This window comes from Chaetomium fimeti (genome assembly GCF_033439085.1).
Source record: "Chaetomium fimeti strain CBS 168.71 chromosome Unknown B0H64scaffold_9, whole genome shotgun sequence".
Taxonomy (NCBI): Eukaryota; Fungi; Ascomycota; class Sordariomycetes; order Sordariales; family Chaetomiaceae; genus Chaetomium; species Chaetomium fimeti.
In genome coordinates, this window is record NW_026944337.1 from 663,472 (window position 1) to 907,332 (window position 243,861).

At 56.2% G+C, this 243,861-nt stretch overlaps 72 protein-coding genes and 2 non-coding genes across 74 annotated transcripts; 43 read left to right on the plus strand and 31 right to left on the minus strand.

Annotated features, from left to right (window-relative positions):
* Positions 1 to 5,150: 5,150 nt before the first annotated feature.
* On the plus strand, positions 5,151 to 6,300 carry B0H64DRAFT_469461 (uncharacterized protein; the record flags this gene model as incomplete). Its single annotated transcript, XM_062807800.1, has 2 exons — positions 5,151 to 6,140; positions 6,189 to 6,300. Exons 1-2 carry the CDS (start codon positions 5,530 to 5,532, stop codon positions 6,298 to 6,300), a joined length of 723 nt encoding a protein of 240 aa, XP_062655126.1. The 5' UTR covers positions 5,151 to 5,529.
* A 294-nt stretch (positions 6,301 to 6,594) lies between these two features.
* Positions 6,595 to 7,575, minus strand: B0H64DRAFT_330193 (uncharacterized protein; the record flags this gene model as incomplete). Its single annotated transcript, XM_062800922.1, has 1 exon — positions 6,595 to 7,575. One exon carries the CDS (start codon positions 7,573 to 7,575, stop codon positions 6,595 to 6,597), a length of 981 nt encoding a protein of 326 aa, XP_062655127.1.
* Positions 7,576 to 8,477: 902 nt separating this feature from the next.
* Positions 8,478 to 10,791, minus strand: B0H64DRAFT_469468 (Alpha/Beta hydrolase protein; the record flags this gene model as incomplete). The annotated part of the gene is made up of 5 exons (XM_062807801.1): positions 10,103 to 10,791; positions 9,815 to 10,046; positions 9,690 to 9,762; positions 9,463 to 9,635; positions 8,478 to 9,364 (listed from the first exon to the last, which is right to left on the minus strand). Exons 1-5 carry the CDS (start codon positions 10,352 to 10,354, stop codon positions 8,478 to 8,480), a joined length of 1,617 nt encoding a protein of 538 aa, XP_062655128.1. The 5' UTR covers positions 10,355 to 10,791.
* A 29-nt stretch (positions 10,792 to 10,820) lies between these two features.
* Positions 10,821 to 12,583, minus strand: B0H64DRAFT_409595 (uncharacterized protein). The gene is made up of 4 exons (XM_062804719.1): positions 11,925 to 12,583; positions 11,482 to 11,833; positions 11,243 to 11,422; positions 10,821 to 11,188 (listed from the first exon to the last, which is right to left on the minus strand). Exons 1-4 carry the CDS (start codon positions 12,114 to 12,116, stop codon positions 10,869 to 10,871), a joined length of 1,044 nt encoding a protein of 347 aa, XP_062655129.1. The 5' UTR covers positions 12,117 to 12,583; the 3' UTR covers positions 10,821 to 10,868.
* A 5,042-nt stretch (positions 12,584 to 17,625) lies between these two features.
* Positions 17,626 to 20,264, minus strand: B0H64DRAFT_330237 (uncharacterized protein; the record flags this gene model as incomplete). Its single annotated transcript, XM_062800925.1, has 6 exons — positions 17,626 to 17,976; positions 18,387 to 18,584; positions 18,647 to 18,983; positions 19,161 to 19,260; positions 19,592 to 20,126; positions 20,184 to 20,264. The coding sequence occupies 6 exons, from the start codon at positions 20,262 to 20,264 to the stop codon at positions 17,626 to 17,628; spliced, it is 1,602 nt and encodes a 533-aa protein (XP_062655130.1).
* Positions 20,265 to 21,836: 1,572 nt separating this feature from the next.
* On the minus strand, positions 21,837 to 23,047 carry B0H64DRAFT_366998 (pectate lyase-domain-containing protein; the record flags this gene model as incomplete). Its single annotated transcript, XM_062801930.1, has 5 exons — positions 21,837 to 22,233; positions 22,286 to 22,330; positions 22,382 to 22,431; positions 22,483 to 22,562; positions 22,618 to 23,047. 5 exons carry the CDS (start codon positions 23,045 to 23,047, stop codon positions 21,837 to 21,839), a joined length of 1,002 nt encoding a protein of 333 aa, XP_062655131.1.
* A 1,028-nt stretch (positions 23,048 to 24,075) lies between these two features.
* On the minus strand, positions 24,076 to 25,097 carry B0H64DRAFT_469489 (uncharacterized protein; the record flags this gene model as incomplete). The annotated part of the gene is made up of 2 exons (XM_062807802.1): positions 24,076 to 24,961; positions 25,030 to 25,097. 2 exons carry the CDS (start codon positions 25,095 to 25,097, stop codon positions 24,076 to 24,078), a joined length of 954 nt encoding a protein of 317 aa, XP_062655132.1.
* Positions 25,098 to 25,561: 464 nt separating this feature from the next.
* On the minus strand, positions 25,562 to 26,786 carry B0H64DRAFT_409606 (uncharacterized protein; the record flags this gene model as incomplete). Its single annotated transcript, XM_062804720.1, has 2 exons — positions 26,573 to 26,786; positions 25,562 to 26,507 (listed from the first exon to the last, which is right to left on the minus strand). Coding segments are annotated over exons 1-2 (857 nt in total), but the record flags the coding sequence as incomplete, so codon positions are not given.
* Positions 26,787 to 27,720: 934 nt separating this feature from the next.
* Positions 27,721 to 28,856, plus strand: B0H64DRAFT_248620 (uncharacterized protein). The gene has a single exon (XM_062799960.1). It carries the CDS (start codon positions 28,037 to 28,039, stop codon positions 28,664 to 28,666), a length of 630 nt encoding a protein of 209 aa, XP_062655134.1. The 5' UTR covers positions 27,721 to 28,036; the 3' UTR covers positions 28,667 to 28,856.
* A 1-nt stretch (position 28,857) lies between these two features.
* B0H64DRAFT_248646 (uncharacterized protein) lies at positions 28,858 to 29,775 on the minus strand. Its single transcript, XM_062799962.1, has 2 exons — positions 29,619 to 29,775; positions 28,858 to 29,561 (listed from the first exon to the last, which is right to left on the minus strand). The coding sequence occupies exons 1-2, from the start codon at positions 29,679 to 29,681 to the stop codon at positions 28,971 to 28,973; spliced, it is 654 nt and encodes a 217-aa protein (XP_062655135.1). The 5' UTR covers positions 29,682 to 29,775; the 3' UTR covers positions 28,858 to 28,970.
* Positions 29,776 to 30,723: 948 nt separating this feature from the next.
* Positions 30,724 to 31,428, minus strand: B0H64DRAFT_409610 (uncharacterized protein). The gene has a single exon (XM_062804721.1). It carries the CDS (start codon positions 31,250 to 31,252, stop codon positions 30,809 to 30,811), a length of 444 nt encoding a protein of 147 aa, XP_062655136.1. The 5' UTR covers positions 31,253 to 31,428; the 3' UTR covers positions 30,724 to 30,808.
* An 812-nt stretch (positions 31,429 to 32,240) lies between these two features.
* B0H64DRAFT_409611 (uncharacterized protein) lies at positions 32,241 to 33,090 on the plus strand. The gene has a single exon (XM_062804722.1). The coding sequence runs from the start codon at positions 32,440 to 32,442 to the stop codon at positions 33,001 to 33,003; it is 564 nt and encodes a 187-aa protein (XP_062655137.1). The 5' UTR covers positions 32,241 to 32,439; the 3' UTR covers positions 33,004 to 33,090.
* A 1,588-nt stretch (positions 33,091 to 34,678) lies between these two features.
* On the plus strand, positions 34,679 to 36,135 carry B0H64DRAFT_367002 (uncharacterized protein; the record flags this gene model as incomplete). Its single annotated transcript, XM_062801931.1, has 2 exons — positions 34,679 to 35,585; positions 35,699 to 36,135. The coding sequence occupies 2 exons, from the start codon at positions 34,679 to 34,681 to the stop codon at positions 36,133 to 36,135; spliced, it is 1,344 nt and encodes a 447-aa protein (XP_062655138.1).
* Positions 36,136 to 37,203: 1,068 nt separating this feature from the next.
* Positions 37,204 to 40,541, plus strand: B0H64DRAFT_367005 (uncharacterized protein; the record flags this gene model as incomplete). The annotated part of the gene is made up of 4 exons (XM_062801932.1): positions 37,204 to 37,482; positions 37,542 to 39,662; positions 39,723 to 39,925; positions 39,994 to 40,541. 4 exons carry the CDS (start codon positions 37,204 to 37,206, stop codon positions 40,514 to 40,516), a joined length of 3,126 nt encoding a protein of 1,041 aa, XP_062655139.1. The 3' UTR covers positions 40,517 to 40,541.
* Positions 40,542 to 44,483: 3,942 nt separating this feature from the next.
* Positions 44,484 to 44,996, plus strand: B0H64DRAFT_446274 (fungal fruit body lectin; the record flags this gene model as incomplete). Its single annotated transcript, XM_062806900.1, has 1 exon — positions 44,484 to 44,996. The coding sequence occupies one exon, from the start codon at positions 44,484 to 44,486 to the stop codon at positions 44,994 to 44,996; it is 513 nt and encodes a 170-aa protein (XP_062655140.1).
* Positions 44,997 to 45,190: 194 nt separating this feature from the next.
* On the minus strand, positions 45,191 to 45,884 carry B0H64DRAFT_409616 (uncharacterized protein). Its single transcript, XM_062804723.1, has one exon. The coding sequence runs from the start codon at positions 45,428 to 45,430 to the stop codon at positions 45,215 to 45,217; it is 216 nt and encodes a 71-aa protein (XP_062655141.1). The 5' UTR covers positions 45,431 to 45,884; the 3' UTR covers positions 45,191 to 45,214.
* A 2,009-nt stretch (positions 45,885 to 47,893) lies between these two features.
* Positions 47,894 to 50,115, plus strand: B0H64DRAFT_248682 (ADC synthase). The gene is made up of 3 exons (XM_062799963.1): positions 47,894 to 48,244; positions 48,307 to 48,389; positions 48,453 to 50,115. The coding sequence occupies exons 1-3, from the start codon at positions 48,078 to 48,080 to the stop codon at positions 49,940 to 49,942; spliced, it is 1,740 nt and encodes a 579-aa protein (XP_062655142.1). The 5' UTR covers positions 47,894 to 48,077; the 3' UTR covers positions 49,943 to 50,115.
* A 782-nt stretch (positions 50,116 to 50,897) lies between these two features.
* B0H64DRAFT_435930 (uncharacterized protein) lies at positions 50,898 to 51,522 on the plus strand (the record flags this gene model as incomplete). Its single annotated transcript, XM_062806160.1, has 2 exons — positions 50,898 to 51,262; positions 51,325 to 51,522. The coding sequence occupies exons 1-2, from the start codon at positions 50,990 to 50,992 to the stop codon at positions 51,520 to 51,522; spliced, it is 471 nt and encodes a 156-aa protein (XP_062655143.1). The 5' UTR covers positions 50,898 to 50,989.
* Positions 51,523 to 52,254: 732 nt separating this feature from the next.
* On the plus strand, positions 52,255 to 53,274 carry B0H64DRAFT_469519 (uncharacterized protein; the record flags this gene model as incomplete). Its single annotated transcript, XM_062807803.1, has 2 exons — positions 52,255 to 53,024; positions 53,091 to 53,274. Coding segments are annotated over 2 exons (954 nt in total), but the record flags the coding sequence as incomplete, so codon positions are not given.
* Positions 53,275 to 54,944: 1,670 nt separating this feature from the next.
* B0H64DRAFT_248696 (uncharacterized protein) lies at positions 54,945 to 56,229 on the plus strand. The gene has a single exon (XM_062799964.1). It carries the CDS (start codon positions 55,330 to 55,332, stop codon positions 56,059 to 56,061), a length of 732 nt encoding a protein of 243 aa, XP_062655145.1. The 5' UTR covers positions 54,945 to 55,329; the 3' UTR covers positions 56,062 to 56,229.
* A 1,337-nt stretch (positions 56,230 to 57,566) lies between these two features.
* Positions 57,567 to 58,683, plus strand: B0H64DRAFT_409626 (uncharacterized protein). The gene is made up of 4 exons (XM_062804724.1): positions 57,567 to 57,913; positions 57,993 to 58,029; positions 58,095 to 58,162; positions 58,232 to 58,683. Exons 1-4 carry the CDS (start codon positions 57,764 to 57,766, stop codon positions 58,604 to 58,606), a joined length of 630 nt encoding a protein of 209 aa, XP_062655146.1. The 5' UTR covers positions 57,567 to 57,763; the 3' UTR covers positions 58,607 to 58,683.
* A 164-nt stretch (positions 58,684 to 58,847) lies between these two features.
* B0H64DRAFT_248726 (Six-hairpin glycosidase-like protein) lies at positions 58,848 to 60,496 on the minus strand. Its single transcript, XM_062799965.1, has one exon. The coding sequence runs from the start codon at positions 60,223 to 60,225 to the stop codon at positions 59,089 to 59,091; it is 1,137 nt and encodes a 378-aa protein (XP_062655147.1). The 5' UTR covers positions 60,226 to 60,496; the 3' UTR covers positions 58,848 to 59,088.
* A 168-nt stretch (positions 60,497 to 60,664) lies between these two features.
* On the plus strand, positions 60,665 to 62,926 carry B0H64DRAFT_367012 (general substrate transporter). The gene is made up of 4 exons (XM_062801933.1): positions 60,665 to 61,333; positions 61,422 to 62,218; positions 62,281 to 62,492; positions 62,555 to 62,926. Exons 1-4 carry the CDS (start codon positions 60,974 to 60,976, stop codon positions 62,785 to 62,787), a joined length of 1,602 nt encoding a protein of 533 aa, XP_062655148.1. The 5' UTR covers positions 60,665 to 60,973; the 3' UTR covers positions 62,788 to 62,926.
* Positions 62,927 to 62,957: 31 nt separating this feature from the next.
* On the minus strand, positions 62,958 to 69,840 carry B0H64DRAFT_427150 (uncharacterized protein; the record flags this gene model as incomplete). Its single annotated transcript, XM_062805768.1, has 13 exons — positions 68,915 to 69,840; positions 68,606 to 68,855; positions 68,427 to 68,532; positions 68,257 to 68,372; positions 68,031 to 68,187; positions 67,809 to 67,945; positions 67,611 to 67,733; positions 66,348 to 66,870; positions 66,264 to 66,311; positions 66,155 to 66,230; positions 65,833 to 66,124; positions 63,517 to 65,802; positions 62,958 to 62,991 (listed from the first exon to the last, which is right to left on the minus strand). Exons 1-13 carry the CDS (start codon positions 69,702 to 69,704, stop codon positions 62,958 to 62,960), a joined length of 4,938 nt encoding a protein of 1,645 aa, XP_062655149.1. The 5' UTR covers positions 69,705 to 69,840.
* A 448-nt stretch (positions 69,841 to 70,288) lies between these two features.
* B0H64DRAFT_409635 (uncharacterized protein) lies at positions 70,289 to 72,132 on the plus strand. Its single transcript, XM_062804725.1, has 3 exons — positions 70,289 to 70,827; positions 70,916 to 71,552; positions 71,648 to 72,132. Exons 1-3 carry the CDS (start codon positions 70,450 to 70,452, stop codon positions 72,091 to 72,093), a joined length of 1,461 nt encoding a protein of 486 aa, XP_062655150.1. The 5' UTR covers positions 70,289 to 70,449; the 3' UTR covers positions 72,094 to 72,132.
* B0H64DRAFT_409636 (uncharacterized protein) lies at positions 72,133 to 73,829 on the minus strand. Its single transcript, XM_062804726.1, has one exon. It carries the CDS (start codon positions 73,731 to 73,733, stop codon positions 72,228 to 72,230), a length of 1,506 nt encoding a protein of 501 aa, XP_062655151.1. The 5' UTR covers positions 73,734 to 73,829; the 3' UTR covers positions 72,133 to 72,227.
* Positions 73,830 to 74,869: 1,040 nt separating this feature from the next.
* B0H64DRAFT_t153 lies at positions 74,870 to 74,950 on the plus strand. Its single transcript has one exon. It is a non-coding gene; the product is annotated as a tRNA-Asp (tRNA).
* Positions 74,951 to 75,318: 368 nt separating this feature from the next.
* On the minus strand, positions 75,319 to 77,161 carry B0H64DRAFT_420395 (uncharacterized protein; the record flags this gene model as incomplete). The annotated part of the gene is made up of 3 exons (XM_062805455.1): positions 75,319 to 76,216; positions 76,253 to 76,453; positions 76,590 to 77,161. The coding sequence occupies 3 exons, from the start codon at positions 77,159 to 77,161 to the stop codon at positions 75,319 to 75,321; spliced, it is 1,671 nt and encodes a 556-aa protein (XP_062655152.1).
* A 2,557-nt stretch (positions 77,162 to 79,718) lies between these two features.
* Positions 79,719 to 81,233, plus strand: B0H64DRAFT_330123 (cytochrome P450; the record flags this gene model as incomplete). Its single annotated transcript, XM_062800916.1, has 2 exons — positions 79,719 to 80,086; positions 80,153 to 81,233. 2 exons carry the CDS (start codon positions 79,719 to 79,721, stop codon positions 81,231 to 81,233), a joined length of 1,449 nt encoding a protein of 482 aa, XP_062655153.1.
* A 482-nt stretch (positions 81,234 to 81,715) lies between these two features.
* B0H64DRAFT_435938 (uncharacterized protein) lies at positions 81,716 to 84,362 on the plus strand. Its single transcript, XM_062806161.1, has 3 exons — positions 81,716 to 82,581; positions 82,645 to 83,310; positions 83,462 to 84,362. The coding sequence occupies exons 1-3, from the start codon at positions 82,031 to 82,033 to the stop codon at positions 84,273 to 84,275; spliced, it is 2,031 nt and encodes a 676-aa protein (XP_062655154.1). The 5' UTR covers positions 81,716 to 82,030; the 3' UTR covers positions 84,276 to 84,362.
* A 787-nt stretch (positions 84,363 to 85,149) lies between these two features.
* Positions 85,150 to 85,941, plus strand: B0H64DRAFT_420398 (uncharacterized protein; the record flags this gene model as incomplete). The annotated part of the gene is made up of 5 exons (XM_062805456.1): positions 85,150 to 85,233; positions 85,288 to 85,345; positions 85,413 to 85,591; positions 85,641 to 85,743; positions 85,802 to 85,941. The coding sequence occupies 5 exons, from the start codon at positions 85,150 to 85,152 to the stop codon at positions 85,939 to 85,941; spliced, it is 564 nt and encodes a 187-aa protein (XP_062655155.1).
* Positions 85,942 to 87,089: 1,148 nt separating this feature from the next.
* On the plus strand, positions 87,090 to 88,197 carry B0H64DRAFT_330319 (uncharacterized protein; the record flags this gene model as incomplete). The annotated part of the gene is made up of 3 exons (XM_062800932.1): positions 87,090 to 87,352; positions 87,482 to 87,663; positions 87,743 to 88,197. 3 exons carry the CDS (start codon positions 87,090 to 87,092, stop codon positions 88,195 to 88,197), a joined length of 900 nt encoding a protein of 299 aa, XP_062655156.1.
* A 733-nt stretch (positions 88,198 to 88,930) lies between these two features.
* Positions 88,931 to 89,954, plus strand: B0H64DRAFT_367029 (uncharacterized protein; the record flags this gene model as incomplete). Its single annotated transcript, XM_062801934.1, has 4 exons — positions 88,931 to 89,448; positions 89,511 to 89,561; positions 89,625 to 89,724; positions 89,784 to 89,954. The coding sequence occupies 4 exons, from the start codon at positions 88,931 to 88,933 to the stop codon at positions 89,856 to 89,858; spliced, it is 744 nt and encodes a 247-aa protein (XP_062655157.1). The 3' UTR covers positions 89,859 to 89,954.
* Positions 89,955 to 90,275: 321 nt separating this feature from the next.
* Positions 90,276 to 91,626, plus strand: B0H64DRAFT_409644 (uncharacterized protein). Its single transcript, XM_062804727.1, has one exon. The coding sequence runs from the start codon at positions 90,511 to 90,513 to the stop codon at positions 91,450 to 91,452; it is 942 nt and encodes a 313-aa protein (XP_062655158.1). The 5' UTR covers positions 90,276 to 90,510; the 3' UTR covers positions 91,453 to 91,626.
* Positions 91,627 to 91,679: 53 nt separating this feature from the next.
* B0H64DRAFT_478377 (uncharacterized protein) lies at positions 91,680 to 93,743 on the plus strand. The gene is made up of 2 exons (XM_062808247.1): positions 91,680 to 92,689; positions 92,763 to 93,743. The coding sequence occupies exons 1-2, from the start codon at positions 91,843 to 91,845 to the stop codon at positions 93,452 to 93,454; spliced, it is 1,539 nt and encodes a 512-aa protein (XP_062655159.1). The 5' UTR covers positions 91,680 to 91,842; the 3' UTR covers positions 93,455 to 93,743.
* A 335-nt stretch (positions 93,744 to 94,078) lies between these two features.
* On the minus strand, positions 94,079 to 99,599 carry B0H64DRAFT_330175 (P-loop containing nucleoside triphosphate hydrolase protein; the record flags this gene model as incomplete). Its single annotated transcript, XM_062800919.1, has 17 exons — positions 94,079 to 94,940; positions 94,995 to 95,078; positions 95,132 to 95,325; positions 95,376 to 95,589; positions 95,912 to 95,962; positions 96,139 to 96,250; positions 96,307 to 96,651; positions 96,705 to 96,867; positions 96,928 to 97,225; positions 97,282 to 97,780; positions 97,834 to 97,871; positions 97,922 to 98,117; positions 98,172 to 98,200; positions 98,255 to 98,688; positions 98,804 to 98,834; positions 98,895 to 99,343; positions 99,393 to 99,599. 17 exons carry the CDS (start codon positions 99,597 to 99,599, stop codon positions 94,079 to 94,081), a joined length of 4,206 nt encoding a protein of 1,401 aa, XP_062655160.1.
* Positions 99,600 to 103,036: 3,437 nt separating this feature from the next.
* B0H64DRAFT_427161 (non-ribosomal peptide synthetase) lies at positions 103,037 to 125,746 on the plus strand (the record flags this gene model as incomplete). Its single annotated transcript, XM_062805769.1, has 39 exons — positions 103,037 to 103,576; positions 103,635 to 103,787; positions 103,824 to 103,862; positions 103,893 to 103,904; positions 103,938 to 103,961; positions 103,998 to 104,570; positions 104,601 to 104,949; positions 104,986 to 105,041; positions 105,078 to 105,321; positions 105,355 to 105,464; positions 105,501 to 105,599; positions 105,633 to 105,773; positions 105,819 to 105,841; positions 105,881 to 106,094; positions 106,137 to 106,225; positions 106,262 to 106,346; positions 106,389 to 106,459; positions 106,490 to 106,655; positions 106,698 to 106,765; positions 106,799 to 106,898; positions 106,935 to 107,072; positions 107,106 to 107,132; positions 107,163 to 107,204; positions 107,235 to 107,306; positions 107,343 to 107,500; positions 107,543 to 107,552; positions 107,589 to 107,605; positions 107,636 to 107,696; positions 107,730 to 107,783; positions 107,820 to 108,030; positions 108,061 to 108,248; positions 108,297 to 108,310; positions 108,347 to 110,411; positions 110,454 to 114,833; positions 114,891 to 117,203; positions 117,234 to 119,615; positions 119,667 to 121,686; positions 121,739 to 123,933; positions 123,964 to 125,746. 39 exons carry the CDS (start codon positions 103,037 to 103,039, stop codon positions 125,737 to 125,739), a joined length of 21,279 nt encoding a protein of 7,092 aa, XP_062655161.1. The 3' UTR covers positions 125,740 to 125,746.
* Positions 125,747 to 126,384: 638 nt separating this feature from the next.
* Positions 126,385 to 130,492, plus strand: B0H64DRAFT_420404 (uncharacterized protein; the record flags this gene model as incomplete). The annotated part of the gene is made up of 7 exons (XM_062805457.1): positions 126,385 to 126,735; positions 126,798 to 127,261; positions 127,448 to 127,824; positions 127,899 to 128,105; positions 128,308 to 128,930; positions 129,505 to 129,894; positions 130,034 to 130,492. 7 exons carry the CDS (start codon positions 126,385 to 126,387, stop codon positions 130,490 to 130,492), a joined length of 2,871 nt encoding a protein of 956 aa, XP_062655162.1.
* A 1,105-nt stretch (positions 130,493 to 131,597) lies between these two features.
* B0H64DRAFT_409668 (uncharacterized protein) lies at positions 131,598 to 132,767 on the plus strand. Its single transcript, XM_062804728.1, has 2 exons — positions 131,598 to 131,935; positions 132,004 to 132,767. The coding sequence occupies exons 1-2, from the start codon at positions 131,762 to 131,764 to the stop codon at positions 132,358 to 132,360; spliced, it is 531 nt and encodes a 176-aa protein (XP_062655163.1). The 5' UTR covers positions 131,598 to 131,761; the 3' UTR covers positions 132,361 to 132,767.
* A 14-nt stretch (positions 132,768 to 132,781) lies between these two features.
* B0H64DRAFT_469596 (uncharacterized protein) lies at positions 132,782 to 134,122 on the minus strand. Its single transcript, XM_062807804.1, has 2 exons — positions 133,790 to 134,122; positions 132,782 to 133,723 (listed from the first exon to the last, which is right to left on the minus strand). The coding sequence occupies exons 1-2, from the start codon at positions 133,895 to 133,897 to the stop codon at positions 132,812 to 132,814; spliced, it is 1,020 nt and encodes a 339-aa protein (XP_062655164.1). The 5' UTR covers positions 133,898 to 134,122; the 3' UTR covers positions 132,782 to 132,811.
* Positions 134,123 to 135,868: 1,746 nt separating this feature from the next.
* B0H64DRAFT_446295 (uncharacterized protein) lies at positions 135,869 to 136,943 on the plus strand (the record flags this gene model as incomplete). Its single annotated transcript, XM_062806901.1, has 2 exons — positions 135,869 to 136,503; positions 136,565 to 136,943. The coding sequence occupies 2 exons, from the start codon at positions 135,869 to 135,871 to the stop codon at positions 136,941 to 136,943; spliced, it is 1,014 nt and encodes a 337-aa protein (XP_062655165.1).
* A 105-nt stretch (positions 136,944 to 137,048) lies between these two features.
* Positions 137,049 to 137,996, plus strand: B0H64DRAFT_248971 (uncharacterized protein). Its single transcript, XM_062799966.1, has 3 exons — positions 137,049 to 137,608; positions 137,669 to 137,795; positions 137,862 to 137,996. Exons 1-3 carry the CDS (start codon positions 137,464 to 137,466, stop codon positions 137,893 to 137,895), a joined length of 306 nt encoding a protein of 101 aa, XP_062655166.1. The 5' UTR covers positions 137,049 to 137,463; the 3' UTR covers positions 137,896 to 137,996.
* Positions 137,997 to 138,878: 882 nt separating this feature from the next.
* On the minus strand, positions 138,879 to 140,967 carry B0H64DRAFT_409683 (uncharacterized protein). Its single transcript, XM_062804729.1, has 7 exons — positions 140,320 to 140,967; positions 140,203 to 140,246; positions 139,696 to 140,110; positions 139,517 to 139,611; positions 139,409 to 139,430; positions 139,224 to 139,352; positions 138,879 to 139,145 (listed from the first exon to the last, which is right to left on the minus strand). Exons 1-7 carry the CDS (start codon positions 140,591 to 140,593, stop codon positions 138,892 to 138,894), a joined length of 1,233 nt encoding a protein of 410 aa, XP_062655167.1. The 5' UTR covers positions 140,594 to 140,967; the 3' UTR covers positions 138,879 to 138,891.
* Positions 140,968 to 141,131: 164 nt separating this feature from the next.
* Positions 141,132 to 146,945, minus strand: B0H64DRAFT_409684 (uncharacterized protein). The gene is made up of 3 exons (XM_062804730.1): positions 146,716 to 146,945; positions 141,696 to 146,632; positions 141,132 to 141,628 (listed from the first exon to the last, which is right to left on the minus strand). The coding sequence occupies exons 1-3, from the start codon at positions 146,725 to 146,727 to the stop codon at positions 141,460 to 141,462; spliced, it is 5,118 nt and encodes a 1,705-aa protein (XP_062655168.1). The 5' UTR covers positions 146,728 to 146,945; the 3' UTR covers positions 141,132 to 141,459.
* Positions 146,946 to 148,180: 1,235 nt separating this feature from the next.
* Positions 148,181 to 148,874, minus strand: B0H64DRAFT_478385 (uncharacterized protein). The gene is made up of 3 exons (XM_062808248.1): positions 148,715 to 148,874; positions 148,628 to 148,639; positions 148,181 to 148,570 (listed from the first exon to the last, which is right to left on the minus strand). The coding sequence occupies exons 1-3, from the start codon at positions 148,793 to 148,795 to the stop codon at positions 148,400 to 148,402; spliced, it is 264 nt and encodes an 87-aa protein (XP_062655169.1). The 5' UTR covers positions 148,796 to 148,874; the 3' UTR covers positions 148,181 to 148,399.
* A 496-nt stretch (positions 148,875 to 149,370) lies between these two features.
* On the plus strand, positions 149,371 to 151,786 carry B0H64DRAFT_435951 (peptidase S8/S53 domain-containing protein). The gene has a single exon (XM_062806162.1). The coding sequence runs from the start codon at positions 149,588 to 149,590 to the stop codon at positions 151,520 to 151,522; it is 1,935 nt and encodes a 644-aa protein (XP_062655170.1). The 5' UTR covers positions 149,371 to 149,587; the 3' UTR covers positions 151,523 to 151,786.
* Positions 151,787 to 152,181: 395 nt separating this feature from the next.
* B0H64DRAFT_t154 lies at positions 152,182 to 152,261 on the plus strand. The gene has a single exon. It is a non-coding gene; the product is annotated as a tRNA-Arg (tRNA).
* A 343-nt stretch (positions 152,262 to 152,604) lies between these two features.
* B0H64DRAFT_427166 (ankyrin repeat-containing domain protein) lies at positions 152,605 to 157,785 on the minus strand (the record flags this gene model as incomplete). Its single annotated transcript, XM_062805770.1, has 5 exons — positions 152,605 to 153,002; positions 153,049 to 156,034; positions 156,224 to 156,649; positions 156,711 to 157,031; positions 157,218 to 157,785. 5 exons carry the CDS (start codon positions 157,783 to 157,785, stop codon positions 152,963 to 152,965), a joined length of 4,341 nt encoding a protein of 1,446 aa, XP_062655171.1. The 3' UTR covers positions 152,605 to 152,962.
* Positions 157,786 to 159,828: 2,043 nt separating this feature from the next.
* On the plus strand, positions 159,829 to 161,486 carry B0H64DRAFT_330271 (uncharacterized protein; the record flags this gene model as incomplete). The annotated part of the gene is made up of 3 exons (XM_062800928.1): positions 159,829 to 160,143; positions 160,215 to 160,299; positions 160,369 to 161,486. 3 exons carry the CDS (start codon positions 159,829 to 159,831, stop codon positions 161,484 to 161,486), a joined length of 1,518 nt encoding a protein of 505 aa, XP_062655172.1.
* Positions 161,487 to 162,121: 635 nt separating this feature from the next.
* On the plus strand, positions 162,122 to 163,947 carry B0H64DRAFT_427168 (major facilitator superfamily domain-containing protein; the record flags this gene model as incomplete). The annotated part of the gene is made up of 3 exons (XM_062805771.1): positions 162,122 to 162,403; positions 162,493 to 163,833; positions 163,894 to 163,947. 2 exons carry the CDS (start codon positions 162,122 to 162,124, stop codon positions 163,702 to 163,704), a joined length of 1,494 nt encoding a protein of 497 aa, XP_062655173.1. The 3' UTR covers positions 163,705 to 163,833; positions 163,894 to 163,947.
* A 355-nt stretch (positions 163,948 to 164,302) lies between these two features.
* B0H64DRAFT_409694 (uncharacterized protein) lies at positions 164,303 to 165,670 on the minus strand. Its single transcript, XM_062804731.1, has 4 exons — positions 165,452 to 165,670; positions 165,333 to 165,403; positions 164,682 to 165,273; positions 164,303 to 164,611 (listed from the first exon to the last, which is right to left on the minus strand). Exons 1-4 carry the CDS (start codon positions 165,483 to 165,485, stop codon positions 164,346 to 164,348), a joined length of 963 nt encoding a protein of 320 aa, XP_062655174.1. The 5' UTR covers positions 165,486 to 165,670; the 3' UTR covers positions 164,303 to 164,345.
* Positions 165,671 to 168,206: 2,536 nt separating this feature from the next.
* Positions 168,207 to 169,145, plus strand: B0H64DRAFT_377835 (uncharacterized protein; the record flags this gene model as incomplete). Its single annotated transcript, XM_062802543.1, has 4 exons — positions 168,207 to 168,240; positions 168,392 to 168,528; positions 168,672 to 168,942; positions 169,060 to 169,145. The coding sequence occupies 4 exons, from the start codon at positions 168,207 to 168,209 to the stop codon at positions 169,143 to 169,145; spliced, it is 528 nt and encodes a 175-aa protein (XP_062655175.1).
* Positions 169,146 to 169,690: 545 nt separating this feature from the next.
* B0H64DRAFT_330430 (uncharacterized protein) lies at positions 169,691 to 170,584 on the plus strand (the record flags this gene model as incomplete). Its single annotated transcript, XM_062800938.1, has 2 exons — positions 169,691 to 170,158; positions 170,231 to 170,584. The coding sequence occupies 2 exons, from the start codon at positions 169,691 to 169,693 to the stop codon at positions 170,582 to 170,584; spliced, it is 822 nt and encodes a 273-aa protein (XP_062655176.1).
* Positions 170,585 to 171,313: 729 nt separating this feature from the next.
* Positions 171,314 to 174,538, plus strand: B0H64DRAFT_249093 (uncharacterized protein). Its single transcript, XM_062799967.1, has 2 exons — positions 171,314 to 172,027; positions 172,100 to 174,538. The coding sequence occupies exons 1-2, from the start codon at positions 171,579 to 171,581 to the stop codon at positions 174,441 to 174,443; spliced, it is 2,793 nt and encodes a 930-aa protein (XP_062655177.1). The 5' UTR covers positions 171,314 to 171,578; the 3' UTR covers positions 174,444 to 174,538.
* Positions 174,539 to 174,903: 365 nt separating this feature from the next.
* On the plus strand, positions 174,904 to 176,383 carry B0H64DRAFT_377837 (uncharacterized protein; the record flags this gene model as incomplete). Its single annotated transcript, XM_062802544.1, has 4 exons — positions 174,904 to 175,191; positions 175,420 to 175,629; positions 175,685 to 175,812; positions 175,870 to 176,383. 4 exons carry the CDS (start codon positions 174,904 to 174,906, stop codon positions 176,381 to 176,383), a joined length of 1,140 nt encoding a protein of 379 aa, XP_062655178.1.
* Positions 176,384 to 176,970: 587 nt separating this feature from the next.
* Positions 176,971 to 178,624, plus strand: B0H64DRAFT_409699 (uncharacterized protein). Its single transcript, XM_062804732.1, has one exon. It carries the CDS (start codon positions 177,113 to 177,115, stop codon positions 178,331 to 178,333), a length of 1,221 nt encoding a protein of 406 aa, XP_062655179.1. The 5' UTR covers positions 176,971 to 177,112; the 3' UTR covers positions 178,334 to 178,624.
* B0H64DRAFT_469631 (uncharacterized protein) lies at positions 178,585 to 182,471 on the minus strand (the record flags this gene model as incomplete). Its single annotated transcript, XM_062807805.1, has 6 exons — positions 178,585 to 179,295; positions 179,357 to 179,416; positions 179,564 to 179,612; positions 179,667 to 181,406; positions 181,501 to 181,738; positions 181,868 to 182,471. 6 exons carry the CDS (start codon positions 182,469 to 182,471, stop codon positions 178,585 to 178,587), a joined length of 3,402 nt encoding a protein of 1,133 aa, XP_062655180.1.
* A 753-nt stretch (positions 182,472 to 183,224) lies between these two features.
* Positions 183,225 to 188,234, plus strand: B0H64DRAFT_420413 (pectate lyase superfamily protein-domain-containing protein; the record flags this gene model as incomplete). Its single annotated transcript, XM_062805458.1, has 5 exons — positions 183,225 to 183,242; positions 183,432 to 184,672; positions 184,784 to 186,718; positions 186,749 to 187,576; positions 187,667 to 188,234. 5 exons carry the CDS (start codon positions 183,225 to 183,227, stop codon positions 188,232 to 188,234), a joined length of 4,590 nt encoding a protein of 1,529 aa, XP_062655181.1.
* A 759-nt stretch (positions 188,235 to 188,993) lies between these two features.
* B0H64DRAFT_409701 (ankyrin repeat-containing domain protein) lies at positions 188,994 to 191,939 on the plus strand. The gene is made up of 4 exons (XM_062804733.1): positions 188,994 to 190,194; positions 190,251 to 190,699; positions 190,759 to 191,043; positions 191,097 to 191,939. Exons 1-4 carry the CDS (start codon positions 189,111 to 189,113, stop codon positions 191,805 to 191,807), a joined length of 2,529 nt encoding a protein of 842 aa, XP_062655182.1. The 5' UTR covers positions 188,994 to 189,110; the 3' UTR covers positions 191,808 to 191,939.
* Positions 191,940 to 192,759: 820 nt separating this feature from the next.
* On the minus strand, positions 192,760 to 193,338 carry B0H64DRAFT_446311 (uncharacterized protein; the record flags this gene model as incomplete). The annotated part of the gene is made up of 3 exons (XM_062806902.1): positions 192,760 to 192,789; positions 192,851 to 193,057; positions 193,126 to 193,338. The coding sequence occupies 3 exons, from the start codon at positions 193,336 to 193,338 to the stop codon at positions 192,760 to 192,762; spliced, it is 450 nt and encodes a 149-aa protein (XP_062655183.1).
* Positions 193,339 to 194,271: 933 nt separating this feature from the next.
* Positions 194,272 to 196,183, minus strand: B0H64DRAFT_348998 (uncharacterized protein). Its single transcript, XM_062801393.1, has 3 exons — positions 195,246 to 196,183; positions 194,758 to 195,166; positions 194,272 to 194,666 (listed from the first exon to the last, which is right to left on the minus strand). The coding sequence occupies exons 1-3, from the start codon at positions 195,711 to 195,713 to the stop codon at positions 194,446 to 194,448; spliced, it is 1,098 nt and encodes a 365-aa protein (XP_062655184.1). The 5' UTR covers positions 195,714 to 196,183; the 3' UTR covers positions 194,272 to 194,445.
* A 949-nt stretch (positions 196,184 to 197,132) lies between these two features.
* On the plus strand, positions 197,133 to 198,232 carry B0H64DRAFT_330625 (uncharacterized protein; the record flags this gene model as incomplete). The annotated part of the gene is made up of 2 exons (XM_062800950.1): positions 197,133 to 197,861; positions 197,927 to 198,232. The coding sequence occupies 2 exons, from the start codon at positions 197,133 to 197,135 to the stop codon at positions 198,230 to 198,232; spliced, it is 1,035 nt and encodes a 344-aa protein (XP_062655185.1).
* Positions 198,233 to 198,511: 279 nt separating this feature from the next.
* Positions 198,512 to 200,312, plus strand: B0H64DRAFT_409708 (uncharacterized protein). The gene has a single exon (XM_062804734.1). It carries the CDS (start codon positions 198,612 to 198,614, stop codon positions 199,863 to 199,865), a length of 1,254 nt encoding a protein of 417 aa, XP_062655186.1. The 5' UTR covers positions 198,512 to 198,611; the 3' UTR covers positions 199,866 to 200,312.
* B0H64DRAFT_409710 (uncharacterized protein) lies at positions 200,313 to 204,715 on the minus strand. Its single transcript, XM_062804735.1, has 8 exons — positions 204,466 to 204,715; positions 204,171 to 204,408; positions 204,060 to 204,116; positions 203,691 to 204,005; positions 203,290 to 203,626; positions 203,201 to 203,230; positions 202,987 to 203,137; positions 200,313 to 202,917 (listed from the first exon to the last, which is right to left on the minus strand). Exons 1-8 carry the CDS (start codon positions 204,618 to 204,620, stop codon positions 200,763 to 200,765), a joined length of 3,438 nt encoding a protein of 1,145 aa, XP_062655187.1. The 5' UTR covers positions 204,621 to 204,715; the 3' UTR covers positions 200,313 to 200,762.
* Positions 204,716 to 205,584: 869 nt separating this feature from the next.
* B0H64DRAFT_367076 (uncharacterized protein) lies at positions 205,585 to 206,912 on the plus strand. The gene is made up of 3 exons (XM_062801935.1): positions 205,585 to 205,820; positions 205,893 to 205,939; positions 206,018 to 206,912. Exons 1-3 carry the CDS (start codon positions 205,784 to 205,786, stop codon positions 206,504 to 206,506), a joined length of 573 nt encoding a protein of 190 aa, XP_062655188.1. The 5' UTR covers positions 205,585 to 205,783; the 3' UTR covers positions 206,507 to 206,912.
* Positions 206,913 to 207,044: 132 nt separating this feature from the next.
* On the plus strand, positions 207,045 to 208,487 carry B0H64DRAFT_367079 (uncharacterized protein; the record flags this gene model as incomplete). The annotated part of the gene is made up of 1 exon (XM_062801936.1): positions 207,045 to 208,487. One exon carries the CDS (start codon positions 207,045 to 207,047, stop codon positions 208,485 to 208,487), a length of 1,443 nt encoding a protein of 480 aa, XP_062655189.1.
* Positions 208,488 to 209,022: 535 nt separating this feature from the next.
* B0H64DRAFT_349016 (glycoside hydrolase superfamily) lies at positions 209,023 to 210,662 on the minus strand. The gene is made up of 3 exons (XM_062801394.1): positions 209,880 to 210,662; positions 209,383 to 209,823; positions 209,023 to 209,293 (listed from the first exon to the last, which is right to left on the minus strand). The coding sequence occupies exons 1-3, from the start codon at positions 210,321 to 210,323 to the stop codon at positions 209,198 to 209,200; spliced, it is 981 nt and encodes a 326-aa protein (XP_062655190.1). The 5' UTR covers positions 210,324 to 210,662; the 3' UTR covers positions 209,023 to 209,197.
* Positions 210,663 to 211,368: 706 nt separating this feature from the next.
* Positions 211,369 to 212,717, plus strand: B0H64DRAFT_377849 (uncharacterized protein; the record flags this gene model as incomplete). The annotated part of the gene is made up of 4 exons (XM_062802545.1): positions 211,369 to 211,446; positions 211,659 to 211,685; positions 211,735 to 212,181; positions 212,307 to 212,717. 4 exons carry the CDS (start codon positions 211,369 to 211,371, stop codon positions 212,715 to 212,717), a joined length of 963 nt encoding a protein of 320 aa, XP_062655191.1.
* Positions 212,718 to 212,989: 272 nt separating this feature from the next.
* B0H64DRAFT_249379 (putative Natterin-like protein) lies at positions 212,990 to 215,307 on the minus strand. Its single transcript, XM_062799968.1, has 3 exons — positions 214,985 to 215,307; positions 214,159 to 214,906; positions 212,990 to 214,101 (listed from the first exon to the last, which is right to left on the minus strand). The coding sequence occupies exons 1-3, from the start codon at positions 215,076 to 215,078 to the stop codon at positions 213,210 to 213,212; spliced, it is 1,734 nt and encodes a 577-aa protein (XP_062655192.1). The 5' UTR covers positions 215,079 to 215,307; the 3' UTR covers positions 212,990 to 213,209.
* A 73-nt stretch (positions 215,308 to 215,380) lies between these two features.
* B0H64DRAFT_249383 (uncharacterized protein) lies at positions 215,381 to 216,117 on the minus strand. Its single transcript, XM_062799969.1, has one exon. The coding sequence runs from the start codon at positions 216,021 to 216,023 to the stop codon at positions 215,607 to 215,609; it is 417 nt and encodes a 138-aa protein (XP_062655193.1). The 5' UTR covers positions 216,024 to 216,117; the 3' UTR covers positions 215,381 to 215,606.
* A 57-nt stretch (positions 216,118 to 216,174) lies between these two features.
* B0H64DRAFT_330251 (uncharacterized protein) lies at positions 216,175 to 218,535 on the minus strand (the record flags this gene model as incomplete). Its single annotated transcript, XM_062800926.1, has 3 exons — positions 216,175 to 216,386; positions 216,499 to 217,978; positions 218,074 to 218,535. 3 exons carry the CDS (start codon positions 218,533 to 218,535, stop codon positions 216,175 to 216,177), a joined length of 2,154 nt encoding a protein of 717 aa, XP_062655194.1.
* A 670-nt stretch (positions 218,536 to 219,205) lies between these two features.
* B0H64DRAFT_330666 (uncharacterized protein) lies at positions 219,206 to 223,459 on the minus strand (the record flags this gene model as incomplete). The annotated part of the gene is made up of 4 exons (XM_062800953.1): positions 219,206 to 219,393; positions 219,465 to 221,736; positions 222,134 to 222,736; positions 222,839 to 223,459. The coding sequence occupies 4 exons, from the start codon at positions 223,457 to 223,459 to the stop codon at positions 219,206 to 219,208; spliced, it is 3,684 nt and encodes a 1,227-aa protein (XP_062655195.1).
* A 2,916-nt stretch (positions 223,460 to 226,375) lies between these two features.
* Positions 226,376 to 228,789, plus strand: B0H64DRAFT_249422 (uncharacterized protein). Its single transcript, XM_062799971.1, has 8 exons — positions 226,376 to 226,516; positions 226,567 to 226,732; positions 226,806 to 226,915; positions 226,980 to 227,234; positions 227,291 to 227,467; positions 227,537 to 228,007; positions 228,094 to 228,389; positions 228,467 to 228,789. The coding sequence occupies exons 2-8, from the start codon at positions 226,700 to 226,702 to the stop codon at positions 228,580 to 228,582; spliced, it is 1,458 nt and encodes a 485-aa protein (XP_062655196.1). The 5' UTR covers positions 226,376 to 226,516; positions 226,567 to 226,699; the 3' UTR covers positions 228,583 to 228,789.
* A 160-nt stretch (positions 228,790 to 228,949) lies between these two features.
* On the minus strand, positions 228,950 to 230,723 carry B0H64DRAFT_409730 (uncharacterized protein). Its single transcript, XM_062804736.1, has one exon. It carries the CDS (start codon positions 230,525 to 230,527, stop codon positions 229,148 to 229,150), a length of 1,380 nt encoding a protein of 459 aa, XP_062655197.1. The 5' UTR covers positions 230,528 to 230,723; the 3' UTR covers positions 228,950 to 229,147.
* Positions 230,724 to 243,861: the final 13,138 nt, after the last annotated feature.

Below are 243,861 nucleotides of genomic sequence, written 5' to 3' on the forward strand. Positions count from 1 at the left end.
TGAAGCTTGCCGTCCTTGTCCCTCTGACCAAGTTGTCCTCCGATCGCGAAGTCCGAAGCATCAGCCTCGACTTCGAAAGGCGTGCTTGGATCGGGCAGCATGAGCACCGGGTCGGCGATGATGGCATCGCGGATCCGCTGGAAAGCCTGCTCGTGCTCCCGCTTCCACTGGAATGTGGCATCCTTCTTGGTAAGTTCGTGTAGAGGTCTCGCGATATCGCCAAAGTTCTTGATGAACATCCTGACAAAGTTGGCGAATCCGATAAACCCCCTAACCTCTGTGGCGTTTGTTGGTGTCGGCCACGTCCTGACAGCTTCCAGTTTCTCGGGTTCGATCTTGACCCATCCTGGAGAGATCTCGTAACCCAGAAACACTGTCTTCTTGACATGAAACTCGCTCTTGTCCTTGTTGACTGACAACTTGTGCTCGTGCAGTGCATTCAGCACCTGCTGCACATGTTTCTTGTGTTCTTCGAGTGTCTTGGAGTAGATGAGAATGTCATCCAAATAACAGACTGCAAATTTATCGAGGCAATGTCGAATTGCGTGGTCGATAGCGGCTTGAAACGTCGCTGGTGCGTTGGTCAACCCGAACGGCATGACGAGGTACTCGTAGTGCCCATAGGGTGTCCGAAAGGCCGTTTTCCATTCATCTCCTTCCTTGATGCGGATGTGGGCGTACGCTGTCGGAAGGTCGAGACGCGTGAAGTATTGTGCCCCTGACAGTTGATCTCGAAGCCTCGAGATCAGTGGCAGTGGGTAGCGGTTCTTCACCGTTTCGCCGTTCAACTGTCGGTAGTCCACACACATCCTGAGTTTCCCATCCTTCTTTGGAACGAAGAGGACTGGGTAGCCCGCTGGAGATGTCGATGGTCTGATGTGTCCTATCTCGACGTTCTTTTCGAGATAGCTCCTCAACTCTGCATCTTGCTTCTCGTTGGTGTGGTACACCTTGAAAAATTTCAACTGGGCGCCTTCCTTGAGTTTGATCTCGTGATCCCAAGGTCCGTGGTCTGGTAGCCCTGCAAGATGTTTTGCCGTGAACGCCGGGTGTCCCTTGTAATCGTCTGGAATCTGTCCCGTTTTCGCGTTCTTCGCCGTACCTTCGTAGTACGCGAACTTGCTGTTTCCAGGCTCGATGCTTGCTGCTTCGAGTTCCCTGACTTCTTCTGCTGCCAGCTCGATGTTTGCCGCTTCGAGCTGATTGACCCATTGTTCGTGTTTGAGCATTCCGTGCTCGTCGACTGAGACGACGGCGATGGTTCGTTCCTCCCGTGTCTGCTTCTTTCGTCGTGTGCCGCTTCTTCCGGACTCCAGAGTGCGTGGTTCTGCACTGGCTGCTTCCTGCGGTGGGCCCGTAGAGGGGGTTTGTTCTGACCCGCTACTCTCCCGTGGCTCCTGTTCTGCGCGTTCTCCCATCGAGTTGGTCGGATGCTCCCGCTGTTCCCGCGGTCGCAGATGGCCATCTCCCTTCCAACTGATGTCTGGGTCGTAATCCTCATGCCATGGGCGTCCGAGAATCATGTCTTTCTTCGGTCCCATGTTCACGATGTCGAACACCACTTGGGTGGTTTTTCCTTCCACCTCAATGTCGAGTGGTTCTGTCTCTCGTCGTACCCATTGTGTGTCGAATGGTCCTTTGACGACGTGTGGTTGTTTCTTGATCCTCCATGGGATTCTGAGTTGATTCACAAATGTGGGCGCAATGAGGTCCATCTGCGCTCCTCCGTCCACTAACGCGAGGGCTTCGAATTTCCCCCATCGCGCTGTGATCCAGAGTCTGTTGTCTGGTTTGGTGCTTCGTACAGCAGCTACTTCGTGTTCGTCTGCTGGGAGGTCGTTGTAAGGCTTCTGCTTGCGCCAGTTCTTCCTGTACTGCGCAGCCTGTCTCCGTTGTTGTGGAGTTAGAGGTTTCCGGGCCCCTCGGAGGGCCCTGAGCCGTTTCCCAAGCTCTCGTGGTGTTTCAAGGCGTCCCTGTCCGCACCTTGGCTTGCGGCGTCAATCGTCTGGTGTTCTTGGAGCCATTGGGCCGCCCATGCCTCAACTGGGCGCCTCTCGTTCCTTCGGGACGCTCTCGTCCTCTGGTGTGGCTTCCTCTGGGATTGCTGTTCCATGTATCCCCAGATTTTCTCGTCGGCGTGTGGTAGGCAGTCTGCGCTTCGGCATTCGTTGACTCCTACGCCCGCCATACAGCGTCGGGGCCAGGCTGCCTTGGGTCTAACCCTCAGCCTGCCCTCGTGAGTGCGTTGGGTGTCCCACAACATGCCTGCGGGAGCGTCGCCGCTGTCGTATACCCATCTGATGGGTAGGGGTTGCATTCCTTTTTCTTCCCTCGTGGGCCAGAAACTGTTGCGAAATTTGTCCTGGAAGTGGTACCGACATTCGTGCGCGATGCACTGGAACCAGGGCAGGTAGATGTGACTTTCTTTTCGTGGGTTCACCCGCTCGTGGTCTTCTGGCAACAACTGGAATCCCTCCGTGTTGTTCTCGCCCCGGAAACCCCACCATTCAAGGTCGGAGGTTTGTCGCCCGGTGCGCACGATGTGCTGATGTCGAGTCCAGTATTCTTCCCAGTTCTGTTGTTTCCTTCCTTTCGCCGCATTCTGCTCCTGTGCGTAGTCGAAAAGTTGCTCGGGATATCGCACTCCGTTTTCGTATTCCTCCGCCTCTTCGGTGGGTCCATCCCACGGTGTGTGATGCGGAAGTGCCTGGCGGATGTCGTCCTGCAAGGCCTGTGCCTCTCTTAATGTCTTTTCGACGTGATCCCCGGCCCTGTTGTTGGCCTCGGTGATCTCTTGGACTCGTTCTCTGGCGAAATCGAGTTCCGCGCAAAGTTGTCCATACTGGTCGTTCCTTGCTTGGAGAAGCTGCTCGAGTTCTTCTTTCTCTCTCGACAACTCCTCGATCCTTTGCCGTTGGCTTAGGACCCTCTGCTGTAGGAAGGTGAGGTTCGGGCTGACTCCTCCTTCACCCTCGTGGGTTCGCCATTGCCCGTCCTCTTGCTGAACCAGGGTGATGCCCCAGTCCTCAGCGACTTGTCGGATGTACCGCGGGGGAGCCAGTTCTCCCTCGTCATCCGTTTCGATGAAAGCGTGATGGGCGGTGTCATTTCCCTCCTGGTGGTTGCTGCTCCTCAAGTCTTCTTGATCCGAGTCGGTGAGTTCATCGTCCTGCTCGATGACTCGGTCAATGTCGATTTCGAGGTCGTCCTGCGTGTAGCTGGCGGCTGCGACCTCCAGAAACCGGGTTCTTCTTCCGACCGTGTCTTGGTCGATGGTGGCAGCTTCCTTCCCTGGAACCGGTCTCCACTCTTTCTTGCTGCGGCAGTCACGTTTGAAGTGACCCTTCCTTCCGCAGTTGTAACAGGTGATGCCTGATTTGTCCTTGGCACCATCTCTCTTTCCTGCCCACTGTGCCTGGGCAGCGCTGACGTCCATGGGTCCCGAGTGCGTGCCGTATGACGTGCTCTGGTGCTGGCGTTTCTTTTTGTCGTTGGGCTTGTGGTAGCCTGGGGATCGCTGAATCTCGCTGCCCTTCTTCTGTTGTTTGCGGGCGAACTGTCGGTCGTCAATCTTGACAGCCATGGCGATGTACTCGTCGAGCGTGTCGGGTCGGCTCTCCTTGTAGAGCTCGTCCTTGACCTCCTCCTTCAGCCCTCCGTAGAACAGGTGCATCAGCCCCTCGTCGTCTATCTCTGCCTTCATGGAGTCTTGTCGGAAAATCGTGGCGTAGGCGGTGGCTGACCTAGTCTGCTTCAGCCGTCCTAGCCGTTCCTGGGCGTGCAACTTCTCGTCCTTGTCGCCGAACACCTTCTGAATCTCGTTCTCGAACTCGGAGTAGTTCTCGAAGACCTTTTTGGTGAAGGGTTTGTGGATTGCTCCGCCGAGGAAATCACTCAGTGTTCCCGTGAACCACTTGAGTGCCTTGTCCTTGAGTCGGGTGGCGGCGTATCTGGTCTTGGACTCCTCGGTGGCGAATTGGTGCGAGTTGTGGTCGAGGTAGTTCCGCATCGCCGTGATCCAACCTGGCAAGGCTTCCTGGTCGCCCCCGTACTTCTCGGGTTGCTCCAATTTGACCTTCGTCTTGGCCGGGTCCTTGGTGTGGACCTCGGTCGCCGCAAGTCGGGCTGCCAATGCCGCGTTGCTGGCCTTGGTCTTCGCAAGCTCTTCTTCAGTTTCATCGAGTCGTTCGGTGACTCTCTGAAGCGCGGCCGTGATCTGGCCCGGCGTCGGTTGAGTCGCCATATCGTTTTACCTTCGAGCCTGAACTGTAACAGATCAAAGGGAGTTAGCAACGTGTGACGAACCTGTCTCTGGACCCGTCCTGTTAGGGTTCAGTATCGGTCGAAGGTATTCTCTCAAGGGTGCTTAGGTTCGGTGCAGCCAAAAGGTGCACAACAAAGACTTGTCTCAACAGTAGGCTCCCGATCTTGTAGCGAACTGTAGTTGTGATTGCTAACTGGAGAACTCCCAGAGCTCTCCAGAACGAGTGACTATATACTATCTAAGTCCATAGGTACCTTCGTACTTTTCCCTAGGAACATAGGGAACGGTAGCCGTTCCCTTCGTTCCTTATGGCACCTGAGGAACGGTAGTCGTTCCCTCCGTTCCTCTGCTGATTGGCCGGAGGCCCATTCTTAATGATTGGCTTGGGGCGCTTCCCGCGCAGCCCCCACATAGCCCTGCATGCGACCATGACCGTGACAAATAGCTATATTACTAAAGGTTTAGATATAGCTATAATATACCTATATCTAGGGGGGTATATTATATAAAATATATAATAGATAGTAGCTAGAGGTTATAGTATAGTAGGTTAACGATATAGAGGTTACTGGGCCTATAATTAACGCCTAGGTACAGAGTTTTCAGGGGGTATAGGAGGCCCTCCGTTTGTTCTAGATATATATAAGTTCTTCAGACAATACGATTACGGTTGATTCGGATGCCCTCTATACAGTGACCTTTGTCGTACTACATTTAGACCCCTGTTTAGAAGTACTGTTACTCTAGCTGTTGGATTTCCAACAGGACCTTTACAACAGCACTAACAGTGCGAAGTGAAAATCAGACCACGAGACCACTGCACGCACCCAACTGTGAATTAATACGGTATGACGCGAATGCTGCATTTGACAAGCTCCCGGAAGCACGCAAAGGCAAAGGTTAATACGACATTATACGACCGAAATGGTGCAATTGTCAGATACAAAATATGTCCTCGACCGTTCAGACACAGAACATTTCCATTTTTTGGTCAGCGCCAACCGAAAGGTGGTGGAGAGAACGATCAGGAAAGTGTCATCAGCCCACTGTGTGTACGAGAGGAGGTACTCTTGCTCCTTCTTCCCTGGTCAACCTTTCCTTCCGGGTATTACACCTTGGAACTGAGACTGAGGTACTTTCCGTATCTATCTTGTAAACCCATTGTATTTGATGACAGGCAGATGCTACACTCCTAAGATAAAGATCGCTAAACAACCGCCGCCCTCCAACTACTTCTATCTTGATTTTGATATCGCTTCATCAATATGGTGAGGCTAAAATGCGTTTCCACAAATCAACAAGGCCGCTCCAGGTCCAACTCAGTCCAAGGACACCGGGCTTCAACCGAGGTCAAGACCGCAAAGGCGTCTACACCAGAGGAGTTGGCCCTAGTTGATACCTCGCTCTGCGAGACTGTCCCTGGAGTGCATGACTCGAAAGCCACATTCCTCATCCAGCCCCAGGATAACGTCGAGATCTTCCAGAAGCTCCGGCCATTCGTTGTCACGGTTTCCAACCCGCCGGGAAAGATGGGCTCGTCTCTGCAGCGGTACAAAGCCACTGTCGCTATCTACTACCAAAACAGCGCCCTCAAAGTTGTCGATCCGAGTCCTGTGGTTGAACACACTGACCGCCCAATCCCGTCGGCCCGAGCATTGTTTGCGGACCACGATGGGAAGGGAAACATCCACTTCATTTTCAAGGGCGTCAAGATTAACTATCTCGGCGAATACACCATGCATGCGTCCATCTTCCGGCCGGATGATGACATCGAGGGTCCCGCGTTCCTGACGACGCCTTGGAGCACTTCGGTCAAGGTGGTGCCGCCGTCTCGCCGACGTGAACCGGCCCCGCTGAGTAAGTCTCCCCGCAGGAAGTTTAACCCAAAGGATCTCTCTAATGTGCTCCCAGCCGAGTTCAAGAGTCTTGTTTCGGCGGACCTGGGTATCCATGTCGACTTTGGCCACGCCGACCTGCTCGAAACCCATGAAACGGAGGACAGATCGGTAGGGCCCATAAACGCGACCAGCGGGTAGCAGAATTATTCGTATAGCGGCGTGCGATGTTGCATTCTATGGCGTGTTGTTGTAGTCTCAGTTATCACACTTTTCAGGTACTGTACCTAGATAACTTCGGCGAGACAAAGCGGGGGAATATCGATCTGGGAGCGTAAAACGACGACTATGCACAGTGGTGTCCTTTTCGGGGGGTATATAGTGATAAAAGCTATCAACAGGCAAGCTCGGAATCCCTCTACTATTTTCCACCCAGCATAACAAGGAGCATGAGCCCGAGTCTCGCAGGCAACCCCCTATGAAAACACCCAACGCTCACTTGAACAGGTACTTCGCAATAGTCGCCACGCCGCCCGCGCCAAAGCCCTCCTCCACCGCACGATCCATCAGCTGGGAGATAAACCGCATCCCCGTCCCATCCACGCCCTCCTCCTCACACGTCTGCAGGATATTCCGCATCCCCGCCGCCTGCATCGCCAGCGGATTGCCCAAGTCCTCCATCCAATCCTCCTTATCCACCCCATCCGCCAGCAGGCTCACATACGGCACCAGCGCCGTCAGCACCGGCACCATGACCGAATCCACCGCCGGCTTGGCCGCCACCATCTCCCCCACCCCACCCTGCACCTGCTCCTGCCGCTTCTGCTTCCGCAGCAGCGCAATCCCCGTAAACGCACCCATAAACATTCCATACATGGCCGTCAGCGCCGCCACATCATAGAGCGACGCCGCCCCGGCGTCCGCCGCCACGTACTGCACCGCGCCCACCGGCTTCAGCAACGCCGCCACATGACCACCGCCCTCGTTGTCGTTCTCGTCGGCGGAGTCGAACCGCGCCTGGCTCTCCCCGCTGAGGATGACGAACGACGCCGGCGTGCCCACCAGCTGCGGCGTGACCATAATGCCGCCGTCGAAGTAGGCCGCCGCGCCGAGCCGCTTGAGCGTGGCTTCCATGGCGCGCGCCTGGTTGGGCGTGCCGTTGGTGAGGTTGATGATGGTTTTGCCGGCTAGGGGGTGAGGGGTGGTGGTGGTCGTCGTGGTCTCCTCGAGGACGGGGGCCAGCGCGGTGGTGATGGAGGGGTAGTCGAGCAGGCAGATCAGGATGGTGTTGCTGCGGGCGATGGCGGAGGTCAGGGAGGGCTCGAAGACGGCGCCCTCGGTGATGAGGGCTTTGACGTGGGGGCGGTCGGCCGTGCGGTTCCAGATGGTGAGGTTAGGGGGCGTGGGGGATTTGAGGAGGGCTGAGGCCAGGGCGGCGCCCATGTTGCCGATGCCGATGGAGGTGATGGTGGCCATTTTGAGTGGGTTGGGAGTGGTTGTCGGTTCGGTGAGTGTGGTGGTAGTGTTGCTGAGGTTGCTTGTTGGTGGTTGTGGTGAAGACAGGAGGACAGAGAGGTGGCGGGATGGGGATCTTATAGCTGGCTCTTCACCTCAGAGCGAGATAGAGATGTGATACAGTTCTCTGGCCCTCATCGTGATCCAAGCAAGCCATTTCCTCGGCTGCCAGCTCAACGCATGCCCTCAACACCATGGTCCAGCCTTGCGATGCATGGCTTCAGCCTCGTCGTTTCTTGCATAGATCAGTAATCTTTTTAGGCCAAGACCACAAGTGACTCACGCCGAGCCGTTTATTTGTTCGACCTGTCTGTTTTAGGCCTTATATGCCGTCATTGTATGTAGGTTAATCTGTCTTGAGGTTTCGTCGTCTGCGTTCAGGGGTAGCATAGGGGCGCCTTGGCGCTTAGAAATCCAGACGAAGTCGTCTAGGCGGGTCAGCATCTGCCCGTCAACACGCGTCGAGGAAGCCTTTGCTTAGAAATCGAGGCTAAAGAGAGACACGAGCGCACGTGTTAACGCGTGGGGAGAGAAATGATGTTTACTATTGGCGGCGAGGGGCCAATTTCTTGCATTGGGATTGGGTTGACTAACAAGCAATGACAGCATACGAGATACTGGACCTTGAAGCCTAGGTCGCAAGCTCTTCTTCGTGTGTTTACCATCAGATCTGGTTGGTCCATGAGAAGGGAGCCACAGGACGGGGCCGAGGGGAGTAGGAAGCGAAGATCTGATAATATTAAAACAGAATAGGTACATAAGTAACCCAACCAAGCCCACCACCACCTGTTTCTCCCAACCCACCCCTTCTCTCTACTGCCTCATCCCCCATCCTCCCGCCCCTCTCCCCCTCCAAACCAACCTCAGCACCCATCATCATACAAATCCCCCCTCACCACACTCGCCCCCGCCCTCCCCTCCCACCCAAGCCTGACCAACGTCTCCTCCCCCGCCACATACCTCGGCCATCCCTCCCCCATGCCACCCCCCACCCCATCAAACTCCCTCCCATACCGCCCCAACCCCTTTGCAGGGTCCCTCGCGAACGCAGCCCACGCCCCCCTCATATACCTCCCGACCTCCCCCTGCCCCTTCGTATTCCCCACCAACCCCTCATCCACCGTCCCAAACAGCACCGCGACCTCCGAGTCGTGGTACGCGCCGCTCGGGGGCGTGGTCGAGAGCGCCGTGTTCGGAAACACGCCGTGCCAGCGGTAGCGCCAGGTCGGGTTGCCGTCTCTGTGAGAAGAGTGGTTGGCGCGGGCTGCCGCGGGGCAGACGAAGCGGTGCTGGTTCTGGTGGTGCCAAAATGTGGTTTCTTGGGCGGGGGTGAGGGATGGTTGGGGCGGGACGAAGAGGCGGAAGAGGCCGGATTCGTTGTCGGTTGTGCCGATGAGGAGGGGGAGGGGGGCGGTGGGGTGGGTGGTGTTGGTGGTGTTGGTGGTGTTGTTGCTGGGGTGGTGGTGGGGGAAGACGAGGGTTGAGTCGATGGTGGGGGAGTAGGGGACTGAGTTGGGGGAGTCGATTGTGTTGAGGAGGGTGGCGATGAGGGAGGGGGCGGGCGCGGATTGCATGCAGGTCAGGAGGGTGGAGGGAGGGGTGGTGGCGTCGCCGCAGCCGAGAGCAGTGGTTGTGTTGTACCAGAGTTCGGTGGCCAGCGCGGCTGATCGGGGGGCGATGCCACTAGCTGTACCAGACATGGAGATAAGTCCCGCGACGATGGGGTCGTGCGGCCAGGCGAAGGAATAGTCTGATAGGGGTCAGTTGCGTAATCCCGGGGGAGGTGACGGGGGGCGTTGACGCTGGACGAGCTTGTCTAGGGTAGTGCGTTGGGCCGTTGTAACTTACGGTCGACGGAGGCACCGCCGGCGGACTCGCCAAAAAGCGTGATGCGTTTTGGGTCGCCGCCAAAGGACGCGATGTTGTCGCGGACCCATTCGACTGCCATACGCTGGTCCAGTAGGCCGGGGTTCTGGTGCCCGTGGGGGTTGCCGGGGAAGCCAAAGAAAGTGAGACGGTAGCTGGGTGAGCTGTTAGCAAAGGGCCAGCTTAAGACGGTACGCGAGGACGCCTACTTGATAGTCACCAGGACAATGTCCTCTTGGTCGGCGAAGAACTGGCCGTTGTAAGCTGGCACGGCGGAGCTACCTGCGCATGGTCAGGACAAACGTTTCTCGATCGAAGAGCGGCGTGATGTTACCCGAAACAAAAGAGCCGCCGTGGATGTAAACCATGACCGCCTTGCGCTTTTCGCCGGTCTGCGGCTTGGTCCAGACGTTTAGAGTTAGGCAATCCTCGCTCACTGGGATTCCGGGGTTCGTGATAGTTGCGAGGATGCGGCGGCCGACCTCGGTAATGCCGTACACGTCGATGAGCTCCTGGGGGAAGTCGGCGTCGAAGGCGCTAATGTTAGATGGGAAGCACGCGGCGCCCTAGGTTCTCACTTGTTAGCGCGGCCAGCGGTCTAGGTCAGAAAGCTGCCACTTACAAAGCTCTTGCCGCTAATTTTGGTTTCCCCGGTGTAGCGGACCGGTGGCTGGAATCGAAGACTTCCTACGGGCGGCTGAGCATAGGGGATTCCGAGGTACTCGGACACCTCGGAGGCCGTGGATGCGGCGTGTCCCTCGACGGGGCCGCTGGAGGTGTGGACGGTTTGTCCAACTGTCCACTTTGGAGGTCGGCATGCGGATGCCGCAGCCAGTGGCGCTGCGAGCGCGATGATTAGGGGAAGACACCTCATAGTGAATTGGAGGCTTGCAGTTCTGGCGGTAAACGAGCGTTGTCCAAAGTGTAAACTCTACGCGTTGAGGTTCGGGTTGTTGGTCACATCTCCCATAACCGACCATGGCGGGTAGGGCCTCATACTTATGCTTCGTTTTCTATTAAGTGCTGTCGAAAACCATTGCATTCATGCCCCAGGTCCGCGTCACGGCCCCTGGGCTCATGGTGTTCAGCCCGTTGATGATAGCATTGGTCGGTTTCAATCCGAGCTCCCGCGTGTCGTTGGGAACCCGGACAGGGCTAGCCAATCCCATCTCCTCCTGCGTTGACCCTTGTCGGCCGCATCGCCGGCGGTTGAGATAATGAAGGTAACAGGACAGGGCAATTGGACGGACGGCGGATGGACCGTGCAGAACCCCCCTGAACGAGGTCCGACGACGAGTCAGTGAGCTGCGGGACACAATACGAGCATGGATGTGGGGCGGTTTGTGTTTGAACAAAAAAGGAAAATGGTATCATTGTTTGTGTTTTTGCTATTTTCTGCCGTCATAAATTTTCAGATCGTCATCCGAACCCTCCGGCCCTGACACGTGAACGATGCGGCCACCCGGGCCGAGGCGCACGCGCATCAACTCTTCATCGACTTCTAGGGGGTTAAGTCGTTTGCTATTCCAGCTTCGGATGGGTGCTGACCCACTCCCGCTCCCCTGGGCTCCCGTGGGTGAGCTTATGCGGACGGCGTTCGAGCCCCTCTTCACGTTGACGACAAGGACGCGGAACATGGGGATGGCCTGGGCAATGATGGTGACGCCCGGTTCGAGGAAGTTGAAGATGGACATGAAGACCATAAAATCTGCTCAACGGTTAGCTACCCCTGTCTGAAGATTCCCTTGGGTTTTGCGCGTACGGTAATTATTGTCGATTTCTTTGAGTTGGTAAAATGCGCGGAAGATGACGATGGTACCGGTGATGGCGCCGAGGCTCATGGCGAGTGTGAGACCCCACTTTTCTCGCGTCTCGAGCAGCAGTTTTCGGATGATAAACCAGGGAAACAAGGCCAGCAGGACGTCGATTACGCCGCCGTACACTAATCACAGAATCAGCCTCTGTTCTTCCTCCTCACAAATCCGGGTCGGGTCTTCGTACCAATGGTTGTTCCGCCGAGGTATTGGAGGTAGATGAGGTTGAAGCACTTCGCGTGTTGCGGTCGGAAGATGGCGCGCGGGTCCTCGCAAGCAGGAATCCAGATGGACAGCATGCCGGGGATGAGGATCAAGTTTGCTGTGACGATGACGAACCAGAGGAAGTAGAGGAGGGCTCGGTTCCGGACGATGCGAGAAAGCGTGATGGCGAAGGCGACCTTGGTCCACGCCGTGGCGAGGGTGGTCATCGAGGTGGACGTGTTCTGGTAGAGGAAGAATCGGCGCTTCTCATCGTCGGTGGTGTAGCCGGAGGTGATGGTGCGGGTGAGGAGGGCGGCGGCGACCAGGAGGATGCACTGTCCAGGGGGGTTAGAATCGGATTCACGCCGTCCCAACTCATCTCCCATTGCCACGCATGACATATCCCATGCCGATTCCCAGACGTACCCATGATATCGAGAGGACGAGGTCATCCCACCACAACTTCGAGAAACGGTGGCGGCAAGCCAGGCGGACGATGAGGAATGCGCCGGCGGCGACGGTCAGCACCCAGGTGGCGACGAGGGTCTGAGAGAAGATGGAGGCATCTCCATTGTCGCTCTGGTAGACATGGCCGGCTCCGCTGTCGTCGCTGCTCATGATTGAGGCGCGCTCATGGTCGCAGTCGCAGCCAAGGTTCCCGACACAAAGGGCAGCAGGGAACGGGATGCGGAAGCACAGCGGGCAGGCGGCGAGGGAATTAACTGAAATGAAATATACCACGATCGGTTGATGCAGCCCACATGGCGAACCGGGTTGTGCAAAGTTTTAAAAAGGGCTTGCAGAACCCTGGCAGCGGCTGGGAAATCCGGGGGAGGAGCGGAAGCGGGGGCGGCAGCGTTGAACGAGCAGCAGCGATGTGACGAAGGGGAGAGAGGGCTCGAGCGCAACACCCACACATGCTAACCGAGCCCAGTAGGCAATTCGTGTTCTGTGGGAGGCCAATTGGGCTGTGAAGCTTGGTAGGTGGGTCCCGCCATAATCACAGCTGGCCGAGTCCCCGAATTCTCCTCGCTGTGCGCTGCTGCTGCGAGAAGAGGGAAGGAGGGTCGGCTAGCCGAGAAACTTGTTCGGTTTTGGAGGACGTCTGGAGAGCGGCGGAGCAGTTGCCAAATGGAGCCCAGATGCTGCAGGCCCGAGCTCCGTAACGAATGCGCTGGCCAACAGCGAGTCTCGCTCGCTCGCTCGCTGCAGCATCTTTTCCCCTCCTTCCCCACACCGGGACTCCTCAGCAAAGTTCCAGGTTCTCTGGGGTCCGTGCAACCCTGCGTGCCTGCCTTCAGGATTTCCCGAGCGAGGAGAAGTGTGTGCCAGGGCAGGACGCAGGACGTGCACGGGGACCGGGGGATCACACGGGTTTGGGACATGGCGCGCATGGCTGCCCGGGCCGGCGGTCTGTGCTGTGCAACAGCCCAAGCACACCAAGGACCCGTCTCCATGGATGATGGCTCGGGAGTCCGGGGTGATGCGGGGCGACCAAGGAGCCGGCTTCATCCAAGCCCGGGCCTCTCCCCATCTCAACAACGAGAGGTGGTCTGGACCTCCATCGGGGCCGCCTATAACGAGAGAATCCCTTCCATCAACCTCCCTTTGAGTTCCCAAATTCAAAAGTCCTTCTCACTAGCCCTGGTTTTTGTGGCGCACCAAATACGGCGCCAACACGACGACGCGAGATGGTGTTTGAGAATGCTCCGCTAGCAATTTCCAACTTTGGCGCAAAACATGACCTAATTGGATTACGGGGATGGATTCAAGGTGCTCCGAGCTCGACAAGCCTTGCGCGAACAAGGAACCTGTGTCGCGGCGGTGAACAGCCCAAAATTGTCCGTCAAGCTGCACGAGTTGCAGCAGAGTCGAGAGGGGTTGGAGAAGGATTCCATGTTGCCACTCTTTTTTTCATCCTCATTGATTCCATCAGGGACCATCACACGTGATGCGCCCGGGATTCTGCCCGGGATCCCCCCAGGGAAGCCAGGATCGTCCTCACCGGCCCCACCTCCGAGGCCCGCATATCGTGACATCGTCCGAGCTTCTCGTCCGTCCCTGTCGGTTTCGCTTCTTCCCTCTCTTTGCCCGCAACTTGCCCCAACGGTAGCGAGGAACTTTGGACCAGGGCATGCGCGCAAGTTGCAGTGGTGACATGCGTGTGCAGCGACAAGGTCCGCGCATCTTCAACAAAACTCACTTCGTCAACATCGCCGTGCCACAGTGGCGTCCTTGGTTTTTGCTGCAGTGAGACTGAGCTGGGTTGAGCTGACCAAACACGCCACGAGAATCGGAATCTCCAAATCTCGCTCCCGCAGCCCCAATCTCAGATCCGTCAAAGAGACAAGGGCCCTGGCCACCCGGTTCCCTTCCGCTGGCTTCCGCGTATTGGCTTGGGAAGAAACTGGAAGAAGCCCTTCAAACTCCAGCCACCACCGTCATCTTACCGATCGGGCCGTTCGCGACGCCGAGGCCGATTACAAACGACATGGGGCAACGCCGAAGACCGGACCGCGATCTCATCACTTGCAGCCGCTGCAATTTCTCAAGCACGCACGCACAGCTGCCCCGCCCCCACAAACCCGACCTGAGACGCTTTCTCCCATCCTCTGACATTCCTCTGGCTTTGGGGTTGTTTCATTGACGTGAACGTAGTGGAGGGTAGGTTACGAGGGACCAAATACTTGGGACTGCGTGAATGGGAGGAGAGGGTGCTTTGCCAAATATAGCGACCGCTGCTTTTTGGGCTGGTGGGTGATTGGAGCGGGTCAGAATCTGGCACACATCGTGGCGAAACCAAGCCGTCGTCGGTGAGAACGAGAACGCGGAAGGGGAGGATGGCCCGGGCGGTGAAAATACCGAGGGCCTTGTACCCGGCCAAGGTGAGTGCAGTGCCGATAACCGTCGTCCACTTTTCCCCCTTTCACTTCAACGCGTCGCTGCTCGCACTTGTTGGTAGTCTCTCGGCCAGAGAACCACAAATATGCCAATTGTTCCTGCAGGCTCCGTCGTCAGCGTCTCTCGCCCTCTGACCTGTTGCGGGATGTGGGGCCCCACACCGAAACTGAGCTGAGAAAGGGCCCGGTCACTCCCCCTCAAAGCAGAGTAGCGTGTACTTACCCAGTAAGAGGTGATCAGATCAGGCCAGACCAGGCGAGGCGAGTCGCGTGAGAGATGGCCAACGGCTACGCGTCGAGGTAAGTGATGGGGTCCGTGTCCTGCTCCGCGGGCTTTGCCCGGTCACCGGCGTCTGAAACGCGTTTGGCTGCCATGCATCCTGTCTCATCGCTGGTGGGTGGTGAGCTGATTTCTGCGGCGTTGTGCATTTCGTGGCGGTCCCGGATGCCTTCCCCGGGAAAGGGGTTCCTCTGCTGCGTGACCGAACGATCCGGCTCTGCGAAGTCGAGACCCGTCGAAGGACGGGCAACGGAAGAGATACAAGAGCCCTAGCTCTAAAACGGAGTGCAGGTGGAAGCAGAGAGAGTCCGCCCACCTGATCTCAATGTACCCGGACTGCAAAGTGCGTCGTATGTCAGCTGGGACGAGTACAGCGCGTCCGATTCCGCTTCCTCGCCGCCCCGTAAGTGAGTTATTGTAGGGTGAGCAAGGAGGGTGGCAAGGGAGCTAAGCAAACGGTAAAATGAACCACCAGCAAGGTCTAGTGGCGTTCTGGTGACTTTGGGTTTTTCTGTTTTGTTCTATACAGCTCCTCCACAATAATCATTGACAACGCGAATCGCTCGGCGACTTGGTGGGTTATGCACATCAAGCCGGTACCATCGAGCCAGTACCGTCATTATTATCATCGAGATCACCGTCATCGAGCTCACCGTCATCGAGCTCACCGTCATCGAGCTCACCGTCATCGAGCTCAACGACACACTGCTTCAAAGTGAACGGGGGTGGATTTCACAGACGGTCGGCCAAGATGTGCCGGAAATCCGTTGGGATTCGTAGAGACGAAGTTGGCGCGCCCCAACCACGGCAAGTCGAGAGCATCAGGGCCTCTCCGCAAACAAGGAAAGTATAGGGAAGCCCCTTGGACCATATGCTACGAGTTGGAAGAGATGGGCTGGCCAGAGCCCTCAACGACAGCGATCTCGACCTTGTGATCGCTCCCATAGATATAGTCCCGCTTGCTGGAATAATAGCACCACTTCTGGTAGGCAACGAACATAGGTCCCAAACCCTACTACTCCAGTTTGTTCTCTTTAACCGTAGGGTTTGGCATATATTCCATTCCTATCCACGAATGTTATCCCACTGACTTTCCGCAATTCACAGGCTACCCTATCACCAACATCCCTCTAGGGAGGTACCACCTCAAGGGAGAACTCAGCCGTCCGTTTGGGCTTGCTATTCTTGCTCGCTCTGAACAAGAGGGGACCATATTCGGTTTTATGAGCGCCTGTGAAGCCAGTTTCCCAGCACGGCCTGTTTCAGAGCGGTTGGTTCGCGTTGCGGGGTCTTCGTAATGAACAACGAACAACACTCTGCAAAGCCGTGGCATGATGACCTTTTGCCCGCGGAGATTTCCACCTTGTCACAAACATCCATATCTCGCCCACCCCCCTCGTAGAGACCATTGTGCATGGACGAGCGCACAAGGACCAATCAGAAAAATAGAGTCGACGTGCGAGGGTGGCCGAGTTTATACACTTAAGCCTCCAGATGCATCGGGCGACGGGACGGCACTTGTTCGGCAGCGGCCGGTACTGTTCCGGAGGATCAACATTCGGGTCTGGGGAAACTGAAACGCAGCATTTGCGATAAATGCCAATATGAGCCAATTTGGCACGATTTTCTGTGTGATGCTCAAGTATGCGGTTGCTGATTGGGCCGCATATCGGATACGAGACACAAATTGCCGTCACCTGCATGTTGACTTGCATGGAGTTGCAGTGCGGGGACTCGGAACTTTGCTGGGTAACGGAGAAAGCAAAAAGCGGCTCGGATAACGGCCGCTTAGCGAGATGCGGCCGAGGACAGCGCCCGGAGTTCCGGATCCAATGACGTTGTCCCAGTTCCGAGGTTAGTTTGATTTAGCCTGTGAGTTGTGTTATCGATGAGAACATTCAAGGTCCTCCCCGACTTAATCACTTCAAAGCACACGGCAAGTCATCCTCTTCACTCTCCTAACCCGGCCTTGACTTAGCGGTGACGGAAGGACGGCACGGGAAGCTTCCCAATATCATGTCCGGGTTTGGATGCTAGGCCCGAAGGATAGTGGATGGGATGGAGACTGAATACATCTTTCTTTCACGGAAAAAGAAACGGGCTCGTGTAAAGAAAGCATGTCGTTCGTTTGCTTCGGTTACCTACACTGCCTCCATTGACCACAAGGCCGGCCAAACCGATTTACATACATACGTGAATCTCTGCGGCGTAGGTGGGTGGAGGTGGGCGTAGGTCGGAACTGGCTGGCATGGCCGCGGCAACGGCCAGACCGACCCAGCCCTGCGGCGTTGGCTCTAAGCTTCCTGCATCCTCATGATCCTGCTCGTTCAACAGGCAGTTGCCCTTCTCGCTAGCGGCAGCGTCCTTGAGTAACAGTTTAGAGCGTCATCATGGTCCTGCCTTTGGCTACAATCCTTCTGAGTTGGTTTCAGCGTTGTTGATGAGAAGTTAGAGGTAGGATTTGGACGTAATTATTCACTATAAATTACCTAGCCTTATTGTTAGCCCTACCCGGAGCTGTGTACTGACAACCAGATCAAATCAACGATTTTATGTTCTTCCTTTTACCTTCGAACTAGAATTTATCTGTTTAGCCCGTCAATAACGATACGTATGTCTAAAACTTAGGTCTCTGCCCTTCTTAAGTCATCTCAATTGGGACATTAGCTAACAAAACAAGAACATGAGCAAGCGAAATGGACCAGACCGTACTGCCGACTTAGGTATCGCCGCGCCTGGGTCGAGATCGATCAACGTGTCTACCAGGCCCCCGCCTGTTCCTCAGGATGCCCAAGGACCGCCAACTATGAACCGCACCCCGATGCCGGAAGGCCTCCTCCCAGACCTCGCCTTTGGCTTGTCTCGAGTCCTCGGGGGCACCGAATATGTCGTCGTTGTTGCTCTCCAGCTCCTAGGATTAAAGCGCCGCACCTCTGAGATCGATCTATTAGTGCCCTCCGGTCGTGCCTATAGGGTGGTTGAGAGGTTCGCAACCATCGACAACGATCATTTCGGGACGTACAAGTCTATGGGCAGGACTACGGTTTGGTACAGGGGCCCGAACGGGCATAGGTACAGGGTAACCACGTGGGAGTCGTCGCCGAATATGCGGCAACCGTACCCAACTTCCGGTGCCAGCTTTATCCTGATCAACAGCGTGCGCCTCCTGAAGCCGGCGCTGCAGCTCAACGAGAAGTGCGGGTCGTGGGCAGAGCATACGGCGCGTGGTGACCAAGTTAGGCGAAGGCGGGACGGTGGGGATATCATCTTCCTTCTTGGCTACATGAACAACAAGAAGCTGCGGACGACGAATCAGGAAGTCAACCATGCCACGTTGGAGTTTTTCGGCAAGTTCTTCGCTTTCGGCCGGGGATCAGAGCAGCGGTTTCGCGCCCTTGGACTGAAGACGAGGGAGACAGACACGACTGCCCCGACAACGGCGGCGCGGGGCTAAACTACCTACCTAAGTCGGTAGCATCTTGAGACCTACGAGAGAGTCCCTAGCCTTTGGTGCGACGGCAGGGGTTTGTGGACTACCGTATTAGACTTGCTATTGTTACGGCTCTGGCGCCGTGCTGTTCCCGAATCTCCCTTACTCGGCTTGAGGGTAGACGGGAAGCACGTGTGCCGGAGCATACAACCGTGGATGGGAACTGGCATCGTTCTCCAAGACGTGTGCCATTACATTTTACTATTTGTAGTGCCAACTTGTGCGATGTGGTTCGCCGGCTCCGACCCCCTCCGTTCCGACCCCCTCCGTTCCGAACCTCTTCGTTCATGCAATGTTGCGCCTCCAAAGCTTGTTTGGCTCGCCTGTAATGACGGATTGAGCCATATCAGATCTTGCCCTGCTCGAATCTCTTCCTCCGTTGTGATCTGGCCATGTGTGGATTGCGGTCCCCACATCTGCGATGTGAGAGATTCAGTCAGCATTCGAGACCTCTGCAAGCAACAACTTGAACTCTTACCGGGTAGTGATATGCGATCGGCGGGTTCCGAGGCACAGGGGAAGCAGTAACCTGGCGGACCTCCCCCCTCACCCTCTCGGCCTTCTCCTTTACCGGTCGAACCCCGTCGTCCTCCCCAACCAAAGTATCGAGCTGCGACACCTCCGTCACCACCCCCCTCTCATGCCCCTTAACTCTTTTCATAAACCCCCTTAACGCCGTCATCCCCAGCATCTCGACCCTGCCCCCCTGAATCCCACCCGCCTCAACATCTCCCTCCCCAGCCCTACCCCGATCCCCACCCCCCTCCCCAACCCCAAACCACAACCTCACCCGGTCCCAAACCGAGTAATACACCCTCGGCCCCTGCCCCTGCCCCTGCCCCCGCTCCTGCTCCGCCAGCCCACCCTCTCCACCCCCAACCTCTTCACCACCATCCGTATCCACATCCCCTCCCCCATAACCATAACCATAACCAGAACCATCCCCCCCACCGGCGGAGCCACCTCCCAATGAACCGGACACGGTCGCCGACGCCGCCAGCACGGCGGTGCTCGCCTGCAGCGCCAGCCAGAAGGCTGTCTGGAGCGGGTCGGCCGCGGCGGATCTACTGGCGCGGACGGCGGAGAATGTGGCTGTTGCGAGGGCGAGGGTTGTGAGGACGGTTGCGGTTGTTGCGGGGGTGGGTTTGGGTTTGGGTTTGGCGCGGGCGTTGGTCGGTTCGACGTGGGAGTCGGGGGAGGGTGAGGGGCTATTGTTTGTGTTGGGGAGGGGGGGTGTTGGTCGTCGGATGGTTGGGACGATGGCGATGGCGGTGACTGGTTTGTTTGGGGGAGGTTAGCCTTTTAGGGAGGGGGGGGTGAGGGGGTCTTGTGGGATCTAAGGGGGGAGGGGGTTGAGAACATGAGAAAGGGGGTGGAAAGGGGGAAGGGCGGAACCGAGGATGGAGGGAAAGGGGCGGCGTACTCAGGATGATTGTTAGCAGGTCAAGGCCGGTGGTGAGGCCGGTTAGGGCGGAGCGGAGGATGGGATCGGAGTCCCTACACGATCCGGAACCAGGGTCGGGACATAGGATGAACGGCTCTACGAGGGAGAGCACCCATGATATTGTAGTCAGAGCAACCACACCCCAGTAATACCGCTGGATACCGGGGGCCGTTCCGATCTGCCGTCGGAAGAAGGCCAGGAAAGAAAGTTTGACCAAAAGTATTGCTGTCCAAGCAATGGCGACGAAAGAATGGTATCCTTGAACCACGTCGATTAGTTCGGTTTCTCTCCCGGGGTCGAGGCGAGAGATTATGGATGGATCCAGCCGAACCGCTGACGACAAGTAGAGATTGTTGCAGATGCTGTACAGGAACCCGATGCCCCCTGAGAGGAGGATGGCTCCTGTAAAAAGGACATAATCATCTAGGGCGAGGGCTCGCCGTGCGTGGAGGCGGACTCCTGCCCTTGCGAGAACGGAAAGGATTGCTAAGGTAAAGAAAACGGCCACTACGGCCTGTGCATCGCGCGTTAGACGACGTGTCATTACGCGTGTTGCGAAGAATGTACCCACCTTGAACGCCGTCTTCTTGATGCTGGCTAGGGTATCAACCAGATCATCGACTGGTATTACGTTGGGTCCAGGGGGATTCATAATGTGTTAGTGCTGGAAATGTAAAAACCCAATGCTGACACGGCCGTTGCCCGGACCTTGTTGGTATAAGTAAAATAGGTATCGGCTCATCACTTCGGCCATGGTCAGCCAATACCACCTCGGTATGTACTCAACAGTCATCGTCCAAACTTAGCTATTTCCAATTGTCTCTCTGCCGCTCTGCAATGGGACGGTGAGATGCGGCACAGCCCTACCACCTCCCTTCCTCGAAACATCCGATATTGCGGCGTAGTCAGCCCGCCGTTTGTGTTTCACCACGCGCTCTTGGGTTGATGTGGTGCCACGCTGTGCCGCATCGCCTAGACGCAATGCCGTTGCACCTATGTACGCCCAATTCCGCTCTGTTGCCGGCTCGTCCGGATTTCCGCCGCATCAGGGCCGAAAGTACAGAGGGCTGGGCCACTCGTCACCCGTGATTGGGTGTTTTGCGAGGGGAGTATCGGCGCATGCCTCGGTCTGGGTCTGTGGTGGTACGGGTTGCAGATCCGACAGCTGAAAGTCTGAACAATGCAAACAGTTACGGCTACATTCCCCGCGCGGCACATGATACGGGCGCCGCCAAAGCCAACAAACAGTCTGCTCTGTGCCGCCGCAAACCATAGCTTTAATACGAACGAGCATCACAGGTACCAAAAATACAAACCCTCCGACTGCAATGTCTAGATTCTCCTACAGTCCTTCCGACATCAACCGCAGCGGGACGGAGAAACACGGCCGGTGTGGGTAAACACAAATCCGGCGTTCTCTACCTAGGCTAAGCACATCTCTGGAACCACCTCCCCAGCATGGACCCCCTTTCCTTACACAACATCAACACCGCATCAGCACGGCAACAATTCTTCAGAGACGACCTCAATCTAGGTGACAGCAAAACCACAGCCCGTTTCGTTTGCCTACTACTACCCTTTCCATTTCTCATGCACCATCTTGTCCAGTTGGCTATGTTTCACTGGAGCTATAGGGGTCCTGGCAAAACAAGTCCCATCAACCCGATGGCGCCGACTCCTTGATGAATCGAGGTGCAGAATCTCTGTTTTCCTATCCTTCCTCATTCTCTTAGTATCTTTCTTCTCCGTTTTCTCTCCGTTCGCATTTGCCTTTCACACACAGGAGCTGGAGTTACGCGTCGTTCGCATCACCCCGGTGTCGTTCGACCAGTTGATGATGGCTCGCACCCGGTCAGCCGCTACCAAAAATGGGAATATGTGAAGCCGAGGGGAGGGTGTTTGGAGTTAGAAGGTCGTCATCCCGGCTTGGGGTTGGTGGAAAAGGATTCTAGAGCGTGCTTCACCGAATAAGGGGTTAAGGGGCGCATAGTTTGGGTTCTAGGAGGTATACCCAACAACGGACAGGAAGGACCACATTCAGGGAGGGGCGAATACATTCACGGGCAGCAATGGTTTTGCGTTCACTGATGTCAACATGTAGATATCGACTTGAGTATGTATGTGCAGCTAGATAAGTATGTACGAGAGAACCCCTGCTCCCCACCGCGCGTCTGCGCCCCCGTCCCGCCTAATCCCGCCCCCAACTGGCTCACCGCCAAAACGCTCAGCAGGTCTGAGTCAGGCCCGAGACCTTGCAGAACTTGCCGTCGGGCCCGCTGCCGATCTTGGGGGGCTCGTCGCCGTCGTTGTTGCCGGTGAAGCGGTCGCAGCTCTTGCCGTCGTCCTGGCAGCTGTTGGTGACGGTGCAGGTGTCGCCGTAGTTGGTGTTGATGCCGCACAGCACGCCGCCGTCGACGGCGACCACGTTGTCGAGCACCGCGTGCCGCGCCCCGCCGTTGTTGCTGCAGTTGCCGCAGCTGCGAAGCAGCTTGCCGTAGTCGTTGACGTAGAAGTCCTTGATGTTGACCGTCCCGAAGCCGTTGAACTGGACTACCTTGTCCGAGGCGTGGAAGGCGCCGCCGCCGATGATGTTGGAGGTGCCGCTGGGTTGCTTGAGCGAGCTGGAGGGGGTTAGCAAGGAGCTGGAGCTCAGGGGTGGGATGGTAGACATACATGGCGTCTTCGCAAACGTCCTCGAACCAGACGTTGATCAGGGTGCTGTTGGAAGTTAGCAATGCACTTCTCAGCATTGTGGTTCTGATGACTTACCAAGTGCCCTTGCAGTGGACACCCTCAGCTTGGTTGGGTCCGATGATGACCTAAAACACGGTCAGCTTTGTCTCTACTTTCTAGGATTGTTTGAGACGTACGTTGGAAAGAGTGGCGCCATCCTGAAGAACAAACATGGCCTCAGCCTCGCCTGTCTCACTTTGATCCTGGCAAACTCGGGCTAGTAGCTGTCAGTCTTTCATTCGACACTGTAAAATTCAACACGAGACACATACGCGAGCGATCAAAGTTTTGCATGCCGCCGTCATACGTCTCCCCGGCGGGCACGTTGATCGGCTTGTTCGTGGCCACGGCACCCGAGCTCTTGGGCAGCGTGGTGGTGACTCCGACGGGAGTCTGAGTGACCTTGGCCGTCGTGGTCACCAGCGTGGTGGGCTGGCTGGCCTTAGTCGAGGTCGGTGCCGGGCCGGCGCCGCCGGTGAAGTAGCATGAGCACTCCTTGGAGATCTGGCTCGGCTTGTTGCCGCAGTTGGAGGCCCAGGAGGGGAGACCAGTGGAGGCCGTCACGGCGCTCTGAGTGAAGGTCGCGCAGAAGGCAGACGCGGTCGCTTGGTTGTTGCTGATGTAGCTGGCACAGGCGTTGGTGTTGGGGTTGAGGCACCCGAGGGCGCCCGGCAGCAGGCCGAGGAGGGCGTAGCGGTGCATCTTGATGAACTTGGGCTGGGTGACTCCGAAGTAGGTTGTTGACTTGTTGCTGAGGCTCGAGGTTGAACCTTGAGGATGGCTCTCGTCTGCCTTTTATCACTGACGTTCGGAATACCGGAGTCTTGGGAATGGAGCAGAGGTCCACACCACGGCTGTTTCCGTTGTCATAGACATCGTGTTCGCGAATGGTGTCAATTCCCCCCTTTTCTCCACCACTCATGTCCCGGTGTTTCATGTCTCCGAGCTCTGGAGGCAAGACTTCCGTGACTTCAGGGAGGAAGGAAAGGGGTGAATGACCTAGTCACAGCAAGACACAAGGCTCGTTCTAGCCCCATTTCCCGCGGCACTTAGGACTAGAACTTTGTTAGCGCACTTGCTTGTGGTTTGTGGAAATCAGTTGAGGTATATCGCCTGCAGCCCAACCTCAAGCCACGGACTGTCTCCCTCCTCGACCAGCGCGACCCGGCTCCCGGGTCCCATTGACAGATTTAGAATGTTTTGGGGAGTGGAGCTCCTCGTGGTCCTTGGCCCTGTGCCCCGGTCCAGAGTTGCAACACCATGACCGAAGTGGTATGTGGGCCGATCTTGTGGGCGGAGAATCAACCAAGATCTGAAATGCCACCAATCAAGCGAACCAAGATCTCGCAAGCGGCCCAAGCAGGCCACACCCAAGGGAAGGGGTGTGCGCCGTTGGGCGGAGGGGTGAAACGGGGCTAGCAAGGCCTGCCCGACCCTCTCGTGTCCCCCTAATAATTTCGAAGTCTGGGCCTGTTGAGAGATGTTTTGTGATTGTTGCGCAGCCAGAACAGCGTGCAAGAAGATAACTAATACGAGATAAATCACGGCAACGCAACATCCCATCTAACCCAAAATCCGATGGACATCCGTGACCACACCCGCCGGCGCCAAATGCCAACACTGACAAGAGTACCTTCGATACCTTAGGTAGGTAGGCGAGGTACCCTCCCCTGATCACAAGAACCTCGTTACCAACAAGATTGTTTTTCGGACGAAACCCTGTTCATGGCCTACTGCGGCCCCATCACCTGCTTGATCAAAGCAAACGACAGCTCCTGGGTCTCCTCGACGAGGTCCTGAAACCCGGCGTCTTTCCATAGCACCTCGGCTTTGCACGCCGCGTACATCATGATGAACTCCTGCAGCGCCGTTGGCGCGGGCACGTCGTAGCAGTACCGCACCAATGTGACAAAGTCTGCCACTCTTTCGCCGCGGAGCTTGAAGGGGAAAAGCACCTGGCCGAGCTTGTTTTGAGACAGGTTCATGAGATCCAAAATGCCGTAGTAGTCGGCAAAGATGTACATCTTGGCATGGCAGAGGAAGATTTGGCTGTGATCTTCCTCGGGGTTCGTGGTGAGTCTGAACTTGGCCTGATTAAACCGGTTGGCGGCCTGGCTGAACCTCTCCCAGAGGCCGCGCTTTCCGCCCTTTCTGTTATCGGGGTCGATGGTTTTGTAACTGCACTCCTTTTGGGGCTTTTTAACTATGATCGGGGGCTCCATCAGACGTTGTCCCTCGGGCACTTCCAGTCGTTGTCTCTTGGGCCCTTCCCCCCGATCCGGTCTCTTGAGGCCTCTCTTGCGCGGCTTCGGTTCTTCTTTGACCGGTTCGGGTTCTTGTACCTTGGCCGGCCGACGCCCCGATCGGTTAATGGGAGCGATCGCAACATTATCGTCGGCCGCGTCGTAGTCTCCGGTGTAGGCATACTGTATGAATCGAGTGAAGGTGTCCTCGTCGACCCAGTCCAGCGTGGCACTTCCATCCCGGGCCTCACTGAAGTCGCCCTCGACGAGTGTCCGGAGAGTAGGCGATTGATGTGCGACCAGGGCCGAGCTGATTGTAAACTCGCGCTTTTCCGGGCCCACCACAAACCGGAAGGGTCTAGACGACGCGATTCTAGTGGACCATGTGTTAGGCTCAGGAATCTGGTACAAGATGAATCTGGATTCCGGACGAGTACTTACGTTAGCCACGGCAGTCCTTCGTTCTTGCTGGTTTTCTTTCCAGTGCCATTGGGCTTTGAGGCTGCCATCTTGATGTCCGGGGGCTGAGCTTGTGCTGTTCGTAGGCTGTGTGACTCGCTGCGGCGTGAGAAGAGAGGAAGTGTGTTAGGCAAGTTGGCATCTTCGTTTCTTTTTCGAATTGGTGGCAGCAGGTAAATAATGCAATAAATACCTGGTTTCTGCAACTCTCTCTCTACTTTCCACGGACAGTGCTTGGTAACGTAACTCGACACCAAACAGGTTCTAAGCTGAACAGGCCGGTGAGGCTCCTAAACAACCAGTGTTGTTCTGGGATTTCAACACAATTTGTAGGCAACATTGAGGGATAGGGAGGTAAATAACCCGGTTAGCTTTTGAGTCGTGGAGTTACGAATAATTATTGCAACAGCTGCCATTAATATTGTAACACAGCAGCATAGTAACATAGGACAAAACATCAATGTGCTAGTTGTACTCGTCATAAGAGGCTCCGCATCGAGGTCACGAGTTCACGTTGGAGGTCATCAATGAATCATTAAGCATATGACTGTCCAGCCTGAACTTGAATGGATGGAGAAAAGGCAATAATTTGTAGTCCCGCAAGGTAGAAGCACAACGCTTGAGCTTAGCACCCGAGGAGCAAATCTCAATCATCCAGTCTCTCCACCAACAACCCAACAAGAGAAGCGCCCAGCTCCGCGTGCGCCGCGAGTAACTTTTGGAAGTCGTTATTCTTCCACAGCCTTTCGGCATTGCAGGCAACATAGCGCAGAATCAGGGACTTCAGCTGGTCCGGCGTGGGATCGCCATTATAACAAAACTGCAACAACGCAACGACATCCTCCACCCTCTCCTCATTATTCCCCCTGTCTGCCTTGAGATCGAGCGCAATCAGCGTCTGCCCCAGGCTGTACAAGGACAGGCCCATCAGCCGCGAGATGCCGTAGCAGTCGGCAAACAGGTACAGGCGAGTGTACCGGATGAGGATCTCGGCGACGTCGTCGTCCGGCGTGATGGTGATCGTTTCCGTGGGGGCCTTGTACCCGGGCGGGCATGCCTCGGACACGGCGGCCGTGAACGTTTCCCACACCCCGGGTCGCCGCCTCCGCGCCACCTTGTACCTCGCAGGTCTCGCGTCATATCCGCCCCAGCTAAAATCATCAGGGTCCTCCTTGCGGTCATCCTTGCGGTCATCCTGCTGGGTTGCCTGCGCCGATTTACGACCTTTTGCGGTACCTGCGACCTCAAAGGCCCCGGTGTAAGCGTATTGGATGAAGGAGATGAAAGTGTCCTCGTCCACATCTTCCAGCTGGGCGTGTCGGTCGCCTGCCTCTTTGAAGTTGGTGTTGTTGACGAAGGTGTTGAGCGCGGGGGATTGGACCTCGACAACAGCCGAGTGCATCGTAAACTCGCGCCTGCGGGGCCCGATTGAAAACCGATATGGCTTGGAGGACGCGATCCTATCGATCTTGTAAGTATCATGTGGTTCCTGTGGGACGGATATTAAAGTGACGGTGGAGCTTACTTTTCCCATGGGATGGGTTCCATGTTGCTGGTTGAAGGATATGACATATCCGATGTGGTGGTGCTGTATGTATCCTTGTTTATGACGAGATTGTAAGACGATAGGGGGACTCGTTGTAGGTTACATCCGGGTGCTGGAAGAAAAACACGATGAGGGGGCCCGAGGGGAAAACCACGTACCTTATCTAGTATAGTAGCAACCTCGCTGACAAACGAGCGGGAGGTTAGGTCACCAATTGGGTGCCCTGCATGAGAGCCCAACCAACTTTGAATCATGCTCTTTGAATCCTGCCTCGGCCATGTTGTGCTGCGGGGGACCGTAATGCGCGGCGAATGAAAAGTTCGAGTTTGGGCAACATGGGACTGTCATCTGAATCAATGAAAACAGGCACATTGTGGGATGAACACCATGGCTACATCCCCTTACATGTACATGCCCTTTGATCACCCCTTTCTTAGTAAGTTTCAAGCACCTGTCTTAACACGGGTCTCGTTGCCGACGTTTTTGACGTGGTAGAGTAACAAGCCTGAATAGTTGCACGCTCTGACTTGAACCCGAGCCTGCTGCAATGATGTGACGGTGACGGGTGATGAAGTCGAAGAATATCGAGTACATTGAACAGAATCATGCGCAACGAACCCACAACAGCTTCCCAGTTACTCTCTCTCACTTTCTCATTGGTGATTCCAAAGCACAACGTACCAAAAGAAAAAGGGCACTGGCTTTCAGGTGGATAAAGGGTTGTGCCCAGCCGAGGGACAGAATACTCCGAAAGTCCCAATGCTCTCTGAACTCGGCCCAAAGAAAGAGCTCCAATGACGTCATATTGCATGTCTCATATATAGGGTCTGCTTGTAATTCGCCAAAAGAGTTTCCGCTGTTCACCTATAATACTGAAAGCTATTTTGAAACTGGTAATTTTGTATAAATTGTGTAGTGCGTAAGTTGCTTGTAAAGCCTAGGGTGTTGAAGGTCAGTCAGGGAGGTTCGAGTCGAGTACACAACCTTGCTTGCAACCATTTTCGGGACGTGGCCTTGACCATCTTGGGCCCTGGGGGAAATGGCAGTTCGATTGACGTGCATGAAGCGGGATTGTGATTCGGCACTGGAGCGCAGATCTTGGATCTAACGCATCACCCCGCGAGCCAAGTACAATTACATCACTGTCCTGGGCAGGTTTCTAGCCAAGAGCAACGATACACCCATGTGTAAGCCAAAAGGCGACCCGCGGATCCTGACGACATCGTCCAGGGCCCAGTGGACAGGAATAAATCTTGACCCAATCCCCCCCCAACACTCCCCTAGATCCAAGCTCTGATCCATACGCGGGTGGAGAGAATCGGCGACGAGCAAGACCAAACCATCTCCAGCACAATATCACAAACTACCCAAAGCCTATTTCACAAGCTACCAACTCTCCGTGAAGCCTGGCCACCAAGGCCACACAACACAACCAACCTTACCATGGCCCCCGTCCCCGCCACCCCCCTATCCGCACACACCCTCCTCGAAACCCTCCCCCCAACCCGCACCCTACACCCCCGCCAAACCCAAACCAACCCTGACGACGGTAGCACAGTGACGATAATCACGGGCACCAACACTGCCGCACCGGGCAGCCCCGACGACGCCAACGACGCCGACACCCTCTCGGGCGGCGCCATCGCCGGCATCGTGCTCGGCTCCATAGCCGGCTTCCTGCTCTTCCTCTGGATCGTCCGCTCCTGCAGCAACTTGGGCGCGCCCCCCGGCGATGAGGCCGTCCCGGGCAGGCCGTGGTATGGCGGGGTGAGGGATGAGTATCGCGAGCCGCGGTATCCGAGCGGTGGTGGTGGTGCGGGTGGGAGGGGGAGGAGTAGGGGGCGGAGTCGCAGTGGGAGTCGGAATGGTGGGTATTATGGGGACGGGCGGCATCATCATCACCATCATCATCATGGTCGGCGGAATAGTGGGTATGGGGAGTATGAGGGGGTGGTGCCGGTGCAGGAGGTTGCGCCGGTTGTGGTGAGGGAGGGGAGGAGGAGTCGCAGTCGCGGGTATTATGGGTATGGGGAGGAGCCGGTTTCGAGGAGTCGGAGTCGGGGGAAGTACTAAGGGGGTTTGAGAGAGGAAGGGCGAGAGGCGGTTGACGGTGGATATGGGTTGCTGCGTTGGGAGTATTAGTGGGCTGTGACGAAGATTCGCGTTCTATTATTGTCTGTTCTACCCCGTGTCCGTAATACTGAATGCAAGTATCTAGCAATGGAACAAATGCTATCAGCAAAACAAATCCCCTTCATCTTCCAACCCCAAAGCCACCGATCGTACATTTAATGATCAATACAACAAACCCGGCCGATAGATCCCTATTCAATCAACAAAAGATGCTCAACATGCAAGTAGATCTCACCCCTCTGCCTCAGGGAATAGTCGTTTGCTGCCCTGCGACAAAAACAACCAGAACGGCAGCATAAGCCGCCGTGGCTGAGACGACGCCCAAGATCTCCCTGAGAACGAAAGCCGCGGCCATAGCAAAGACAAAAGTAAAGCCAGCAGCAACACCAGATGCGCGCCCGCGGTCTAGGTGCGGGACAAAGATGATGATAACCATCGGCGCGACCAAGAACATACTCACGGCCAGACCGGCGCCCAATCGGTGCAAGTACCCCATGATAGTCGATTCAGCCGCGGAGACGAACCTTCGGAAGGCCGCGATCTCGCGTCCGACATCCTTCTTCGGCTTTCCGATCCAGCGGAGGTACTCCAAATCCGATCTGGCATTGAAGTGTGGATGGACTTTGCCATTGCTTTGTGCCGAGGACGTGTCGGCAGTCGTCGGCTCCGATTTCAGGATCGACTCGAGATGTTCCTCTAACAGCGCGAAGCCGCGCGTTGAACCGTTGTTGACACGGAAAGGATCCGTGCCGTTTCCTTTGTGAGCTTGCTGGACCATGTAATCGTAGTCTTGGAGAGCCGCGACTAGTCCGAGAGACAGATCAGTGTTGATGTACTTTCACTCCATTATCACCATTAGTGTCCCCGTCTTCGTCGGCGGGCCCAAACGTACCATACTGCCGCATTGTGCTACTCCGATAGTCGGCCTCCGGGCTGAGCCATGCCGGGTCCTCATCCCCTTCTGGAAGGTAGCGGTGTTCCAACGCTTCTCGCACGAGCTTACTTTGCAGGCGCCGGATCGTTAGGAGTTGTAGTGCCGAGAGATCCAGTTGGAAGCAGCGCAACTCGACAGGATTGCACCACTTCCTCACGACCCCAAATTGAAACAGCTCCCTATTCCGTCCGTGGAAATCGGTGCGTTTGATGGGCGGAGCGACCTCGAACTCTAGTCGACCTTTTCCAAAACCCATCGAGTTGATTTCTAAGCAGCCAGGTGGGCCGGACTTGACTGCAGTCGGCTTGTTGACGTTGTCTGTAGTGGCATACTTGGGAGACGGGGCACCGAAACCGCGGCGTCCAGCACCTCCCATACCTCGGCCGACGAAGAGTGGGTTTACCCACTCGCCTGTGTTGGGATCAAGGACCACGGGCAGGCCTTCTTCGAGGTCAGGTACCCTGAGTTGGGAGAAAGGGAAGTCCCGTCCCGGATGCGTAGGAGATCCATGACTAGGGCCCATGAACGTTATTGGATGATGATCTCACTAGACAATGATTGAGAGGACTGGGAGTTATGTCTACAACCTTTTCCATGTTGCTTTTCTCCATTACAGCCCGACCTCCCACCCTCGTTTTAAACTGGCACAGAGCTCACAATTTTCGAAGGTTGTTACACAGTCACCCCCGAGGCCTCCTCAACGTTTCACTTCCGAGCCATAATCTGGCTGGGTGCATGAAGGCGCGGAAGCCGGCCTGCACAATTCTGCAGTTAGGGTTGGTCCATAACCCTCCGTCTGCTTCGACTACGGCAAGCCACATGTTTCGGCGGCAGCCCCCGCCCCTCTGTCCGGCAGGAGACACAGCCTGATGTTACCCAAGGGGCTTAATTTAGATCAGACACGGTCTGGCTGCCGCCCAACTCCCCCTCACCCGGTTACGGCCGGTCACCGGTCGCTGACAGCTGCCTGGTGTCACATAACTCGGGAAGACATTTTACTGGACGAGCGTCGTGCAAAAGATGGCCTTTCAGCCCCTAATGTGTTGAATTCATCATTGAATCACCACAAACTGCGCGTGGTTTGGATCACCTACTGACTCCCCAGCCGGACAGCAGCTGATTAACGCGTCGGTTCGCCTTGAGCCTGGTCATAAATACATGCGAAAAAGAATATCTGGGACCCCAAGACGCCCCTGTTTCCGTTTTCTTTTTACCCGCCCACCACCCACTCCTCTCTCTAGCTTGGTTACACAGCTGAGTGATTGAATGTGCGAGAAGCCGACGTTTATTCTAGACCAGGCGACTGAGTGGCCTCGCGAGAATCCATCGTTGGTTGTGGGATAGGGCCGGGACTCATCCGGTTTTCGGGGGCAGCATCCGCTGACACCGCCAGCGAGTCTGCCTGGACGGCGGACGACTTCCGCAGCGGATATGCGGGCGTCGGGCTCCCAAGCAACCATATCCATAATTAAACGCTCAAGTTCCACCCGTTGAGTTTCGGAGAGGCCCAGGGCGGACTTGGAAAGGCGGGCCGGGAGTGCATTGGCGTGCGGCTCTTCGTTAAACCACCAACGGTCGTCGGACGTGTCCATGGGTTTCCCGGGTTCACGACGACCGTACCTATCCCACACGAACTTAATTTATAGTGAGGTTGAAAATTAAACAAAACTTTAACACCTCGTAGCAATGTAGACTTAGGAGTAAAATGCAAATCACTATCAGGATGTTGAAATAGATATTAAATTCTCTAGGGATTCTTTTTATTGTAATTTTAAGATTCTTGGTTGGTGGGATACTTTACTGTGAATGTTGTACATTTAGTGGGTTTTTGGTGTGAAAAAGCGAGTTGGTCGTTTTTTTCCGGCACCCACTGTAGCAAGAACCAACCGCATAATTATTTGGGGGCCAAAGAACTCACCCGGGGTAAAGATCTAGAACAAACAGGGGCCAGAGAAACTCAGTCGTATTCGTATTCGTAGTCATGTTTGCATAACAAATGGGGGCGAAAGCACTCGTAGCATTACAATGAGAGGGCTAAGGAACCACGACAGGGCCGAAGAACTAACAGGATATCAATATTGATTTTGATGCGCATCTAGAAGGCATCCATATGGTATTAGTCCTATCGTTAACACGGAAAACATCGTCATATAACTATCTACAGGGGCTCGCCGTGTCACTGTGTGAGCGCCTTGTATACCCCGGGACCGGACCACAGAGGTGACCTGGAAACAACGGTAACCCGGAAATGTCAAAGAGGCGGTCACAATTCCTCGAGGACACAATTATGCAAAGCTCCCCTTCACTCGGATCGGACCCTCCGGACCAACCTGCATGCCAACAACTCAAAGACGTGGAATCATCAAGGGTCGGTGTTTCCGGTACCGATGCGGACATGGAGATGCGAAGGCTCAGTTGCTCTGTTGTTCCTCTCATAATTTGTCATCCCAACAAGAGGATGTTGGGGGCCAGAAACCAAAACGGGACCGTGGGGGCTAAGACCTAACATGAGGCCAAAGGGCCAACAGCATAACTCGGTGCAGATGAATACCACGCTGTCTCAGTCCGTTGGGATCTAGACCGCGGAACTGACCCGGAAGCAATGACGGACGAGTGCGAACTGAAGGAGCAGAGCGTGCACGTCTATAAACAAACTTAGAAGATATGCTCTCTGCGATTACTATAAAGACTTGCCATCTCCCCTTAGGATCGACAACTCTCCTCCCCAGCCTCATCCTCACCATCAACCTTCTAGCAACCTCTCAGCCAACTCTTCAATATGCACTTCCTCACCACCCTACTCGCTCTCGCTCCCGCCGCGCTGGCAGCTCCCGCAGTCAGCCAGCCTCAGCCGGGCGCCAGCGTCCCGGAGGGCTTCTATCTGACCGAGGTCCATTCCGACGGCACCCTGGTCCGCACCCCTCTGGACGACGCCGCCAACCTCACGAGCGTGTCCGTCTCGCGGCGCACGACGTCTGAGAACCCCGCCGCCACCTCCAAACTGGGCAAGCGCTTCACCGACTGCTGGGACTGGTACCTCGACGCTGCGGGCACCGACAGGGGTGTCGACACGTGGAAGGACTACCTCAGGACGCAAACTCTGGAGCTCCGATCCCCTGTGGACTCGAACTGGTACGCCGAGTATATCAACGACGGCGTGTCGGTCTACTACTGCATCAACGCCAGGGACACGTTCGGCAGCCTGAACCTTGAGGACTTCAACTACGCCCTGGTCCAGATGGACGCCAACTGCAGGCCGTACCAAGCCAGCTACTTCCGGTGGGACGGCAGCGCCGAGATTGTGGGCAAGGCGAGCGTCAACGACCGTGTTTGCCGCGGTTAGAAGCGCTGTGAAGCGATCTTGGGCGCCGACGGGGGCGGTAGGGGATCGGGGCTTTTTGGGGGTTCAGTTTGCCGTCGTTCACTTCGAAAGGGGTTGGCTCTGGCTAGATCTTGGTCTTTCAGGTACCTGTCGAGCATTCTTGTCTAGCAACGTGTTTGGCATGCATGGTGTTTTTTAGAGTCTCTCCTACAATTGTTTAGAGATTTTATACACCGCTTATCTGCCACTATCATGTTGTTCCAACGCCTGCTAACGTGCATTATCACTGAGTGGGCCACTTTCGACTACTCTGTTACAACCATTCTCAATTGCAACGCATCAACACTAGGAATTCACCACAATTCCATCAGAAACAACTGGGTCAGACGGTCCTGCAGCCTCCCGGCAAATGCGAGGCTTGCCGCACACACCACTACCATCCTGCTGCGTTTCTTCTACTCCTCCTCCACCTACTGCATTCTGACCAAGCGAAGCCTGTACATCTTGTACAGTAAGTGAGCCTCCGAGCTACACACGTTTCTTCTTGGCTCTCCGGCGCTTGCTTAGTGTCTCATTGGCCTTGCTGAGCGAAGAGTTCTCTAGACGAAGAAGCGCCACCTGGTTCATCACAGCCATTGTTCCTTTAGTAAGCTGGTCCACAGCAGCCAACATCGAAGTCGGGGAGCTATTCTGATCATTGACAATGCGAGTCTTGATGAGCGTTGATTGCGAGTTAGCTTCTCGGGGGTTGTGTGGCGTCTTGGAACACCCAAGGTTGTGGGGTGCTGGCTCGCGAGTTCAAGGGTGTTGGCGTACGAAGTCTCACATCCAGCTTGGAATTTTGAGGGCGTGGAAAGACGTAGTCTCGACAGATCCGACAGTTTCAATAACGGTCGGTTGTGTTGGTGTGCGTTGCCGCTTCACAACCCAAACGGTATAAAAGCCGCCGTGGCCGAGTTTATGGACAATGGTATATGGGTCACAGCCATTCGTGAGGGTATCCCCGAAACACGGTCGAGTGTTGGTAATTCAACGATAGCACCTCCTGGTTCACAACACAACTGCATCACAATACCTCAGGTGATTATCACGACGAATGGCCTGACTCAGGCTGCCCCCTCAACTCCCACCACCTGCGGCAACGGATGTTATCATTGACCGACAAACGACTCGTTATTATGCGGTCAGACGGGCACACAACGTTCCGACGAGGCTGATTGTTGACCCTTGTTACGTCGCAGGGCTCGGGATATATATGGCTTGGAGGTCCTCGACTTCAAGCCAGCTTGGAAAGGTTAAACTACGCAGATATCACCAATAGTGGGCGACCAATGGATGTAAGCAAGCCTCCAACAGTATCTCTTTTCAGCCATTACCGCTTTCGGGTTCGGTCTGAACCTGCCCGAGTCACCCCCGAAGGACCGTTCAGCAGCATGAATCATTCCATGCTGTCATTGTACGATGTCTACCCCGCGTGATGATGTGCTAAAGCTGGACTTGAATTAGGTCAAATCAGGCTAGCTGGCCTGTTTCCTGGTGAGGCAGAATAGAAGAGAGCCAAGAACGAACTTGGTTTCCCCAACAACAATCCTTTATCCATGATCTGATATTGCCCCTTACCCGACGCCCTTCTCCAGCTCTCTCTCACCCACAGTACTACTACTCCACACCCCACAAGCCTCCCACCGGCAAAGAAATGGGAAGGCTCTCACTCTTCTGTCTCTTCGGGCGGCTGCGCAGACGCGAAAAGCGAGCAAGCAATGCCCCATCAGTGGCACCACCCGCGACACCCGAGCACCAGCAGCCCACCCCGCGAGTCTCTAGTTCCATCACATTGGAAACACTCCCAGCCGAGCTGCGGCACCTGATACTGGAATCAATCGAAGACATCAAGGACCTCAAGGCGCTGGTGTTCGCATCACCCGTATATCATCAGCAGTACCTCCACAGCCGCAAATGGCTCCTCCGCCGCACGCTTCAAACCACCCTAGGCAACGGCAACGTGCTGGCGGATGCATATGCAGCGCACACCTCCGGCTCGCTGCATGAGGAGGGGGTCGAATCGCATATCCACGCGGACACCTTCCGCCTCTTTATGGACCAGTACATAGCCCACCGGTCCGTTGGCCCCGGGCAGGTCTGGGCCGAGGCCGCCGCCACGGAGGACGACCTTATCGAGATGGCGGCCTTCTACCTCGCCGTGACGTGCCCTTTATTGAGGATCTGCTCCTCCGTCCTCCTCATGCGCCTCAACCGTTCCCCTGACGACAGCCGCCTGTCCAGGGCGGAGCGTACGCGTTTCCTCCGTGCGCTGTACCGCTACCAGACCTACTGTAACATTTTCGGCATGCGTCCCGGTGGGGATTACAAGCCGTTCAACCTCCCCCATGAAGAGCGGCTGGTGAGCTTTTTCGGCCTGTTTCCCCCCTGGGAGATTGAGGAGATCAACTGCATCTATGCCTTGGTCCGCGACAAATGCGAGAAGATCTTCGATACCACCACAATGGCAGACCTGGCCAAGGATCACCCCGGGTCCGACCCAGCAGCCAACCGATACCTGAGGTCGTTTAACCTTTCTTCCCCTTGTAAGTGCCACTACCTAGGTACCTACCCAGGTAACAACACCAACACCCCACCCCGTCTTCCCACCCCTCCCATCCCCTCCCTCCGCCCTTGCTAACAGCCCACCCAGACGTGCGCGAAAGCCTGCGCCAAGGCATCGCCTCACGCGGCCTACACGCCTTCCTCGAAATAGTACAGACCCCCGACGACGAGACGCTGGTCAGGGCGATGCAGAAGTACATGGTGTGGCACGAGCGCTTCCTCGAGGAAACCATGATGTTGCCGACACAGTGGCGGCGGCGGTCGCGCCACCCGTCGGCCGAGGACCAGGCGCAGGCCCGCCGCGACCGGCTGCCCTTCGTGGGGGATGAGCAGGGCTTGATGGATGGCAGGTCACCGGCGCCGCCGGTGGCGTGGGTGGTTATGTGGCGGGGCCAGTTCAAGAATGAGTATGGGCAGGCGGTTGATGAGAGGTTTAGGAAGTGGGGGTATGTGTTTTGGGATTGTAAGCGTCTGAAGGAGAGCGGGCGGAGGGAGACGTTGGTGCGCGACCTGCGGAATCCTGATATGACGAGGATGCGGTGGGACTAATAGGGTCGTGACTGATTTGTCTGTCTTTTCATGGGGGAGGTAATGTGTTGGGACCTAATGCTGTGATTATGATATTCTCTCTAATTACCTGAGGTAGGTAGTAAATCTAAAACGCTTTCTAGGCCGTGGTGGTTGTGCAGTGACAAACCTGGAGGACCTTGTTTATTGAAATGGCGAAACCTAACAAATGCTTCTCGGGTCCAAAGGTGTTAGGAGATGACGGCCTCAGATGTAAATTAAAAACCAGTAAGAATATCATGAGAGATCTAATCCCTCCTGGTCGGTCAAGCTTGGCTTCACGTGGGTCAGAAAGTGCAAAGAAATCAGCTCCCATAGGAGTCTGTCTGTCCTGCATACAGATTGCCTTTTCTTCTTTCTCGCGCATGGAGCTGGGCTCTCCCATGGCCCAATCAATACATTATCGTGCAGACGTCACACCTGGATCTAGCCGATCCCTCCCTCTCCCCTCGCCTGTCCTTCCCCAGTTGGCCTTTGTGTGTGATTCGGGCATCTGATATTGTTCTTGTCGTGCATGTCGGGCATTCCTACATCATCATCACATATCTCTGGAACGGAATTGGGCCATCACGCGCAGGAAGAGCCCACTCTGTTGGATTCGGGTCTCTGTAAAAGCTCCGATTGGTTTCTTTGACGATAGACCCTGTATTCAGCTGAGCTGAATTGAGACACGGCATGGAGTTAGTCAACGTTCACTGGCTGCTTTTACCAGTGCCGCTCCTCCCGCCCTGCTACTCTGGCGTGATGGTAGACTCTCGAAGATCAATACGCCATCCGCAGTAGCGGCAAAGGATGAGTGTCGGACCCCGCGAGTTGCCCGCGCACAATTAAGGAGCGTGGAGGGGGATGCCCAGTGGTGCTCGTGAGCCGACGCAGCCAAGTAATGACTCGAGCGACTATAAAGTAGGCGCAACCTGCCCGGTCAAGCCATTATGGCGGATTTGTCAGGTTGCAGCCCGAGTCGTTGAAATAATCTTTCTGATCTTGCCCCAACGAACACCACACAGCCCACCCCTCCCGCAATACCCTTTGACCTTCATCATGGGGTCCATGCCGAGCGAGTTCCTCTCGCACACGGCCTGGATTGACAAACTGGCCGCCGAGTCTCCCGACGATGTCTGGATCAAATCTCCCGTCACGTCCGACAAAGGTGCGGTAACATGGCAGGATATCACATTCCTGGAGCTTAGCAAGGCCGTCGACACGATGGCCCGCTGGATGGAGAAGGAGCTCGGCCTGGGAACTGGTGACGAACCTGTCGCTTATACCGGTGTCAACGACGCCCGGTACCCAATCATCATCCTGGCGGCATTGAAAACCGGCTACAAGGTTAGCCAATCTTTTATGTTCTCCTTTACCTTCTTTCGAGCGTTTCTAACAGCTTTAAGGGCTTCATGGTCTCTCCTCGGAATTCGCTGGAGGGCAACCTGCATCTGCTCAAGGCGACACAATGCAGCAAGTTCATCCACAGTGCCGAGTTCAAGACCACCGTCGACGGGGTCGCGGCAGAAGCAGCACAGCTGAGGACCTCACAGGTGCCGGAGCTACAGGAGATCCTCTCCACTTCAAGCGACGCCCCTTATGAGAGTCGCGCCGACAGGTACCTCCAAGACGACAAGACAGTCCTCATCCTCCACTCCAGTGGCTCGACCGGCAATCCGAAGCCCGTATATCTCAACGGCGGCATCTTCCGGGTCGGCGCCCAGAGCCCGGCGCTGCCCGTCCCTGAAGGCCGGAAGAATGTCCACAACCAGATCCTGGGCACAAGGCTCATGCTTTGCACCATGCCCTTCTTCCATGTCTACGGGGTGATGATGATCTCCAACCGTTCCTTTTACAACCGGGGACCTCTAGCCCTACTCCCCCCTGGGGTACCGCCGACTGCTGAGCTCTTGCTTGATGTTATTGCCAAAGTCAACCCATCCGTGGTTGTCTGTGCGCCCTCTATTCTCGAAGACATTTGCAACGTACCCGGCGGCGTCGAGAAGCTTTCCAAGTTGGAGCACATATTTTATGGCGGTGCGCCCTTGGCCAAGGCGTGCGGCGATGAGATCTCCAAGGTTACCACTCTCGTCAACACCATCGGTAACACCGAGTCCTTCAACTTCCCCAACCTGATCCCGCTCGACGGCGCGGACTGGGAATACTTTGAGTGGAACCCCAACTGTGGGATCGTCATGGAACCCACGGCGGAGGACGGAGTGGCGGAGCTCGTCATTCAACGCCAGCCTGGCAACGACTACCAGGGCGTCTTCCACAACTTTCCCGGCACCGACGAGTTTCGCCCCAACGACTTGTTCGAACAGCACCCCACCAAGGAAGGGCTCTGGAAATACGTCGGCAGGGCTGACGATATCATCGTACTGCGCAACGGTGAGAAGACGAACCCGGTGTCGTTCGAGAAGGCGATCGAAGGACACCACTGGGTCAAGGGTGCCCTCGTGGTCGGAACGGGACAGCTACAGACTGGCTTGATCATCGAGCTGCACGCTGAACACGCCCACCTGACTCTGGACGAGGTTCTGAAGGACGTGTGGCCGGTTGTGGAAGAAGCCCACAAACACTGCCAAGCGCACGCCCACGTTTGGCGGACCATGGTGTTGCTCTCGACCCCGACAAAGCCCTTCAAGCGCGCGCCAAAGGGCTCCATCATGCGGAAAGCCACAAACAAGCTGTACGAGGACGAGATCAAGATCCTGTTCGAGGGGCCCGCCGACACCAACTCGGCCGCTCAGGGCAACAACGGTCTGAACAACAGCCAGATTCGTGACATGGTGAAAAAGGCTGTCTTGTCGGTTGTCGAAGGCCACGTAAGCGGCGACATCACCGACGATGCCAACCTCTTCAAACTCGGTGCCGACTCTCTCCAGGTGATGCAAATCCGCCAGGTCCTCAGCTCCGCCGGCGTCACCTGCCCGACGCGGGCGGTTTACGAGAACCCAAGCATCAACCTCCTCGCCAAAGCCCTCGGCAACGGGGCCAGCAGCGAAACCCCAGCCATTACTGTCTCCAGGGAGGAGAAAATGTCAGCCATGATCCACAAGTACACCGACTTTGCGCCGGTAACAACCCAACAACCATCCGACTCCTCCTCCGCCATGCTGCTCGTCGGCTCCACAGGCGCCCTCGGCACCCACCTCCTGCACGAGCTCCTCCAAAACCCGTCCATCACGCGCATCTATTGCCTCAACCGCTCCGCCGACGCCGCCGCGCGCCAAACCCAAGCCTTCCTCGACCGCGGCCTCACCCTCGACACCCCGGCCCCGGACAACAACAACCTGGCGTCCCACCCCAAGATCCGCTTCCTGACGGGCCAAACCCACCTCCCGCTCTTCGGCCTCGACTCAACCACTTACGCCGACCTCCAGGCCGACGTCGCCACCATCCTGCTCAACGCCTGGCCCGTCAACTTCAACAGCACGCTGGCGACCTTCGAGGACAACATCGCGGGCGTGAAGCGGTGCGTCGACTTCGCGGCGGGTGCGCCCCGCCGCCCCCACATCGGCTTCGTCTCGTCCGTGGCTAGCGTGCTCAACTTCCCCGCGGTGCGGCCGCCGCGCGAGGGGGAGGAGGGCGCGGCGCTGACGGTGCCCGAGGCGTTTGAGCTGGATAATAGCCTGCCGGCGAGGCAGGGGTATGGCGAGTCGAAGCACGTGGCGAGTTCGATCCTGGCGCGGGCCGCGAGGGAGGGAGTCGTGGGTGGCACGGTGTTGAGGGTGGGGCAGCTGGCGGGTACGGCCGAGGCGGAGGGGGTGTGGAATCGTCATGGTGAGTTGGCTACCTACCTAGTTACCTACTTGGGGTTATAGCGGTGGATGTGCATGGATGGATGGCTAACAGTGGTGTTGCAGAATGGGTGCCCTCGCTCATCAAGACGTCCAAGTCGCTCGGCAAGATCCCGCGGTCTCTGGGACCGTCGAATGACAATGTCATCTGGGTGCCCGTGGACACGGCGGCAAAGATCATCCTCGAGTTCCTTCCGCTGGACGGTGAGAAGGAAGACTCTAGGGAAGCCGGGTGCTTCAACGTGATGAACCCGCAAATCACGCAATGGAGCGCCCTGGTGGCAACGACGCAAGAGTACTACGCAAAGGAGGGACATGAGATTGTGACAGTCGATCTTGACGAGTGGTTGGATGAGCTCAAGGGAATCGATGCCGCGCAGACGCCAGAACAGATCGACCAATACCCTGCCGTCAAGATCCTCGACTTTTTTGAGGGGCTCAAGGCGGACGGGGACATGAAGGGGCCTTTGACGGGCTTTGCAACGGAGAAGGGGAGTCTGAAGAGTCCTGCGATGGCTGGCTTGCGGTCGTTGGAGGGTAGCCTGATGCAGAAATGGCTACAGGAGTGGGACTTTTGAGGGACTTGCTTTTGATGGAATATTCTAGCATCATTAAGGTAGTTATGAGTTTTGAATCTACAATGTGACCGTATCTGCGGATAGATAGGCTATGGGGCTGAGGTCGTTTGCCGTTCGGAAGGGGTTTATCTTCAAAGTACCAATCATGGTGATGGTATGCGTGCCGCGTTCCGTTCCGGTTGACATTAAAGTGGTACCCTCCCCGGGACTCTACCGACATATAAAGTAGCATCCGACATCCGCGCTTCGCGCGGGCTCTCCCGCTAAGCGGCTCTCGCGCCACGATTACAGCCAACTTGATTGCATGCATGAGGTGGCGAGCTCAACGTTTGTGTACCAGCCAACCGACATCGAACATGCCCCTCTTCCAAGGCACGCCACAACGCAAACAAACCAAATATGAAGGCGGATTTGCTTTGATTTGGCCCAGATTTGCCCAGCTTTGACTTGTTTGGATTTGATTGCCAGGAGTCAAATCAAATCCCCACCCACCATATATAACCCTAACCCTCACCACCCCCCTTCTTTATTTTTCTGACTTACAGCCATCAGATCTTTCATTTCTATTAAAAAGCAATTAAACTGAACGATCTAGCAATCCTCTGAATCGTTTAAAAACGTAATAAAATTGAAATCTATTAAATCGTGTTTTTTTCTGACTAAGCAACTGGGAACTGGCCCCCCCCTAACTACAACCGCCCCTAACTATAACTGCCCCCCTAACTGTAACCGCCCCCCCTGACCGATATCGCTAAAACTTCAAAATTCGTTGTTCTTAACCTAATTCTTTAAGTATTATAGTATACTGATTGTTTCGGTGTAAAGCGAATATTGCTAGTATGTTATTGTATACTTAGCGTAGCTGAAGATCCGCTTATATTTAGAAGATATTACTGGGATAGAGAGATAGTTAAACGCTATTGTAGAAAGCTAGGGAAACTATATAAAGTTGGCCTTCTACTAATCTAATAGGTTGTCTAACTTGATTATCGGTTTAGAAAGATAACGGTTAACTTCGTTACGATAGTTGGTATCGTTAACTTAATAGTTGAAACTAGCGAAGAAGTTGTTCTATTTCTCGGTCCCCTATAGTATAGATAGGGTATTAGCTGCTTCGGTATATATATAGTAGTCCTTAAAGTATCGCTTTAAACTAGTAATATAGGTATCGACTTTATCTTTACTAAGGTTCTTCTCTATCTAAACTGTTTTATAACTTGGATATAGAATTATTATAAACCAATATACCGTCGAATTGTTAAGAAGGTTACAATATTCTTCAAACTTTACAATAGCGGCTCTAATGCCTGCCCGAATAAACTGTACCCTATCTGTTTCCTCTAATAGTAGTAATATTGAAGGTAACCTATTGCTAACCGCTAATTACGAGAGGGTTGTTGCTTATTGGCTTAGATGATTAACTTTAAAGTTATCTAGGTAGTACGGTAAAGTAGTTTGTTGCTGGGGTTGCTGTGAGGGTATAGGAGGTGGCGCTATCGCTACCTCTGGTATTTAATGGATAGGGTTAATTAACTAGGAGGTACTGAAGTGAAGAAGATCCGCCTTTAAGCTATCTAGTAGCGAGTAGACTGTACGAATAACGCTGGGTATTGTCGACCTAGTACCCTCTATTATCTTAGTTACAATTACAAATGGCCTTAAGATTATATATATCTCGGTTAACGTTAACCAATCTTTATTGTAGAGAGGGTTATTATAGGCTAGACTATCTTTCTTAACCGTATAAAAGAAGTTAACTATATCTCTAAGTTTAAGGGTATATTTAATTATTAGGAAGACCGAGTTCCAATATATATCGTTATCGGCTACCAATTATAGTTTAATGAAGTCTTCCGAATTAGATAATAGTATATCAGAGTTACTATCCGTATCGCGATATATATATTTGAACTTGGCGGCCTTCTTAAATATCTCATATCGTTATAGGCTGCGGTGAATATAATGTATAATGCGATAAAGTCTCCCGATCGGCCTATAACAATCTTCGTCCCTCTATTCTTAGTTATTAGCTTTAATAAAGGCCTTTATACCGAGATTAACGATATAGCCGATATAGCGAAGTTGCTGTTACTTCTTTTCGTTAATAGCTTGCGGTTAACCGGGTTATTGGATATTAAGGAGAATAGTAGTAATATAAATATCGTTCGAAGATACGTTATTATACTAGAAGTAGCTAATATCGGGCTCTATCTTAAAATTACAGATAACCTTTAGTATCTTAAGAGCTTGTATATCGCTAGAGTAAGATCTTTAGAGTTGAACTATACCTAGCAACCTTATTTAGAGTTGGTATTGTATATCAACGAAATATACGATAACTCTAAATAATGTATATGAGTTTAGCGAACTCTATAAGTTGAAAGAGAGGTATTTAGTATATTTTATCGATGTGAGTATCTTTATTAAGGCTTTCTTTTCTTCTTAATACCGGTTAATAACCTATCTTTATACTATATTTATAGTAGTAGGGACTAATAAATAGAGGAACTGTTAATTAAAAAGTCCTAGTATCTTATAAAAGTATAGATCTTTAATAGCGGTAAAGAGGAGGTTATTACTAATAATCTATAAAAAAAGTAAGTATTTAATTAAGTTGGCTATTAGCTTTATAACTAGGACGGCTAATATCTGTATCGTAAGGACCAACTACCTTAATCTCTTTGTTGGGGGAGCTTCCTTTATTATATTAAAACATTTATACTTAGCGTTAAAATAGGAGGTTAAACTTATTGTTGCTAATACATTAAAGATCCTGTTGCAATATTTGTAATACTATTAGGAATAGTTTATCTCGCTATTAACGATATTAATAAGGAAGTCCCTATAGTTAGAGATCTATAACTTTTGTAGCCTCTTCTTTACGAGCTATACCTTTAGGAGATACTACTTTCCGCAGTGGGCTACCTTCGGTCAGTCGATAAGTAAATTGTAAGGTAGTTGTTTTAGATTAACACCAGTTAATTCGTTGATCTGTTGTATAATACTGGGAACCGGCCTACAGCCGCGGAGGACCCTTGCTAAAGTAAGGGGGGGTTCTATGGGGGGTTCCGCGGGGGGTTCCGCAGGGGGTTCCGTAGGGGGTTCCGCAGTGGGCTCTGTAGGAGGTATCCTGGCGTAGTGGGCGGCTGGCTGGGAAAAGTGGCGATACGACTATCGCCCTGTAAACGGACCCTCAATCCACCTGTTGTGGGCGCCTAGCGGTTATATAGGGTAGGGTTGGATGTGGCTGTTGTGGCGGTTGAGGGCATTTTGCAGGGCTGAATTGCTATATCTGGCTTGGCAAATCTATCAAATCAAACAACGCAAATCGAACAGCTTATTTGTTTGACTGGGAGCCCGATTTGCGTTGGATTTGCGTTGGATTTGTTTGATTGCGTTGACGAGATTTGCGTTGTGGCGCGCCTTGCCCTCTTCATCCTGCATTGGTTTTCTGATTAGGATTAGGGCGAGGATTGGAGCGTATCCATGCACGAGACCTCGCAATACCAATCTCTCTTGGCCCGTCGGTTTCCACCGCGGCAGGCACCCTTCAGCTCCAGAACTGGCTAATCAGCGTCAGTGACCACCCCATGACCTCCCAAGGAGCCACTCTTTCCCCATCCGACAAGCATCTTGAATTCTATGTTCAGGCAAGGATGGGCACTTCGCATGAGCTGGACGATGCAGAGCCGCATGATGGTCTCGGATGCTGCTCGAGTCGGGGGCAACGGGGTGGAGAGAATCGTCGCTAACAGCGGCTCTGTGAAAATACGACTTCAGTGCGGATCGACAAGTCATTGTTGTCTTCGAGTATTAAGAGCCCTTCAGCGACTGATCCCCCAACCCAAAACCTCTCCCATGAACAACCATCGGACTTCACAATCTAGAGCGGAAACCCGTGTTAAACCAGCCCCGTCGCTAAGTGAGCCAACACTCTTTTCACATCAACCGGTCTACCTATTACAAGATGGCCTACCAATTACACGTCTTGGTCCTCAACCATACCTCCTCGCCCGCCTTGATCGAGCAGAGCTGCTGGCACGAAAACCCCACGGCCTGGACCACTACCACCGCCAATACCGATACAGGAGGCACCCTGACCGCGTATACGCTCAGCATGGCCGCCTCGGGATCCTCGGGCATGCTACGTTTCCGCACCGAGTCAGGCGCGTTTTTCGCCGTCGCCATAGGGGTCCACAACTTCAAGGTCTGGTCTGACGTGCAGGTCCTTCCCGACGACAAGCCGCTGAGCTACCTGCATGGCCGCTACTATGACCAGAACGATGAGCTGAATAAGCGGTTGTGGGCACAGTCTTCGGTGGCCGCTGGAGTCTTGGGCAGCGAGAGCCATGAGGTCAAGGTCGGGTTTTATAAGGCCGAAGGACACTTGCTGGCGGGCTATCTTGCTTACTTCCCCCAAGAAACGGGGCAAGAAGCGTCAACTTTCGGTGGTGGAATCCGGAGCGTGATCCTTGGATAGATGACGGGAGCGGGAACCGTCGAGAGCGTTAAGATTCTTCATTTGTCAACCTTCAAGCGTCAGATCTGACCTTTAAGATCTCGGGGGCGACGGAGGAGGATGATCGATGGTAAACCGGGACACTAAGCTGAGGCGGAGGACACAGAAACCACTCAACGCTCTTTAGTATAGACTGCAAAAGCGAATTACCCCGACATTCAGCTTGCTCACCACTCCCGCTAAAATACGGTCTCTTGAAGTCTGGGCTGTGAGAGTTGAGCGAAGGCCGCCCATGTGATAATAGTCTGACTTAGTAACGTGATGGAACACGCATCCGCCCATCCTCCAGTCTCCAACCTCCACCTCCAAACCACGCGATTACCCACTTGTCCCCGAAGCACGCCCTGAGCAGAAAGAAACCCGATTATGATCTCGCACATGCATGCTATACCCATCACCTTCACAAACTCCCCATCCGTCCTCGTCCAACCCCTAAACACAGCCTCCACATCCCTCTCCGCCGTATCACACGCAGCAGCATCCTTCGCAACCTAGACAGCCTGATCCATCCCAATCATACACTTCTCGGCCTCCCCATCCAGCCCAGCAGGAGTCGGAGTACCAATCCCCGCCCCATCGCGACACCGCACCACCGCGACCTCGGCACCCTGGTAGTCCAGGTCCTTGACAGCGCGCCAGCAAACGCCCACCGCGGATACTTGTCCCCGACCGGGCCCGTTCTTGCGCGCGGTCGTAGATCCACGGCGTCGTTGGTCGGAGGGCCGGCTAAAGGCGAGGGACCATGTATGTACCTACCGCAGCGGGGCTCTGTGGGGGGAAACAACCGTAGTTTGGGGAAACAACGGTTGTTCTATATTCTTTGACAGTTTTGAAAACAACGGTTGCTCCTCAAACAACGGTTGCTCGGAAAACTACGGTTGTTGCGCACAGACCTTAGGGGGTCGAAAAAAATTGAACCACTAGAACCTTCTGAAGAGCCTACTATACCTACAACGGCCCACTGTACCGGCCTTTATCAACTGGAGCTTCATTTCGTTGAACGTTGCACGCAAAGAAACAATGTCACGACAGGGAATTGAACACAGGAATCACGAAAAAAGGAGGAGAGTATTTACAATTGAGCTATGGCAAGAGAATTCAATTAAGGAAGGAGGTTGTTTCCTATCGTTATCAATGCCGGGAACTCTGTGAGGAAGTCGCAGGGCGGGAAGGCCATGCGCGGCACCGGTACCTTAAGACCTTACTTCCATTGCTATGCCAGCCCTGTTGGCATTGCCCGGCCCTGTTGGCATTGCCCGGCCCTGTTGGCATTGCCCGGCCCTGTTGGCATTGCCCGGCCCTGTTGGCATTGCCCGGCCCTGTTGGCATTGCCCGGCCCTGTTGGCATTGCCCGGCCCTGTTGGCATTGCCCGGCCCTGTTGGCATTGCCCGGCCCTGTTGGCATTGCCCGGCCCTGTTGGCATTGCCCGGCCCTGTTGGCATTGCCCGGCCCTGTTGGCATTGCCCGGCCCTGTTGGCATTGCCCGGCCCTGTTGGCATTGCCCGGCCCTGTTGGCATTGCCCGGCCCTGTTGGCATTGCCCGGCCCTGTTGGCATTGCCTGGCCTGTGGGCGTTGGCATTGCCTGGCCTGTGGGCGTTGGCATTGCCTGGCCTGTGGGCGTTGGCATTGCCTGGCCTGTGGGCGTTGGCATCCGTTGCTTGCAAGGCCATCTCAAGCCCACAGGGCCAGGCAATGCCGACAGGGCCATCACAGGGCCACCAGGGAGTTGACTGCGAATTTGGCCAATTAGAACGGTAGAGATTGCGGGGCGATGTCGCAACCGTTGTTGTGGAAGCAACCGTTGTTTAAAGAACAACCGTTGTTTTGCAATCTACGGTTGTTGCCCCCTGCATTTTCCCGCTACGGTACCTAGCGACGACTCAGCGCACCATTCGAGTATCGAGGCGCCCGAAAATGGCGATACTGCCCAACCAAATTCGATCACCAGAACAGGAAGTTCTGTACTTAGTTTATCATGGGACATGTGCAATGGAATATGTCATTGTCCGACGAACCAAGTCCTTGGATGTGAAGTCCCAGGGCTGTGAACGGAAAATATGAGTTGAGTTCTCGATGATCAAGCCCAGGTTGTATTATAGTAGGATCGGCTTCCAGACCTAGCGAGACAATAAACTTGAATCTTTAACTGGAAGGGAATCGATGAAGATTGTGCGGTCTCAAAGTAGCATGATTTTCGGAGATAACCCGAATAGTTGGTACCTTACTAATTTCTTTGCCCTGATAACACCAATTCCAACGACCGGACGTATCACTGTCAGTGGAAGAGATAGGTCACTCGGTCGTTATCAACAGTTCAACATCATGCACAGCAACGGCAAGGTGGTAATAAATAAGATAGCGGGTCGCTGACTGTCAGCGGAAACGGCTTCCATTTGTTTTCGGCCCCCCTTAGCGCAACCCCTCTTACATGGCTGGGCTAGCGCGGTAAGCATCGCTGGTCCCGCAGAAGCCGGAGGCATGCAGGCGAGGCAGGTGCACGGCAGAGTTGTGTTGGAGAGCCGCTGACTAAGACTCCTTTGCGACTGCATCTGCCGCTTCTTTTGAAGATGGATCGAAGGTTGGTTTCATCTTCCACTTGCAAGTGTTCAACTGGGAAACCGGGCCATACCTCCTTCGTAAAAATTGTGGCGGAATTTCTCAACTGCAAGTAGACTCCGCCCTTTCCCTTTGTTCAGCAGCCATCTCGAACCTGCACTCACAAAACAACTCGGGAACTCTCTCGAGTTCGCGGAAGGGTTAGGGTCTGTTCCAATCTGCCAGTGTCAGCAACACTTTGCGATACTCCGGGCTCCACATCTGAGTCACCCGAGGTCGGAGAAGTGTAACAACGGACGACTCAGCGGAGCAACTAAAAAATCGAACTTGGCAAGTGCGGTTGATTGCTTGCTTCCCTGGAGCTCACTCGAACCAACAAAACGGCGCAAGGATTATTCATTAGTCGTGCATCCCCCAAAAGCCGGTGTCACGACTTCTTCTTTTGTCATTTGACCGGGTCCCATCCCCATCCCTTTCGGTAACCATGGCCGCTCACGCTAAACTCGACATCCGGCCAACGGTGGCTGAGGCCCAGAGCCTGTTCGAGGAGACAAAGACGTCGAGTCCGAAGCCGACACTGCTCCCCGTGTGTATTACGGTGCCTTCCGATCTGTTGACACCTTCGGCGACCTACTTGAAGCTCTCAAATGGGTATGCGATCCCTAACTGAGCACAAGACGTGTACGGACCGGGGCGCAACTGACTGGCAACAGCGCCACCGCCGAGTACTCATTCCTACTGGAGAGCGCCACGGGGAGCACCGAAACAGTCGGGAGGTATAGCTTCATCGGAGCCAGTACGTTAATACTCATTATTTATTATTATTATTCTTTTTTGTATTTCACTAACATTGGCGCAGACCCAAGGAAGATCATAGCGACCGGTCCCGGCTACGAAGATGTGGGGGACCCGCTTCGCGCCCTTGAGGCCCAACTCGGCCAGGACAGGGTGATCAGCATCCCGTCCCTCAAGCTCCCTAACCTGACGGGCGGCGCCGTCGGTTATGTCTCGTATGACTGCATCAAGTACTTTGAGCCAAAGACGGCCCGCGCCCTCGAGGACAACCTTCACATTCCAGAAGCCCTGTTCATGCTGTTCGACACCATCGTGACGTTCGACCACTTCTTCCAGGTCCTCATCATCACCACCCACATGCGCCTCCCGGAGGACCTCTCTGGATTCCAATCCGCCTACGACGACGCGTGCAACACCATCCGCTCCACCCTCGCTCTCATCCATCAGCCCGAGACCCCGCTTCCGCCCCAAAGCCCCGCCGACCCGGCCACGTCCCAGCAATACGCCTCCAACGTTGGCCGCCACGGCTACGAGTCGTTCGTCACCTCGCTCAAATCCCACATCGTCAAGGGCGACATCATCCAGGCCGTGCCCTCACAGCGCTTCTCGCGCGGCACCGCCCTGCACCCCTTCAACATCTACCGCACCCTGCGCACGCTCAACCCGTCCCCCTACCTCTTCTTCCTGAGCTGCGCCGACTTCCACATCGTGGGCGCGTCGCCCGAGTGCCTCGTCAAGACGGACGGCTACGCACCACTGCCCGTGGACACGCGTTTCGCCTACTCGGCGGCCGAACAAGCCCGCTCGCGACCCCGCATCGTCAACCACGCCATCGCCGGCACGATCCGCCGCGGCCTTAACCCGGCCGAGGACGACGAGCTGGCGGCCGAGCTGCAGGCGAGCACCAAGGACCGCGCCGAGCACGTGATGCTAGTCGACCTGGCGCGCAACGACGTCAACCGGGTCTGCCACCCGTCCACCGTCAAGGTCGACCGGCTCATGCGCATCGACCGCTTCAGCCACGTGCAGCACCTCACCAGCGAGGTCTCCGGCCTGCTCCGCCCGGAGTGCACCCGCTGGGACGCCATGCGCAGCATCTTCCCCGCCGGCACCGTGTCGGGCGCGCCCAAGATCAAGGCCATGGAGCTCATCTACGACCTCGAGGCCGAGAAGCGCGGCATCTACGCCGGCGCCACCGGCTGGTTCGCCTACGACGTCGTGCGCGTCCAGACCGACAAGGCCTCGGGCGCCCGCACGGTGGTCGTCGACGAGGGCCAGATGGACACGTGCATCGCCATCCGCACCATGCTGGTCAAAGACAAGGTCGCCTACCTGCAGGCCGGCGGCGGGATCGTGTTTGATAGCGAGAAGACGGAGGAGTGGATGGAGACCATGAACAAGCTCGCCGCGAACCTGCGCTGTGTCGAGCTTGCGGAGCAGTATTATGGTGCGGGCGACCGGCCCGCGACGAAGTCGGTGCAGGAGATCATTGAGGAGGAGAGGCGTAAGGGGGATGAGGCGTACCGGTTGCAGACGACGGGCGCGGGGGCGTAGGTGGTGATGAGGGGCTGGGGTGAGTGAGGTGGAGAGTGGGAGTTGGGTTCTTTGGTAAGTGAGGTTTGAGTTTTGTTCTTTGCATAGGTAGAGGAAATGCCTGATCACGACCATATGAAGCTTGATGAAATTGTTTTCCGATAGTGTACAGCTACGACGAAATTGATTGTTCCTCTACGAAGTCTACAACACTTCCAACACACGATGCCGGGCTTTAAGAACAGAGGTGAGCGTATCGATGTCGCAAGACAAGATCATTTTGCTAGTCCCTAACGGACATAGATGATCCGTGACATAGCTCCTGGGCTCCTGATTGAGATAAAGTCAGCCGGAATGAAACAAGATCCTAGGTACTCTTCTATCCACACACTTCCCGTCCGCTTTTCACACTCGGCGCGAGCACTATTATGCAATACGGCCGTGCACCCAACGGCGACCTTCCGGCTGAGCTCCCCAGGAGAACACATGTCGACTCCTGTGTCATCCTAGCGTTTTCCTCGTCGAATACCACCCGTTTTACTTCGGTCTCCTGTTTGCACTCCAGGATGAGACACGCCCTTCAAATTGACGCGGTCAGATTCCGTCATGCCAGAATTCTTTCACCACGGCTTCCAAAGCATCTCCCTCTTCCACCAACCACACATCCTGGCTCTTTCCAACGTCGGTCGATCTTGTAAACATACGGATAGTGGATCTTCCCGCAGATCTGCGGCTGAGCTGATCTGCTTGATGTTCGGTAGTTGATCCCTCCTTGAAGCGGCCCTCTTTGACAGATCAGTGCGCCGCGAGCCTTTCCTCGCCAACAACCTCCTCCAGAAAACCCCGCGTCGTCACAAACCAAACCATCCCGTGTCTCGGACTTTAGCTGGTCTGGGCTAGTCAAATGGTAGGGGGAAGACCCAGGTAACTGATACTCTGATTAGAAGAAGCGAATGTCTCCCACCTCCGTGCTATTCTTTTCTCGACACCGCTCTCTGCATTTCACTTCTGTCCTAGGCAGTATTGTATTCCAACGCAACTAACCGTCCTCCATCTAATTCCTTCACCATGCACCTTCTGTCCGTCTTTCTGTCGGCCGCAGCCCTGTTTTCTCACGCAACCACAGGGTTTTACCTGGAGTCCAAGCGTGCGGAAATAAGTGACCATGGTTTCGCCACACTTAACGACGCCATGATGACAATGGGAGTCGGGTTCTCTACGCGCGGGACCCCGGCTGTCAATATAACTCTGGATCCAAAGGGCTACCTTGAAAACAACTTTCTCCTGCGGGAAGTGCAGCCAGACGTGTTTAAGTTTTTGGCTGGGGAGGATGCCCCTTACGTAACACTTCCCCATCGCTCGACTGCCGCTGTGGATGATGTCGCTGATCAATTCGCATACAGCTCGAGGACATTGTTGGGCCCTTCACCATACAGAACGGAACCCGACAGCTGGTATATAGCGGGGAACAAAACCTCGTATGGGCTGTCTGTGAGGGTTCGGAACGATATTATCAACTTCTCCTGGCCCTACGAGAGCGAACGCTCGACGTTGAATGTCTACATATCGAGCTCCTGGTGGTCGAAGAGCAGTCTAAGTAACAAGCAACCTGTGCTAGGCGGGGGTACCCGGGGAGGGAGGATACAACGGAGCTCATGTATGGCTATCTCTTGTAGGGTAGTCTTTTTCCTTTTCCAACGCCCCTTCTTCGGGAGTCGGTTCTCCGTTGCAGGACGGGGACGATTTCCCTGTTCCCAGGTTCCACCTCTTTTATGTGCGCGTTGAATAGGTACCTTGAGCCTGTACGGCCAAGGTCCAAATCCGAGACTCTCAGTCAATGCGCCTCCTCAATGAATCTCGTCATAGGGAATGCCTTTGTTCCGATACACACTGCTTGAACCCGCTCTTGAAGAAACCAATACTGTACATTCCTTATCATAAACGGTATCATCTTTCGAGGTGCATTCCCTCGGGTTCTAGGAGTTCACCCAAAAGCCTCCGTGGTTTATGGTCGATTAGGTACGTTTTCGACGCCCGGATTGAGAGAGGTTCATACCTAATCAACGACGCGAGTCGGCCTAAATGCTACGTGGCTGGCATGAAAGCACGGCGGTTAGATGAACCCACACTCCAACTTGACCATTTCCCAAAGGTATGAAAAGTCTCAGAATTAGAGCCTGAGATCTGTAGTTATCGCCCACCTACCGTGATGGGTAGGTAGCCAGAGCCATGCAATACCTCAATCCTTAAATGTCGCCCCTCCACCTTCTGAGGTGATATCTGTACCTAGGGATCTTCTCCCTCTCAACTACCTGGCCTGTCTCCGAGTAAAAATCGCTGATTCTCCCTTTCTCCCGCTCCTCTCCCGCCCCGAGTTCGCCATCTTCGACTTTGCCCCAGGCGAGACACACAGAATCTCTTCCCCGGACGCACTTGCCACAGCCCGCCGCCTCCTCCAAGTTCTCACGGTGCACTGCCTCGACGAGCTAGGCTTCGACGCCTCTGATTCTCGCACACACGACGCCCCGCTCCATTCCGACCTCGCGGCATGGTGCTCCGAGCACGCGCTCCCCCTCTGCGGCGGCGAGGCGCTGTTCCAGTACATCTGGGAGGTGCCGCTGCATCTGAGGCCGCCGCCGCCGCCGCCGTCTCCTCCTCCCGAGCAGGGAAGCGGAAGTGACGAGCACAGCTATCACGGATGTTGCCCTGCTGGATCCCCGCGCTGGCATCGCGGCCTGTCGGCCGGGTCGGCGGCCTATATCGCGCCCGTGTTCCACGGCGTGCCGTTCGACTATTGGGTTACCGCTCTGGATTCGCTCCTGCGTTTTACTGAGCTGGGGAACGACCTCATGTCCTTCTCTAAGGAGATCCTGGGCTCTGTCCCTCTAGACAAAAAGGGAAAGGAAACAGGGGAAGGAAGAGGAATGGAGATCAACTATATCACGCTCCAAACCCTGGCGCGTCGCCAGGCTGGGACGCCGTCGCTGTTTGGGCTAGCGGCGGACAGGAATCTCTACACGTACCGGGATGGGCTCTGCGAGCTGATGGACGAGCTGGTGCAAGTTGTGCGCGAGGTTAACAGGGCGTTTGTGGAGTATCCGAGGTGCGCCTTTCCCCGCGATTGCCAGCCCACCTAAGCAAGGAAGAGTGCTGACCGTTGATGCTGCAGGTATTGTAGCGAAGAGCAGCGGAGTCTATGGGACATGGACCAGGCAGCCCGGGCGTGGACGACATATAAGAACGGGTATATAAGGATGCATCTTGACGCTCCACGGTACAGCTTGGAGGGTTTGAAGGCGGCCGTCCGTGATAGAGACGCATGGGTGAGATTGAAGGGTGAGATCGAAGGGTGAGATGCCTGGCATTTATGACAGATTAAGACAAGCAAGGAACGGTAAAGTACCGGCCTGGAGTATGGGTCAATGGCATAGGAGTGAGATGGGTGGTCAATACCCCAGATGTGAATGTAAATGGGATGGAGCCTGAGAGGTTGGGGATGGCATGAAGCTCATCAATTGCTGGGGTAGGTACTCCTAGATTCCTTAGTATATCAACGTTCTAGGCCCTATAACCTCTACAAATATATTGTTACTGCTAAATGAATGTATTATTCAAGACCCGAGTAATATAATAGGGTACCTAGCTAGGTAGGTCGTCCTGTTAGTGGGCTAGGAGATGTAAAGACGACTCGCTGAGGAAAAAGCCTCGGCATGGAGAGAAGTTAATAAATTCAAGTACTTTTTGGTAGAGGCTGCCATGCGACGAGCTCAACAAATGAATCTAGCGAATGCCCTTTAATTAATCATTGTCACGACGTAGTCCCGTTGAACAACGCCCTGATACCTCCCGCCCGTTCAAGCATATACCTATCCAAACTTGTAGGGGGAATCTTGCTACAACCCCGGAAGATTGCGATTTAACTTCAGCAAAATGAAGAACTCCCGCTTAGCCGTTAAAGCGACGAGTTGTATCATGGAGATAGTCTCTTGACAGTCGAAGGTCCCCGCGACATACCAAGTCCCTGCCGTCGGCGTCGGCCGGGCCAAACTCATGGTGCATGAAGTCTCAGAGCATGTGGATTTAGGGTACACCCTTCGACGACGTGATTCCATTATCTTCTCCCGATTTCACCATCATCTATCGTTTCTGCCCGAAAATAAAGGTCGCACAGATCGCCGAGCCGTTGATCCTCTTTCTGTGCATCAAACCCGCAGCCACCCCCGCACTTCGTCAATTTCGAGCACCAACGATTGTGGTTTCTCAGGTTCCTGAGCGGCCTGGTCGGCAAGGTGAATTTGGGCGTCAATGTCCTGCGAGTTTCAACGTGGATAGGGAGGGTTGTCAAACGCTTTAGGCAGGTGCAACGAATGCGTTGCGCCAAGATTTGACAGAGTCAAGAGCATGTGGGCGACAGCGGCTATGGCGGACGCGCGAAACAATTTGAGACGTTCAGTTGTGTGAATGACTCGGACGGGAATACCACGGCAAGAGGGGACAACCCAATTTCCGGCCCCTGTAAAGCCACCGCTGCCGTGGTCGCACTCGCCACAGATGTGGTCCGAACCGTCACTTGCTGGGGTGAACGACAACACTCCTTAGGTAGTCCTCACCACCTCGGCCACAAACCCACCAGTTAAGTATTTTGGATAGCCGCTCTTACAAAGAAAAGGTTGTTGGTTGCTATATGCAAAGTTGAGCTCCCTAGAAATATCACCCCCCATCAAACGCCGAGGCCCTGCGGAAGCGATGCGGCCGTCTCGATCCGGCCCGCAGGTGCAGCCCGGACCGTAACATGCCGGGTATCACGGCACTGGCAACGCTTCCACCACCTACTGTTTACAAACCCACCAGTCTAATATTTTAGATAGCCGCGTTTCAATAGTCAAGGCACTCACACGTCCAGTTTCATTCCCCGGAAACATCACCCTGCAGATGCAGTCCTGCCGATCCCACCCTGCACGCAGCCGGCCCAAGCGGGAATCACGGTACTGGTACACCTTCTCACCAGCTGCTGGCCACAAACCCACCAGTCTGATATTTTAGATAGCCGCGCTTTCAAAAAGAAAAAAGCCAACGTAACCACAGGCGAAGTTCCCCTCCCCGGAAACCAACCAACGCTATGAAACACCAGCCGCGTGCGTCATCATACATTCAACGCAACCCACCCTCACACCGCGTTGGCACTTAAAGGCGCAAGGTGCCATTGACAGCACAGTTGAGCCGATGGAAACGAGGAAGGCCAGGACGAATCTTTAGGTATAAAGAGTCTCGGCGATTCCAAGATCGAAGGTTGGAAAGACAAGGACCTCGAGGCCAACAAAGATACTTCCTTTATCTTCTCCCCTTACACCCTCTCTTCGCCACCCACCAAGCCCAACACTGCCCTTCTCTACGCTACACGAGAAGCTATGCAGCCCATCCCGGTGTGGAAGCGCAAGCTCCTCGACGACGTGGTAGGAAGCTACAAGACCTGCCAGACCGAGGAAGACTTCGGCGGGTTCTTCACCACCCACCGGTCCCAGCACTCGGATGATATCGAGAAGCGCCTTAGCCCGGCCAACCTCGCAAGCATCGGTTCCAATTTGGGCCACAGTCCCAGCAGCCAGTTCGAGACTGGCCCCCTTGATATCCCAAGCTCAGCCGCCTGGGTCGCAGAGTCTGCCGCGCCGACCACACCGGACGCGGAGTTCAAGAAGATTAGTAGCGAGTTCCTCAGCGACCATGAGAAGCAAGCCAACGACATCAAGGCCATGACCGATGAGTTGAAGAAGGACCCCAATCCCGACGCGGAGGACTGGAGGAAGAAGCTCGAGAAGAAGAGAGACGAGGTCAAGCGGGCGTCGGACAAGATCATTGACGACACTTTCAACAAGGCCATCGCCACAATTGAAACGCTGCCCGAGAGCCACCGAGCGGCGGCAGCGGATTTGTGGACTACTATGTCAACCGGACTTTTGGCTTTCTGGAAACAGGCCTGGGCCGCTATCCTTTCCGTGGTGGACACGGTGGTGAAGTGGGTTGTGGATATGTGGGTCAAGATCAAGGAGGCTTTCCACACCGTTGTGCAGACCTTCGCCGCCGCTTGGGATTGGATTAAACATATCGTGGCTTCGATGGCTGCTGAGCCTGATGCAAATTAGCCGTCCTACTATAGCTCCTCAGATTATGTGGCGCTACTGAAATCGGAATTCTTGATTCGCAAGATTCGCTCCTGGCGAGATTTGTTCCCGGATGACAAGATTCGTGGGACATGGCTGTGTACCTAGGTACCTTAGGTTTTAGTGACAACTAAGAGAGCAACTAGGAAGGATTCAATTTTCGACGTAGGACGGCCGGTGAACCTATTTTGATCCACCAATGCTCCGAAACCCGCCCTCTAACTAATGGCCAACGCTGAGCTGGGAAATAGCGGGCAACCCCCCCTTCGATCCCTGTCTTTCTTCTGGGTTGCGCTTGACTGTTGAGTTACCATGATGTTCATGCGACTTGGGGCTTGTCCGCTGCTCTCTCAAGCACGTCTTGCAGTGGTTTTACCCCGAGAGCGTTGATTTCGTCTTTCATTGTTTGGTGATTTGCATCCAGCCATGGCGAAAAAATGCCGCCCGAAGGCTTTCGGTTGGGAGGCTGAGGAGTCCCAGTGGCTTGGGTCCGTGTCCCGTATGTAAGTCGTAATCTGGTTTGTTCAGTTGCCCCTGAGCTGGCTCAAGGCTCAAGGCTCAAAGGAGGGACATCCAGAAGAGTGCAATATTGTGGTCGGGCCGCGGACAAGCCCTTGGCAACCCCAATCCTGCGATGTCATGTCAGGGATGGCCACAAGGGTCCAAGGGATCGACTTCTTGGATCGGTCGATCACATCTCCGTCCCGCAGAGTATCTTTATTCGACCTCGCAACAACCTGGCGCACACCGGTGATGTGATAGGCAAGATTCTCAACCGTCAACGACGATCCACCTGTCACAATCGCGTTTTCGAAGGATGGGAACGAGGACGTCGCCACGCATGAATGCGAAAGCGAGGCACTAAGTATAGGGTCAATGAAATTCCCGACTGGCTCAAAACGCACTGTTGACATCCATGATCGGTAAAGGAAACGGGAAAGAATCCAAGCCGCCATGGTGCCGAGACATCCGGATGACCTCGTCGGAGCCGTCACTGAAACTCTAAACACCACGAAGTGAAGAGCCAGGATACTCTTCCCGTACCGACCCGAAACAAGGCGGCCAGCTTCCACAAGTTTGCTTTCGTTGCACGTTTTGCTCTCGCGACAGCCCGCCGGCCTGAGCTGAGTCAGTTTGAAGGAGGTGAAACTCCAAACCCCCCTCCCATTTGCGCCCGCGCCCGTCATGCATCGGCTGTAACCAGCTAATTCGATCTCCGTATTAAGTACTCTGGACAACTTCATGAGTGCCCATGGGCGTTTGACAGCGCTGCCCACGGCCTTCAAATTCCCGACATGCTGCGGATGTTGCCGTCTCTTGTTCCATGCCGAGATGAAGCGAAGCAAACATTACACGAGTCGGAAGCCGGCATTTTCCATCACCCGACGATCGCCAAGCTCACCGGCTCGGCTGCCCTACCAGAAACGGTTGGCGTCTCGGCAGCCCAGGGGCCAAGGGGAGATATCCGCCGAGCCATGGTCCCGATTGGACGGTTCGGCCGTCATCACGAGGACCCATCCCGCCCATTCTCGATGTGGAAAAGGGCTGGAGAACCCTGGATCCAAACTGTGGGCTGGACCGGGCCCAAGAGAGACGGGTTCAAATCTCGTCCATCCTGCTCATCAGGGCAAACGAGACGCCAGTCAACTCAGACGGCGATGTGGCCGCTCTCTCCGAATCCTTCATGGAGTGGTCCGCGCGGGCTGCGCACCTCTTTGCGTATACCGTGGTGATGGCTGTCTTGTCAACCGTCGCTGTCGCCCTCCGCTTCCTTTCCCGAGGTCGCATTTTGCGCGTCCTGGGGCCGACCGACTGGTTCATCGCCGTTACCCTGGTGGGCCCCCCTGCGCTCACCACCCGGCATCTGTACCCGTCTTCATCAGGATCATGGCTCACACCCCTTTTTCACGCAGCTCTTCAGCATCCTTAACACGGCTAGTGTTGGAGCCCGTATGTTGCCTGTCCCGATGCACTCGAGCCGGCTCCGCTGACGGATCTCTTTTTCCCTTCTTCAGATGCCGCACACGGACTGGGCTGGCCCATGTCGGAGCTCACTGTCGACCAGTTACGAAAATCTCTCAAAGTTCGTCATGCCTACTACCCCCATGGCATCGCGAACACAGTCAACTAAGGAGCCACCCCGGCGAACTAGATCCAGTATTTTGCAATTATAGTCAACAACCTCTCCCTCGTTTTAACCAAGGTCTCGGTCGCGCTCCTCTTCCTCGATGTTTTCCTTGTTACCTCCATCAGGAAAGCCACCTACGTCGTCCTGGTCGCCGTGGTTCTTCATGGCGTATATGTTACCCTGACGAACATCTTTGTCTGTACGCCTATCAACAACTACTGGGATAACCCCCGGAAGACCTGCATCGACCCCCGTATCAAGTTTAACATAGACAACGGACTCAACATTCTCTTTAACTTCATCATGCTTTGCCTCCCGGTGCCCGCAATATGGTCAATGACGCTGCCGTTGAGGCAGAAACTCTGGCTCTTCTTTTTGTTTGTGCTAGGCTTGGGGTGAGTGCCGCAACTTCATCTGCCTCATATCTGGCCCACAGCCTGGTGGACGGGAGTGGAAATCTAACGACTGTAATAGGGTCTGTGTTGTATCGGTACTCCGCGTCGTTTTTATCCGGCGTGATATCGAGGATCGCGACTTTTCAAGGGCAGCCATCCGGATTATCTTCTGGTCCATTTTGGAAATTAATCTCCCCATCATGATTGCCTGCGTCCCTACACTCAGGCCGCTGGCGGCGAAACTGTACCCTGGGTTGGTCACAACGGGAAGTGGGAGCGAGTCGAGCGACTACCCTCCCACCATATCGTCAGAACCCGTACGGCTCCGGAGCCTTCGAGATAGTGACAGGCACATCATACCCGTTTGAATATCTCAGTTTTCCGGCAGCTGTGCTGGTCCTTTCCAAACATTCGCCGAGTGGGCTGGGACATTGTTGATGGCCATTACTGGGGCTACTGAGCACAAGAGGTAGCGGGTGATATCCGTCAGAGATACCTCCTCGAGAATTCGACGAGCGCCATGATCGCCATGGCTTGCCCATACGGCATGCTCGTCACCGGGATATCTTTGTAATGCTGCAGATCCCTCCCCATGCCCGTCCCAAAAGACGTGTTCAGCAGTTCCCCATCCTCGCTGATATTCGCCAACACCCCCTTCACCGCCTTAATCGCCATCTCGTCAAACTCACCCCCCAAATCCCTCTTCCTCTGCCCCTTGAGCACGCCAAACGCAAACCCCGCCGTGGCGCTCGCCTCCGGGTACGACCCCTCCGACTCCGGCACGTCCAACAACGTCCGCCACAACCCCGTCGCCGCCTCCTGCAACGGCCCCAACGCCTGGCACTGCGCCAGCAACGTATCCCTCAGCACCGCCTCCAACGCCGGGTCCCGCGCGCCACCCTCCCTCAACAACTCCAAAAACTCCGGCACCGCAATCGTCAACCAACTATTCCCCCGCGCCCACCTCGCCTCAGCAAAATGATGCCCGCCCGGCCCCCGCTCCGCAAACTCCCACCCGTGAAAGAACAGCCCGGTCTTGGCATCAAACAGATACTGCACATGCAGCAGGAACTGCCGCTTCGCCTCGTCCACGTAGTGCGGCCGGCCCAGGACCAGCCCGATCTTGGCCAGCGGCAGCACCGTCATCATGAGGGTGTCGTCCCACAGCTGGCCGCGGTTCTCTTCCAGATAGGTGATGTGCTGCATGCCGCCGTGGCGCGTGCGCGGCAGGTCGTGCAGCGCCCACTCGGCCCAGGCGTCGAGCCAGGGCAGGTAGGTCGGGTTGCGCGTGCGCTCGTAGACGCACGCGAGGGTGAGGAAGGCCGCCATCGTGTTGATGTTCTTGGTCGTGCCGCCCGCGGCGAAGCGTGCCGCGAACCAGTCCTCGATGATGGCGAGGTGGTTGGGGGAGTTGGTCAGGGTGTAGTACTGCCAGATGCCGTACAGGCCGATCCCGTGCGTCCATTCCCAGTCTTGCCAGCCCTTGGTGTCGATCACGCGCCCGTCGGGGAGGGTGAGCAGGAATTCGCCGGTTTTGTCGCGGATGTCGACCATGGCGGAGATGAGGAGGTTGATCTTGGCGTGCACCTCTTGCGAGGTTATTCCCGCGTATGTGGTCGGCATGGTGGGCGGGGAGTGTACTGTGGTGACGTGATGGTGGTGGTCTCTGATGGTCAGGGGTTGTTGTTAGGGTCGGGTTGGGGTTGATGATGCTGGTTGGTGTACTATGTATGACAAGGCGAGGAGAATAGAATGTGGTGGCTGCGGTGATGCTCAAAGCAGGATAGCTGCAGATGCTCCCTGCTTTGGATGTAACGCCTCTTTAAGAAGTCATCCCCGTTCACCGGCCGCTGCTTGGTGGAGAATCACCCCTGCCAGCCAACCACCTCCTAAAGCAAGGGTGGATTTTGGAGATCTGACTCGGGTTGAATTCAGCCGAATATACCAACGTCCCCTCGGTCCAGTAGGGAGCGAGTTACACAACATGAGGAGGGGAAGGTGAGTTTTCTTAGTGGGCCATCTCCACACCTCCTCGTCCGACTGCCGCTCCGTTCAGAGGGCCCGGGTTCGAGCGGAGTTGCTTCCTTAATGGTCGAGTGATGCGGTGGGCTCGGGGTAGCTCACAAGCGAAGGTGGAAGGGAGCAAACCGAGCGCCGGGATCCCATCTTATGTGCGCGGCCTGTGGGGAAATCTGGAGATCCTTGGCTTGTTTCCCCATGGGGAACCTAGGGGATGTGGGCAGACTTAAATGGTTGCTATTTCCAGGTCGATAAGGGACCGACACTCTGAAGTTTTCTATTCGGATGTCTTGACGGTTCATCTCCCTTTTCTCTCCGCTTCATCCACAGATACCGTCTTCCCACACACACCATGGGTTCACCGGAGCTTGGAGACCGCGACGCGGTCTCGCCAACCGGCGATGGCTCGACATCAGGCGACCAGAAAACCAACCCTTACAAGGACGTCGTCGAGACCGAGAGGGCGCAGTCACCTGAACTTGAGAAACATCATCAGAATTATGGAAAGATGGATAAGGAGTTAGCTCAATATGTCTCCGACACGCGCGTCGAGATCTCGGAAGCCGAGGACAACCGGCTCCGCCGCCTCATCGACAAACGTATCCTCGTCATCATGATAACGACTTATTTCTTACAAGCCATAGACAAGGGAACTATGAGCTTCGCTTCCATTATGGGTATAATACAGGACACCAATCTGGGAGACCAAGAGGTTCGTCCCGCAATACCCCCCCCCCCCCCCCCCCCCCCCCGGTCTCCCGTCCCACCCCGCTGCCCCTCACTAACTTCCCTCCTTCCAGTACCCATGGCTCACGACCTGTATCTACATCACGATCCTGATTGTCGAATACCCACAAAACTGGCTGATCGCGCGCGTGCGCATCGCCAAATACCTTTCATTCTCCATCATGGCGTGGGGCGTCGTGCTCGCCTGCACGGCGGCCTGCACCAACTTCACCGGTCTCGTCACGGTGCGCACACTGCTGGGTCTGTTTGAGTCGGTGTGCCAGCCTGCCTTCGTGGTCCTCTCGTCGACGTGGTACAAGCGCGAGGAGCAGACGGCACGTGTCACCTACTGGTACATGATGAACGGCGCGCAGCAGATGGTCGGCGGCCTGCTGGCCTACTGCTTCTCGCTGATCCAGCGCGGCGGCCCGCTGCTCTCGTGGCAGTGGCTGTTCCTGGCGTATGGCGTGGTCTCGGTCATCTACGGCGCCTTCGTCGGCTGGTGGATGCCCGACTCGCCCATGCGCGCCAAGTGCTTCAGCGAGGAGGACAAGCGGCTCATGATCGAGCGCGTGAGGTCCAACCAGACGGGCGTGCAGAATCGGGAGTGGAAGAAGCACCAGGCTTGGGAGGGTATCAAGGACCCGCAGGCGTGGGGGTATGCGTTGATTCAGCTCTGCACGACGCTCCCTACGAGTGGGTTGGGCAGTTTCCAGGGGCTCATCATCAAGAGCTTCGGCTTTACGACGCTGCAAACACAGTTGTTGGCTATGGTCCTGGGAGCGTATATCATCATCGTGCTGCTGAGCTCGGCGTGGCTGGTCAAGAAGACGAGCCAGAACCTGTTGGTGATGCTGGCGTTTGTGATTCCGTGAGTTTATCCTTCCCTCAGTTCCCGAGTCAGCTTGCGTTATGTCCCGCTAACAGGTATAGCTCCTTTATTGGGACAATCTGTCTCATGACCGTCCCCCCCGACACCATGGGGCAGAAGATTGGCTTGGTGATCAGTTACTACATCACTTTGTCGTTCTGGTCCGCTCAGACGCTGGCTCTGTCCATGGTCTCCCGCAACATCGCTGGGCAAACCAAGAAGAGTGTCGTTGTCGCGCTCAGCTTTATTATCTGGTCTGCTGGCAACGCCATCGGTAAGAAAGCCCCGGACAACTGCTCGCATTGGCGTGGTAACTAACCGCGGTTATTGAACTAGGCCCCCAAGTGTTCCTTGACTGGGACAAACCCCGTTACTTCATCGCATTCGCCACGCACCTCGGTTGCTACAGTCTTCTTGTTATCGTCATCATTTTCCTTCGGTTTTATCTAGTACACCAAAACAAAAAGAAGGATGCGTTGGCAGAGGAGACTAGCGGGGAGGATAGGTTGGCACACGCGTTCGAGGACTTGACGGACAAGGAGAACCCGAACTTCCGCTACGTGTACTAGATTTGAAGGCCTAGTAGGGTTGGTGAGTGGGGGTAATGCTTGTCAAAGACGAGAAGACTTGGAATGCCGAAATAAATGTTCAATTGTTTTGTGTGTGGAGCTACAATAAGAGTAAACCCCAAAGGGTTTGAACTTGAGACAGACTGCAAAGTCTATGTAGTTTTTTCCATTTATGGTGCTCCCTCGGGTATCACATTGCGCCATCTGCAGAAGTAAAAACAAGATCTCCACGACTGAACGCTTGGGTGAGAAAGATCCATCCCATCTCAACCCCCCATCAGCCGAGCCTTCCCTTCCCTATCCCCGTTAACCTCCCCCTCCCGCACAGCGAAGATACCAAACCGACTCACACCCGCCTCATTCTCCCCACCCCCCTTTTCCTTCCCCTCCCAATCCGTCACCGTCCCCCACCCCATGCAAAACTTCACGCCCTCCTCCCCCATCCCACCCTCCTCACCACCATAATAACCACCCCCCTTCCCATCACCACCACCATACCCCCCCTTCCCCTTCTCCTGCCCCCCCTCCCCCCCCTCCAACAAATCCCCCCCCGCCACCAACGCCACCACGCTCGCCACGCTATTCGGACTCCGCGGCAACACATCCGTCTCCCCCAAAAACACCCACCCCAGCACCACCAACGCCGCCGCCGCCCCCAACAACGCCTGCAAGATCCGCGTCGACGTGGCATCCTGCACGACCCGCCGTCTCCCCTCCCCCGGTCCCGACCGCGCCGTGCCGGGGTAGGTGAACATGTCGTCGGTGGTGTTTACGGGATGGCTCCCGACGGGGAGGGTGGTGTTGGTGGTGTTTGCGGGGAGCAGGTTCTGGGCGAGGGTCTGGGCCTGGATGAGGCCGTGGTGGTGGTGGATTGCGCGGAGGATCTGCGGTGTGGCGGAGGGGGTGCCGAGGGAAGGGAGGGGGATGGCCCAGGGGGAGCTGGTCAGCATGGCGAAGAAGGGGGTCAGGTAGTTGGGGGCGGTGGAGAGTCGGGCGAGGCGGCTGTAGGCGCGCATGAAGCCGTAGGTGGAGATGTTGGTGGGGCGGGTGGTGTTTTCGAGGGGGAGGGGCGGGTGGGAGGGGTCGATGGTGAGGTTGGCGCCGAGGAAGGTGGTGGCGACGGAGAGGGTCTCGATGGTTTCGTTGCAGCCGACCGAGGTGATGTGTTGGATGATGGGGTCGGCGGTGTGGTTGAGCTTGCCCCAGGTGTAGAGCAGGTCGCTGCAGCCCTGGGCCTCGGAGACGTTGCCGACGGTCATGCCCATGGCGAAGTAGGTCACGTTGGGGTAGGTGGACAGGATGTTGTTGTAGCCGTATGGCTCGTATTCGGGGAAGCGGTTGCACTCCTCGCCTTCGATGTTGATGCCGAGTGGGTTGTCATATGATCCGAGATAGGTGGTGTAGTTAAGAGTGTGGTTGGTTGTGATCTTGGACGAGTCGTAGACGCGACAGGTCAGCCTGGTGCGCAGCGCGGGCACGACGGCTTCGATGGAAACGGTGGATTTGTTGATTCTGCCGTCGCTAGACAATGGGGTCGTCGGGACGAGTTGGGGGAAGGCAAGGTCGTCGTAGGTAAATATGGGAAACGAAAAGTTGCTCCCGAAAATAAGGGATGCGACTACATTGCCATCGTCACTAGAGATCGGCGTCATATCAAAGGACTGGTTGGCCCGGAATGATACCGGGATCGTCGTAGGAATCGCAAGTGGTTGGAATAGTGATGCGGAGAATATCGTAAACACCGATGCGATCAGAAAGCCTGTGGTGGCTGCGAGGGCGCCGATGTTGGTAAACTTGATCTCGCGGAAGATGGTTCGTGGGACTGATGTGTCCATGAAGTCGAGCGTCTTGTAAGCCGTTGGGGTGACGCCCTGTTTAAGTGCCACGTATGGCGCAAGGGACCGGATCTGGAAGTCCATGGCGGACAACAACATGGATAGCCCACCGAAGACGACAGCTGGACCGGTGGTCCAGGTGTGATGCATGTAGTCATCATCACGGGCGTCCCCGAGGCCCTCTTCGTGGGTTGACTTACGCAGTGTCAGTTCCAGGGCCACGATAAGCATCGCTAGTATCAAGCACAATGCCGCACGGAAGGCGGGGTGTAAGACAACTGGATGCGTTTGCTTGGAGTCGACTTGTTGGAAAGTGTGAGATCTTCGGTCAGTGGAACGCAGCTCGCTGAGAATGGTGAAATACGGCTGGCTGGACGCGGGATCCACAGCGACCCCTGACCTAAAGGTTGATGCCAACAACGGCCGGCTGAGGCGCTTCGCATCGGCTGCCCCTGAGAACCGTAGCATGGCTAAAAGGTCGGGACTGTAGCGCACTAGCGATGCCATGCCGGGCAGGGTTGCCGGACTGCAGGGCAGGATACCCCGTTTTGGAACCAAAAACACGGCAACCGTGGTGAGAACGAAACAAGTAGCCGCTAGGCCAGCCATCAAATGGGCCGCCCAGTTTCGTATCACGAGCCTATTCCTCCACAGGGTTACGGAAGCGTGCGTTTGCATTGATGCTGACTCCATCAAACTCTGCTTGGCGATGATGGCAGCAACCTGTGCGTAATAGGCTGTTGCGAATCGTTGAAGGGCGTCCACCTCGAAGAGAGAGCTGAGTGGTTGGCCTGGAGCTAGTTGAGTGGGCAGGGCAAAGTCCATAACTTCGTCCACGTCCACCGAGGTGTTGTCGACCTTTCTGGTTTTACCGTAAGGGTTCTTGGCAGAGGAAAGGTCGTTGTAGAAGGCGGCAGAGTGCGCGTCGGCCAAATCCCAGCCGGTGACGGAATCCAGGGTCCGGGAAGTAGCCCCTGGGGACATGGTGACTCGTCGAGTTTGGGTCCCATTTCGGACCACGTTCACCTTTGTGATGCCGTAGGTCGGTACGCAGAGCATCTGGGCCGACTCTCGCATATGGGCGAGGTAGGGATGTCTTGTATGCGCGCCAGTGTAGTCATCGAGGGTTATGGAAAAGTCGACACTGTAGGTCATGTTGCCAAACACAACAAGGATACGCCTTCCCTCGTCGCCCGTTATCCCATCACACCGCGTTGAGGTGAATCGCGTGAACAGCACGTCACAGGGTTCGCGATGATGACCAGTGCACGGCCAAACCGGGCTTGGACGTATCTGTAGGTGCTCAATGTTACAACCGGGGGACGTTATGGTCAGATTCATTCCCCTTTCGTCGGTGTAATGAGGATCTGGGGGGGCCGCTCCCTTCAAGGTCAGCTCCGCTGGTTGACATTCGAGTGAATTTCCGAATCCGTCAACGATAACTCTCGTCTCGGCTGTGTCGGGCAAATCGGTGGAGACGGATTGAAAGGCGTAGTTGGTGGCTATTCCGTCCGGCAACGTGAGGTTTCGACTTATGAGCCCCTGCATGACATAGTATGAAAGCGTGCCGGCGTCAGACAACCGGACGGGACTGTCGATAAACCGATCCTGGACAGTCACGGGCCAAGACGGATAATGGACAAGAGTCCAACTGAGGGCGATCAGGCCAGTGGAGATGACAATTAAAACCTTGATGATGATGGCAACCGCAGAGGTGATCGAGACGGCAAAATCGCGGTTTCGTGTGGCCCTGAATACGGCGAATAGCTGAAAGTCGGAGAAATAGTCGAGCAGGAGAGTATGCTTGGGTTGCGCAGGGTGTCCCGACAGGCGAATCCATGGCGCCACCAACTTACTCTGGTATTCGGCACGGCTCCATACCGCAGCGATGAGGGTGAGAAACGCGGTGGGACCGTATGTCCACAGGTAGTGTCGGTTGGGGGTAGACGAAGCGATGCCGCTGTTCTTGTCAGAGACCACGAGTAGCGTTTCGATGGCGGCGACGACAAGGGCGAAGACGGCAGCAAAACATAGGAGAACGCGACGTTGGAGGTAAAAGGGCCGCCATGGTAGTTCGGCATCGACGAGGACCGGTGGGTTCGAGTGACCCGATTTCGAGTAAGGGGGAAGTTCGGTAGTGGCGCTAGTCGGCGTCCAAGACTGCGGACTCTGGGCACTCCCCGGTTCCGGTTCTCGCCCCCGGTCCGGGTTTTGTTGGTCCGCAATGTCCAACTCCACGGCCTGATAACTGTGGTCGGGCCATCTCAAAGAACGTAATGTCGAAGGAGGTGCTGCCGCCATGCTCACGGTCTTGCAAGCAGCTGAAATCCAGCACTGAGAGGCGTCACCGCGCCGGGACGGTCCTTGTTTTTGTGTGAGCGAGGGAGAAACTTCAAAGAATGCTGCCTGAAAATGATCCGCGTCTCGACCCGCATAGCAAACGTCGGACTCGAGTGCTCAACGGCTCGGACCCTGGCACACCTCACACCCTCGCCCCTGAAAATCTTGGCAGATCCCGGTCTGTCCAGTGAACCTTCGCGCTGCAGGGTCAAGTGGGCGCGGATTCAACTCAAAATCGAAATGAGACTAGGTCAATGCTGCCACGTTGTCAACCGTAAGATTTCGTAGGGCGACAGAGTAACCGTCGCGACTTTCAGGTTTTCAGGGGGGCAAGAGGAAGACATCTCGAAGGACACGGTTTGCTCATTGTTATATCAGAACTCCTTACATGGCTTAATCCAACAGCCCCGACCTTGTGGGCACCCAACCAGGTCAAGATCCTCATTCTTTACAGACGATCACCCAAGATGTGCCTCAACTGAACTTTGCCTCAACACTTCCCATCGAGACACCATCTATCTCGAGCGAAAACTTCATCAGCGCGGACTCGAGAGTGACGACAAGGTCGTAGAACACGTCGTAACTGTATAATACGGTGAGTACGGTTTGTTTGTGGATCTTGGTGCAAAAGGCATGTAGACGACTCACTATCCCTGCCCTTTCTTGTCAGCTTTGCTGACGAACTGGCTGCTTGGGACGGAGCGCAAGTCGGCCGTCAGCAAGCAGTTAGAACTGATCTTGTCGCCTTTGCAGTGGTGCGTTGGTGCAACTCTGTGACCCGGGGCAGTGTCAGCGGTCCGGGGTGGGACAATAGTAGGAAACTGTGTGCTAAGAGGTGTAACGCACGGGTCGGCACACTCAAAGAGCGTGTCTTGGAAAATGAGATCGTCGGGCGTGTAGTTCTCGCTGATGGATCGGTAAAAGGAGAACTTGATCTTTTGGTCGCGGAGGACGTCGTCGCCGATGTTGATGAACCATGTCATCTGCCGGTTGGTGAGTTTCTTTGCAGAACTGAAGTGGGAAATAGGGAAAGGGGGGAATTGAGAGCGTCACATTGAAGGCACTCACCCTTTCAGCTCTTTTAGTTCCGTCCCGGCGGATCTGGGTAGGTACACCACTGTCCAACTCGGGATCGTAAATTTCCCAGGCCTCAACGCCGTAATGGTGCGTGGCCGAGGTGGCGAGGACGGTGGCCTGTCGTGGCAGTTGACTCAGGGCCGCACCCCTAGTTCCCAATTAGCCTCTCTTCTTCCCCGATGTTGCAGCAGCGACTTCAATGTTGTGGTTTACATACTTGACAATGGCCGCCCACGCATCTGTTGGCTGAAGCACCTGGATGCCGGGATATTTTTTCTCGACACACCCCTTGAGGTATTGACTGCTGCCAAAACCCCCGACCAAGAAGATGCCCTGAGTTATGCGTTAATACTGGCGTCCCGATCCAATGGCACCTGAGAAGCCTACTGTAACACCACTCGTGGGGCGTTTGATCCTCACTGACTTGACCTGATCATCAATCAAGCGGAGAATGTCGGTGATGAGGGGCGCGAAGATGGTCTTCAGGTCCTTGCTACTCGAATGTCAGTAGGCATGTTCGCTTAGATGACGCCCATGGGTTGACAGTAATTAGTAAATATACTTACCCGGTCATCCTCCAGCAATTTGCCTCGAGCCCAAGATCGGGGTCGTCATCTAAGGAGGCCATAGGAAAGTTGATAAAGTACTCCTCATCGGGGTCGCCCTTGAACGCCCGCTTTACTTCCCGGTCGAAGCTCTTCTCCGCCAGCAAGAAGCCCTTGGTTTTCCGCAGATCGGCAAATTGCTCTTCGCCGACGAGGTTTCTGACGGCTTCGACAAAGCGTTGGTTCAGGCCGAGAGACCCGGCCATACCGCCTACCCAAGTGCACGTGGATTAGTTTCCGAAGACAAAGTGAGCCCGGAATATGTCTTACCGGTACCGGGAACGAGTTCCTTGACTTGGAGATTCGGACTGAGGCCCACAACTTCGTACGAGATGAGATCAACGGTGCCGCCGCCGGCGTCGCAGACCACGAACGCATCCCCAACATTGAGGGAGAAGTCTAGCGCGTGCATCGTGTAGAGCGCGGCAGCCTCGGGCTCCTTGATCAGTGTTACAGGGTAGATTCCGGCAATCTTCGAAGCCTGAAGTGTGGCATTCTTCGCAGCATCGGACCAGACGGCTGGGACGGAGAGGACGAAGTGCCTTTGGCAGATCTTGAGGTACTCCTTGGGGACCACTTTGGCAATTTCATTCTGGGCATGACGGTACACGGCACCGATAAAATCTGCGGCGATTTCGACAGGGGGTTTGGGCAAGCTCTTGATTGTCCGTTTGATGTTGCCAGTGGGGAGGTAGAGAGGTCGTTCTTGAGACGGGTCGAGTAGTAGCTTGACGCCGACGATATTGTCTCGCATGCGGTTAACCGACGCCCCCCACGCAAATTCCCCTCCCCTGGGACTACTGTAGTTGATTAGTGTCGGGATCTTGGGGGCGGATTCTCCTTCGGCGCCGGGCCAGTCGAGAATGGCAGCGACCTTGGTGTCTCGCTGATTAGCAAAGCAGTAAGCAATGCCGGAGAATGTGGTGCCAAAGTCCAAAGCGATGATGAGTTTCTCCTCTGACTCATCACCGGCGGGTGTGTCCGTTTTCATGTTGCGTAATGATTCGCCCAACTGCGCAACGAGGTGTTCGACCTTGGGGTCCAGGGGTTGAACCATCATGTGCGAGGTTACGTTAGGATAATGAGTTCGACTCAAGTGGGATTGGGGGAATGATTACAACAAAGCACCAAGGGCTACCAAGGTTTCGGGGATGAGGGGGGACCAGCCAGTACACGAGTTTTATTGAGGCTTATGCGTGGCGTTCGTTCACCACGCCCGCCCACCCATGCTCGCACAGCTTTGGCAGCGTTCGCCCCCCACAGGCAGGGGCATTGTTCGGGCTTACTGCATGGGGAGAAGGCTCGCAATGGTTAGGGGCTTGGTATCATCAAAGAACTCTATACCCCTCGTCTGGCTATCGTCCAAGGGGTATACGAGTCTATGCTACCTAAATAATACTAGTACTAACACCTGCACTTGAGACAGGATAGGAAAAGCAAAGGACAAAGCCACTTATTGACTGGCTGGCTGTGAGACCAAGCGGGGTAAGCGTGGGTGGAATTACCGCGTAGATGCCTGACAGCTGAGCCCAAAGAGTGCAGAATCCCGAGTCGTATGGGTTTCCATTGGTGGCCTTGTGGTGTTGGGATTTAGGCCGCAACAATGCCCCCCCTGTGCCACCCTGCAGCTTCTTCCTTTTGGGCGCCTACGTAAATTGATCGCCGACATGGCGTGAGGCTGTGATTGAGGGGTTGATTCGTACCAAAAGGTTGACCAAGGGTATTTTCCACTGCCAAATTTGTTCCAAGTTCCCAGCATTCCAGCTCCTCTGGACCTTCTCCCGTCGACTCTTGTGTCATCCTCCATGAGCTACGGCGAGGCTCGTCGCATGCACACTGAGTGTGGACGCCTAGCCTCTTCCGTGCCCCCGCGCTCCAAGAATATTAGCCATTGCACTTCATACCGGCCTTGTTCCCCAAGATACAGCAACACTATGGACTACGATGACCCGATGATGGACGCGGTAACTCACCAAAAGGTTACTGCGTCCGATGCCAGTGGGGATCAGCGGCGCCAGGAGGTGCTCCTACTTGAGCTCAAGAGGGTAAACCAAGACATGGCCGGCATTCAGAATGGGCTCAACTGCCTGATGCAACAGGTTGAGGCTATTCCCGCTCAGGTCGTGGCGGGGATGGGGAAGCCTGGTGCCTCGGGAGAGAATGGTTGGCGTAATTGGTTCCTAGTATGTGCATATCAGCCGGGCTCAACCGTTCCCCCGGGGGTCACTTGACTTACTCTCGCGGTACTAACGGGGTGAAACTGCTCACTAGGGCGCTAACGGGTATCCGGAACAGCAAAGTTACGAACAAGCATCCTCGCCGCTGTCTCAAATTGGTGGTACGCGCTTTGCAGAGCCCCATGGCGAAAGCAAGGTCCTAGGAACCCGGAACATTGCCCTCCAACGCGAGCTAGATGCCGTCAAGCGGGAATTGGCCATTGCGCAGAGAAAGAATTTGGGTCTGGAGGGCCAACTCCGCGAGAACCAGGAGCAAGTCAACAAGCTCCGCGGCAAGGAAGCCATGTTCCGAACCATCATCCTCGACCAGGCGGGCGTCCAGAAAATAAGCGACGACGAGATCCTTCAAGGGTTCCTTAAACTGCGCCAGGACATCCAAAAGCTGTCGCGCAGTCCGTCCTACGTTGTCGATACCAACCCTGTCCTCGCAACTGGGCCGCAAGGAACTACGTCGTCGTTGGCATCATTCTACCGCGCATCCGCCTGGGGAACGCTCGGCCTCGTGGATCGGCGCCTTCGCATGCGTGCGAAGATTTTTGACGTGCTACACTTTCACATCCTGGGTTACAATTGTTTCGGCCTCCAGGGATTCCAGACGAACGAAGCGGGAGTCCTGGGACAGGTCGAGCCTGGGCTGCGACGGTTTGAGTACACCCTGACAGAGCTAGGTGGTAAGAATTTGTCTTCTTAACAAACACAGGCTTCCCCTTTGACACCAAGGCCCCTGGGAACTCAGGCCGAGCACTGACGCGGCGCGTACATTTAGTCAGCGAGAACGTCATTAGCGACTGGAGGATTGCAACCATCAACTGCGTCGAGCTGACTGGAATCGAGGACGCGACGAGCGAGAGGGCTACGACCGACATATTCTCCCTCCTCGCCCCGCTCCTTTCCAAACATATCCGACAGTCGGAAGAGGAAGTCCTCCGCTCAAGTATCTTGTCCTTGTGTAAGGATGCGTATAAACTGCGCATGATGATGCGGAAGTCCAAGGATATATACGCGGTCGAGAAGATCGGACTTGACGGGGTGCCTTCGCTCTCCGCTCTCGAGAGCAAGGCGGATCCAATCGCCGTTGAGAATGGCAAGAACAGCGAGAGGAGCGATGAGATTGCATACACCATGTTTGGTGCTCTGACGAAGCAGCCGGAAGGGGAGGGGCAGCCTATGAAAGTGTTGGAAAAGGCTCAAGTTGTGCTCAGGAAGAGGTAGCTAGGTCAGGGGGTTCATTCGTGGTCTTTCAACAGGAATGCCTTGACTACCTTACCTATCATACTACCTACTCTTCTTTCATTATGAACCCCTAGAGTTACTTACAACGCTCTACTACTTCTTTTGGAAGTCCACTACGGCTTCCACCCACCCGTCCGATCCCTAAACAACCCAGCCGGATCAAACCTCTCAGCCACCTCCCTCGCCAGATCCCGACTCGCCTGCTTCAGCCTCCCCCAATAATCCTGCCGATAAAACCCATAGTTCATAAACACCGGCAAGTACACATCCGGCAACTTCCCCTCCGCCTGCCAGGCCGTCACCCTCTCCCTAATCCCCCCATACGTCTCCACCATCTTGCCATCCATCTTCCCATAATCACTCGGCAGCAAAAACGCATAATTCAGCTCAATAATCAGCCGATCCGCATCCTCATCCGCATCAATCAGATCCTGCCCGCGCGCGCGCGCCGCCTGGGCAATGCGCCTCGGGAACGGCTGGTACGCAATCGAGGCCACAATCCCGGGCACCAGCAGCACCGACTTGGTCACGGCGCGCCAGTGCGCGTGGATGCCGTCCAGCAGCACCTCGGTGCCGTCGGCCGCGCTCGGTAGGGGGACTGTCTCCGTGCCGATCTGGACTTGGAAGCCTTTCAGTACGACCCAGTTGCTGCCGGCCATCAGGTCGGCGTAGGTTTGCGTCTTGAGCGTGTTGGTGAGGGGTTTGAGCGACGTGAAGTTGCGGAAGGTGTCCGGGGGGACGGCGGATTCGGGGCCGTCGTAGAAGAGGAAGAGGATCCAGGAGTCGAGCAGGTTGAGGTTGGTGCGCTCGGCGGTGACGATTACCGCGGCTTTGTCGTCGGTGTTGTACTCGGTGAAGTCGCGGACCGCTTGGAGGAGCTTGGCGTCGAGGTCGGGCGTGCGCAGGAAGACCAGGTTGCCGCCGTAGACGTCGCCTTGCGGGTGGCCTTGGAGCTTGTAGTTGGTGACGACGCCGAAGCTGTTGCCGCCGCCTTTGAGCGCGGTGAAGAGGTCTGGGTTGGAAGTCTCCGAGGCGGTGACGATGGTGCCGTTGGCGAGGACTACTTCGTAGGAGATGGCCGAGGACGCTGACCAGCCATACTGCGCCGACATGTAGGAGAGGCCGCCGCCGAGGATGAGACCGCCGACGCCCGTGTTGCCGATGCGGCCGCCGACGAATGTCCAGCCGGTGCCTTGCAGCTTCTTGGCTATCCCGTCGAGCCGGTTACCCGGGCCAACATCCATGACGCCGGTGGCGGGGTCTAGGAGGACGTGGTCTAGGTTTTGCGTCGAGATGAGCGGGCCGCCGTCGACGCTAGCGTAGTAGTTGTTTGGGCTGTGCCCTCCGGACTTTACGGCGAACGTCTCATTGTTGGTGTTGAGGACCCGGAAGACGGCCGCGACCTCGGCGGCAGATCTGGGGAAGATGATGCACGACGGCTTGAGAGCTGTGCAGGAGGCCGACCAATACTCGGATTGCTCGGCCGTGTATGCAAGCTGGAGACGCCTGGAAACCTCGATGTCTGTGTTGGCTTCGACATCGGAGCAGGTGTCGGCATACGCCGGCGCGATGGCCGCCAGGAGGAGGGAGAGCAACGAAGTTGCCCGAAGGGATCGCATGTTGGCCGTAAATACAGGATTGGTTACGGCTGAGTCACCAACAGTATACTGACAGCAAGAACTGCAAAACCTGGGGTCTGACGCGGAGACAGTCCTCTTTATCCTTTCTCATGACACCGTTCTCTACCCTTGCCCGAAGTCTCACCCGCCCACCCCACAATCTGACAGGATCGGCATGTTGACAGGGCCGCCAAGGTGGTAAGGATATGCCCAGGGCATTTTCACAAGAGCTGAACCACGATGTAACCGACGACTGGGACCAAAACGAGGCGGGATACGACCGCTGCTGCAGGCCCCGGTAGCGAGAACTCGGCAATGAGCCCCGTTGGCTACGGATAGGTTCGGCACCTGCAAAAGAACCTGGGAGGAGGTCGGCAGGGCTTGCATTGTGTGGACAGAACCCGGTTTGGCATGCAGTAGTGTGTGAAAGGACCAAGGAGGAGCATGCCAACTGTCACCCACTGTGGTGACGGATCAGGTCAGCCGTCAGAGTGGCCGTGGTCGAGAACTCTGGGAAAGTCCCATGCACTGGAAAGTAGCATTATGACCTCGCGTGCTGTGTGACAGGCTGAATTCGGCATCCAGATCGGGAAGACGCCGACCAAAAAGGCCCTGGCATATGGATTGTCTCGGATTGGCCCCAACGAGCCCGGTTTTAATCAGCACCTTGCTGCATGCTTCGGGTATTTGTAGCCCACCTATCAAAAGGGTAAACTTCCCGGTTTCGGCTCTTTCAACTGCCGTCATATGCTCGTACCCAACATTGAGGTTTGCGGTGTTTCGAGGTTCATTAATACTAGACTACCTCGGTAGGTAAGGTACCTATTAAGAGAAACCTCCCACTTTCGGGGACTAGAGTCTCTGATAGCAAGAAAGAGTTATGAGATGCGAAATGCAAGTGTCGAAATATAAAGGTCTCCGCGGTCTGTAAACTTAGGATAAAGATAGTGGAATTATACAATCCAGGTTTGTAAAGGACAGAGAATAAACCTTCTATTTGAGAACTCGAAGACCCAGCGTACGGTCAACGATGTGGTGCCGATTACCCCTGAGCCTCTACTAGATGCAGTCCTTCCTTGATATGGGTCCGGAAGTGACTCCGCCGCCAAGCTACGGTGGTTGCCAACAACCACAAGTCTTCCGTAGTATAGTGGTCAGTATGTGAGCTTGTCAAGCCGACATCGCTCGAGACCCGGGTTCAATTCCCGGCGGGAGAGTCCACACATCTTTTTGACTTTTGGAGGTGTCCTACACAGATCAATGGGTTGTTTTATATTGACCCAAGAATTACCATTACATTGTAGGGGAACCAGCAGTAAATTTTTACTTTTGTTTATTGATAGTTGGAACGACCGCTAAAATGAACAACCTAACACCTTTTATAGGTACTCTTCAATAGAGAAAGCCGCTCAAAACAGAAATATACTCTCCAACGCCGACGCAGAAAAACAGAAAATCACACAAAAGTAGGGATCAAACCAACCATCCTACCCCATCTCCTCCCTATCCCTCTCTCAAACCCCTCTAAAACCCCTCCTCCACCTCCCTCCCAACCCCCATCCCATCAACCCCTCCCTTTTATTCATCACCGTCCATGCCTCTTAACATGCCTCGCGACATTATCCGCCCTCCCCACATACCCACACCCCGCATGCGGACAGCGCGCCTCCTCGGACGGCACGGCGTGCTCGCGCGCATACGCCTTGTGCTGCGTCCACAGGTGGCGGTGCAGCGTGCGCGCGTCTAGGAAGCCGCGCGCGCAGCGGGCCGTGGTGGCCGGCGTTACCGGGCACCGGAAGCGGGCGCGTTTGTGGTTGTTGTTGTTGTTGTTGTTGTTGTTGTTGTTGTTGTTGTCGCGCGGCTTGTGCTTGTTGGGTGGGGTGGGGTCGTTGTTGTTGGTGGTGGGTGCTGCGCTGGGGTTGGTGGGTGGTGGGTTTGGGTTGTGGTTGTTATTGTTTTGCGCGGCTTCTAGGTATGGGAAGGTTTGGTTGAATGCCGTGGCCGGGGAGGCGGGGGAGAGTGCGGATTCGGGGGTGGCGCTCGAAAGGGAGATGGGGGTGAGGGGAGCCGCGGGGGTGTGGTGGCTGCCCGGGAGGTACATGGCATCCATGTCGTAGAGGGAAGTCGTGGGGCTGGTGGAGCCATGTGGCGGCGTGTATGTGCAAGTCTCGGGCGTAAAGTCGATGCCGGTGAACAGGTTCTCATCCAAGGTGTTGGTAAAAAGGTCTCCTGGTGGATAGTTGTCTGGTACAGCCCAGGAAGGGTCCGTCGAGCCGAGGTAGAGGCCAAGCTGGAACGCCATCATAGGATCGAGATCCTGAAGCGGCTCTACCGCGCTTGAGCCCAACGAGTCGGCAAAGCTTGTGTTCATTGTGGGATACGAGGATGCGGTTTGTGGCGTGGGTGGCGGTACGACGGCCTGCGAGCTCTCGAGACCAAGCGCATGGTAGGTCGGACTTGGCGGCAGCAGCGGGAATTGGGGCCTTTCGGAAGCAGTGGTTTGATGGAGCCAAGCCCACTCCCCAAGATCCTCCTGAAAGGAGAAGGGAGAGTGGGCTTGGGTCGGGGACTCGTTGGTAGACATTGTTCGAATACCCAACTCACGGCGACGTGAGTTGGACGCGCTCTCGCGAGCTATGACTTCGGTTTGGTTTGGTGTGGATGTTGACGGTGGCTGCCTGAAGACGGCGATTGATGATGGCGCGATGATAGTTCGGGGACTAGTTTAACGACGTAGTCCAGGGTCGGAAAGCCTGACAGTGCTTTCGAGCCGCATGTCTTCAGACACACGGAAGTAGTATGCCATCCTGTTGGAACCGGTCAAACTTCGATTCCAAAGATGGCAAGGGCCGTGACCATTCCACCAATCCTTCAACCAGCCTTGTGACGAGAAAGGCAATCGAAAGCACATGGGCAATATTTGCCAGGCGTGCCTCCTCTACTTCCCATCGAACAGGGCTGAACTCTAGGATCTCCATGCGAGGATCCAGCTGAAAGTCATCCTCGAGAATGTCAATCTTGCCGAGTGAATGCATCGGAAGGCTTCCGGGGACAGCAAGCGTGGGCTGGGCGGCAGGGCCGGCGACAGGAGCGCGCGCTCCCGGCCTCCTGGCGGGCCATATGTTGCGCGGCAGGTCCATGCTGGCGGCGGTTGCCGATGGCAGTGCGTCTGGGGGCAGCACAGATGCGTTGAGCGCGGGTTGAGCGACAGGGAATCCTCGCGGACCGCTGTCAATGTTGGTCGACAAAAGGTCGTAGGGGAGCGCTCGAGGGGTGAGGTCGGGGGTTGATGCTGCTGCCGCTGCACCGGGAATTTCCCAAGCTGGTTGGAAGAGGTTGGGGATGCGGGGCCAGGGCCGAGTGGGCAAATCGAGAGCAATCCAGGTTTCGGACAGGGAGGACCGAGGTCTAAACTGGACGTGACGCATATCGAGAGCGCCATTGTTAGCAATGCGATCATCCACTAACCCGTCAATTTGCACTGGTAGTGCTGAGCATGGCGCTGAGCATGGATTTTGTGGAGAGCCCCGGGGGGCGAGTTCTCGAGAAGCAACCACATGATTGTTGTCGGCCTACGATAGTTGTTAGGGCAAGGTAGGGGGGGGGGTTTACGGGTTGGCGAATGTCCTACTTGATCGAGCATAACTCCGGAACGACGAAAGTTGTACTCTTCGGCATGGAGAGGCTTAGGCTCGAGAGGCGCGAACGGCGCGGTTACCGCGGCCACGGTTTTAACGGGGGTTTGTGGGCGCGATGGGGTGGTCAGATTTGCAGTCTTGTGTCCAAGTTGTCGAAAACACAGAATGCGAGTGCGATGCGAGGGTGAGGTTGAGAAAGAGCGAGGGGCAGATCCGGATGGCGGTCGAGGAGTCAGACGGGATTTAAAGGCGACCTCAGGAACACAGGCATGCACTTGCATGCGAAGGCCTCCGCCCAGCCCGCAGGCCCACTCACCAGGCTTGGTTTTGTAGCGACTGATTGGATGAACATGGCATGTGGCTCAATCGAGAAATCCGTCCTCAATGTGGCAGTGCTGTCCTCAATTCGTTCGGTTTTACCTTGTACATGTACGTGGGAGCCATTTCGAAACCCCCTTCTGTCGTGGCTAACAAGGTGCAAAGGGATTGTTTCAACTCTTGTTCTTATGGACATGCAGCCGAAGCTTGACTTTCTTGAGGGTTGATGTTTTTCCCATCACTTTCATCAACTTCGCTTGTTCATGCAAATCTGCTCTAGGTACATGTACGTGGAGGAAACTTTGCTCGGGCCCTGGTCTGATGGGACGAACGCCCCACCCTATGCTGAGCCCCGCGGGGCGCCCCCGCTTGCGCTCCCGGCCTGACGCATCGACCATCCCGGCCTCGATTCCCCGGCCTCGAGACCGGTTTCTGGCATCCACTATTTAGTACATCATATCAAAACAATCGAGGGGACAAATACATACGCGAACGGTCTAGGTAGAAACCTGGAGGACAGCCGGCAAAATCGGGGATTCGGTTCAAGCAAGTCAATGCAATCCAAAGAAGTTGCAAACTTGAATCCGGACAAATTCTGGGCAAATTGAGTCAAATACGAAATGTGAGTGCTGTTTACCCTCGAATTGAGGCACCTACCACAGTTTGTTTGCGTTGTGGGGAGCCTTGCCTGCGTTTGAACTCCATTTCGATCACGTATGCGCGTTCAGGGGGGAGTCTCTGGTGAGCCATTTCACAAAGAATATCTTGGATTCAAGAATGGCTGTGCATTTGTCTGCAAGTACCTATGCACTAGATGGTTCCCTTCTGATCCTTGATATTGATGGAGTTCACATACACGCCGAGGACAACGACCCCTTAGGTTCAATGCTGGTATGCGTGTTCTGCTTGCTCTCCAAGACTCTTAGTAAGGTACCTAGCTACTACCTAATCCAGCTTGCATTCTCCTTGACCTCTGTAGCCTCTGCTCTACAGCAAACGAGTATCCGCCTGCCGCCGCTCCTGAGCTGGCGGACAGCAACTACTTGCCTCTTAGCCGAATAAATAAGACTCTGTCTCTGGTTTTGGATCTCTTTGAATCTATCTGAACCAGCCACCACTAGCCACATCAAGTGGCTGGGGCTCCCAACATGCCGCCCCGACAACCACCACAACTTTTGGCCTGTGTCACCCCCGACCCATAACTTGGCGCCCCCACAACCAGGTTTGTTTGCAGAGCAGCAGTCGCAATGTCACTTTTAGTTTCGAGCCCACCAAGTTGGCCAACCAAACATCTACCAGGGATAGTCAGCCTGCCTACGCAGCTATCTTGGCCGATTGCAAAATTGTTCAGTTACCTCAGGTAAACAGCACTTTTATATTAAGAAGACCAAGAGTGTCTGAGGGGTGGGGGGGGTTAGGGTTAATGGAAACCAGGGATTTGATTTGTTCCGAGGTAAATAAATCTAAACAAATCAAATATGCCTCGGATTTTCTTTATTTGATTTGTGGCGAGCCTTGAGTGGTACATACATGGTTCATTGAGACATACTAGTACCTGAAGAGTTACACAGACCTACCAATAATGATACTCCAGTCTCACGGAACTGCGGCAGATCTGATCAAAAGCGGGGTTGCAATGACACCCCCGAGCGCCTGCAGACCTAGCTCGGAGCTGAGGCAAGGGTAATGCAGTCGTTATAAGCTGAGGGGTGCTGCTGGTGCTGCTGTGCTGGTGCTGCAGCCCACCGCGATCTGTCGCTTTCTTGGTGTCCATCTCGACGTTGAAATACCTTCCCCTCGAGTCGAATACCTTAGTCCTTAGGTACTCTGGCCGGTTTGACGGCTACCGCTCAGCATGGCAATGATGATTATGCCCTTCTCGATATGGTGCATCCTTCTTCTATCAGGATGTGTCGTATTCTACCGACTAGTTCGACGGCAGTCGAAGCGGGGTGGCACCCACAAGCTTCCCCCAGGGCCAAAACCCCTTCCGCTGCTTGGAAACTTCCGAGACTTGCCCCCGAATGGCATGCCGGAATACCAACATTGGCTGACGCACAAGGACCTTTACGGCGGCATCTCCTCCGTGACAATCATGGGCATGACGCTCGTATTAATACACGACAAGGAGATGGCGCATGAGCTCCTGGACAAGATGGCGAGCAAGACTTCCGGACGGCCGAGCACGGTTATGGCAAACAAGCTGTGTGGTTACGAATCCATCGTCGTTGCTCAAGGTTACACTCCCACCCTTCGCCGTTGTCGAAAATACATGCATCAAGAGTTTGGCACCACCGTGTCCGCGGCTCGGTTCCGCGACACCCAGGAGATTGAGATAGGACGCCAGCTTGTGCGTACGTTGAAGGAGCCAGGAAAGTGGCTAGACCATTATAGAACGTAAGATTCCGCCAATTCTAGTCTTTGAAGCGTCGAGGGCTGACGAGGAAATCTGTCTACTTTCAGTGCCGCTACCGCAACCATCTTGAAGATGGCCTATGGCTATGCCATCGAGCCTCACCGGCCTGACGCATTGGTTACCTTGATGGAGAAAACGGTGCACGAGTTCTCACTAGCCGCTGTTCCCATGGCTTGGGCAGTCGACATTATCCCCGCCCTCCAGTATCTCCCCGAAAACTTCCCTGGAGCGGGATTCAAGAAGACGGCATCAGAGTGGCGCAAGTCCGTTGTGACAGCGGCGCATATTCCCTACCGCTTTGTCCAGAGCCAGATGGCCGCCTTAACGCACCGGCCTTCGTACGTGTCGAGGCTAGTCGAACAGCTCAAGGAAGAAGGGGATTCCAAGCTCGGCGGCGAGGACGAGGAAGCCATTATATGGTCGGCGACAACTCTTTACGGCGCTGCGACAGATAGCACCGTGGTTACCCTGACCACCTTCACGCTGGCCATGATCAAGTTCGAACACGTGCAGCGCAAGGCTCAGGAGGAGCTTGATCGTGTCGTTGGCGCGCATCGCCTGCCCACATTCGAGGACCGTCCAAACCTACCATACATTAACGCCCTGGTTAAGGAAACCACCAGATGGTGGTCTATCACCCCCATGGGTTTCCCTCACGCGGCTACCGAGGATATCGAATTCAATGGATTCCACATCCCCAACGGTGCCTATCTTATACCCGCCGTCTGGTGGTTTCTGCACGACCCACAGGTGTATGCCGACCCGGAATCCTTCGATCCCGATCGTTTCCTCCCGCCCCGCAACGAGCCTGATCCGGCGACCGAGGTATTTGGTTACGGCCGCAGAGTATGCCCTGGCCGCTTCGTTGGGGACTCGGCCCTCTACCTCAACATAGCCCAATCACTGGCCGTTTACAAGTTCACGAAACCTGTCGGGAGAGATGGGAAGAAAGTCGACGTGGATGTGAAGCCGACACCGGGCATCGTGGCCTATCCGAGCGAGTTCGGTTTTCGGATCGAGCCGCGGAGTGAGAAGTCCGAGGAGCTGATCAGGGAGTTTGAGCGGCGCCATCCTTTTGACAAGGGTGACGCTGAGCTTCTAGGGGACCCCAATACGATGAGGGTTTAGCTACCTACCTAGGTAGCATACTTGGTAAGTTCCAACGTGTTGGATGTCTGTAAGAAAACATGGGGGGTGAGGCGAACCTTGAAGTTGATTGGGAAAAGGGTGCTGTTGGGCTTCTGTCTTTTTTTTTCTTCTTTTCTTGTTTTTTTGTTTCCTGTCAACATACACGTGTAAATCCTCAGCAACCAAACTCAATACAAGTAACTCATCTCATCATCTCAAGTTAAACATTCTCAACCATCTCCCGCTTAAGCTTTGGAAAGGAAAAGTGGGCTGAGAACCCCACAACCCGTCCCGACGCCGATCTCGTGGCATCCGTGAAAGCCAAGTTCTCGCTTGCTTCACTGTCAACTTGTGATTGGACTTGAGCAACTTCCACTTTCGGGATAGCTCATGCATCTGCCGCTTGCCCCCTTGGCACGCCGCAAGGGCTGACGGTGCTTGGCCCATAAAATTTGGCTTGGCCTGAAAACAGATTTTGAAGGGACGAGGATGGACAGCCTGGGCAAGGGGACGGTCTCAGGACCGGGGTTGGGCTTCGACGTTGCTCAGCTAGCGGGTGTCCGACGAATAGCACACAGCAATGGGGCGCGCCAAATATACCTTGGATGTCTGTGGCCAGGGTCCACGTCTTCCAGCAGCCCAGGGAGTAACGGGGCGGGCCTGGGCCTGGCCATGAAGAAGCTGGAAAGTGACGCGAAATATAAGACGGCCGTGCCTGCGCTGCCGTTCAAGTTCGACAGCTCCGAATCCTTTGACTTCCCGTTCGCAACAACCGACGACGTCACGGTTATAATCACATGTCTTATCCTATTCCAACCATGGCTTCCAGTCCCCACCCTTCACCACCAGCGTGGATCGAGGGGCACGAGGCCTCCTCACATCTCCTCCCCGCACAAGGGAACCCCCATGGCTATCCCTCCCAATGGCAGCAACAAGTCCACTCCGACACCGATACAGATGTCCACCGCCCCGACTACTATTCTTCTTGCGTCCCCGCCAGTCCACCTTACAAGTCGACATTTCTCCAGAAAGTTTGTGCAACATGGACCTTCGAATTATTCGGCCTGCTGGTTTCAGCCGCCGGCTTAGGTGCGATGGTGTACGTCCTTTTGCGGTATGACGGTCAGAGAATTCCTGATTGGGGGTCACTGTCATTCAATACGCTCATCTCCATCCTGGCCGTTGTGGGGAAGATGGCTGCGCTCTATGGCGCAACTAGTGCCGTTTCACAGTTGAAATGGATCTGGTTGACCGAGCATGGCAAGAATTTGATCGATTACAAGACTTTTGACAGCGGGAGCCGGGGGGTGAGCGGCGCCATGATGCTAGCTTGGTCTCTCAAGGGGCGGTATGTCAACCCCCTTTCCCTCTTTGTCGCGTGGCATGCACCCGACTGACTCCCATGCAACAGGAGCATCGCGGTTCTCGGAGCACTGGCCATCATTATTGGTGCCGCCGCTGGCCCTTTCGCCCAGCAGATCGTGCATTTCTACGACCATGAATACGAAGATGTCGGCCGAACCGCGTGGTTAGCCAAAGCCGACATTCTCGACTCGCTTGGTCCCAAAATGGACTCATCGACCTGGACCCTCGACCCCATATTCAAGGCCAACGCCATCACGGCCTTGTTTCTCCCTACCCAAGAAGTCCTCACGCAGCCACGTTTCAACTGCCCTACAGGTAACTGCACCTGGGCGCCATTTTCAACCCTCGGCTTCTGTTCTACCTGCGTCGACCTCTCGAGCCAGCTAAAACGGACATGCAAGACTGTCAGCAGCTCCGACAACACAACCACGGCGCAAACCTGCACCGTCGCCTTCCCGGGCGAAAGGGAACCCCTGAGCCTCTGGTACGTGGCCGACCCTGATTTTGACGGTGCATCCGAATATATGGTACTCAACTCTACCTTGGCCGCCAATTCCACCGCCCTCACCAACATAACCTGGCCATCAACAATTTACCAGTCCATCCGCGCCGTCGTGCCCACCGACGAGCTGGGCGGCACCCGAAATCCTTACCTCGAAGCCGACGGAACAATGGCCAACAACGGAATCCACATACTTAAGAATGATACCCGGTTAGTCAAACCCCGGCTCCTTACCTCCCTTTCTGGGGAGCACGGCGGTGTCTCGGGAAGCACCATGTTTTGAGGATGGCAACTTTGCTCCCGGATTACTCCGAGAACCCCTCATCAAAACGCACAAACTGACACTACTTCGTAACCAAAGCTTCATCGCCTCCGAATGCGCCATCACCTCCTGCGTGCGGCGCATCCAAGCCTCCGTCACCCGCGGCATCTACTCCGAAACCATCCTCGACACCACCACCCAGCTCCGCGACCCCTACACCCCCCCCAATCCCATCACCATCACCCCACCCTGGTCCCCGAACACCAACTTCACCATCCACCCAGAATGGCTCGAATCCCTCCCCCTCACCCACCCCGACCCGCTCGGCGGCCAGCTCCAGGGCCGCGTGCACACCGACGACAGCAACCAGGCGATCCGCGTGGTCGACCTCCCTGCCTCTGGCGCCGCCTCGCGCGCCAACGATGCCCTGCAGGCCGTCTTCTACGCCGACTTCCACAACACCAACGGTAGCAGCAGCAGCAGCAGCGGCAGCACCTGTCCGACGCCCGACGACAACGTCGCGTGCGCTTTCCGCGCGCTGGGTGCCGCGCTGACCAAGTCGGTGCGGGATCTGGCGGTGTTGAGGAATGGGACGGGGGTGCCGTATGTGGCGGAGGGGAGGGTGATGGTGGTGGGGACGTTTATACGGGTGGAGTGGGCGTGGATGGCGCTGCCGGTGGCGGTGTGGGTGTTGAGTTTGGTGACGGTGCTGGTGGCGATGGGGGAGTCGAGGGGGGTGCCGCTGTGGCGCGATTCGGCGCTGCCGTTGGTGCTGTTGTATGGGGAGCAGGCGGAGATGGCGGGGAGGGGGGTGGATGAGGCGGCGTTGAGTGCGAGGGCGGAGACGGTGAAGGTGCATCTGGTTGGTGATGAGGGGAGTGGGTTGAGGATTTTGACGAAGAGTCAGGGGTAACGCTCTCCTGAGTCCCCCCTCCCCCTTTTGTTTTTGTTTTGTGTATTGGCAAAGCGGTTCTGGCTCTGATTGGCGGATAATTTCTGGGGAATAAAAACAACCGAGAAATGGAATGAGGCTACAACTCTAAGACTTGTGACCAAAGGCTGTCTGTCGCCAGGACCCGAGTCATGAAGGGTCTGGGAGGTATCAAGAGACGCAACACCCCCGTTGCGACCTCGAAGACAAAAGGTTCAGAACGACATTACTCCCACAGTCAGTACCGGCGCCTAAGAAATGGGGTGATCGCACAAGAGAACCTGTCGCATTTGACAGTCTCTGTTTGGTTAAAAGAGTGGCTACCTTACCTATGTACTGACCAAACTCTCTCTTTGCTCCGTACGGCTCCTTGGTGTTTCCGAACGGAGCATGCCGCCCCGCGCCCCCTTTGCTCAACACGGGAAGGCTCCAGGTCATCCCCTTTCTCGGTTGAGATGATCTGTTGCTCCAGAACTAGCCAAGAATGTAGCGGGGGTGGATTAAATGTTGCGCTGATCTCTGCCCGAGTGCACTTTTTAGGGACTCCATTAATTGGAGGAAAGTTCGAGGGAGGTGGGCCGCAACGGTGAAGTTGGGGTTCCCAAGACGAAAGATCACCCCTGAATATATTTCTCCAAATATTCAATTATTGGTGGATAATTCGTCTATGATACAGCAAGAAGGAGTCGCGGCCAAAAGGTACAAATCCAACTAGCTCAGACTGGGTTAGAAACTGATGGGGAACTCGTGGCGCGGAGTCCCAATAGAATGACATTGGATATAATAATAACTGCGGCGCTTCACTTCTCCCCGGCAGATTTCTGATAGGTAACAGGGTGAACGTCCTTTCAAAAACATGCTGTTCCACGCCGCCCTCCTTTCCCTCGGCGCAGTCGGTGCTCTTGGGCATGCTGTGGTGGAAACTCCCACCCCGAGGAAGGTTTGACATCCAACATTTATCTAAGGCCACAAGAAACCTGACCACAATCATTAGCCAGGGAGCTTATCCGATGAACTCTGTGGTGCTGCGGTATCAAAAATACTGAACAGAGGTAATAGCTATGCTCCGACGTTTCGATGATATGTCTGTCAATGATTAACCCCCCGTCTTTGGAACAGATCTTGCCGGTCCCATTGAGAACGCTGCCGAAGTTGCCGACGCTGATTACAACTGCGACGTTTATATTTGCCGAGGATACCAGTACGGGGATAACGAAGCTAGTCTTCACACATTTAGTGCTGGGGACGTCGTCGATTTTCATATCGACATGGTTGCCGGCCATAGACCCGGATACGCAGTATGTGGGCCACTCGCTCTTCATGTCCCGCGATGACTAACAGTGATAGAACGTGTCGGTGATCGACCCAGTTAACAACGTCGTTCTCGGCAGTCCGTTGAAAACATGGGAGGCGTGGCCTGTCAACAATCCCGGCCCAGACCGGGATGATAGTACGTATTTGCTCTGCATCGTCGGTGGGATTATTTTCAAATTCTAACCTGTCTGCAGTTAACTTCAGCGTCACCATTCCAGAAAGCCTGGCCGACACCTGTACCGAGGGCGGGAAGTGCGTTATTCAATGGTATTGGTACGCGATCGGTAACTCTCAAACCTATGAGAGCTGCGTCGACTTTGTCATCGGTGCTTGAGACATGATGACCGGAGGTGTCAAGGGCACAAAATGCTCTATGGCTATGGTGGTTGGAACAGACCGTATCATCTCCCCAGGCAACGACGCGTTTGGGGCTTTTGCATAAAGGACATGTACTTATGCAGTTGCTAGTAATAGTTAACGGGCAGAGTCAGAATAAACCGGGTCTCTTCCGATTGTCACAGGGGGTGAAACCGCGACCTCCCGCTGGGGCTCGGGCCGCCCCTCGTTATGCAGTCCACACCCTGCGTCGACAAGTACTCCACTGTTGGGCATCTACAAGTACCCGCTCGGGCGGTGTCCGATATTCCGCGTCTCGTGCCTAACTGCTCGGGCTGAGGGACCTACTGACTCTGGGGTCCGAGGAACACTGGACGTTGCTTGTCTAGTAGGTATGGTGGTTAGTTCGCAACGTTTTTTAAGCTTTGAATCTATCGCTGGGGATGGGTAGGTACCTATTCGAGCCACCTCCTGCGTGTTCTTTGGACAGGTTGGCCGCTTGGCTTGGTGAAGGGGCTTCGCACAACGGAAACGGACCTCGAGGGGGTGAAGGAACCGATGTAACGTTGGATCCCGAATGAGCGTGCCGAGACCCCTGAGGGTTGCCGACGATCGACAACTCGATCGCTCGTCGAGTCCAGACCCGGCAATTGCTATGAAGGCGCCCGCGCTCCACGGAAAATGCCATGGCCCGGTTCAAAAGATGAAGGGCCAGGGCTATCACGTCACTGTATCGTCCGGGCGACCCTTCGGCAGCGTCTGGGGATCGACCCTTGAATTAAGACACTTCAATAGGTATGTAGGGAGTTCCGAGGCGTTGTCGACAGCTTCACCAGCCACACCGAGGATGGATCACCGAAACAAGATTTGCGGGAACGGCAGACTCATCGATTCTTAGGTTCCCATTGGGAAGTTTCCCCCGTGCCGACATCCGACACCGTTTCCACGTGGCCTGCAACTCCACTTCTCACCGGCTCTGTCGAGTGCGAATGCACCCCCCTCCTTGTGAAACCCCTCACAAAGTATCCAGATACCGTGCTTCTTCATAGAGGTACCCATGACCCCTGTCTTCTCCTAGCAAGCAATCCATCCCCGTCTCCCACCCCCCATCCCGACATCTAGGATCCCGCGACACACCCCGCCAAAATGGCTCCTTTAGTCTGGCTCATCACGGGCTGCTCGTCCGGCTTTGGCGCCCAGTTTGTGCACTCAGCTCTCGCCTGTGGGGACAAGGTCATCGCGACGGGACGCAACGCGGCGACGAAGCTGAAACACTTGGAGGGCACCGGCGCGGCCATCGTTGACTTGGACGTCAGCCTACCCGAGGCTGAGGTCAAGAAAATCGTCGACGAGGCAGCCAAGATCTATGGCCGGATCGACGTGCTGATCAACAACGCCGGTTATGGCCTGTTTGGAGCTGTCGAGGAAACGAGGCAAGTACCTACCTACGTAACTAGCCTGGAAGTCCCGCAGAAGGGTACATGTAGGGGAAGGTGAACAACCGGTGGCTAACGGTTGCGTGTCGAGGCGCCGAATAGGAACGAGGATTACCAAAAGCTCTTCAGCGTGAATGTCTTTGGCGCCCTCTCCGTCACTCGCGCGGTACTTCCGTACATGCGCGCCCAGCAGTCCGGCACCATTGCCTTTGTCGGTTCCATGTATGCTTGGTGGACACCCGCCATGGTGACGATATACGGCGCGGCGAAGGCGGCACTCAAAGGTGAGTGCATTGTACGGCGGCGATCTAGCCGGCCTTATTACTCTCGACTCTAGGTTGGTTGCTTACACCCCCCGCGCAGCCATCGTCGACGGTCTCGCCGCCGAGGTTGCCCCGTTCGGCATCCGCACCATCGACTTCGAGCCGGGATATTTCCACACTCCGCTTACGGAGCTGGCAAAGCTCGTCCAATATGCTTCCACCGCACCGTCGCTGGACGCGTATGCGGGCCACCGTGCGGGAATGGTCGCTCTGGCGCAGTCCCTTGACGGCAACGAGCGCGGCGACGTCAAGAAGGGCGTCGAGCTGATGGTGGACGTCATCCGCGGCGAAGGGTGTGCCGGCGGCGGAAGAAAGGTGCCCTCGAGGCTGCCGATTGGGGACGACGCCGTGAGAGTGGTTGAGGGCGCGTGTCATAATATGCTGAAGGTGATCGATGCGTGGAGATCTGATGTGGCTGGGACGACCGATAGGGATGAGTTTAAGGGCGAGAACGGGTTCGAAGCTGTTGTAACGGTACCGGATGTCGAGTTGTGAAGGGCTAGTTCATGGCGCGATTAGGGATATTTGATCCAGGCCGGACTCGCGTCGTGCCAGGGGTGCCAGGAGTAACAAATACGATTAGGAATATAACCCGGGTTGTTCTCCTTTTGCGTGGTCGGTGTCTTTGATGCAGTGTAGGGGACTTCTAGGTACAAGCGTAAGAGAGCTGCCTGAGCGTTATGCGGGGAGTCTATATAGAGCTCGGTGCTTACCATATTGGATCACTCAGACGCAGGTCTCATGTTCGAGGTGGAGTGTGTTTCCCCGCGTAACAGCTCGTGGCCACAGCGCGGGACCTTGAACTTGCTTAAAGCTGACGCCCTGAGCGATGGCTATCAGGCGAGCTCCCTCTGGCTAGCGGGAAATGGCGCCATGGTGGATATTGAAACAAATTCCAAGACTCCAAATTGCATCCGAAACTGGGGCTGATCGGTAATCACTCGTGCCAACGTGCAGGGGTCGTATTCTTGGGGCTCTGCTGAGAAATCGACTAAGAACCCACATCTCGGACGAATGTTCTCGGATCCTTTGCACGTCGTCCGCACACAAACGGTCAAATGTTCTCGGTCCCTTTTCACTTGTCGTGTACGTATATAATCTCTACCACCTCCTCGATTCCATCAATAGCTTGCCAGTGACTCTTTGACAACCGACACGCCCAGTACCTCCACAAAGAACTTCCCCTGACACAGACACACACCCAACCTTTCACCACTCATCACACACCATGACCGTTGTTCTGATCACGGGTGCTGGCAGGGGCATTGGACGGGCCATCACTGAGGCATATCTTGCCCGACCGAACCACACTGTCATCGGCAGCGTCCGCAACAAGGCCGACCCCAAGTACCAGGACCTCAGGAGCTTTCCCGTCGCCAGCGGCTCCAAGCTCATTCTCGTCAGCATTGAGGGGACTTCTCTGACGGACCCGCAGCAGGCTGTCGACGACATCAAGGCAGCCGGGATCGACCACGTGGATGTCGTGATTGCCAACGCCGCTGTCTCGCCACCTTTGGTGCCCATGGATACCATCCCGATCAAGGATGTGGAGGAGTGCTTCCGCACCAACACCCTCTCCCCTCTCCTCCTCTTTCAGGCGCTCAAGCCGCTCCTTGACAGGTCGACTTCGCCCAAGTGGATGTCGGTGTCCTCGGCCGTTGGATCTATCACCAACATCCCTGTCTTCGGCCTGTATGCTGTAAGTGCATATGGGATCTCCAAGGCCGGTCTGAACTGGTTCACCATGTAAGTACTCTTATCACCTACGGGACATGCTCACATCAACTGCTAACCTCGGGTCTGAAAAGGGGCCTTCACACCGGCAACGAGAAGCTTATTGCGTTCTCGGTCCATCCTGGGTAAGTTACTTTCGATTCCCCGCACCAAGTTGTCGACCAACTCAATACTGACACTACGGGCAGCTTGGTCCAAACCGAGATGGGGAACGAAGGAGCCCGCAGCATAGGCATGGAGCTCGCGCCAACTACGATTGAACAGTCCGTCTCAAGGTTGCTCGCTTCTGTAAGTTTCATCTTCTCAAGGGTAGCACCCGTACGCCTTTGACACTAACCCGGCGCCAGGTTGACCAAGCAACGCGTGAGAAGACGTCTGGGAAATTTATCAACCTCGATGATGGCTCGGAGATCCCTTACTAAATGGTTGGATGTCGCCGTCGAATGGATGTGGTTTGGTATCATTAGGCATCTTTGGTTTTTATAAATGACAATTACAGTTATTAAGTAGGTAATTTCATGTCCATTTTTAGGTGCGGTGTGCTTTAGAATGTGACCTCCGTCGGCAAAATACCTTCGTACCAGGGGAGAAGTTCTCGAGAAAACGTGCCGACGCTAGAGATCTTCGACGGCCCTCCTGCAGCATGACAGTAAGGTAACCAAAGGCTTTGAGGTCCATAGTGCTTACTACCTTGCAAAATCTCTCCCACCGAAGCACCGGATGAGCTGCCAAGAACTTGCCAAACCGAGTCTCCGAGTCTCATTCTCATTTTCGACAACGCACAATGCGTATAAGGAGGTAGGTAGCTCGGTAACAATGCATATAACCGGAGTAGAACTGACGAGCCCAACCGGGCAGTGCATCGGGAGGACATGCACCGTGCTAGCAGCACGTCCATCAGGTCATCTGCTTGGCGCGCGTTGGACTTGATGTGTTGGCACCAGACGACACTTCCTCCATCAATATCGCGCGCCTTTCCCTAGCACGTCACATTTTGTCAGCCGAACCCCATAAGAGCCAGTCCATGCCGATCTAGGACCCGAGATGCGATAACTGCAAACCTACAAAACAAATATGTCTGACCCTACGCCGGTCCGCCCGGCAACTCCGGAGATAATAGCTGCCATACGTGAGGCTGCCGCGCACGAGCGACTCCTTCGTGCCGCGGCCGAAGTCAAACCAACCGCAGAAGAGAGAGCAGCAGAGCTAGAGGCACGATCCGACGGCCTTTACCTTCGCGACTTAGCAGCGCACCCGAAGCGCGAGTTCCCCCACGGGGTCTTCGACCCAGAACAACAGCGTCGGTCTCGCCAAAGGCTACGTTGGTTGCCGACCCGTTTCTTGCTCGGGCACTACCGCCCCCGTGCATGGGGCTATACCATCCTGCGAGCCACATACGCCGACAACGACGCCGCCGTAGATGCCGCTGTCGATGCGCTTAGTCGCTTCATGCGTGGCGAAGCCGGGCGCGAAAATCGTGGGGTAACAGGCGAGCTCCAGCGACTCAAGCTTAACCGCCAGCTGCCAGAGGGCATGCCCGACACGGCCGACGAGAGGCCGGCGGAGGAGTACTTCGTCAAGCGCTTCAACACGGAGCTGGTGCAGGACAAGAGCGAGCTCGACGGCGCCAGCATCGCCCAGATGTGTGCCTATTTCCGTCGCTGGGCTCTCACGCGCTGGCACAAGGAGGAGATCTACTTCACGGCCGCGTCGCCGCGGCTCAAGTCGGCGATCCTCTTCGACGCAGAGACGGTCGCACACCTACAAGGTCTCGCGGCGCGCGGGCTCGTTGGTGATCGGGACGTGTATGAAGCGGGGAAGGAGTTTTGGGTCAAGATGGTCGAGGCGGAACCGGAGAAGCGGAATATGAGGCCGGGCTTGTCGGATTGTTTCCGCGTGCCGGTCGGGTTGCTGGAGGATTATTGGTTCGTAAGGGATGCGCGTCACCCGGCCACTGAGATGATGTGGAAGACGGACGAACGGTTTCCCGGCGAGCTGTTCTTCACTACGGGATAGACCTCTAGCACTCCCAGATGACCTCTAAACACCAGCCCGGAACCTAGGCGGACTTAGATGCACAACGAGGGCCGTGGACGCCTAAGCGGTGCAGCTATTGCGCCAACCAAACCCAAAACCCTTAAGTGGCCTTTTTAACCGCGTACATGTAGGGTGAGCAATAACATGACATAAGTCGCGTGCAGGCGTTGTGCACGTGTATAAGTTGTCGTCATCCCCATGCCATGATGTCAGTCGCCTGGGTAGCCACACCCATACAGCTCGTGGCAACTACTAAAACTGGGTTTGGAGCGGTGTCCTCCAGCCCCTAACACTAACAAAACTTTCTTTTTCTCTCCAAATTAAAGTCATCAATTTTGCTTCCCGTTCAGCTAATCGCTAGTCGTCGCCATGGCGGACAGGCACAACACGACGAGACGGTATGCAATGATCCTTCGAGGCTCGACAAAACACCAACCCCCATGCTGGACGGCTCTGCCCGCAGAGATCCGCCTCCTGATTCTCGAGGCAATCACGCAGAAGAGGCATACCGGCTGGGCTTCATCGGCAGCCGTCTGCAAAGAATGGCAGTTTGTTATCGAGAAGGAAAACTTCTGCCAGCTAAACCTGGACATACCTTGTCTGGACGATTTCGAACGCATTGGGGGTCGGCGGCAACACCTCGTCTACAATATCTCGCTCGATATTGAGTTACCGTGCTACACATGCCGATGTTGTTACACGACCGAGTCCGAGACGTGGGGGCGGCGAAACTCGTCCATCGTTAGCAAAGGCATCTGGAAACTGTTTTCCATCCTCAGCGACTGGAAGTCGGCGAGGCAGAAAGGCCTGGCGTTGGAGCTCAGCGCACACTCACCTAGCGACTCAGACCACTGGTTCAAACATTACCGTTTTGACTTGAGTCTTGTGGGTGATGACGATGACGACCTAGTTTCTGGTCAGGACATGGGCTCTACACCGTTAGACGATCCAAAGCATGGCTGGAAGAATTCCCAACAGGAGACGCCACCACCGAAGTTGGCCGTGATGCGCTTGTTTTCGGCCATCAACCTGCGGTTTCCAGCCGAACTTCCTCGAGTGGACGCCGTCACTCGATTCACTATCCGCAGGCAGCTCCGACGCCGAATCCAGCCTGTAGCATTGCAGCTTGTGCTGGACAAGCTCATAGGCTTGGAACATATGGTCTACGAGCCCTGGAGGGTGTGGAACAGGTCATGCGCCCAGGTAGTCGACCAGGGTGCGTACTTATGTGACTACCTATGCAGACGGCATATCCCTACCTCGCTAACACCAGTACATCCGGATGACAGAATACGCATTCATGATTCAAAACGGCCTCCCCAAAACTCTCAAGACAATATCCATATTTGAAGACTTCGACGACAGCCTTGTGGCTACTTTGGCTGACCCCGGGTGGTTCGGGCCCATGTTTCCCGTCGACTCTGTCCGCATCGGCGATCCTCATATTGGCGCAGCCTTTGCCTCCCGAAGCCTCGACCTCGAACAGCTTTCGGGGTCGTACCTATCTAACGCCGAGGACTTCTTTGGCGCCTGCTTGCAGACCTGGACTTGGGAGCACCTGCGGACGCTAGCCCTGACATCGGCGTTGCTACAACCCGCGGGTGGCCACGACAAAGTCTACGCTCTACTATCCAGCGCTGCCGCTACGGCGCTGCAAATGCCCATGCTGCATACTCTGGTGCTATGGAATGGCACAAGGGGCAACGCCTGCGCGTTTGTATACCACTACCCAGACAGAGGCAGCCCATACATCGCATGGCGAGGCACGTGGGATCTAGAGCTCACCCACGCGGTCGTGGAGGCGTGGCAAGCCGTTGCCTCTCAAGTCCGCCCGTGGAAGCTCGCCATAGAGAAGCAGTATATCCGAGGGGGGGTTGATTCCCACGCCGATGCTATCCATCGTTTGGCTTTACCCTGTCCAGTGGTTGCGCCTACATCCCTGTGGCAGATGAGGCGGGAGAGAGCCTACCAAAGAGTGTGATACACAATGAGCCCAGCAACCACGATGTTCACACGTCTCTCTTCCGAGCCTCGTACTGGGGCCAGTGTGGAAGCCCAGTCACCCTCTGGCCAAAAGAAAAAGAGAAAAAGAGGAAAAAAAGCCGAAGTTGAAACAAAAGGTCAAGCAAAGATAAATGAAAGAAATGTGGAAAACCAGATCAAATAAACGACATCGAGTGAAAAGAGAAGATGGAGTTATGTAGCTTCTTTGGGCTTTTGAGTGGCTTGTGTTTCGTCCTTACCTGTAAGTTTAACAGTCGACGTCCGTCTGCAGTTAGAGGCCGAATTTTGTTACCCACGGCGTGCCAGTCCATTCTCAGTGTCGTGTGTCTTTGGACTTTTTGTCTCCATTCCCACTCACACCTTGGCCGGTTGTGAGGGGCCCTCCGCTCTCCCAGGCGCCCGTTAATATTTTGAACGATACTCAACTTCACATCATTTAGGCGACAACGACAATCTCATTGAGAAATAAGGAACAAGTCGAGATAGGATTACCCAAAACCGCCAACCAAAAACAAACGCCCATCGCCACCTACTCACCACTTACCCACCACCACACCCCTACCCTGCCTACCCTTCAACTCTCTCCCACCGGCAATGGAACCTACCCCCTCATACTCTGATACAAATCCTTCAACACCCCACTCTCATTCTGCAACAGCTCCTCCGGATGGCCCGCCTCCACCACCCTGCCCTGCTCCAGCACGACAACCAGATCAAAATCCAGGATATGCTCCAGCCGATGCAGCACCTCAATAACCGTCTTGCCCTTCAGGTCGCGCGCCACAATCTCCCGCACCAGCATCTCCGTCTCGTGGTCCATGCTGCTCGTGAACTCGTCCATGAGCACGATATGCGACTCGCCCCGTTGGAACAGGCCCCGCGCCAGGCAGAAGAGCTGCTGCTGGCCGATGGAGAGCCGCTCTTCCGGGTTGAGCGGGCTGGAGAGCGTGGTGGGGGCATCGGCGTCGGCTTTCTTCTTGGCGGCCGCTTCTTCTTCGGGGGAGAGCTTCTTGGGCTTTTTGGCCTTCTTCTGCTTCTTCTGCTTCTCGTTTTGGACGGAGGCGGGGTGGACCTCGGTGGTCTCGGAGATCTGGGTGATGGACAGGTTGGAGGGGTCGGTGACGGCGATCTCGCGGATGAGGAGGGAGTCACAGGAGGCCGAGGGCGAAGTGGACGCGGTGGGCTTGCGGGTGAAGAGGGCATCCCAGATGCCGACCTTGCGGAGTAGGGTCTCGATCAGCTCGTCGGTTTCTTCGGGCGTGTGCGACGGGTTCGCTTCGTCCCACATGACCATGTTGGCGCGGATCGAGTCGTGGATGAAGAGCGACTTTTGCGGGAGCGTCATGATGCGCTTCCGCAGGGAGTCGCGCGAGATGCGGCTGACGTCTAGGCCATCGATGATCACGCTGCCGGAGTTCAGGTCGAGACAGCGGAGGAGGGTCGCCAAAAGGGAGGATTTACCGCTGTGGAGCCGTGAGCGACGATTCAACCGGGACAGAGGGGCAACGGGGGCATACCTTCCACTGCGGCCGCAGATAGCCACTTTGGTACCCGGAGCGATGTACAGATTGATGTCGCAAACCGCCGGTGGCAGTTGGGGACTGTTACGGTCAAAGTCAGCTTAGACCCTAGCCGCGTGTTGCGTGTTACATACCTGTACGACGCGGAGACGTGCTGTAGCTCAATCCCTCCCTGGGCCGGCCAGCCAGGATGGGGAGGAGGTAGCGAGAACTTCTCCTCGGGCTCGACATCCTTGTTAAAGCGCCTGATGCGTGCCACGGCACCAATTGACGTCTCGAGGTTCGCCCAGAACGTGATGAGGTACTTAAAGCTGGTGCTCAGGGAAATCTAGCACGGGTCAGCACATTTACCGCCGACCAGCTATTATGGGCACCTACCAGGTTCACCAATGCCAAACCCAGGAAACCCAAAGACTGCGAAGACCGGAACGTCACAGCCAGCGTGGTGACCAAGATCGCCAAAAGCATCACCACAAAGTCCAGAATCATCTTCAGCCACACCTGGACTGAGACCAGCATGTAGTGTGCTCGTTGGGAGTAGTTCAGTAGCTCCGTGTTGCGAGAAGAGAACTCTCCGGTCCGGTCAAACGCTCTGATGGAGACAATGCCGTTGATGGTCTCCAAAAGGAATGATGACAGCGGGGCCTTCGCCTCGATATCCATGAGACGCAGCTGCTTGGACGTCCGAAGATAGAACTTCTGGATAACCCAGAGGATGATGATCAAAACGGGGATCGAGATGGACACATATTGGGATGAGATCATGACGATGACGGTTTCGGCACAAACACCAAAGAAGGAGGTCGTGGTGTTCACCAACGCCATCGGCAACTCATCGTCGATGAGCATGATGTCCTGGATGAATCTGTGGGGTGTTAGCGAGGTGCATTAATCAGCTAGGGTTCGGCACGTACCTGTTGGCGATGGTGTGAGAGCCAACCGAAACGACGTAGGTAATGGATGCCCTAGACATGTTAGATCATTCCGTTGCATCAGGCCAGTCAGTACTCACTTCATCAAAGTCTCCAGCTGCCCCAAGTATAGCCTCAAGGACGAAGTTGGGAGGAGGACGTCAAAGAAGAACCTGAGGGCGTCGAGTCAGAATTACGACCAACGTACAAACAAGCTGGACGCTTCTTACACGCAAATACCACCCAAAAGGGAAACGCCGCCGACGATGAGGGCCGTAAAAACACCCATGTAGTAAGCGAGCGAAGCATCCTTGTCTTCCGCCCACATCTTGAGCCAAACAGCTAATCAGAAACGTCAGTCATGATCCGGGAAACGCCGCAGATGGCGCCCAACTCACTTTCAAACGATCGCTCGCCAGCTAGAATAGCCGCAAGAACGAAGAACAGCGTAATTCCCGCCACACCACAGGACTTGAGAAAGTAGCTGTAAACACCCCACTCCGAGGGGGCACGGCTCGCCTGGTTCTCTTCCTTATCCAGCGGCGCGTCCTTGAGGATGATCTTGCCGTCGCTAGTGACCTCGACGGCATCGCCTGCGCTCGCCGATGCCTTGGGCGCAGCCACACGGGAGAGGAGCGAGTCATCGAGACCACCGGTGGCGAGCAGTTCGTCGTAGGTGCCCCGGTGGGCAATCATGCCGTTGTTGATGACGAGGATGGTGTCGAAACGGGGGAGGAATTGCGCTGGTGAGGTGTTAGTGTGGGTGCAGGAGAGTAAGGGGTGGTGGGGACTTTACTGGAGTGTGTGACCAGTACCGCCGCGCAGTTCAGTTTGGCGAGAAGGCCGTTCTCCGAGAAGACGGCCGAGAAGATGTGCGTCGCTGACTTCCGGTCGAGACCGCTGAAAATGTCGTCCATGAGAAGGAGATCCGGCCTGCTGTAGACGGCGCGGGCGAGAGCCTACGGTTGTTAGTTCATATTTTGGGAAGTGCGTAAGACTGACGGAGAAACAGGACATACCACGCGACTCTTTTGCCCTCCACTCAACGCAGACCCGCCGCTTCCGACGCCGGTGTTGTCACCCTCGGCAAATCCAGTGATGTCTTGGCCGAGCGCACATGCTTCAACCACCCTGGCATACCACTCTTCCTCGAATGGCAGAGCGCCCACAATATTCTCCTTGACGCTCTGGTCCAGCAGCCAAGGCTCCTGGTCACAGAATGCCACCTTGAGGCCACGACGCATCTGACGCGTTCCGGAAATATGTTCAATCTCACCGAGGATAGCCTTCAATAGTGTCGACTTGCCGGACCCAACTCTGGTTGATGTTAGCAGCGTTCGGATTTGCTTACTCGACACATTCGGGAAACCTACGGTCCGATAACAGCCGTAAACGAGCGCGGTTGAACTGCCAAGGACATGACATAAAGCGCGGGCGCGTCCTCTCTGCCCTTCCAGCAAAACGTGGCATCCAAAATCTCGACCAGATTAACCATGGTGCTGTAGCGGGGACTGATGTCTTGGAGGCCCATGTCTTGCGGGAAGTAGGACTGGAAGTGGTCCATCGTGGCTCTCTCCTCGGGCTTGAGTGTGAAGGAGCTGGCGGATGACGTCTCCGAGATAGCGAAGGGACCGTTGTCGACTTCAAGCACGCGTTCCTCGTTGAGGAGGTCCTGAACTCGCCCCAGGCATTTGAACATGGAGACGAGAGCGGGTGTGCCCTGAATGAGGAGGAAGAGGGGATCCAGGGAGATACGGAGGAGAGCTAGCGCCGAGAAGAGGGTTTGGAAAGTCAGAGGAGTGCCGTAGATGTTGCTGATAATAGCAAATCCGCCGAAGGCAACGAGGATGGACAGTTCGGTTGACGCAGCGGCTGTGGTATGGGTTAGAACGCGGTATCGAATAATTTTCCGGTGGATGACTTACACAGTGTGATGATGATGGACAAAATCCGGCGGAATCGTCTACATCCCATTAGTTCCAAGTTGCGCCTAGAAAGGAGTTTATGGCGTACCGTCCGAGTTCGACCTCAATAAAGCGCAGCTTTTGAAGATTCTGCATGTAATCCGGCGCCAGACCGAGCATCTTGACCTCTTTGAAGCCGGTGATCATGAACATGGTAGATTTGACTCGGTCTTCCGTTGCATTGAGCCAAGCCACTTGTCGTGGGCCCAGCGGTGCGCTGCAAATTCCGGCCAAAACCATCATGACTAAGGTCCAAGGTCAGCTTAATTCCACTGGCAACGAGTCTTTGTGTGACTCACCAAGGGTGCAAAGAAGCGGCGCAAGGAAGCTGGGGTTGTGTTAGCATCCGTACTATCTTAGGACCGGGACGGCCGAGACTTACGCCAGCTGGATCTTCAGGTACAGCAAGTAAACGGCCACCGCAACAGTGATCATACTGGCCCAAATATCGTGCAAGATTTTGCTCCCTTCCATGATATGCTGCATATCCACATTGATCAGCGTAGCGGCCTTGCCCGAGTCGAGAGCAGCCAGCCTCATCTTCAACAGCTGGCGGTAGCAGGAGTCAATCAGCTGACTGCGCAGCTCAAGCGACAGCTTGTTGCACGCGTGAGCGTACCACGCATTGAAGAGCGCCATTAGCATGTACAGAACAGCAAAAGCGCCAATCAGCGCGTGGCCAACGTCGACCCGCTCGTGGTAGCCGGACCCTTGGACGAAGGTGAGCATGCGCTCCAGCAGCATCGGTTGGGTGAGCGTGAGGGCGACAATGATGATGCGGGGAAACACGGGGATGAGAAACTTCCCGGGCATGGACTTGATGAGCGTTACCAGCAGGGCCGATTTGGCGGTCTTGTTGGGGTTTTGCGCCCATCGTGCCCGGAAGCGCTCCCGCAGCAGTTCGGCGGACTCGTCATCGCGAGGGCCGGACAGATCCGAGGGGACGAGATACCGGGTGTAACCTAGTAAAGTCAGACATTAGTTTCTCGCTTCAGCTTGTTGTGCACTTTTCAGGGGTTGACAAACCGTTCCAAAGCGTCGAACCCAACCAAAAGAACATGGATCGACCATAGAAGCCAGCCATCTGCTCGAAGGTATACTTCTGTTTGACATCGGGGAAAACGAGTTTGTCTTTTCTGGCAGCTTCGGCTAGCACAAGTGCCAATTTGACGGCCAACGCTACCGACTCAGCGGCGGCAAGGGATGTGTGAGCCGAAGGGGGCATCAACCAGAGCGTCCGGACTCGGACGATATCGAACAGGGCCGTCAGTAGCAGATACAGCTCAATGATGAAGCTCGGCGCTACGCGGAATACATGTTCAAAGTAGCTAACGGCGGACAGTGGGAAGACGGCGACGAAGTTTAGCGCCGCCGCCGCCAGAGTCAGTTTCGTCCTAGGTGCTGCGGTGTCCGGGAGGGCCCATAACATCAAAACGGCGAGTTTTAAGAGACCCAGGGCGATAATCAGGCCCTATATGATGTTAGAAGCGTCGAACAAAGTTCAGTATGGGATGACTTACCTGCTTCAGCCAAAAGAGAATTCCATTGGCGGTTTGTCGCGGCCGACCAAACAGGAAAGCGACTTGAAGTGCTGCGGCGATGATCAACAGCACGGTAGGGAGGAGGGACAGGATGGACTCCTGGAAGGTGAGGGTGAAGTCCAGCCCGCCACGACATGCTGGCCCGGCCGAAGGGCCCCAGGTGTTGTCAATAGCGACGCAGTCCATGATCTGCGCGCCCTAGAGGTGAGGGCTGCCTGGTGGATTGTGTTAATGGCCCGAGTGACGATGAGGAGGGAATTGTGTACGGGAGATGACAAACCAGACAGAGGCGGTTGGAAGGGAGATGCGAGTACTGGATTCAGATGGCTTTGGAAGACAGGGGCATTGCCTACCCGACGAACTGGGACGATGGTCAGTCTCCTGGGAGAAAGAAGAGACGAGGGGTTGTGGCAAGAGAGAAGAAGTTTCATCCAGGGGGGGCAGCGATGGGGACAAAAAAGGGAGGGATCATCTCTCGCTTCATGTACCTCGATGGCCCCGTTCTGAACGATGAGGAAGGCGGTCAGCTAAGCCGAGCGAACCACCAGCCAAGAGGACGATGTCGTGTGATGTCCGTGTTGAGACGACCTGGGTTCCGGATGCAACGGCGTCCTGCGAGGGTCCGATAGTCGATACGAGGATGGTGGTGAGCACTCGGTGAGTCTATTTTGGTTTTGATATTGGAGGGTCGAGAAGAGGGGAGAGCAGGGGGCAGGGAAGTCGGAACGTGGTCGTCTTCAGGCGTGATCCCCGATACCACTTACAGCCTGAGAAGAAGCCGGCTGTCTGGCACCGTGGCGCGGGTCGAGGCGGGTATTGGTGGTAAAAGTAAGCATACCCGACTGAAGCGCACTAGCACACCATCAAGCATCGAACGACATGGCTCAACAGGGATAGCGGGAAGTAACGACGGGATGAGGTCGCCGAGGGTGTGTGTGGGGCTGAAGAAGGAAGAAAGGCTTGCCCATGATGCCGAAATGGGGTTGTTTACCAAGTCTGGGTATCAAGACACACACGATCGGATGTTTTTCAACCTTGATGTCGGGGCCAGCCATACAGAACCAGTCTGGGCAGACTCAGGTATGGGTGACTGCGAATGTAAGCCAAGGGGGCATTGTGCCCCGCAATGATTGACGAACTGGAGCTTGAATTGCGAAGGTGTGCCATTTTGGTTGCATCGCAACATCGTAGTGGGGGCGGTGCGGGTCGTTCTGCATTTGGAGTCACTCTGCAGCTGCAGATGCAACTGCAGACCCTTGCTTGAAGGTTTGCCGTGCCAGACCTTCACTTCGAACTTTCATGTGTGCGATGTCGTCCGACGTTGCTTTGTGGGAAGTGGGGAGCGGGAGAGTTCGGTCTGTGGTCAGAGAATAAGATGGCGCCGATCAGTGGATCGCTTTGCCGAACCAAGCTTAGCTTCCCGCTCAGCTGTTGTGCAAGGTGAAAAAGCTTGTCTTCATTTTGGCTGCTCTGGTTGGATAATGGCCACACCAGCAGGGTTTAACCCCAGCTCCACAGCTAAAAACAGCAACCTTTCCAAAAGCCAAGAGTAAGCTTTGCCGTCAGATCTGTCCGACATCTGTCAACCCTCTTCCAACTTCTAACGGCTGGAGAAAGGCTGGAAGACAGCCCCAGTGGCTCAGCGGGGGTTTTCTCCCAAATCAGCCTTGTTTCTTCTTCTTTTCTGCCATTCAACCCATACACCGCCGACAATTGACGTGATTTCCCCGCGTGCCCCACAGCCACGCGCTGAACTTGGCTTTGCCAAATTGTGGGAGAAAATAAACATAGCAAGTCGGGCAGCCAAGTAGGGTTAGCTTGAAAATATATTTAGGTGGCACGACCCACACACCTTTTTCAAATGGGCGGGTTCGAGAAAAACTTGGCTCGATCTCAGTGTGACAGTCCCAACTTCCATCAATCCGATCTGATGCCGTGCAACCCCAAAAACCGACCCAGCAAACGCGCGGGAAATCAACGCGTGCAGTGAAAGTACCTGGGATGTTTGTTTCACCCTTACAGGCCACGTTTAATTGCAGGATACACGCATGGCGTATTTCGTACGTTGTATTTGTTAAACGTTGTCGTATTTTGCATCATTTCTGCTCCACCATCAACATCGACGATTGCATATTCAGGACAGTCATTATCGAATTCATCACCACCACCAAACTGCGGACTCTGCAGTTCATGTACGTGCGAGCAAACAGAGGTCAGGCAAGACTGGGGCTCAGACGCTAGAGCAGTCACTTAGCTCACACCATATGCGCGCTTGCGGCGGAAGAGATCGGCGCGTTTTAGCCCCGATTTGTTCTTGTTAGCTGTGAGCTTAGTTCGAAGAAGCTACAGCCCCACGTGTGTTCCGGGCGCTCTCTCCCACCTTTCTCGAGCGAACCATCCCGAGCCACCCGCTGTGCCATCGGACATAGGCGTGGTGCCCTTGACCTTGCCCCTACCCTGCCATGCGTACATGGGCTCGACCTGTCCTATGGTGGCGCAGTGACTGCTGGCCACCAATGCTATCCTCGACTCACTTGTTATAGATCTCCACTCCGAACTTTTCCATGCTGTTCCCACCGCAAAGATACCTTCAGCTGCCGACGGCTCAGGATACCAACCATGCCATGTCATGGCCCCACGAGTCACCGGCATCCTGGCTGGCCCCGCCGTTCACTGATCGGTATCAAAAATAGTTACACCATGTTGACGGAAGTTGTCCTCCGGCCAATCGTTCCCTCTCCCGGTCTCAAGACCCCCATCCGCAGAGTGAACGGCCCTCAAACCACCAGCTCTGCCCTTGCAGAGCCATGCTCGCCATCGGGGTTCGAGATGTAATACGGCCCAACATACCCAATAGTAACACTCACCGTCACGGCAAAATTCAATATTGGAACTCTGGACGGTTGCATCATCGCCTCCATCCGTCCCCCTCCTCTCATTAGCCAAGGGACTTCTCAACACCCTCACCTCCTTTCAGCCCTTGCACTAACCCCGGCCCACCCTCGGACAACGGTCTGCTTTCCGGATTGGTCAGTATCAGTGGGCTTTTCGCATCTCGGGACCACGGCTTAGAAGCCGACCTTCACGACCAGCTCCCAAGATCAATACCACCTGGTTGATGATAAACCCAACGACATCCAGGCCTGATCGACATCCTCATGCATGAATTGGGTCCAAGATCAGCAGAGAGACATTCACCTCTTGTATCACCATCGCCAACCCATTCCCGGCAACCACCTCCCCAAGTTGAACTCACGACTCCTTGTCGTTGACCATAACCTTCCTCCACCATCTTTCAACATCTCTTCCTGCTGTTGACAGTTGATTGACGACAACGGCACCATCAAACTCATTCCTCGAGGACCTCACGACCATCCCCGCGGTCCATTGTTGACCACCCCCCCTCTTCCCCTGTGAACTAACCATCGCCTTCCGATCTCAGCTTGTTCCGACACCCTGACTCTCTCCATTCACCTCTCCCTCCTCTAAAATCCCTCTCCTTTACTCAGGCTTGCTGCCCACAAGATACCTTCACGCTCACTCCTACATCACTCCCCTAACCCCCCCCCTCAACTCCGCCGCATCCATACCTTAGCACATTGATACCCAGAGCAACCGCCGCAATGCACGCGTCCAGGCTCTCTAACGACATCACCCGCAAGTCCTTCTGGGCCCAGCGGCTTCAAGCCGTCGAAGCCGCCCCAGATGCGCCCCTCTTCTTCGACAAGATCGACGGCACCCCCTCCACCCACCGCCCCGCCGCCGTCGGGCAGGAGGGGTACGCCCGCACCAAGGCCGTCATGGCCGTGGACACGGGCAACCTCCAGGAAGCTGCCTCGATGCACAATCTCTCCGAGGACATCGTCGTCCTCGCCGCATGGGCCGTCCTTCTGCGGTCCTACGCCGGCGAAGACGGGCCGGTCAGCTTCGGCGTCTGTCTCGATCGTGAGCAGGCTGCCTGGCTGTCGACCATGGCCATGACTGGCGATGATGGCCTTGTCGCCGTCATGCGCGCCGCCGAGCAGGACATGAAGTTGACCATGGGCCACACCCTGCCGTTCCACTCGCTGGGAGCGTTTGCGGAGGGCACTGGGTTTGGCACCGTTGCGACCGCCGTCCATCTCCACTCCAGGAAGCCGAGGTTTCCTGAGATGCACTTCCCCGTAAGTTTGATGCAATCCTGACCGGCCGGAGATCGGTGACTGACTGGTCCCATCATAGTCCTTGGCCACGGCGTTTGTCAACGTTGCAGAGGGCACGATGGTGCATGTGCACCTGTCCTTCCGCCGGGACGCCATGTCTGGCGAGCGGGCGCAGAGCGTTGTTGACAACTTCGCTCATGTGCTCAACACCTTGACGATCAAACTTCGCACGGTTGGCCGTATTGACGCCGACGACCTGCTCATCAAGTCGATCGACACCACTAGCCGCAACGAGTACAATCGCATTGTCCAATTCAGCGCTCCGCTGCCCCTGAAGCTTGACGACTGCGTCCACGATCTCATTCTCGCCAAGTGCGCGCAGCCAGAAAACGCGGGCAGGATTGCTGTCGCCGCATGGGATGGAAGCTTCACCTACGCCCAGCTTGCTCAGGAAGCTTTCCGCCTTGCCGGTGCCATCGCCGGCGCGGCCCACCAAGTCCATGCCCGGGCCCACGGGAAGCAACTTTTCGTCCCCTTTTACTTGACCAAGTCGAAGTGGACGCCAGTTGCCCTTCTCGCCATCTTCGTTGCTGGAGGTGCCTGCGTTCCCCTTGAGCCCAGTCATCCCGCGGCCCGCCGCAACGACATCTTGGGTCAGCTCCAGGCCCCGATCGTTCTAACCAACACGGCCCTCCACCAAACCCTCGCCAAAAGTCTCGACCAGCAAACGCCCGTCCGCCACCTCATTTGCGTCGACGCTGAACACGATCCCGCGGCCGCCGCCCCCCTCCCCCAGGTCCAGCCGGACAACCTCTGCTACGTCATCTTCACCAGTGGTAGCACAGGCTCTCCCAAGGGTGTCAAGTGGGAACACAGCACGCTTGCCACCAGCGTTTGGGAGCACGGCCGCGAGTTCCACATGAACGACCGTACCAGGGTCCTTCAGTTTGCCTCTCATGTATTTGACGTTTCCGTGGTCGAGCTTATCACGCCTCTTGTCCACGGCGGCTGCATGGTCATTCCGTCGGACAATGACCGTATTGAGCCGAAGAGGCTGACCAAGTTCATGGAGAGCATGGGCGTCAACTGCGCATTGTTTGCCGCCTCTTTTGCCCGCCTCCTGAACCCAGCGTCTCTCCCGACCCTCCGAACCCTCATTCTCGGAGGCGAGTCCATAGGCCAGGAAAACATCGACAAGTGGACGCCGGCGTTGGACCGTTTCATCATCGGTTACGGTTCTGCTGAGACCTGCATCAACTGCGCAAAGAACGAGTTCTCCGTCAAGACCCAGGCCAAGAAGCCCTGGAAGGAGTCTCTCGGGCACGCTATCGGTGGGCGCATGCTCATTGCGGACCGCTATGACAGCGACAGGCTCGCCCCGATCGGCGCTGTTGGTGAAATCATCGTTGAGGGGCCCATCCTCGCTCAAGGGTATTTGAATGACGAGGCCAAGACAGCCAAATCGTTCATTCAGAACCCAGCTTGGGTTCGCAAGACACACTTCTACCCGGCCAATTCCAAGCGCCGTTTCTACCGGACCGGTGATCTGGGTCGCCAGGCCATGGATGGATCCATCGCTTTCGCTGGCAGAGCCGACTTCCAGGTCAAGATCCGTGGTCAGCGCATGGAACTGGACGAGGTCCGTTTTCACGTTGTGAAGGCGACGCCCTCGGCCGTCGATGTGCACGTCGATGTCATTACCCCGGTAGGAGACAAGGTTCTTGCCGCTTTCCTTTCTTTCGGGACCACCAGCGATCTTGAACAAGGTGTTCAGATCCACTCCATTGACGAGACCCAAGCAGCTGCACTGCGCAGCATGAAAGACGCCCTTCGTGGCAATCTCCCCGCAGCGGCGGTTCCCAGCTTCTTCATCCCGGTCGCCAGCCTCCCCTACCTGGTTTCCGGGAAGGTCGACCGCAGGCGGCTACTTGACTTTGCCAACAAGTCAACTATTAAGGAGCTCTCCTCCTACTCCAACTTCAAAGCCCGATCTACTCCCGCCGCTGCCGCCGCTACCGCTGCCCCCGTGGCGAAGATGGAGGCCGTGACCCCTTCCACCCCCCTCACCGAGAATGAGAAAATCCTCGTCACCTGCTGCAGGGAAGTTCTAAAGTCTCCAACATTCGGACCCGATGACAACTTTTTGATGTCTGGCGGCGACTCGATATCGGCAATCAAGGTGGCATCAGCTGCTCGTGACCGTGGGATCAGCGTCACCGTTGCTGAGATCTTCAACGCCTCGACCATTCGCGCCTTGGCCCAGGCAGCTCCCCGGGCGGAAACCTCGTCTGGCGATGAGGAGATCGACATCCCTGTCGCCCTCAGCCTGCTCCCAAGTGATTTGGTCGACGAAATCGTTATGGACGTGAAGTCCCGAAGCGCGCCAACTGACAAGGTCCTGGACGTGTATCCTTGCACTCCGCTGCAGGGAGCCCTCATCACCGCCTCTACCATGCGCATCGACGCCTACATCGCCCGCCACACCCTCAAGCTCCCTGCCTCCGTCGACATCACCCGCTTCAAGGCCGCCTGGGCCGCGGTCATCCGCCGCCACGATATTCTCAGGACTCGCATCTTCGAGGGCCAGCACGGCGCTGTTCAGGTCGTTTACGACTCCGAGCTAGCTTGGCACACCGGATCCGATCTGGAAGCGTACTGCGAGAAAGACAGGTCCCTTCCCATGAGCTATGGTGACAATCTCGTCAGACTAGGCCTCGTCGGTAGAACATTCATGTTCACCATCCATCATTCTCTCTTCGACGGGTGGTCAATCACCCGCTTGTTTGAGGATGTGGAGCGGGAGTATGCCGGTCTCGAGGCTCTCGAAATTCAGCAACACAACTTGTACATCCGGCACCTGTCTCAGCTCGATGTGGAGGCACCAAAGGAGTTCTGGGCTGCCAAGTTGGCATCGGACGCTGGATTGGCTGCCAGCCACTTCCCTCAGTCTATCGGCTCGGCTTACACTCCGGTGCCGGATTGCGAGGTCAAGATGAAGTTGGCGGTGGCAGACAACACCAAGTCCGAGTTCACCATGCCAACGCGCATTCGTGCCGCTTGGGCTCTTCTCGTGGGCCGTTACATCGACTCGCAGGACGTTGTGTTCGGCGAAACCTTCTCTGGCCGTTCCTCGAACTTGAAGAACGTCGGATCGATTGCTGGCCCGACCATCTCAAGCGCGCCCGTTCGTATCACCTGGGACAAGACCGAGTCTATCGACGCCCTTCTCCGGCGCGTCCAGAGTGACCTGCTTCAATTCGACGCTTACGGGCACATCGGCATCCAGGCCATTTCGCAACTCAGCTCGTCGGCTGCTGAGGCTTGCCAGTTCCAGCACCTGGTCGTTATCCAGCCGAAGCGGTCATCCCTGTTGTCGGAGAGGGATGAGAAGCTGAAGTCACAGATCGGGTTCCAAAACGTGTCTCTGGACCTGAGAGGCTACCACAGCTATGCCCTCAACATGGACTTCACGCTGGAGGACGACGGTGTCACGGTTACAACCACTTTCGACTCTTCCGTCTTCAACAAGCAGCAGATCCAGCACTTGCAGGCGCAGTTCGGCCATGTGCTGAACCAAGTCTGCCGTGCCCAAGACCTCACAAAGCAGGCCATTGGCGGCATTGACTACGCCTCGAAGAAGGATAGGGAAGTGCAGATCAAGAGCAACCGCCGCCACAAGATGCAATACGAACAAACAACCCTGCTTCAGGCCCTGGAGCGCCATGTCGCCAACCAGCCAACGGCGCCCGCCGTTTACGCCTGGGATGGTTCGCTGAACTATCGCGAGCTGGACCGTGGCACGACTGCGCTTGCCAACCACCTCACCGCGCTCGGGGTTCGGAAGGGTGACTATGTCCCCTACTGTTTCCCCAAGTCCGTGTGGGCCACCGTCTCCATCTTGGGCGCCATCAAGATCGGCGCCATTGCCGTCGCTCTCGAGCCCTCGTATCCGGACTCCAGCATCCTGAAGGTGCTCTCCCTCGTGAGGCCGAAGGTGGTGCTCTGCGCCCCTACATTCTTCTCGAGGATCAAGTCCATGGGTTTCCGGCCGTTTGCTGTCGAGGAGAACTCCATCCGCAGCATCTCCCAGAGGGCGGTCAAGAAGCGCTACTCCGTCCAGCCCACCGATGTTGCTTTTGTTGTGTTCACCTCCGGGTCTACTGGAGAACCCAAGGGCATCGTCCTGGAGCACGGCGCTGTCGCCATCATGGGGAAGCAGAATGGTGAGGTGATGGCCATTGACAACAACTCCCGGATTTTACAGTTCTCCGCGTACGTCTTCGACGTCAGCATCGGAGACCTCGCAATTTCCCTTTACTGGGGCGCTTGCCTCTGTGTCGCGTCAGACCACGACCGGATGAACAACCTCGCCTCCGCCATCAACAACCTCCGCGTCAACCGCGCCTGGCTGACACCTACGGTTGCTTCCTTGATCTCCCCTGCCGAGTGCCCGAACTTGGCGTGGCTCTCGGTCGGTGGCGAACAATTGACCCGAGCATGCAAAGACGTCTGGGAAGGCGTTCCTCTTGTCAATGTATATGGCCCGGCTGAAGTCACCAACTTGGGAACCGCGGTGAAGGTCTCGCGCGATCTGCCTATCACCAACATTGGCCACGCCAACGGCATCCGCGTTTGGGTTTGCGAGTCTGGCAACCCCAGGCAGCTTGCCCCCATCGGATGCATTGGCGAGGTCGTGTTTGAGGGACCCAATACAAGCCGAGGATACCTCAACAACGCCAAGCTGACCGACGCCGCGTTCCTCCAGATCCCCTCCTGGGTTCCCGGAGAGAGCTCCCAGAAGGCACGCATGTACCGCACTGGTGACCTTGCCCGGATGAACGCCGATGGTTCCATCGACTTCCAAGGCCGCAGGGACACGCAGATCAAGCTCCGAGGCCAACGCCTCGAAATTACGGCCATCGAGACCGCGCTCCAAGCATCGATCGACGAGCCGGCCGAGCTTGCCATCGATGTGCTCGATCGCACCAGCGCCGGCCGCGATGCATTCCTCATCGCTTTCCTCCATCTCCCCCAGAGACTCCCCGCTCAGGCTGACCCTGCGGCAGGTATCTTCTCCGAAATGGACATCAAGGCTCTGGTCGCCGACATCCGGTCGAGGTTGGCCCAGACTCTCCCGCCGCATATGGTCCCGACCTTGTTCATTCCCCTGAGTAGACTTCCCAAGTTGGTGTCAGGGAAGATCGACAGGAAGACCCTTCGCCTCGCAGTTGCCAAGTTGACCGATGAGGCGATGGGCGCTTACAAGTCGGACCAGCGCGCCGAGAAGCGGCAACCTTCGACCCAGGAGGAGTCCGTGATGCAGAAGCTGTGGGCCAACGTGCTCCGTCTTCGTGAGGCCGAGATTAGTGTTGATGACAACTTTGTTACCCTTGGGGGTGACTCCATCACTGCCATCAAGATCGTGGCTCAGGCGAGGGCGCAGGGAATCACCGTCTCCGTTGCCGCCATCTTCCAGCATGGCACCATTGCCAGCCTGTGTGGTTCGATGGCGAAGGCGACGAAGATTACCGAGGCGGTTGCTTCCGCACCCCGCCCGAAGTTCCAGCACCCGCAACTCGCGGATATCGCCCTCCAATGTGGTATCCCCGAGGAAGACATCGAGGACATCTTCCCCACCACGGCCCTCCAAGACGGCATGATGATGCTCACGGAAAAGAATCCCACGGCATACATCGCCCACCATATCATGCATTTGCCCAGCTGGGTCGATATCTCAGTCTTCTGCCGCGCTTGGCAGGCCGTCGCCGATGAGAACGCCATCATGAGAACAAGGATTGTTCCCGCCGGGCTGCAGGTTGCCCTCCACGCCGCTCCCATCCAATGGGCCACCCCGCGGTCGAATGACTTGAACGCCTACATCCAGGGCCTTCGCCAGCAGAAGATGGGTTTCGGAACCGCGTTGACGCAGCACGCCATCCTTCAGAACCCCACCCGCTTCGTCTTCACGGCTCATCACTCCGTGTACGACGGCTGGTCGATGGGTCTGCTTGGCGATGCCGTCACCCGGGCATACAAGAAGCTCGCTGGCATGCCGACTTCCCCGAGCAAGGATCAGGGCACCAAGATCAACTTCCACGCTTTCGTTGACTACATCGGGACCATCGACAAGACCGAGGCGAGCGAGTTCTGGCGCAGCCAGCTCGAAGGTGCTGACCCGGCCGCCTTCCCCCCCTCGTTGCCCTCCTCTTACCAGCCACTCGCCAACGCCCTTCTCGAGAAGAAGATCTCCTTCCCGAGAATGCAGAAGTCCACCTCGACCACCTCCACCCTCATCCGCGCCGCTTGGGCCCTCCTCATCTCGGCCTACTCCGGCTCCCATTCCGACGTCGTCTTTGGTGCCTCGGTCACCGGCCGCAGTGCCCCCCTGGACGGCGTCCTCTCTCTGGTTGGGCCTACCCTGGCGACCGTCCCATTCCGAGTCCCCCTGAAGTGGAATGAGTCGGTCAAGACCCTTCTAGACCGGGTTCAAATGCAATCGTTTGCTATGCTCGAGTACGAGCAGTACGGACTGCAGAACATCAAGAAGTCGGCGCCTTCAGCTGCGGCCGCCTGTGACTTCCAGAGTCTCTTGGTGGTGCACACCGAGTTTGACGGTTCCAGTCCCAAGGACCGGCTGACCTGGAGCTCAGAGCGCGCAACCTCCGACTTCTTGACCAACGCTCTCACCCTCGAGTGCCAGCCCATGGGCTCGCAGATGTTGTTGACTGCTTCCTACGACTCCTCTATCATGGACGAGAGACAGATGACACGGATGCTGACCACATTCGACCACATCTTGCGACAGCTGTGCCAGGGCGAGTTCAACAAGAACCTCCGCCTCGAGGACATCGACACCGTCAGCCCCGGCGACCGCGCTGAGATTGCCGGCATCACCAAGGCGCTTTCTCCCCTCATCAATGATCGCGTCCACGACATGTTTGCGCGGCAAGCCACCGCCACTCCGAATGCCCTTGCGGTATCCGCGTGGGATGGAGATCTCACATACCGCGCCTTGGACGACTTGTCCACCACGCTCGCCCGTCACCTCATTTCCCTCGGTGTCGGCCCGGAGTGCTTTGTGCCTTTCGCTTTTGAGAAGTCCAAGTGGGTTCCGGTGACTCAGATGGCTATTCTTAAGGCTGGCGGTGCGTGTGTTCCCGTCGATCCCTCGCAGCCGTTGGACCGTCTCCAAAGCATCATCGGCACCCTCGACGCCAAGGTTGTCGTGACATCCGCCCTGCACGCCAACCTTTTGGTGTCTTGCAGCCGGGTCCAGCACTTTGTTGCGGTCTCCCAGGAGATGGTTGAGCGTCTTCCGCAGCATGGTAGCGCCGCCATCAACCCCCAGACATCGCCTAGCTCGGCTTGCTACGCCATCTTCACCAGCGGCAGCACCGGCACCCCCAAGGGTGTTGTCTGGGAGCACGCTACCCTGTGCAGCAGCATGGCTGAGCACGGTGTTGCGTTCAACTACTCAACCGAGACCCGCGTCCTGCAGTTCTCGTCCCACACCTTCGACGTCAGCGTCTCGGAGCTACTGACCACCCTCGTCTTTGGCGGCTGCATCTGCATCCCCGACGACTTCACCCGCCTGAACGGCATCGCCGGCTTCATGAATGAGAAGCGCGTCAACTGGACCTTCTTCGCGCCGTCCTTCGCCCGTCTCATGGACCCGGCCACCGTTCCCGGCCTCAAGACCATCGTCCTCGGCGGCGAGGCGCCCGGCAAGGATAACATTGAGCGGTGGTCCGGCCGCCCGGGGCTCGAGCTGATCGTGACCTACGGCCCGGCTGAAAGCTGCATCTACTGCGCCAAGAACAGCGTCCGTGGCCCGCAGATCGACGGCAGCATCGGCCGCTCTATCGGCGGTATGATGTGGGTTGCCGACCTCGGTCGCCCGACAGAGCTCGCCCCGATCGGCTCGGTGGGTGAGATTGTTGTTGAGGGTAGCATCCTCGCGAGGGGCTATCTCAACGACGAGGCCAAGACAGCTGCGTCGTTCCGCCCGATGCCCGCCAAGTGGGCTAATGGCCGCAGCTCCCGGGTGTATTACACCGGTGATCTCGGTCGGGTCAACTCGGACGGCACGATCAGCTGCCTGGGGCGGAGGGATGACCAGGTTAAGATCCGTGGTCAACGCGTCGAGCTTCCTGACATCGAATACCACCTCCGCAAGGACGAGCGCGTTCACCAGGCGCTTGTTCTTTACCCCCGCTCAGGCCCCTGCGCCAACCACCTGGTTGGAATACTGTCCATGGTGCAGGACAAGCCTTCCATTGGGCCCGCTTCCTCGACCGACATCACGATCGCCAACCCCGAGGATTGGGTCCGGATCCCGGATGTTCAGGACACCCTCTCCCAGAAGGTCCCGGTTTACATGATCCCCGCTATCTGGATTGTGCTCAACTCCATCCCCCTCATGCCCGCCTCTCAGAAGGTCAACAAGAAGATGGTCAGCGAGTGGACCAAAGCCATGGATCACGCCACCTACGAGAAGATCGCCAGCCGTTCTGCGGGTGGTAGCTCGGATGAGCTCCCCGCGATGAACACTGCCCTGGAAGAGCAGGTGCGCAACATCTGGAGCGACATCCTCAACGTCGGCCAGAAGACGATCGGGCCGAACACCTCGTTCCTGAGACTCGGAGGCGATTCGATCTCTGCCATGCAGGTCGTCACCAAGTGCAGGAATGAAGGCGTCATGGTCACTGTTCAGGACCTCCTGAAGGCCAAGACTATCGCGGAGTTCTGCGAGCGGGCTGCGCTCTCGACGGGCCAAACCGCAACCAGCAAGCTCGTGGAGGAGCCCGAGTCCGAGACCCCCTTCGCTTTGTCTCCCATCCAGGAGTGGTTCATGACGCTCGCGCCCAATGCACCGAACCACTTCAACCAGAGCCATCTTCTTCGGTTCACCGAAGACGTGGACTTTGGCAAGCTGCAGGGTGCTCTCATCGCCATTGCTCAGCGACACCCCATGCTCCGCGCACGGTACGAACAGGTCGGCGGAAACTGGCAACAATACATCTCCTCTGATGCTACCAGCTCGGTTCAATGCCGCCAGTTCCGGTCCATCTGGACGATGCAAAAGGTCATCGAGTACGCGTCCGATGCCCAGGCCAGCCTAGATATTACCAAGGGCCCGCTCATGGCCGCCGACTTGTATGAGATGACCGACGGCACAGCAGTGCTTTTTATCACTTGCCATCACATGGCTATTGACCTCGTGTCTTGGAGGGTCGTTCTCCAGGAGCTGGAGGAGATCCTGCGGACCGGGAGCATCACTTCAACTCAGAAGTCTCTTAGTTTCCGCACTTGGTGCAAGCTTCTGGAGGAGCGTGCCAATTCCGTGACCGGCGTCTTGGATGTCCCCGCGCAGGATTTCGACTTCTGGGGCATCAGCAATGCCGACAACACGGCTGCTCACATTGTGGAGCAAACCTTCACGCTGGACGACCAGACTACCGAGCTGCTGATGGGCCGCTCCAACGAGGCCTTCAACACCGAGCCCCTCGATCTCCTCTTGACGGCCGTCGCCCACTCCTTCAACCAGGTCTTCCGCTCGGTTCGGAGCCCAGTCGCCATCTTCAACGAGGGCCATGGACGTGAGCCATGGAGGGCTGACATCGACCTGTCGTCTACGGTTGGCTGGTTCACTTCGATGTGCCCCATCCTTCTGTCCGACCACAAGGACGGCGTGCTCCGCTCCCTCAAAGAGGTGAAGGACATCCGCCGCCGGATTCCCGAGAAGGGTCTGCCTTTCTTCACGTCCTACGCCCAGAACGCTACCACTGGAGTCGAGATCACCTTCAACTACTTTGGTCTTTTCCAGGCCTTCGAGCGACAGGGTGCGCTGCTCAACCGCATGAGCTGGGCCCCTTTCCACGCCCCATCGGACTCTGCTGCTGACGTGCCGCGGTTCTCCATCTTCGACGTTTCCGCTGGTGTCGAGAACGGTGTTATGGCCATGAACTTTGGCTTCAACAACAAAATCAAGCACCGCCACCTCGTCCAGCAGTGGGTTGAGGCGTGCTCGGATACCCTGCTCGACCTGGTTCAAGCCACTAGCCAGCAGAGGGAGACGTCGCTTACCCTCGCCGACTTCCCTCACTTCCGGACTACCTACGATGAGCTGTCGGCGCTCCTAGAGAAGACTCTACCGGCTGCGGGTGTCGCCCCGGCCAATGTTCAGGATATCTACGCCTGCTCGCCCATGCAAACTGCACTGTTGGTCAGCCAGGCCATGGACCCCACGCTTTACGCCGTCCGCTACGTCTGGGAGGTTGTCCCCAAGTTAGCCCAGCCTATCTCGACCGACAAGCTCATCGCAGCTTGGAAGAAGACGGTCAAGCAACACCCCATGCTCCGCACCGTCTTTGTCCAAGCCGGCTCCTCCATCGACGGCAAGACCACTTCGGCTTACACGCAGGTGGTTCTCAAGAACTTCGAGCCCAACGTCCTCATCTGCGAGGATGCCTCCACTTTCCCGCTCAGCCGCCCGGAGCACCACATCTCCAACGGCCCGCCACACCACGTCGTCCTCTCCCAAGAACCCTCCGGCAAGGTGCTAGTCCAGCTCGACATCAGCCACACGCTAATCGACGGGTCATCCGTCAACGCCCTGCTCGACACGCTCGTCAGGGCCTACGACGGCGCCCCCATCGCCGCCACCTCCCCAGACGCCTACGGCAGCTACATCAGCTTCCTGGGCAAGCAAGACCTGGACTCGTCCCGCCAGTTCTGGAAGACCTACCTCAGCGGCGCCGAGCCGTGTCATTTCCCCACCCTGACGGCGGCGGCACCCTCGTCCCAACCCCGCCAGCTCGTCCACCTCGACTTCTCGTACCCCAACCCGACCAAGCTGCACTCCCTCTGCGCCCAGGCCGAGACTACCGCCGCTAGTGTGTACAAGCTGGCTTGGGCGCTGGTACTGCGCGTCTACACGGGCAACAACGCACCGTGCTTTGGCTACCTGGCTTCGGGACGCGATCTGCCCATTGAGGGGATTGAGGAGGCGGTTGGGCCGTTTATCAACATGTTGGTGTGCATGGTGTCGTTGGAAGATGATGACAGCGAAGTTGGGGCAGCGCTGAAGACGGCACATGCGGATTATGTGAACTGCTTGTCGCATCAGCTTTGCTCGCTCGCTGAGATCCAGCGGGGCTTGGGGCTGGGTGGTGATCGGTTGTTTAACACGGTGATGTCGGTTCAGAGGCTGGCGCCGCCGGGGACGAGTGCGTCGACGGTGGAGTTCCAGCCGGTGCATGTCGAGGATCCGAGTGAGGTGAGTTTGTGTTAGCGAGGGTTTGGTGGTGTTTGGATGAAGGCTAACTCGGTTCAGTTTGACATCGCTCTCAATATCGGGGACTCGCCGGACTTTGTCGACATCAACTTGACCTACAGCACTGGCGTCATTTCGGCGCTCCAGGCAAAGGGCCTTGCCTCGACCTTTGCGCTGGCCATCGACAGCGTTCTGGATTCCATGTCCAAGCCCATCAAGGCGGTCGGAGTCCTCACTCCCGAGGACAACCAGCAGATCCTTAGCTGGAACAGCACTGCCATCACGGCCGCTGTCCCCGCGCAATGTGACCAGCTCATCAGCCTCCATCTTGCCACCAAGGGAGGCATGCCTGCTGTTTCCGGCTGGGACTTGTCCCTGACCTACTCCGAGTTGGATACCCTTGCCAGCACCGTGGCGCGTCATCTCGTCTCGGAGTACTCTGTTGGTCCCAACACCATCGTTCCTTTCTGCTTTGAGAAGAGTGCCTGGACGATTGTCACTATGCTCGGCATCATGAAGGCTGGAGCGGCCTTTGTTCCTTTGGACGCCAAGCACCCCATCGACCGCTTGGTGAGCATTGTCAAGCGGGTCCAGGCACCCCTGGTTATCTGCTCAGAGCAGCATGAGAACATTGGTCTTGACATCGGCGGGAACCTCACCATGCCTTACCTACTCGTCGGGTCCCGCAGCATCAGCACGATACAGGCATCCAGCCGGTCCAGCCTCCCCCCAGTCTCTCGCCGGAGCCCCTCAGACTTGGCATACTGCCTATTCACCAGCGGCAGCACTGGAGAGCCCAAGGGTGTGCTCATCCAGCACGAGGCGCTTTGCAGTGGCGCGACCATGCATGGCAGAGCCTTCAACTACACTGCCCAGGCACGCACTTTGCAGTTCGCCTCGTACGGATTTGACGCCTCCATCACCGAAATCCTCACCACGCTCGTCATGGGCGGCTGTGTCTGCGTTCCCTCCGAAGAGCAGCGCATGGACAAAGACAAGCTTATGGACTACATCAACGCCCAGAACGTCAACCACGCTCTCCTTACCCCCTCGGTTCTCGCACTCATGGACCCTGCCCGGGTGCCGTCCATTACCACCCTCCTACTTGGCGGTGAGGCTGCCGGATACCAACTCATCGACAAGTGGCGTGCGCCCACACGCCGCGTCCTCATCGCCTACGGCCCCACGGAGTGCACCGTCATCTGCGCCGGGCACGACGTGACCGATCCTGCTACCCTCCGCCCTGGCAAGAGCTCCATCGGCAACAGCGTGGGCAGCGTCGCCTGGATCGGCGATGCCCGCGACCACAACAAATTGGTCCCCATCGGCGCTATCGGAGAGCTCCTCGTCGAAGGTCCGATTTTGGCTCGCGGCTATCTCGACGATGAAGCCAAGACCAAGGCGGCGTTTGTCAAGCCAGCCTGGGCGGGCGGATACCGTCGCATGTATCGCACCGGCGATCTTGTCCGCTACCAGGAGGATGGTACCATGGAGTACCTCGGCCGTCGTGACAACCAGGTCAAGCTTCGTGGTCAGCGTCTCGAGTTGGGCGAGATTGAGGAGCATTTGATCAAGCACCCCGAGGTTCAGCAGGGCTCAGTTCTCTTGATCAAAGAGGGCGTGTGCGCAAACAAGCTTGTGGCTGTGATGACGCTCAAGGCGTCGTCTGCCTTTAAGGTGGCCGGCCGGCTGTCGTTGGCGTCGGACCCTGTCGATGGACTCGACGTCTTGGCTAGTGACTACGTCTCCTCCACCACCACCGCCGTTAGTCAGGATATTGCCAGTGTGCTGCCGTCCTTCATGGTTCCTTCGTGCTGGATCGTCGCTAGCCAACTGCCTCTGATGGCTTCCGGCAAGACCGACCGCCGCTTCCTGACCAACTGCGTCAACAACATGGGCCAGGAGGTGTACCAGCTTTGCACTGGCCTGGGCTTAGAGGCCTCTGCCGCCGACGAGGAGGACCTGACAGCCGTGGAGAAGACCCTGCGCCAGGTTTGGAGTGCGGTTCTCAATGTCCCGGAGCAATCCATCAACCCCTCCGCCGGCTCGTTTGTCAAGATGGGTGGTGACTCCATCAGCGCCATGGAAGTTGTTGCCCAGGCTCGTGGCAAGGGTATCCCGCTTCTCATCGAGCAGCTCCTCAAAGCCAAGTCCGTCAAGAAGCTAGCTGCCAATTTCGACAACCTCGATTTGGCCCCGGCACAACCTTCCACAACCGGGGAGACCTCCATGGTGGCGACGACCAGCAGCGCCCAGGACGAAGAGGAAGCGGAAGACGACAACATCACCATGTTTGGCCTATCCCCCATCCAGCGCATGTTCACCCGCCTCTCGCCTGGCGAGAACCACTTCAACCAGAGCTTCCTTCTCAAGGTCTCAACCGACAAGGCACGCCTCTCCGAGGATCAGGTTGGGCAAGCTCTGAATGTCGTGGTTAAGCGCCACGCCATGCTTAGGGCTCGCTTCCAGAAGCTGGGGCGCACCTTCAAGCAGTGGATCGAGCCCGTGGTGGAGGACTCGTACATCTTCCGCTCTTGGGACATGCCGGCTTCCGTTGAGTTCTCGGCTGAGGCCGTCGAGCAGATTCGCGAGACTCAGCAGTCGCTGGATCTCGAGAACGGTCCGGTCTTTGCCGGCGACTTACTCAACATTGGTGATGAGCAGTACCTCTTCCTGACTGCCCACCATCTCGTCATCGACCTTGTCTCGTGGCGCGTCGTCATCAAGGATCTCGAGGATTTCCTTGTCGGAGGGGCCATCTCGGCTTATCGCAGCTTGTCGTTCGAGAAGTGGTGCGGACTGCTCAACACCCACCGCAAGACCTTGACCGGAACCGCGACAGTCCCCTTCGAGGTCGCCAGCCCAGACTACAAGTACTGGGGCATGGCTGGCAAGCCCAACTACGCCAAGGACTTTGAACACCACCAATTTGTGCTCCCAAGGAACACTTCGGAGTTGCTTTTGGGACCTTGCAATGACCCCCATGGGACCGAGTCTCTTGACCTGTTCTTCGCCGCAGCCATGCACTCTTTTGCCGCAACCTTCCAAGACCGAGACATCCCGCCAATTTACAACGAGGGCCACGGCCGTGAGCCCTGGGATCCCTCTGTCGACCTCTCCCGCACTGTCGGTTGGTTCACCACCATTGCTCCCGTCTGGGTCGACAGCCGCCGTTGCAACAAGGACATTTCGGAATATGTCAAGCAAGTCAAGGATGTGCGCCGCAACACGCCCCACAAGGGCTTCTCGTACTTCAGCTCGCTTGATCTGGAACGCAAGCCATTCAGCATCGAGGTGTCTTTCAATTACTTCGGGTCTTTCCAGCAACTCGAACGCAAGGATGCTCTGCTCAAGCAAGTCCACTTCCGCAACCTCGAGATCGACTCCTTCGAAGTCAGCGAGAAGCACAAGAAGTTCTCCCTCATTGATATCAACGCCGAATCGGAGAACAACCAACTGGTCTTCACCTTCAATTTCAACAAGACCATGAGTCGCCGTGATGATGTCGAGCGCTGGATCGGCAACTATCAGAAGAGCCTTGAGCACATGGCTCGGGTTCTTGGGTCCCGTGACGCCGACTCCCTTAGTATCGACGGGTTTGAGGTCTCAGAAGGCTTGGGCTTGCAGCTCCCGCAGGATCCCAGCCTGAAGGCGCTCGGGATCGTAGACAGCAACGTGGAGGACATCTACCCCTGCACGCCCTCTCAGCAGGGCATGCTGCTCAGCCAGAGCAAGGACGCCGATATGTACTGGTTCCGATCCGTGTACGAGATTGAGACCAACACCACCACCCCCATCACCCTCAACAAGATGCGGCAGGCCTGGAAGGCCGTCGTCCGTCGCCATCCCGTCTTGCGAACCATCTTTGTGGAACAGGACTCAACTGATGGCCTTTACGACCAGCTCGTCCTCAGGGACTATGAGCCGGATGTCGTTGAGGATGAAGTCGGCGCTTCCATGAGCGATGCTGACCTGGCCGAGGCCCTGAAGATCCAGGTGATCCCCGAGGACATGCTCTGCCGCCGCGCACCCCAACACCAGCTCCGCCTTGTCCGCCAAGCTGGCACCGGCAGAGTCTTCTGCAGCTTCCTTCTCAGCCACGCAATTGCCGACGGTGGCTCCATGGCTATCATCCTCCGGGATTTCAGCACCGCTTGCCAGGCCCTGCCCCTCGACGCCGCAAAGCCCCTGCTCAAGAACTACACCGACTACATCCAGTCCCGGGACGCCGCCGCGGACATCAACTTCTGGAAAACGTCGCTCGAGAGCGTCGATCCCTGCTTCCTACCCACCGAGGAGCAGCCGTTCGCGGAGAAGGTGCTCCACAAGGCGGAGGTGCCCGTCGACAGGATCAACTACGCCAAGATGCAGAGCGCCGCCCGCGAGCTCGGTGTCTCCCTCTTCAGCTTGCTCCAGGTGACCTGGGCATTGACCCTTCGCGAGTATGTCAACTCCGACCGCGATGAGGCCTGCTTCGGCATTGTCACCTCGGGCCGCGACCTGCCGGTCAAGGAGATTGGCGATATTGTTGGCCCGCTAGTCAACATCCTAGTTTCGAGAATCGCTCTGCCCCAGGATCAGACTGTCGCGCAGATTGCGGAGGCCGTTCACGACAACTTCATCGACAGCCTGGCGCATCAGACGTCATCTCTTGCGGAGATTACGCATGAGCTGAGCTCGGGTACTCTCTTCAACACGGGCATGACCCTGCAGAAGGCCATGCCTGGTGGGGAGGATGCCTCGGCCGTGTCATTCCGGCCGATGGGTGGCCAGGATCCTACTGAGGTAAGTTTGGAGTGCATCATAGATCAGTTGTGGGTTGCTAACAAGACAAAGTTTGATCTGGTTGTGCAGGCCCTTGATAATGGGCAAGCTTTGAGGCTGCACATGAGCTACTGGTGCGACAAGATCTCCGACAACCGCGCCAGCAGCATGGCCACCACTTTCGCCTCCATCCTGTCCCAGGTTGTTCAGAACCCAGACATCCAGACTGTGGACCTCCACATGACTTCCGACAAGGATGTCCAACAACTGTGGAACTGGAACGCGTCGCTCCCGCCCGCCCTTGACCTGCGCATTGAGGATATGATTGCTCAGCGCACGGCCGAGAACCCAGACCAGGAAGCCCTTTGGTCTACCCAGGATGTCCTGACCTACGGGCAGCTCGATCTCCTGTCGAGCAGAATTTCTCAGGGCTTCCTCGCGGACGTCGAGCGCGAAGAGGTTGTGCCGCTCTGCTTCGAGAAGTCCGTCTGGATTGTCGTGGCCATGCTTGCCGTTCTCAAGTCAGGGGCCACGGTTGTGCTTATGGATCCTTCTCATCCGCTTGAGCGCCTCCGATCCATCACCAACACCGTGAAGGCTAAGCGGATCCTGGCTTCTCCTTCTCAGGCTGACATGTGCCTCAACCGTCTCGGCCTGCCTACCGTCGCCATCTCCGGAGACATGTTCAACCGCCGATCTGGTGTCCCCGGCTCCGCACCGAGGTCCTTCATGACAAAGCGGACCATGAAGTCGAGCTCTGATGCGGCTTATGTCGTCTTCACCAGTGGTTCCACTGGCACTCCCAAGGGTTCTGTCACCGAGCACCGGTCTTTCTGCACTGCGACACAGGGTTATCACCAGGCCATCGGTCAACTGCCTGGCGAGAGGGTCCTGCAGTTCGCTTCCTACAGCTTCGACGCCAGCTTTCTGGAGATTCTTGGTTCACTCATGGTTGGTGCCACCGTCTGTGTCCCGACCGAGGACGAGAGGTCCGACCAGCTCGTCTCTTTCATCAACCGGTCTGCGACCACTTTCGCGGTCATCACGCCCACCGTCGCCTCTCTTCTGGAACCCAAAGCCGTTCCCACCCTTGCTTGCCTCGCGCTTTGCGGCGAGCCCATGACCACCTCGCACATTGCTACTTGGTCCAACAAGATTCGTCTTGTCAACGCTTTCGGGCCAAGCGAGTGCTGTGTCGGCAGCGCCGCCAACTCTTTCGTTACGGAGCAGTCCAGCCCCAAGTGCATCGGCAAGGCAGTTTCCTGCTGTTACTGGGTGGTTCACCCGCGGAACCACAACCGTCTGGCCCGCATCGGTAGCGTTGGCGAGCTCCTCATCGAGGGCCACATTCTCGCCCGGCACTACCTCAATGAGCCGGTCAAGACCAAGGACGCCTTCATCACCAACCCCGAGTGGGCCACGCCGGGCCGCGCCACCAGACTTTACAAGACTGGCGACTTGGTCTACCAGAACCCCGACGGTACGTTCCAGTACGTCGGAAGGAAAGACACTCAGGCCAAGATCCACGGCCAGAGGCTCGAGTTCGGCGATATCGAGCAGGCCTTTAGGGAAGTGGTTTCCGGCACGGAGAACGTCGTTGCCGAGATTGCACAGGAAGGCCACCTCGTAGTCTTCTTTTCAGCCAAGAACACCAACCTCGACAATTTCGACGTCTCCGCAACCAAAGCGAAGTTGGCCGAGAAGATCCCCGCCTACATGGTGCCGTCGGTCATCATGCCCCTGGAGCAGATCCCGCTCATGCCTTCCGGCAAGGTTGACCGCAAGAAACTGAAGACTCTCGGAGCCAACATGCCCGTCCAGCAGGAGAACAGAGCTGGCCGCCTGCCCACGAGCGAGATGGAAATCGCCCTCGCAGCCCTCTGGAAGGACGTCATGAAGTCAGCCCCCGCTCGCATCATGGCCGACGATAGCTTCTTCCACGTCGGCGGAGATTCTTACACAGCCATGAAGCTAGTCACCGCAGCCCGTGCCAGTGGCATTTCCCTGAACGTCGCCGCCATCATGAAGACACCCAAGCTCTCTGACATGGCAAAGAAAGCGACGCACATGGCCGCTGCCAACCTCACCCCCCGTCGATGCCGAGGCCACTGCCCCGTTCAGCATGATCCAGTGGACCTCGGAAGTTGAGGATGAGGTCACCCGGCAGTGTGACGTCTCGGCCGAAACCATCGAGGATGTTTACCCCTGCACACCTCTGCAAGAAGGCCTCTTTGTACTCTCGGTCAGGCAGGCTGGAGCATATGTTGCTCGCCACTGCTACCAGCTTCCGCGCAGCCTGGACCTCGCCCAGTACAAGAGCGCTTGGAACACCGTCTACGAGGCCAACGCCATCCTCCGAACTCACATCGTGCAACTCGAGAACGCCGGCGGCAACAGGAAGCGCGGGGGTCTCTACCAAGCCGTCATCAACAAGCCCCTTGTCTGGCAACGCGCGAGCTCACTCGACGAGTTCGCAACAACCCGCCCCGTTTCCCTCGGCGGGCCCCTGGCCGAGTTCGCCATCGTGGAGAACCCGTCGACCCGGTACCTCGTACTTACAATGCACCATGCGGCCTACGACGCCGCCTCCTTGGGCATGCTCCTCGCGGACGTCGAGAGCGTCTACACGGGCAACTCCCTCCCCACCAAACCGCCCTTCCGCGAGTTCATCCACCAACTCCAAACCACCCCCGCCGAACAAACCCGCACCTTCTGGTCGCACTACCTCGACGGCGCCCAACCGCCCACCTTCCCCGCCATCCCAAGCGGCTACGTGCCTTCGGCCGACAGCACCTTCGAATCCGACCTCACCCTCCCCAGCACCCCCTCCAAAACCTTCACCACCGCCACCCTGATCCGCGTCGCCTGGGCCATGGTTCTCGCCCAGCACGCCTCGCAAACCGACATCGTTTTCGGCGAGACCCTGTCCGGGCGCAACGGCACCGACGACGCCAACACCAACCACTTGAGCGCGGCGGAGATGCAGGGCCCCATGATCACGACCCTTCCCGTGCGCTGCACGCTCGAGGCGGGGAACGACGTGGAGAACGTGCTGGCGCGCATGCAGGCGGCGCTGGTGGACATGATCCCGCACCAGCACGCGGGGATCCAGACGATCCGGCTGGCGAGCAAGAGCGCGGCGGCCGCGTGTAACTTTGCGTGCTCGGTGACGATTGCGCCGGAGTCGTCCGCGCCGCTGAGCTTGGGGTTGGGGATCGTGCCCGTGGAGGTGGGCCCGCCGCCTGCGATGAGCTATCCGCTGGCGGTGCAGTTTATTCTGGCCGATGGGGGACGGTTGAAGGTGTCGGTTTATCACGACAGGAGGTTGGTGGATAGGGGGCAGGTGCAGAAGATGGTGGGGAAGTTTGAGAATGTGCTGGAACAGTTGTGTTCTGGGGAAAAGACGACGGTGGGGGAGATTGAGGTGGATGTGGTGGTGTCTGGTGGCTTCACGCCCGCTGGTGTCGATGGCGGGTTGAGGCATGATGTGTTGGGGGTGTTGAATGAGGAGATTGAGGATCTGTTGGACGAGATCTCGTCGCAGGAGTTGAGCAAGCCGAGCACGGCGACGTCGTGCTCGGAGGTGATGGTGGCGGCGGGAGACTTGGAGCAGAGTATGAAGGAGTTGTGGGCGGATATCCTGGGGATGCAGGTGGATGAGATTTCGGCTACCGACAATTTCTTCCATCTCGGCGGCGACTCGATTGCCTCGATGCGGCTTGCTACAGCTGCCGAGCGGAAACAGATCAAGGTCAATGTCTCCGACATCTTCCAGCATCCCACTCTGGAGGAGCTGTGCGAGTTCGCGCAGGCTCAGGCGAACGTTGCCACTCAGGAGGACGACACTATCGTACAGCCCGTGTTCCAGGACGAGTATCAAGCGTTCGGGGTGATCGATCACCTCGGGCTGGAGCAAGAGGAGGTGGTGGAGACTGTGTGCAGGCAACTCTCGGTCTTCCCTGGCGATGTCGAGGATGTCTACCCAGCAACTGACTACCAGGCTTGGGCCATTAGCCACGGTCTGATGAGGAGCAGAGGCAACACCAACTACTTCATCTTCCGACTCCACGGCCACCTCGACACATTCCGCCTGGAGCAGGCTTGCAGGAAGATGGTTGCCTCCAACCCCATCCTGCGCACTCTCTTCACGACAATGCGCGGTCAGGTCATGCAGGTTGTCCTGCGCTCGTACCAGATTGAGTTCCTGCGCTATGGCAGTGAGCATTCGGCGGACGACAACTTCATCAACTGGCTTGTTGAGCAGGACACTCAGCGATCGGCTTACCTCTCACAGTCAATCGTCCGCTTCAAGCTGGTGCTGCACGCCGATGGGCACTACGTCCTGATCATGCGCATGTCTCACGCCCAGTACGATGGCATGTGCATGCCGCTGCTCATCCAGGATCTCGAGAAGTGCTACAACGGGCAGGAACCCATGGAACGCCCTTCATTTGGCAAGTTTATCCAGGGCGCTGCCGTTCGGGAAGAGCAGGCTGTTGACTTCTGGGGTAACCTGCTCGAGGGGTCGTCCATGACCGAGATTGTCGAGCACTCGGGCCCATCTCACAAGCACAACGTTGACACGATCCGGACTCGGAACATCGCTCCGATCCCCGTCAACGTGGCGGGCATGTCCCAGGCCACCCTCGTCAAGGCCGCCTGGGCGCTCGTGCTCGCCAAGATGTCCGGCCAGCGAGACATTGTGTTCGGCAACCTCATCTTTGGCCGCAACATGCCCGTTGCTGGCATCGAAGACATTGCCGGCCCTTGCATCAACATCATCCCCGTGCGGGTCGGCGTCAACGCCATGGACAGCATTCACGACCTCCTCGCGCTGGTCCAGGAGCAGCAGATGGCTGCGATGCCACACGAAGGACTCGGTTTCCGTCGCCTGGTCAAGAACTGCACTGACTGGCCGGACTGGACCCGCTTCAGCTCCGTTGTCCAACACCAGCAGCTCGGCCGCGATGGTACGGAGGGCCAGGAGTTCAAGCTGGCGGATAATCTCAAGTGCGAGATGGGTGTTCTCGGCCCTGCCTACGATTCTTCGGATTTGTGGGTTCAGACGACGCCGCACAAGGACTCCTTCAAGGTCGAGATTGGCTCTTGCAGCTCGGTGGTGCAACCCGCCGTCGCCGAGATGCTGCTTGACAAGCTCTGTGCCACTCTCAGCATCTTCGCCTCAATCTCCGCGGGAAGCAGCCCGCACCTGTGGGAGTTGCTGGCTCGGGATGGTGCCCCCCTGATTCCGATCAAGTCATCGATCGTCGAGCAGGTATGGGGCAAGGTCCTTCCCGACGCCGACGCCATCTCCTGGGATACACCGTACTTCGACATCTGGGGTGACGAGATCGCCCCGGCGCGCTTCCTCGAGGAGTACGCCGAGCACGGCCTGCACTTCGACATGGAGGACATCCTGGAGAACCCAACCAAGCAAGCACAAATGATGCTCACCTCGCGCCACCAATCCGACAAGAACCGCGGCCGCAGCCCACGCCCGGCACCGGCGCCAATCCCCACCCGGCCGCGTGCCATCACCCACGACACACTCCAGAGCGCCACCGCCACCACCAACGCGCGCGGCTTCTGGATCCTGGACAACAGCTCCAAAAAGACCAGCCGCGCCAGCAGCAGCCGAGGCAGCCCGATCCCCGGCTCGCCCATGATCTCCTCCCCGCTGGTCGCCTCGCCGCGCATGATGGGCACCGTCCCACCGCGGCGCAAAAACACCATGGGCTTCGCGCCGCCCCTGAGCCGGCGCACCACCGGCCCCTACCCCTCGGCCTACACGCCCACGAGCGCCAACTCCAACTACAGTCTGAGCAGCTCAACCGCGTCATCGACGGCGGGCGGGCCCGTGTCGGGAAGGGGCGCGGTACAAGCCTATGGACGTGATCAAGGGGTGGTGGGATCGACGTGGGCGGAGCGCAACAAGTCGTTCGCGAGCATCAGCCCGCCGCCCACGCCGGGTTCGAGCAACGGGTCGACGGCGTCGACGAGCCCGCGCAGTGCGCTGCGGCCGTTTAAGTTGCCCGAGTATGCGCAGGCTGCTGCGGCGGCGGGGGGTGCCGAGGCGGAGAGGCCGAAATTGAGGAGGAAAAAGGTGAACTCGTTTCCGGTCGGGTTTGGGCAGGGGAGGTGGTGAGTGAGATGTGAGGTGGATGGTCATGACGGGGAGGAAGATATGGGGGGACAACGTGATGCAAAACAAAAAAAAAAAGAAGAAAAAGAAAAGGAAAAAGAAAAAAGAAAGAAAGAAAAAGAGGGAAAAGAATTGAGCGGCACGGAGTTGGGGGTTAGTTTTCTATTTTGGTTGGGTTTGGTTCGCGTTTTTTGTTTGGCAGTCTTATTTCAAGTCTTGATGCTTTCTGGTGTTGAGGCGACGGGTATGGGAGGGTTCGGTGGGGCGAGGTGCCATTGAATATTGGCGTTATGGACTTCGAGTGTTTGTTCTTTGGAGTAAGGAGTGCGGCTGCTTCGTCTTGTCAGGCTTCAAATCCACGTTATTTTATCCACTCGTTGAAGACCGCGCCATATTTCCAGTTCCCCAAAGTATGTCCCAAAGCAAACGCGAAAATGGAGTTTCTCACGGCACTCAAAACAACAGCCGTCCACGAACCAAGGCAGCACCGGATGCCAAGACCACCAACTGCACTAGCAGGGGTTGACCCGGTCCTTGCTGTGCCGTTGATCACCAGGCGAGGCTGGGGCCGAAGACAGAACTTCATGTGTCCCACTCTCTCCCTCCCGTTTCTCACCGAATTGGCAACCCTTTTCACCACCCGTTATTATGTCTCAGTATCCGGAGCAGTGCACATCACGTATTGAGACATCACTGCCACCCGTTTGGAAGCGGAGTTATACGGCACACCATTCAGAAGATGATGACTCTTCTTCCGACGGACCCGAACCCCTCATTCACCATCCCCGTCACCGTCACCGTCACCGTCATCGTGCCCGAGAGAGACACTCCGAAACCCCAAACCGCCATGATGTTGATTGCAGCCGTACGAGAGTCATCTCTCGACCGCCCCCGCCTTTGCCACCCAGGGCCCGCCAGCGAGAATCGCATATCTCATATCCAGCCGCGCCGATTCATGCAGGCGTGAAAATCGTTAGAGCAAGGGTCGCAAGAGCCAAGGTGAGCTGCCCATGTCCAAGTAGTCATTATACATATTTGCCTGACACCTTGAACACGGACAGTCACCCGAGGTTGGGACCCATGAGGAACGTTTCGAGCTCAGCGAGGATGCCGTGATTAAGGAAAGTTCCACAAGTATCGACTATGATTACGATATCGACCGCAGTAGTGAGTCCCAAAGCTCGGTTGAACTCTACAAAAGGCCGGTCTACAGCGAGGCCACGTACAGCGATTCCGACGATGAGTATCACTGTGACATCTTTTATTCTTTCGGTGATTCGATCAACAGTGGGGGCCGCCGGGGTTCTCAACTGGACGGCGCGAGCATCTCCGACATTGAGTCCACCGTGATCCCGGATGAGGGAAACGAAGACAGCCCCGACCTCGCGGAGCGTGGTGCCGCTGCCTATCATATTCTTGAATCACAGTACGCCGGTGACGGGTACGAGGCGGGTCATCACTCGGTCCAGTTGACGGCCGTCTTAAGCGAGCGGGCCCCTGTATCGCAGTCCTTGTATCGGTGGATGTAAGAGACTCATCCCGTCCCCTACCTGCCTATTACCGCTCACTTCCTTAATAGTCATTTCTCCCGGCCATCCATGGACATCGACGATTTCGCGGTATATCTCTATTCCAGCTATTCACTCTCCATGCGGTTGACTGACGTCCGTTGGCAGATGCAAGTTGCCACCATTCCAGGCCTCTCCAACAGAGATAAGAACGAACTTCAAAAAGTTATCATGGGTGTAAAAAGGGACCATGCCAAGACTGTGCAGGCATCGGATGGGAAATACGCTCGCTACTTGGAGCCGAAGCTTCGCCACGAACCCCTGATGCAGGATGGTAAACCCGTTGGGTCTCGAGCAGTGACGTGGGTTTCACTGCCATACTTCTCCTTGGAGCCTTATTCCGGACTCCTGGACACGGCCAACAGCCCCAAGTCCCTTGCCACCCCAACCTTGCTTCAGGCGAGGTACTCACGGACAACACGCGTCAGGGACATGGAGCAGGCTGTGTGCCAACAAGGCGGGGCTCCGAAGGGGCACTGTTTTCACGTTTCCCAGCTCTGGTGTCTTGTGCTTGACAACTGTACGCGCAACTCCACCACCAACCCCCCGATCGGGCGAGGATTCCACTAACCAGCTACCTACCTTCTTTAATAGCGTTGCTCCTCACATACGGGCGCATTACAGAGGAGGCCCTCTGTGGGGGGGTTATTAGCAAGACAGTACTACCCTTGCACAACCCCCCTGACCCGATGCCGAGCAAGGCATTGTCAGTCCGATATCGAGGTTCCGTAATCTGGTCCATTCCCGTCAAGGAGTGCGAAACATGGTTTGTAGGTCGCTACGCCGTGCTATCATGCGACGGTATCAATATGCTGAGCATCATGTAGGGTTTTATATCCCACTTTCGCAATTACCACCCATGGCGACTTCGGTTCTTTTACCAAAGCACCGCAATCAAGCCTCAGAGCTGGCCCAAGTTTTACCGCCTCGCCGTTCGACCCGACAGGAAGCTGGTTTTGGATGTTCACGTTGGGTGAGTCAAGACTCTCAGCAATACTGGTAGTTACAACAATCTTAACGACGAACTGCAGGGGTCCTTTCGCACCACCACCAACCCACGCTTCGGTGCTCCTATCGGAGAAAGACGAGGGCGCTCCTGGAGCCCCATTGAACAAATCACTTTCTGCGACGCTCTCACCAAATCATGACAACCAAACCCCGAGTGATTCGGCAATGTCCCCCGTGCCGACGGGAACTCAGTTTTCATGCGGGATCTTTGCTTATTCGGAGTGCTTCGACAACATCGATCCGAGTCTAGCTAACCCACCGGCCCCAGCAATATCCTCTTCGTCATCGTCGCCAAAGCCCCCTCCATCCTTCAGAAATGTTGCCGTGATCAAGTATTTCGCGGACATGGAGCGGCACATTGATACTCGGACCATCCCAGAGGACCGACGTGCCTACCGGGATACCGCCAAGGTTCAACGTGCGGATGTTTACAAGTTCCTCGTCACCAAGAAGGCAACCCTGGCTTCCGCGACCACAACTTCGAATAGCAAACGAGATTTTGAAAAGCGTGTCAGTGTGTTTAACTCCGCTGACATTGTGTTCAACTTCTTCTTCCCTGCGGGTGTACGGGTTTCGACGATCCGGAAGTTTTGGGGCGCCGTCATGGCTATCGTCGATGTAAGTTGCCCGGCATTGGGCGTTCTAAAAACCTGTCTTGACCAACAAAAATGACGCTAAAACATCACAGACGGAGTCGCCAATGTTCGAATCCCGCATGAGGAACGGGAGATACCGCTCCCGTCCGTCGTCTCAACTGGGAGAGCTCGCAGCAGCCTTGAGGAGCATAACAACCGACATCCTGGCTTTCAATGAAACCATTGCTAAGATTGAGGAAGCCGATCGGGCACATATCAGAACACCCTCAGCCTTGATTAACGGATGGATACACATTATCCTCGCCCTCGCAACGTTCCCATCGAACTCGACCCGGTCTCTACAACTGGCACGCAGAGCAGAGTCCGACATCAGCAGTGGTGTGAATGAAGTTATCGAGGCCCGCTCCGAAAGACTACGCCTTAAAAACTTGGTGGTTCTCCCCTTTGACTTGTTGAGCCTCATCAGCATGAAGCTATCAAGGGATGTCACGCCAGGCCTACCCGATATCAGCTCCACATACGGCTCCTACCTGAACACTATTGTAAGGACCTTGTTATTAGCGCTTCACGTGTGGACCGCGGCTCATTCATTGTAGGAATCCGACATTGTCACGAAGCACTCGGACCGGAGAATCGAGCACAAGCTGGGCCTGTTGCAGCAGGAGCTGTCCATCATTGACTGGACGGTGGAGTTGCAGCGAAACATCCTCAGCAAGATGGTGACCACCAGAGAGAGCGTCACCAGGAGTGTCGACGCCCAGTTCTGTGACGAGAAGGAGACGGTCCGTCGACCGACATTTCCATGGTTGGCTCACCGCCTGACACCCCGGCACCCTACGATGGCGGCCATGGCCGAGGGCATTCTCGAATCGAACCAGCCCTGTGGATTCAGTTATATGCTGCTTGGCGAGGGCCTTCGGGAGCTTGCCGTGAAGCGAAACGAGTTAAAGCTGATGGGTGATCTGGTGGCCCATCTAGCGGAGACGGTGTGTTTTCCCCTCGTTGTTTTCCCCGCCTCCGCCCTGCTTTTCTTCCCACTTTTCCTCCCCTTCTCGATCCCCTCCCCTCCCCAACCCACCTGATCAACCCCCCAGTGCCACTAACCCATTTACTTCCCAACAACAGAACCGCAACCAAATCGACTACACCAAAGACCGCCAAGAGCGCGCCATCTACGCCTTCACCATCGTCACCGTCATCTTCCTCCCCCTCTCCGCCGTCGCCTCCATCTTCGGCATGAACTCGTCTGATGTGCGGGACATGGACCTTGGTCAGTGGGCCTACTGGGCCACCGCCGTACCCGTGACGGCGCTCGTTGTGTTTTTGGGGCTGTTGTTCACCGGTGAGCTGGGGACGGTGGCGCGTTGGATGGGGGATATATTTGGGGGCGGTGGGGTTGGTGGCCGGGGTGCGAGGAAGGGGAGGTGGTTGGGGAATGGGGAGGATGGGTGGCTGTGGGAGAGGGGCGATGGGACGGTGGAGGTTGTTCAGGAGGGGTTTCGGGAGGATGATGAATGGGAGCGTGTCGGGAGGAGGGAGAAGGCGGCTAGAAAAGTTCGGGGGGGGAGGAGAAGAAGGAGGTAAACCGTAAATACTCAGGAGGGAGGTTGTTGGCGATTGGATATCAGGGTTTTGCTGATTGCAGTTGGAAACCATGATGAACTACTATAGTAAGGTTCGACTTGGCCGCTGCCCGTTCTCGAGGCTCTCCAGCTTCTTACGCCTAAACCCCTGGGCCTCAATTCTCACCCTAACCCTGACATCCGCATCCAAGACGGAATCTGTATGCCTCCAGGGAACGTGAAGAGGGGAAGCCGAGTGGTATTGTTCGTAACGAGAATAAACCTCTACTGGGAATTAACAACCGGCCTTTGTCCGGCAACCCAAGTTCGCCATCGATAACACCCGACTTCAGTATCGTCGCACAGCACGAGGCAAGTTCACAAGGCGCAGTTAACGTGAGGGTTGCCAAATTCTTACTTCAGCCAGAGCTCGGCAATCAAAGAAACCCGGTTAAAGCGACGGCGAGTGAGCACGTCAAGCTGCATGGTTGCGTGTCTGACTGCCGGCACAGCCACCCCAAAACACGACCTCACCACTCACCGGACGCGCGACAAGCCACTGCGTTCCAATCAAGATGTCCGGGCTTCACAGCCCAATTGGGGCCTTTTGGGGGCCAAATTGATACTCGCGCCTCCCACCACTCCAGAGAAGTTGATGGGGGGTCCCATGATGCCGACCCGATCGATGTGCCTCTCCGCCGTTGGGCCCCAAGGCATTTTCTTCTACTTTGACGCGGGAACCACGCGCCGGGAAGCGAGGTGGCTGAGTAAATTATCGAAAGCTTGGCGGTGTTGCTCGGTTCGCCTTCCCCCGTGTCATGTCCTTGTGCATGGGCGCGTGAAGATGGCATTCCAGTGATATTTGTTGCGAGCACTGTTTATACGACGAAGAGGAGTGCGTCGACAGCTTCGCAGGTGGCGTGGGTGTGGGTGGTTGGCCGAGGCTGACTATGACCGCTGCTCTCACGCTCGAAAATGCACCTCGTCAAGCATGAAGAACCGAGCATCTTGGCTGGGGGCCACATGTACGCTCCAGCCTCGGACACAAGGCCCGTACGTCCTTGCAGAAGGCGAGGGAAGTATTTGACAAGGGCCCTTCCCGGAAAGAGTCTTCTTTGGGTGTCCCTAGAAATCTGTTTGTTGTCTCCAGTCAATCCAAATCTCGGGGGAAATCTGTTTGTTGTCTCCAGTCAGTCCAAATCTCGGGTGCTTGCTCGTTTCTACGAAATCCATAGTTATCCCATCACCATCCACCCCCGAACTCCACGCGACCGCCTCCCCATCCCCCAAAATGGAACAAGGTAAAACCCCTCCACCCCATATCTCCCCCAGGGGCATGTGGGCGTCCAAACTCGCCCTCCGCGTCATCCAGTTCGCACTCGCCATCGCCATAATTGGCTGCGTCGGCTCCTTCCTCGCTAGCGGAATCTCGAGCATCTTTACCCTCATTGTCATTATTCCCCAGGTCCGGACCGCCCCCTCTTATCCTTCAACCCCCCCAATGATAACCTCACTGACGTCTGCCAATACCAGGCCGCCGTCTCCACGATCTGGTCCTTCGCCGAGGGCATTTGCATTATCACCCGCGCCGGTCGCCGCGGCATCCACCCCGGCGCCAACGTTGCGGTAGATCTGCTATTGTGGCTGGGCCTCGTGGTCGGCACCGTGCTGTTGTGGCTGGGTGGTGCCGCTGCCCCGGTGACTTTCCGCTACTACTATTCCGGGGATGGTTACGACCAGGACCGTTATGACACCCTTACGGAGCTGACGAGGCTGGCGGGTTTGGGGCGGGCGTTGCTCGGGTTGGGGGCGACGTTGACGTGGGTGCTTTCCCTTCCTGTTGTGTACAGAGGGTCGTGGTCGGGGCTAACTTGGTGCGGTTGTGATTAGGATCCTGCATTTTACGACATTTGTTATTGCTTGCGTTGAGACGAGCAATCGGAACCGCGCGGAGAAAGTGGTGTTTGTAACCCAGTACACTCAGGGCCCCCAGTACGGTTACAATGGTCAAGCCATGGGGTATGCTCCGGCACCGCCCGCTCCGGTCTACGAGCACGCTGCTGGGAAGGACAAGGGACAAGTCGATGACGAAACGAACTGAAATCTATGACGGGTGGATGATGCGCTTCACTACTGGCTTCGTATTTCACTTAAGGTAATGATGAGGGATTCATGGTTTTACTTTCTGGTGCAGAACAGCGCAGGACGGAGCGCCAGACTCCAGAGGCAGAACCATATATGTACCGGCGTATGAGACTCGCCGAAAGAAGTTATTTACATGAATCGGCTATCCACCCCCAACCCCGCTAGTCTCGTCACCCAAGTCCTACGCACCTAACCCTCAGTTCAGGCACTGCGAGTACCACTGGTTCGACGCCTTGCATGTCCCCTGGGAGCAACAGCTCGGTCCTGCCCACCCATCACCACCACACTGTCCCCACAGGGGCGAGCAGTCACCACCACCGCCGTTACCGCCAGTCGGCTCAGGGGTCAACGAAGTCGTGGTGGGGGTACCACCACCCCCACCGGATCCCTCGCCGATGGGGGTGACATCGATCTTGTCCAGGTCTGCCGACACAACCGACCAGCCATCGTTCCTCGCGCCACTGCCCGTCAGATACGCCGAGGCGGAGGTATCCCCACGCAAGATCCACTTCACCCAGTTCGCCCCGATAGTGCCAAACTTGCCACCGTTGTAGTCCGTATACGTCCCACCGTGACCAACGTTCAAGTTACCCTTCCACTTGGGTACGCCCGCCTGCATCGCATTGTAGTCGCGCTCGCCGTTCGGGTACGCGATATCACTAGGCCCCCCCAGGAAGAAAAACACCGGCTTGCGGAAGTCCCCGGCGGAGGAGTAGTTGGTCAGCAGGCCCGAGTTCCAGATCCCGACACTCTGGACGCGGGGATCCCAGATCTGGGCGTACGCCTCGACGCCGCCGCAGCTCCAGCCGGCGGCGGTGATGCGCGAGGCGTCGATGTTGGCCCAGTCACCGGACCCGGCGTTGCGGGTAATGAAATCGATGGACTGCTTCATCATGTCGGCCGTGGTGCTACCGCCGCCGCCCGGGGTGCCGCTCGCGATGACCAGGACGCCGTGGGAGGCAAGTTGGGTGAGGAAGGGGGCTTGGCCTGTCGCGTCGGCGGAGCAGCCGCCGTTGCCCCAGAGGAGGACGGGGAGCTTGGCGTCGGAGGGGATCGTCTTGGGCGCGTAGAAGGTGTGCCCGCCGAAGGCATTGCTTGTGTAGTAGCCCTGGAAAGGGTATTGTCAGTTGGGTTCGATACATGGGTGCATATGCTATTCCGGGTGAGTGCATACCGCTGGAGCAAATGGACCAGTGCCAACACTGTTCTGGCGCTCTTCGATCACGACAGGGCTGGCGGATAGTTGACCCGCCAGGATCAAAGCAGGCAATAAAGTCTTCATCGTTGCGTTGCTGTGGGTAAAAGTGCCCTAAAACACGGCGTTTAAACGCGGAGTGGAGTTGTGGGAAATGTGAGATCCAGCTCCGTAGTCAGGTAAGTACCCACGAAGCCTTCTTATACTCCTGGTACGACTCCACGTGCTCCAGTAACGGAATAACCACCTTACCATGTCGTCTTGGTTCTCTTATCCGAGTCGAGCGCCTATCCCTACCTCGATCGGGAAGACCTTGCGGCGCTTGGGACCCAAAGATCTGGGGCGAATCGATTCCCCACAGATCGTAACGCTGCATCTCGGTAGCCGGGTACCCGGTACAGTCCGGGCATCCATTTTTTGCCTCTCTGGATAAGCTTAGAGAAAAGAGCAAACCAATCAGGACTTCATTGCCGCCCCTGAAGTCCCACCGCCGGCATTGGCAGTGGCCGCTAACCCGAAGCAGTTCCGGTCTTTCAAGATCAAAATACTCCGGTTGGGGCGCCTATTCGACCGGACGCATGTGATTGACAGTGGCCAGAGGAACCGGGTATAAAGAGAAGGGGACTTAGGCTATTATCGGACCTTTGGTGTGCAGTGTAACTTGTGGTTCCATCGCGTGCATCTCGATTCAACTTGGCCGTTCCACCGCCTTGTCTCAAAGCTCCGGTCTCGATTAGGAATCCCGGTGCTTTTTTTCCATGATTCAAGATTGCTTCTGACGGCTGATTTAATATGTCAATGATGGAATCAGAGTGAGCCTGAACCATGTTGGGGGCTGGGGAAATTATACTGCTTAACCCAGGCAGCGAGGGACGCCATGGGGAACGGTTGGCTGCTCTGGGTCGATTTAGAAGGATTTATTCTAAACAATCTGCAGGAGGTCTGCCAAGATGACAAGGTATGTACATACCATAGGTAGCATATGTACCAAGGTACCTACTTGAACTTCTACCCATCACCTTCAACGAGCAGGACAACGAATCATCATCCTACACAAAGCACCTGGAAAAGGTCTAGGCACCAAAACTGTTGGACTTCCATAATTAACTCATCATCATAGTCCAGAACGGACCGTCCGCCAGACTTCCGTCACAGAAAACTGTGCGTGCTCGCAAATCTCTAACTGAGTTGAGCCCGATCCAAGTTGAATGGATGAGAGGTTGGGTTTAAGGCTGGCTGGAAGAAGCTTGCGAGAATCGGATCGTTTTGAGTGTGGACACATTCCCATCATCACGCGCGCAGGGTTCCAACAGCTTCGATTCTCTAATGCTGCGAGAAAATACTGGCTCTTCTTCTGAGGGCTCCAGCGTCTTGAGTGCCATGGCTGTCACAGCTGGATACTGCGCCATCAGTCGGAGCAGGTCAACAGCGTGCGGTTTGTCCATGGGAATATCGGCGTCCAGTCCATCGGGATGGTTCTCGACATGGTTGACAAGGTCCTCTCTGGCGAGACCTGCTCTGCTTATGGAACTCTGAGAGCCTAGGATCGAAGAATGACCATGTTTGCTAGATGCGTCCCGTTCCCAAGGACCAAAACGCAACTGGTTGTCGGCCGGGCGCAGTTGACGTTCGAGGAACAGAGCACCATGTTTTGTCCAATCAGATTATTCCATGCTTTGGACTTGTGCCGCAAGCCCGCGTCCCAGACAGCGACCGTGACTCATGGTATGGATGACCATCATATGATTAGATCTACCTCTGCCTGGTGCCACACTGTCGCCCTCTCCGTCGCCCGACCCTTACCACCGTTGTCCCATGGGTACCCTCGCCATGGCGCATATCAGGTCGAGCTACGGCAGAATACCATCATGTCGCCTCGAGTCGATGAACATAGACTGCCTGGTCACCATACTCTCCGCGAGTCACTTACTAGTCGACCTCGCCGCCTTCATCCGTGCCTCTCCAACCGTGCTTAATTCTTTCCTTTCGGCAAAGGTCTCGATACTTTGCGACGTAATAACAAACGAACTGGGACCGGCCATTAGAGATATCTTCATCATGTCCCTTACCGACGGCATCGACATGTTAGCAGCGGGAACCCTTGAACAAGCGTTCGACATCGCCATCGGCGCCTACCGTCAGGCTCTCATAGCAGACAAGGCGCCCTGGGTCCAGGGCTTGGACGTCGACACAGCCGTCCACATGGCAAGACTCACCCGGCCAGTGGTCTACTTCGTCGATCTATACATCAATATCCGGATACAATACTTCCGGCACAAGCGCGGCCCGCCATGCGGCACATGGAGCGCCAGCCAAGCGGAGCGCTGCCGCGTCGCCCAGGCGCTGATACGGTACCAGATAATCGCCAGCCTGCACCACCCAGCCTTCCATCAAGCAACGAAGGCCGATCATTTCTTCATCAACATGCTCGGGCTCTTTCAAAGCTGGGAGCTAGAACAGGTGTCCGAAATCAGCCATTTCGTCTTCTCAACCTCGGACTGCTTCCGCCGGGAGCTAGCCAAAGACGACCCCCGCGCCCGAATCAGCGGCTTCTACGACCACTTCCGTGCGGGCTACGACGCAAACTACCTCCCGAAGCTGCCAGAATTCTACGCCAAGCTGACCGAGGCCCAGCGCTCCGACGGCGAGCTCCCGGCTAGGCTGATGCTGAATCCCAGGGCCACCACGGGAAAGTTGCTCGGCGCCGGGGTACACATCCCCTGGCTCAACTCGAGCTGCCGATGGGTGTGGCAGAGAGCGCGGCCCCCCCCCGAGAGCCGCGCTGGAGCTGCTGAGGGGGCTGGCTCGGGGCCCGGTGGTGCGGATCGGCTTCGATGGTGACTCGCCTACCGACCCGCCGTGGGCCTGGATCGATGCCTGGAACGGGGAGAGGGTGGTACGGTGGGGCCATGACTTGGTGCCGGAAAGGGCCTCGGACGGTAATTGGGGAGAGCACAGATATGTCAGGGAGTTGGCGTACTCGTGGAGGTGGCTGGGCATGGTGTTTTGGGATAGGGATCGGGCCGAGGCGCTCTTGACGGCCAAGGTCCTCGAGGGCTGCGGCACGGGCTGGCTTGCCGAGTACTGGCAGAGGGCTGGGCACGGTGAGAGCTATGTTATCGGGGTGGAGTGATAGTTTCGAGTCCGACGCATTGATGCTAAGTAACCGGGTGATCGGTGGTTGTCCATTGTGGGGACAATGTCGAAAGTGAGAAACCGCTCGCATTTTAAACTGGCAGCTCGGTGACGTTATGACCCGGCGTTGAGTTGTGATTCGTGCTCATCACTCGTGTTTCCGCGCTCCCAATCCATCACCACATGAATCACACATTCTTGACCCCGAGGGTCACGGAGCATATGTGACCAGAACCAAATTTAACCAATCTTTACATCATCGTGTCTTCCGATCTTTGATACTATTCTCGCGGCTTTAGGAATAGCTCAGCACGCATTGTGTAACTCGAAGTCTGCATTGACGCCCGCGCTCTAACATTGCGCGAATAATCATTCGGCACGTGGAGGGATGCAGGACATACGCAACCATCACGAAAAGAGGGGTTCGTATCTTGGGTCAGTATGTTTCCACAAACACAATCTCGCGTCGAACCCTCAAGTGATACTCATCGACTCGTTATACCCAGTCGGTTTGCGAAATGGAGCAACCGCGATCGACGGTGGCGTTTGAAGTGAGGAACCAGCAAGGGATTCAACTAGGGGTGAACAACGGTTCAATTACTTTCAATACGGTCTCGCCCGAAGCCACCCCTTCGGCCACTCCACGGCCAGACAACAATTGGTGTACGTGAGAGTGGCACCTGATCATTCTACCAAAGTCGCTCTAACATTACGCCGTCACAGTTCTCATCCCGTACGCGGAGAACAAAGACTTTGTTGGCCGGACAGAACTCCTCCGCAATTTGCAGGAGCTTCTATTCAAACCCAACTCACCGAGGCGGGTCGCGCTCTTCGGTCTTGGTGGCATCGGGTGTGCTCAGTCGGCCGAGTGCCATATAACAAATAAGTACTGAAACGAGTTGTTAAAATCTTACAGAAAAACGCAAATAGCCATCCAATATGCATACTAGGTTCAGCACGAACTCGGCGATGTATCAGTCTTCTGGGTCCACGCAACCAGCGCCGAGCGGTTTCACCATGCCTACGGTGAGATTGCGCAAGAATGTCAGATCCTGGGTCGCTATGATGCTGGAACAGACATGCTAGAGCTGGTAAAACACTGGCTGGAAAAGACCCAACGCGGCGGGTGGCTAATGACCATCGACAACGCGGATGATACGGAGCTCTTCTTCCGCCAACGAGACGAATCCCAAGGGACCAAACAAGGGAGAAATCAGCCCCCCCGCCGTAGCAACACCAGACCACGGTGGCCACCAAGGGAACCTCGGACGGTACCTACCTTCCCGATCGCTCGCACGGCACAATCCTTGTGACGACCAGGAACAAACAAGGCGGATCGAGATTGCTCAAGGGAGGGCCCCTTCTGGCGGTCCGGGAGATGACCGAAGATGACATAGAGACGACCGAGTTACTTTGCCAGCATGCACAATTCCGCAATGCCACGCGCAGCGAGTTATCGGGACTCGCGTCCCGCCTAGAGTACTTGCCCCTTGCCTTTGTCCAGGTATCAGTAATACCTAGGTACCTCTATCGAATAAACCCGAAGGCCGCGTACTCGGCCTCGTATTTGCGGTTTACTCATGACTCCTAGATCCCGCTCGCGAGGCGCCGGCAAAGGTGGTGTAGTATTGACATAACAACCAAAGACAGTAGGTACTAAATCGGTCACACAACTACTAATTCATCTCGCGGCTATACAACCCGGGTCGCAATATCATTGAGACACGTCTATAATCTGTACAATAGCGCTAACAACGGGTCATGCGAAATGTGAACACCTATTTTAGCGCCACCCCCGAGCAGCTGGATGGCGTGGCTCGGTACGTCCCTAACTCTCAACGCACCGCATTTCACTCAGGGAAGACTATACAACGCGAAACCCAACACGTTTAGCCATTACTTTAATTCCTATTTAGTAATCCTTGATGAACTAGACAACGCTTCGCTCATGGGTTGCAGCCGTGGACGTCAGAGTCCTGAACAGTCGTGCAGTCGATGCCCGTTACCCTCAAAGCATACTTGAAGCCAGCGTGCTTTCCGGAAACCATGCGTCCGATAAGATCACCCCCAGCGCTATTGGCGTGTTCACTCACACACGCGACGTGCGCATTCCGTCCGCCTTGGGTGGCCGAGTTGAACGGGTACTCGTCGCAAGTGGCCTTGTCGCCCGCCCCGGGTTCCCCTGCCGGGACTGTCCGGCCTAGTGAGTGCAGCAAACATTCAAAGTCAGCCTCTCATTATGTATCACCAGAGTCAAAGGCTATGAGTAGGCACGTACCTGTGCAGCATTTACGCCCGCTCCTACAGTCTGATAGTTCCCGGTTGGGAGAGCCCGGGCCGTAATACGTTAGGATTTGCTGATTCGGCGTCGTCTCCGGAATCTGCAGTGCTATCTGGCGTCGTAATCCTGTTTCGCCGATCAGCAGCTGGCTACGGTTAAGCCTTGACATGCCCTAGACCTACCGAGGCAAACGTTCTCAACCAGCTAGGTAGACAGACGCACAGCGTTAGTTCTTGGCTTCATAACCACTCAAGCCTAAATACCCAGGTAGGTACGCAGACAATACTTACATCGGAGATAATGCTGTTAGGTGTGTATCCGAACTCAAGAACTGGCACATTGCAGTATCCAGGAGTGGTACTACACGTCGAAGACTCGGGGCAGCCTGGAAAGCGGAATCAGGTACTTTGGTCAGCGGTATGCGTGGATTTGGGGATGTTGACGTTGGCTCTTGAAGAGGCACACTTACACCACCCGTCGCAGCAGACTTCATGCTCGCCACAGCATGTATCCTTGTCCGGAGATGATCCTGGGCAGCACTGGCTAATTTTGGGATTCGTCGAATCGCAGCAAGCGCCCCCCGTACCACAGCACGACGCCCAGACGGGACACTTGAACCCAGCGCCGCAGCACTGCTCGTCCAGCTCCTTGCACATGGTCGGGTCGTTGGGACACAAGGTCGTGCCCGAGGGGCAGCACAAATTGCCGGGAGAGCAGACGGGTTTGTTCGAGGGGCAAGTCCCTCCGTTACCGCAGCATGTCTCGCCGGGTTTCCTGCAGGTACGGCTGTCGTTGGGGCACTGGGTTGAGCCCGTAGCGCAGCAACCGTTGGGCTGACAGACGGGCTTGTTCGAGGCGCAGCAGCCTCCGTTGACAGAGATACACTATTAGAGAATCAAGTACCGCGCGGTCAGCATCCGAAGCATGGCCAGGTCAGGGCACAGTTTGCCCTGCAAGTGTAGTTTCAGGTACATACGCAAACCGGGGACCCAACTGGGCAACATTTGCCAGCACAGGGGACTAGTGTATGCCGTTAGCTTTTCTAGAGCCCCGAAGGGACGGCTGAGGAGTGTCAAGTCGTTTAGCAGCTTACACGGATGGGTCGGGGGACAGGTTTGCCTATCGAACAAAGCGAGGTCGCGGCGGCCTAGGATCTCGTCGGTAGCGATGCCACCAAGCGGACTTCCGACGGCTGCTTGTACGGGAGACGAGTCAGACGATGACGAGCCTGACGCCACGCGGTGAGCTGCCGCGAAGGCCTCGGGGTTTTTAATCCGACCGGGAACTGAGATGGTGTCCCCGCTCCAGTGTAGGTCGGCGTGGCAGAGGCGAACGATGCCAAGGAGGACCGTTGTGAGCAACACCATGGTCACTGGTGTTTGCCAATTGTTTGGGTGATGTGTAACAATGAACTTCAATGAAGTGTACGCCTTTGTCTCAGCACCCGACAAGATTAAGATGAGGACTCAAGGAAACACATGGGTAGAAGAACTGCACAGCCGAGTTTGATTGAATCCAATCTTTATCAAGGCAAGTCATTCCTCCGACAATTCCCCCTCCCTTTGGTTCACCGCCGTGCCTTCGGAGGCCAAGCCAGTTAAACGTCTTGATGTTGCGGCTGAAAATGCATTGCAACGTTCCAACGGCCTTCACAGTCTCAGAAAAACCAATGAGGTTCTTGTCAGACCAAGAAACTCCGCCCAAAAGTCCAAGGCACCGTCAGCATGGACTGAGGTTGTCCCGCGAGAAAGTTAAGGTGGTTCACCGTTACGCAACAGGGGAGCTGGTAACCAATAACATTCGCAAGGTATCAATAGCGCATCCTCTCGTTGTAACCCGCCCCCTCTTCTACAGTAATCCTTGAGGTTGAGCTCGCACTTGGAAGTCGGGGTTGACGTCTTCGGGCCGACCATGCACACAAATGTTGTATTGTCATCGCCTTATATACCTAATCTGGTCTTTGCCACTGAACAATACACCACAGCACCCAATCATCCTGCATCACCGTTTCCCGTCTCTCGCAACAAGAGCCCCCCCTGTAACGGCCTGGGCCCTGTAAAGGCCTCGGCTACCCTTAGCTCACAAGTGCCAAGCTACTCGGATGAAGCTATTCCCAGATCATGCCCCCTGCCACGACCGCATCCACATCGGCCCTTTTAGCGCCCCTGTGAAGAAGGGTAGGAAGACAAGAAAGGAAAAAAGAAAAACGACCAGACTCCTCAAACACGGAAATTCATGTCCTAGCAACGTCCGGAGCAGCGTCAGCATGCCCAATCTGACTCCCCAGAATCTCAGCCCTCCACTGCGCCCGAGTCTTGGTCGCATGCCTCTGGATGAACTCCCTCGCCATCTCAGCAAACGCGACCTGATCGTGATGAAAGTCAAGCGTCACGACAATATTCCTATCCCCAAAAGTTAGCTCCACCCCTTCAAACCAACCCCCAGACAACTCCACAGCAATGCACTTACACAGGATCGCTATAATCCGGCTCCATCAACAACCCATACACCGTCGCAATCACCATCGCATTTGTCGTATCAACCGTCCAATTCCGATCCAATATACTATGACAAATCCTGCCGTGGCGATTCACATTTGGATGATAGATCGGGGTGACAAACCGCGCCTTGGGCGCGAACGACGGGTAGCTGTCCTCCTCCATGTGCAGGTAAACAACAAACGTCCCACCGGCATACACGCTGCCTGGCGGGCCCTGCAGCACGACCTTCCAGAAGGACATGTCGCGCTCGCTGACGTAGACGTCGGCGTGCGGGTGCGGGTCGGCTACGATGCGCTGGATCTCGGTCAGGATGCGGTGCGTGCGCAGGTAGACTGCCGCTGCTGCGGCGGGGGTGGTGCCGGTGGTGGTGCTGGTGGTGGTGCCGGTGGTGGTGTTGGTGGGGTTGCGGGTTTCGGCCAGCAGGCGCCGCGGGACGGCTTTGAGCTCGACGAAGTCGTCTTTGAGGCTCGGGTGCTCGATGCGCTTGGGGAAGATGTCTTGGGTGACGACCTCGGCGGTGGCGGACGAGCGCGCGTGCCTGAATCGTTCGCCGGCGCGTGGCCAGGGTCTCGGGGTGTTTTGCCGTGATGCGGAGATCTCGGCCAGGGGGCGCTCGAGCTGCGAGAGCACGGGCTCCATCTCGCAGATGGCCATGGCCTGCTCCAGGGATCGCGGGTGGAACTTGTACCCGTTGGTGAGGTAGGATACGGTGCGCAGATCCGAGTTCTCGTCCTGGCCTAGGCAGAAGGAGTCGACTACGATTTCGTCGTCCGCCAGGTGCTTCCAGAGATTCGACCCTGTGTTGGTCTTTGAACTGGTGTCAACGCCGTCGGAGATGCACAAGATCCTCTTCTTGGCATCCGGGTAGGCGGCAGAGTACTCCTGGATCTGATCTCGAGCCAGCGCAAGGGCGTTCCATAATGCTGTGTCTCCTGTGTGTTTCAGTTCCTGGACGGTGTTTCGAAAGTTCTCGATCACGGGCGAGAGCCGCTGGGCGACCTGAGCGGTGTTGTCGAACTTGATGAGACCGAGATGCGTTGAGTAACCGTAAGCAAGAATGCGGTTGACGAATTGGTCGAACATTTGCTTGAGGATACTCAGGCGGGAACTATAGGCCCTGTCTTTGCCTTTTCGAGAAGGGCCGCAGACGTATAACTTCAAAACCATGGGTCCTTGTGACTTAGGGGACGACGTGGTGTTTTCCTCTGTGCCCCCACTGCTACCTCCCGAACCGTCGTGTATGGGTTTTGCATATAGCGGTTCCGGTCCCAGCACTCCGGTGGCGTACTGTGCCTTGAGCAACCCGGAAAGCTGTTCCCAGTGACGCGTAGCTGTGCCATTCATCTTCCCGTCTCCCGTGTACCTCAGCGAATGCCAAACGACGTCTATCCCCGTCCAAGCATTACCGCTTGGGAAAGTGCCGACTTCGCGAACATGCCGGAATGTTTTGAACAGAACACTGCCAACCGTGGCTTTTGTATCCCTCCTCACCCAATACGAAAACGCGGCTGAACCGTGAGAGCGGTAAACCTTGACGAGACAAAGGTCTGATCCATCCCCAGAAGCCGTTTGGGCATGCCCCGTTTCGGGTAACCGGATCGTGATGCGGAACCCATCGGTCGGGATCAAGATGGAAAGACGTTCGGCACCGGGCCGGAAAATTAAGCCATCGTGGACGAGAGAGAAGTTTGGGTACTGACCTCGCAGCCCCCGAAATGCCAGTTCATACAGGGCCGACTTCGAAGTAGCTGGCGGCACCAACCGCGTAAACTGAGCGAGGGGGGATACAAAGTGGACTCGAACCAAGGTGACACTTCTTCGCGCAAATGGACGTCTTGAGGGAGTGGCAGGAAGGACCTCTGCGCCTTCAGCCCAGGTATTGGCCCGCAGCAACATCGGCCTGTCGATGGTCAGCTGGGTTGAGGAGAGCCGAAGTCCGGTAAGGGGGGATGTCTCGGCAATGCGCAGCCACTTGCGAATCGCGGCAGTCTCGTAGGTATGTCCGTCCTGAGTGGACGCCGGCTCCCGGAAAAGCTCTTGAGTCATTGGACAGCGGAGATCATGTGGTACCGTAAGGCCCAGGGACGTGGAAGCGAATTGGGGCGTTCCCGGTCCGTTTGATGGAAGGGCCGGGATCGCATCCCCGCTGCTCCATCGCCAGCCGTTGGGCTGCCCAGATTCGGTGATCCCACAGCCGCGGTATATCAGAAACTCGGAAAGTGCGGCTTCGTGGGCGAGAAATCCGGCGATTTGGTTGCGGAGAATGTTTATCGTGTCTTCCAATTGCCTGCCCTCACCAGTTCGGTCTCTCCATACGCGTTGTCGAACGCCCTCTAGCTTCTCCATTTTGTGCATAAGCTTCGTGATGTTCAGCTCAATGACTCGCTTGATGAGCTGACTCGATAGAGATCGTTCTGTCCCCTGGCGGCCGGTTCTAACTGTATGCACCATATCACCGAACGATTCATGCGCTTGCAAGGTTTCCTTCATATCCTCAAGGCTGCCGATGTATATCTCGTTTTCACGAATCTCGGCAAGCAAACCATCTGCCTCTGATCGCCCTCCATCATCTTCATCGTCATCGTGGGATGTTGTGGTGTCAACAAAACCTGCCGATTCAGACATGCTTGAGCTGCAGTCCACGCAGATCATGAGAATTTCGTCCGGTTTGTCGGATCTGCGCTGTGCGGCATAAAACTCGCCATCGAAGATAGCGGTACCGTCCGCGACACGGGTAGCAATGATGGGCTCTAGCAGTTGCGCAACGATGGAGATGTCGATCTCACACTCGCCGCCTTTGGTTGGTCGGAATATGATGAAGTCTCGGCCCGGGTCACCGCATGGCCTCCTCCCACGATAGACGGCGAGAAAGCCGTCCCGGTCAAGAGTCAAGACGGGGTTCGGTGCGGAGCCCAACGATGCCGGAGCCACCACCTGAAGCTTTGCCTTGAAAGCATTGGCAGCATGTTGTAAGATGTTGGTGAGTTCGCCCGCGGGAAAGATCTTGGCTTCGTCAAAGTTGTCGGTGTAGCGGCCACTCGAGTACGCAATCTCCATGTCGAACATGGTGTTGGTCAAAAGCGTACCCCCGCCAAGAATAACGGCCCTCTTGGTTCGGCCGTCGAGGACCGTCTGATTCAGAGATTGGTTCAGTTCGCCCTCAGGGAACCGAATGATGCCGGCCTTCAAGGCGTCGAAACATCCTTGCTCCATCATACCGACATTGGTGTCGACTGGGGACGCGATGGGTTCCATGGTCTCGCTATTTGTTAGGTTGACGGACTTCATGGAACAGACGTAGGGAAGGATGGATCCGCTGGGGTCGTCGCGGACTGCGAGTTCTTCGGCTTTGGCCAAGAGAGTGCTGAAGAAAAGCCGAGATCCCTCGAGGGTATTTTCCCTGTTTCTTGCAAGGACCGAGGTCGCCATCATATCCACCATGACCTCGTAGCAGGCGTGGATGAGAGCCGCACACTCTTCCTCGGCCGCTACGCTGCCTTCGAGGAGGATGTGCAAGGCCCGCACCGCGGGTGGAAATCTGGTCAAAACGTGGAGGAGATGCAACGCGCTATCATGGTACTCTTCGGCCCTTCCCGCTTTCTCATAGCGGCTGATCAAATGCACAGCCATTCGGAGACTGGACAGAAACATGGCCATGCCTCGCTCGGTTTGCTTTGTTGGCAATTCCCAGTGAGCACCATTAACGTAGATGGCGTCTTGGCCGCGCTTGCTGCTCAGAGCTCCAGCGGGGGCCGATGAAAACTGCCGGGGAACAGCATAAATGGTTAGAACCCCGTCGATGGCTAGCTCGGTGAGGCAAAGTTCCTCGAGTGTGAGGTCAACATCCTGGGTCAAGATCGGACATTCAGCGGTATGGAGGTCCAGGACGGCGGCCGTGGTTGGCGACGCCGGGTCTGCATTCTGGTCGTCTGCGATCTCGTATCTTCGGTGACGTTTGGCTGAGCAGATGGTAACAATCGCTGGGGTCATGAGAGGCCGTGGAGCGCCCTCACCATCCTGGCTCTGCACTTGACTTGAAAGGGGTAAAAGGGTGTCCCCACCTGCCGAGGGTACGGCGGCAAAGAATCGCAGGTTCTTCCCATCGACGTGGGATCCAGAGCGTGCGCTATAGTGCGCCCGAACTGCCCTGATAACCGCGTCCTCGCCGGTATGTGCACAATCCATAGGCTCAACGACATTCCTCGAGTGAATGACTAAAATACGGTTCGCGGCGGGTGTCTGGGGCGGAGTCCTGAAAAGGGTTCCCTGGTGGATAGCGCGGGCCAAAGAGCAGTTGCACTCGTGATGGAGTTTGTCGCGATCCGGTTCGACAACTGTCGGCAGGCTCAGATGCTGCGCTACCCCCTCGTACAATCGGCGAAGGGTTGTTTGGGGGGAAAATGTGACGGGCATCACCGAAACCTCCTTCGTATTCTTATGGAGTCGAGCCAAGTGGGGAGTCACAACACGGACCTTGATGGAACCGCCGGCGCCTTCCGCCACGATGTCCGCATCTTGGTGGTTTCGTTGCGTGCCGCGAGTCTCTCGGGCTGCTGGGGGGTTTTCAGACTCGCCGGTCTGGTTCTTGGGGGGGACCACTGCAGAGTTTGCCACGCCTGCCTCAAGCGCGAAGACAACCTCGGCGGTTTGGTCCGGGAGCACAAGGCCAACCGGATCATCTTCGCTGAGCAGCGGTCCCGTCCTGGAATCCAAACGGAGTCGTAGCTGGGTGGCGGCAACCGGAATGCCCGCTCTGTTGAGACGACGGCCAACTTCATCCCGGAGGTTGGCGATGGTGCTTTCTGGATCGCACAATACCAGAATTTGCTCCTCGTGGCCGCTGGCCGCGATAAAGTTGACCCTGTACCGGCCGGTCGACTGCCGAGTATTCGCGACTCCGTTCTTCTGTACGGTTGGGTGATGAGCTACGTCCACCGAGTTCCCACTGGGAGAGGGAGGAATCGGGGAGAATTGAAAAGTTGACTCACCTGCGTGGACATGGTTGCGAACGTGCAGAAGGTTCTGGGAGGGGCTTTCTACAACCACGCACGCAACCTGATCGAAGAGTTGCCCAAAGGTTTTATCGCAACAAGCTTGCTTCTTGCTGGTTAAGTGATGACCGTGATGGTGGGTCGGATTTGTGAGAGAATCTTGATGGGATTCTGATCGCAGAAGTTGAAGTTGAAGGAGGGAGGAAGGAGGGAAAAGTCTGCTCACTTTTTTGTGCCGCTTGGGTTCAAAAGCGGGGGATTGCAGTGGTTGCCCGAGCTGAGAGAGTTAAGACGGTCTAATTCACTGCCACCAGTCTGCCTTGCGAGCCTCGAGCGAGGCTTGCCAAAAGAAATGCATTCCGTCACTTCTGGCATACTGCGCATGTGTGTAAGACCCTAATTGGCTAGTTTAATGAGCGGCTCGGTAACTGTTTCCAGGTAGCTCAGGTAGGGTACCTGTCATTACTGGCGGAAATCTGAAATGGAGGGCCTCATCGTCGAATAATCTGCCCGAATCTCTACTGTAAACGGTTACCGACAGAGCTGAGCCTCGTTCGAGGAGTCCGCATAACTGCACACCTGAGAGGTAAACATCGTTAGTGTGAATGTGATCGATCCCCATTGGAAAGATGGTAACCTGTTCCGTTTCACCTTAAAAAGTGTTCAAGACTAGAAGTAAAGAATATCTCATGATTTCACTCCTCGAACCTCCGGGTGGAGTGATCACCTCATACCGTGTTGATGACAATGTAACTCCGACACTCATTGTTCTCTTGTGGTTTGGGAAAAATTAGCGGTTGTCGCAATCTGTTCGACACTATCTACCTAGGTACCTACCTACCTAGGTAGGCACCGGGTTAAAATCCGCCAGTCATCAACAGCAGCACGGGAGCGGATGGCAAGTTGTTATTAATTAAGTTGAGCTAACCCCATTTTCTCTAGACCGCTTTGTTTTCAGACAACGGCATCTGACAAATGCAGGCTAGGAATGGTGAGTGTACGTAACTTAGTGTTGGCAAATACAGTCGGTGGTGGGTTTGCCGAACTTTGTTGTGGCTGGCACAAGCAACCGTCGGTCCTCAATATCCGAGTGCTCCAGTCGCGTTGCAGGTTAGGTAGGTACCTAGGTAGGTACCTAATTAGCGTCGATCGTTCAAGAAGAGAAATAGGGGGCCACCATATGGATGGGTTTACTTCTTTTCAAGTTGCCTGCCCCACCTGTCTCAATACGTTTCTTAGCCGCCCCCGTGATAAGCCCGGCTTTCTGTCAATAAACAAGTAACTTCGGAAGAATGGTTTGGAGTTGTTTGATTATTACTATTTCTTTCTCAAGAGCCGATCATGGCTCGAGCGATCCTCTCATGGCCGATATGAGTGGGACCTATCCGATTGTTAGACGAAACACCCTGGGCAACTCCGTTGGTCACGGATTCACTTCATTTTCATGTTACCAGTCCCAGATCGGAAGGCAAGGATATCATTGAGTGAGCTAGCTAGCCGTGGTGCGTGCAATGACCGCGGGCAAAGTTGAATTTGCCCTCCGAGTCAAGGTTTCGACTCCCAACCCAATCCCTAACATCCGTCCTCCAGTATTAGAAACACAGGCACCCATCTCAACAAGTACAATCATCCCCCAATCTGAACCCTCCAGTCTCACAGGCGGTAGTTGGTGTTGAAACGCTTAGGCCTCGACATCGTCGACCTCAACGCCGAGCTCACGGAGGCCATCAAGGTCGATGACATCGCCGGGGTTGGCAATGGCGCCGCAGGTGACCTCGCAGGCACCGACGCAGGCAAGGTAGGCCCAGCCGAGCTTGGGGCAGCCGCGGACGCAGGGGTTGAGGCAGGCGAGCTGTTTAGGTGTGGTTAGTTTCAGGTGTCTGAGGATTGCGGGATTCAAGAGTCATACCCATTCGCCGGACTAGGTAAATCCCAAGTTAGCTCGCTATTCTGCTGCTCTGTCTCATTCTCGCTCAGGAGGATAGAGAGTACTTACGCGAACCTCAACGGGGGCCGGGGCGCTGGGGGCAGCGGCGGCGAGGGAAGCAAGGGAGACGATGGCGACGGAGAACTTCATTTTGAAGGTTGGAGTGGTTAAAGACTGAGTCTTGTGGGTTTGGTAGTTGGTTGAGGGAGTGTTGAGTTGAGGTGCGAGTGCTGTGATGATGAGCAGAAGTTTTGTCGAGAAGGCCGCGGCGTCCCGTCCTATTTATGCTCGATTCTCAAGACACAAAGACTCAATCGCCAAGCTAGGTATCATCCCATTTCTATCTCGGTCACCGACCCCTGGCTGACGGTGGTGTGCCTGAAAGGTCGAGTTACACAGGTCAGAGTCTCGCTCTTGGCTGTGTTGTGCTCCTTGTTGCAGGTGACAACATCGGAACCTCTCAAGTTGCTCTGACATTTTGTCGGTGTTTGTCGGTGTTGGTTCCTGGACGTGCCCAGCCTCCGAGTTACACCGAAGTTGCTTAAAAGGGGGGAGTGTGGGGAAATCCGGGGATGTCAATGGTTGAGGCGAAGTTCCAAGATCTGCAATGTAGATTAATTCTACATTCGATGGTATGGTGCTTCACTCCCAGCGCCACGTTCCTGCCTGAGCTGCCCCAAAACCAGTCCGCTTCAGCCGTAAGCAATGCAAATAAATGCAAACAGGGCGAGAGTCACTGTCAGCCGAGGCTGTACAGCGGCCAGTCATTATTCCGACATCAAGATCGACAATGCATTCAGCTGGATGTAGGATTCCCTGAGCGGGCTGCTTTTGTGCCACAATATAATTATCCCACCGCTTGCACCACATCACCTGTCCACTCCCCTCCCGCCCTCACGTCTGTGAGTCGTATTCTCCGCGGCGATTCGTCGGCCTTTTACCATGTCTCCTCATCGGGCACTGTTCCTATGCGCCTTGCTTTTTGGCGAGGCTCTCCTCGCAGCTTCGGCTTCCCCGTGGACCTTGACGGCCATCCACAAGCGAGCACCTCCTGAGCACAATGAGTGGGACCGGGGGCCAAGGGCCGACCCGGACCTGATCGTTCCTGTCCAAATCGACCTGGCCGAGAGGTCAACCGAGGAGGCCGTCGACGCCCTCGTCTCATTGTCCGACCCGTCAAGCTCGACGTTCGGTCGCTACTGGTCCGCCTTAGACGTCACTCGGGCCTTCGCCCTCCCCAGAGACGAGATCAAGGCCGTCCTCGACTGGGTTGAGGAAGAAGCCAACCTACCCCGCGCTCAGATTCGTCTTTCTCCGTGCCTCTGCAGAGTCGATTTCAACATCACCGTCCGTGCCTTGGAGGCATGGCTTGACACCGAATACTTCACCTACACGCACAAGGCCAGCGGCGAGACCAGCGTGGCATGCCTAGAGTACCAGGTCCCAGAGAACCTCCTGGAGTCCATCGACTTCATCATCCCAACCGTGTTCCCTGTCCAAGACCCGGCCGTGCCCTCACTGCTGAAGATTGACGACCATGTCGGTCCCCCTATCCCCGTCAGCAACTTTGGTCGCCACGCCAGGTTGTCAAAGAGGCAGCGGCAGATGGACTGCAACCAGTTCAACACAGCCCAATGCATCCGAGAGTGGTATCAGATTCCCTCCCGCAACGCCACCTACCCCACCCACCCCAACAACAGCTTTGGCATCTACCAGCCCGCTGCCGTCGCCTGGCTCGCCAAAGACCTCGACCAGTACTTTGACACCTTTGAGCCCCAACTCACTGGAGCCCGGCCTGTGATGCAACGGATCGATGGCGGCCACCTCGACAGCGAGACATTCAAGAGCATCTACCATCATGTCGAGCCCAACCTCGACTTCCAGTATGCCATGGCTCTCACGTGGCCGCAGCCCGTCATGAACATCCAAGTCGGCGACAAATACGTCGCGGGCAACCTCAACAACATGCTCGCGGCATACGACGACTACTACTGTGACCAACTCGACCCGGAGCTCGATCCCCAGTGGCCCAACCCCCTCGCCCCCGATGATGGATACCACCAGCTCGACTGCGGCACCCACACCCCGCCCAAGGTGATCTCCGTCTCGTACGCCTGGGCCGAAGCCGGCTTCCCCCAGGACTACCTCCGCCGACAGTGCGACGAGTACCTCAAGCTCGGCCTCATGGGCATCACCATCATCGCGGGCACGGGCGACGAGGGCACAGCAGGTCGCCACACAGCGTGCGACGATCCCGCCACGGACGGGCCCGACCGCCCCTTCCACGTCTCCTTCCCGGCCTCATGCCCCTGGGTCACCGCCGTGGGCGGCACCATGAAGAACCTCAACTCGACCACCAACTCCACCGCACCCCAACGGGAAACCGTCTACGTGAAGCCGAACACCAGTTCCACGGGCGGGTTCAGCAGCGTCTTCCCGGCGCCGGACTACCAGACCGGCGTCACCACCTCGTACCTCGAGTTGGAGAAGCGTCAGCTGCACTGCCGCAACATCACCGATCGCTTTGATCCCCAGGGGCGCGGCGTGCCGGACATCTCGGCGCTTGCCACCGACTACCTGATCGCGCTGAACGGGGAGTTCAGGCGGGTCCATGGGACGTCGGCGGCTACGCCTATTGTGGCGTCCATGATTGCCATGGTGAACAATGAGAGGCTGTTAGCGGGGAAGGGGCCGGTGGGGTTCATCAACCCGGTCTTGTATCAGCACCCTGATGTGTTTGATGATGTGGCGCATGGAGAGAATACTGGGTGTGAACCTCGCCATGGGTTCCGTGCCATTGAGGGGTGGGATGCGGCGACTGGGTTGGGGTCGCCGAACTATGAGCTGCTGTTGGAGTTGTTCATGTCACTTCCTTGATGCTCTTTTTTTTTGGCATGTTCTTGGCATGGATGGCCAACAGAAATACGAGGTAAAAATAAACATGGAGATTCTGGGGTTTCTTTGGATGGTTAGGGTCCCGCCGGGTTGGGGGCTTGCGATCGTGATAACACAGGGTTGTACCATTGATAATATGGATGGAAAGAGTATCCGTCGTTTTCTTTAAATGGAAATAAAAACCCCACTCTGGAGCGTGGAATGCGACAAGAGCTGAACGGGAGGGGTGAAGACGGGTTGCCTGGCATCGCAGCGTCGTGATGGTTTCGTTTGTGGAGCCTGCAGCTTCTCGGTTGTCGTGTGTCGGGGTCCAAACCGAATGAAGAATTAGGTTGGAACTCGGGCGTGGGCGATGTCGAGGCGATGCACGAGGTTGGTACCATGACCCATCCGTAAACGGTATGCAGTTATCGCGTTGGGCTCACTCACAGCCAAGGCGAAGGAAGGAACGCGAGACCTCTGCGCGAGGCAAGAAACACCTGCATACCCAAGTAGGAAGGAACAACAACGTACCTGAGGCGCAAAGCCAGAAAAGTGGACTTCCAGATCAACATTATTTCGATGTCGCGACAGTTTCCTCCCTTCAATTTAACCAGCTCCTCCGCAACCCAATGCAACATCAAAAGGATGGCAGACACAGAGGTCCGCTGGCTCAATGGCAGAGCGTCTGACTACGAACAAGTAAATCAGGAGGTTCCAGGTTCGACCCCTGGGTGGATCGAGAAAATGGGTCACCTGACCCAAATTATCTTTTTGGGCTGCCTTTTTGCGCGGTTCCAGCCGGGAGGGGTCAAAGTACGCTGTACAGAAGAGGTTAACGGGTATGGAATCGAAACTACAAGTGTTTGAGAATTTCTTTTTATTTATTCTAGGGCGTCTGTAAGAAAGAGAACCGTTCTCTCCCATTGCTCAGGAACACGGACAGAATTGGCAACCATTGCGAGGCTTGGCAAGAGCTGGGAGAAGAGAAGTTGGAAGTTAGGGTTAGGGTACACGGAGAACAGTTTGCCGCCGTCGACGGTGTTGATTTGGACCAGCGACCACAATGTATCTTCACTCCATCGCATCAACGGGCAAACTAGCTAACCATGACTACCTCGCTCGTGACTTGAACGGTCGCCTGCTTCTCATCGTCCTCTGGTTTGCCACCGAGTAGAACGACCTCCGTCACCGCGCTGTCCTTTTTTCCCTTCGTTTCCTGCACCTTCTTCTCTCCAATTTCGACTTTCCACTTGAATTCCCCATCTCCTTCCCTCCCAAAATTCGTCTCAAAGGACACCCCATCATGCAACCCTACAACGGGGAACAAGCGTCCCTCAACCCCCTTCAACACACTCTCCAACCGTACTCCATTCCGAGTGAACCAGATCTCTCCTTTGGCCAAATCGACCCCAGCCCCAACCGTATCCCCAACCCGATACTTCAACTCATCAATTGTAACCTCCACAAAATCTTCCCTATCCTCCACCGACGAATACACCCCCCCCGTATCCGAATGATATCCCCACGATCTCGCCGTCGACGGACTGTCACTCGCCGCCCACCAACCCGGAAACTCCAACGCCGCACCACCCAGCGTACAAAACCCCACCGCCATCTCAGGCCACTCCTTCCCCCCCTCCACAGCCCCCACCTCCCCGAACAAAGAAACCTCAAAATAATACCTCTCCAACCCCGCCGGCAGCGGCCGATCCGCCGACACACAAACCCGCTTCCCACTCGTATGCACCACCCTCCTCCCCCCCTCTGCCACACTCCCCGCCCCCAACGGCGTCGTCCCCGGAAACCCCGTCTCCCACCGCCCCGGCAACAGGTTCGCCCACGCCGCCTGCCGCTTCAGGAACCCCTCGGCCTCCCCGCGCCCAAACTGCCGCGCCAGCGCCAGCGGCGTCCACCCGTACCGGTCGGGCCTGTTCAGATCGGCGTGCAGCCGCCACAGGCGCTCCAGCAGGGACACGCTGCCGTTGGCGGCGCACACGGCGACGAGGTCGGCGTCGGCGGCGGCGGCGGCCGGGGCGGCGTCGATGAGCTGGGTGAGGATGTCTTCGTAGGCGGTGGTTTTGGTGTTGATGGCCCATTGTTGGTGGGCGAGGGCGAGGGGGGTGTGGGAGTGGGTGTCGGGGAGGGAGGGGTTGGCGCCGGCGGTGAGGAGGAGGTGGACGCAGGTGGCGTGGCCGTTGGCGGCGGCGCGGTGGAGGGGGGTCATGCCTTTTTTGGTGTCGGGTGTGTCGAGGAGGAGGGCGGGGTTGGGGGTCGGTGGGGGGGAGGGGGTGTCGGTCGTTGTTGTTGTTGTTGTTGTTGTTGTTTCTGCCGCCCCCAGCTCGAGGAGCCGCGTGACTACCGTCGTGAAGCCGTGGTCGGCCGCTTGGCGCAGCACGGTGCGCCCTGAGCGGGTGGTGATGTTGATCTCGGAGAGGGGAAGGTTGAGCGCGAGGAGGGCATCGAGGATCAGCAGGGCGGATTCTTGGTCCTTGCTGAGGCACGCGCAAAAGAGCGGCGTCCAGCCCTGCTTGTCGTGGAGGTTGGCCTGTTTGGTGTACTTGAGGAGGACGCGGACGCTGTTAGCAAAGCCCTTCCGCGCGGCCGTGTGCAGGGCGACGCGGTTGAGCTTGTCTGTGATGTCCGGGTCCGCGCCCCGCCCGAGTAGTGCGTCCACGCACTTGCTGTAGTTGAAAAAGGCGGCTTCGTGCACGGCAGTGGTGCCGTGGAAATCTGTGTCGTCAATCTCAAGCTTGTCCGACTTCAGCAGGATCTTGAGATTCTCGAGCTGACCGTTGGTAGAGATCATCTGTAAAGGCCGGGCGGAAGCCGCGTTCTCCGAATTGGTGTCGGCGTTGTGCTTGATAAAAGCGTCCAGCAGCTGCTCGGGCACATCTCGTCTCATCAGCAGGACATGAAGAGGCGGCATCAGCCAGTCGTCCCCGGGATGGACTGCATTGATGTCCGCCCCCTGCGCCAGCAAGAGGTCGAGGATGGCGGGATCTTCTCCCCTGTTGGCAAAATACTGCAGTGCACTGTAACTGACTCTCGTGCAGGGGACCTTCACATCAGCACCATGGTCCAGGAGCATCTGGACACCCTCCAGCGTGATGTCGCCGCGGATCAGCCAGAGATGGAACGCACTGCGCTCCACCCCGTTCTCGGCGTTGACGTCAGCTCCTTCATTCAACAACATCTTCACCGTATCAAGCGTTGTCTCGGAACACGCAGCTGCTTGGAGAGGGCTGTACCCTTCCGAGAGCTCGTCCAACTTCTCTCCGCGATCGAGGAGGTGCCTCGTCCAGGTGGTCAGGCCCAGATACGCGGCAACGTGCAACGCCTTGTGCGGCCCACCGGCGACACGAAAGAGGTCATATTCATCCTCCTTCTCGGGGTACTTTCCCTGCCAAGCGGCAAATACCTCGGGGGTGTCGAACACGAACTTGTCCAACTCTTTCATCAGGGCTGCCCAGTCTTCGTTGTTCTCTCGTTCCTCGGCGGGCCAGAAGGCCTCCGCCTTGGCCAAATGCCAGGGCCAGTACTGAATTTCGTACCGAACACGTGTGGGACCTTCGTCCTCACTTCCCTGGCCAGACGCGTTGGCGTCCTCTGGGTCCTCATCGAGGTAGTGAGGTTTGATGACGTCCTCGTCATCGACGGAGTCTTCCGTGGCGTAGCCATCCTGGGCTTCTTGAAGGTAATCGTCCACAGTCGTCACATGCTCTTTCTCGCCGTCCGCCTCGTCTTCCGCCTCTACATCCATGGGCTCCGGGTCCCCGTTCTCACCCGTTGATGTGACACCTGCCGCGCTCGCGTCTTCAGTATCGGCATCACCTTGCTCCTCCGGCTGCTCGCCGGCGGTTCTCAAACCCGCCCTTTGCTGAAACAGGGGGTTGTTCAAGTGCCGCAAGCAAGTCAGCGCCATCTGAAGATTCCCTTGCTTGGGGTCGATGTACAGCTGCGTGGCTGGTGACTCGGCAGACCCGCATCGCGCACAAACGTGCTCGTGCTCTTCCACCTCGGGTTGGACGTCCTCACTATTCTTCAAAAAGTAGTCACAAACGGCGACCGTGTCGGACTCAAACACCCAAACCCTGCCATCGTTCTCCGGGATCAGTCGCAAGAACGGGTCGGTTGCCGCTCGGAGCTGCTCCAGCTCCAGACGGGATGCCACAGGGAACTCGGCCTCCACACCGTCTTCAAGTCCCACCTCAGCGGGAAAGTCATACGTTCCCTGGAAAGCATCCATGATCTCTCTGGCATGGGGGTATCCGGGGAATTCGGGAGCAAGAAGTGTCCAGGTAAGAGCCGTGCGAAGGAGATCCAAATAATTTGGGCTCATCTTGCTCAGTGCTTTCTTGTACACGTCGCTGATCCCGTCTGGGAGAGTCTCGAGCCGCTTCGACAAAGGTCGCTGGAAGGGCTCGAGCATGAACGGGATGGCGGTATCCCGAACGTAGAGGAATCGGGAGCCGGCCTTCTCCAGGATGGCTACCTTCGCCGCTTCTTGTTCGGCTGCCGACAAGCCCGGAACATCCTTGAGTGCATCCGTGAGAACCAACTCGATGTCACCCCCGTTGTGAAGCTGGACGTCGATGCATGCGTCCGGAGCCAGGTCGTTGAAGAACTTGGATGACGAACCGCACCCGACGAGAAGGCGCATTCCAAGCCCTGCCTTTTCGGCCATGGCTGTCATGAGGTTACGTACTTTCCGCAGAAGCTCATCCTGGTCTTTGTCCTCTAGCGTGTTTCCGTCGAGGCCGTCCAGAACAAGAACCAACTTCTTGTTGAGGAGAGCAGCAAGCCGCGTGAAACCATCGGCAAACTCCGGCAGGCCATCGCTCTCGGATCGCATGTGAGCCGGCAGGCCGCTGACTTTGGCTTTCGCCTTCTTAAAGATGCCGTTGCAGGTCTCCAACAGGCCCACATTGTCTTCGCCCTGCACGGCGAAATCGTAAAGTTGGGATAGCAAGGTCCGGCAGATACTATCTGCCGTGTACGATTGGTTGCTGCCGAGCCCGGCACTAGTCGTTGAGCCGCTGCATGCAACGTACAAGAGGGCCTCGTCGGGATCAGGCGTGCGGTTGATGCGGTTGGCGATGGATGCCACGACATATGACTTGCCAGATCCTAAGGCAGGTTAGAACGGTGATCCTGGGTAGACCAACAGGCAAGGGGTGGGGGGGCTAACCTTCTGACCCGGTAATGCAGAGCATGGCGTTGTCTGCTGCGCCCACCCACTGCTCGTAGAGCCTATCCTCAAACACCCACTCGCAAGTGCCGGGGTACACCGCGTCGATGGTGTCTCCGAGAAGCCGGAAAGAACCTTTTAGTGGATCCAAGGCCTCTTGGTAGGTCTGGAAGTCTTGCACAGCATAGTCCCACTGGGTCTTGCGCTTGGTCGACGCCCGAATGTCATCCAGCCCCTTCAGCAAGACGTCAAATCTCGCCATAGCGTCCTCGTGCAACTTCCTCTGGGTGTCCTGGAAGTCCTGGATGTGCCGCACTGTCCCTTCGATGCCGGCCAAGACGGTGGACACGCTGTCCAGTTGTGTGAGCGTCTTGTCCTGGAAGGCACCGTGGCTCTCCTCGAGGACCTTCTTCTTCTGGGCGGCAACGGTGTTCAGCTTATCTTCAAAGTTGGCCTTCGAAAGGCCGAAGAAATCTTTGAAGGAGTGCTTAATACGTGTGAGGGAACCTGCGGTCAGGTGACGCTTGATGGCAAAACAGAAGTCAAGCACGGCAGCGTAGGCGCCGATGACGTCCTGGAACAACTTCTCGACCAGAGGGCTCGGCTTCCACTGCGGCTTGGACCTCTCATCGTATAGCCGATCATAGTGGCGCACGATGATCATGATCTCGCTAACATCGCTCAGGCCGGTGCCAAAGAAGGTGTAGAGATCGTAATTGCTGTGGATAGCCGTCAAGGTGAGCTTAATGGCATACCAGGCCATGCCGACGCTCTCGGGGGCGTTCTTGGTGAGGAAGTCGCCCGCGGCCACGAAGTTCTCGATGTTGCCCATGATGTTGGCGATCCACGACTCGGGGATCTCAACGTCGCCGGCCTTGCGACCTCCCCACTTCTTGCCCGCATCGCCCTGCAGGGCTTCGGCGGCACGCTTCGTCTCCTCAGGGGTCGCCCTCTCGCGGAGAAACTCCCTCAGCAACTCGGCGTCCTTGGTGCTTGTATAGCGCTCGGCCGAGTCTTTGCGGAAGCGGTCTAACGCCTCGTCATAAAGACTGCGTTTGTCCTTTTCCTTATCCATACTGCTATCTCTAACCGCCAAGCACTCAAATAGACAGACAAAAGCAAACAGAAACCACGGGCTAAGTGCCCCGCAAGACGATGAGGGATGTTGCTGACTCCATAGCGGCCCGACCGTCTAAGCACATAGCCTTATACCTCTTCTCCAGACGGTACCTTAGTACCCCGGTATCTGACGTGAGAGTTCTCCACCCATCCAAAGCCAAGGCGCGGAGACGCGCGAATCGCGGAGCTTGATACAGAGGAGGTCCGGGGGGATCGCCCGAGTTTGGTGGGACTCGGCAGTGGTTCGTCGTGGGTCTTCGTCGTCGAGCTGACATGCAGCGTCAAGTCCTTCAGCTGCAGACGCCATTGGTCTAGGAAACCCGAAGATGGCTGCCTAATGGTTTGAATTACTGATCACCGTTCTCTCGCTCCTTATCACGAGGCCCCAAGGCAGCGAAGGTGTGAAAAGATGGGCAAACGCGGCAGTAGAGAATAATAATATTAGACAAGGGGAGGTGTGAGGTCTGGTCCCTGTAAAAGGTGAGTCAAGACGATGATAGGTACCTATTAACAAAAAATGAAGAAAAGAGGAAAGTGGAACTCGCTGTCTGTTCCCACCCTCTAGTTCGAAACCTTAAACAGGGGCCCTGGTCCAAAAGTTGAAAACCCCTACGTCAACAGCCCAGCAACCGTTTAAAATAGAAGAAAATGCGATATTCAGAATCATTCAAGAAGACTCTCCCGGTCCGGGTCTTTTTTCTGTTCAGAAGTGCACCGTCTTGCCGTTGAGTTGGAAATTTTGACAGGGACCCCGGTCTTCCAGTCACGCGCGAGCGAACAAACCAGGGGTGGACTGTATTTCTGAATACACACATGTACGGACACGGGCCTCATTCACCTATTGGATGTAATTGATGGCATTAATCTTCGTGAACACCTGCCCCCTACGCGTCTACTCGAATCGCGATTATGGTTAATATGGGACAGTCCCATTCGAAATCAGGGATGTTTGGGTGCGGATAAACAATGGAATCTGATGTTACTCAGGCACTCAAAGATTATTCTAGCATATACTTCCGGGTAATATTAGCCATCGCAAGAAAGTGTTGTTTCTGCTCTCCTTGGTGGGAGGGGTGGCGAGAAGCCTTCAGCATGTAGCATGACGCCAAAAGCCGAATCCATACCCATGTAGCACCTGTTTTTCGCTATCAGAGTGTTAAAACCACATTAACAGTATTAGGTCGTACACACCTCGTATTCTGGACCATGGTTCACCAAACTCTATTTCAACATCCGTCACTTGATGTGAAAAAGAAACGCCGGATATGTCCTCTTTTGTTTAAGTTAGGTACCTATCATAGGGGACATTTAGGGCATGACAATGGCGGCCACCGCGAAATCACTCTTACTATGATCGTCTGCATTTGCGCAGGATAACTCCTAGCACTCGCTGAATAACTTGAAGGCAGGATGGCGAGGGAATCGCAACAGACTTCAGGTAAAGGATGGTCTTGGCCCGCCACTCTGGCTGCGGCCGAACCCTGAACAAAAATGAACTGCAGAATGGTTCTTGAGTCCCCTATCTTTTAACATATTAGAGCTGATGCAATCGCCGCTGAAGCTCTCAACGCAAGTACCCCGTAAAGTACTTCGTAACAGTGGATAATGGCAGGGCTGGTACTTGTCTGCCTGAAGGTAAGGCCGTCGACCATGATGCAAGTTTGTCAAGCACAGCCGAAATTCAGGGGTTTTATTAAGCAGGCGCGGAGGGGAAGGTTTGCGCTTGTGCGGTAAGCTCGCGGCAGATTAGGCGAATGCGAGAGCGGCCACCAGCCGCCAGTCAGAGAGCTTGGAAGAGTCCGAGTCCGAAGTCCGACTGCTGTGATGTAATTATGAAACTCAGCCGCAATGGTCGTCATAGGCGGCGGAAGCCAGTCGACAAGCTGGCCGCCCCTTTGTGCGACATTATAAATCATGCGTTCCGAACCTTATTTTGATCGCACAGTGTCACACACGCGAAGTTTCTGACAGCATGGGGGGCCCCAACGTTCATTCCCCGATGCACGGTGACGGCAAGGAAGACGACGCAACCGGCCCGGGAGGCGACACGTTTGTTCAGGGAGGACGTTCAACCGGATTCCTCATTGTTGGACTGTTACGATTGCTAGGCACTTCTATTCTCGCGGTTCTCTTCTACGTTATCATTCGTCTACACCAAGACCGTACCTTAACTTCGGGACAGAAGTCGATTTTTGATGCCCTCGTGGTGGCTCTTAGCTTAACGCTTGGGCTCAACAGCGCAGCGTCACTGAGACACATTGCGCTATATGCTAGGCGCTGGTTTGTCGACAAACGCCGTGTCCAAGTTAAAGAGGTGAGTGTCGAGGACGTCACTTGGATGGATGGCAGACAAAAGGCTGACATGGCTTAGATCGAAGTACACAGCTTCGTCGCGCTGCTTGGACTCTTAATTCGGACGCCGGCTCCCATCCTCAAGTTTGCATGTGCTATATGGTTATTGCTAAATCTTGTAAGCCAACGTCTATTGCGGCCCACCCTCCCTGACACACCATTCTAACCAACTCTTAGGCAACCCAAGTTGGTATCGCCGCAGTCAGCCTTACCTTCAAAGCTGAGCCCGGGATCGAGGAGATCTATCCAGACTCCGCTATCGGTGATGTTGCCATCCCAGATATGACCCGTTTCGCCCGGGTTGGCAGGTTTAATGACGGCGCACGCCCGCAGTCACTAGCTGCTCACATCCTCGGTGATACCGGCACCACTTACGAGTACTCGACACTGCCAACCGAGGTGATGACCGACGCGCCCGTCGCGCGGTATCCTTATGCTTTCTGGGATGCCGAGAGCCACTGGGAGTTCGTCTTCGCAAACTCGGCACCCGTCCCGGGGTCACAAGACTCGAACTTTCTCTCATTATACTCGGATCAGCACGTCCGATCATCAGCAACATGCCGGACACCCCCTCACACGTTCAACCTCAACGCCAGCATCATCGAGGTACAACACACCGACGGCGACAAAAAGACAGTGCTGTTCCCAGCCTCAGGGGTAAACGACGAAGCAATCACCTATCTCACCACGCCCGTCCTCCGCGATTCGGGGGCCAACAGCACCGGCACCTGCGGCCCCGGCTGCAGCACCGTCTACGCAGTAGAACCACACGCCGGACTTCCCGTCGCCGACGCCGAATTCGTCCACCCCAAGTCCCCCTTCTTCTACTACGAATGCAACATCACCGTGCAACCGACGCAGCCCAACGCAGGCCCGTTCTCCTTCTCCCCCACCACCGCGGCCGTCGCCGCCCAGGCCATCGCCCTCTCCGGGCAGAGAGCGCCCTCGTCAGACCCCGCGCGTGCCGGGCTGAACCAGTTCGCGTCGTACACCCTGGGGCTGGAGTTTGGCCAGGCGCAGAACAACAGTGCGCCCGCCATGGCGCGCATGCTCTCGCGCTTTGCGATCGGGACGGTGGCGGCTGCGGCGCGTACGAATCCCAAGGTTTTGGTGCGGGGGAGACCGCCGCGGCAGGGGGTGCGGTTGGTTCTGGATAAGCCGGTCGTGTTTGCGGCGATTTTGATTGCGACGGCGGCGGTGCAGTTGGTGTTGTTGGGGGCGGTGATGGTTCTTGTGCGAGGGGTAAGGAAGGACGGGAGGAGGGATCAAGGTAGTAGGGGTGATGTCGAGTACGTTACGATCTGACGATGAATGAGTTGTAAGAATAGTGTACGTAGTGCCTAGTACTAAAAGATTATATGCAATATCTAACCCAGTTGCATTTCAAGACTGCCCTGGGAACTATAAGAGTAGAAAGTGTACGAAATCACCGACACAGGGATAGGTTGGAGATGTGTATCACAGGATAGCCTTCGGACTGCACATGCCTCCATGCAACTACCTGAACCAACGCCGCCGATGGTGATAGCACGTTGGGGGGGTTGGTCTAAAAAATGGAAGGAAACTATCAGGTTATGACCACAAACTGCGATTTGAAGGCTTTTCTTTGGTGGTGATAAAGCAGAGCTGTAAAGCAGCTTCCCCTTCAGAACGGGCCAACGGCGAAGACCGGCCTGTGGTGGGTACGACGTCCGTACGTAACTGGGTCCGAACGTAGATCACCCCAGAACTGGAAATCAGTGTACACGTGTAGCTTGCACTACCTACACAGTATACGAGCAACGGTGCCGATCGCTTTCCTCTAACGCGAGGTGACGTTGCGGGGAGGACGAAGCTGGAGGGATCTCTTAATACCGTGATTCTGACGACTGCTAAACTTACCACTACGCACATCCATTCAGCTACACCTGCTATTGACAGCGTCCATCCCGCGAGTTGCCATGTCATCCCGTGGGAAAGGTCCGCACGCCGAAGGGGGCGCGAACGGTCTCCCCGCAGTCTCGCCACACGAGTCGTCGAGCTCCGCCACGTTCAATGCGCCAATCGATACCAAGGCCGAGGGTAGGTTGGTCATGAAGCTCGACTTGATCATATTTCCTGTCTTCTTCACCATTTACTTGATGGCATTTTTGGACCGCATCAACATCAGCAATGCCTCGATCCAGGGACTGACTCAGGAGCTACACCTCGACGAGGGCAGCCGCTTCAATGTCGCTCTTTTCGTATGCCCTCCACCTTCTCCTCATCCGTCATGACTGCTCCCTTGGGAGCGCTGAAGATGAGCCGTCTGGCTGAACTGACCGGGCGCCAGGCCTACTACGCGTCGTACATCCTCCTCGAGGTACCCTCCAACATGATCATCAAGAAGGTCCGGCCCTCGCTCTACATTTCATCGTTGATGTTTTCCTGGGGCATCATCAACATGTGCATGGGCTTTGTCCACTCATACGCCGCCCTCGTCGCACTGCGCGTCCTCCTCGGCGTCTTCGAGGCTGGCGTCTTGCCGGGCATTGTTTACGTCACCTCCATGTACTACAAGCGCCACGAGTACCAGAAACGCATGTCTTTCTTTTTCTGCAGCACGGTAGTTGCGGGCGCCTTTGGTGGCTTGCTCGCCTACGCGATTGCCAACCTCGGCACCCCACAGATGGCCGCATGGCGATGGATCTTCATCATCGAGGGCGCCATCACGTCGTTCCTCGCTATCATCGCCTCCTTTCTCATCATCGACTGGCCGGAGCAGACGCGCTACCTTAACGCCGAGGAGAAGGAGCTCCTCCGCAAGCGCATGGCCTCCGACGTGGGTGACGTGTGCCGCATGGACACGCTCAACAGGTTCGCCTTCAACCGTATCGTCCGCGACTACAAGATCTGGCTCGCCGCCTTCATGTACATGGGCGTATCAGTTGCCGGCCTGTCGGGCACATTCTTCCTGCCTACAATTCTACTCGAGTTTCAGTGGGAGGCCCAAGAAGCGCAGGTCCGCACCATCCCCGTCTACGTCTTCGCCGGTGGCATGATGATCATCGGCGCGTGGGCCTCGGACCGCCTTAAGCACCGCTTCAGCTTCATTCTCGGCGGCGCCTCTCTGTCCACCATCGGCTACGCCATGCTCCTGGCCCAGGAGGGAAAGTCGCGCAACTACAAGTTCGCTGGCGTCTTCCTCGTCTTTGGCGGCGCCTACATGATCACACCGATGTGCCTTGCCTGGCTGCAGAACAACCTCTCGGGCCACTGGAAGCGCTCGTTCGGCGCCTCGGCGCAGGTCATGATCGGGAACATTGCCGGCATCATCGGCGCTTTCATCTTCATCAAGACGGAGGCGCCGACTTACAAGACCGGCTACGGCGTCGCCCTCGGCATGATGTGGTTGGGTGCCCTTTGCGCCACCGCCATGGCCGGTCTCATGTGGAGGGAGAATCGCAAGAGGGAGCGTGGCGAGCGGGACGACAGGCTCGCTTTAGCTAAGGAAGACGTGACCAACATGGGCGATTGGCACCCCAGCTTTAGATTTACTCTGTAGAGAACTCTTTTATGCTCTTAGCGGGAAGGGCTGTACTGCAAGTCCACCCCGCGCCGAAATGGATACAGAGGTCACAAGATATAGACAAGCGAGCCGTCTAGACGTTCCTGCTGTATGCCTAGTACCTAGGTAGGTAAGTAGGCCGAGTAACCCGCCCCCCCTAGAGATAGTTCTAATAATTGTCGTAAGGACGGCCCCTAATCTGTCGCAATCGGTGTAGTTGAGATGATATGGTACCGCAATGCATGCTTAGGTAAGGTAGGTAGTTACGCCCTTGCGCCGTCCGTCCGCGTGCGCCGTTTTATCTTTTCGTGAAGGCCAGGCTGGGGCTCTGAGCCTGCTGCCGAGCACTGGCCTTGCTTTGTGTGTGTTGAACCTCGTCGTCCGACCTTGGCTACAATACATTGGTGGTAGCAGGACTTTACCGATGAATAACGATGTTAACTACCTAAGGTTTAGGATCTTTTTCGTGGCAGGAGTACGTGGCGTTTAGCGCCCGAGGTCCCCGGGTCGCATCCGTTGCCACGACTGTCACGTACATAGCATATGTGGTCATAATTGGAATCTGAAACGAGCAACTCATTATACAATATCAATAGGTAGCTTTCTCTCCCGCTGTATGGATTACCGACCCGCAACGGCTACCATTTACCCTCTTTCCATACACGCGCCAAGAACTCCTCCGCAGACGTGAACTTGTAGTCCGGCAGAAGTCGGTTCCACTCGTCGCCGCAATCAAAAGATTGTGTCCCGATCATCAACAACATGCCAGCGGTAATCATCTTCGCTGCCGCTTCCTTGTCTTCAGGTGCAATCGAAGGATGCCCGGCTACGGGAAGCCATGAGCTCGTGCAATTCCCGCTTCGCAGGTCCTCCATCTTCAGTTTTTCAACGTCAAAGGGTCCTCCTGTGCGGCAACTATAGGTAAGTACCTACCACGAAGAAAGTAATGGTTAAAGAGTGAATAGGCTGCTTACCACGTATCTTCTCTCCAAGAACAACGAGTTCGCGAACGGACAATCTGGAGCCCCGCATACCACCCTCAACAGGCCATTCGCCCTCGAACTCGACAGCGCGGGCAACTACATTTGCGACATCCTGAGCCGTCGTCAAGACTATGTGGTCATCTTCGCCGCCGTCTCGGATGAGTGCTCTTCGATTCTGAAAGTCGAAGACCATCTCAATCGGTGTGATGTGCTTGTAGGTTTGATGTGGAAAAGTGAGGTAGTTGCTGAAGAGCCCGGGTTGGAAGAGACAGTATTCAAGAACCTTTCCATCTTTGTTGATGTCCTCGAGGTAACGGCGTGTCTTGGCCTTGTAGGCGTACCCGGCCATGTTCTCGTACCCGCCCTTCGTAACCCACTCGCTGGGTGCGAAACGTTTCACGCCAGCCTTGATGGACGCATCGATGAGGGCTTTCTGAGCTCGCTCGGCTTCAGCCTGATCGTTAGATGGAGAGAAGAACGAGATGACGACGTTGACGCCTTGCAAGATGCTTGTAAGTTCGTCCACGGAGTAGTTTGTCTTGGTCCAGGTTACGGCGGAGTCGCTCTTCTCGGCTGGCGCATCCTGAATAGGTAGTGAACGAGGTTAGCTGTGGCATTAGATTGGCAATCTTTGGTACCTACTCGACGCGACAGGATGATGATATCATGCTTCTTGGTAGCGACGAGAACATCAATGACCTCCTGTCCAAGACCTACAAACGATCAGTCATGTGTTTTGCCGCTGGACACTCGATACCTACTTCCGCCGCCACCTGCAATTGCGATCTTGACCATGTTGTTCTAGTTCTGGGTTTATGTGTGGTGGTTGGTTGAAGACGATGATAGAACGAATTGATTTGATTGTTGTGAAGGCCTAGGGGAGTAAAGGGTCATGTCTTATATATTGGCCCTTTGACCGGGCGTTCGGCCGAAAACAAAGTCAGTGGTTGCCGGAAGCTGACTTTGTAAGCAAAGGGAATCGGTAAGTGCGGGCGAGATCGCAATTGCATCTCTAAGTAATTTGTAATTAGGTAGTCAGTGGTTGCCGGAAGCTGACTTTGTAAGTCGCACCCCCCACTTGTCGCCACCCCCCACTTTTCGCCATTTTCAGTCAGACAGCAACCACCAACTTATGGAATTCCTACTATCTTCGACTATTTGTGGCTACAACAATACAACTATTACCATCACTGGAATCCCTATCTTCTGAACTATCCACCTGGTTTACTTCTACCGACCCGGCTGCAATCTGTGCCTTGCGAACGGCTGTAACGTTCGCAAACAGTTCGTTTGGGTTGGTATCTACCCTCTTCCGTTTCTTTGGCTTGACAGCTTCTAACTGTGCACGTAGGGCTTCGTTTTCGGCCTCCCGGATAGCCAAATTACTATCTAGTTGATCGAAGGCCTTTTCAATCTTCTGAAATAGTTGTTGTTAGGTGCGGGAGGCCCCGGTTTGTCGGTTGAAATCCACCACCTATCGATGTAGGTTAACTGTCTTCCCTAGGGTAGCCTACAGCCCTAAATCTAGTGGTTGAAGTACCTCCTAGGTTCTATTTAGCCCTGGAATCTAGGTCCCTGGTATTATTTCGGTACTTATGTCACGGATATGGTCGCATGCAGACGGCCCGGCGGGGCACGCTGGCAGTGCCCCGAGCCAATCAGCAAGGAATGGCCTTCTCCAATGAGAGCTGGATCGTGAGCTCTGGCCGCGATCCAGGAGTGACCAATCAGGAGTGGATCATTGGATCGAGAAGCGATCTAATGATCCAGGACGGATCGCAGGATCATGAGAATATTCTTCGATCCAGGTACAGAGGTACCTGAGGATGTAGATAGTATATAGTCACTCGTTCTGGAGAGCTCTGGGAGTTCTCCAGTTAGCAATCACAACTACAGTTCGCTACAAGCTCGAGAGCCTACTGTTGAGACAAGTCTTTGTTGTGCACCCTTTGGCTGCACCGAACCTAAGCACCCTTGAGAGAATACCTTCGACCGATACTGAACCCTAACAGGACGGGTCCAGAGACAGGTTCGTCACATGCATATACCAATAATGCCAACTACTATCGCACTAGGGGTGGGCAGCCCGCTTCGCGGGCTGGTTGATTCAGGTCGGTTTTTAAGCACGTGATTGCATTTACCAATATTTTATATACCCCTAACCCTCGAAATACCTCCTGGATTTCTAAGCTTGTAACTCCCGACTTAACTTCCGAATTTACAACTAAATTCCGAGGTTGCAACTGGTATTTATACTATATAGATATGCTAGTTTCTATTTGGTATGCCAGGCTCGACCTGTGGCTTCTACTGGGTGCTCTAGCTTCTAACCTATACCCTGGGTTTAACCTGTGCCCTGGGTTTGACCTGTGCCCTGGGTTCGAACTGTGCCCTGTGCCCTGGCTTCCAACCTGTGCCCTGGGTTCGAACTGTGCCCTGTGCCTTGGCTTCTAGGTACTGGGTGCCCTGGGTACCCTGTACCCTGGCTTCCACTGGGTGCCCTGGGTTCCAACCTGTGGCCTGGCTTCGACCTGTGCCCTGTGCCCTGGGTTCTAACCTGTGGCCTGGCTTCCACTGGGTGCCCTGGGTTCCAACCTGTGGCCTGGCTTCCACTGGGTGCCCTGGCTTCCAACCTGTGGCCTGGCTTCCACTGGGTGCCCTGGGTTCCAACCTGTGCCCTGGCTTCCACTGGGTGCCCTGTGGCCTAGCTTCCAACCTGTGGCCTGGCTTCGACCTGTGCCCTGTGCCCTAGGTTCCAACCTGTGGCCTGGCTTCCACTGGGTGCCCTGGGTTCCAACCTGTAGCCTGGCTTCCACTGGGTGCCCTGGGTTCCAACCTGTGCCCTGTGGCCTGGCTTCCAACCTGTGCCCTGGCTTCGACCTGTGCCCTGTGCCCTAGGTTCCAACCTGTGGCCTGGCTTCCACTGGGTGCCCTGGGTTCCAACCTGTGGCCTGGCTTCCACTGGGTGCCCTGGGTTCCAACCTGTGCCCTGGCTTCCACTGGGTGCCCTGGGTTCCAACCTGTGCCCTGTGCCCTGGCTTCCAACCTGTGCCCTGGCTTCCAATCTGTGCCCTGGGTTCGAACTGTGCCCTGTGCCCTGGCTTCCACTGGGTGCCCTGGCTTCTAACCTGTGCCCTGGCTTCGAACGGTGCCCTGTGCCCTGGCTTCCAACCTGTGCCCCGGGTTTGAACTGTGGCCTGGGTTTGACCTGTGCCCTGGCTTTGAACTGTGCCCTGTGCCCTGGCTTCCACTGGGTGCCCTGGGTTCGAACTGTGCCCTGTGCCCTGGCTTCCAACCTGTGCCCTGGCTTCTAGGTTCGAATTCTACCCTGTGCCGTGGATCGCAACCGGTTTCCCGGCTTGTAATGTAAGTAGTGGTTAGGTTTGGTAGGTAGTTATTGACTGGATTAGAAGTAAGAAAAGAATAGAAAAAAACTGGAAAATTAAAATCAGATTAGGGGTAAATTTGCGGCCTTGTAGCCAAGACTTTTTGGTCCAATAATAAAATAGCAACAGCATGTACCCTGCAATTGTTAAGGAGTACCGCAAAAGTAAGCTTGCACGCTATCAAATTGCTAGTGCGGACCCCTGGAACGCACCGCAAAACGACAACGTACTACCCGCACAAAAAGTCCGTTCTCTTGTATGGTATATAGAGAATCGCTGGCATTAGCAGTCAGCTTGCGCTTCTCGCTACAAAAGCGGTGCTGCAACGACTCGACGTTCACATTCGTGGCACATCCCGTGACATCGACAAGCTTCCGGGCGATCTGAAATCCTCCTCTCGCGTTTCACTGGTGCAGAGTGGACCACATGACCGCGAGGCCCTGCGGAACTTGGTGCGTGGTTGCGACGTAGCGGTATGCCGCTATTATGCGAGTAGCGAGGTCATGCTACCTAGAGGCGCAAAAGTTGTTGATCGACCTATGTGAAGAAGGGGGTGTCACCCGATACATTGCCAGCGAATACACTGTGACTACAGCAAACTCGATCGGGGCGATTTGGTAGTCAAGAATTTCGCAGAGGACGTCGAGGCATACCTGGACACAAAGGCCACCGTCCGGAGTGTGCATATCCTCATTGGTATCTCATGGAGACCTTCCTCGACCTCTTTGGTGTCTGGAATCCGGAAGAAAACGAGGTCAACTATTGGGGTACTGGAAACGACAAATGGGATCTTACCTCGTATCAGACAGCAGTCGAATACATCGCTGCTGTGGCTCTTGATCCGAATGCGACCGGCTTTCTCAGATGTACGATGTCTCGTTGTCGTGTCGATTTCACAATCCTTACAGCGTATACAGTCCGAGGTGACCACAAAAGCGCCATGGAAATCGCTATTAATGATGTCGAATCTGTATACGGGACAGGGCCTGCCCTGAAATCCAATGGGCCTTTAACCGACATAGCCGAGAAGTTGGATCGCATCGGCAACGCTGAAAACACCCAAACGTAAATCACAATCCTTGGGAACAGCCCAGAGCGGAAGCTAACATCGTGACTGGCGTAAAGGGCTGCTGGTTATTTTGTGCTGAGCGGGAAGATTGCTTTGGGCGAACACATAGACAACAGGAAGTATAGGTACCTTATGTCGTGAAACCGGAACCGTTGTCTGAGGTGCTGCGGCGACACTCGAAATAAGGTTCAAGAGAAGATTGGCAGCAAATGTCAGACAGAGCAGAAGCTAATAACTGTTGAACGTATTTTCTTTCCTTCCGATGTTTTATTTATCATGTTGTCCTTAGAATGGAACCGGGCATACAGCAACAACCCATTGGCAATGGACGAGGCTCTTGCGGACCACCATGGTTCGCGAGTTGGTGTTACACATGCATAAGGCAGATCGCCATTTTGGGCTAGTCGGTGCTGCCTGACGCGACCCTCATGCATTGAATATCAGCATAAGATCAGGCTGGGTACCTACCTATCCAACCTTTCCATCTGGTTCTCCCATCCTCCCTTCCATCGTTTCTCTCCGTTGCGCTGTTACTTACAGGCATCATGGCGGCTCCCGAACGTCGGTTGGGGCTCGATATCGAACGATCAGCGTGCTTGCCCGAGGAAACTGCAGTACCGCCCCCTCCCGCACTTCCTTCACACACTCAAGACCCCCTCTACAAGTCAGGCACCGTGTGCTTTGTCTGCCTTGATAGTCCCCGAGATGGACAATATGTCGTTAAAGTGAAATGTCTCAAACCAAAGCGGAAGAGAAAAATAATCCAATGGACCCTTGAGACTACCCACAGCGAATCGCTTTCCGAGACATCTTCAGACACCCCTTCGCACTCGTCGGAGAGCCGCACAGTCCGTATGAGGAAGGAGACAGCTATTTACGAGCGTCGTCAACCGTGGGACACTGTTCTCGAGGACGACAGAAAAGTATATATCAGAATGCTCGAAGCATGCTTCCAGCATTTAGGGAAATGGAGGAAGTGGTTACCCTTCTACGGCGTTGTGAGCGTCACTGAGGTCATGGCAAGTTCAAAAGAAAATTACTTTGCTTGAGGAGATTCCAGGAACTAACCCGACCGCTGTTAATAGTTTCAGTTCGATGGCAGGATCAGCCGTGGTGGTCGTTTCTCTGGTCTAATGATACCCGTAGATATCGACAAGATCATCAAGGACTGCGAACAGGCCATCGAGATGGAGCCGATGCCCGGCGATCACAACGGCTGGGATTCCTGTTATAACGGTCACCATGCCACGGACTGCAAAAACAAAATGGAATGGGACCAAAAATGTCTTACGGTGTCAGCAGAGAAGGCCAACGAACGTCTGCGGCGGATACCATTGCACTATTTATTTACCCTTTGCGCCCGGAACCCCACGGATGCTAACGGTTTGGATACCTTGTCTGGGATGACGCAGGGCAGCTGCATCTACTCGACATTGTAAGGCCCCTTGGACACACTTGCCTGCCTAGAGTACTGACATTGTGGCGACAGCGGGAAGGACAAAGTAAAAATACCATCAGTGAACAAACCCTGGAAAGGCAGAACCCCAATCAGGGCCCTTCATTTCGTTTTCGGTTGGCAGATGGATCGGATCAAACTAGAGCTTCCATATTCGGTTTCGGTTGGTCTTTTCGGTATTGGCATTGTCTGGCTTGCTGTTCTTCTTTTCAGGGGCGCTGGGTTCGACTGGAGCATTGCCCTGGCCTTTGGACAGGTGGTTGCGGCATCTGTTACCATTTTGATAACATCTTTGTGGTATTAGGTACTGCCTTCTGAGGGAACCTCTTCTCTTGAACGGGGACATTTTATTCCTTCGAATCCCGTCCAACTTTCCTAGTTTTACTGCTTCGCGGTCGAGGACCATTTGGAAACGATAAGGGCAACGAGGCTGGATTGTGAGTGCCATTAATGCAGGACATCATGAAAAGCATACGGATTGGAGTACACCTAACCACCATCTCGAAGTTTCTCCAGCACGACTTTCCCGCCGTTTTCAAACCAATCCAGCCGCTAGCATCCATGATCACCATTTTCGAGCGACGGAGTGACAACCTAGGAACCTAAGTATTAATTTGCAAGTAAGCCCAACATGTATTTCCCTGTTTAATATTGGTTCCAATGTCGTTCTTTTTAAGCTCTCATTCCCACTCTTGTATTCCGTGGATTTATTTGCCATGGTTTAAGGGTCGAGCTGACAACAACGATCTTTCGTGTTCTGTCACTCGCATAAGACGTGCGGTCTCAGCCCCGCTCCAGCCACCAAATCACGGCTGCAGGACGGCGGCCATTCCCATTCGGACACAGTTCCAATGCTGCGCCATTCCCCGTTACGATCAGCTAGCTACAAGTAGCTCAGGCCTTTTCCTGTCACGCCTTCATTCCACGGTGCCCAACCCACAGCCCATACGCCACGCGCGGTTCCCAAAACTGCCGCGATGGACCCCCTGACTATCCTGTCGATAGCGGCATCGACCGTTCAATTTTTGGATTTTGGGTCGCGGATTCTGACAGTCATACTCGATTCGCGACATGGGGGTTCGTCGGCTGCGCGGGTTGGGGTGAACGAGCTCTTTGACGACTCGCAGGGCTTGATGGCACGCGGCAGGGCTATTGAAGACAAGGCCGAACTTTTGATGAGCTTGAAGCGGCCTCTCTCAATTACGGAAGCGGCGCTCTTGAAAGAATCCCGTCGTTGTGTGGAAGCCAGCCAGGAAATCTCCGCGACGGTCGGGAAACACGTCCAAGATCACACGAAGCAGTCGATCTCGGATACGATTGGGGAAGCGTTCAACTTGGTTTGGAACGAAAAGTCCATCAAAGATAGTAAGAACAAGTTGGGCGAGGCCAGACAGAAACTGATGTTCGCAATGGTTTCAGACTTGTGGTAAGAACTCCGCCCCTTGATATCACGATACCGACAGTATGAGTTGGGGGTTTCTAATGAAACGACATTCAGGGAACGCTCAGTGCCGAGCAAAGTGCCGGCAGCCGAGACCACGAGGCACCAGGCCCTTATCAAGCAAGTACAATCCCAGGATCAAGCAGAAGTCGACCTCCCAACAGAAACTCAGTCATTGTTCATATATCACCAAAAGAAGGCCGGACAGAATTTAACCAAAACTACATCCGTGACCGTGGAGTCTAACGCCCATGACCCCGAGTACGCCGACAGTCTGCTCAGAAGCCTTCACTTTGCTGCCTTGGACAACCGACTGCAGGCGATTCCTAAAGCATATAAAAATACCTTCGAGTGGGTGTTACAAGAACCCCCCCAATCCGAGGACGCCGAGCCTCAGCCTTTGTGGAGCAGTTTCTCGGACTGGCTTAGACAAGATACCGAAAACATATATTGGATTACTGGCAAACCCGGCTCCGGCAAGTCGACTTTGATGAAACACCTAGTTGCCGAGCCCGCAACCTTCTCACATCTCAAACAGTGGTCCGGCGACAACAAAGTTCTGACGGCTATGTTCTACTCGTGGGATGCTGGGAGCGACCTCCAAAAATCACAGATCGGGCTTTTGCGAACGCTGTTGTACCAAATTGTTAACCAGGTCCCCGAAATCGCGCCGCGGCTGTTCCCAGGTCGATGGGCTATGCAAAAGATCTTTGGGCCGGCCTCGCTGGAACATCTACCTCTATGGACTTGGGATGAGCTATTCGATAGTGTTGGTAGTCTGGCTACGCTTCCACAGCGAGACTTCAACCTCGTCATCTTCGTGGACGGACTGGACGAGTTTACCGGCGATCACTCGAAACTCATCGATCTGGTCAGACAGCTCCACAGCCAGCCGGGGATCAAAGTATGTGTGAGCAGCCGCCCGTGGAACGATTTCCGGGATGCGTTTGTGTCCTGTCCGCAATTACGGATGGAGGTACTCACAGAGAGCGACCTGAAGACCTTCGTGGAGGGCGTCTCACATGCAAACGTCGCCTTCTTGGAGCTCAAGGACGCCTACCCGGTCGAAGCGGAAGAGTTGCTGGCCAAAGTTGTGGAACGGGCTTGCGGCGTCTTCCTCTGGGTCTCGCTCGTCATGAAGACACTACTAGACTCGCTCACCGACGGCACCACGCTCGCCCATCTCGAGCACCTTGTAGACAGCCTCCCCAAAGACTTGTCGAAGCTCTACGAGAGACTCTGGAGGCGAGTCAAGGGCAGCTACCAACGCGCCGGCTCTCGGCTCTTGCTCTTATTCCGCGCGTACACCAGCGCCCCGATCCTCGTCCTCGACGCCAAGAAAATCGCCATGCCCGCCGGGATGCATGCGGAGATGCTCTGGCTCGCCGACCGCAACCCGCCCGACAGCCACCGACGCATCATCCAAGTCCTCCGCCGCAAGCTCAACAGCCGCACCATGGGCCTTCTCGAACTGACGCGCGACGACCACGTCAACTACCTCCACCGCACAACCAAAGAATGGCTGGACACCTTCTGGGCCGAGATGGAGACGCACGCGCAAGCGCACTTCGACCCCCACCTCGGCCTGCTCCGCGCCATCTCCCGCGTCGCGTCCGACGGCTCCAACCTGGCGCAGAACCGCCTCGGCGCGCAGTCGGGCTCGTGGCAGTCGTACTGCAACATGTGGGGCTGGCTGCTGGAAGCCTTCTACCACGCGGGCCGCGTGCTGCACGACCCGCACGACCGCCTAGTCGAGGAGCTTGACCGCGTCGAGGACGCTTTCCGCGGGATGCGTTTTATTACGACTACTATGGTGCCCCATGTGTCCCACTGGGCGCGGGCCAGGCGGGGGTCCGCGGACCAGTGTGGGTTCGCCGGTCTGGCGGCGGAGTTTGGCGTGGTTCGGTATGTGCAGGCCAAGGTGGAGGAGTCGTCGGACTATGGTTCCATAAAGGGTGGCGAGGAGGATTTGGTGTCGTGTCTTTTGCTTGGGCCGGGCGCGCGGGGGTTGCCGAAGAGGGAGTACAAGGCGTTGGGGGATACGCCGCTGAGGCAGCGGTTGGATTGTATTGACAAGTTTGTGTTTGAACATATGGCGTTCAACCACGAGGGGCGGTACCGTGTGGCTAAGGAGCTTCTTGATTCGTGTTGTGATAGAAAGGGTAAGCTCCCTGCCACGCTGCGGACAAGGCTGGCGCCGCTGGCGGAGCGGGTCGCGGTACGGAATGATCGAGGATGGCCGCATATGGAGTCAAGTCAGGTCCCCGTCAAGACAACTGACAGTGAGATGGCGTACGGCGACGCGGTTATGGAGTTGCTGGATGGTTATGGTATTGGGGAAAGGAGAGGTGGCGTCAGGGAGTCTTTTAAAGCGTGGTTACAGTGGAAGCTGGAGAGCTAGATGGTGCTTGAGCTGAAGCATTTACAAATAGATACCTTACCTGTACACTAATAGGTCAGGTTCCTGGCAAAGTACAGTAGGCACTTAATATTGTATCCAACCTGGCCGGCATAAGATACCCGCCGTCGGCGCCACTCATCTCCTTCACTGCTAAGTTAGGAGTCAGCAGTTGCTGCGGCCAAGGACTGCATGGCGCTTGTTCCGTTGTGTTTCTCGATCCACTCCATGATCCCTGGCTTCAGAGAAACTGTGTTGCGGAGAAGTTCCCCGCCTATCCTGGACCGGGACAAGAATGGCTTACCACGGGCCACGGTGCATGGGGTGAGGGTCTTGTGTGCCCATTGCCCAATGGTATCTTTCCTACCACCAGTGCTTGGTCGCTTGATCCCTATACTTGGACAAGCAGTTTTCCATTCGTCTCCTCCACCACGTAGTAGTACACACCCATACATCCTCCAACATGTCGACCACAGCCATCAGTCCTACGGCTGCCGCCCTCAAGGCGCGTACTTTGCAGGAGTTCGTCAGCCACACCAAGCACCTCACAGGGGGCGCGTTTGGGTTCCCCCGTCGTCACGTCGCCGACATCGAGTACCTTTCTCCGCAGCAGACATGGTGGACGGCGCACAGGGCAGCACAACGCTACGTGATCGCCGGCTTCCCCTCGACAGAACGCACGACTGTGGGGCTCCGGAACCTGTCCACCATCAATACCGTCATCTCGTTTGTGGCCATCGTCCGCCTCGGGGTATCCTGTCCGAGAGACCGGGTGAAAGCTCCGCGGATTGCTTCATGGACCCAGAGCTGTGGTCTCAGATCAGCGAGACGGACACTGCCATCCTCCCTCACTCGTCCGGCTCGACTGGCATCCCCAAGCTCATTTCCAAGACGCACCTGGCGGTGATGACCAGGCTACGGTCCATTCCCGCATTTTGCCACGACAAGTCCTTCTTTATGGGCTCTTGGCTTTACTAAGTTCTCCGTCGGCGTCTTTGGAATGCTCTTCGCTTTGATGAAACCCGGCGGGTCAACCTGCTGGGCCAACGAGAGGCTGCGGCTCGACGCTGACGTTTATCGGGACGTGCTCGTTGCAACGCGGCCTCAGTTGGCCCGGTGCCACCCAGGCGATCTCATACGATGCATGGCAACCCCGGAAGGCCTCGCTGTCCTCAAGCAATGCATCATGGTCACCGTGACCGGCGAGGGTGATGGCGGAACGCCTGGGCAACCGGCTGGTCCAGGAAGGCGTCCATCTCAGCGACGAATACAGCATGTCGGAGCTGGCATTTGCGCTGAGCTCGGGCGTGCGCCAGCACGGAGACTCAGAATGGGGGTACATGGCGGCCGATGTGGAGACGGCGCCGCATCCGTAGTTCCGGTCGGGAGAGCATAGCGAAGGGGCCGCCGCGTCGGAGGACGGTACCAGGCAGCTCTACGAGCTCGTTGTCCTGCCCAGCCACCCCACGCAGGACAAGGGGCGGGCCAACTCGCCGGACGGATCGTTCTACACCGGGAACGTGTTCGTCAAACACCCCACCAAAGAGCGCTACAAGTGCATTGGCCGCATGTCGGACGATGTTTTGATCGTGCCGCAGAACGACAGAGTCGGCCTGTACTCTCTCACGTACGAACACAGGGTGCTGGCGGGCAGCCGCGACGTGCTTCAGGAGGCGGTGCTCTTTGGCAACGAGCGTACGAGGGCGGGCGTGCTGCTGTTTACCCAGCCCGGGTGTGCCGTCTCGTCTGAAGAAGTCGTTGAGCGCGTGTGGGCGACAGTACAGCGCGATATCAACCAGGTTCTGCCCGTCGGGTTGGACACGGACATGCTGGTCGTTGTGCGGGATGCCGTCGTGCCTTGGACCGCCAAGGGCAACTTTGTCCGTCAAGAGGCGTATCGCAAGTACGAACGGGAGATTAACCAAGCGTATGGTGTGGACTGAGTCCTGAGTTCTCGTAATTCATGTTTGAGAGCTGCTATTGCGCACATGACCTGGGTTGAGTGTTCAGCACACCGCACATAGGTACGTGGTGCTAGTTATCCCCTGACTGGTGTAGGGGATGACCTACCCGTGAGAATTCGTCCCCAGATCCCCCAACCCCGTATTTGGCCGTGAGCGCTTTGCTCCTCGTGGTGTGTCAAAACCCGCAGTTTCAGACAGCCCCTGGAGGCTAATCTCGTCTTACGGAATCTCCGTTTTCGTTTGTATTACACGCTACAATACGAGCCTGAATTAGGACACGAAGTCGACACCGAATCTTTTAACAAGCCACAATAACAAAACGCTCTAAGACGTACCTGACGCGCGAGGTCCCATCCTCGCGGTTAATGATCCAGAGAGGAGTTCCTCGATTGTGTTGTAATCGAGAACCCGCCATCGCACTCCCCGGGTTTAGCGGCCGTCTTCATCGGGTATGGCGCACCGTCAACGAGAGCCCCTCATCTCCGGCGTCCCTTTCTTATACGAGTTAGTGTAAATAACGATTCCTGGAATAGGTACCTTACACAGTCGAGTCCGAAAACCCCGCTCCTTCAAATTTCCTACCTTTCCCCAAAAGAAAACGCGACCAAAACGAGTCCTAAGTGCACTCGCACCACGCAACCCCATCTTCAATCCCGGTCACTTCGCATTCAAGATTCAAGCCAGCGCACCCACTACCCCCGATTCGAAATGGCGGAACCACGCGGCAATAACAGCGACTCCGGCTTCGCCAATCGAGAGGAGGACTGGCCCGAGCCAGATGTTCATATCCCCATAGCCCTCTACGACAAAGCGCGAGACCACCAGGACCAGCTCACCGAACCGGAGCGTCAGCTTTTTCTCAGCCGTGGTGATATTGTGGCTAAGGCCCTTGGCTCTCCCGATTCCTTGACCGACGAAGAGATTCACCAGGCTTGCGGGTGGCCATCCCCGGATGTAGTGCGCGCCAACATCCAGGACGCAAGCGGCGGCAGCCTGAGCACACCAGCCGAGCTATATGCAAAGATTAAGGGGGCTCTCGAAAACGGCCAGTTCGATACCGCCGTCAGCGATGAAGAGGCCTGCCTGATCGTTCACAGCTTCCGCGCTCTAGACGACTACTGGTCCAAAGGAGGGTTGTCAGAATCCCATGACATCCCGGGCCACGGACACGCCCTTACGCTATTAACACGCCGGCTGGGGTCGGATATTACTCTCTTTAAAACTTGCGGACACCGCTCGTTTGAGCCCCAGTGCCTCCCCGGCTCCCGTCCACAACTATCGCCTGCTGATGCAATAGCGGCACAAGACCGGGCAGACCGGCTAGAAGCTATCCGCAAGCTCACCAACGCTATAGCTTCTGCAGAAGACCAGGCCCAGCGGGGTGTTATATCTGTACAAGAGTATTTCACCCGCGTAGACAGCATCCGGGCGGATATACTCGCCATCGATACCAGCGACCTCATCCCCGAATATATACCCCCATCCGACGAAGCCTTTCAGCTTCTCCCCCCCAACGTCCCGTTCCCATCGCTATACGACCGTATCGGCTCGGGCCCCTGGCCCGCCTCGCATCGCTCCATCGGCGGGTTCAATGTCTTCCACCGGGATACGGGTTTCTCGGGCTCAGACTCCGCGAGCCTCGCTGCACAGCTCTGGGCACCGCTGACCGAGGACCAGAAGGAGGCCTACCGTGCGCGGGCCGAGGTGAAGCGCCGCGAGGCCTGGGCCGAGTACGAAACCAGACTGGCCCGGCAGGACGCCAACCCAAACGGCGGGTTTCGCTTGTCGGGGTTCCAGGTGTTTCGTAACGAGCAAATTGCCGGTAATGATGGGGTGGGCTTTGGGGAGGTGCTAGCCCGGTGGGAGGCGCTGACTCGCGAGCAACGGGAGCCGTACGAACAACGGGCTAAAAACAGGATGGCAACATAGCGTAGCGGCATAGCGTACTGGTTAACCATTGGTGCATTGGGAGATTTCTTTTTCTTTTTTTCTTTTCTTTTTTAATTTATTGCCTTCAAAACCCGCCTCGGCGTCCACTTCAGGTTCTTCTTTCCAAATCACGGTTTTTCAAACCTCCCACCCCGACATGGACACGTTGCAACACCGTTCGAGAAAGCGAGAAACCGAGATCAAATAAAAGAAGCTGGGTACTTCACTTCCGCGGGGGGGTTAGGTAATAATTAAAGACGGTGAAGCCGAAATCGACCGCTGGTTTGTCGCGATGGCCCCCTGGTACCGCACGATGCAGTGAGGTCCCGCGCCTGGATGCAGAAGGCACACCAACCCTCGTCCATGCCACACTCGTTGAATGCTTTGTGCCAGACCCCGTCGAGGCCCGCGAGCTTCTCCTGCAGCCACAGGTGCGTGTGGTTGCGGACGCGGCTAAAATGCGCAACCATAAACTCGCGCCACCCGGTCTCCCACTGCCCTAGGATCGGCCCGCGGCTGTTGGCGTCGCCGGGTTGGTTGTAGGCGGTGTCGTACTGGAGGGCGAAATCACGCAGCTGCGCCATCACGTTCAAGTAGACCTGCTTGTGGCGGGCCTTGACGTTTGCGTCGTTGTAGTAGTCGAAGACGGCCATCACGAGTTGGATCCCGCCCAGCGCGCGCTCTAGGCTCTCCGGGGTGGGGGAGATGCAGTGGGTGTCCCACGTGGAGTCGCCTATGGGGCTCAGGAGCTTGTAGACGCGCGCTTTCATGCCGTTGAGCTTCGAGTCGCACACGACCAGCCCAGTGGTGTGTTGCATGGAGCCCGGCAGGGCCAGGCACGCGTCGGCGGGCGAGATGGCGTAGAGGGCTGGTCTCGGACTGGCGCCGGGAGACCCCGGCGATCGGGACACCAGCCCCATAAAGGAAATCCGGGAAAATGTATTCCATGGGTCCGCCGCCGTCTACGTCCCCCTGGACGTCGTTACTAGACTCCCACTCATATTCAGGGTTGCACCGGTATACGGAGGGCTTCTGGCCTTTGGCGGCCGCATCGTGGATGAGTTTTGCGAGCTTCAGGCTAAACTGGACGGTATCGATTTAGAGCGAGGCCGAGGGAGCGGTACTAAAGGCGTTGCCATCGGGCAGCTACTGTATAGTCCAGGCAGGGATATGGTCCATGCCAAGCGAGTCAACAGCGCGATCCCAAATATCCATATACTTCTGGCGTACCTCCAGCTTCATACTCCCCAGCATGTTGGCGGTACCCTCGGCGGTGATCCTATAGTCGGATGCCCACTACGGGGATCCCCAGCCGCGGGCCTAGATCGTGAACAGCGTGTCCTCCTTGTACTGGACCCAGTTGCATTGGTCCGGGTTCGCGAGCACCTTGAGCAGGGCCTGATAGTAGGCCTCCTCGGCTTCGATCTTGTTGTTGGCCGGGGTGAGGAAACGTGGCTCGCAGCAGATGGCGTGGCCGCCGCCCTTGCAGTTGTCCAAGTCGTCCGGCTTCTCCATGCCCAGGCGGATGGTGCCGGCCGGGCAGGTCGCCTCGCAGAAGTTGGCATCCTTGCGCTGGGCCGGGACAATCTCGCAGCTGCGCCATTGCGTGTCCATCTCGGGCTCGTCGCAGCACAGTGGGCGGAACTGGTCGATGTGACCACCGTACTTGGAGTTGCGGCAATGGGTGCCGCCACTGCCCCAGTGCGTCGCAAAGAGTTGCATGGGGCGGTCCGGGTCCGCGATGCTGCACGCGGCACCGTACCCGACGTCGGGGTAAGCGTCGGCGGCGCCGGCGGCATCGCAGTGGCCAGGGGCGGTGCCATACCACTTGCAGACATCGTAGCCGCGCATCGAGTCGAGCGACTTGAGGCCCTCGCCTTCCAGCTTGGTCTCGCAGCAGGCCACCTGGGCCTTGCCGTTGTTGCAGGCGGCCTTGGTCGAGCCGACCTCACGCTGGCGCCACGCCGGTCCCACGATCTCCTCGCTGCCGGCAGGACAGCCGCCGTGTTTGCCGCACTTGCCGTTGTAAAAGTCGAACCAGCCGCACTTGGGCATCGTCTTTCCCCACGGGCAGCAGAAGTGGCGCAGCCGGCCGCCATGACAGTGCGTGCTGTCTTGCATGAGCTCGTTATGGCTCGCATCCGTATCGAGCCGCGGCACGGCGAGGTATCCGGAGCCACACCCGGCGCCGCAGTTGGACCAGAAGCACTGGCTGCGCACTATATTGGCCGAGGGCTCGAAAATCGGGAACGTGAGGAACGAGGTGTCGACAGTGTTGGGCGACTGGTAATTTGTGGCTCGCTGGAGCTGTTTCGAGTATCGTGTGTTGTAGACCACCGTGCCGTCCCGCTTCTGCGCGCCACTTCCCCCGGCGGCGGCGGCTCCTGCGGCGGCTCCCCACTCCGTGTAGTCCTGGCTGACGGCCCACACCATGACGCCGCCGAGACACAGCTTGCGCGCGGCATCGGTCTTGAGCTTGAACGTATCCTCGTCGTCGTACGTGATCCATTTGCGCCCAACGACGGCTACCTTGACCATGGCCTCCTCGTCCAGCGTGGGTGTCACGGCGGCGGCCCGGATCTCGTCTGTCAGCTCGGCGTTGGTGAGCGTGCCGCCGATCTCGTCCCTGCTGCAGGGGCCGGCCTCGCCGACGCCGTCGAATAGGCACTGGGCTTCGGTGCACCCCCGGTCCGTCGCCACAAAGGTGCGCGAGTAGAAGGCCAGCCCCAGCACCACCTTCTCCGGGTTGATGTCGTTGCGCCAGAACAGGTCCAGGTACTCGGTGATCTCGGTCATGTTGGTGTGCGAGTTGAGGAAGGCCCCGAGCCATTGGTTGCCCTTGTCCCGGAGGCCGTGCAGGTCGTAGGACATGACGTTGAAGAAATCAACCCACTCCTCGAGCTCGATGATGTCAAAGTGCTGGAGGTGCCTGAAGGATACGGGCAGCGTGACCGTGAGCCCATTGCGGCCCCCGCTCCCGGCGTCGAGGGCGGCCCGCAGGTTCTGCAGGAAGCGCGGGAAGTTGGCGTAGTCGGCCGCGTTGCCGCCACGGTCTGTGTCTACGGGGTACTCCCTGACCAACACTCTCAGTTAGAAATTTCCTTATACATTATCGGGTGCAATCCCCAGGTCTTTGGTGGACATGATGGTAATGGACTTTGACGTACCAATCGAGGTCAACGCCGTCAAAGTTGTACGTGTTCATGAAGCTGATAAGCGACGCAGAAAAGAGTTTCTGCTTGGCTTCGTCGCCCGCAAGCTGGGAGAAGGTGTGGAAGGTGGCGCCTGGGTCGTTGAAGGTCCAGCCACCGATCGCGATGTAGACCTTGAGCGCCGGGTCGCGGCTCTTGAGGTCCGTCAGGCGCGAGTAGAGCGGTATGTCCTCAGCCTGGGCCGGCACGACCTCTGTCCAACACACCGAGTTAGGAATCTGCTACTTGGGTATGGTCCGAGTCCCCCGATATTTGGGGGAGCAAACAACTTGCCCCCCGGACAGCTAGAAAGGGGGTTATAAACAGCTCGAATCTAACGTACCGAACGAGACGGGGTCGATGCTGGCAAAAGCAAAGTTGAGGTGCGTGTACACACCCGCGGGCACGTCCTCGGGCATGAAGGTGTGGCAGATTCGGCGGGCGGCCCAGCCCTCGTAGTAGCCGACGACGCGCTTCATGGGCTTGGTGCTGTCGACGGGGCACGACGGGCGCTTGACCTTCTTGCCTGCGCAGAACTCGGCCGTGGCGCCGCAGTACCCCCACTTGGAGCAGCACACGTTCAGGGGGCACTTCTGGAGCTCGACGTAGTCCGCCCCAAACGTGCCCGGGTCACACTGCGACTTGGCATCGCAGCCTGCTACGCAGACCTCGGGGGAGCAGTAGTCCTTGCCGAAGCCGCAGAAGCCAAACTTGGAGCAGCACGTCCCGTCCGCACACGGGTTCTGGGCGTCGCATCCCAACCGGAAGTCGCACGTGCTTAGGCAGCCTTCGCCGCAGTGTTCCTCGCTAGTGCCGCAGAAGCCGAACTGGGAGCAGCACCCCGTGGCGCACTTGTTGGTGGCGCTGCACTCCCGGGCCGCTGCCGGCAGGACCACCAAGAAGATGGCGAGGAGAGAGATGAAAAGGAGTGTTCCGGAACGTATCATCACTGCCTCCTGTGCCGAGCTGAGGTGCTCGCGGACCTTGGACGAAAAAGAGTGACGAGACGTATGAAGTAGGGGCCGGGCGTTGGTTGATAACCTACAATACCTTAACTTATAACCATGTGATACCAGATCACCCCTGGTCCAACTTCACTCAGAGACCAAAGGGGGCAAGAGCCATGTCGAAGACCCCTGTCAGTGTCCGCATCGAGATTCCGCATATCCGCGTCGACTCCATCTGGACCCTGAAGTTCAGCTTCCGGAGATGAGCTGCTCGGCCATCGTTGTTCCAGCCCTGCCAGACCCTGGTAAAGTCCGCCCTCGACCCGCTGCCCAGCTCCGGCTCGAGCTAGCGCGATCCGTGCCGTCGATAGTGCCGTCGATAGTGACAACGCATGTTTCACGCAACTCAATAACAATGCTACTGTGAATCTGATATATGTTCAATTGTGTTTCTTCGGGATGGCGTATCGTTCGTCGCGAAAAGGATTGAGCCGAACCTTCGGCGCGGGAAGAAAACGGGCTAGCCGGTTGATTTCTGAGCAAATTACACCCATGTTCTTGTCCAGCGGCGACCGAGGAGTTCGACAAAGCTGAATCCCAGTTGACATGAACTTGGCGAAGCAGCTCGTGTGAAATATTACCAGTATTTTACACTTCACATTCTCTACGTACGTACCTTATCCCCCCCCCTCAGTTCATTCTCTGTCCCCGGGACCCCCTCGAATAACAAGTTGGGGACTTCTCACGCCCATCATGGCGCTTGCTCGACTAGTACTTTCCCTCGTTGCTAGTTTCCTGCTTGCGGCCCAGCTACTGGAGGCTCATTCGCACCATCATGGCGCCGAACACAAGTCCCACCCGCTTCTTCATGCCAGAGCCAACAATGCATCTACGATCGCCGGCAACGGGACCGCGGCTACAGTCCCCGGGTCGGCCGAGGACATCGTTGCCCGGTTCCAGCGAGCCATGGCCGTTGCCAACCAGGCAATCCTCGAGGCGCCCAGTGAGAACGTCGCCAGGGTCCAGGGCTCGAAGTCGCGCCGGAGCAAGGGAAAAAAGGCGCGGCCGTTGGATTACTCGGGCGAGTTCGACCAGCACGCCAACGGGACCGTCTTCAGGAGAGACAACGGCAACAACCGCACCACGGGTGCTACCTTTACCCGGGAGTCGTACACGGTCCCGTCCGAGGTGGCCGAGGCGGCCCGTATCATGGCTGAGGCAAACTCGTTGCCCCCTGTTGACTATGACGCCCTCCTCGCTGATGTCCGCGCTCGCATGTCCAGGCGCAAGGCGCACCTGAATGACACGAACGCGATGCCGCAAAAGCTACAGAGCCCCTCGGGTCTCGTTGAATACGTGCCCCCGGCGGAGCTAGCCATCACGGTCCAGAACGGCACCCAGGTAGCAGGCCCCCAGCATCCGGACGACCTTTCATCAGACTACACGGACGCGTCCAGCCCAGACGGCGCCAAGCCACATGTCGGAAACACGAAGCGGGCGGCCGTGGCCACGACATTCTGGATGGAGACCATGACACAGCGCGGCAGTGCTCCCCACGCGCCGGCGGGCTACCAGGTGTGGCGCAACGTCAGGGACTACGGGGCGTACGGCGACGGCGTGCACGACGACACGGCAGCCATCAACCTAGCCATCTCGGATGGCGGCCGGTGCGGGGTGGGATGCGCCGGCAGCACCCAGTTCCCGGCCACCGTCTACTTCCCCGCGGGCACCTACCTGGTCAGCAGCTCCATCATGCAGTTCCACAACACCGAGATGCTCGGCGACCCTTTCAACCCGCCCGTTATCCGGGCCGCCGAGAGCTTCTCGGGCCTGGGCGTCATCACGTCCGACGTCTTCGCCGACGACGACGTAGCCTCATCCACCAACCAAGGCAACGTCTTGCGCAGCGTACGTAACTTTGTCGTGGACATCCGGCCGACGCCGCAGTGGGCCTACGTGTGTGCCATCCACTGGCAGGTGGCGCAGGGTACGTCGCTCGAGAATATCGCCTTCATCTCGACGACGCCGGCCGAGTACGACGCCACGACGCAGCAGGGCATCTACATGGAGAACGGCAGCGGCGGCTTCATGGGCGACCTGGTCTTTGTGGGCGGCAACTTTGGCGCCTACCTGGGGAACCAGCAGTTTACCACGAGCGGCCTGCTCTTTGATAATTGCCGCACGGGGTTGCAGATTCACTGGTACGTCAGAATCCGACCCGTTTCTTTACCCCTTTTGCTCGCCTAAAGAGTTCCAGCTGTTGGAGACTACGCGAGATTAGGAAGAATTCTAACGGGGAGTGTGTTGAACAGGGACTGGGGCTGGACCATGCAAGACACCGAGTTCTACAACTGCGACAAGGGCATCGTCGTCGTCGGCGGCGCGGGCGGGGCCGGCAGCACCGGTCAGGGCGTCGGCTCGCTGTCCCTTGTCGACCTGCACATGACAGGGGTCCCCGTCGTCGTCGAGACGTCTCTCTTCGCCGACAACTCGACAGCCCTTCACATTAGCAACGGGGGGTTCCAGGACTGTGCCACCATCGTGCTCGACAGCCGCAGCGGCACGGTGCTCTACCCGGGCAATGCCGCTGGCCGAACCGACGTCATGTCGTGGGGCTTTGGGAATGTCGCCGACCCAAGCGGCGAGACCGGGTTTGTCAACGGCGCTGATATAATCGCCCCGGAGTATCCACCCTCGCTGCTCGTCTCCGACGACCTCCACCCGCGGCCCAAGCTCTTCCACCGCACGCGGCCCAGCTATGCGGACCCGGGCGACAGCCAGATCTTTGACGTCAAGACGCTCGGCGCCCAGGGCGACGGCACCACCGACGACACGGCCGTACTCAACCGCATCCTCGACGTGGCCGCCAACGTGTCGGGCATCGTCTACTTCCCGCACGGCATCTACGTCATCAGCGACACGCTCGAGGTGCCCGTGGGCTCGCGCATCCTGGGCCAGGCCTGGTCGCAGATCATGGCCACGGGCGCCAATTTCGAGGACATGGCCAACCCGCGGGCCGCCGTGCGCGTGGGCACCGCCGGGTCCGTCGGCGTCATGGAGATTCAGTGCATGTTATTCACGGTGCGGGGACCCACGGCCGGCGCCGTCGTTGTCGAGTGGAACATCCACGAGTCGGCTCAGGGGTCGGCGGGCATGTGGGATTCGCATATTCGCGTCGGCGGTGCCAAGGGCAGCCAACTGCAAAAGGCCGAGTGTCCCCAAACGGCGCAGAACACGGCGGGCTGCGCAGCCGCGTCGCTGATGATGCGCATGACGGAGAAGTCGTCGGGTTACCTCGAGAACGTGTGGATGTGGGTGGCCGATCACGACCTGGACGACGCCGACCAGGCCCCGCTCAACGTGTACGCCGCCCGCGGCATGCTCATCGAGTCGCAGGGTCCGACGTGGCTCTGGGGAACTGCCGCCGAGCACGCCGTGCTCTACCAGTACCAACTCGCCGGCGCCCGCAACGTCGTGATGGGCCTGGTCCAGACCGAGGCGCCCTACTTCCAGCCATCCCCCAGAGCGCCAGCCCCCTTTGAACGGGGCCTCGTATTCAAGGACGATCCGACCTTTAGCGACTGCTCGGCCGACTCGCAGACGTGCGCCATGGCCTGGGCGCTGCGCATCGTCGACTCCTCCGCCGTCCACGTCATCAGTGGCGGCCTGTATACCTGGTTCCGAGGCTACTCACACGACTGTGTCGAGAGCGGCGCCCACGACTGCCAGCTCGGCACCTTCTACGTCGAGCAGAGCTACGACGTTTGGGTATACAACCTCGTCACCATTGGCTCCGTGCAGATGGTCACGCCGCTCAACGGGGAGCCCATCCTGGCTGCCAACAACCGCAACGGATACGCCTCCTCTATCGTGGCCTGGCTCGGCGGCGCGAACCAGACGGCGGGCGAGCGCAACATCACGGGCTACACGCTGCACACGCGCGACGACCTGGCTACGTACGACTTCTCGGAGCAGTGCAAGACGGCGCTGACAGCCACCATCGCCTGTGCCGCCCAGACGATGCACTGGACATCCCCCGCCTACCGCGGATCCTTGGGCAACGCGACGCTGCAGGACGAGGTGTGCGACGTGGGCTGCGGCACCTCGCTCGCCTCGTGGTACCGGCAGGTCTCAGCCAGCTGCGCCGACTTCCGTTGGCCCTTGTCGGGCGCCGTCCTCGAGATGGCTGGTCGCTATATCTGGTACGGCTACAACGAGAGTTGCTCGACTGATAGCGGGACGGGACGGTACTGCAACGATGTTATCGACGGCTTCAGCCAGTCCGAAACGCTCGCCGGTATGCCCGACAGCGAGCTCTGCTCCGATTGTTTCACGGGTCGCATTCGCATGATGCAGCAGAGCACCTACTCGGTCTACAACACAATCCCGTGGTACCAACGGGCCCTCAAAGCGATAAAGGCCCGCTGCTCGCTGGCACTCCCCGACGATGTGCCTCCGCCCCTGATCGAAATTCCAACGCCCAGCCCCTTCTGCGTCTCTGACAAGTACCACACCATCCAGGCAGGTGACGACTGCAACTCGATCGCCCTCGCCAACAGCGTCTCGTCGGCCGGCGTTGTCGATGCCGCCAAGGCAGTTGGGGACGTCGTCGGCGGCTGCAGTGGCCTCCCTGCGGGGCTGGAGATCTGCCTCCCCCTAACGTGCACCACGTATTCGGTCGTGCCCACGGACAGCTGTATGACCATCTCAGCCATAGCCGGCATCCGCGACGTCGCGCTGTACAACCGCTGGATCGACCAGAGCTGCGACAACCTCCATGAGGCGAACTCCACGCTGGGTCACGTCGTGTGTATCTCCCCCGTCGGCGGCGCTTACGTGCCCGGCACGGCGACCAATACATCGGGCATCCCCCACGGCGGCTCGGTCGGAACCAGCCCGATCGCTGTGGCCCCCCCTGCCAACGCCACTCCCGCCCCGGGTACCGTCAGGACCTGCGGCCGCTGGCACGTTGCCGAGGACGGCGACACGTGCGCATACATCACCATGACATACAAGCTTGGCCTCAACTTGTTCGCCAGCATGAACCCCTCCATCGACACCAACGGCGCCGGCGGCTGCTCGCCCTCGATCGTCCCGGGGCATGCGTACTGCGTCTCCCTCGTCCAGGCCCCACCGGCTACCGCCCCAGCCCCTTACATCCCCAAATCTCTAGGCTGCTGGCTCAGTCCCGATAGCTCGTCCCACGTCCTGCGGGGCACAGCCTGGACCAACGACGGCGTAACGCTCGAGACGTGCGCCGAGGGCTGTCTCGCATACGGATCCTATCTCGCCGGCGTCGACAGCAGATCCTCCCCTCCCACGTGTGTCTGCGGCAACAGCGTGCCGGCCAACACGACCCGGCTCTCCGTATCAGCCTGCGCCGCCGCCGACGCGGCGGGTGTCGACGTGTACGGCCTCCACGAGCACGTCAAGGTCAGCGTGCCCTTCCGACCGGTCGGGTGCTTCGCCGACGCGGCCCTCCTCACGGACGCGGGCGGGGGCGGGGCCACTGTGGCGCCCAGCACCACGGCGCCGGCCTCGGTCGCGCGGTGTGCGGCCTTTTGCCTGCCCGACTATCCCTTCTTCGGCCTCTCCGGCGGCAACACCTGCCGCTGCGGCACGGGCCTGGCCGCCGCCGCCGCCGACGGGACGTCTCTGCCTGAGCTCGAGAGCTGTAACCTGCCGTGCAGCGCGCGCCGCGACACCACCTGTGGCGGTGCCGCGGCGACGTACATCTACGCTTCCCAGGTCACCTATTCTTAGTAATGATCGATGGAAATAACAATGCCGAGCTTCTGCCACCACGACCGCCCGCCGCGCCGGCACCGGCCCCAGCGGCACTAGGTATTAGGCGGTCGCTGTCCTCGATTTGCTGGGCAGGCGCGCAGAACAGTACGGTTTATGTATACCACTTGGTTGACTGTCCTGCGGCGAGCGGCTGCAAGTATACGTTGTATAGTTAGCCGCTTGCTGAGGCGCCTGCGTTGTGACCTAGGGACGGAGGATGTATTGGAATCCCAATAGCTTTTACAGGAGCGAACCTTGACATGACGTTGCCGGAAAATGATCCCGGTTTAGTTAACCAACTGTGAACTGTGCAAGAACTTCGTTCAAGATGCCTACTGATAAGAGAGGAAGTTGAGCGGGCACTTGGAAACCCCCAGCATCTATAAATGCCATAATGCCAATAAGACAATGAAACATACGACGCCCAACACTAGCAACATAGGGAACGTCGGACTCTAAGTATAATTAAAGAGAAAGATAAGATGTGGAACAAGTGATCTTATAAGCGGCCGCTGCACAGCCTCAACCGCCCGTTTTCAGTCCCGCCGGCTGAACTTGCTCTCTCTTGATCAGTGTTCTGTGGCTGCTCCGCCACGCTTAGGCACATCAGGCAGTCCCCGAGGTAAATTCGTGGGGGAAATCGCGGGAGGGGCTGGCTGCCTTCGTGTAACAATAAGCCACATAAATCGTACCCCCCGCAATCTCTTGTTGGTCACCAGATCCTCCGCCTTTCCTCACTGCACGGCACAAGCGCAACCATCCAATGCCGTCTGAAGTCTGAGTCGAGCAAAACCGCTCTTGGTCTTGTCTAATTTCCAAGCCGCTTTTTTCAAGTCAATTTGGCCACACTAAATGGAGGCAATCGGTGCTGGGGCAAGTGTGGTTGCCTTCATTGTTCTAGGTCTCAAGAGCGCCAAAATCATCCACGAGATCCTCTCAGACGAAAGCGGGACACATGTCGGCCAAGTGCGAACCGGTATCCAGGACCTCCAGTCAACTTTAGAAAGGCTAGGAAGATGCCGGGCCGTGTCCGACCTCCAAGACCAGGATTTCCAAACCAAGGTCCAATCCTGCGCTGACAACCTCGCAACCTTTGCTGCGAGTTTACAGAATATTACTGTGACGGACGCGAGACCACGGTTTTCTAACCAGTTGAAGAGGCTAAGATCTTTCTTAAGCGAGAAAGAACTGATTCGGATGAACAATATCATCACCAGGGATACAGGAACCTTGAAACTTTACCTTCAAGCCTTGGAGAGCGACACCGTCTTCGAGATACGTGACTCCCTTGCTGCTACCCGACAGGAGTTATCTACCTTCCAGACCATCAAAGACAATCAGTCGACCCTAATCGCCCAGCATGCCACCCTGTCGACCACCGTGCGCGATTCAGTGACGGCGGTCAACGATGATCTCCGTCTTGGTTTTGAGGAGTCGGCCGTTCGGAGCGACGAAATCATGCAAAAGCTGGTTCATTTGTCAGACCAGTCAACAGCTCACAGTGGCGAGGTCATAAGCGGTATGGATCAGCTCGCAGGCTTAGTTGCCAACTTAAAGCGTCTCCTCGAAGAGAAATCTAGCGTCGGCGAAGCCCGCGACAACGTCCAGCTCGATGAGGGTGTGGGGACCTTGGAGAATGCACCCGCAAGAAATGTTCCACCATACGACAAGTTGCTAGAGAGCGTACGATCCGTGTTGGGATCAGTTCGGGACAAAAGGGGGATATTGAGTTCCAACGACTCGGAAGGCATTGCCGATAGCCTTGTCAAGCTTCTCCAGGAGATGATGTCAGACAAAGTTCTCCTTTCGGCAACTACATATCAGCATTGGTGTGATAGACACACCCAGGAGGACCTTGAAGTGATGCGACGAACCTTGCGGTCTCTTCAAGGCATCCTTCTGTCTTCGTCACGAATTGCGGTAAACCCTCGGCCTAGTATGCCACTCTTACCAGCTGTCCTGTTTTGATACACGCTGACTCTCCTACCAAAGACAGGAGGAAAGTATCACCAGGTACCCTAGTCCGAGCGAGCGTGAAAAGGAGGTCGTATCCCACAGACCGCGGTGATGTGTCAGTGATCTCATATGAAAGGAGACTAGGAAAACGTCGAAAGCTATCAGCCCAAGGAATGCAACATTTAATGAACTCTGGGGAGGAGGGGGAGGAGCTGGAGGAGATCACAGAGGTCAAAAGGCTCATATCATTCCACCCAGCATCTAGATGTCCGTCCCAAGCATTCCAACTCGCAACACGGCAACGCCACGAGTACCGGGGGACCTACTACGACATGACACGGATCTCAGTCGCCAATGTTCTGCCCATCGACTCGCCGGTCTTTACCCTGGTTGAACAAGGACGCCTAGCAGAATTCAAGGAGATGTTAATGCGGGGCGAAGCTTCACTTCGAGATCAAGACGAGTTCGGCACTCCCTTGCTGTTCGTGAGTTGCATATCATTACCAGAGACCTTTAGTGGCGAGCACAGCTAACTGGTGTCAAGTATGCCAATACGCAGCCGGATATCTGTCGCTTTCTACTTCAGCACGGCGCAGATGTGGACCACATCGGTCGTATCCGATTTGCTTATCCTCCCGATGACGAGTACATAGGGACAGCCTTGGAGATGGATGCTAACGACGACGAGGAGGAAGCATCCTACCTAAGCCGTATTCTAGAGTGTCGAAAGCTATTGCTAGACGCCGGCTGTGATCCGGAATTGCCGTGCTATCGAAATGGACTGGCCGAGGGTGGCCCGTTATTCACAATACTCCTTTACGGAGTTTTGGTGAGTGCAGCTTCGGGTCTGAAGAGCAAGCATTTGACAGTCAGCAATTCTAGGAAGCGATTAGACTACTGCTGGATAACCCTTTCAGCCTGATCAACACCGAAACAATCATCGACGACAACGGAAACACTATGCTTCTCGCATACTGTAACTTCGGTCGATTTCAGGTCGACGGCCTCTCCTTTCTGCTCAGCCGAGGAGCTAACATCAATGCACGAAATCTAGCAGGTGATTCATGTTTGCACCTATGCTTCAGGGGCGGCGATGAAAATATTGGGCCTTTCTTTCCTCATGATACGAGCGCCGTCAGACGTGTCTGGTCCTCCCTAGCGTTTCTCCTCGAAAGCGGCGCCAATATTCACGCGGTGAATCACCCCGGCGTCTCCGTGTTTGACCTCGCGTATTCCCTCTCGAACAAGACGAGCTTGCCGGGAGATTTGTGGGACGCGGTCCTGGCTGAGTGCGGTCACGACGTTTTGTGCTATCGCGAACATTGGCCCCGGAAACCCAAGTACCATCACGGATACACCAGGCAGATGTTTGAGCAGTTCTGGGAAGGGAGGGAACATCTCTGTCCGTACTACAATGATGAGTTCTCTGGGGAGATCAATAATGACGAGACATCAATCGACAGCGATGGCGAGGAGTTTGGTCACGAGCGCGGCAAGGAATCCCATGTCAGCAACGTTCATGACTTGTTGCAGGGAGATGGGGACACCTCTGATTCTGACTCCGATAGTGAGGGCGGCTGCCCACTTGGCTGACTTGGCAAGCCCTTCTGCTGAAAACTACGGAATTGGCATCATGTAATCTACCTAGGTTAGGGTTGATAAGGTGTCAATCATGTTCAGGCGTTACACAGGATACACGCTGTGGTGACTGGGGGGGGGGGGGGGGAGCGGGCATATTGCGGTACTAGCCGCCGCTTGTAGCTAGCAGCAGTTGGTTTAGATAGGTACCTAGGTTGGACGTCTCACATTGGCTAGGGGCCGTTACCTGCCGTGCAAGCTGCCTGCTGGCCGGACCCCCTTCCTTCAAGCTCAGTCAAGCACAGGACGTCGGGCTATTTTCACGCCAACAGTCCTCGTCTGCGGCAGTCCTGACCGCCGGTGCCTCTTGTAAGAACGAGTAAGGGCCTTAGGACGTAAGCGTGTAACACCGCGCCACTTTTCTCGGTCCTGGTCTCTAACCCTTCCACGCTACACTCTTCACGAGGTTTGCTGCCGTCGACGAGGTTGAGGCTTAGCTTGAAGCCGAGTCTGAGTTGTCCATATGTTTCGACCTGGGCCACGGCGACGGGTATCGAGGTGGCCTTTGAGTGTTAAGAGGTAAATATGCGGCTGCAGCGATGGTTCCTGGACTTCACCGGGAATCACAGGAACGTCGGGTGGCTCTGATTACGGAGGTAGTGCTGGACGTACCTCTTGCGTCACTCGTTTGAGAAGGGGTCATAGTATAGGCGGTTCAGGTACTCGAGAGATAACACGGTGGCCGTAAGACAACAAAAAGAACCACCAAGTTCCATTGAGCCTTGTTGGATCCAACTCGTTCACACCCAAAGTGTAGTACTTCCTCCAAGTGCTATCTTACAGCTTCTGTCGAGGAGTGGCAGTAGAATCCCCAATGCCCATAAGATAAGTGAGCGACTGGACGTATTGATGTAGCGCTCCAGGAAGACTTCGGTGTACTCGCCGGCCTCAAACACAAATTTGTCTCCTAGTACCCCAGTACCTGGTACTTTTCCTTCTACAAGGTCAAAGCGAAGAGCTCTAGGATTGTACTCCCTCAGTTGCTTTACATCCCGTACCCCGCGAATGAGGGATAAAATGAATCCTTGGAGAATCACGACTTCGCCCGATACCGGATCCTCCTCGTAGGCGTCGATGGACGCGTGGTGCTCGATGCCGCGGGTATCCTTCCAATATCCCGCCGCAAGATCTAAACCATTATCCTTTTCGGCAACGGCGCTTGCGTCGAACTCGGCCACGAGGCGCAGTTTGGGGCCCCCGGGGTGCTTGGGATAGCCCGAGTAGGGGCCTCGAGAGCGGCGGCGGCGTGCTCCGGGCCAAACATGTCAGAGACAATTTCGGCCATCGGCCGCCGTAACACGGGCATAGCGTGGAGGTCGAGGAGGTCGTCACCTGTCACGTTGCCCGGGTGGTAGGGCGGCGCGGGCAACGACGGGTCGAGGCTGGAGGGGACGGCGAAGGGTACGTGCATCTCCAGGACACATGGGGTGTCGGCATCGATCTTGAGCGCGCTAGGACGGAGGAGCCTGACGGGTTGGAGGGCCATACTTGTAGACGAAGTGAGTAAGAAGAGTAGAGGTTTTAACATTAGGCAAGAAAGCCTGGGTCTTTTCTTGCTTTGTCTGGAGAGGTTACGAGGAAGTGGGAGTTGCCTGTCTTCCCCTACCTCCTTTATACCCATCCACGTATTGGGGAGATCTCTACGCCCCCCAATTCCGTGCCGAGCCTTAAGAGTTCGCCGGACGGGCATCTATATCACACGACATATTACAAGTTGGGGCCGGCTCCCCTCGATTGGATGGAACCCCTGTCCCTCGTCTCAGGCTCTGGATCGCCGGCCCCGCTCACAGAGGGGAGCACGAAGACATCAGACCTGCAGATTACACAATAGCCCAATTTCGAAGGCCGTCCTTCGTACACAGTACGCGAGCACCAAGTCCTTTTCGACGAAGGGTCACATGGTTAAGGCCGCGGAGACGGTGTCAACACAAAATCTAATCGTACAACTACTCACAAACCCAAGTCGCGCGGCGGTATCCACCAAGAGTTAGACGCTGCCTAGAAAGAAGTACCTAGTTATCTTGTCCCATCGTAGCAACATCTGGCATACAATGGCGGCCAGTATGCTGAGGTCTGGGAAGCTTCTCGGTGCCTAAGAACGAGGGTTGACCGCTTGGCCCTGCTCATACACCGTCACGTCTGTGTATTGCTAACTGCACGCTGCGGTATTGGGGAAAGGAGGGGTGGCGTCAAGGACTCCTTTAAGACGTCGTTACAGTGGAAGCTAGAGGACTCGGTGGCGTTTAAGCTGAAGAACCCATAGATGTATCAATACGTTGAAATCCATTGTCACGGGGGCGTACGCCACCGGCTTTTATATATACCAAACATCCATCAGTATTCCACCGAGGTGGAAAGTACGGGCGTCGGTGTACAACTCTTACTTGCCAACTAGACTCGGTCATGGGAGTCAAGGGATCCACGGCTAGATAAGATAAAGACGAAGGACGTTCTCATGATGGCAAGATAACCGAACAACAAATAAAAGACCCGCAAACCCACAAAACAGAAAGCACAACAACAGGTATCTAGAAATACACTCCGAGACGCCGCCAGCAACCCGCTATACCCAAGCCTATCCCCGCCAGCCCGATCATACCACCCGAGACGGCCTAACGGGGCCAGATACGGAAACTGTATACGTCCTCATCCTGTTAATGGCGTTCTGCTCCTCGGGCGGCACCTGATTGGAGTGGATGACGATAAGGCCAGTCGGCATGTTCTCAAGCCTAACTCTCTCCATCGGCTTCGGGAGGTAACGACGCGGGATCGCGGGCGGTGAGTTTGGAGCAGGCCTTGCAAGGACACTAAAGTCTGCATGAAACACGGAGATCGGTTAGCACAGGAAGGCAAACACATCAAAGGTCGCGAAGGACCGAGGATCAACACGATATTATAGACATACCGAAGTTCAGAATCCGCTGGATGTAGTTAGGGTCCAGTTCCCGAGCCCATTCCACTCGGTTCACATCTATTCTGGACAGGTATATTTTGCCGGCTTGCCGGGGCCCTAGGGGGTCTGATACGTCCTCAACGCACTCGAATAGGCCCCCGCCCAGGAACCTTGATTCCCAGAACCAGCCTGATTCGCCTCCATCTGGGGGTGCGTTGCCAGGATAAGCAACGTTGTCGGGCGTACCCGACCGAGGGTCACCTATGAGGTAACCTACCCACTTGTGTACCAGTTCATGGGCGGTCGCAAAGCCCATTTGGAACGAGCCGGTGTTGAAATTCCTCAGCGCGCTCTGGCGCCATTCCGGGGGGCGCCTCGGATCCTGGGCTACTCGAGCCGCGTATACCATGTTTTCGATGATCTGCAGTATTGTGTCCATCGGGTCAGCGCGGGGACACTTGCCAGGGACACACTGTGAAGAACGCGGGACTTATTCTCACCGTCTTACTCATTTTGATGCGGCCATCCTGTTTAGGGTGGTAGTTATGTATATCTCCGCTCAAAAAGCATACTTGAGCCTGAGCCACACCCCCAGCATTACGTATGTTGTTGGTCAGGTATAAGTTGAAAAAGTCGTTCCGAACGGTCCTCAAGAACCGGCTGACATAATTGGGCATGTTGTGCGTCTCATCAGTGTAGCGAATGGTCTGCCGTCGCCCTCGGTGGTGGTTCACAGTGTTGACCCCGATGTCGGCCATGAGCTGTCGGCCCCTGGATGATTCCAGCATGCTAAGACCAAGGTGGACGGCTAACTTCAGGGTTTTGAACTCGGGGTCCTGCGGATCCAACTCGATGTACTCCGGCGAAGAAGAGTAAGGGCCTGCAATGGAGCCGGCAGGTGTTGTCAAGACGCGCAGACGCCCGATCAAGGGCGCCGAGGACGACCCTCCAGGTCCTGTCCGGGACATGGCTGTATTTTGAAAGACTGGGTTGTAAGGCCGGCTGATGATTTGAGAAGATGGTATTGTTTCCCAGAATGAATAGGGGAAGACGAGGGGCCACAAGATATTCCGACCTCCAAAGCTCGAAGATGAATACGCACTCAAAGAGCCAGCCGTAGGGTAGAGTTTGAAGTGAATGCATGAGACACCAAAGGCTACTCGTGGAAGGACAATGTCTACCCTTAAATAGACGTTTCTGGTGCTTGTGCTCAAACTATCTAGCTTCCTCTACCAGGTGGTAGTCACGACGCAGCCAACGGTCAACGTCTGAATGAGGTCCATTTTTGGCGGCCGTCTCTTTAGCCAGGGGTTGGTCACTGGTATCGGTTGATGAGGTTTGGCCGTGGCAAAAGGCATGGATGTCAACGTCCTAGTCGCGATAAAGTGACAAGAAACGTCAACAAAATTAACCCCTACGCCGCGCTGGTCGGGCAGGTGTGAAACAGTTGACCTACCTAAGGGGAAAGGCCGCAGCAGGGGCGCATATAGAGCCACAACCGCGTGGCTGAAAACCAATATTTGCTTTGACATGCCCGGGTTCCTTGTGTTGGTACATCTACGCGCTTTGCCTTCAACATTAACAGAAGCACTGTACCTAGGTACACCGGGGGGGCGTTTAATTGCCTTTCTATCACAAGTACCGTGTTAACAGTAGCGTAACAGTTACCTGCTACCCCCAACAAACATCATGAGTGTCCGGTACTTTGGTCTGACGAAGGTTGTGGTCAAGAGCCGCCTCCAAACCGCAGCTATTACCTTCCGCTTTCGAGTACCAATCCGGTACCGTAGGTACGTGTACCTGGCTGCCCATGTTGGTTGAAAGCCCGGTTGGTGCCCCGCGCCACGATCTGGGTCCAACATAACGCCCTATCATGCGGTTGGTATGGCGTCTGCATATGGTGAAACCATGGCCAGGGCCGCCACCAACATCGTTCCAAGCCGGTTTGGAGCCGTTTCTATATCCTCGGCAGTGTCAAAAACCTACAATACTTAGCAGGGTGGTGGCCCGCTTTGTAGGCTTGTTGGTGGCGCGCTCCCCTCCCACCACACCATTCCATGAATGATGGGTGTTGGTCCGGGTCGTGGAATGGCGGCCCGAGTGATTCCGGCCTCAACCAATAACCTTACGTTATTGAACGGCAAGGCGCGTTGTACTCAGAGCATCGGTTAAGAGGCGGGGGGGTTCTCGACCGCTCGTTCGCGCACTGCCACTTCTTTTGTTAGGGACTAATCTTCCCGCGAGTTTCGCTTCTCTCACATCGACGACGATAGGTTATTTCGGTCATATTTAGGGCGCCGTACGAGTATCTTGGTTTCTCGCCCCTCTCCATCGCGATGGACGACCCCAACGCCACAGACTGGAAATTGGCTCAGGTTGCGGAGTTGATGACTGAGGCTCGTTCAGTCATAAAAGTCCCCGTGTCTGGTCTCCCAGAGCGCCACCACGATGTGTTTGAACACGCGGTACGAAACGTGCTCTCGACTGAAACAGCTCGAACGACATATGCACAGATCATCGACGGGTTTCCGATTGCGAGCGTTGCCCAAGACAAGCGCTGGTATGATATTGACTATGAGCATCCTGTTTTCAAGAGCAACCATGACCAGCTCTGCCCCGGAGCTTGGGAGAAGATGGAAGAGTTCCATGCTTCCTTTGATATCGACGTCTTGTCCATGGACGAGCGTGTAAGCCGACCTATTGACTTGACCCCTGGCCCGTCATTATATGGGATACGTTGGATACAGACCACTAACAACATCAATACTGTCATTCAGCTCTTACATGCGTATAGCGCAGAGTCAGTCGGCTCCCGAGCCTTTCAGCTGCGGTTGATTGAGATGGTTGCGGTTGCGGTACATCAGCTCGCGGTCATGCTGCACAAGCTAGGAGACTTGAAACAACACGACGAGTGGAAGTCTTGGAAGCCGCCCAATCGATACATTGGGCCAGACTACTCGCCTGATCCAAAGCCTTACCCGACCCTTTTCGTTCATTGCCATTTCAGAGCATACCCACAGTACCCTGACGGCGTGGCGGATATGGTTGGCTACTGGGCCGAAAACCGGATTCTCGGTGGTGTTGTTCTTTTTGACAGGGGAGAATCTGGAAATCAAGTGAGTGGCCCCCGCGATATACATGCCGAATACCATGATGCCGAAACTGACACTGTCTCTAACAGTGCCGCGAGGTCTTTTTCCACTCGGATCGGAAGAATGTGACAGATCGAATCTACGCTCTCACGGAAGAGCAAAAACAGAATCTATCTGCCTTTTTCGCCCACACGTCAAACCAGCAGAGTAGCCTCTTGCCCATCGTAGGCGATTCGAGGAACCGGGTTCGCGTGAATCACGAGGACGCGGTATTCATGTTCCATGTCTACCGCGACAGATGGGAACGGGAGGTGCTGGATTATCGACAATACCCTAGACGGTGCAAGGAGATTGCTCTTGACTACCCGGAGATGGAGGATGATAATCGGAACTGATCGAGGCGGAATCGTGGGAAGTTGGGCAGTTCGGAGTCTTGTCGGACTCTTTGGTGAAGCGTGTTGAGGGTGGATTTCTGCAAAGTGGGAGTGAAATTTGACGGCCAGGGCGTCGGACTGGGAAATGAACCATGTACTGATACAGATTACAGAAGTGATAACGAAAGTTATTTGAACAGTTTTCGAAAATATCTGCAAATCCACCCCAAAAATCCACAAATTTATCAAGGGCGAAAGGGGGACTGCAAGAGGGATTGACGATCATCCATCGAGTCTAACAGCAACTGAAATCCTTGGATGACATAATCAATCATGCAAGCAGGGGGGTTCCTTGAAATCTGGGGCGTCAGAATTAATCCACCCGCGCAGGACGGCAGCCATGCAAAAGCCATCGTTCAACAGCTGCCCTCCTCCCTCTTTTCCCAAAACCACGATGCGTTCGCTGGGCGCCGCCTTCAATCGCGCCGGCTGGCGCCGGTATGCGCCCATTGCCGTAGTCGCCATAACCGCCGCCGTAGTTCTCTACACATGGTTCGATGTATCGTCCATGGTACCGTGGCGATCGCGTCTCCCAACGCTGCAGGCTTTCCCCGTAACGCCCCTAGCCAAAGCCTGCGACAACATCCCGCCGCCCAACCCAAACTCACCGGCCACGAACGACGCCGCTAATGCCCCGATCCCGAACCTCGTACACTACATCTGGCTGCTCGCCGACCCTGCCGTCTTCTCGCTCAACTTCAAGGTCTTCGTCAGCGTCTACTCGGCCCACCTCTTCTTCCACCCCGACCGCATCTACTTCCACACCGACGTATCACCCGACCTCTGGGAGCGCGCCAGAACCTCGGGCGACGTCTGGACAAAGCGCGTGCTGAACATTCCGGGGGTGACGGCCAAGTTCATCGAGAACCCGCAGACGACCTCGCAGGGGCAAGCGATCGACACGTTCGGGGCCAAGTCCGACTTCATCCGCGCGTGGGCGCTGCGCGAGCACGGCGGCATCTACCTGGACGTGGACGCAGTGCCCCTCCGCGACATCGCACCACTGCGCAACGCGGGCTTCGCCAACGTGGTGGGCGGCGCCGTGGCGCTGCACACCCAGTACACGGGCTTCGTCAACACGGGGGTGTGGCTGTCGCGGCCGCACTCGGCGCTCGCCGAGGTCTTCGCCGAGGCCATGGACGCCTTCTACAACGGCGTGTGGGCCGTCAGCGTCGACATCCTCACCGACCTCGCCTACCGCCTGCACGCCCTGCCCGGCGAGGTGCTGATCGTCCACCCGCGCGCCTTCGCGCCCACCTCGTGGGAGGCCGAGGACCAGCTGCGCCTGTTCGAAGCCCATCCGGCCGGGAGCCACGGGAACGGCGCTGGTGGCGACGTGCAGCTGCCCAAGGAGCTGGGCAACACGTGCGCCGACGCGCTGGCCTGGCTGCGCGAGCGTGAGCAGCCCGGTGCACGCCTCGAGCCCTGGGAGATGGACTTCTCGTCGACGTATGTGTTGCACGCCTTTGATGACGACTGGCACGGTGATATCTCGCTCGATTACGTGCTCGCCCGCCGGAGCAACTATGCCCGTGCGGTCTATCCGGCTGTGTGGCATGCTGTGAAGGAGGGGATTATCTCGGAGGCTGCTTGAGATGGGTGGTAGAAGATGCGTGAAGGGGGTGGTTTTTGGATGTGTTTGCCATTTTGGTTTATATGCAGCGGATTTGCTTGTGAGCGGGGAGGGGATGGCGTTATGCAGCGTCGTTGTCGCCGGTCGGCAGTAAGATGAGCGGGCGTGGCCGCGGGTAATACCTAGGTACCTAGTTGACGGCTTCCGGCCCCGACGGAGTCAGTTGCAAAGCGCACGCCCCATCTAATTTTGCGCAAAAGGGTGTTACGTCAAATTCGACAACGAGGACAACTGATATTCCACCGAGTTACGACTTTGAAGGGGTTAGGTAGATAAACTGACCATACCCTGAGTGCGGACACGAACAATACTAATTTTAGTCATTAATACCCTGGATATGTATAGTGGAAATTAATTCACAAATGGCCGGGAACCAACGAAGTGCTGAGTACATGTATAGACCTGGTGGCTTTTCTATCGGTCAACTCGTTAACTCGGCGCCTGTGAACCTGCGGCAGGTGTGTACGTATGTACCCCTCCGGCTTTACACCAGTGAGCAAATCGGACCCGATGTGCCAGCGCCCCATTGCCCGCCATCCATCAACCCGAGGACTAGTCTTGCAGGATGGACATTGCGTAGAACATAGTGGAGAATCAACATCTCATCATTTCGATGTGTCTCACCTCCAACCACCGTATGTACGTACCTACATATGTGCTGACTGCTCCACCGCCCTATGGACAACTTGAAACGAGAATGAGAAAGAATTGAAGTTATGTCGAAAGTGCTTGACTTTGGCTAGGTACCTACAGTAATAAAATAAAACATCGCCCTAGACAAAGAATAACGAACCCCGATTCCCAAGGCCTCTATGATGTCAACGAGAACATCAATGTTATGAGAACTCTTCTAGCTACCTAGGTAGCCTGCTCGGCCTTCCAGTCGTTGAGAACTCGATCTGACTCTTTTGTGAATGAGTGTTCCAGCCCGAAAACTACACGCCTCAGTTGTAGGCATTCGTCCATGAGGGAAATAGCGTCGTCGTGTCGGCCTGTACTGTTCCAGGTAATAGCAAGGTTATGCATTGCTGTGAGAGTATCTGGATGGCTCTCTCCGATAACCTCCCGCCGTAGTGCCAACACTTTGATCTCTATCGACTCAGCCTCAGTATACCGACCCTGGTCAGTATATATTAGAGCAAGATTCTGCATCGCCGTGAGTGTATATGCGTGCCGCTCTCCGAGAACCTCCTGGCGTAGCGCAAAAACTTGCGCCTGTATTAGCTCGGCCTCGGTATACCGACCCTGCCGAGTGTATGTTATGGCAACATTCTCCATCGCGTCGAGAGTACTCAAATGCCTCTCCCCGAGAACCTCTCGGCGTAGCGCCAGCACCTTCTCCTCTATCGGCACAGCCTTAGTATACCGACCCTGCGTAGAGTACGTCGCGGCCGAGTTCAGCATCGCGGCGAGAGTATCCGGATGCCTCTCGCCCAGAGCCTCCCGGCGTAGCGCCAACACCTTCATCTCTATCGGCTCAGCCTCAGCATACCGACCCTGCTTAAAGTACGTCGCGGCCAGGTTCTGCATCGAGTCGACAGTATCCAGATGCCTTTCCCCGAGAACCTCTCGGCGTACCGCCAACACCTTCATCTCGATCCGCTCAGCCTCAGCATACCGACCCTGCCGAGCGTATGTCGCGGCCATATTCAGCATCGATTTGAGAGTATCGCGATGCCTCTCCCCGAGAACGTCCTGTCGTAGTTCGTATACCCTCTCATCCACCAACTCCTCCTCCTTCCATCTACCACAGTCGTCCAGGTAGGCCGCAGCTCGAACCAAGAAATACGAAACTTCGACCTTCCTGTTACAGATCTCGGCCCACTCGCCCACTTGTATCGCATGTGCAATGTACCTTTCGCATTCTGCCCATGTTTCTGGCTTGGGTTGAGGGAAGAGCTTCACCATGATCTGCAGCGCCGCGTTCGAGAAATATGCTTCGTTGTCTTTGGAATCCCTCAAAACAGTGGGAAAGAGCTTCGCTATAATCCGTAGTGCCGCATTTGAGGAATACGTTTCGTCGTCCGAGTCCCTCCTGACGCTGAGTCCATAACGCGTAGCCTCCTGCACAAGCTTATGCATGTCGTAGCTTCGACTATCCCTCCCTTCCCTGCGCATCCCAAGGAACGAGAACTCCTTTAGTCGAGTGACGGCTGCCAGTACCCGATCCTCGTTCCCCCGATCTTCTGCCTCCTCTGCGTTGCCGTCGTACAGACCGGCTGCCTTCATTATCTCGAACGGAATGTCCTGGTTGTTGACGTACGCAATGGTGTGCAGGATCCTGTACGCCATCTCGTCATCCCGTCGGATGCGTTCGATCGATATGCTCCACGTCTCCAAAACGCTGTTGGGTACGTGGCGTCGATGCCGGTCAAATTCCGTCTCTCTGAGAACCCGCCACCGCTGCTTCCGCTCTGTCAAGTTGGACAAGTACTCTCCTAACAACGTCGACGTCCTCCGCAAGTAGGCTCCGGCTTGCGAGATGGCCAGCGGAAGCCACTGAAGCTCTTCGAGTAGTTTCTCGGCGTCGGCAACCTCATCGCTGCCGATCTCTCTATTTCTCGACGTTTCCAGCAATCCTCTCGCCTCGTCGGGGCTCATCTGGCCGACCTGGATCCCTCGCTGCGGTCCAACCAGAGTACCGACGATCAGCTCATCACGGCTTGTCCAGAGCACCGTCCCCCTACCAGCTTTTGGGACGTAATCATACAAGCCCGCCGTCGATGCCTCTTTCTGTTTAGACGATGTCTTGTGACATTTCCGGCCGACGCCGAACAGTGCCAGGTCATCGGTGTTGTCGAGCACAAGTAGCCATGGCGGCCCGCTCTCGATCCGCTCGCACACGGCTGTGAGAAGCTTTTGGCCATCGAGGTTGTCAAGGCCCAGCTTCGCTGCAATTTTCTTGTAGTCCTGCGCGAACGTCGTCTCGTTGTCAGCGTGCACCCAGAAGATGGAGCATGTCGGGTCCTCGCGGCCCCGGCGATAGGCGTATTCGAGCGCCACTTGGGTTTTCCTGCGGCCGTTAGTCTCTAATTTAATAGAAACACAGTATTGCCAGGTCGCCGGGGCATTAACAGCTTACCCGGAACCACCGAGGCCGTAGAGGGCGGCGCTGTGGTATTCGGACGTCGTCGGCGGCAAGAGGGCGTCGAGTCGGGTAAAGATGTGGTCACGATTAACCACATTCTCGTTGCGGGGGAAGGGGATTATGCGATGGGCTTTGGGAACCTTGGCTAATTCCGTGGGATAGGGTTAGAACTTGGACGCGAACGTGATCCAGTGTATAAGAGACTAACCCTCTGCTGCATGAAAGTGTTGATGCGTGCCTATACATTCCCAGACGTCAGGGTCCCGCCTGGCAGCTTATGTCCTGAGGTGCCCATACCAATATTCATAACCCCTCCGCCAGACTCGTAATTATCGCCCTGGATATATTTCTGCGAGCCCCCGAAATTGTTGAACATACGATTTCCGTCTCCAGACTGGTGGGTTGCACCAGGCTGTTCGCCGATATCCGAGTTGGTCAAGAGCGGTGACTTCACGGACTTGCCAGCATGGCGTCTCTCTACCGCGCCCATATCTCTAATCCACCGCCGCAACTCTCCACAGACAGCCAAAAATCCCGGGTCCTCTGCGCTGATGAACCTGGCCATGTCCCTATGGTTGTTGTGAATTCCGATGGGGATGTACCCGGGCAAAATCGCCGATTCTTTTGGCACAACCTGTCGCCGGATCAGTATCTTGGAGCGAGCGTCACGAGCCCGACCTTGCCTGATAGTGACTTACTAAACCAACTCCGGGCAGAGGCAATTCCTCGTAGAAGCAGCTGATCTCGATTGGCGGCAGTCCTTCCTTACCGCGCGCCATCACCATGGTGTGAAAGCTGTCCTGGATCCGCGCAAGGACCTCGGAATCACGCCTGAGTACTTCCACGATTTCGGAATTCGTCTGCTTGACAAGACCGATGGATCGGGAGAGGCGCTCGGCCCATTTCGCAAGGCCAGCTCCATGGTGCGGCGTTCCCATAAAAATGATACCGCGCGTTGAATTGAGGATATTCTGGAGATGCGGCTCCGATCGTTGTCTTGACGTGACCAAGGTCTGTCACATGAATTAGCACAACCTCCCGTCCTTCATTACCAACCAGGAACATACGTCTTCGCAGACCAGGCCCCCCAGGCTATGGCAAACAAAAATGATGGGTCGTTCGTTCTACGCGTATTAGCACCCTCCCAACATCCCAAGGTTGGTCGGTAAGTTGCCTACTGTGTCATCGTTCTCTCGATATGTTGCAAGGGAAGTCAGCAGATTCCACGCGTGGTTTGCGATCCGATTCTGCGACACCATCCCCCGCCAGTCGGTCACAGATGCGTCATAACCAAACGTCAGGATCCGGGCTGTCGTAAGTACGGACGGGAGGAGGGTTTGCGGCCACGGTTCGGTCTCGTCTCGGGCGGTCCATGTGTTGATACGACTGCCAGTCAGGCCGTGGACGAAGATGACACTGGACGAGACACATTAGCTGGCGTTTTCCCATTTATTGAGGGAGGAGGATGCGTACTCCACAGTGCTACCTTCGGGGCTGCAAAACGCTTTGATGCCAGTAGGGAAAGCCTCTTTGAGCAAACGCTTCGGCAGCTCTCCGTCATCTTCGTCTCCCGATTCAGCTTTCCGCATTGGCAGGAGCCGCTTCATCAGCCCCTTGGTCCGCCTCATCTTTGGTTACGGAGTTGGAATGCTGCGTCGTGCCGCCGTCGAATGTGAACAGTCACTTTTGGTATCAAATTGGGTCGCAACACCAAGGCCGAAATGGCAAGCCGCCTACATCTTGACCACCCCGCTTCAAACTAGATGACAAATCGTGCATGAGTGTTTCGGCCCCCCCTCGCATTCCCCGTTTCTGTTCGATTGGCCATAGTCTGGTGGCTGTGCCTCTTGGCGTCCAGCTGAAAGATGCATGGTGTCGCAGCGAATAAGGTCAAGTAATCTGTCGGGCATGTGAACCCCCCCGACGCCGCTATCATGCATGCTGCAAGAGACTCACTCGATTAGCGGCGAGGAAGAGTCGGCAAGATTGAGAAGACATCAGAGGGGGGGATATGTCTCATCCGTGTACCTACCTATCCACCGCTAATTACCTTTTAAGCGACGAAAGTATTCGTAGGGTTGAGTACGACGTTGATGAACGCTATTCCAGAGGACTCGGGGTTGTTGATATTCGTGCTGCTACATGTAACGAACCACCATAGCAAAACGCTCCAAGACGTACCTGACACGCGAGGTCCCTTCCTAGCGGTTGATGATCCAGAGAGCAGTTCCTTGATCGTGTTGTATTACACGCTACAATACGAGCCTGAATTAGAACACGAAGTCGACACCGAATTCTTAACCCAATGAGAACACCTCTTCGTATCAAAAAACGTTTCACTCCTCGCATGATGTTCAGCAACTACTTCCTCCCCCTCCAGTTTTCTTTTTGCATCGTTCGAATGGGACCAACCGCCCGGAATCTGATTGCATAGCAGATCAGCCGCCTGATTACATCATGCCGCTGATGAGGTATGTTGTCGCCGCAACAAGATGGGCAAACGATATGCATTACCAGATATGCTCCAATCTTTCAGGTCTCAGGATTTGCCAATTCCCGCGGAAGTAGTGGCTCCCTAGTCCCACGGCGCATATTATATCGGGGTGGATGACGCAACGGGCAGATGCGAGGCGACCAAGTTGACATCATCGACAACTTTAACAATATATTGTAAACCAGAGCACCCCTCAGAATAAGTAGGTAGGTACATACCTGGGTACCTAACGACCATTTTCCCCAACAATCTTCCCATCACATACCTATCAAGTAATATTAACAATATCGAATCAACATGTCTGCCAACCCGGATTCCGTAGCCAACCAGGACCGTACGTACACACATCCCTACATTGACGGGTCTTCCCGGACCAACAATGCAAGCAACTGACTTTCCCGTCCAGAGTTCCATTCCCGCGTCCCTCCCGCAAAACCGATGACGACCTCCGGCGTAAGTCATTGAAAACCAACCACCCCCAACCCCAACTCACCCACCCACATTCACTCACACCCCCTTTCCTACATACAGCACCAACTCGGCCAACAAGTCGGCAACGAGGCCATCCCCGAATTCCGCGCCGAGACACACACGCCCGGCAGCGCGCCCGCCCAGCACACCCACCAGCCCAACCCGATCCACGAGACCCCCGGCCAGGCCCTCAACCCGGACGCGGCGCGCCCCGAGGCCGAGGGCCGCACGGCCCCCCTCGACATGCCGGGCGCCACTAGTAGCGACGTGCACAGCGCGTCGACGTTGGCGCGGCCCATGGAGGGGCAGACGCGGAGCGAGATGCACGGTGCGCATGCCGTGGGGAAGAGGAAGGGGGAGCGCAGTGGTTTGGAGGGGGTCGGTGCGACGGTGAGTAGGGCGGAGGATACGGTGGAGGGACGGGTGCGGGCGCTGGGGGCGGATTTGCCTGAGGGGGTCGAGCGTGGTGTGAAGGGGGAGGCGCCGGGGGCGGAGGAGAGGGTGCCGGCTGGGGCGGGGGAAGTGGCGGCTGAGAGGGGACGGCGTTGAGTCTTAAGGCGGCGGGGTTGGTAGCTATAGCCTTTGTGTAGGTGGGGGGTTTGTGTTGATGCTGGGGCCGTTGGTTCAATGGTTGTGCGTAAGGGGTTGGAAAAGATGCAACATGGGGTGGCTTTGCTGATATGTACACAAACGAGACGAGAAGGTTCGGCGCCCAAAATTGTTGATTCCTTGTATAGGAGGGTGTGTAACAGTGGATCAAATGTAGCCCATTCGACGACTGTTGCTAGTTCCTTCGGCACGGTGAGGTCTTCAGTGTCTATAACAAGATCACCTACCGCAGGTACCGAGGTACCTCCCTCGTGTCGGGACCAATTTCCCCTACCGGAAAGGTACTAGTTTAGAAACATGGCAGGGGTGTAATTAACTCGCCCTTGGATGGCTGAATTGATTCTTGACTCCTTGCCTGAACCTGACGACGTGAAACACGGCGATGCTGAGACTATCCCCCAACGTAGCACTTGGTCTTTTTGTGCTCATCGCGTCACTCTATATTAGCAACTACCATTACGATTCCCTCGGCCTCATCATGTCACCCTCCCCCGAACCCGAGCAACCGGTCATGTCTCTTGACGAGTACATCACCCTCTGCGCCGACCTCCACAATACCCTCCTCATCAAATCGCGCCCCGCGGGATCCCCACCGCCAGAAACTTCAAACGACCTCCTCCAACGCTATGAATCATTTCGCGCCGATGGCCCCTTCGACACCTACGACCCATATATCCCACCTTCTCTCGATCCCCTTTCGCCCCTCGCCAGTCTCCTCTCTCAGCTGAAAATTACTACGCCTCCCCAGATGCTTGATGGGACCCCTTTAAGCCCCCTCCTCTACCAGCCAATGCCACATTGTTTATTCCCACCTCTGTATAGCAACGAACTCATTGAGGCCGACCCCCCCTTTGTCCTCCTGTACCCCCAGCGTCTCCCCTCCGATGCCGAATCTGCCGACGACGGTGGTCTCTTCGTAGACATTTACGACCTCCGCGGCATCTGGCTTAGCGACCCCCCGCTTCCCGGAAGGCTCCCTCCCTCGGACCAATGGCTCCCACTCGACTCCCTCCTCAAACTGGAATTATCGCGCTGGGAATCCGGCCGCTATGTCCACGATCCCACCGCTGAAGACGGGCTCAAGGTCCAAAAATGGGTCCCCGTCCCTCCCACCACCACCGGCACTACCACCACCATACCTTTCCCCAACCGGCAAGTCGCAGAAGCCATCTTCGAGTGGGAGCGTCTCCTAAGCGCCATCGAATCCCGCCTCCCCTCCCCACCAACCCCATCAAACGAACAAGCCCCCCCAACACCAAAAGACCGAGCACCCCCCTTCCCCCCCGAAACCCTCCAAGACCTCCACATCAGCACCTTCGCCCAGCACTTCCTCACCCACGCCCGCCGCCCCCAAGGCTGGACCTTCGTCGCCCCCGGCATCAGCACCTTCCCCTCCCTAGCCAGCCTCCACGAAACATACGCCGCCGAACCCAACACCACATTCCGCCGCACCTTCGAATCCTCCTCCGAAGGCCACGACTGGATCACCCTCCTCCTCCCCTGCGTCACCACCACCCCCGACGGCGGAGGCACACCAACACCAATCCAAGTCCCCGACCCCGCGACCCTCGCCCGGCACCCCGACCCCGACATCAACACCTTCGACAAGCCCCACGGCTTCGGCAAGGCCACCGTCAACCGGCACGCGGGGCTGCATACCTCGTGGGCGAACGAGCGCGACGGGGACCTGGTGCAGCTGGTGTGTCCGTCGGGGCGGACGGATGTGGGGACGGTGTTTGACGGGCGGTGTCCGTGGGGGCCGGATCGGCTGCCGAGGTTGGCTGAGGTGTTGGGGCATTGGGCGGGGTTGGTGGAGGAGGGGGTTTGGACGGTTGGGGGGGATGGGGTGGTTGAGGATGGGGGGTGGTGGGAGGGGAATGGGGATATGGCGCGGTTGGGGTGGGATGGGGTGGTGGAGTAAATGATTGTGTGTGGAGGGGAAGGGGGGTTGTAGGGGTAGTGGTGACTCTTGGGGGTGGCTTTGGGGACAATGCTTGCCATCTAGACTGGCTGGAATGTAAGAGGTTTGTCTGGCGAGATGTTGTAACATCCTCGCATGCTGCTGTCATCGGCACCGGGTACTACATGACCCCTGAACCTGAAATTGATAGAAGCTCTGTATTCGAAGAATACCTCGATGGCGATGCTGCGTTTTTGTGTTTCGTCCTAATGGCACTCATGTGCCGGCAAGTCAGGAGCGGTGTTGCTCGTGTGGGAGATGTTTATTCGAACAGCTTCCGCGAGGCTTATGACGGCTGTTCGCCTCGGCGGAGTTATGGCGTCTAGAATGAGGTTGTCTTTTAGGGCTCGGTAGGACTCATTTGTTGACAATGTGCCACCCATGACAGCTTCACTGGATGCCATCCCCGAATTCTCAAACGGCAAGCAGTGCCTCGAACCTTTTCGCAGTTTTCTGTTGGCGTTTTCCCATTTTCAGCACACAAGTATGTACACCACGTCCTTCAAGCCATAACCGAAAAGCCTGGACGGTTGACAAGAGATTCCGCACACGGTGGAATGAAATGTTTTGATATTGCAAGTCTTATTCGGCGCTAATCCCCTGCAATATTTTCACTACGTATTCCTCCAACGAAGCAGCCCGGCGGGTTCGCCTCACCAACAATCTCAGATTTACTGCGAGAGAAGGGCGACGATGGCGTTGTAGTTGGACTTGGGTTGGTAGCTGCTGTCGAAGAGCAGGGGGTTGCCCTGGGGACGCCACGAGTCCTGTGATGTCACATGGTTAGCAGTCCATTTCCCGGGTTCTTTTTCCGATATCGAAAAGGGGGTGGGCTAAAGAGAGAGAGCCAACTCACAGGGTCACGGACACCCCAGACGGTGATACCGACGCACTTGGGCTCGTCCAGGCAGCCCTGGGTGACGGCGGTGTAGTCGTTGTCGTTCTGGTTCTGGATGTCGAGCTCGGTGACGGCGACCTCAGCGACGCCGGCGGCGGCGAGCGTCTTGATGGCGCCGGCCAGGCCGTTGCCCATGCCGGACTGCAGGTGGCCCTGGGTGCCGATGCCGTCGATGGGGGTGCCGGCGGCCATCCACTTCTTGACGTGGTCGACCATGCCGGTCGTCACCTTGGCCGCGGTCGGGCTGTCCAGGTTGTAGTCGTTGATGTACAGCTTGGCGTCCGGGTCGGCCGCACGCGCCGCCTTGAAGGCGATGTCGACAAAGTCCTCGCCAAGCACGTTGGAGAAGACGCTGCTGCGGAGCGAGCCGTCCTCGTTGAACATCTCGTTGATGACGTCCTGGGGTTTCTCAGTCAGCTCAAGTCCGGGATGGTCGCATCAACGACAAAACATACGTAGCCGTAGATCTTGCCCTTGTACCGGTCCATGACGGTGGTGATGTGCTCCTGAATCACCGTGGTCAGGGTGGCCTTGTCGCGGATGTTGTTGACCCAGCCGGCGAGCTGCGAGTGCCAGACAAAGGTGTGGCCACGGATGGTGATGTTGCGCTCGGTGGCCCAGTCGACGAGGTAGTCGGCCTGGCCCCAGTTGTAGGTGCCCTGGCTAGGGTTGAGGGACTGCCACTTCATGCTGTTCTCGGGCGTCACCTGACCGAAGTTGGCCTCGATGATGGCGGCGTTCTCGCCCTGGCCGAGACGGCCCTGGTCGGCGCAGGTGCCGTAATAGAGCTTGCCCTTGGCCTTGATCAGAGCGTCGATGCTCTCGGCCGCCTGGCGGGTGTCGAGGGCGGGCGCTGCCGAGGCGGCGAGCGGCGCCAAGAGGAGGAGACCGGCCTTCATGATGATGACGTTGGAGTTGGAGACGCTAAGGTGTGCTTGTTTGGTTCCGTGTGCTGCTGCCCAGACATGGACCGAACACCTGGGAACGGCGAAGGGGGATCACCCTTTATATCTCGCCGACACCCACACGCGTTCCCGGTCATCGTCACTCTGCGAACCTTCCCGCCCGTCCCGATTTTCCAGAACCCTCCCCGCGGCGGGCGGCGAATAGATTCCTTGTTTGTTTCCCTGTCGGACCCCTGCACTATGTTTCGTTCCTGGGGATCCCGCCGCTCCCTTCCTCTTACATCACGACCCGGAATCTCGAACCACCCCCCAATCCGGTAAGCTCTCGGTACGTGGAGGCGGGGCCCCGCGGCTGAGGTGCATTGGCTCCTTGTCGGGCATTTTTGTCATCTTTAGCCGCGCCCGCGTCGGGACGGTTAAAGGGTGATCATCCCCCTTTTGCCAGATCCCTATAATATCAGGTTCTACAACTCTCTTCCCCACAAACACCTTATTCTACACGGTTGTCAAGTCATGCGCCCCAATGAGCTGTCTATGCTGAGACCGGGGATTGGTTATTGGTGGAACATTGGCGCGGAGGCCAAGCGAGTCTCATGTGCCGGGCGGCTGGTTCCACGGCCACCACACGATGCGCCACATGAAGAGCCGCTTGGGCTTCAAGCTTGACGGCAGGATGCTATTTTCATGGACAGGGTCCGCACATCACTCCAATCCCATGCCAAGCTTTGTGCCAGACCGTTGTGGTCGGCCATGTCAATATCTGCCAACGTCACCGGAATACGACGGTATGCCTGGACTCTGCCTTCCTAATCATTGAGCCGGAGCCGGGTAGAAAGAAGACTCTGGGACGCTGACGACAATGATGTGCGAGTTGAGAGGGCATTCGTGGATCTATTCTCTCCGTCCATAGAGATGGAGAGCAGCTGGGGTGCGCGTTCTTCCAGTGGCTGTGGCCGCCGATGACACGGAAGTTGTAATATCGGATGGGCTCATTAGTACATCCCGGCCGGCACTCATAGATCGCTTGGCAGAATGCACAATGCTTAGCCTCTTTCCGCCAGAAGAGTTCACTCTCGCGCAGTTGGCTCACCCTGCTCCGTCGGTCGCGCGAGACAGGGTGGGCCGCAGGAGGCAAGGCACTTTATCCCATCAACTCGAGCTGCCGCATAGTATTTGTCCAAACGATTCAATATGACCAGAAATGCTCAAAAATGCATTTTCACATTAGAAGCCAATTTGCAATACAACTAGGGCAGGAACAGGGAAGCAAAGGAGGTTGAAGGTCTTCAACGCCATATATAAAATAGCCCTTGACTGCTCCAGCCATAGTTCGTGATGCAGATGTCCAACTTCTTGGTGTTTTGCCTGCGGCACTGTCGCCTGCGGCGCCATTGCTGGGGGCCAGGCCTCCGTACCCCCCGTGGCTCCCGTCGACAGCATTGTCAGCAGATGGGGTAATATTAACCGTCACAAGAGCAAGACCGTTCAGGATGCCATTGAATGCGTCCGCCGTATCGACATCGGATACCTCCGGGTCGATGCCCTCTTCGTCGTGCAGGACGACGAGGACGAAAAGGCAAGCGAGACGGCTCGCATGGCGGCCATTTACCGCGACGCCGACGTCACTATCACCGCCGCCCTCGCCCCTGATGAAGCCGAGGGGTTCCTCCACGAGCGGGCGTGTATTCTCGCCGCGGACGACGCGGGCGATGCTGTTCCCTACTTGCTGTTTTGCTGCGGTGACGGCCCGACGATATTGGCATTGTCGGGTTACTCAAGTTCTCCAATACCGAGTCCCGCGACCCCATCGTGCGGCGCGGATGGACCTTTCAGAAGAGCACGCCGTCCAGCCGTATGTTGGTGTACGGAACACTCGGTGTCTACCGGCAGTGCTTAGAGCGGCGGGTGCCGGACAATGTCGAAGAAGCATCTGCGGGCCGTCTCTCATCGGGCTGGCTGTGGAAGACTAGGCAATAGCTTCTGGGCTCGGCGGCGCAACCCGCTCTAAAAGAGGACGACTGGGAAAGGGAGTGGGAGCAGATCGTTGAGGAGTGTTCGTCGCGAGCCCTTAGCTTTTCTGGTGATAAGCTGCCGGCGCTCTCGGCTGTCGCCTCGACGTTTTCCGCATGGTGTCTCGGTTCCTATGTCGCAGGTGTACGGGTGCCATGGCTGGTGAGGCTGCTTCTATGGCGGAGCCCGGCTCAGGACCAAGCCGTCCGCATGAAGGATATTGCCCCGTCCTGGTCATGGGAATCATTGTCAGGTTCCGTTGCGTTTGTGACACAAGACTTTACGTTGTATCATGACCGGCGGAACGGGAACTTCAGCATCCCAGATAGCCCATGGCGCGTGTTGACGGAGCAGATCGAGATTATGACATGCGACTAAGTATTCGGCAGTTGGGAATAATGAGGAGATCGAGTTGTTCTAACCTCTTATTGTTCACTGTTAAGGGCATGCAGGAGCTCATCGGAGCTTACTACTAGAGGATTTTCCTTTGCTTCCCTACCCTTTCTTCTCTTAATTAGTGAATACCTAGTCCAAGACCAGACACTAATTTGTCGACAAGTTAGTGCACAGCGGCGGGCAGCTCCGTTGAAGGGGCTGAACTAAACTGATCTGGACTTCAGAGTCACGGGTCAAACTGCCGAGTCTGCCGCTTTCTAAGACGCAACTCAGTAAATATAGTATTTCCTATTCCTAATGTTCCAGCTAAATAACTCAATTTGCCCATGTCCATTCAGATCTCTAATTATAAGGCATGTCAAAGAAAGATAAAATGTAAACTCCTAGATCACACCCTCCTCCACCATCGCAGGTTCGGCCTCAGCCTGAGAACGGCTTGTCTCCGCTATCTTCGGCACCGGGATGTCGAGGGCACTAGTAAGCGTCGCCGTTCCCACGCCACGATACCTCGGCATCATTCTCCGCATTGCTTGTCTCATAAGCATCCTCTTGAGGCTCCGCGTCGGCCCCGTAACCCTGCGGCTGGGAAGTCTCATTTTCCTCTGCGACGGCTTCCGGCTCAGGCTCTTCCTGATAGTATGGTTCTGAAACCTCCTCCTCGGTATTGTCGTTGTAAGCTGTCTCATCGCTCTGGTTGTCGGGTTCAGCTGCGTCTTGCTCTTCTACGTCCTCCGCCTCTTGGCTTTCCTGGTTGTCGTATGTGGTGCCAGCATTGTCATTGTAAGCTTCCTCGTCGCCCTGGTTGTCAGTCTCTGCCGCGTAGTCAGGTTCAGCTGCTTCCTCCTCTTCCACGTTCTCGATGTCTTGGGTCTCCTCCTCGGCAGTGTCCTCGTAGGCGACCTCTTCCGCCGGTTCCTCCTCGCGGGTGTCGTACTCGGCCGCTGTGTTCTCCTCGTAGCCGGGCTCGACATAGCCATCCTCGTTGGCAGTCGCTTCCTCATCCTCCCCGGCTTGAGCCATGGTCTCCTCATCGACCGCATCATCATAGTCCTGGACAACCCCCTCTTCTGCAACCCCCTCCGGATCCGTAGTGTTCTCGTCGTTGACTTCATCCTCTTGAGTTGGCTCCTCGGCTTCGGGAAGTTCATATGCTGCTTCTTCAAGCGCCCGGTCTTCTTCAAGGCTTCTCGTGACACCGTCCTGGCTTTCTCCAAAGTACCGAACCTCGATCTGGGACTCGGAGACGACCACATGCTTGACCGTTCCTTTGGTGGGGAACGAGAACTTGCGACCGTCCTCTGTCAGCACGTTGTAGGTGCCCTCGTATTCGAGATCCATCTTGCCGGACTTGTAAGTTGCGACCAATCCGCAAAGGTGTTAGTACAACTCCAACGGCGTGGGAATTGGACGTCCATATACTCACTCGAACTGATCCTCCTCGGAGGTCATCTCCTTTGCAGCTTCCCACCGAAGTTTCTTCTCATTTGACGTCGTCGCTCCCCAGGTATGCTCATGGCCGTACTGCAGTGTATATGATGTCTTCGCACTAAACAACGCTGGGAGCCCTGCTTCGAACTCCAGCGCAACCGAGGCCCCAAACGAATTTTTGTTGCTCCACGTGGTCTCTTCTTTCTTGGTGACCTCCCCAATGATCTTGACCTGGTATGGCGCGCCATTCCACATGGATCTCGCCCTATCCAGATAATCCATCTGGAGGAAACCAGTGTTGTTCAAGTCGAGAGTGGGATATGACACGTTGTCGATGTACTGCTTCGCAACCTTCTTAAGAAAGAGAGGCTGTACACTGTCAATGATGTTACCGGAGCGGCCTCGGAATCCGATGAGCAAGCCGGAGCCGACGTCCATCTTGTACTGGTTCTCGTCCAGCAGCTTGAGCCCGGCGCCGAACTTCTGGTCCTTGTTGGTCTGGAACCACAACAGCGACGTTCGATCCCACTGCCCGTCTCCCTGGCCGTACAGGGACATTTCTTTGATCTTTTCGTCATTGTCGATGTCGATGCGGCACTCCTCAAAGGCTTGGTCCGAGTCGGTGTTGCCGTGGGAAAGCTGCTTCCCGTCGGTGTAGTCGAGTTCGAAGCCTGTGAGACATCCTTTCTTGCCGTCGCTGCCCCACTTGGACGTGCCCCAGTAGACTCGGATTCGCTTGACAACTAGGAAACACGACAAGTGTTAGCTATCGGGGTGCCACAGATGGTTGCTCATGTGCTTCAGGAGAACAGGATACTCACAGGAGCCCATCTCGCCCACCAACTGCCAATCGCCTCCACCGCCTCCGCCAACATACGGGTTCGTTTGACAGAAATCCAAGGTAAAAGGCGCCATTGCTAAAGTGAAGATTTGATAGGGGTTGAAGTAAGACTGATTTTGTTAGGATAATGGAGTGTATTGAGATCAGTTGTTGATGCTGCGGCGATGATATGATTTGAAGGGTGGAATTGTAGGAGAAAACCGAGGGAGAAGTCATCGTAATATAGGTATCCAACTGTGTTGTCCTCTTTCTCACGGCTTGCTGTAAACCCATTCTCCGAGTACATAGCGGTGCATCGGCTTCGCCGTCAAAACATTTTAGCGCTGACGGTGTACAGAACTCGGTGACATTGCTCGGGATCCGAGTATCTACTTACTAGGCTGATTGAGCCACATCGTACATGTCGGGCGACGCCCTACTGTATCTTTACCCAGTTCTTCCACCATGTTCGGAACCCCGAGTTCAAGAACACCAGAGCTGAAAGGCATGCAACCTGCTATTGTAGCATGCGCGCATGAATTGGCGAGCTTCGGATGGTCGACACTCGACATCATTCCAGGTTTGCATTGACGGCTCGCCAGTCTCCATCCTCTTCAGCAGGCTCAGCTGCATGCCAAGACAGCAAAAAAGAGATCCTGCTTTCCCGCCATGGATGCCTCCAGAACAATACCCAGATTAATGACTCGGTGTCGTGTGAGAATGCTGCCCGCCCCTTTTCGCCCACCTTCGGCCTCTTTTCCCTTCCTTCCACGTAGAAAAACAACAACACAGATATCACAGCTTCTCTTCCGACAAAAAGTGGGTTCCCGACTCACCGCTGGACTCAGCCCTCGGCTTGCCCGTCGACTGCCCATTCCCTCCAGGTGACGCGCGACGAATAGGGAGCTGCGAGAGGGCTCCAATTGCCTTTGCCTCTTCGTTGTCACAGAGTTGGCGCCGTTGGGTTCTGAAGCAAGGCATAAGGCCCACATAAGACGCATCACAACTCCACAAATCGGGATTAAATGGGTCGCTCCCATGCCTCCACATCCCGTCGTCAGACTTCAGCAAGGGATGCACAATACGCCATCCGATGAAATCCATGCCAACCATCCGGGCGCCGAATATACATCAACCAGAAAACACAACTATATTACACAACAACTAGTAACACAGAGTAGAGTCCCCTCCTCACCGGGACAAGAATTTCTGGAACGCCGACTGGTCGATGACGACGTTGCCGACGGCGCGCAGCCGCTTGCGGCCGGCCTTTTGCTTCTCGAGCAGCTTCCTGCGGCGGGAGATATCGCTGGCATGCAGCTTGGCGAGGACATCCTTGCGGAAGGGCTTGATGGTTTCACGGGCGACGATGCGTTTGCCAACGGCAGCCTGGATGATGATCTCTGCGAGGGGTTAGTCTGACTCACGCTTACTATCATGGGGGGCACCATGACGAGAGGGGAAATTGGAGGGTGTAGCACCGGGAGGGGGAAGGATGTGAGGGACGCAGCGTACCAAACATCTGCCTGTCGACATGCTCCTTGAACTTGGTCACCCACTGCCTGCCCAGCCGATCGACCTGGCTGGAGTGCACCACGCGCGCAATGGCGTCCACGGCCTGCTTGTTGACCAGCAGGTTCATCTTGACCAGTTGGCTCTGGCGCCACCCGGCGTCCTCGTAGTCTAGTGTCGCATACCCCTTGGTAGCCCCCTTCAACTTGCCAAACAGGTCGTCCACCAGGCTGGACATGGGCACCTCGTACTTGAGAATGACCTGCGTGGCGTGGAAGAACTCGAGGCCCTTTTGCAGGCCGCGGGCGTTCTCGCAGATCTCGATTACCCGTCCGAGGTACTCGTCAGGAAGCGTGATGGTGGCGAGCACAAACGGCTCATAAGTGATGGCCTTGCGCATGCGGACGTCTTCGCCTTCGGGGAACTCGGCCGGGTTCGTGATGATAGTCTCCCCGCCGCCGGTACTCCAAGCGATCTTTGTCGGGACGGCTGGCTCCGTGATGATGACGTCGGCGCCGTGCTCCTGGCGGAGGCGGTCCTGAAAGACTGAGCAGTGCAAACTCCCCAAGAAACCCAACCGCCACCCCGCGCCAAGCGCCTCGGAAAAGTCCTTCTGCAGCGTGACACTGCGGTCGTTGAGCACCAGCTGCCCAATGCTATCCGCAAGTTTCGTGTAATCGCCCTGATCCGTCGGGAACGCCGCCACGAAGACCATCGGCTTGGGCTCCTCAAAGCCGGGATACGGCTCGACCGCGTTCTCCGATCCAACCGTCGTGAACGTGTCCCCGATCTTCGCATCCTGAATCCTCTTCATGCCAGGGTTGAAGTAGACATACCCAACCTGCCCCGCCCGCAACACCTTCTGCGGCACCTGGTTCGGATATTGAATGCCAACCTCGCCCACAACATACTCGTTCTCCGTCTGCAAGCTCACCAGCTTATCCCCCGCCCTCACCGTCCCATCAAACACCCTCACCAGCAACACCACCCCCTTGAACGTATCATACCACGAATCCACCAACAGCATCCGCAACGGCTTCGCCGTATCCCCCACCGGCGCAGGCACATGTTCCAGCACGGCCGGCAAAATCTCCCCCACCCCATGCCCCGTCTTCGCACTCACCCTCACCGCAAACGACGTATCCAGCTCAAAGACACTCTCCAGCTGGTCCAGCGCGCGCTGCACATCCGCGGTCGGCAGATCGATCTTATTCACCACGGGCACCAGCGACAGCCCCTGCGCAAAGGCGAGATAGAAGTTCGCGACGGTCTGCGCCTGCACGCCCTGCGAGGCGTCGACCAGCAGCAGGGCGCCGCCGCACGAGGCGTAGGAGCGCGTGACCTCGGCGCGGAAGTCGACGTGCCCCGGCGTGTCGACCAGGTGGAGGAGGTAGTCGAGCCCGTCGCGTGATGAGCGGTGGATCATGGTGCAGGTTTGCGCTTTGACGGTGATGCCGCGCTCGCGCTCGACGTCGAGCTTGTCCTGTTGTTTGGGGGGGGTGGGCGTTAGGAGGGTGGTCTGTATTGTGGGGGATGGAGAAGGGCGGGGGAGGGGTGTGGCAGGGGGAATGGACGCACCAGGATCTGCTTGTTGGCATCGCTGGCCGAGATGGTGCCCGTGTACTCGAGGAGTCGATCCGACAGCGTGCTCTTGCCGTGGTCGATGTGGGCGACGATGCAAAAGTTGCGGTAGCGCTCGATGGGGATCTCGGCGATGCGCTTCTCGAGCTCGGCGGCGCGGCGCTGTTCGGGCCCGTCTTTGGCAAAATTACTTGCGAGTCGGCATTGTGGTAGTATTGGTGTTGTCGAGACGGTTTGGTGTGGGATGGGAACGAAAGGGTCGAGGTTACGGATACGGCGAGAACTCGGTAACGGTGTTCGAAGTCGTGTATCTCGGAAAAAGAACCGCGTGCTACCTGGTACTACTCCCCCTCCTGCTGCTGTTGCTGCTGCTCCCCGCAAAGACTGCGACGGCGTCGACAGAGGAGACACTCGGCCAAGAGTCGGCGCCAGTCGCACGCACCGCAGCCATGGTCCCATCCGTGTTTCCCGGCCCGGCACGCCACGCATCCAATTGGCGTTCTAGGACATGTAATCTGTGGTAGGATGGGAGTCGTGTGGTTGTGTCAACGGGTTGTCGTCGAGGTATGTTCGGCTGTGGAGTTTCCAAAAATTGGGGATCACCAGGAACGCCAAGAGAGTTGATCCCGCAACTTTCTGGGGGGCTCACATCCTTATCTTATCGGGCACCTGGACGGAGACCTGAAGTCTCCCAATACGAACAAACTTACTTAGAGGGAAAGGAACCGAGTCAACTCGAAGACACTGAAATTAATATGAACAACAGCAAGCAAAGCTATGTACAGCACTCCGACCCATGATCGCCTCTCAGTCCTCCTGTGTTCAGTATCCCAACCTGCAGCAGCAATGAAACATATCTCGAGCGTCTAAAGTGGAAAGGGGGGTTTCTCCCTCCTAACCAAGTACATACAGTCCTTCCCCGCTCCACGCATGCCATGCAATTATACACTCCCTGTATCACCCATACCCTCGCGAAGGTGTGTTGCTCAACTCAGTCAGTCATCAGCCCCGCTCACCGGGACGGCTCTTCAAGCAATGAGTCCCCCAAATCTCACAGCCTCCTACTTCACCCACACACCATACATGGCGATGGCGGCCTTTACAGCATCAGGTGGGACTGGGTGGGGGTTCACGCCAACACCCACTCGGTGCCGCGCTTCACAAACTTGTCTAACAATAGCGTCATGTCGGCGAGTGCGAACCGGCAAATGTAAAAGGCAAAGAACTCGGCTGCGTGGCGTGTGCAGAGCTCGATGCCGACCTGCGTCTTGTCGGCGTGCCGCAGGCCCGGGTCGTCAACCTGTCGCGCAATTTGGTCTACAAAAAGACGTTAGCGAGCCATTCTTTCCGTTTCCCATGGACTGGCGTAAAGAAGAGTAGCAACTCACCCACTGTCTGCGCGGCATCAAACAGCCTCGCCAACGACGCCATATAATGCGCATTCGGCCCCCCAAACCCCACAGCACCCACATCCCGCTTCGTCGGCCGGCTGGTCGGGTGACTCGTCATAGGCAAGCTGGCAATCACCATATCCTTACCCATGCCCTCATGCAAGTTCGTCGAGCTCGCCCCGCCACCAATCCCCCCACCATTCCCACCGCTCCCACCCTTCCCACCATACCCCGTCGCCAGCCCCGGCAAATTCGCCGAGCTATTCTTGCTCCTTAACCTTCGCCACGAGAACCCGCTCGCCTTGCCGGCCACACTCGCGGAGCGCGGCATCGACGCCGGGTCCACCCCATCCCCAGCCCCCGCAGCAGCCGCATCCTTGAACATGGCGCCCGCCCCCTGCACGCCCACATCACTGCCCAGCCGCCTCGTCAGCGCAGTCTGCACCTGCTCAAGCACGTTCTCCAGCGCCTGCATCTCGTCAAGCACAGCATCGGCATCACAGGTGTCCACCCGCCCGAGCTTCTGCAGCGCGGCGGTGAGCAGGTCGCAGTTGGCGATCTTCTCGTCGACGCCCTTGAGCTTGACGCCCTTGACGCGCCAGGCGTCGCGGGGCACGAACAGCTTGGTGCTGACGTACCCCCCGCGCGGGTGGCACAGGGTCTGGTAGAGGGCGCGCATCAGCCAGAAGGGCCGGAGGGTGACGTCGCTGGGGCAGGGTTCGAGGGGCGCGGGCGCGTCCGGGTGCAGCGGGTTGGGGGAGCCGGGTTCGTCGGCGGAGTGGAAGTGGTTCTCGAAGAGGTGCAGCCCGCTGGTGGTCGCGCTGTTGGCGCGGTCTTTGACGAGGCCTGGGGGCAGCGAGGGCATCGCGGGGAGCCGGGAGCCGAACTGCGTGCTCAGCGGGGTGCCGGGGGAGGAGTGGTCTGGCGTTTCTTCCATGTGGGAGATGGAGAGGTTGCGCGTCTTTAGGCTTTTGAGAGACGAGGCGGAGTAGTTCTTTCGGAGGTTGGGGCGCACGACCGAGGGGGTCCCGACGCGCGAGTAGTCGTCATGGGAAAAGGCCAGCGGCGGTAACGGCGCGTCTTCTGGCTCTTCGTCGAGGGTTCCGGGAATAGGGGACGGGCCGGCCCTGGCAGAGAACGGCCCAGCTGTGCGGTTGGGGCCCGCGGATAGAGCCTGCCGTTGCTGTACGATGTAACTGCCTGCCTTTGGCATTGAGGGGATTGCTGGCCCGGCTGTTGCTGGTGCTGACGGAGCGAGCTTGGTCGTCTCGATTTTGAGCTCTTTCGGGTTTTGGCCAGACAGCCGCCTGTTCCGAACGCTTTGTCCGGAGCTCTGCGAACCTGCCGAAGTTGGCGGCGGGGGTAGCGGGGCCATCGCGTGGGGTGGCAACGCCGGTAATGGGCCCGATGGATACGGGGGAGCGTTGTCTTCGCTTACCGGGGTGAGAAGGGTCGTCCCAGTGGGCGGGTTGGATCCCATGGAGCTGTGCCATGTCCGGCCGGTCATGCCGCTCGAGTCTGATTCTCGCGGGACCGGTGGTTTTGGCTGGACGCCAAACGCAAAGTCCTCGATGGCGTTGCCCTTGGTCATCTGCTCCAGCAGTCGTTCATCCTCTTCCGAGTCATTACCGTCGTAAAATTCATCATCGCCGACAGCCTCGTGTCTGCGGTACTCCTCATCCTCTAGTTGTTGTTGTCGCCGTAGTCGTTGCTCACGCTCGTTCGCCAACTCCAGTGCCTCCCTTTCGGACTCACGCACTAATTCCCTCGCTATCTCCACCCGCCGAAGCGTGCTGGCGATGGGATCTACCTGGGTGTCGTGATAGGGGTGTTCGGAGTACTGCGTCTCAGGGTCGTATCCGTCGTCGTATGCGGCCTCGATCGCGTCGTCCAGAGCCGCGTCGAATTCGGCTTCCGTCGCACCACTTGCAGCTCGTATATGCTTCCGTACCACCCTGGAAGAGGACCGAGAGTGCACCGAGGTTACACTAGAATGCTCCGACTCGTCGATAGGATCCAACCACGAGACTGATTCGTGGCTGCCTACCCGTTTATGTCCTGGGTGTGGCATTGGCGGTGCTAACTGGGTGTTATGGGCGGGCAACTCTGGAGGGGGGCGTTGAGGGCTTTCGTGCTCGACAGGCGGTGGAGTGAGTCGGGCGGGAGAGAATGGCCGCCGAGGTGATAGGGGCGGCGGCATATATGTGTTATCGATATTTGGGGGACGCAGTGTTGAGCCATTGTTATACCGAGCCCTTGAAAAAGCGGACTGGAGGGAATATTGTTGGGTTAGGTAGGATGAGGGTCCGTCCCTCGGATCCCTCGTGGCGTCTCCGGGGAGCGGCGATGCTCTAGAGGGCGGTGGAGGATTCCTCATCGGTTCTTGAGCAGACTCACCCACCTGAGCATCGAGGTCCTCCTCTTGAATCCTGTCTCTCTCGCCCGTGGCTGGCCGAGAGTATTGATCGGCAGCTATTTGCCCGTTCAGGACGTCATGAAGGTCGTTGCTTTCTGGCCGCCGAGGCAGCGCTTTTCCTTCGGGCTCCATATCAACCAGTTGCTCGTCGAGTTCCATGACTCGCGCTAGGTAAGTTTCATGCTAACGGACGGGACAAGATTGGTTAGACTCCGGACACGACAAAGAATGTCAAACCATGGATACTCACGATGGCGTCGAGCTTTCTCCGATCTTCCTCCCCGGAAGTCCGCAGGAGTACTTGCTGCAGCACAGCGCATGCCTCGGCATAAGCCCTCCTAGCGCCCTCCAAATTTTGAGCATTATCCAGCTGAACGGCTGTATTTGCCTTTTGCAAAGCCTTAGACAACATTGCTTTTTGGGATATGGGCTTCCCCTGACGATCACGGTCCCTTTCACGGTCACGATCCTTGTCTCGGCTCCGCGAGGAGACGGTGGTGTCAGCGCTCCCTTTTGCCCCGGTTGATCGACTGCGTGAGTGGCCCCTGGCCTGGCCATTCTGCGTGTAGGGCATGGTAGAGCCGTTCATAACCATCTTGTCGGGTGGCTCGGCCAGATGCGCCTGATATGATAATAGTCCCTGCTCCCCTTCCTCGCCTCGTTGGTCATCCCAAAACCTGCCGGTATCCTGTTGTGACTGGGGCAGCGCCTGTCCAGACTGGTCCGGAGAAAACGATCTCAGGGCATGGGCTTCGAGAACCTCGTCCTCCAGCGACGGCCCCGTCGAAATTTGGGGAAGGCTCTGAAGCGGCGCGTAGGCTGCGGCCGCGGCCGGCTCGGTCCGGTTGCCTCTCTGGATCGATGACCGAGGCGAACCACCCGGCGTTGAGGGCGTGCGCCGATGGAATTTCTTGCCTGGCGACGTAAAGGCTACGCCCAGTATCTCCGCACTTACCCGTCGAGTGAAGTCGGCAAGGTGGGATGCGCGACTTGAAGTCGTCGAGGCCGACCAGCGGTTCAGATTGCGGAGTGTGTCGCTCAGGCCACCGGCGCTACTCGACCGCGAATGCCCCCTCTTGTGTCTCGTGCCTCCTTCTCTGGCGGAATCGGGAACCTTGGGCGCCGGTCGGGGGTCATTGAACGGATCGCGAAGCTCGGGAGCGTCGGCGTTGGGAGTGCCCGGGTCGACGACAATTCTCGCAGGCGGCAACAACGATGAGGTGCGTGGGGGGTTGCGGGCGGCAAGCGACGAGGTCCGCGGCGGATTGGAGGGAAATGTCGAGTATGTGGCAGCAGGATGGACGGCGGGGGCCGAGGGACGGTCGGGGTCTGCAGGGGGATTGTTGTCGATCGCGTCGAAGTGGGAGAGGTGGCTCCTCGAGCCAGGGTTGGCCAGGTCTCGGCTCCTGCTGGTGCGGCGGGATCGGGATCGGGGGGACGGCGAGGTGTGGGATCCAGGGCCAGGGCCAGAGCCAGAGAAGACGTTCGGGGCCAGCGGCGGCGTGGTGGAAAAAACGGCGTCGGACGGCGGATAGGAAGAGGTCGTGGGTGTGACGGCGGGGCGGGATGAGGACATTGCGGGAATGTCCCCAGGGCGGCTCCAATTGCTCTTACACGAAAGCGAGCAGCCGGCGGCCGAATCGAGACAAGGTGGGAGGGCTCACGGCAGAAGCCAGGGGAAACCGAGACAGTGCAGGCGCGGATTTGTGTGACTGGGGACTGACTTGCACTGGCTGCGGGCGCAGGGAGTCGGGGGCAATCAGCCGAGCGTGTGATGATCGCTTCCCGGCCTGCTGTTGGCTGGTGTCGGCCGCTGCAGCGCTAGCTCCTGGTCGATTCGTTCTCCTCCAATGCCTTTCCCCACTACCAAGGCAAGCGTCAGTGCTGTGCAGGGCCGGCGCCAGTGCGAGTCGCCGATGCCCAAACTCTGTTTGGAAGTTTTTTAATGATTGCCGGGTTGCAACCTCCAATGACGGCAGTCAGAGGAGCACACGACTTCAATCGGTCGAACAGGGGCGGATGAGACTCGAGCCCGTCAGGGTATGACGATAGCAGACTCGGCCTAGCTGGAACATAACGGCGGGTTTTCAGTGGTCAATTGATGTCGGGCAAAATACAACACCCGCCTCAGGCATGTGGTGGTTGTGGACGGGGCCTTTAGGAAAAGGGGCAAGCGCAGCGGGGCCAAGGGTCCGGGGCTTCGGTTCCTTTTTGTGTGCTCGATTCTGAGTCAGTGCAGCAAGATGCTGTGCCTTTCGATACTTGCAATTCTGTGCCATAAATACCATGTCATCAACATGCTCGCGGATGCCTGCCTTTCATTCTCGGAATCCAACGGAGCTAAAAATTGCAGTTGGGAACGGCTAGGTTCATTGGCCAACAACAGTCGTCAAAGCCCTCGAAGTAAACACGGAACTGAGGCAAGAACGGGATGGTGGCAAGCGCACTTGCAGATGCCAAACCCCTGCCTGTTAGGTTCACTGATTCTCAAGTTCGGCCCCACAACGGGCGCAGTTCCCTCAACTCCACTGTTTGCCATTTCTTTCGACGGTCCGTCTTAATTCCGCGCAACAAGCTAGTTATTGCAGCATGAGAAACGAAAGAAGAATAAACCCGAAACATGTGCGTATAAACACTGGCAGCCGTAGTTGAGGCACTGCAGTCGTACACAATAACGAAGTGGGAGGCACACGAAATGCAAATGCGTTGCCAAGACGTCACTCTTCAATCTTGTTGACCGGCACTTTCCCAAATCGGCGATGTGCTGCTGCAAGATGGGGGTGTGGAAGGGGGGATGGTGCCTTGCATGCTGCAGCAAGAAGTACCACCTAACATGCACCAGCACTCTACTGCGATCAATCGCGCAGAGTTTGGTAGTGAAAAATATAAGTTACTCTCGGTGATTTATTTTCGGAAACGCCGTGGAAAGAGCACGCGAATGATGAATTGATCTGCCAGCGAAGAAACCAAAAACGGCCTCGGTAAAGATCCACCACCGTCCACAAACGTCCTCGACGTCCCTCTCAACAGCAGCCTGCCACCAACCCAGCACCACGTGGCCGCTAACACAAGCTTTTTGTCGAAACATCAAATTTCGACAGCAGCTTCTCCCGTCCACCCCTGCGGAACGTGAGACACACGGCACCTCGTTGCCCGTGTTGAGCCGCGCTTGGAACACGTCCCGTTTCACAGCTATTCTCCCGTCCGCTTGTTCTTGAAACATCACAAACACCACCAACACCAAAACTTTGAAACGACAGCAGTTGGAGCACCCTGCCGTTTCCTCGACAGCGCCATGTGCGGGAGTAATGGAAGCCGTAGGATGGGACAAGGACGGAATGCTTACCTTCAATCAGGCTACCTTCCCCCTGTGGCGTCCTCGTTTCAAAGCATTTCCCAGTGGGTGTCTCTACGGCCCAAGTAAATAGTTACCTAGGTACCTACCGTACCTCAGGTAGCTTTGTGTTGAAAAGCAACCTCATGGGCCCATGGGCGACCAGATGCGCAGTCCATCTTGCTAAACCAACAAATATGTGTCTGGGTTGCATACATGATGCGAGTTGCTCCACATTGATCTAAATAAACACAACATGGCTACAGCTAACCATACAATAGGCGTGTGCTAAACTCCAGCTTAAGGTAACGGGTCGTGCAGAGTGCAGACAACTTGCCATGAAGTGAGCAAAGACGGCTTTGCCCTGAACTTGGGTGACCAGAGAGACCAGCAGGCCTAGGAGCACGTAAAGGGGCCCCATTGTCGTTCCACGGCCGGGTCGGATCCCACGACCGTTGCCTGCACCGATAATTGCTTTGAGGTACAATCACTGATCGTGCTCCCAGCGCATGACTTATAGGAACATCAACGCCCCCCCCCCCAACGCAAGCATAACCAACCGTCCGCATCTTCCTTCAACTTGCGCTGTTACCCTTGTCCTGTTCGCCTTTCTCCCGGCCCAACCTCCTGATTCGGAGCTCTGGTTGCCCAGCAAACCGCGGCTGTGATTTCGGCTCCATAGCGTACTAGCTTGCCGTAGGTAGTGCACCTCGAGTCCGACCCCAGACTTTGCCTCCCATACTCAGTACACAGTGCTTCGGTGGTGGTGGCAGTCTCAAGGAACATGCTCGGTGTGTTGCTCGGCGATACACTACCAACAACGATATCGACCATATCCGATCTGAAGTCGGCCAATAGGTGGAGTCGTCCGACCCTCGCTTCTGCCCATTCTTTGACCAACCATTTGTGTCTCGATGGGGCCCCGAGTTGGAAGACAAGACCCACCAGGACTTTAAACTATCGAAACTGAGTGGAGTGAGCGGGGGCTAACTATGAAAACCCTTTTACAGCTCGCCGGGGAACGTGCCGACCCCGATCGTTGTGTACCTCGAGGCAAAACTCCTACCTTCTTGGGTACCTAGCATGGTATAGTCCCAGTGGGTGCTATGGAACTCGTGATGGCTCTGCAAGGGCTGTAATGTGGTTGTACGGTGTGCTGAGGGAGAGGAAACTGGCCCGCCTGCAGGGCAACACGCGAATGAGCCCTGCTAATGCGAAGGACGTGTGTTGAGCGCGGGTCAGCCCCACCCCATACAAGTGCCTGGACAGCAAAGCCGAGGCCCGCCCCCCCTTGAATAGGTAGGTACTTCTATCCCCGTCGTTTGGAATCCAGACAATGACGAAAGAAGTATTTACGGTTGAGTGCTGGCTGGCATTCATCAATCTCACCGTCTCCTAAGTCAAAGCTGAGAATTGGAAATCGGAGGAGATTTTACCAACCACAGTGGCACGTCCTTACAGGTACCTACTTATCAACTCACAATGGCTGCTGCCGCTTGGCTCTTTGGGGCACTTGTGAGTGCTTTCCCCAAGTTGATCCTCACATATGGACCCTGAGCAGGAGTGCTAACCCGAGTACCGCCCGTAGCTCCTGACGGCATCTGGCCCTCGCTCTGTTTCGGCTCTGAGTTTTGTCTCACCCAACGGGTCTTACGCTGGCCAGATCGACACGCCGCCGAATTTGTCCCCGTCATGCGCGTGAGGCTGCTGTCCCGGGTTTCCTGTCTGGATCCAAGGGTTCCAATTCTGATCAAATTTCTAGTGCAACGTTCAGTGAGGCCGTGGTATGCGACCCGATCCTGTGGCAGGTCGCGCAAAATGCGCTGCCGAGCCCCGACACCATAGATTTGATGTGCACTACTCCCTCATGTGCCTCGAGTCTGGAGGCGCTGCGAGAGCTTCAGATTGCCCAGTGCGCCGACACAGACAATATCACGGTTGGGTACTATGTCTTTCCGGCCACATACGTGGTCGACCTGCTGCTGGACACGTACAAGTGGGCGTGCCTGACAGATACGTAAGTGACCTTGTCAGACCATTTCGTGCTTGCTGGACCGCTAATGCGCGAGTCAGGGCGGGTGACCACTGTCTCGCTCTCCTTATGATGGAACAAGCAAACGCATCCAACGACGAGCCGCCGTTGGATTTGTGCCCATCAGCCTGCACCTTCCGAATGCTGCAGGCACGTTTAAACTCGCCGCTGGGCTATTATGATGGTCTCGCGTCTCACTATTCTTCCCTGACTTCTTCGTACGCGATCCTTCCACCACAACCACGCGTGATCGTTACTAACTAACCGATACATTTGCCAAAATCAAGGTGCCAAGTCACATCGTATCCAGTGACTTCACCGGCCAGGTACCGCTTGGGCACCACCACAATCCCGCTCCCGACCCTGACTGATAGGATCCCTATCCCTTCCTACACCTGCGAGGCACAATATACGATCAAGAAATCAGACAATTGCCGTTCCATCAGCAGGGCCAAGCAGGTGTCTACATTCTCCCTGCTCTACTCGAACAAGCTCCCAATGTTTTGTGCCCGTTTCCCTGCGGCGGGGACCGAGATTTGCATCCCGCAGCAGTGCAACACATACAAGGTTATGCCGATAGACACGTGCCAAAGGGTGGCTAAGTCTCACGGCTTGACAGTCCGCGAACTCATTGAACTGAACCCAAACCTAAAGTCTCATTGCGGAAATCTACGTTCCTTCACCGGTCATATGATCTGCCTGAGTCCGCCCGGCGTTGTATCGACGACGGCGAGGCCACAACCAACCACGACATCGCAGTAAGTACAACCACGCACCTACCTACCCTTCTTCGTTTTCCTTCACAGTCAACACGAACCACCGAGTGCCAACGCCCACAACACAGCTTCACCAACCCCTGCCTCAGCCCGGGCGCCCCCAGCACCTGCTTCACGACCTCGTGGGAAACACCGGAGAGCGACATTCCGTGGCCCACGGACACCTACACGGGCAGCCCTTCGGCAACGACGACCGAGCCCGCGTTCCCGGAGTGGACAGACCCGGCCTCGCTGCCTCGGGCCCCGGGTACGAGGGAGAACTGCACCCGCTACGACATTTATGACGACTTTTACGACGTCCATGATTTGCAGACCCGCTTCGGGAGCGCAAACGCTTGCTGGTGGAAAGCAAACTTTTGGGGCGGTATGTGAAGAGACCGGTTTACCGTGATATATCCCCCGCGGGTCTGATGAGGGAGATGCTGACTTTCCTTTTAATAGCTACTCACGAACAGCTGATGGAATGGAATCCGTCGCTCTCCTACGACGTGGCGGATCGGTCGACATGGAACTCGTGTCAGTTCAAGGAGGGATATTCTTACTGTGTCGAGGCGTAGAGTGAAGAAGTTAGAAAACCCCTGCTTAGGTACAGACAACCCCGATATTTGAGCACTTGGATCGCCAAATCGGGAATCAACAACCCCCATATCATTATCACTATTCCCTACTTTTCAGTATGCAACTACTACTATCACGGGAATGCCCATTTTCCGAATCACCCACCTGGTTGGTTTCCATGGTTCCTTGCTAGAGCTTGTCCACCGTAAATAACCGCAGTATCGGCAAAGAATGAATTGGAGTTGATACTATCTAATGCCTTCCATTTCCTCGCTGAAGGGCGGCCTCTGAATAGGGGTACAGCTATGCACGCAGGGCTAAGGTTGTGGCTTGTTTGATGCTGGTTCACGTTGCGGCCAAATCTGAATGCGAACTTAGGTACTAATATTACTGAATTGGGGCGTAGAACACTTCGCCGTCTGACTAGATGAAGGGGAGTTTCGTATTTTCCTGTTTTCCGTTGCATTCTCCTGCGTTTGCAGTCCTTCTAATTAGTCTGCGGCCCCGGACTTTTGAAGAGGTTCAGCATGTCTACGTAGGTAGCTATCGTACCACCTTACCTACCTAGGGAGGCAAGCTAGGTGGTGCTCCAGTCACCTGCCAGGGCCCGGGAACGGCAGACCGCCTGACGTGGATGTACTCTACACCGCCCGAATTGGGTGACCAGTTCCGTATCCATGCTTCCGGCTTCTTAGTTTGCACATGGACTGTGTGCCATCCCTTTCGAGCATCCCATGTTGGAGTGATGCCGCGCTCGGCGTAGAAACAGACAGCGTGCAGCCAGTCGAATACGCGTGGCAACGCCATTGTGGCCTCACCTTTGAAATCGGCCATTTCGTCTCCCGCCTCCTTTGCACCGACGTTCGTCGGTTCGGGAGCGACAGATGAACTGTTGCCACTGGTGGGGGTAGTTCTGAGACCAGTAATATCGCCCGCCGTTTCTTTTGTGGTTGCCTCAGCCGGAACAGCGGGAGCCACGTAATCGGGGTCAACGGCACGGATATATACCACTGGGTCGTCGTCCAGGATTTCCACTCCCATCTCTATATCATCCGTGTACCGAGGTGTATATGGCGCCTGGGCTGCCTCGCTCTCAATCACTGCCTCGTCGGCGACAAGGAAGCAGTTGGTCCTTATCCCCTTGGGCAGATGGTCGCCTCTGGCTCCATCGCGCATCTTCTTGAACTTGGCGCGCAGCTGCTCATTCGACGCGCTTTCCAACTCCTTGTCCTCGACAAAGAGGACACGGAGCGAAGGCTGTAGCTCTGGCCCGCTGTTCCAGTGCAGGATTGATGTCGCGGCCACCTTGGGCAAGTAGTCGCGGAACCTCTGCCACGCGGCTTCGCCCTCATCACCGTGGTAGCACCCGGTGCGGAACACAACGAATCCCCAACACTCGGCGCCGTCTTCAAGGAGACCATCCCGAAGCATTCCCCTCATCCAGGGCGTTCCGACCTTTAGGCGCCTTGCCCTTTCGAACTCTCGCCACTTCTCCTCTCTTGCCTCTATCTCCGCCATTTTGAAAACGCGCCGCCGACTAGTGGCGTTCGTCACGGCGGTGACCTCCTCGGCTGAGCGAACAGCCGATAATTGATCCACCGCCTCGTTTCGGAGCTTCTCTAGCGGGGTGGGCTCCTTGAGATACTGCAACAGCGACGTCTCGAGCAGGTCAAGGCTCGGCGGGCCGGCATACTGGGGTATGTCATAGTTCACGCTGCGGCCAGAACAGAGAATCTGGGCCTCGCAGAGCGTGAGCTCGTCCTTGTTTTCGATCGCCTTGACAACCAGCCCTGCGCGGGTGTGGCCTGTTTTGGCGACGCAGAGTCTGTCTTCCTCCTCGGGCGGCGGGTGGCCCCAGATGGCGTTGCGTTCGGCGCGGGAAATGGATCGAGGATCGGTGGCGGCCCGCCGATAGAGCTCTTCGTGCTCGGGGTTGGCCTGCATTTTTGGATGAAATACAACAAAGTGTCCGTTTTTAGCGATGCTTTTGTGATGAGGCGGGATCAAGCCTTCTAGTAGGATCAATGGAAGGAGAAAAGTGTGTGGGGGTGTGGTGGGGGAAGCAGTGTGGGTGTCTTCTGTTCCTTCATTCCGAGTGTGGGCTCGTGGTGGGGTCGCTATCGGGGGTGACTGTCCGGTATTTTCTACTTGTTTAGTCCTTAAACGGCAAAAAGGGGGTGAAGAAAAACTACCCGAAGATATTAGCTACTTATGTTCATTGATCTGAAGGCGGAGAATCCCAATTCCGTATGTACCTGGTCATGACAGGTGCACCCGAATTATGTTACAGCATTTCTACCTAATATATAACCCCAACCCTCACAGGTTTACCTCCTGTATCCTCTCCGAGATTCCCTCCCGAGGTACCTAGGTACGTACCCATCCACTGTTCCTCTTCCCAGGTTTCTACCCAGGCCATGTAAGGCCAAGGCGGGTTGGGCTCGTGCGGCATTCCAACAGGGGGATTATAAGTCGCCCCCCCCACTTGTCGGCCCCCCCCCCCTTTTCGTTATTTGTGCCCCACCTATAACCCTGAAAACTGGGAATTTCAACTACGTATAAAACCGCAACCACTACTAGTAAAAATAAAGTAAAAATACAATAAGATCTTTTAGTATCCTCTAGTTTTATAAATGTATTGGAGGTAAGGGATTTACTTTGATAAGTGGGTGTAAACTCAAGATTTCATCTCTCATAGTAATTCGCTAACAAATTGATTTGCTAATATCTACTAGTTAGGGTACTTTAGAAATGATATAAAATTATCTTAGATATATAGTATAAGTTAGATTTAGATATTACTTACCTTATACTTCTAGCTAGTATATATCGGGAGATATAAAGGCTTAAACTTCCCATTATTTTCTATACCTATAACCCTAAGGGTTATAGCAGGGAAGATTTTAACAAACTTTAAATGTTTATAGAGTAAGAGTAAGACATCCTATAAAGCTCTAGTAAGTAATAGATAATAAACTAGGGCAACGAGCTCCCTCTGACCAGAGGGACATAGGGTCTGGAATTTTCGTTTTTTCCGTTTCTTCGTCGCGTTCATCCGCCTAGGGCATCCTTATATTTAGTCAGAGGCTCAAGCCCTCTCAGAGTTTACAGGGCATACAATTCTATTTCTTTTTCCACACTTGTTGAAGTAACCTCTTTTTACGGTAGTTGTGACCGCGGCCTTCTGACCAGAAGGCTACACACATAGGTATATTGATTCTACGGTTATAGGATCTGTAGTATTGAAGATTATTCTCTAAGCCAATTCCTCCCTTATACAACATTGATATTACAATGTATATATAGTATGTAACCTACTACAAGTGTTTAGTAGTATATATGGTTTTAAGGTTGTTGAACCCTAGAGTTCAGATTACTAGTGCTGTGGCCATCTGGGGGGCTCTACAGTACTGTAATTGAATTCGTATGGCCTGTAGCTATATACTGGTATCTTGGTTGTGGCGGTACGATTACTGGGTGGCTAGCTATCTTAGTTTGAAGAAGGTTGGTTCTTCTTTTCACTAAGTGTTAGTTTCTCCCGAATCGAGCTACCCTGCACCTACCCTGCACCTGGGTTTCCCAAGCGAGCTACCCTGCACCCGGTTGTTCCCAACCGGCCTACCCTGCACCTCTTGGCATCCCAAGCGACCTACCCTGCACCGGTGGTTGGCTCCCAAGCGGCCTACCCTGCACCGCTTGGCCCCAACCGGCCTACCCTGCACCGGTTTTTAAGGTAGTAGTGCAAGTGGGCCCGGGCACTTCTGGGTGCGGCTGCGAGCAGGTGAGCCCATTTTAGTCAAACCTATACAAATGAGTTTTGCGGGATTCAGTTTTTTACCACTAAGACCGCTGGGCCGAATTCGGCACTGTGCCCCGGTCGGTGGGTATATGAGAAGGAAGTAGTAAATCCAACTCCAGTGGTTAAGATAGCAAATATAGAGGCATTCCCAAAACAATAGTGGTCTACCTACTAAATTAACCACTGTTATAGGGCCTAGGCCCTGTAATTACTGCTGGTAGCTAAGCAATAGTACTGTGCATTGCTTCCCCAAAGTGCATTGTAAGCCCTGTTAGTGTGTGCACTACAGGGCCTCACCCACCTAAATCTAATTAAAGGTATATCGCTACTTCAAATGGGGGCTTAATCGGGGAGGAGCTTTACTCTAGGTCTAAACTTGTCACGGATATGCCAACATGTGGGGCCCAAGGCACGGGACGCCCCGGGCCAGTCAAACCAATCAGGGATGCAGCAGGGTGATCAGTGAGCTCAGTCGCCAAGCAGACTGAGCACAGTGAGCACCGCGATCCCAATCACCAATCAGGATGAACAGGACGTTCTAAGTGATCAGTGTGATCAGTGTTCAGAGGAACTGAGCACACTGAGCACTCAAGAATTAGACAGGTATATAGTCACTCGTCCTGGAGAGCTCTGGGAGTTCTCCAGTTAGCAATCACAACTACAGTTCGCTACAAGCTCGAGAGCCTACTGTTGAGACAAGTCTTTGTTGTGCACCCTTTGGCTGCACCGAACCTAAGCACCCTTGAGAGAATACCTTCGACCGATACTGAACCCTAACAGGACGGGTCCAGAGACAGGTTCGTCACACGTTGCTAACTCCCTTTGATCTGTTACAGTTCAGGCTCGAAGGTAAAACGACATGGCAACTCAACCGACGCCGGGCCAGATCACGGCCGCGCTTCAGAGAGTCACCGAACGACTCGACGAAACTGAAGAAGAGCTTGCGAAGACCAAGGCCAGCAACGCGGCATTGGCAGCCCGACTTGCGGCGACCGAGGTCCACACCAAGGACCCGGCCAAGACGAAGGTCAAATTGGAGCAACCCGAGAAGTACGGGGGCGACCAGGAAGCCTTGCCAGGTTGGATCACGGAGATGCGGAACTATCTCGACCACAACTCGCACCAGTTCGCCACTGAGGAATCCAAGACCAGATACGCCGCCACCCGACTCAAGGACAAGGCCCTCAAGTGGTTCACGGGAACACTGAGTGATTTCCTCGGCGGAGCAATCCACAAACCCTTCACCAAAAAGGTCTTCGAGAACTACTCCGAGTTCGAGAGTGAGATTCAGAAGGTGTTCGGCGACAAGGACGAGAAGTTGCACGCCCAGGAACGGCTAGGACGGCTGAAGCAGACTAGGTCAGCCACCGCCTACGCCACGATTTTCCGACAAGACTCCATGAAGGCAGAGATAGACGACGAGGGGCTGATGCACCTGTTCTACGGAGGACTGAAGGAGGAGGTCAAGGACGAGCTCTACAAGGAGAGCCGACCTGACACGCTCGACGAGTACATCGCCATGGCTGTCAAGATTGACGACCGACAGTTCGCCCGCAAACAACAGAAGAAGGGCAGCGAGACTCAGCGATCCGCAGGCTACCACAAACCCAACGACAAAAAGAAACGCCAGCACCAGAGCACGTCGTACGGCACTCACTCGGGACCCATGGACGTCAGCGCTGCCCAGGCACAATGGGCAGGAAAGAGAGATGGTGCCAAGGACAAATCAGGCATCACTTGCTACAATTGCGGCAAGAAGGGTCACTTCAAACGCGACTGCCGCAGCAAGAAAGAGTGGAGACCGGTTCCAGGGAAGGAAGCTGCCACCATCGACCAAAACACGGTCGGAAGAAGAACCCGGTTTCTGGAGGTCGCAGCCGCCAGCTACACGCAGGACGACCTCGAAATCGACATTGACCGAGTCATCGAGCAGGACGATGAACTCACCGACTCGGATCAAGAAGACTTGATGAGCAGCAACCACCAGGAGGGAAATGACACCGCCCATCACGCTTTCATCGAAACGGATGACGAGGGAGAACTGGCTCCCCCGCGGCACATCCGACAAGTCGCTGAGGACTGGGGCATCACCCTGGTTCAGCAAGAGGACGGGCAATGGCGAACCCACGAGGGTGAAGGAGGAGTCAGCCCGAACCTCATTTTTCTGCAACAGAAGGTCCTAAGCCAACGGCAAAGGATCGAGGAGTTGTCAAGAGAGAAAGAAGAACTCGAGCAACTTCTCCAGAGAAGGAACGACCAGTACGGACGACTTTGCGCGGAACTCGATTTCGCCAGGGAACGAGTCCAAGAGATCACCGAGGCCAACAACAGGGCCGGGGATCACGTCGAAAAGACATTAAGAGAGGCACAGGCCTTGCAGGACGACATCCGCCAGGCACTTCCGCACCACACACCGTGGGATGGACCCACCGAAGAGGCGGAAGGATACGAAAACGGAGTACGATACCCCGAGCAACTTTTCGACTACGCACAGGAACAGAATGCGGCGAAAGGAAGAAAACAGCAGAGCTGGGAAGAATACTGGACGCGACATCAGCACATCGTGCGCGCCGGGCGACAAACCTCCGACCTCGAATGGTGGGGTTCCCGGGGCGAGAACAACACGGAGGGATTCCAGTTGTTATCAGAAGACCACGAGCGGGTGGACCCACGAAAAGAGAACCACATCTACCTGCCCTGGTTTCAGTGTATCGCGCACGAATGTCGGTACCATTTCCAGGACAAATTTCGCAACAGTTTCTGGCCCACGAGGGAAGAAAAGGGGATGCAACCCCTACCCATCAGATGGGTATACGACAGCGGCGACGCTCCCGCAAGCATGTTGTGGGACACACAACGCACTCACGAGGGCAGGCTGAGGGTTAAACCCAAGGCAGCCTGGCCCCGACGCTGTCTAACGGGCGTAGGAGTCAACGAATGCCGAAGCGCAGACTGCCTATCACACGCCGACGAGAAAATCTGGGGATATATGGAACAGCAATCCCAGAGGAAGCCACACCAGAGGACAAGAGCGTCCCGAAGGAACGAGAGGCGCCCAACCGAGGCGTGGGTGGCCCAATGGCTCCAAGAACACCAGACGATTGATGCCGCAAGCCAAGGTGCGGACAGGGACGCCTTGAAACACCACGAGAGCTTGGGAAACGGCTCAGGGCCCTCCGAGGGGCCCGGAAATCTCTAACTCCACAACAGCGGAGACAGGCTGCGCAGTACAGGAAGAACTGGCGCAAACAGAAGCCTTACAACGACCCTCCCAGCAGACGAACACGAAGTAGCTGCTGTACGAAGCACCAAGCCAGACAACAGGCTCTGGATCACAGCGCGATGGGGGAAGATCGAAGCCCTCGCGTTAGTGGATGGAGGAGCGCAGATGGACCTCATTGCGCCCACATTTGTGAATCAACTCAGAATCCCATGGAGGATCAAGAAGCAACCACACGTCGTCAAGGGACCATTCGACACACAATGGGTACGACGAGAGACAGAACCACTCGACATTGAGGTGGAAGGAAAAACCACCCAAGTGGTGTTCGACATCGTGAACATGGGGCCGAAGAAAGACATGATTCTCGGACGCCCATGGCATGAGGATTACGACCCAGACATCAGTTGGAAGGGAGATGGCCATCTGCGACCGCGGGAACAGCGGGAGCATCCGACCAACTCGATGGGAGAACGCGCAGAACAGGAGCCACGGGAGAGCAGCGGGTCCGAACGAACCCCCTCTACGGGCCCACCGCAGGAAGCAGCCAGTGCAGAACCACGCACTCTGAAATCCGGAAGAAGCGGCACACGACGAAAGAAGCAGGCACGGGAGGAACGAACCATCGCCGTCGTCTCAGTCGACGAGCACGGAATGCTCAAACACGAACAATGGGTCAATCAGCTCGAAGCGGCAAGCATCGAGCTGGCAGCAGAAGAAGTCAGGGAACTCGAAGCAGCGAGCATCGAGCCTGGGAACAACAAGTTCGCGTACTACGAGGGTACAGCGAAGAACGCAAAGACGGGGCAGATCCCAGACGACTACAAGGGGCACCCGGCGTTCACGGCAAAACATCTTGCAGGGCTACCAGACCACGGACCTTGGGATCACGAGATCAGACTCAAGGAAGGAGCCCAGTTGAAGTTCTTCAAGGTGTACCACACCAACGAGAAGCAAGATGCAGAGTTGAGGAGCTATCTCGAAAAGAACCTCGAGATAGGGCACATCAGACCATCGACATCTCCAGCGGGGTACCCAGTCCTTTTCGTTCCAAAGAAGGATGGGAAACTCAGGATGTGTGTGGACTACCGACAGTTGAACAACGAGACAGTGAAGAACCGGTACCCGCTGCCACTGATTTCGCGGCTTCGAGATCAACTGTCAGGGGCACAATACTTCACGCGCCTCGATCTTCCGACAGCGTACGCCCACATCCGCATCAAGGAAGGAGACGAATGGAAGACGGCTTTTCGGACACCCTACGGGCACTACGAGTACCTCGTCATGCCGTTTGGGTTGACCAACGCACCAGCGACATTTCAAGCCGCTATCGACCACGCAATACGACATTGCCTCGATAAATTTGCAGTCTGTTACTTGGATGACATTCTCATCTACTCCAAGACACTCGAAGAACACAAGAAGCATGTGCAGCAGGTGCTGGATGCACTGCATGAGCACAAGTTGTCAGTCAACAAGGACAAGAGCGAGTTTCATGTCAAAAAGACAGTGTTTCTGGGTTACGAAATCTCCCCAGGATGGGTCAAGATCGAACCCGAGAAACTGGAAGCTGTCAGGACGTGGCCGACACCAACAAACGCCACAGAGGTCAGAGGATTCATCGGATTCGCCAACTTTGTCCGGATGTTCATCAAGAACTTCGGCGACATCGCGAGACCTCTACACGAACTCACGAAGAAGGATGCCACATTCCAGTGGAAGCAGGAGCACGAGCAGGCTTTCCAGCGGATCCGCGATGCGATCATCGCCGACCCGGTGCTCATGCTGCCCGATCCAAGCACGCCTTTCGAAGTCGAGGCTGATGCTTCGGACTTCGCGATCGGAGGACAACTTGGTCAGAGGGACAAGGACGGCAAGCTGCATCCAGTTGCGTTCTTCTCCAAGAAACTCGAAGGACCAAGGCTCAACTACCCGATCCACGACAAGGAGCTTCTCGCAATCATCGAAGCATTTCAGGAATGGAGACCATACCTCAGCGGCACGACACACGAAGTCCAGGTGTACACGGACCACAAGAACTTACGATACTTCACCACCACGAAGGTGCTGAACGGACGACAAACTCGGTGGGCAGAATTTCTGTCCGAATTCAACTTCATGATCCACTACAAGAAAGGCTCAGAGAACGCACGAGCGGACGCCTTGAGTAGGAGAGCGGATCATCACGACAACACGTCTGAAGCCTCACCACCATTGCTACATCAACAGACAGACGGATCGCTACGGCACGCTTCCCAACCGACTGAAGACTACGAGATCGCAGCACTTCAGCGACAGTCGGAAGATCCCGAAGCTAGGCCTCTGCAACCGTTTGTAGAATGCTGTGCGGCCTTCAGGGAACAACGATTGGAACAAGATTTCCAAGGAGTCATCGCGGACGGCGAGCGCGATGCATGGCAAGAAGAGCCAGAATCCAAGATCGCGGGATTGCGACTTGATGGAACGAGACTCTGGTACCACGACAAGGCCTACGTCAGGCTTGGTGACCAAAAGGAGCTCATTCGAAAGATCCACGAGTCGAGACTCGGAGGACACATGGGAATCAGCAAAACAATTGCAAAAGTCAAGCAGAATTACGACTTCCCAGGAATCAAGCAGGCGACAGAAGCAGTCCTAGCAGAGTGCGACCTCTGCGGACGAAGCAAACCAGGACGACACAAACCATATGGGCTGTTGCAACCATTGCCAGTCGCAGAACGACCATGGAGCTCGGTGACGATGGACTTCATCACCAAACTGCCAGTCTCCAAGGACTCAGTAACGGGAGTGGAATACGACAGCATCCTCACAATGGTGGACAGGCTCACCAAGTGGAGTTACTTCCTCCCTTACAAGGAGACATGGTCAGCAGAACAACTCGCAGACGTGATCTATCGCAACATCACCTCGGTCCACGGATGGCCGGAAGAATGGATCACAGACAGAGACACGAAGTTCGCATCAAAGTTTTGGCAAGCTCTGATGACGAAGCTGGGTACGAAGAGTAAGCTTTCGACTGCTTATCACCCACAAACGGACGGACAGACGGAACGACTCAACCAGATCGTTGAACAATACCTACGGTTGTACGTCAACTTCCAGCAGGATGATTGGGTCGAGCTGTTGCCAACGGCACAACTCGCCTACAACACCACCGTCACGGAGACCACGAAGGTCACACCATTCTTCGCGAATTACGGCTACGAAGCAGATTTGCGACAAGGGCCCGAAGTCTCGGTGCCCAGAGCGGCAGTCAAAGCCGACAAAATGAGCTCGCTGCACGCGATGCTCAAGGAGGAACTCGAGTTCGTACGAACCAGGATGAAGAAGTTCTACGACAGAAACAGGCTCGAGGGACCTCGCCTAGAAGAGGGGGGCAAAGTTTACCTCATTTCTCGAAATCTTCACACAAAGCGACCAAGCAGGAAACTCGATTTTCGCAAAATCGGACCGTTCAAGATCGACAAAAAGATTTCGGAGAACAATTACGCACTCGCGTTACCCTCGACAATGCGACTACGGACCAACGTTTTCCACATCTCGCTTCTGGAACCAGCACCCAAGAACGCACGACTCGACAAGGACGCTGAGGCAGAAGACGAAGAGGAGGAGTGGGACGTTGAGGAAGTCCTAGATTCACGCATCACGAAAGGACAGTTGGAGTATTTGGTCAAGTGGCTAGACTTCGGCCCAGAAGACAATTCATGGCAACCAGCTACAAATCTCAACTGCCCCGAGAAACTTCAGGAGTTCCACCAGAGGAACCCGGATCGACCAAAGGAAACCCCGCAGATAAGTCGACCCCGGCGAGGAAGGGGTCGTCCGAAAAGCTAAACACGGTCAACCGGGGGACCAAAAAAAAAAAAAAAAAGAAGGGGAAGAAAGAAGGACGCACCCCTGATCCCAGAAGGGACCGGAGGAGGGGACAGCAACAGCACCCGAAGACGGCTGCGCGCCAGAAACCTCGCGGCGCTCTTGCTCCGCCAACACTTCCCCCTCCTGGTTGAACATCACCAGCGCTCTGTCCTCAAGAGCACGACGCTGGATACGGAGGCGGTCCGCTTTCGCCATCAGCGTGCGGATCGCATCCGCAGTCTCTTGCTCCTCACGATCGAGATTGCGCTTCTCAATCACCATACGCTCGACAGCGGAATCGTGGTAGCCGAATGCGTCACACGAATGGTTACCAACGGACAAGCAATTACCACAGACGTCGGAATTGTCGGTCGCCTTACAAGTTGCAAGTTTCTTTTCTTTGCAACGAGTACACTTCACCATTTCGGTACCAAAGAGCTCGGAGATGCGCGCGCGTGTACGACGGCGTTCAGTGCTGGATTTTTGTTTTCGTTTCGGTTTCCTTATGCCGTCAGTCATGATGAAGGATGGTGTGGAAGGAAAAGGAGGAAGTTGCTAACCAGATTGGATTGAGGACTGTTGGCGCTATTTCAGGAGGTTGGCTGGGGATGCGGCCGACGGGACGTCAGCCCTGGAGGAGGGGCATCGTGTCACGGATATGCCAACATGTGGGGCCCAAGGCACGGGACGCCCCGGGCCAGTCAAACCAATCAGGGATGCAGCAGGGTGATCAGTGAGCTCAGTCGCCAAGCAGACTGAGCACAGTGAGCACCGCGATCCCAATCACCAATCAGGATGAACAGGACGTTCTAAGTGATCAGTGTGATCAGTGTTCAGAGGAACTGAGCACACTGAGCACTCAAGAATTAGACAGGTATATAGTCACTCGTCCTGGAGAGCTCTGGGAGTTCTCCAGTTAGCAATCACAACTACAGTTCGCTACAAGCTCGAGAGCCTACTGTTGAGACAAGTCTTTGTTGTGCACCCTTTGGCTGCACCGAACCTAAGCACCCTTGAGAGAATACCTTCGACCGATACTGAACCCTAACAGGACGGGTCCAGAGACAGGTTCGTCACAAAACTGGGCTATAGAACCTTCTAACTAGAAGGATAATTTGTCGAGAGGACGGATTCAGTTACGAGAGAATTTACGAAGTAGAGGCTATAAGACTTGAAAAATAACGATGAAACCCCTAACGAAGGATTAAAGGTTACCAATCCGGCCGAACTAAGCTCGAAGGAGAAAGGCTCTACTAACTTATTAATAAAAACAACAATCGGATCTCTAAGAGACTCTTCTAACTAGTAGGCAAGCGATACGCAAAAAGCAATCGGCCTATTGTAGAGAAGTAGGATAATAGGATCTGGAATAATAATCTTTAAACAACTAATATAATACTTAACTTCTCGTTTACCTCCTCGAAGTAGGCTTAACCCTAGTCTAGCCGACTTTTCTCTATCTAGTATAGCTTATTTTAAACGGATTAGTAACAATAATAATTATACTACTCGGCTTAGCTAAGCAAACTTACCAGGGTATCTGTAACCTCCTTTAGAATATATACTAGGAAGGATACTATTAGCTTAAGAAGATAGATAATTACTAGAGTAATATAGTTAAAGGGTAAAGATCTAAAAAGGATAGAGGGTTATAGGCTCGGTATATAGGAAGGAATTAAAATCTATATTAGAATTCGATAGTATATATCTCGATCGAAATCGGATAAACGGATATTTACTACCTTTATATAATGTAAATACCTCTACTAACCAGCCCTCCCTCTAGATAGGCAGTAATCTTAACAGATAGTACTCCAATTTTAATACCGGCCTCTATATAAACTACTGTATTAATCGACCTAAATACTCTAGCCTCTAAACCTTCGGTAACTAATACTCCTTAAGCCCGTTTAATCAATAAGATAGTAGACCGACTTGCTAAAATACTCCGGAACCTATTCCCTAGCTAGTTAGATAATAGCCTATCCGGACCTTTTAAAGGGTATAAACCTATATTCTACTTAGAACGATTCGGAAAAGCCTTCTATAAGTATATGTCACGGATTGAGACCAACTAAGGGCGCGGGCCGCCCCATGACCCATCCTTAAGGAACCAATGAGAGTAGGGCTCCCCGTGGCTCCGTGGGAGCCACAGAGAGCCAGGACGGGACGGACTAAAGGGGCCAATAGGAATGTGCTCCCTAGGGCCCACAAGGAGCCCGGCTCTGTGAGGCTCTGTGAGAGCCTCAGAGAGCCACTTACACTTAGATAGTATATAGTCACTCATTCTGGAGAGCTCTGGGAGTTCTCCAGTTAGCAATCACAACTACAGTTCGCTACAAGCTCGAGAGCCTACTGTTGAGACAAGTCTTTGTTGTGCACCCTTTGGCTGCACCGAACCTAAGCACCCTTGAGAGAATACCTTCGACCGATACTGAACCCTAACAGGACGGGTCCAGAGACAGGTTCGTCACACGTTGCTAACTCCCTTTGATCTGTTACAGTTCAGGCTCGAAGGTAAAACGACATGGCAACTCAACCGACGCCGGGCCAGATCACGGCCGCGCTTCAGAGAGTCACCGAACGACTCGACGAAACTGAAGAAGAGCTTGCGAAGACCAAGGCCAGCAACGCGGCATTGGCAGCCCGACTTGCGGCGACCGAGGTCCACACCAAGGACCCGGCCAAGACGAAGGTCAAATTGGAGCAACCCGAGAAGTACGGGGGCGACCAGGAAGCCTTGCCAGGTTGGATCACGGAGATGCGGAACTATCTCGACCACAACTCGCACCAGTTCGCCACTGAGGAGTCCAAGACCAGGTACGCCGCCACCCGACTCAAGGACAAGGCCCTCAAGTGGTTCACGGGAACACTGAGTGATTTCCTCGGCGGAGCAATCCACAAACCCTTCACCAAAAAGGTCTTCGAGAACTACTCCGAGTTCGAGAGTGAGATTCAGAAGGTGTTCGGTGACAAGGACGAGAAGTTACACGCCCAGGAACGGCTAGGACGGCTGAAGCAGACTAGGTCAGCCACCGCCTACGCCACGATTTTCCGACAAGACTCCATGAAGGCAGAAATAGACGACGAGGGGCTGATGCACCTGTTCTACGGAGGACTGAAGGAGGAGGTCAAGGACGAGCTCTACAAGGAGAGCCGACCTGACACGCTCGACGAGTACATCGCCATGGCTGTCAAAATTGACGACCGACAGTTCGCCCGCAAACAACAGAAGAAGGGCAGCGAGATTCAGCGATCCGCAGGCTACCACAAGCCCAACGACAAAAGAAACGCCAGCACCAGAGCACGTCATACGGCACGCACTCGGGACCCATGGACGTCAGCGCTGCCCAGGCACAATGGGCAGGAAAGAGAGATGGTGCCAAGGACAAATCAGGCATCACTTGTTACAATTGCGGCAAGAAGGGGCACTTCAAACGAGACTGCCGCAGCAAGAAAGAGTGGAGACCGGTTCCAGGGAAGGAAGCTGCCACCATCGACCAAAACACGGTCGGAAGAAGAACCCGGTTTCTGGAGGTCGCAGCCGCCAGCTACACGCAGGACGACCTCGAAATCGACATTGACCGAGTCATCGAGCAGGACGATGAACTCACCGACTCGGATCAAGAAGACTTGATGAGCAGCAACCACCAGGAGGGAAATGACACCGCCCATCACGCTTTCATCGAAACGGATGACGAGGGAGAACTGGCTCCCCCGCGGTACATCCGACAAGTCGCTGAGGACTGGGGCATCACCCTGGTTCAGCAAGAGGACGGGCAATGGCGAACCCACGAGGGTGAAGGAGGAGTCAGCCCGAACCTCACCTTCCTACAGCAAAGGGTCCTAAACCAACGGCAAAGGATCGAGGAGTTGACGAGAGAGAAAGAGAAACTCGAGCAGCTTCTCCAAGAAAGAAACGACCAGTACGGACAACTTTGCGCGGAACTCGATTTCGCCAGAGAACGAGTCCAAGAGATCACCGAGGCCAACAACAGGGCCGGGGATCACGTCGAAAAGACATTAAGAGAGGCACAGGCCTTGCAGGACGACATCCGCCAGGCACTTCCGCACACACACCGTGGGATGGACCCACCGAAGAGGCGGAGGAATACGAAAACGGAGTGCGATATCCCGAGCAACTTTTCGACTACGCACAGGACAGAATGCGGCGAAGGAAGAAAACAACAGAACTGGGAAGAATACTGGACTCGACATCAGCAATCGTGCGCCGGACGACAAACCTCCGACCTTGAATGGTGGGGTTTTCCGGGGCGAGAACAACACGGAGGGATTCCAGTTGTTATCAGAAGACCACGAGCGGGGACCCACGAAAAGAAAGTCACATCTACCTGCCCTGGTTCCAGTGCATCGCGCACGAATGTCGGTACCACTTCCAGACAA

Excerpts from the sequence above, each read along its gene's own strand:
- B0H64DRAFT_248696 (XM_062799964.1), top strand. The coding sequence starts at position 55,330 with ATGCAGCCCATCCCGGTGTGGAAGCGCAAGCTCCTCGACGACGTGGTA.
- B0H64DRAFT_248682 (XM_062799963.1), top strand. The coding sequence starts at position 48,078 with ATGGCCGCTCACGCTAAACTCGACATCCGGCCAACGGTGGCTGAGGCC. Across the intron at positions 48,245-48,306 it reads TACTTGAAGCTCTCAAATGG|CGCCACCGCCGAGTACTCAT; the intron begins GTATGCGATCCC and ends GACTGGCAACAG. Across the intron at positions 48,390-48,452 it reads GTATAGCTTCATCGGAGCCA|ACCCAAGGAAGATCATAGCG; the intron begins GTACGTTAATAC and ends ACATTGGCGCAG.
- B0H64DRAFT_249379 (XM_062799968.1), bottom strand. The coding sequence starts at position 215,078 with ATGGCGCCTTTTACCTTGGATTTCTGTCAAACGAACCCGTATGTTGGC. Across the intron at positions 214,907-214,984 it reads GGTGGGCGAGATGGGCTCCT|TTGTCAAGCGAATCCGAGTC; the intron begins GTGAGTATCCTG and ends CGTGTTTCCTAG. Across the intron at positions 214,102-214,158 it reads TCCGAGGAGGATCAGTTCGA|ATTGGTCGCAACTTACAAGT; the intron begins GTGAGTATATGG and ends ACACCTTTGCGG.
- B0H64DRAFT_409626 (XM_062804724.1), top strand. The coding sequence starts at position 57,764 with ATGGAGTGGTCCGCGCGGGCTGCGCACCTCTTTGCGTATACCGTGGTG. Across the intron at positions 57,914-57,992 it reads GGTTCATCGCCGTTACCCTG|CTCTTCAGCATCCTTAACAC; the intron begins GTGGGCCCCCCT and ends TTTTTCACGCAG. Across the intron at positions 58,030-58,094 it reads CACGGCTAGTGTTGGAGCCC|ATGCCGCACACGGACTGGGC; the intron begins GTATGTTGCCTG and ends TCCCTTCTTCAG.
- B0H64DRAFT_435938 (XM_062806161.1), top strand. The coding sequence starts at position 82,031 with ATGTCTTATCCTATTCCAACCATGGCTTCCAGTCCCCACCCTTCACCA. Across the intron at positions 82,582-82,644 it reads GCTTGGTCTCTCAAGGGGCG|GAGCATCGCGGTTCTCGGAG; the intron begins GTATGTCAACCC and ends CCCATGCAACAG. Across the intron at positions 83,311-83,461 it reads ATACTTAAGAATGATACCCG|CTTCATCGCCTCCGAATGCG; the intron begins GTTAGTCAAACC and ends TCGTAACCAAAG.
- B0H64DRAFT_409710 (XM_062804735.1), bottom strand. The coding sequence starts at position 204,620 with ATGAGGCGGACCAAGGGGCTGATGAAGCGGCTCCTGCCAATGCGGAAA. Across the intron at positions 204,006-204,059 it reads GGGGCCTGGTCTGCGAAGAC|ACCTTGGTCACGTCAAGACA; the intron begins GTATGTTCCTGG and ends TTCATGTGACAG. Across the intron at positions 202,918-202,986 it reads TACGGCCTCGGTGGTTCCGG|GAAAACCCAAGTGGCGCTCG; the intron begins GTAAGCTGTTAA and ends TAACGGCCGCAG.
- B0H64DRAFT_249383 (XM_062799969.1), bottom strand. The coding sequence starts at position 216,023 with ATGGGAGCGACCCATTTAATCCCGATTTGTGGAGTTGTGATGCGTCTT.
- B0H64DRAFT_409610 (XM_062804721.1), bottom strand. The coding sequence starts at position 31,252 with ATGGACACGTCCGACGACCGTTGGTGGTTTAACGAAGAGCCGCACGCC.
- B0H64DRAFT_409644 (XM_062804727.1), top strand. The coding sequence starts at position 90,511 with ATGTCTGACCCTACGCCGGTCCGCCCGGCAACTCCGGAGATAATAGCT.
- B0H64DRAFT_409701 (XM_062804733.1), top strand. The coding sequence starts at position 189,111 with ATGGAGGCAATCGGTGCTGGGGCAAGTGTGGTTGCCTTCATTGTTCTA. Across the intron at positions 190,195-190,250 it reads TGCGGTAAACCCTCGGCCTA|ACAGGAGGAAAGTATCACCA; the intron begins GTATGCCACTCT and ends CTCCTACCAAAG. Across the intron at positions 191,044-191,096 it reads TACTCCTTTACGGAGTTTTG|GAAGCGATTAGACTACTGCT; the intron begins GTGAGTGCAGCT and ends CAGCAATTCTAG.
- B0H64DRAFT_478377 (XM_062808247.1), top strand. The coding sequence starts at position 91,843 with ATGGCGGACAGGCACAACACGACGAGACGGTATGCAATGATCCTTCGA. Across the intron at positions 92,690-92,762 it reads CGCCCAGGTAGTCGACCAGG|AATACGCATTCATGATTCAA; the intron begins GTGCGTACTTAT and ends TCCGGATGACAG.
- B0H64DRAFT_409730 (XM_062804736.1), bottom strand. The coding sequence starts at position 230,527 with ATGCAGGCCAACCCCGAGCACGAAGAGCTCTATCGGCGGGCCGCCACC.
- B0H64DRAFT_348998 (XM_062801393.1), bottom strand. The coding sequence starts at position 195,713 with ATGTCCCGGACAGGACCTGGAGGGTCGTCCTCGGCGCCCTTGATCGGG. Across the intron at positions 195,167-195,245 it reads GCATCAAAATGAGTAAGACG|ATCATCGAAAACATGGTATA; the intron begins GTGAGAATAAGT and ends ACAATACTGCAG. Across the intron at positions 194,667-194,757 it reads CCAGCGGATTCTGAACTTCG|ACTTTAGTGTCCTTGCAAGG; the intron begins GTATGTCTATAA and ends TGTTTCATGCAG.
- B0H64DRAFT_409694 (XM_062804731.1), bottom strand. The coding sequence starts at position 165,485 with ATGGTCAAGATCGCAATTGCAGGTGGCGGCGGAA. Across the intron at positions 165,274-165,332 it reads TCATCATCCTGTCGCGTCGA|GATGCGCCAGCCGAGAAGAG; the intron begins GTAGGTACCAAA and ends CTACCTATTCAG. Across the intron at positions 164,612-164,681 it reads TCTTGGAGAGAAGATACGTG|GAGGACCCTTTGACGTTGAA; the intron begins GTAAGCAGCCTA and ends GTTGCCGCACAG.
- B0H64DRAFT_435951 (XM_062806162.1), top strand. The coding sequence starts at position 149,588 with ATGTCTCCTCATCGGGCACTGTTCCTATGCGCCTTGCTTTTTGGCGAG.
- B0H64DRAFT_349016 (XM_062801394.1), bottom strand. The coding sequence starts at position 210,323 with ATGAAGGCCGGTCTCCTCCTCTTGGCGCCGCTCGCCGCCTCGGCAGCG. Across the intron at positions 209,824-209,879 it reads AGGGCAAGATCTACGGCTAC|GACGTCATCAACGAGATGTT; the intron begins GTATGTTTTGTC and ends GAGAAACCCCAG. Across the intron at positions 209,294-209,382 it reads TCTGGGGTGTCCGTGACCCT|GACTCGTGGCGTCCCCAGGG; the intron begins GTGAGTTGGCTC and ends GTGACATCACAG.
- B0H64DRAFT_367012 (XM_062801933.1), top strand. The coding sequence starts at position 60,974 with ATGGGTTCACCGGAGCTTGGAGACCGCGACGCGGTCTCGCCAACCGGC. Across the intron at positions 61,334-61,421 it reads CCAATCTGGGAGACCAAGAG|TACCCATGGCTCACGACCTG; the intron begins GTTCGTCCCGCA and ends CCCTCCTTCCAG. Across the intron at positions 62,493-62,554 it reads GTCTGCTGGCAACGCCATCG|GCCCCCAAGTGTTCCTTGAC; the intron begins GTAAGAAAGCCC and ends TTATTGAACTAG.
- B0H64DRAFT_249093 (XM_062799967.1), top strand. The coding sequence starts at position 171,579 with ATGGACCCCCTGACTATCCTGTCGATAGCGGCATCGACCGTTCAATTT. Across the intron at positions 172,028-172,099 it reads GCAATGGTTTCAGACTTGTG|GGAACGCTCAGTGCCGAGCA; the intron begins GTAAGAACTCCG and ends AACGACATTCAG.
- B0H64DRAFT_469596 (XM_062807804.1), bottom strand. The coding sequence starts at position 133,897 with ATGAAGACTTTATTGCCTGCTTTGATCCTGGCGGGTCAACTATCCGCC. Across the intron at positions 133,724-133,789 it reads CTGGTCCATTTGCTCCAGCG|GGCTACTACACAAGCAATGC; the intron begins GTATGCACTCAC and ends TACCCTTTCCAG.
- B0H64DRAFT_409708 (XM_062804734.1), top strand. The coding sequence starts at position 198,612 with ATGCAAAAGCCATCGTTCAACAGCTGCCCTCCTCCCTCTTTTCCCAAA.
- B0H64DRAFT_248620 (XM_062799960.1), top strand. The coding sequence starts at position 28,037 with ATGGCCCCCGTCCCCGCCACCCCCCTATCCGCACACACCCTCCTCGAA.
- B0H64DRAFT_409616 (XM_062804723.1), bottom strand. The coding sequence starts at position 45,430 with ATGGGTATAGCATGCATGTGCGAGATCATAATCGGGTTTCTTTCTGCT.
- B0H64DRAFT_409668 (XM_062804728.1), top strand. The coding sequence starts at position 131,762 with ATGGAACAAGGTAAAACCCCTCCACCCCATATCTCCCCCAGGGGCATG. Across the intron at positions 131,936-132,003 it reads TCATTGTCATTATTCCCCAG|GCCGCCGTCTCCACGATCTG; the intron begins GTCCGGACCGCC and ends TGCCAATACCAG.
- B0H64DRAFT_409636 (XM_062804726.1), bottom strand. The coding sequence starts at position 73,733 with ATGCGATCCCTTCGGGCAACTTCGTTGCTCTCCCTCCTCCTGGCGGCC.
- B0H64DRAFT_409635 (XM_062804725.1), top strand. The coding sequence starts at position 70,450 with ATGAGCTACGGCGAGGCTCGTCGCATGCACACTGAGTGTGGACGCCTA. Across the intron at positions 70,828-70,915 it reads GTTGGCGTAATTGGTTCCTA|GGCGCTAACGGGTATCCGGA; the intron begins GTATGTGCATAT and ends ACTGCTCACTAG. Across the intron at positions 71,553-71,647 it reads CACCCTGACAGAGCTAGGTG|TCAGCGAGAACGTCATTAGC; the intron begins GTAAGAATTTGT and ends GCGTACATTTAG.
- B0H64DRAFT_409595 (XM_062804719.1), bottom strand. The coding sequence starts at position 12,116 with ATGAGCAGCGACGACAGCGGAGCCGGCCATGTCTACCAGAGCGACAAT. Across the intron at positions 11,834-11,924 it reads TCGTCCTCTCGATATCATGG|TGCATCCTCCTGGTCGCCGC; the intron begins GTACGTCTGGGA and ends CCCCCTGGACAG. Across the intron at positions 11,423-11,481 it reads CCTCGGCGGAACAACCATTG|TGTACGGCGGCGTAATCGAC; the intron begins GTACGAAGACCC and ends TTCTGTGATTAG.
- B0H64DRAFT_409699 (XM_062804732.1), top strand. The coding sequence starts at position 177,113 with ATGGCGGAACCACGCGGCAATAACAGCGACTCCGGCTTCGCCAATCGA.
- B0H64DRAFT_409611 (XM_062804722.1), top strand. The coding sequence starts at position 32,440 with ATGCACTTCCTCACCACCCTACTCGCTCTCGCTCCCGCCGCGCTGGCA.
- B0H64DRAFT_409683 (XM_062804729.1), bottom strand. The coding sequence starts at position 140,593 with ATGGTGTTGCTCACAACGGTCCTCCTTGGCATCGTTCGCCTCTGCCAC. Across the intron at positions 139,353-139,408 it reads GGTTGAGAACGTTTGCCTCG|GATTACGACGCCAGATAGCA; the intron begins GTAGGTCTAGGG and ends TCGGCGAAACAG. Across the intron at positions 139,146-139,223 it reads CGGGCGTAAATGCTGCACAG|GCCGGACAGTCCCGGCAGGG; the intron begins GTACGTGCCTAC and ends TGCACTCACTAG.
- B0H64DRAFT_248646 (XM_062799962.1), bottom strand. The coding sequence starts at position 29,681 with ATGAGGACCCGGCATGGCTCAGCCCGGAGGCCGACTATCGGAGTAGCA. Across the intron at positions 29,562-29,618 it reads TAGCACAATGCGGCAGTATG|TACATCAACACTGATCTGTC; the intron begins GTACGTTTGGGC and ends ATGGAGTGAAAG.
- B0H64DRAFT_249422 (XM_062799971.1), top strand. The coding sequence starts at position 226,700 with ATGGCTGCTGCCGCTTGGCTCTTTGGGGCACTT. Across the intron at positions 226,916-226,979 it reads AATTTGTCCCCGTCATGCGC|TGCAACGTTCAGTGAGGCCG; the intron begins GTGAGGCTGCTG and ends TCAAATTTCTAG. Across the intron at positions 228,008-228,093 it reads CAACCAACCACGACATCGCA|CTTCACCAACCCCTGCCTCA; the intron begins GTAAGTACAACC and ends CCCACAACACAG.
- B0H64DRAFT_367076 (XM_062801935.1), top strand. The coding sequence starts at position 205,784 with ATGTCTGCCAACCCGGATTCCGTAGCCAACCAGGACC. Across the intron at positions 205,821-205,892 it reads TTCCGTAGCCAACCAGGACC|AGTTCCATTCCCGCGTCCCT; the intron begins GTACGTACACAC and ends TTTCCCGTCCAG. Across the intron at positions 205,940-206,017 it reads AACCGATGACGACCTCCGGC|CACCAACTCGGCCAACAAGT; the intron begins GTAAGTCATTGA and ends TCCTACATACAG.
- B0H64DRAFT_409684 (XM_062804730.1), bottom strand. Across the intron at positions 141,629-141,695 it reads CCGGATTATAGCGATCCTGT|GAATATTGTCGTGACGCTTG; the intron begins GTAAGTGCATTG and ends TTTTGGGGATAG.
- B0H64DRAFT_478385 (XM_062808248.1), bottom strand. The coding sequence starts at position 148,795 with ATGAAGTTCTCCGTCGCCATCGTCTCCCTTGCTTCCCTCGCCGCCGCT.
- B0H64DRAFT_248971 (XM_062799966.1), top strand. The coding sequence starts at position 137,464 with ATGGAGCAACCGCGATCGACGGTGGCGTTTGAAGTGAGGAACCAGCAA. Across the intron at positions 137,609-137,668 it reads ACGGCCAGACAACAATTGGT|TTCTCATCCCGTACGCGGAG; the intron begins GTACGTGAGAGT and ends ACGCCGTCACAG. Across the intron at positions 137,796-137,861 it reads TTCGGTCTTGGTGGCATCGG|AAAAACGCAAATAGCCATCC; the intron begins GTGTGCTCAGTC and ends AAAATCTTACAG.
- B0H64DRAFT_248726 (XM_062799965.1), bottom strand. The coding sequence starts at position 60,225 with ATGCCGACCACATACGCGGGAATAACCTCGCAAGAGGTGCACGCCAAG.